Here is a 272,432-nt window from a genome sequence, read left to right as displayed (position 1 = left end):
CCTAATCCTGTAAGTCAATGTTCCTCAAAGTGTGGTCCGAGGACTTCTCAGGGGTCCACAAAATCAAAATTATTTGCCAGCCTATGTTGAAAAATAATAAAATATTAAAATCCCATCAAACAATTGTGAGAAGCGATAGTGGCAGTGAATGCATTAATTTTAATCTTTAATACAGTAAATATTGATAAGTATACAGTAACCCATACAAACAAAAGCTCTTTTGGGGTCTTCCATAATATTTAGAAGTGGGAAGAGATCCTGAGAGAAAAAAGTTTAAGAAACACTGCTATAAGTAATATAGATGGAGCTGGAGAACTGTGTTTGCCCACATGCTGTATGAGAAAGCTTCATGAAATAAATTAAGTGATTAATAGTAAATAATAATCCTTTTATTATAAAAGTTCAAAAAAGAAAAAAAGGAACTGCAGAATAATTTTTAAAAGGTCACCTTTTCAGAAACTCAAAGGAACTAATGAAGAAATGGGTGAATGTTTCTGATTTTGAGGTTGAATAAATTTCACTAAAATATTCAGGAAGTCAAATTACTAAACTGTTTGACAATACAATTTTGTAAATAATCCTAGAAAGTTACAGTCCCAGGACAAAATTAGTAGTAAGAAACAATTCAAGAACACTTTTTGGAAACTGTGATGATCCAGTTGATATCAGGAATTACCAGGCATACATTATTCAAACAAGCAAAGAAAGCGTTCATAATCAGAGCTAGAGTGAGAGCTATGAATCTGAAGAATTACGGCAGTCTTCTTCAATCTAGTCTCCTCCAAAAATGTTAGATTAAGAATTTCCAAACAGCAACATAGCCATTCTTGGCTTGGGATTTTCAGAATTGCAATTCAAAACATCTGAAAGGTGGGGGGTTGAACTGGAGATATATCAAATAGAGCTAATTTTGCCTTCATAAAAGGAGTGCTGGTTAACATACAATCAATGTAAGTAGCCATGGAAGAATAGTAAGATTGGGACTGGTATAGAAATCTGGTTAAATTTTTGATTAAATTGACAATAGTGATGATGAAGCAGCAGCAGTTTATTATTTTTACAGTTCCTATTCTGGTACCTGGTATTGGTTGACCTGTAAAAGTACAAAATAAAGCTTTCCCAAACATTACATTTGGACTTTCTCTGCATTGAAACTTCTTCCATTTGGAAGTTATCTCAAATCTGTAAGGTTCTAAGAACTTTTGTGCATGTAAAATTCCAAGGACAATAGATATGAAGCAAACACTATATAGCTGCACTAGGCATGTTGTGTAAAAAGGTTGCGATAGTAAAAATCCCTAGATATAAAACCAAAATGCAGCTTTCCCCAGTTTGGTGTCTTTCAAATATTTTGGGCTTTAACTCCCATAACTGAGTCATGCTGGTGAAAGGCACATTTTATTTCCAGATGTTTTCAGTGTAAATCTCAAAGGTGAATAAATGACAAATATTTCAAGGGCATCGGGTACTAACCCTTTGGAAATACTCAGTTTGTGTTTAGTTTTGTGGTGCTTTCTTGGATGTACAGGTAGTTCCCAGTTTAAGAACAAGCTCCATTCCCAAGGGCTATCCTTAAGTTGAATTTGTATGTAAGCCAGAACAATATTATTGTATAATACTTTATAAGTAGTATTGTATAATTAACTTGAACCATTGTGTATTTAACTCAAATCATTGTGCATTTAACTCTAATTTTTTATTTATATTTCAAATTTGGTCACTGCCCATCTCTCTAGGAAGTGACTCTGGGCAGTTTACAGTAAAAACAAAAAATAAACATTAATTAAAATACAATAAAAATACAGTAAAAACCATATTCATACATATACAATAATATATCCCAAGGTTCTGCCAGTAGAAAAGATATGAACATACAGGAGCATCTTCAAGGTGCTAGCCACCCCCAGAGTTGGTTGCCCCTTTTCTCGCCCCATGCAAGTTAGCAGAGCCAGGTCTTAACTGCTTTCCAGAAGGTTGAGAGAGTAAGGGCCTGCCTCACCTCTATGGGGAGGGTATTCCATAGGCCAGGGACCACGGAAGAGAAGGCTCTTCTTCTGGGACCTCCCAGTCAACATTCGTTTGTCAACAGGGTCTGCAGCATACCCTCTCTGCTTGACCGGGTGGGATAGGTCGATATAATGGGGGTGAGATGGTCCCTTAGGTAATCCAGTCCCATGCCAAGTAGGGCTTTAAAGGTGATAACCAACACCTTGAACTGGACCTGGAAGCAAACTGGCACCCAATGCAGCTCCCGCAGCAAAGGTGTAACATGTGCCATCTTTGGGGCACCCAAAATTGCCTGCATGGCTGCATTTGAACCAGCTGTAGCTTCCAGATACTCTTCAAGGGTAGCTCTATTTGTAGCCCCTGCTACAGAGGCTCCGTTCTTAACAATGGGTCATCCATAAACTGAGTATTCTTAACCCAGGGATTACCTGTACTCAGTATTATTTGTGATGTTTTTCTGTTGTTGGCTTAAATTACTTCATGTCTCTTCTGCTGGATTTTCTATTTTTCTTTTAATGTTGTGTCCTACTGGATGTTGGCAATCATCAGTATTATTTTTGCTTTGATGTTAAATGTACCAAACAGGGACATTATATTGTTGCTAAACCAGGATTTTTCAGCCGGAATATGTGACATTTGCCAGTGTTGTGTTTTCTTTGAATCTAAAATTGAAGTAGTTGATATTCCTCATTGCATGTTATGTGTCCTAATATTCCACTTTTCTTTTCATAATGGTATTAACAATTCTTATGTCTTAGGAGGACTATCTCATTTTTTTATATATTTATCACATGATATTTTAAATAATCTCCTATCAGTCCACATTTCTTGAACATCATAAAAGAACTGGCAAGACATAATGGCATACTTTCCTCCAACCATGTTCCAATTTTACAAGTTCACTTATTTTTTGAAAGGCTGCTTTTGCATGTTCAACTGTGCTTCTTATTTCTATGTTATGATCCCATATATCAGTCAGGAAAAAAAAATTGGTATTTATACTGTTGACCCGTTGCACTTGTTTTCCTGATACCATAATACAGTATTTATTTAGGGATTTTATTTTTATGGATCACCATCAGTTTTGCTTTCTCCTGATTTATATTTAGCCCATAATATTTACTTGATTAAGTAAATTTGTGAACTTTTCTTGCTGTTTGTCAAGTTTTCTCTAGTAGTTGTTTAATTATGTGTGTTTTGGGTCCATTCTGTTATGTGAATTTTATCTTTGCTTAATTGGTTTCTGTATTTCCTAGAACGATTTGCAAAAGATACTGAAAGGTGTACCTAGCTATATAATTTCAAAGATATATTGTATTTCCTTGTGAAGATATTGCCTAATATTTGGCACACCAACTATTGTCCCTAGCCTTGGGTTGAACTTCAGACTTTGTGATTGCTGACTAGCCTATACTGCAGGAAAGAAACCTATCAATGTTTTGCAAATGGCTCAGACTTGCTGCTAGCTTGGTATTAACTCAGCTTTGTAGCAAGATGACCACTAAAGTTTCTTCTTTTGCCTTAAAAAAATCTGAGGCCACTTTCACGTGGTGATTCTTAACATTTATTTAGAATTTTCTGCAATGATGGTAGGAACATAAAAATTGAGATGTCTTTTATGCGATTTGCTTTAAAAAGTATACTTCTGCTTTCCTATTACACCTCAATCATAGTTATAAGCACCAAATTCCAGGCCTGCTTAGTAGCCCTTGCACAAATCTCTGTGGGGGGTTGGCTTGATTAAGAGGTAATCCCAGAGTTTAAAGACCAAGTAAACAAAATGTTGAGTAATAGAGTAAACATAACTACAAAATAAGAACAGTGTGCTGGGGGAGTGAGATGAAAACACAAAGGTGCACTGATGATAAGTTTGGAGCAGGGCCACACTTTCTGCTTATTATAATGAATTAAAAGTTGCCTTTGTATAGAGACTTTTCTGTGGAATGTGTACGAGGACCATTTTGAAATGCCTCACTTGGAAGGGCCAGCAGCTAAACAGTTCAGGAATGAGTGTTCTAGTAGTCACACAGTTGCTTTCAGATGATACTTGTCTAAATGGTCTTTTGTCTATGTGATGAGTAAAACCAAGGAAGATCATGATTCATCTGAGAAAAATGTTAGAATACAACTTGGTAGCATGGTGTTTTAATTCCTCCTCTTGAAACATCTTGTGCAATATAACTCAGTACACTGACAGAAATTACTCTTACAATGAAGTTAGCTTGATAGCTGGTCAAGTAAGTTTAAGAAAACAATATTTTGACAGCCTTGCCCTTAAAAAGGTTATGGATGTTAAAATAGTAGGCTATCCCACCTTATTTTGTAAGTGGAAAATGTTAACAATTACTTAAATTGGTTGGCTTTTTCTGCAAAAAAATAAGACAGTCTTTCAGTTCTTAAACAGAGGAGGGAAAACAGTGGAATCTGGGAACCAAATATAAATTGGATTCAGATTTAGTCATTGATTTCAATGAATCCATTTAAACATGGTTAACTTAAGTTCTGCTTATTTTAATGGGCCTAATCTATGAATGCCAATCCAATATTTGTATAAAACAGTTAAACTGCTTTTATATACTGTATAACATGGAAGATTACTGTAGTTAAAAACTTTCCACCACTCCTTAAGATGGTTCAAACCAAAACAAACCATTGGACACTACTGAAATACGTGTAAATGTTTTGTGATTTATAAGTTTCACGTATAAATGAGTAGGTATGATCTTTTAGATGCTACAGACATTATTTCAGGCATCAGTGCTTAACTATAAACATATGTAACAAATGGCAAATATTTCCAAATATTTAAAATTATAATATAGTAGCTAATTTCTCTCTGTAGTTACTTGTGTGCTCAAGTGCTTTCTGAATACAGTAGTGTTCACACAGAATTCATTTAATCATAAAGAACTACTAGTGCAAAATGTACCATACAACATATTGCTCTAAAAACTAGAGACAGCTCACTTTTAAGCAGAATATTTGGGACTAGAGATACGCATTTTTCACAAACTCTGGTATATTCTAGAGCTTCATCACTCGATTATATGCTAACTAAGAGTTTAATGGCTATTCTTTGATGATGGTTACATACTGGTGCCCTGATTATGGAATATTCTCCCCATGATGGTTTGTTTGGCACCTGCCTTTTTAATATCATTGATTTGGCGATGTTGTATTTGTTTAAATTTCTATTGCTTGCATGTATTGTATTTTTAAATATTTTTTGCTTTACAGTGTGCTTTTTCTTTTTTTTCTTTTTATGAGCTATCCTGGGAATCTGTTTAAGTGAGGAAATATAAATTCAATAAATGCACAATTAATAGTTATTAGTATTTATTAAAGCTACTATTCTAGCTTGGACAATAATCTTATGGTAGTCTGTGAACAATCACAAGCAACAAAAAGACATAATACAGCATGAAAAGCATTGACAATTTTACATTGTTAGAAAATATTCGCCTCTATTGGTAGAAAATCCTAAAATTAAAAAAAAAAAACTATTCGTATCTATTCACAATGACTAAATATGAACAGTTTTATCATATTTATTGAAATGATACAATGCCATTATTACATGCTCTGTAATTTTTGATGATTATTATTACATTGGGGGACATCATTATTTTCTCTGACTGAAGAAAGCTGATGCCACTCATAACTTTTTCATTTGAAAAGTTAAAAAATTTTAAACTTTAAAAAAGTTTAAAAGGCTTATTTTGTCAGTAATTTATCTACAGCCAATAAATGGTATTAATGGTTCTTAAACTGTTCGACCCAATTACCCCTTTTCCCCATCTCAAATAATGTCATTACCGCCCCACAAAAAAATAATCTCTGTTGTTTTACACAAGCGTCTTGGCAGCTGCAGTCTGGATACTCATATGATTAACAAGCAGTTAACCCCCTTAGGGCTAATTATCTCCAGTTTAAGAACCACTGCGCTAAATAGTCCTGTGCAAATCGTTTAATAGGGTGTTTGCTCTCTGGATCTGTTCCTCAAAGCAGCTACATTTACCTCAAAGGCTTGGTAAGTCCATTTGAGGCTCTCCCAGGGTCTTAAGACTCATGGAGACACATGAGTAAAAGATACTTTTGCCAGAATAGTCCTGCTAAAATGTTTTCTACTTCTGAAGACCTTGGGCTTTCGAAACACACTGATACCACTTGTTTGCTCGGTGTCCCTATTTTGAATGGATTTCTGTTGCTATTAACCAGCTAAGTGTATCATTAGTATGTATGGTAATTTCAGCGTTTCTCAACCTTGGCTGCTTGAAGATGCGTGGACTTCAACTCCCAGAAATCCCCAGTCAGCATGCGGCCAAGGCTGAAGAACACTGGGTAATTGTAATAAACACTCAGTTGCTATAAACACAATACTATACTTATCAGTTATATTGTTCTAAGTCAAAAGGCAACAGTTTAGAAAGAATCAAGTTTATAAATTGGCACTACTTCTAAGACAAGACTAATTTGACCTCTGGCTGTGGAAGGACATGTGTGAAAGACAAGTTTTCCCTTGCCTTGCTTGTTAAATTAAGATCAAGGTATGCCATAAGGCCAAAGGTGAAGGATAATTGGAGGACAGCTGAGAAGACACTGACTCTGTTTTCACATTTTGCTACGTGGGAGTTTAGCAAACTAGGCATATCTAAATTTTAAAGAACATATTCTGAACACTAAAATGGCTGCCAGTGTCCCAAAACTCCCATTTATCAGAACGGAAACTGGTGAAGTTGTACCTTCCCTCCACCTTCCCAGGCTGTTCTATATCATCGTAGCTTATCACTGTCTCTTGCTTCTCAACCGGTGGGTGTACTTCCAGACTAAACATAGGATTGCAGTCATCCAGCAGTTTGATTTTCTGAGAACATTTACAGTATATGCAAAGATTCATTTAACAATGAAGTAATCTAAAGTGAAGAATAATAAACAGTTTTCATGAATTGCAAGAAATATAACTGCAAACTCTGTATAACATTTAGCATATTTGTTTAATAAGGATCCAGTAGGGAACAGATGAATCTCCATATCCCCATAGAGAAGGCCATTAAAGAAAACTTCTTGGATAGATGGGTTTTGCTGCAAACAAGATTTAATGTAACAAAATATATAATGGAAGGACAGTTTTTGATGAAGCATATAGAATGTACAGAAAGGAAAACAGAAATGGTTTTGACCCCGTATGATCTTGTGACTGTTTAATGCTGCAAGAGAGTTGCTCAGGTTTGTTTGGTTCTTTCTTTTTCATTTAGTTCATTGAAAATCAGATAATTGTTTCTTTGAAAAAATGTGCTAATGTATACAGGTACCTAATTCAGCTACCCCATCCCCTCTTCATCCTTTTTTTCCATATTTCTTATCCTTTTTTATTCTTTAGGCTAGGAGGGGAGTGAATATTCTATATACTTGGGTGTGTAAGAGGAATTTGTGTATGAGAAATGCTGAAAGGTATAATGATTGGTGTATGTATTTGAAATGCCAGGAAATTGAGTATTTTACCACATGTGGTGGACATGTAAAAAAATTCAAAAGTATTGGAAAGCTATATATAGTACCATTCAGAGAATTTTGGAAATAAAATTTGAAATAAAATCAATTTTTTTACTAGGTATAATTCCAGAATATTCAATTCAATTCAATCTATCACAGTCATAGACCAGTACAAAGAGATGAGTTTATAAAACAAACATAGTCATACTTAAAATATTGACAACTTATAGTAGCAGGCATATATATTAAAATACACTTGCTACCTATTCAGCTCAGCAAATGAGGTCTAGGATGTAGCCTATATTATCTATCCTAACTATGTACGGATTAAAAGTATATTAAATGTGAAGTATAAAACTTAAAAATCTGCATTGTGACTATGCTAAATGTAAATGTATATACAGGCAAAATTATAAAAACTTTACAATAGTATACAGGCCATTACAGAGGATAGCCTTTCTTAGCTTTTGGTCTCTTGATGAGGCGGATCTTCATTGCTGCTGGGCAAAATCTTGCTACCTGCTCTGTTACTGTAGGGTGTTTATCTATGAGCAGCAATTGCATGTGCTCGTGATATGTAAATCCAGGATGTTTAGCAATCCATGGTGTAATAAATTTAGCACGGGGGTCTTCGTAAAAGGTGCAGTACAGGAGGACGTGTTCTATAGATTCAACCTCCCTTGAGTCACATGGACATAGTCTAGCAGCCAGTGGAATTTTTTTTATACTTTCCCTCCAAGACAGCAGAGGGGAGGGCATGGCAGTGTGCTAAGGAGAAAGCTCTCCGATGGCAGGTGATTTCAAGGTGGTCAAGATAAATAGCGACCAAAACTGTGTATTTTTTAAATGGAGGGGACAGGAAGAGTGCTGTCTTTCCAATATCTTCTTGTCTCTCAATATCCTTTATTCTTCGTTTTAATTCTTGTTTCGCTCGATTAAAATCCATCTCCAGGAGAGTAGCTGGAGAATATCCTAATTTTAGAAGATTTGCGTTAATGGCCTTAATCCATGAAGACTGGAAATTATCTTGAAAGATACAAGGTATAAGGCCCTGGGGATGCAATTTAAACTTTAACCAAAGGGTTAGAGAGGCTAAACACACTCTAGCTGCAACCCTAATCATACCAGTTTCAAGTCGGAGATTAGCATTTGACACGCATCTAGGCATCTGAAGAAGTGCTCTAATAAATTTGGCTTGCACTTTTTCCAGTGGTGTGAAACAGGAAGAGGAGGGACCCACTAAGGTCCCATAGAGGAGTTGCGCTAATGATTTGGCCCGGAATAATTTTAGTGCTGCTGGAACATAGGATCCCCCCTTAGATCTGGAGAATTTTAAAATAGCGCTAGCTGATTGTTGTCCAGTGGCTGCAGCATACTCGCAGTGCGTTGTCCTTGAGCCTGTAGCATGAACAACTATGCCTAAGTACTTAAAACTAGCTACTTGCTCTATTTTGTGTTCCCGGATGTTCCATGAAATACTTTTCGGTCTTTTTGAGCAAACCATTATCTTGGTTTTCTGATAGTTTATTTCGAGCTTTTTGCTATCACAATAGTGAGCCAAGGATGTCAAAGCTCTTTTAAGTCCTATCAGGGTTCTAGATAGAACAACTGCATCATCAGCATAGAGTAGCGTAGTGATTCTGCGTTCTCCTACTTTGGGGGGGGGGTGGAATTCTGGCTTATCGAGGTAATTCACCAGATTATTAATATAAAAATTATATTAATTTAGGGGAGCCAAAATACACCCGTCTCACCCCCTTTTGAACTCTTATCGGCTTTGAGAGAGCCCCTTGTCTGTTGCACCTGATCCTGAGGGTTGTGTTGGTATATAGGGCACAAATCATATGGAGGAGCCTGCAGTTGATTGATGTCGCTTCTAGCTTCTCCCACGGTTTATCTCTGGATATTGAATCGAAGGTTGCCTTCAAATCTATGAAAGCGGCATACAGTGCTGTTACTTTATTTGACGAATATTTTTCAATTAAATGCTGTAGGGTCACAAATTGTTCAATGGTGCCTCTACCCCTCTAAACCCGGCCTGTTTGTCTGCTATGAGATTTCCCTGATCCATCCAGACCTTCAGTTTTTCATACAGGTGCTTGGCGTAGAGCTTGCTGATTATACTTAGTAGGCTTATTGGCCTATAATTTGTGGGGTCGTCTCTTTTACCCTTCTTGAAGATTGTGACTATAATTGCCACGCCCCAATCCTCGGGTATCAGTCCGGTGGAATCAATGAAGGTAAAGAGTGATGCTAAGATTGGGGTCCACCACTCTAAATTGTTCTTTAATAGTTCTGGAGGTATAAGATCAGTTCCCAGGGCTTTCCCTGTTCTGAGTTGACCTATGAGCATCTTAATTTTATGCGCTGTTACTGGGGGCCAATCAGGTAGATCTTCCTCCATTTGCAATGCTGATTGATTAGATGGATTGTTGTACAACCTCTGGAAATGAAGTTCCCAAACTTCTGGGGATATATAGGAGTCTATTAAGGTGGAGGTTCTATACATCTGGTTAGAGATTATCTGCCAAAAGAGAGGCGAGTTCCTTAACTTAGCAGCATCAATCAGATGTTTCCAAGTGGCTATTATGTCTCTTTTTTTCTTCTCAGCCACTAATCGTTTGTACTGCTTCTTAAGGGTGAGCAGAGATTTGAGTGTCTCCATATTTTTATCCTTGTCTCCTACCTGCAATTTATACAGGTGGTAAGCAGAAGTAAGAGCTTTCTTAGCCTCCATACATTCTTTGTCGAACCAAGGCTTTGATGCATTCATAGATCTTTTAGCTGGGGATGCGCAATCATAAGCCAATAAGGAATGTAAGTTTTGTGTTAGGGTTTTATATAAGTTCAGAGGGTCTTGGGTGAACTTAGTTGTTTTAAAAGCTGCTCGGCAAGTCTGCATATTCTCCTCTGCAAGTGTCTCTTTCAGCTTTTGGTCAAGTTGTAGAGTCCATTTGGCCCGGCATCTTGCTTGGCCAGCTAGAGTAATTTCATGGGTACACTGGGTTTCAAGATGTGTCCCCTGACTGGGAGACTTCAGGTTTAGACAAAGTGGCAGATGGTCACTGTCAAAATAGGGCAGAACTTTAAAATTCTCCACAAACAGTAATAGATTTCTATTGACTGACAAATAATCTATGGTACTTGTTTTTGTATCTGCCACGAATGTGAATTCACCGGGATGGTCTCCTTGAGTGGAACCATTTAATGTGAGTAGATTGAATTTGTTCAACATATTTGCAAGACATAAGCCTGTGTAATTAGGCTTATTGTCTTTAAACAATCGCACATAATGGGTACAGATTAAGTTATTTCTTAATGGGTATCGGTGGAATTTTGTATATAATGTAAGATGATCTGGACCCAGCCTGGCATTAAAGTCGCCTCCCATTATTACCATTGCATTGGGATGCATTAGTAGAAGATCCTCTATATACTGTTCCAATTTTGTCCAGACCACACTGGTCTCATCTCTTCTTTGTGTTGGGGCCAGGTATACATTAATAAGTAACAGAGGAACTAGTTCCAAATCTAATAAAATGGTCAGGGCCAATTGGTCCAATGTAGATATAAGCTTAGGTTCTGCTCTTAAGGAAGTAGAAATAAGGGTGCCCAATCCTCCTTTCCGTCTTCCTGGGCCTCTTCCCGGGGTTGCTCCCAGTTGAAAAGAGTAATAGCCATCAAGTAGAAGATCATCGGCTGTCCAAGTTTCCTGCAACATCAATATGTCTTTGCCATATACGGGACTGGAGGGACTAAGCTCTCTGTTACGATACCAGCCTACTATATTCCAAGATAGAATTTTTAAACTGTTTGTTTTGGTCTGATCCACAAAGATCCGAATCATGGCAGATGTTACTCCCTCTGGTCCAGGATGAATTATATGGGCTAACTGGTTATAAGCTGTGGATTCTGGGAGTCATTGTGTTTCTATATCCGATGTAATGTTATCGATACTTTCCCGGAATATACAGTTGTTATGCAGCTCAACTCTCTTTTCCCTCGGTTGTAGATGCTGCATTCCGCTATCGTGGCTGTCAGCTTTCAAGGAACTCTGGTTTGACTCTGATGCCTCCACATCTGTAAATTCAGCAGCTGCTGTTATTGGCAGTAGACCCTGACTTTCCCTTACGTCTCCTATTTGTTGGTCATGTATATCGCCAGAGACAGGCTGGTAATGAGTATCCACGGGCTGCTCTGACCCTAAGCTCCTACTAGTATTGGTCGCACGCGATGATGGATGATCGACAGCAAGTGGAGTGTCTTCTTGCTGGATAAAGTCAATATTAGAGTCCATACTATGGTGCACTTGCAGGGGTGTTTCTAGAGCTTGCCTAGGGTGCCTCTTGGGTGGCAACGATTTTAAATCACCCCCTGAGGGTCTGTTCCCAGAATAGTAGTTTAGGTGTTGCATTACATTGACCGGTTGGTTAGCCTTTTCTGTTTTACAACCCTGCCCCAAGCTGTTACGCCTTCTTTTTTTCTTTGTTGGGAGTTTTATACTCTCGGGGCTAGGGCTTCACAGCATTTCTACAGAGGTGCAGCTAGTGGGGAATAAGGAGCCTAGGGTCTCAGTTGCCTCAGTGGCCGATAGGAGCATTGCTTTAACTATTTCCAGTTTATTCAGAATTGATTGCTGTTCCTCAAAGGTGAGGGTGGCAAACAATTGGATCATCTCTTCCTCATCTTTCATTAAATTATCCAGCACCTGAGTTTTTGAGGTTGATTCTTCCCTTTGTGTGTCATGTTCTGGCCTTGGTGGACAAGGAGTTTTTCCCTCTGCAGATAAGGGCTCATTATAATTAGTGACTCCAAGGTTTATGCTTGCCTCCCTCTCATACTTGGCTCTCCTCCCAGTGTTTAACAGAGGCTGAATCCAGTTATTATGGAACACACGTACCGGGAAGATATGATATTGCCATAGCTGCTTCTTGAGCTTGAAGAGCATTGCTGGTAAAGTGGGTTGCATGAAAGTTAGAACTATTCTTCTTACTCTATATCTACTAGGCAGCCAAGAAATTTCCATAAGCTCATTTGGATATACCCTGCAATGAATTAACTGAGCAAGTGACTTTAATATTGCTCCTCTGTTGTGCCACCTATCTCTGTTCAGAGGCGTGTCAGTAACCTGCAGGAAGATTTTATGCCTCTGCCGAACCAGCCTGTCCTTTGCCTCATCTTCGCCAGAGCTTCTCTGCTCCATCTGCAGCTGCCTAGACTGCATGTCAGGGATAAACTTTAAGGTATTCATGTTGTTGTCCAATTCCTTAACTGGTTTAGAGATAAGGTTTTCCATTAAACTTTTTAGTTCATCTATTTTTTTGTTAGCATCTAGGAGGTGGTCAAATATTGCAATTACTGTTTGTGCTGTTAGGAGGCAGTTCTTAGCAGCCAAATCAAAATCACCTTTAAAGTTTGTTCTGGTATGGACAATATCCTCCCCTCTGTCACTTTTAACTCCCTCATTTTTGGAATTAGAGCACTCTTCCACATCCCAATCTAATGAAGAGTAGAGGTTATTATCAGGGGGTACAGGAGTCGAAGGTGAAGGAAGATAGGACTTAGGTTTAGCACCCTTAGGCTGTAATAAATCACTTATCTTTGGCTGTCTGGTGGTCATCTCCACCAGAGATGCCTTGCCTTGCTTGTGATGTTTTCTTAGATGAGTGTCCTGTGATTGCCTCATTTTGATCTTTTTTCTCAAGGTCCTTTTCATTTCTACTTTATGTTTCCTCATCCTTGTTTATCATTAAAATTATGCTGATACCCCCGGGAAGTAGAATAAACTATGAGAGAGCTCTTCACAGCAGCTGCTACCCTGACACCATCTTGGACCGCCCCCCGATTCCAGAATATCAACAAGAAATATCACAGCTTACTGAGTTATACAAACGCTTACAATATGGTTTCTAAGGGGGTCTAAATGTTTATAAATACTGCAGATTGGTTGGAGTATAAAGAAAGGGAAAATTATCTATTTCTCCAAGCAGCTTTTTAATTTTTTCCCTTTTTTCTTTTCTTTTTTTCCCTTTTTTTCCCTTTTGTCCCCCTTTTTAATATCCATAATCAATAAAAAATGATAATACAGTGGCGATCTCAGTATTATCAAGCTAAAGATAGATGCCCTCATTATATTACAAAATAATTTAATTTCAATATATTTTCAATAGTCTATTAATGCCACACTTAGTTTTAATTGTACAATTTATGCAATCTTATCTTCATTAACATCTCAGAATTATAGTTAACATTGATATAAACTTTTTTTCTTCTTATCTTTAAAGGTAAATTATTAACTTTAAAGGTAAATTATTACCTAAATTACTATAATGTCAGCAATTTTTAGTTTATATTGTATAAATACTGTGGTACCTAATATCTGAATTCTATAATGTGTTTGCATTATTGTATCTTAAAATACAATAAAACAACTACAAAAAATAACTGAAAATATATTCAACCAAAGGAGGCAGTTCAATGCTCAAATTTACTTTAAAAGGCTGACTAGGGCTCAGTCACTAAAACAGCTTGGTGGGGACACAGTAATTCCATCTAGAAGTCTTATTTGTTTTAAAAATGTTTTAGGCTGCCTGTAAGAGTGAAAAATTCTACCAAAATAGTTTATATATAATTAAAGGAATAATACATTAGTCACATTAATTTTCATGTCCTTCAGGCTTACGATTGGCCCTCTTTAGCCCAGAGTGTGCCCCAATCGCTTCCATGGCCTGCTGATGACTTGGTGTTGAGATTACTCTGTTGGGCTGGGTCCCCTCCCTGGACTACCTGTCACTGAGTTGCTGTTCCCCTGACTTGCACTGCAATTGCTCCTGTTTGTCACTCTGTCTTGCCCCATTTCAGTGCTGGAACCCAGGCTGGTTACAGGTACTCTGGGCTAGTTGGAGATAATTGCAGCAGGGCTAGGTGTCTGTATTCAGGCCACCTCTAAATGCCAGCATCTGTGCCACTTGGAGGAGACTTGCCAGTCTCTGGCTTCAAACTGTAAGCACCTGGGCCTTTCATAATGGCTTGGCTGGAGGTTTTCTGGATTCTCAACTGCAACTGACATTCCTGTCTGCCAACCTTGTTTTAATTTTGCTACTAGCAAGGCTCAAATTGTTAATTTCCCAGTGTCTCAGTACAGGTAATTCTCACTTGGTAATTGGGACTGGGAACTCCATTACTAAGTGATGCAGTCATAAAGCACATGACCACTCTGATTTATTACGGCAGTTCCAGCAGTCCCAGTTGCCATTGTTAGGTGAATCCTGCACACTCACAGTGTCCCACGGTCATGTGATCACCATTTGCAACCTCCTGCTGGCTTCCCCATTGACTTTGCTTGTCAGAAACCAGCAGTGAAGGTTGCAAATGGTGATCATGTGACCATGGGGTGCCGTGAAGATCACAATTACAAGCACTGGTCGTAAGTCCCTCTTCAGCGCCATCGAAACTTCAAATGGTTGCTGAACCAGTGGTCATTAAACAAATACTACCTCTATTTTATTCTCAACACAACAGTTATTGAAACTTGTGTAAGTACATGTATATGTGGGTGTGGGTGTATACATACTTACACAAGTTTCATAGATACGCACCCTCATTTTTGTTGTTCTAGTCCTTCCTTTCCTTTTTTAACTATTGTTTTATTTTTCTTTATTCTGCTTTAATAAAGGTTTTTAAAAAATAAATAAATAGTATTTTCTTCTCAACCAAACTGTCATTCAGCAACTCTTTTTTCCCTTCTTTGTTCTTCCTTCCTTCACTGCCACCTCCACACTTTTTGTCACTGCCAAACATTTTTGAAAGGGAAGTCCAATCAATCCCAGGGGGCGGGGTCCTTAAAGGAGAAAAGGAGGAGGAGGGGTGCATGGGTCCCAGCTGCTGCACGTCCTCCCTTTCATATTAATGCACATCTCACCTCATTTATTATGTTCATACTATGATTTTAAGCAATGCCGTCAAGAACATAAAGATGCTAATTTTAAATAATAACTACCTGTGCTTTCCTGCAGTAGACAGGAATGACTGTGGGGCATTAGTGTAAAATCTAAAAATGTGTGTTTCAGAATTTTTAGCACAGTCATTAGTTGCCCTATGAATATTAATGGCAGATGGTTTCATTTAGTTGCTCAGCACTGTGATTCAACTGTATAATGAAAGTGTTTCATTGCTGTATAATTCTTAACTGTGGGTATAAATAATTGAAGCTAGTCATGTTTTCCAGTTACGCTTTTAATAAGAATATATCACAAAGGCGTCTTCTTCATGAATTTTGCATTAGTTATAACAAAAAATATCAACGCATGCTGGGGAAGGAAAAGAACCTGGAAGTGCTATTAAGAAAAGAAGACACAGAGCTTTGCATCTCAAATGTTCTGAGCATATTGGGGAATATGAATGTACTGTATATGGTACACAGTGTTCCAGCACACTGCTGTGATTGACGAATACATGTAGTGTCATCCCCTGATCCCATACAGTTATACTGCCTAAGTCACCTGAAATTAATAGGGTTGAAAGGATAGTGTATTCTACCTTTAAGCTTTGAAACAGAAGTAAAAAAATATATTGGTGTGTATAAGGAACTACTAAAATGTATTGAAATATGCACTGAGGTTATATGTCTCATGTTTTATTATTTGTTGGATTTATATCCTACTTTTCTTCCTATACTAGGAATAGTATAGGAAGTTTGTTTTTTTAGTAGGGCTCTGCAGAGCAACCCCTGCAAAAAAAAGGAAGAAGTGCTTCTGACTCATGAAAGCACAGCACCTCTCGGCTAGTCATTAAAGCAGACTGACTAATTTTTTTCCAGATTTTCACATGAGCCAACCGCCCCCTCCCCCCAAGATTGCTTTAAGTGTCACAGAGTTGACAAGTATGTATATAGTGTTCCTTCCTCTTGTTTCCCTCCCACAACAAAGGCCCTGTGGGAGTAGATAGTGACTGGTCCAAAATGGTGAGGCTGGACTAGACTGGAGTCTCTTGTGTCCTCTCCCAACACCCAAACCGCTATAGTACACTAGTTCAGGGCTGAAGATCAGCTGAAAAATTCTAGGACTTTAAAGGGTGCAGAACAAGGAAATGCTCAAAAATAGATCACATTTCTAGTGTACTCCTCCCTCCCACGGCCTCCTTTCTACCTTACTGGTTATTTTAAAATTACCAGTTTTTCTACTTCCCAATCCTCTTGTGGTTGAATGATCAGATGTCTGACAATCACTGTGATTAAAAAGAGCCAGCAAATTATATTCCAATGGCTTTATCATTTAGATAAGTAGAAACTGAAGTGATTAAGCTTTTTTTTTTTTTTATCAGTGTGATACTTTTCCACTGAAAAGAAGTATAGTTACATTAAATTTGATTTATCTCACACATGGAAGATTTTACCATCTGGAATTGAAACACCAGGAAATGTTACTTAAATCTCAGCAGGTGGCAATATCTTGCCCATCTTGCCAGGTCTTATAAGGCATATTCAATGGGGCCTGATTAAAATCTGGATAGGAGATCTCCAGGAAGTTCCAGAGCTGTAGGCTAGATGGGGAAGTTAAAAAAAAAAATATCCCAGAAGATGCCAAGAAAACTACATTAATGTAATTATGAAGTCACCAAAAGATGAGATCTGTTTGGGGGAAGTGTTAAAACGATAGCTAGTTACTTAACATAGAATATGAGTCAGGCTGCTTGAATCTCACTGTTGCCTTGAGTGAATCAAGAGCACAGCTAGATATCCTTGTTCAAGTGTTATCTACCAATACTTGAGCCAGCAATTAAAAAAAAAATCCCTCTCACCCCTATGGGTGGTATATGTCTTCCTCAATCTTGGGTCCCCTACCAGAGGCCTGAGAGTTTGAGGGTTCTGCACAGGATCTTAGCTGTTCCTAGCACTGCACTCTTCTGGACAGAGAGCTCTGATGTTCCTGGGATCTGTTGGAGCCACTCTCCCAGCTTAGGAGTCATAGTCCTGAGTACTTCTACCACCACTGGGATCATTTGGCCTTTACTTTCCACATCCTCTCCAGTTCCTCCTTCAGGCCCTGGTACTTCTCCAGCTTCTCATACTCCTTCTTCCTAATGTTGCTGTCACTTGGCACCACTACCTCTATTACCCCACCAGACCTCTTTACAGCTGGGTACAATCTCTTGGGGTGGAAACCTCCATACATTGTGAGGAGCTTCTGGGTCTTCACACCGGCAGCCTCCATGTTCTCCTTTGGCCAGCTCACTATACCAGCAGGGTATCTGATGACTAACAGGAGGTACGTGTTGATGGTGTGGATCTTGTTCTTCCCATTGAGCTGGCTCTTCAACACCTGTCTTATCCTTTGGTGGTACTTGGATGTTGCTGTCTTCCTTGCCTCCTCATTGTGGTTCCCATGTGACTGTGGGATACCAAGGTACTTGTAGTTGGTCTGTATGTCTGCTATGTGGCCCACTGGTAGTTCCACCCCATCAGTCTTAACTACCTTCCCTCTCTTTACTACCAACTGGCCACACTTCTCCAATCCAAATGACATCCCAATGTCCTCAATGTAGATCCGTGTCAGGTGGATCAGCGAATTGATCTCTCATTCACTCTTAGCATATAGCCTGATGTCATCCTTGTACAGGAGGTGGCTGATGGTAGTTCCACTCTTGAACTTGTATCCATATCCAGTCATTGTAATTATGTGGCTGAGGGGGTTCAGGCCTATGCAGAACAGCAGCAGGGACAGCACATCACCTTGGTATATGCTGCACTTGATGGTCACTTGTGCAAGCTGTCTAGAGTTGACTTCCAGTGTTGTCTTCCACAGTCCCATTGTGTTCTCGTGGAAGCTCCTTAGTGTCCTGTTGACTGTGCATAGTGCCAGGCATTCACAGATCCATGTGTATGGCATTGAGTCATAGGCTTTCCTTTTTGGGAAACAGCAGGTTCCATGAGTACGCAAATTTAGCATTCCTTGTCTGGAAAGCTACTGCCTTTTCTCACTTTTAGAGCTGCCTCCACACCTTGGGAAATTCCACAGTCACCAATATGTGTCTTAGATGTTAATTGGTAATGAGTCAATGAGAAAGACTTATCAGATTCTCTGGGAATTCATTTATGATGCAAGAGTTTATATCCACAAGCCTTTTGTCTGTTCATATCAACTAAGATTTTATGCCAGTGAATAAATGCTATGCCCAGTGCATTTTTCTGTTGCATCTTCCCACTTCTTTATCAAGGTTTCTCCACCTAAGCAGGAGATTTTTAAAGTAGCTTGTAACTAGCAAAAACAGCCTTGTCATTCAGGAAAGCAAGTTACCCACTTAGGCAACAGGATGCTGTGGGTCGAGACAGAAAGTTATAGCAGAGTGTTGAGAATCAGAGGTTTACATCCCACACAGCTGCTCTGGCAGCCTAATAGTCCGTTTTCAATGTTGAAATAGTGATGCCAGTGTCAAACTAAGATTTAATTTCCAGTTTGATTAGCTTCTGTATGTGGACTGGTATCAGGGATATCTGAACAGCCAGCTCTAGTAATAGATCTCCCTTTCATTATGTGTATTATTTCCTCAAGAAAAAGATATCAAATTTCTTCTCCCTCTGGAATGATATGGTAAATGCTTTCTAAGATGATTACCATATTAGAAATATCTGAAACTCAAGGGAGTCTTTTCAGGATTTCTTCTTAAGTAGAAGTTTGCAAGAAGAAGCAAACTGTTCTGTGGGTTGACTAAATGCTTCCTAAGGTAGCTTTTAAGCAAGCACTGCATATAGTATTATTGATTATTTTTAACATCCTATATTTGTTTATTTATTTATCACATTTATATGGCCACCCATCTCACAAGAAGTGACTGGGCAGCATACAACAAAGTTATAAACAATAAACATATAAAAGGCAGTCATTGTTAAAAAATTTAAAAACAAGGCATAAGAGAGAATAGATAGATGTTAACAGCTCTAATGGAACCACCTCAAGATCTTACTGGTCCTCTGGGACCCCCAGGCCTGTTGACACAAGCAGGTCTTGAGGGACTTCCAGAAAATCAATAGGGATGGAGCTAACCTCACTTTGGGGGGTGGGGGAGAATGTTCCATAAGGCAGGCGCCATGGCAGAAAGGCCTGCCTCCTGGGACCCACCAAATGTCATTCCCTAGCAGGCGGGATCCACAGCATGCCTCTTCTGCCGGATCTGATGGGACAGACAGATATAATCAGGGAGAGTCAGTCCCTCAGATAACCCAGCCCCATGTCATGAAGGGCTTTAAAGGTCAAAACCAGCACCTTGAATTGAACCCAGAACCAAACTGGCAACCTATGCAGCTTGTGGAGCAGAGATGTAACATGTGCTGTTCTAGAGGCACACAAAATTGCCTGCACCATTGCATTCTGCACCAGGTGAAGCTCCCAGATACTCTTCAAGGGCAGCTCCATGTAGAGCACATTACAATAATCCAATCAAAAGGTGACTAGGGCATGAGTGACTGTGAGCAGAGCCCCCTGATCTATGAATGGGCACAACTGGTGCACAATCTGAAGCTGTGCAAAGGCCCTCCTTGCCACGACTGCCACCTGCTCTTCAAGCAGGAGTCGTGAATCCAGGAGGACCCCCAGATTGGGCACCAGGCCTGTCTGGGGCAGTGCAACACCAAAGATGGCATACTCCTAGAACTGGCAGGCCCCAATACCCAAAGCCACTCAGTCTTGAGAGGGTTCAGCTGAAGCCTGTTGTTTCCATCCAGACCCTCACAGTCTCCAGGCACTGGGATAAGATGTTCATGGCATTGCTTAATTCGCCAGGGGCAAAGATACATAATTGGGTATTATCAATATACTGATGATACCTCACCCCATGGCGATGGATGAACTCACCCAGTGGCCTCATGTAAATGTTGAATAAGAGTGGAGAGAGCACTGACCCCTGCAGCACCCCACATACTGTAGTAGAGGCTGAGGGCGGGATCTCTCCTTCCTAATCAGCACTGATTGGAATGAACCCCAAAGAAAAGAGATGAACCGACACAACACAGTGCTGCCCACTCCCAGTGCTCTGAGCCAATTCAGAAAGATACTACAGTCGATGGTATTGAAAGCTGCAGAGAGGTCAAGCAGAGCAAGGATGTATGCACAACCCCCATCCTGCCCTTGCCAGAGATCATCCAAAAGTGTGACCAATGCCATTTCCATCCCATACCAGGCCTGAATCCACGCTGAAAGGGATCCAGATAATCTGCTTCATCCAAGGTCCTTTGAAGCTGCTGCTCAACCACCTTCCCCAAAAAGATACTGGATGAAAATTATCCAGTATGGTGGGGTCCAGCTTATGATTTATGAACTTATGATTTATGACATAAGGGTCAGCCAAGGCCTCTTTAAGAGTTAAAGGAACAACCCCCTCACTCAAAGAAGAATTCACCACCACTAGAACCCACTCACACAACACTCCCTGGATGTGATGGAATGTATCTACAAAAAGGAAGGTGATGTGAGAGATCAAGGCTATCAGGAAGGAGGGGGTGTATTCTAGGAAGGGAAAGGAGACAAAAGACAACACAGTCCACAGGAGGAGTGTGGGAAGCAACAGAGGTTCAGGATAGCCACTCCCTAGAATCTCCCAGGGTATATCTACTTGTGGCAGTAGTATAGATTTAGTCTGGCAAGATTCTGTCTATAAGGTATAAGCAAATAAAGGAACTTAACTTAACTGGACTGTTCTACCTTTGTTCTTAGGCTGGGCCTGACACCGGGCCACTTTAACAAGCCAGGAGGGGCATGGATCTAAGGAGCAGGTGGCTGAGCTCACAGTCCGAAGGACCCTGTCCACTTTCTCAGGCCCAATGGGTCCAAACTGTTCCCAGATAACTGGGCACGGACATGCAGCAAGGCTGGCGTCCACCTGCACGTGAATTTGAGCAACTTTGTCCAACAAATGCTGAACAAATTCTTCCGCATGACCCTGGAAGAGATTCTCTGAGCTTCCCACCCACCCAGGAAAGCATGTGTACCGAAACAGGGCCATGGGATGGTTATCCACAGATACAATAAGGGCAAAGTACTGGCACTTTGCCACCCTTACGGCCATGAGGTAGGCCTTAATAGCGGCTCTAACCCATGTTTGGTTGAGTCCGTCCCTTGTCGAGCACCAGCGACACTCTACACATTTCTTCTCTTGTTTCATCCCCCTCAATTCCTTTGTGAACCATGGGGAGTGAAGGAATCCATGAGAGGGGAGAGGTCACATGAGTGCAATCTGATCCAAAGCCTCAGCTGCCCCCCTATTCCAAGTGGTGATCAAGGCTTGAGATGGACCATGGAGCAGACAGTAGGAACAGCCCCCAGCTCCCTTTGAAACCCATCCAGGTCCATCAGTCGCCGGGGGCAGACCAATCTAATGGGTCCAGCCTCCCTGCAGTGGATATTGGTGCTAGAAAATCCCATGGTAATCAGGTCATGATCTGACCATGACAAGCGAGACACCAAGAGCTCCCTCAGTTTCAGATCACATATCCACTGCTCCAACAGGAACACCAGATCTGGTGTGTGATCACTGTCCCGTGTTGGGCTCTGGATGATCTGGGATAGACCCATGGCCGTCATGGTCGACTTAAACTCCCAAGCTGCCTCAGACCCCACTCTGAGAGAAGGCAGATTGAAGTCCCCCAAGACCATAAGTCTGGGGAACTGCACCGCCAACCCAGAAATGGAGTCAAGGGGTTCAGGCAGGGAGGTTGCTGTGCAGCAGGGAGGCTGGTACAACAGCAACAGTCCCAACTGATCCCTAGAGCCCAACTTAATGAACAGGTCTCATATCTGGTAACCTATGGTGCAGTGCCCCTGAAAGCTGTAAGAGATTCCTGGATGACAATCGCCACACCTCCACCCCTACCCTGGGGTCTTGGCTGGTGCCACACCTAAAACCCAGTAGGCATATCTCCAAAAGGGCCACTCCCCCTTCCAGGCCCAGCCAGGTCTTGGTAATGCATGCCAGGTTGATCCTCTTATTGACAATTAAGTCACAGATGAGGGAAGCCTTATTACAGACCGACCTGGCATTTCGAAGCAGTAGCCGAAAGCCAGGCCTTCTGAAGTTCTGTTGATTGGGTACAGGGGCTGAGACCAGATACTGGAATGTGAAACTGGTATAAGACAACGGCTTCACGTTCCTCGATAATGGTCTGCTCCTTGTCTACCACCATATCTCCCCATGCCTGACACCATCATCATACTTTGGCCCACCCCTAACCCCCCAAAGGCAGCACCATTCCCCAATCCAGGCCCCCCAACTCCAGAGGCTGGGGATCTCTTGCTGTCCTTCATTTCATTCATCCCAGGGAGGGGAAGCCAGGCACTCTGAGGCACCTTAGCTTCATTAGCTCTCAGCACCATCAGGGTACCCAGCAACCACCTCCCCACTCCACCCACAGACACACTAACCTCATAGGTCCCTTCCCCCACTGCTTCACCAGCTGGTTAAGGGCTCCCTTCCATTCACCCCCAGCCCCTTCAATTCCCCCCACCCTCAGCTCTCACCCAGAGGGGAGAATCAGGCTACAGTGGGAAACCCACAGTCCACAGTGATAGGCAACTTAGTCTGTAGATGGAGTTCATGATGAAGTGGTCAGTAAATATCGAATTCTTCCTCTCCAGGAATGGCAGAAGGAAAGACAGAATGGCCTCCATGGGACGGGAGAATCCACAGTAGTCTGCCACTCTACTGTTATCCACCCCACTCCGCCTAGCTACTGCCGCCCCCTCCAAAGTCCCAGTGTCTTCTCAGATGGCAAGCTGCCAGGGTCACACGGCATCGCAGTAGAAAAGTTTTCATTGCTTAGAAGATAAGGAGTGGTTAAATATTGATTCCGTAGGTGGTTTTTGTTTATATGTGTTCTGCTACATCTAATATTTCTGTTTTAAACAAGCAAGACTACAATCATTAAGCAGGGATTCCCCTTAAATTCACAACAACATTTTTCATACTAGATATTTATAAAATGGCACAATAAATAACAAATCAGACTGTGGATAGCACAGATTTAGCAATTACATTTTTGAAAGGTGATCCTCTCCTTTGCTGTACAGAATAGTAAGTGCCAGTGTAGACTTCCTGTCTTGGTATTTGTTTTGTCTCTCTGGCAACCAATAGCTTTAAGAGACTTTGTGTAATACTTGTTCTGAAAGCTGCTGGGAAACCCACTGGCCAGGTAATACACAAGCTGGAAGTGACTGTTCCCTGCTGGCAAAAAAACTGTTGATGAGTTGCCTTTTATTAGAGCGCAGTGGGATAAAGAACAAACTGGAGGCACTATGTGTGTCTGCTGTGACTGTAGCTAATTCCAAAGGATAAATGGACCTTAGACCCCTGGTCATGCCTAACTGACCTGTGAAGGTACAGTGGTACCTCGAGTTATGAATTTAATCTGTTCCGTGACTCTGGTTGCAACTCTAATTGGTCGCAACACGAGGCAAATTTTCCCATAAGGTTCAATGTAATTACCGTTAATCCGTTCTGGCGTGGAGGACAGGGAGGCAGCTATTGCTTGAAGGGAGAGTCAGGGGCGGAAAATGGCCACGGACCACGTGTCAGGGGCGGAAAAATGGCCGCGGACCACATGTCAGGAGTGGAAAATGGCCGTGGACTACGTGTCAGGGGCGTAAAAATGGCCGCGGACCACGTGTCAGGGGTGGAAAATGGCCGCGGACCACGTGTCACGGGAGGGAAAATGGCTGCAGATCTGGTTCGTAACTCGAGGTGGTTCACAACACGAGGTAAATTTTTGGGGCCGGAGCTGGTCGTAATACGAAAAATTCGTAAGCAGAGGCGTTCGTAACTCGAGGTACCACTGTATAATAAAAAAATAAGGCAACATTGGACAAACACAGCTACATATAATTAATATTACTGCTGTTGGAAAATTATGGTGGATAATTTCTAGTTTAGTTTGTACCTAGTACACTCCCAATAAGTCTCTATATCCAGATAAAAGTAAGCATATGTGCCATTCAGTTCAGCTACCAAAAAATAGCATGACACTTCCTAGGCCACACAGTTCAACTAAGTTTTTGTTCTTACTATTTCCAACTTCCACATTCCAACCACAAGCAACTTATCTTGTGTGCAGGTTCTATCAATTTCAGACTGAACTTGACTATGAAACTTGTCCGCTTCCTTTTCTGCATCAGTGGTTGGAGCACAAACTTGCATAACTTTCAAATTAAAGGGATGTCCACATAGTCTAATTGATATTATTCATTGTATCTAAGTACTGTCATTCCTATATCCTTTCTGACTATGAAAGCGACCCTGTTCCTTCTTCCTTTTCTGTGTGATCTGTCTACAGCATCAGTAATAGATAGCATGATCTGACAGCATGAATAGTAGATAGTCCATTTCAGTTTGCTCATGCCAAGACATCAATGTGTAACTGATTAATTTCATCTTTCCCATGTTCAGGCTTCTTACCTTCCATGTTCCTACTGTAATTCTGTCTTTACAGCTTTGGATTTTCTTTTTTTGTGCGACAACATCAGGAACTAGATATCTCAAAGACTTTAATCTAGCTGTGTCATAAACACAGCTCTTGTTAGTACTCTTAAAGATCCTCAGTTCTTCCTCAGGTACATTGAATGCCATCCAACTTGAGGGCCCATCATCTGGTATTATATCAACAATCACTAGTCTAGCCATGTGGTTTTCTTTTAAAATACAGGAGAGGTTGATCATTGCCTTCTCTCACAGCATGAATTGATGCCTCTGCCACTATCACTACAGTGATCATCTGCCTCCAACATCTTCCTGTATTGCTGCTGCCCAGTATATGTGTCTGCTTGCTTTAGCTGGGCAGCTGGGATGACCTTCATGCTTTGGGTGACCCTGCTGGGAGTATATACTCTTGGCATACACTCATGGCATTCTCAGCTCACCACACACCACCTAGAATTAAATAGTTCTGAGCCCAGGAATGGAAATATCTACAACTGCTTACTGAACTGCTTATTTCATTTCAGCAGTATAATTTAGGACAGGGAGAGTCATTTTCTTGCCGCTTTGGGAACTGGAAATCCTAATCTGATTTACATCAGAAATCCCAGAGATTTGTCAGAAGATTCAAATGAACCTTATATCTGCTACTTCTTACAGGAAGCGTTCTTCATACATATAGATACTTATATGGGTTTACCCTCTTCCCAAGCAATTATAGATAAGAAGTCACTTCATATAGCCAAACACTATTTATAGCCCTTAAATTTCTGCCTTGTTCATTATCTGTCCTGCTTTCGTGGCCCTGGAAGTGACAACAGGACAAGGTCCAAGATCCAGCTGGAAACCCAGTAATCATTGTGGATCCCCAGTGCTGCACTTTGTACCTTAGAAAAGAGATTATCCATAGTTTTAGGGCAATTAATACAAAAGTCCTGCTTCTACTAGTTCTTACAGGCCAATTGACACAAAAGTCCTGCTGCTAGCAGTTCTTACTTCATTATAAAGAGATGACAAAGAAGGTTCTGTGTGGATGATCACAACTATCTATATCCTGATATTAGAAAAGTCAGGTTGGGTTCACATTTTGCACTGAACCATTGTTTATTTTAACAATAGTTTGTTGAGAACAAGGCCTAGTGGCCCATTTCATGCACAGTCTTAAGCCCAAACCAAACAAACTCTGTTAGATGAATCCTGCAGTCTCTGAGATATGTAGGTCCCAAGCTGTGAATAAATTTTAATGCAAGAAACTGCATTTTGAATCAGCCTTGATATATTGGCTTTACATATTCATTAGTTTCTGGAAGTGTTAGTAGATATGAAGCAGCATTTTGCACTTGAGAAACATCCTAAACAGTAGCCCCTCATGGAATAATCAAGTCTAGAAATTGCAAAATACATCTACAATCTGACAAAAAGGCCATCCTAGCTGAGCATTCTGGGATTTGTTGTCCCAAAACATCTGCAGGCATTAGTCTGGGGCAGGCTGCTGTACATATTGGGTCTTGTGAATCCTGAATTTTACTACAGTGCCAGCCATCTGCTTAATAGCTGATTTGAAACATTGGGTATTTAGACTGCCTTTTCCTTTTCTGCATATACAGCATATGCCTCTTCAAATCTTAGTCTATCTTCTTTTCTTTTCCACTTTAGGAAGGCATTATTATAGTTTAGCATCACTGTTCTGTCCCATTTGGAATTGGTTTATAGTTCTGAAATAACAAGTTAGGAAAGCATAGCAAAGCAAGAGCGTTGCTTTTGGAATTCTTTCCAACCCCTTTACCAGCAATGGCAATAGGAGGTGTCTTAAGTTTTATTCACTATAATAAAGCAATATGATGTGTCTATGCATGTGTGTGCAATGCACTTTCTATTTGAGACCGATCAGGATGAGTGCGTATATGTTGCCTCTGTGTGTTTCTGCTTTCCTCTTGTGCTGTATCTGTGGTGTATATTTGTGCCCTGGGAAGCACAACACAAATTGCATATACCCCACTCTGGGTCACACGCCCAGAAGGGAAGAAGGAGGAGGGTGCAGAACAGTCAGTGACATTCTAAGCCTCTGCTCTGCCTCTCCCTTGCCTGGATTCAGCCCATTTTTGAACTTGATCTTTCTTTTGCTGGCTTCTCCGGCCAGACCAAATTTGATCCCATTCTGTTCAGATTTTAAAAAGTGTATTGATGATGGATAGATAAACAAGGGTCTGAAGCTTCTTTACTTAATTTCTTTCCAACAATCTCTTGGATTGGAGAGAATTAAAAGTGAGAACAGTTAGACTGTGCCACATCAAGGCATCCTAAAAAAACAACAATAAAGAAGCAGTCTTAAAAGAAAAAATAGAGAAACCCTTTGTCCAACCCCATGAACAGCTGGAAAACTCCCCAGCTGTTTCCCACATGACAGCTGAAACAGGGTCTCTGCTTCATCTCTGATGGCAGAGATACCTGGGTGAGGTCACTGAAAATAACCTTAATATTTCAGTTTCAGCCACTGAAAAAGATCCAGGAAGAAGGCAAGAGGAAGCCACTTCCATCCTGTTGTCAAGAAAACAGCATGGATCCATCTGTTAAATTACTAGGAATCAAACTGAACTTGAAATAAATTTTACTTTTATAGAAGCATCAGAAAGGTGAGATCCATTTTGGAATTGGACAATAAAGATGCTTCTGATTATTTCCCCACAGGTGTGTGTGTGTGTGTGTAGGTATATTTCCATATATAATTGTGAGCTTTACAACTGGTAAGAACAAATCAATTTACAGTTTAGGCAATTTAAAAGTTTTTTTTTTTTATAACAGATGCTTTTTATAAACAACAGTAACCACATAATGATAGAACCCAGTCTTTTAGTTTTATTTGAATTGGTTTTATTTGAGCTGAATTTAATCATTTCATCTGAGGGTTGTGTTCTTGATATAAATAATTTCAGTTCTGGGATACCCATGTCTTGTATGTGTCAGGCCAGCACAGGCAGGTTTTAAATAATACTTCTAGCTTCTCGAGTTCCCTTTAATTTGGCTGTGATGACATCTTGTGGTAAATTAACTTAACTGGAACTTTCATCCTGTTAGACCTACTAAGATGTAGATAGAACTCTCTCTCACACACAGAAAACACAAACACAGCATTTCAACAAGGATACATGCTTTTCAGTCTTCTGTAAGTAATTGAGGTTATACTGAATTTACAAATAACAGCTTTGCTATTAAAAATATTTTATGGTTAATTTCACCAGTGGAGACATGAGGTATTTTCTAAAGTTTCTGCAGTTATAAACTGCATCTAAATGTAATCCTTCTAATTTGGAACATTTTGGATTGTATGCTCATCGAATGTCTTGTTTTTACAGTCCCAAAAGCATTGTTTACTCTGGGCAGTGGATCTATAGACAGCAGTGCTGCTCTTCTGGCACCAGCTCTGTATTAGGATCACTGTCTCCTGCATAAATTGTGGAGCTTGCAAAAATGGAGGAGCTGCTCCGGAGCAGCCTCAAGAAGCATAGCTGCTATTGATCACGGGATGTGCCTTCCTCTGGCCTACATGAAACAGGCTCTAGAAAGGATCTGCTCACGGGAGCAGACTTTTTTTGAGGACATTAAAAGGGAAGGAAATGTGTTACCTCAGAGTGTTTCACTAATGAGTATCTCCTAAGAGGAGAAAGTTGTGAGAGACAACAGTGACTGTGAGCATTCATAGTTCTCTCTTCAGGACCCTTGTGAATCTGGGTTTGGAGACAGCTTCTTTTATTTCATGTATCTGGGCTATGATCCTGCAAGTCATAAATCTCATCAATGTTTTGGAAAAAGTCATAATGGTTATGGTGACATGCCTGTCCTTTGTCACAGAAAGCTTATCTACGTGCAAAGATGACTGCCTCTTCTATCTATAGGACACACTGCTCCATGCTTTTGAGGGGAATTGCATTATATAGTTGTCTTTCATTGTATAATTCAGGAAAAAAAATTAAAACAAAACAGCATTCATCATTAAGAGAGATGGAGAAGATTGAGCAGAGATGTTTTGTGTTATGGGATAATGGTTGGCATCCTCAGCTATAGGAGTAGAAAGGAATTTAGTATTGGCTCATGTTTGAAGTTCAGAAGTATCTATTGGTCAGAGAAAAATCAGCAATGTGGTCCCATTTAGATACCAAGGCCAGGATGTTTTGTGCAAACTGCAAAGTGTTTCTGTTTTACCTACTGTATCATTTTCACATCACCGCAGTTCTAATTTTTTGTGTGTATAACATGAGGCCACAGAAAACTGACTCCTTAATTCTGTTGTCTGACATGCAGTTATGCTGAGCATAGCAAGAGTTACATTCTGGTCTAAAGGTTGGGTTTGCATCTTATGCTATGTTCAGCTGTTGAAAGAACTACAGCTAGGAACTGAACATTTTAAATGTTTTCCACACCCACTGAGATCAGTTAGAGGGAATTCTTTGCTCCAAAGACTAGTGTAAAGTACTTCAACTGGTCATTTTTGGTAGTATTAAGAGGACTATAATATACCATAAGTGTGCTTTTCAATTCTCCACAACTGTCATTGTAACTGTTCTGCTGGTTAAGCTTGCCACCAGTGTAGTGTTTGGGACAGAAGCCTGCAGAGGTCTCTCAATTTTATTTATTTTATTTATTTATATGACCAATTTATATCACTGCCCAACTCCCCCACAAGGAGAGACTCTGGGTGGTTCACAACAAAACAATTTAAAATCAGTAAAAACATAAATAATACAAATATAAAATACAAATATAAAATACAATTATTAAATACAATAAAATCCAAGAGATGGTGATATTATTTCAGCCTGTGACCAGATAAGGTCACAGGTCAAAGGTAAGACTAGGGAACCAGCCAACCCCAAAACTGACTATTCCCACCTCCACCCCATGCGTAATGGCGGAACCAGGTCTTCAGTTTTTTTCTGAAGTCTAAAAGGAAGGGGGCCAACCTCACTTCTGGGGGAAGAGTGTTCCAAAGGGCTGCAGAGAAGGCTCACCTCCTGGACCCCGTCAGATGAAATTCTCTTACAGATGGGGTCTGTAGCATGCCCTCTCTGCATGACTGGGTGGGACAGGTTGATGTAACAGGGATGAGACGGTCCTTCAGGTACCCTGGACCCATGCCATGTAGGGCTTTAAAGGTGATAACCAGCACCTTGAATTGGACCCGGAAGCAAACTGGCACCCAATTGCTGTGGCTCTTCCACCAGTGTATATTATTGTAGCATTGTACTCAGAACTATAAACTAATTATATCCATTTCAATTCACATGTGTGAAAGCTTTTTCTTAAAAGATTGCATCTGTATTATCTTATTCTCAGAGTTCATTTTTGTTTCCTGTTACAAAAACAAGAAATGTCACTGAATAGCATTATTAAGTTGTATTGCCATAATTATATAAGAGCCAGAAATTATTAATTATTATCTAAACATTATTAAGAAAAACCGATACTTAGTGAAGGTATGGGCATCTGTTTATTACTCTAGCAATATTGCATCAACCATGCCACGTTTACTTTAGCTGCATGACTATATAAATGGAACATTTAATGTGTGGGTGAATGGGTGCTAGACAAAACAATTAGGAATAATAATGAGGGAATATTACTTCACTGAGCCATTACCTGTCAGCTATACAAATACAGTTTTAGTTGCTATTAATATGTGTTCCATCTGGTGTGATTGTAAAACAGGAAGGAGAAGGAGAAGGAGAAAGAGAAGGAGAAGGAGAAGGAGAAGGAGAAGGAGAAGGAGAAGGAGAAGGAGAAGGATCAAGCCATGTAGGATGAAGTCCTGTTCACTGAAGGTTATGGACTCTAATCTATTACACTATTCCAGATTGGGTAGGGTTGAGAAGGAATGACTAGCCCTAAGTCCCCCAGCCAGCTTCTTTGCCTAAGGGAAGACTAGAAACTGGGTCCCCCTGCTCCTAGTCCAGCATGTTAACCACTATATCACATTGGTTTTCATTATTACTGTATTTACATTGTATTTTGTATTGATTTTGAACATATATTCTGCTGTGTTCATTAAAAAAATGAAAAGCAGGGTAGACTAACTTTAAATAATTCTATAATCTCAAAGGATAAAGCTATCTATTCCATCTAATCTTGGTTATGCAAAACTTCCAGAACTAGAGGAAGCCTGCCTCTGGTCTTCAGATGCTGGACAAAAGTATCAGCAGCAGGAGCCTATCACCCTCATTGTCCTCTTTGTGAGTTTTATCTTTTACCTTTTATGGTTTATTGGTTTTATTGTAATTCCTTTGTTTGATTGTCGAGAGCTGCCCAGAGTTGTTGAAAGACATACAAGTTTAATACATTATTATTATTGGTTGCACAGTCAACCAGATTAATAGCCATTGTTTAAAGGAGGCAGTGATTAGATAGTTTTTAAAGAAGCAGACTTTGGCTTCTTTGAAGATGGGCAATTATAAGCTAGCTTCTAACTTTCCATTATTGGATAAGGTGATTGAGAGTGTGGTGGTGTCAGTCCCAGTAGGTAGACAGACCATGAAAGCAACTCCAATAGAACTACATTTTATCGAGGTTGGCTATAATAACAGAGCCTTAAAAGTCTGACTGTGCTGTACAGATAGTCCTCGACTTATAATAAAAAAAAACGCCTTGCTGCCTTTACTGTCTTCTTTTTGGACTCAGCTTTTCTGGCAAATGTTTCCTACATGTTGCTCCCTGAGCCTTCAGAAATCTGCGCTGTCTTTGGAAAGCCTTTGGAAATACAGTGCAGCTTTCTGAAGGCTTCCTGATTGGGTGAAACTGCGTTGGTCTTTCCCCACTGGCTGGCATTCTTATCTGTGCCACGCTGCTGGGCTGGGCTGGGGAGCCATATGTAAGAAACATTTGCTGGAGAAGCTGGGTCCAAAAAGGAGACAGCAAAGGTAGTGAGGCATGGTTTGGAAATATGCCTACCTTTGCCCAAAGAACAAAGATTAGCAGAGGTAATGTAAAACTAGAGGTTATAACTGAATATTTCCCCATGGTTACCATTTTGTTAAACCAAGCTGCCTCAGAAATCTCTTACAAGAGCATCCACAAATTCCAAATGTGCCCACAAGCCTAAAAAAGCTGAAGACCCCTGTTTTAGTTAGTTTCATTAAAGGTGTAATCCCATCATAACATCACTGTGGACCCAAATATGCCAGATAATACACCCTCCATCTTCTAACGAAGTGTGCATGTGTGCATGTGTTTCAGTGTATAGTACATTCATTTGTATAGTCTGAATGCTTGAGCTTAAGTGTTTTTGGTCATAAAATTAACAACAGATCACTTAGTGACCACAGTCACTTAGTGAGTTAATTAAGGTGGAGTCTCTTTGAATGCTTTGAAACGCTTCTTCCCAGATCTCTCTTCAACAGGGCCATGTTGCTGTTTATAAGATAATCTGTCAACTGATTTGCCCACTATCTCTTGACTGTTAACTGTGTTATTATTTATTCCTTTCCTAGCCTCCCCACAATCTCTTACATCTATTCTCTTGGGGAGAAGAGATGCTTATGGCCACATAGTGAATGGAAATGACACAAGCAGAAGGTAGGTACACAATCTCTCTGTGCGTCGATCCCCATTTTCACTTTCTGATAGCCTTCCTTCTCTCCCCAAATGGTAGGCTGCAGGGAAGAGATACATAGTTCTAACAGAGGCCTGAATGTATCATTGCAATGATATTTTGAAATTAGGCAGTAGCCAATGTGGCCATGGCACCACAAGTTATCCACCTCATTTTTCAGGGAAAAGAGAGCTAATTATGCCAAGAATCCATTTCTTGATTCTTCATCAATCATCTGATGCAGAAGACCTGCTACCACTGAAGTGCACAGGAGTGCAAAAGAAATAAGTATATCACAAGAACGATAATAAAACATATAATCCAGAATACATCAGATATATTTAGAACAATTTCAACAACCATTAAAAACAATTGAAAGCAACAACTAAATAAGAAATGCTCTTTTTAAAGTGCATTTTAGGGCCTTCTCAATAAGTGGGGAACGTCACATTGAAGCAAGGGTTCTCTCAGGTAACCTGAATCCAAGCTGCAGAGATCTTTGCAGGAAAAAACAGTGTTTTGTATTGCAACCATTGCCAACACATTGGCAACTGGTACGGTGCTCTTACACAAGTGTCATATAGACTCTCACTTCTTCCAGAGACCAGCCTAGCTGCTGAATTCTATACCAATTCAGGTTTCTGAACAGACACAGTTTCCCGCAGACCATGTGACATATCTTTAACTTTTTAGTTTTGGCATCTTAAGTCCTTCAGAGCAGATGGCTTCCAGTGCTTCCCTCTGATATAGGAGCAGCCCCAGGTCTGACATATTGTGATAGGAAACTATTAACTCTTCATTAGATACAAGTGTTTGGAAATGGTTTATTGTGTATTTTATGTTTACATAGTAGTAACTTTTGTTAAGATATTATGCATATCATTATTTATTGATTTTTGTTTATTTGCAAGGTAGAATTACACTGCTAGTATGAAAGTACACACTCATATTCAATTGTGCATGATTTTTTAAATATCTAGTAATCACAATTGTAATTGGAGCTAGGCTCGCTTACTACTTCATCCAACATGACAGAGATTTCCAAGTGTCTCAAAAGCTTGTTTATGACATTCTGACATTTTAGTTGACTCAAATAAAAGTATTATTTATTTATTTATTGCTACTTTTGGATTTTTGCATAATGGATCACCTTCTCAGTTACCTATATGTACCAAGATTTGTGAGTGAATCAGTTTTTTGGACTGCCCTTTAGAGGGCACTAGAAACTTGCTGCTGACCAAGAAATGACATGATTTTCTTTTTTAACATTTAGGACAATGAAATTCTGTATGTTGTCATGTTATATCATAAATTCATAAAAATTAAACCATTTTGTACAATTTGATCTTATTTTAAATTTTTAATAATACAAAAAGATGGCCAAACTTCCAACAGAAACCTGGGTCTATATTTTTCTGTCATATATGAAGATAATTATGTAAATTAATTAATAAATATAAAATCCCAGAGTGTTAACCTGCCTGGAAGTGTCTATGTCTTGTTCTCTTGTAATCATTATCATAACTGCCTTAATGAGTTTGCACATAAGCTTTGCATTTACCCATGTTTATTTACACATCTTTTTTTTTTAATATTTGCTTATCTACCAGTTGCCAAAGGAGAATTGGATGATGTATATAGCTGTCTTCCACCCTAATTTTATCTCAATAACTTTTTGAGATACATTAGATTGAGAGAAACTGACTGTACCAAAATTGCATATTTTGCTTTACACCTAAGAATATTTTAAAACTGACTACTACTTTGACTTTATACTTAGAAAGTAAAACTATAATTATCATCTCTGGTAGCAGGGTAATCTTACTAATGTTACCTCACAATATTTCTCATTAGGATAGAATTTCATCACTATGCTACCAAACCTATTAATATTATTTTATTATATTATGTATCTCTGATAAATGTTAAGATACTGACAAAATGTTAAGTCAAGCCTAACAAATATATACTGTAGTGACCGTTGCCTGATTTTGAGATTTTTTAATGTACAAAAATCAAAATATAGTATCTAATCTCACTAGACTGTTAGAAACTAGACTGGTGTAGACTTCTTCTTTATATTTATAGATCTGTTGGTATTGTTGACTTTCCAAGGAGTTGACTTTCCAAGGAGAGTGTAGAACTCCTGTAATACCAGTTAAGGGTATGGAGGCATTTGGGAGCCTGGCAAGACTTCAAGGTATGCCACCAAAATATTGGCTACTGATTTAGGAGAAAAAAGTGATCAGCAGCAAGAATATTTGCTTATTGGCCTTAGGAAGCTCAAACAAAGGTTCTGAATACAGTTTTTTCCCCCTTCTTTCTTAGTCAAGGTAATAAAAGATAATAGAAGTGACAGTTTAGAGCAGTGTTTCTCAACCTTGGCAACTTTAAGACACATGGACTTCAACTCCCAGAATCCCCCAACCAGCCTGGCTGGGGAATTCTGGGAGTTGAAATCCACATGTCTTAAAGTTGCCAAGGTTGAGAAACACTGGTTTAGAGGAAAAAAACAGGAGACACATTTCTACTGTGTATATTTTAGGATATGGATTTATTTCCTGAATTAATACCCCCAAATAATTTTTCCATTTATTAGAAATTATATATATATTCTTCTCTTGACAATGTAGTAACCTAAGATTTCAAATCTGATATTCGTGTGGGCCCCACTTAATTCTTCCAAGCCCCCCACTGAGCAGTATATTTGGAAAGTGATTTATAGTATCTTCTAATGGTATAAATCATTTCATCAATGGGGATACAATATCTAAGGGTCACTATAAGATGCTATCACTATTGCGGAGATGGCCAGAAAGGTACAAATACTTTTTAGAAATAAATTCATAAAGAATAATTATAACCTTCATAAGGTGCACCAATTACGCCGTTCTTGGATCAGGAGGCTCTTTGGTCAGTCGCTCACATCCTGGTCATCTCTTGGTTAGACTATTGCAATGCGCTCTACATGGGACTACCCTTGAAGAGTATCCAGAAGCTACAACTGGTTCAAAATGCAGCTGCACAGATGATATTAGATGCCCCTAGGATGGCACATGCAGCACCTTTGCTGTGGGAGCTGCATTGGGTGCCAGTTTGCTACTGGGTCCAATTCAAGGTGTTGGTTATCACCTTTAAAGCCCTACATGCCATGGGTCCAGGTTATATGAGGGACCATCTCATCCCCATTACATCAACCCGTCCCACCCAGTCAGGCAGAGAGGGCATGTTGTGGACCCCATCAGCAAGAGAATGCCAGGTGGTGGGGCCCAGGAGGAGAACCTTCTCTGCTGTTGCCCCTGCCCTTTGGAATATTCTGCCCCCAGAAGTGTGGCGGGCCCCTACCCTCCTGGCTTTCCAAAAAGGATTAAAGACCTGGCTCTGCCAGTGTGCATGGGGCAACATGAGCTCTAACTGTCCCTGGGGGTGGTTGCGGCCTGACAATGCTCCCTGAGTTATTCGCCAATTCTCCATCTTTCTTGGAAGCTATTTATTATTAGGATTGTTTTTATATTGTATTTTAATTAATTTTATCTCTGCTGTAAACCGCCCAGAGTCATTTCAATGAGATGGGTGGTGACAAATTTGATATATAAATATTAAAAAAATGAAATAAAATTCCCCTGAATTCATACAAAATGCATCCATCATCAAGTACGTTTAGTTGCAGTTTCATACAAATTTACTTTGTAGAAAATCCTGTTATAGTACTGAAGCTTACTCTCAGTTATGTACTTATAGAATTGTACCGTAAAACTGCAAACTTAGATGCATTTCATTGTAAAAATTTAATTGAACTCAGAGGATTTACATGATCTGAAAATAAAGCCATAGAATTATATGATAATTACTGTAAAATAAAGGAATATTTGTTTGATCCTAAAATTATGCAAGTTTATCCTTTCCCCCATCTTCATAATTTTGACTATATCACCTTGAATATGTAATGTTAAAACAGGAGATTAAAACATTTTTATATCTCCCACATTTTCATTAACACTACAATAAACGTTTTTCTGTAATATTATTTCTCATTTGTAGAAATAACATTTCTGCAATAGATTCAATAGTGCTTGTAGACTCAAACATTCTTATCTACTAATATGGAGTTTTTATTCCTTCTGTAACTCCTATCTGTTTGTACAGTGACAAATAAAAATGTTATTTACTATGCATAAAAAGTTCTAATGTAAATGTAGCAGCAAGTTATTAGCACAAAACATTAACTGAAAACCAGATTCTGGTGTTTTGCAGGTTATTCTACATTTTGTTCTTTAACCCTGGACTTGAAATTAGAATCAGGCAGTTCCTGTTACTTTACATTTTTCTTCCTTTTTAAAGTGAATCTGCTGTTCAGAGATTCTCCACAAATATTCCTATAAAGTAGATAAACTTTTCAAAACAATTAAACCTAAAATGCTAAAAAAAAAAAAAAAGGAATTATTATAAGACTGTGTTGAATGCTCATTTGCAAATACTCATTTATATTTGTACAAGGACAAAGCTCTAACCTTATGTGAAAATATATGTGAGCGTAGTATCAATTACATTCAATAAGTTTCTTCTGCTTCATGTTCAGATGACTAAAAGAAAAATGCTAAGCGGAAAATTTAAGAAACATATATTTGCAAAAAGGTAGTTCTCTTCACATTCCTGATCATTATATTCAAATACCTAATTTTGATCTTGAAAACATGTGGTTCCCTGAGTTGCTTTGGGAACATTTGTCCCTTGTTATATACAGCTTTGTAGCCTTTGATTTTTTTCATAGGAAAAAAAAACCCGGCTCTCAGTTGCAGGTGAAAACTATGTATCTAGAAATTCACAGATCATCTAGGACAGTGTTTCTCAACCTCAGCAACTTTAAGATGTCTGAACTTTAACTCCCAGAATTCCCCAGCCAGCATGTTGCTGAGGTTGAGAAACAGGAAGTGCTTCCTCATGTAATCCTGGTGGAAAAGATAAATTAGTAGGACTTTTCTTTAATATATTTGTGTAGTTAATCTTCATTATAATACACAGATATGTGATAGTCAGACATGTTTACTTGAAAGACCTGCGTTTAGAACAGTCTCCCGCAATCTGAAAAGCTGGAGAAGTTGGAGAGAGCTAAACTGAAGGGAACCAAACTTTAATGGCTTTATATTCATAGAAGTCATGTATGCCATTGTGGGGAATAGCTTTTGAGAGAATGTTTCCCATATACTGTAAATTTCTCTTGTTTAGAATTCCTTATTCTAAAACAAATGTATTATTAACATGATACTTTAAATCAGTGTTTCTCTACCTTGGCAACTTTAAGATGTGTGGACTTCAACTCCCAGAATTCCCCAGCCAGTGTGCTGGCTGGGGAATTCTGGGAGTTGAAGTCCACACATCTTAAAGTTGCCAAGGTTGAGAAACACCGATTTAAATTGTTGCAAATTGATATTAGACTTAAAGATCTTTTTTATCAACCTGGGTGGAAATAGAAAGTTTAATCCTTCCCTTGCCAGTCGCAATCCCAATAAACACCACCTCTGTCGTGCAACTGGTACTTAAGGAAACTGCTGTTGTAATTGCAGGACAGAGGGATGAAATTTTCAGTTGGATAGCTAGCAAGGAAAGGATTAAGGTTTTTTTTTTAGTATTGCAGCCTTCAGCTGCTTGACTCCTGTGTGTAGACCAGCTGGAAATGAAGCTGTCTTAAGATTTTACCCTCTTCCTCTGCTTTGGCCATATTGATAGTATTCTCCCTGGACTGCCCTTAATGTGGCCCCCGAATGGTAGACTCCCCTGCGCCTTTTCCCTTTCTAGCCATGCCAGGAAAGCAAGCCCCAATTGCCTTTCCTTCTGTGGGCACTTCTTTTGAGTGAAAAAAAGAACAATTTTAGAGGCCTTCCTGTCACTTGGTCAAGAAAAGAAAACTGGGCAGAACTCTTGTTAGTTTCACCCAGTTAAAAAAAATAACAACAACAAAAAAAAAATAGCCAGCATTTCAGGTTTCCTACTGAACTTAAAAAAAAAAAAGGGGTGTGTGTGTGTAATGCAGAAAGACTGTACAAAAACGACCACTAAAGGCAGAGACCAGGGACTTGCGGGGGGGGGGGGCATATCCAGCAAAGCACACACCAGCCAATTGGAATGAGTCATTTGTTTAAGATGGAATAATGTTCAGCAGGAAGACCGCATAACTTCTATTGTGGAGGAAGGTAGAGATTGCCTTTCCAGCAAGCAGTGTGCCACTGAGGATGACATCATCTTTTCCTGCCCTCCTGAAACAGTAAGTGGCCCATCCTTATGCAGGGGGAAGCAAGAAACCCTAAATCTCTCCTCCCAGTCTCAGTGAAACTGAGTAATCGAATATTACTTTAATTGACAGTGGTAGCTTGCTGCCACCATTTTGGCTCCAGTCCTATAAAAGTAGAGGACTGGATTTTTCCTTCAGAAAGTTTTTTTTCCTCGTCTTCACAGTTTTCTGAAGCAGATTGCTAGCTGCTACCTAGTGTCCCTGAAAACAAAAACAAACAAAAAAACTTTTTGTGGTTTATTTAAACCACACTCTTTGTATGTTCATCTCTTTTTTGTTCCAAATGCTTTTCCCAGTGGTGAGCACAATTCAATTATTCAGAATGATGAAAAGGCTCCGTTTGTATGTCTTTGGATCTGTCATATTTTCTGATCGTGCTGTACTATAAAATGGATTACAACTGAAATATTACTTTATTATGATTAAAAATACAAGGGTTTAAAAGGTAACTCCAAACAGTAGATTTCATATTTCTTTCTCCATTTCAGTTTGGTGATTTTGGGGTGATTAGCAAGCTGCCAGTAAGTGAAATAAAATGGAAAAAAAAAAGATCAAGGCGTTTAGTGAGAAATACAGACAAGCAAAGAAGTGAGTGTTCTTGGTTAAAATACACTAAATATTTGAGTTATTTTCTACTGCTTTCTTCTATAGTGAAAAACTTCCATTCTGTCATTCTGAAGAGTAAAATTAAGACTTAGTATGGAGAATTATCAAATTATTTCATTTGAAATTATTATTCACAAATACATCTGCCATCTGATTCTCTATCTTCAGTTGTATCTCTCACTTTATGGTTTGTATCAGATCAAAGAAATACATTATTGGCCTTGGCTCTTTTAGGGGATTGGGTGGGAGGAAACCACCAGTAATTGAATCCCAGCAGGATGAGATTGTCCAGAAAACTTCAGGTTCTCTGGTGGCCTCCATGCTCCCTCTGGATGGGGCTGCACGCATCCTTCTGAGAAATTATACAGAGATTGGGATATGGGAAGAAACCTGGGAAGAAATGGTTCAAAATGTCCTAAGAATCTCTGCCTTAATGAACTCATTAATAAATGAGGATTGGAAATTCCTCTTGCAGTTTCCAAGATTTTGTATTTACTCCTAATTCTAGCATTAAAGACTTCTCAGTGAAGTTTGTGTAATTCTTGCTTCCTTGATCTTGGCACCCCTAAAGAAACAGGTTTACAACTTGGGCATTCTCCTGGATCCACAGCTCCTCCTGGAACATAGGTAGAACAGCTTTATCTGGTCTATTAGTAGCAATCCTTTTTAAAGTGGAAGCCCTTAGCAACTGTTCTCACATCCTTATTACTTGAGATTGGACTTGCAAAATTCTTGCAAAACATTCAGTGTGTGGGGCTGCGCTTAAGACAATCTGGTACAGAACTGGTTCAGAATGCAGCAGGCTGCACGCTGGGAGGTGACTGCTGCTTTAGGAGCATGATGTCTGTTTTGACATAATTGATTACAATATTATTCCAGCAACAATTGAAGATTAATCTGTAAGACCCTATATAGCATGGGATCAGGTTACATTCAGGACTGAATCCTCCAGAAGGAACCTGCCTATTTGGTTCAGTCTGTTCAGGGTGCGATCCTATGGATTCGCTCTCCTCAGGAGGTTAGGGCAGTGTAGAGAGTCAAGAGATGACATGGAGGGAAATAGGCAAGAATCATTACAGAAGCACACTCTTTCCAGGAAGTGATTGGTATTTCTTTTACGCTAGGAAAGTAATGGCAAAGTTTCATGACATTATTAGCTTCCTCCTCTTTGAACATGCAGATAATAGCAGGCAGAGGTTAGTCACTGTAACCTACTTTTTACAGGAATGAAGTGACTTTTTTTCAGCTGTGCTTTCTCTCCAATTATTTTTCTTGGGGGGACTACTAAGCAATGTGAGTTAATTGACTGAATTTAGATGTTTCTGCAATACAAACTGACTGGCAGAGTTAGTTTAAAATTGCTGTGGATCTATTTTGGCCTACTTGGGAGATTGACTGGGCTCCCATTGACTCAGTTAAGTCCGCTGTAGCAACAGCACCTGCAAAAGAACACCTTCAGACACCTTGCTCAAATCCTATAAAACTGGGAGGTGGTTAGAATATGTGTGTGTGTGTGTTCAATGTATTACAGACTTAATATAAAATGGAAGAGAGTAGGAGAGAGGAAAATAAATCAGTTCAACTATTGCACATTTTTAAAAATAAGATTCTGGTTAAAAAAAAGCAGTGACTTTTTACCACAAAACAATTTGCAGGTGTACCTTAAAATAATTGATTTATAGCTGCCTACCTATCTGGTGGAACTCTATAATATGTGAAGCTTATGATATTATCCTAAGAAGCCATTGTTCTTTCTAGCTGAATTGCAATGTGTTAAATAATTCATGGCATTGTTGCAGGTATCATTAGTCTAAATATGGGAACATTATTTCTAACATCAGCTGTCATAGATTTTATTGGTTAATTCAGGCCATTATTTAACTCCAGGAGCCAGTAAAGAATGTCTATCACCAGCCTGCAAAACTTGTAGAGGGAAAGGCCATATTGATAAATTAAAATCAGCGTGGGCTGCTGAGGAATGCCTGGTGGATCGATCAGCTGTTGGGTGGCTAGTGGAGCAGTGGCAGTGCTGAAGTTGGTGGTGGCAGTGAGGTCTGGAGGCATTGGAGGTGCTCAGCAGTAAGTCTTTTGGGACGGTGGCGGCAAATTTGTTGACTTTTTAAAAAATGCCTGTGGGCCATATAAGGCTGCTTGGTGGGCCACATGTGGCCTATGGGCCAGATGTTGTGTAGGTCTGGTCTATCGTAAGCTAACAGTTTAACACAGTATGGCTGCTATTTAAAATAAACAAATGATTTAATGTTTAATGCTATTCCTGATACATTTGAGTCAAAAGGTAGCTATTCTGACACAAATATCCACTTTAATCAGTGGCGGCAGTAAACTAATAATTATGTAGTTTAGCATACCTAGAAGCAATGAATTCTCTAATAAAGGCAGCTAACCCACTGTGGGAAGCTAACATTTATCACATTATAAAATTAGATGCAGCAAATGCCTACAGTCTGGAAAATCAAATTCCCCTGGCCAAACATAGATAATGAATAATTCCAAGTTTGCAGTATACAGTACTACTAGCCTGTCTCTTAATTAGATTTAAATACCTTCAATAGAATGAAAAATGTGGCGTAGAGAAAGTGGATCAAAATGCTCCATTTTACAGTGGTGAAATTACTGGTTGCTATCAGAGTGATTCCCAATGGGTGGGTTTAAAGGACACCAATCATTATACTTAAACTATCTGTTAACAATTACAGTTGTGTGCAAGGTGGCATGTGATGATGGAAATGCCAAGGATTGTGTTTAAAATAATATAGTATTCCTAAGTATCAGGTTTTGTGCACCAGAGTTTTAAGATTCTTTCCTATTCTACAAGAGATTTGTTTCTTAGGCAATATTGGGATATTGTAGTAATAGATTAACATCAGATGAACAACAGAAAATGACTATGTCCACCCACTCTCCAACCTCAAATGGAGAGTATAATAAAGAATAAGAACAAATGAAAGAAAGGCTGAAATTGTATGCATGCCACTAGGTTGATTTCAATAAAGCGGGTGCTAGGAAACAAGAAAAGTGAGTTTTAGCATGGTGCTTATCTGCTGTTCAATCTTGAGCTACAAGAATTAGGCTTACATAAGCGATTGATATTAATATCTAGAAATCTTGATAGAGGGCAAACAAATACTAGTTGGTTGATTTCACATCTTATTTCTAAGGTATTTAGACATTTAAAAGAATTACTTCCCTTGCTTTCTAGAAGAGTGACAAATGTTAGTTGCAATATTATTTTCAGTATATAGGAATTGCTGTAGTCCAAGTGAAATGTCAAGAGTTAAGACTGAGGAGAAAAAAAATCAGTTAAATAAAACTAAATGTGATTGTAATTCAAGTTATGATTAATTCCAGATGAAGTAAAAACCCAGTCTTGTTATATTTAGTTATACTATAAATGTTCAGTATGATCCTATCCTGTGTCACACTGATTTCAAAGAGTCTTACTACCAGATAGGTGTGTTTAGAATTGCACATTAATGTAACATAACTGTGTGCTAAGAATAGTTTCTGACTCAATTGCTCTACATGATGCAGAACAAAATATTCAGTTTTGGAATCTAAAAACTAAGTCAGGGAAGGTTTCTTTTCTTGGCAAAGACTTTGATATATTTCTGTTTCCATAGAAAGGCATGCTGTGCACTTAAAAATGATAGTTTATTGAAATTATGCCCAAGTGAGACTAGCACTTCCCAAAATGGGAGGATGTCCAATTTCCTTTGGAAGGTAAAAAGAGTAAGGAAGATATAACTTTTATTATACATTTTTAATTTTGCAGATAATAAGCAAGCAGGCACATGTGCTGATATTGCTAATCCCAAGTCATCTTTCCTAGATCCTAAAAAGAAATAGTCCGGTCAAATTCAGTTTCAAGTGTACCTGGGATTTGCCACCCCTCACCCTAGCTAACTTTAAATGTGAATAATCTACTTCTGCAATCATCACCCCATTTGGGAAAAGTTAAAACCGTAACCATCAGTAAAATCAAACAGTTAGATGGCAAATATTTGAACATGTTTTAACTGGTGGCAGAACACTGTCAATGAAGATTCAGTGTAATCCATACACTGCCATAAAGAAAGTTTTCTTTCTTTTTTTTCCATTACCTTGGAGATTAAGTCAAGTGACCAATAGTGGGTGTGATCAGAGATGTTTTGGGAAAATTGGGAGGCATGGACATGCTCCTTCCTTTCTGATCTCCAGCCAGTTTCCACTTCACCCATTTCTTTCCACCCTTGGCCTTCTCCATTTGAGCTTTCTTTCCTAATTCCTTTCAGGAAGAAGAAAAAAGCAGATCCCCTCCATGATTCATTTTGAGCAGAAAAAGAAAATTGTTCAAGCAGAGTGTCTGGGTTGCCCAAGGGCAGTGTTTTTCAAACTTGCCAAGTTTGAAAAACACTGCCCTAGAGGGACACTGGTGCCATATGCCCAGTCTATCCTCTCAATGGGACCTATAAGCTCCAATTTGCACTGCACTCTGCAGATCAGATCCCCCGCTTCATCTCTCCTTCCATCATGCCTGGACTTGCCAGCAAAGGGCCAAATGCTTGGCCCCTGTGCTGAATAGCAAGGCCAAAAGTGCCGGGTGTGCTGGGGACAGAACATCAGCTTCCACAGCATACGCATGCAGGTTTGTGTGGGAGCGGACTGGAGAAGGACAGATGGTAAGACTTCACCCCTGGGATCCCTTAGCCAGCTTGGGGGAGCTGAGCTGAGCCGAGCCTGGGGCTGCAGCATTCTGAACCCCAGTGGCTGCAAGAAGATGCCTGAGATATTTCTGCAGAGAAAAATCCAGATCCATTCAGCTGCTATTGGGGGGGGGGGGGGGGAGGGGTACTCTAACTTCTATTCCATCCTAAGCCACCTAATTCTCCATGTAGCGGCAGAACCTACCCCACACCCCCTTACGTAACATGATGCATATTCCATGAGAGTCTTCTTGGGATGTAATTTACTGAGATGCCTACATTTTGCAAGAAAGCCTCCTGTTAATAAATTGGCAGCACAACCTTGCCATTGTGTGTGAAAGAGTATGTCCAATAAGCTGCAGATGGGTAGACTGCTTAACCCTTTCCTATAGCTACCATATACTGTATAGGCTGTAAAAGTACTAAAATGTACTTTTTAGTACAAAAGTACTAAGTGGCAGCGAAGGGAGTTGTAAAATTCTGTGTGGATTTGTGCCACCCAGACACAGTAGCTCCACTTGTTATTCCTCTACTAGATCCCCCCTATAAATATCTTCCCCAGCTTGATTTTAGCCTGTTTTTTTTTCCATAGCTGGAATAGCAAGTTCTCTTTCCACAGCAAAGAAGCTTCTTGGTTTTTTTAGGACCATCAAAAATGGGAGAAGTATGATACCTGTGCTGGGAATACTACATCTGCATATCTAAACATACACACACTGATACATATTTAAAATAATGTAGGTCAGCTTTGTGGAATAAAGATTACAGTTCTGCATATCACAAGAATTGCTTCGAAGTACTTGTATAATGGCACCCTTTTTCCTTCAGTATTAATTTCATGTTATACAAAGCTGATACAACTTCTAAAGACATTAACTTGCAGTTAGCAAAATATCTTTTTTTAAAATAGCAGTATTTATCAGTAGATCAGTAATAAAAGTAACATGCTCTTACCCTGCTTTTTCATCATATTGGCCGTAATAAAACTCAGAAAGGGTAGTACATGTTTATCAGTCTTCCTGCAATTTAAGTAATGGCATGTGATCATGATATATCTGCTTGGAACATTTGAATGTATAGTAATAATGAAAGTGTAGTCAACAGAGATAATGTAATTTATTGGATCAGCAAATAAAAAACATATAAAATTGTCCTCCATCATTGTTGACAGTTTTAAAGAGATAACATAAAGTACAAATAACTGCTGCATAAAATCACATTTCCTAATACATTTTATCTACCTTAGTGATGAAACATGCATATTAGTAATATAAGTGTTGTGTAACATGGTGGCTCCAGTCCTAAAAAAAAGTTAGTTATGCCTATGACCCCTTGAAATTGATTGAAAATGTTAATTGCAACTGGCTGAAATTGCACAGAAAGCAGTAGGATTTAGGAGCATTGCTTCCTTTAGATTCGGATCTTTAACTTGCATTAACATAAGTGTATCAGTACTTAAAATTTAGTTATACACCTTTATCTGGAAGTAAATCTGATCAAATTCAGTGGGTCTTACTTTTGATTGTGTTAGGTTTGTATCTATATATTTATAATTAAGTTAATTGGGAATAATCCTACTATATGTATATCTAGAACTGGAGTCTTATTATGGCTTTTATAATCACACTTGTTCTTGTTAATTTCACTGCTAAGAGTTTCAAGGAATGGGTGAAAATACAGCCTATATTGCACTCATGAGGGAAACAGGTGAATATAACACTGAACACACCTTTTCTGTGTTATAAAATCAAGTTGATAAATTAAGAAAAACAGTTCCTCATTTTTGCACAAAGCTGGCTGAAACTCAAATTAATACTCCTATCATTTCCAGTTCAGAATTAAAATTGTGCTTATATTCAGCAATGCCTATGTGAAACTATAATGCTAATTTGTAATCTTAATTTTAGTTATCCCTGTCAAAATGCACTCACAAACCATTATTTAGTTGAAAGAACATGCTGCAGATAATACTTTCTCTATATCAGTGATTTTATCCCCTTTAAGTAAGATGCATTTTGTGATACCTTCCCCTCCCCAAGCTCTGGTTTATTCACATGAAAAATAATGTACTCTTCATCAAAGTTTACATTCATGGACAAAGAAGGTACAATGGAAATAACTTGTATACTATAAAATCTTAATTGAACACACAGGAAAGCACATAGGACTTTATTTCTCAGATTTGAGATTATTTAACAATTACAATAATGAATTTCCATTCTGATCTCTACAGAAGTAAACCAGCAGGCAAAAATGGCAATTTGGAAAATGACATTGGAGGTGCTGGATCTTTTCAGAGTATCCTCCTCACCTAACCTGTGATTGGATCAGACACTGAAGGCCTGTACCACAGAACAGAATCTTAAACTGAGATTCTTGGACTTTACAATACTGCATCTCCCTAAAATCACAAATGAAATTGTATGATACCCTTCTCTCCCTGAATAAACTAATGATTTCATTGGGATTAGGGCTAGTGAAAAAAAAATAAAGATATCACTTATTTTCAATAATTGAATTTTAAACTATATAACATGTTGGTTCTCAAACTTTGCAGTAGTCCAACTACCCATTGGAGCTTGAACAAGCAAAGGTGAGGAGCAAAGTCTGGAGCAAATTTTTACAATGTTTTCCTTCTGTCTCTGTGAAGCTGTTCAGGGTTTTAGAAGTTTGTGTCTCCTCCCCCTGCCCCTTCCACTTTAATTGCTGTAACCCTTCCTGAGATCTCAACCCAGAGTTTGAGAATTCTTGCCATAAATGAAGCAACAGACAATAGTTTTCTACTATATTCATTATTATATTTAAGATTCCCACAATAGGGGTTACAGAGTTTATTCCACAGAAAGTTAATTGTGCTTAATTCTTACTAAAATGATGGGTCAAAAAGTATAATGAAACTCGTACCTTTCTGAAATATTGATTTATACCTACTTTTCTCAATACAATGCATATGATTCAAATTACGGATTCAGACAGGAGAAAAATGCTTGCTTGCTGGTTTCACTACATAGGTTCCTACAGATGAAGCTGGAACAGACAAAATTTTAGTGCTTGTGTAACAGCAAGTGAACTTCCAACATATTTCTTTTCAATATTGATGACTGTTTTTTGGTATTATAAAGTATTTTATATACAATTAAATTCATCTAAGTCAAAACTCTTTCCTAAGCAGTGAAATCACAGGCAGTTTCACTATAAAGTTTTTTACTTTTAGAGACATTTCTGTGAGAAATATACCTAGAATGGTTTGACCCAACATGATAAATCCTTAATTTTCAATATGCTATGAGGTACCACTAAAGTATCAAGCAAGCTGACCCCAAGCTGAGAGGCTGAATAAATGAGTTTAAGCTTTTTATTTTCCCCAAAGCGTCTTCTGTGTAATTCTAATTATACAGTGTCAAAACTGATGAAAACTAGATTGTGCCTTTATTATTCCACCAAGGGTCATTAGGAAAATGGGTTTTATCACTAGATAATTTCTGATTTGCTGCCTAGAACCAGGACACCAGAGTTGGAACATTTTCATTGATTGGACAAAGCAACACAGTCTCCCCCAAAAATTGGCTATCAGTTATCCTCCACTTTCTATGAAACAGAAGATATTGCTCAAAAAGAAGGTTGAAAATGAAGATAGAAGCAAGGAGAGCTTGCCTATCAACATCCATGCAGAAGGTCCCCAGATGATCTTTCTCTAACCATCTCTCTTCAATAAACTCTGAACATGTGCTGAAATCCAAGAGCTTATTTGAGGTAATAAATAACTAGTTTAGCTAGGTCAACTGTATTGATTCTATTTAGGGAACTCTATGTTGTATTTCCTATTTTTCCTATATATACCTCTTCCCAATAAACTTTTTTATATCTAGAGATTTGTTTCCATTAGTTTAATAAGGGAATTTCTCTTTCAAATCTTAGCTATATGTAAGACTATATAATTATATTGCTACCTCTTGTGTTTCAGGTTTGTAGTTATGTGCTTTCAGTACGAAAATCCAAAACACCTTCAGTTCTATTTTTCTAGAGCGGGCTGAAGAGAGAAACCTTGGTGAGAAGGGCTAAGAACTTTCCAACTGGACAGATAAGAAGAAATCTGGAGGTTTAGCCTGAGTAGTGACAGCCTATCATAAGTATCTTTTACTTGGATACTCTTGGAAGAAAGGATCTGCCTGGAAGATTTTAAATTAGCCACCTTGCCAGTTTTTAACACATATGAATGTAAGGAACTTATTTCTAAATATTGTGAATTCACTGCAAACACGAGAACACATCTTCTAAAGCAGGGATTGCTAGCTGGTGGGTACTGTTAGATCAAAGAAGACATTTGAGACTTATCATACCTTATGTTCTAATGTGGGCACTGATGCCATAACAAGTGTAAGAGCTGAAAAAGATTACTGTTGCTGCTCCAGTACAAGATGACCATAATACCACTTAAATAATTTAATTAAATATCGAACTTAATTGAACTGATTCAATCCTTAAAATACAAGCTTAAAATAAGAATTCTAACTGGTCTCCTCACTGTATAGCTTTGGGACAATCACTGTCTCTCAACCTCAGGACCCTCAAATCCATCTGAATACCTTAGGATGGTGTTCTGATGCAACAACAGGATGTAAAATTATCCACATTATAATTCATTTATACATGCTAAACAGTAGTGGTTAGAAAAGGTCCTGTGGTTTGTCTACATTTGTTCTTGTATATACATCTGTCAATGAATATTTACCATTCCATTTAAATCTCTGTTAATATTCATGGTTCTTTTGTTGATCTGTTAGTACAATAAAGAGGGTAATCTCAAAGGTGGAACCTATCATACCAATGTTAAGATGAAAGCAGAATTAAATTTGTGTTGTCCCCATTTATATATTGAAGATATTTTCAATACTAGTACCTAGTATACGAAGACATCTGTTTAGAGTTCATGTTGTAATACATAATTGCTCAAAATTATTTCCCAGGGATTCTAATTTAGTTGTCAAAAATATTTGCCTGGTGCCAAGATATTAAAGCAACTACCTATTTCCTTTTTAGAAATGAGTAGCTGAGATATAGAGAATACATAATTCCACCCACATGCTACTCCTACATTTCAGGTGCTATTAAATGAGCCTACTAGTAAAGAAAAAATGCACTTCTTGTCTCCTTCAGTCTACACAAAAACACATCATTGTTTACTTAATCAATTTCATGAATTTAGCTTGCAAATCAAAATAGTAATAACCAACTGGTTATTATAGATTCTTTTTCCTACTTAAAAACAGATCCATCCTTCCTTCCTAGCCCAGGTGTTATCAAAGGCATTCTGTAATGGGGGGGGGCAAAATGCTGGGTGCAACTGTGAACTGAAGCCTTGTCCCTTTCTATGTGCATTGACATTGTACATATGTACAAAAGGGTGGGACTTTGATCTATGGTTTCCTTAGCCCCCCTATACTGGACATGCCTGAATGTTATGGTAAGAATCAAGAATTCATCTACTAGTAAAAAATTCTTTCATGAAACAATCCTCAGAGTAGGGCACTGCACGCTTAGAAAATGATTCAGAAGGAATGTTTGGACCTGGCATGACCACAGCAACCTTCTGCTATTTGTTTAAAATTGCCATTTTTTTAGGCAAGCCTAGGAACAAGCCTAGGAAATAATACTACTGATTTAAGAGTCTTGTTAAAGACATGCTGCTTTGACGATTTGATTCATTAAAGCAGCAGCATCTGTTTTCAGGTCCACAAAGAAGCTTGGAAAACATACAGAGCATTTTAATGAACACTGAGATACGCTGAGCTTACATACATGGAAAGCCCAAAGCACTTAATTCAAAAAACTTGAAGCATGCACTGCCCGTTTATGGAAAACTCCAGATGTTTACAAGACAAACATTGTAAGTGATGAAAGTGACGATGAAATATGATAATATATTGAAAACATACAGTATACTTGGTTTTCAGCTTTACTGATTAACTTAAGACTGCTCATCAGTCTCTTAAAATCTTAAGAAATATCAATAAACATCAACATGAATTAAGTTTCTGGCATGGATTTATAGTTTGATAGTAATGCACCATCAGTCACTGGTATGCAGAGAACAACCTATGTACATTGATAATACAGCTTCCAATTTATTTTAAAAAATGCAAAGGTGTATGCAGGTAGAAATGCTTATAAACCATAATTGAAAAACAACCACCAGTGTCAGATAAGTTACCAGTATCAATCTCAGATGCAGCAAGTCAAGATTTCATCAGAATAACAAAACATGCTTCATGATGTCACAGCACAATTGTTGTACATATTTGCATGCAACATAACAACACAAGTAAAAAAGGATGGAATTTGCATCACATTACAATACAGCTTTTGTCATCTGGCCTACATGCGCTGCAGATAGCCATGCATATAACTGTTAAAATTCATGAGGATAGGTTGCACAAGCATCATTCACATTACAGGCAGAGGCTTCTCAATAACCTTCAGAAGAAGCTAGGATTAATAGATTTTGTATGGTCAGTAAAAGATACTGTTCACTGCCAATGATTTTATTTATGCAACTCTTACCATTTGATTTTAAATTATTTACAGAGATGATAGAAGCAATCTTATAGTTCTAATTCAAGTGGTGATCTTTGTTAATTTTCTTTTCCACTAAATTATAGCATGTAAACAACTAACAACTAACCTGGTACTTTATCCATACCCAGGTTGTTAATATAAAATGCCAAGAAACAACAACGGAGGACAAAAAATGTCTCTGCACTAATGGGGAACAAACATTTTTTGTGTGTTACACAAAGGCTGGTTAATCTTATTCAAATATGTTTTCAGAATTTCTCTGTCAGGAATGGTTTTTGAGTGATATGCAGCTTTACTTTGATATTAGCCTATATTTACAAGTTAATTAAAAGTACAAAAGTGTTATCTAAAAAGAAGCCATGTTGATTTTCTGCTGAATTTTATCTCAGGAATCTCTCTCCTAAGGGTCCAGCAGTAGTCAGCCACTGGGACCCCAATTGCCCTGGTACCACTTTTCCATGTTTGAAATGTCTCAGTGAAATTGTTCACCATACTTATCACTGATTCCACCGAGGTTGTTAGAAAAAAAATCCAACTGAGAGCAAGAAATGAACTTTCAATGACAAGTTACAACCCATAGCTTCGTACGATTTCAGGAGATCATTCACTATTTCATGATAGTTTCTTGTTTTATGATTTCCCAAAATTTTTTTGCAGATGCTTGTAAATGATTGCCATGTAGCTTTTTCAGCTTCACTTAGCTCTTAAGTAAATTTGTCATCTTTTATCAATTTTCTTAGCTGAGGACCTACAAAAATACCTTCCTTAATCTTAGCATCACTAATCCTGGGAAATTTAGTCCTCAAGAATATGAATCCAGTTCTTACTTATCCATCACTTTAATAATGTTTAAAGGGTGACAAGTGGAGTGTTTACTGCATTTTTTTTTTTCTGGAACAAGTGAGGATATGTTTTGGCCATTTTTTTTTAATGTAAAGGGGGGGGGGTTTGGTTCCCACTGTCTGACTCCTACAAAAACAATACTTTGTGTATCCAAGCTGCAGGCTGAGCAAAAGTGCAATGATCTTTGGATTTCTGCAGATATTCCATTTATATTTTTTAAACTGGATCTTTTCCCAAAGTAGTTTCATGTTCTTAAATTACTCTTTCATGGGCTAATTGTACAAACAGTAATTTATTTCCATTATGAAGAAAGACAGCTTTCAAGCTAACTTTCGAGGAGTCAATGAACAAGTGCCACTCACTTACATTGTGTTCATGGCCGAGAGCCTCCATAAATGAACAAACATCTTCACAAAACACTACTGTAGTCCATTTACTTGGGAGAAGAATTTGTTAAATTCATCACAGCAGCCATGGAAAAAAACTTAAATGGCAGAGAAGGTTTCAGCCTTTTAATCTTGAACCTAAAAGTTCAGTCTGCATCATAGGACAAGTTCAAATCATGAACAAGATATTCAGATCTTCTTGGGTCAACAATGTGGCTCATTTGAAAGGCAGATCACTTGAAATGCTGGGTGAGAATTCATGTTTTCCTTTTTCTGCTCTGCACAGGCACTATCATAACCATTAGATTCATTGTCACTAAACATCACATTTTCTGGAGGCTTTGGTACAGGCAATTCCTTAGCATGTGGAACTGGCTTTACTGCAGATGGTAAATCAGGATATTTTACAGTATGCTTACTTTTGGAGCAGATCCTTGTTTGCTTGTTAGGCAGAAATAACAATCAAATGAACGGTCTTTTGGCTCCCTCCACACCATAGGAATGGCAAACTGCATATGGTGCAGACCATCTAACACATGTCATATAGCAAATGTGAGTGGTCCAGTTCTTATCTTTGACAGCCACCTTACAACCAAAATAAAGTTCATAGCATTTTTTAATAAGTGGTGTGAAGTTTCATTTTTGAGATTTAAATGTTAACTCACCACAGACATAGCAGAAAGTATCAGGATGATTTACAGTTTCCTGGCACGATAATAGTATGTAGGTAAGCACAAACCTATTACAATCTAATATTTAATTTGAATATAGAGAATATACACTTAAACTGTTTATACTGTGAACTCTGGCACCAGACCAACAAGGAACTGCTCTCCAGGAAGGGACTGGGCTCATGTTAGACATGTCCAAACGTGACTCAACCTGCAGTGCGCTGTCCTGTGGTAGTTGTCATGCCTTCCACTTTGTCTTGAGGTTATTTGTGCTAGAGAACAATAACAACATCCAGATTTTGCTCAATAATTGTTACCAATAAGCTACTATAGTTAAAATATAGTACCATAGTGTTATTAATTGAACAGAATAATGGAGATGGGGTCACAAGAAAACTAATTCTGCTAAAAAAACTGATTTCATTTTGGAATTCAGCATGAAAAAGTCTGCTTAGAATACATATTACAATCCATGTGAAAAACTGTTGTTGACCAGTAGCTTCGAAGAGGCATCTGCTCGGCTAGTGTTATTAACAGAATACTGGACTAGATGATTCTTTGGTATGAATTAGAAGAGTTTTAGTTTCCTCATCTTCATATAAAGCTTCATTGCTGATTCTGTGCTTGTCATATAGTTGCAGATATCATAAGAGATTTTCCAGGAATAAATCTGGCAACTCTAATTTAAAATTAGGAAGGAAACATAGCAAATGTTAATCTTTCTCACATGCCCCACCAAAGGTTTTTATTATCAAATAACTTTATGGCTGAAATCTGTCATCTGCCAAAATTGTATTTCATACATTGTAATTTCTTATTTTCACAGAGGAAACCCATACAAGCATGGAGTTCAAATATACTTTATGGATTTCACAAGGGCTTCTTACCTTTCTCCTCTTATTCAAATTAGAGAAGGAAAATATTCCCAGAACTTTAAGTGAAAAGTTATAAATATGCTCTAAACTCTAAAAAGATACATAACACTATTGCCCGATACTACTTATTAATCTATTAATTATTAAACAATGCGAGTAATCAGTACTAACTCTCCCACTTATACACATACTGTATAGAATATTACTATAACTATTTAGTTCTATTCACTCTTATTTGGAAGTAAGATCCATTCATAGTCAATAATTTAATAATTTAATTTAATTTAATAATTGAAACAATGATTTAAATTTTAATAATTTAATTTAATTATTAAATTTAATATTTATTTGGAAGTCAGATCGCACTCATAGTCAATAAGAGAGTGGGAAAGGCAGTAATGGGGTACAACCTCAAAAACGACAGAATGATCTCAGTGCGAATCCAAGGCAAACCATTCAACATCACAGTAATCCAAGTCTGTGCCCCAACCACTGATGCCAAAGAAGCTGAAGTTGACCAGTTCTATGAAGACCCACAACACTTTCTAGAACTAGCACCAAAAAAAGATGTCCTTTTCATCATAGGGGATTAGAATGCTAAAGTAGGAAGTCAAGGAGTAATCAGAATAACAGGCAAGTTTGGCCTTGGAGTACAAAATGAAGCAGGGCAAAGGCTAATAGAGTTCTGTCAAGAGAACAAGCTGGTCATAGCAAACACTCTTTTCCAACCAACACAAGAGACGACTCTATACATGGGCATCACCAGATGGTCAATACCGAAACCAGATTGATTATATAATTTGCAGCCAAAGATGGAGAAGCTCTATACAGACAGCAAAAACAAGACCAGGAGCTGACTGTGGCTCAGATCATGAGCTTCTTACTGCAAAATTTAGGCTTAAATTGAAGAACGCAGGGAAAACCACTAGACCACTCAGGTATGACTTAGATCATATTCCTTGTGAGTACACAGTGAAGGTGATGAATAGATTTAGGGGATTAGATTTGGTAGACAGAGTGCCTGAAGAACTATGGACGGAGGTCCGTAACATTGTACAGGAGGCAGCAACTAAAACCATCCCAAAGAAAAAGAAATGCAAGAAAGCAAAATGGCTGTCTGATGAGGCTTTACAAATAGCTGTAGAAAGAAGGAATGCGAAAAGCAAGGGTGAAAGGGAAAGATATAAGCAACCGAATGCAGATTTCCAGAGAATAGCAAGGAGAGATAAGAAGGCCTTCTTAAATGAACAATGCAAAGAAATCGAGGAAAACAATAGAATGGGGAAGACTAGAGATCTCTTCAAGAAAATTGGAGATATCAAAGGAACGTTTAGTGCAAAGATGGGCACGACAAAGGACAAAAAAGGCAGGGACCTAACAGAAGCAGAAGAGATTAAGAAGAGGTGGCAAGAATACACAGAAGAACTATACAAGAAAGATCTTAATGTCCCTGATGTCCATGCTGGTGTGGTCACTGACCTTGAGCCAGACATCCTAGAGAGTGAAGTCAAGTGGGGCTTAGGAAGCATTACTAACAACAAAGCTAGCGGAGATGACTATTCCAGCTGAGTTATTTAAAATACTAAAAGATGATGCTGTTAAAGTGCTGCACTCAATATGCCAGCAAGTTTGGAAAACGCAACAGTGGCCATGGGATTGGAAAAGGTCAGTTTACGTTCCAATTCCAAAGAAGGGCAATGCCAAAGAATGCTCAAACTATCACACAATTGCGGTCATTTCACATGCTAGCAAGGTTATGCTCAAAATCCTACAAGCTAGGCTTCAGCAGTACATGAACCGAGAACTACCGGATGTACAAGCTGGGTTTCGAAGAGGCAGAGGAACTAGAGATCAAATTGCCAACATTTGCTGGATCATGGAGAAAGCACGAGAGTTCCAGAAAAACATCTACTTCTGCTTCATTGACTATGCAAAAGTCTTTGATTGTGTGGATCGCAACAAACTGTGGCAAATTCATAAAGAGATGGGGGGAACCAGACCACCTTACCTGTCTCCTGAGAAATCTGTATGCAGGCCAAGAAGCAACAGTTAGAACCAGTCATGGAACAACCGATTGATTCAAAATAGGGAAAGGAGTACGACAAGGCTGTATATTGTCACCCTGCTTATTTAACTTATATGCAGAGTACATCATGAGAAATGCCAGGCTGGAAGAATCACAAGCTGAAATTAAGACTGCAGGGAGAAACAGAACAACCTCAGATATGCAGACGATACCACCCTAATGGCAGAAAGTGAAGAAGAACTAAAGAGCCTCTTGATGAGGGTGAAAGAGGAGAGTGTAAAAGCTGGCTTGAAACTCAACATTAAAAAAACTAAGATCATGGCATCTGGACCCATCAATTCCTGGCAAATAGAAGGTAGAAATGGAAGCAGTAACAGACTTCATTTATTTGGGCTCCAAGATCACCGCAGACGGAGACTGCAGCCATGAAATTAAAAGGTGCTTGCTCCCTGGGAGGAAAGCTATGGAAACCTAGACAGCATATTAAAAAGCAGAGACATCACCTTGCCGACAAAGGTCCGCATAATCAAAGCTATGGTTTTTCCAGTAGTAATGTATGGCTGTGAGAGCTGGACCATAAAGAAGGCTGAGCGTCGAAGAATTGATGCCTTTGAACTGTGGTGCTGGAGAAGACTCTTAAGAGTCCCCTGGACTGCTAGGAGGTCAAACCAGTCAATCTTAAAGGAAATCAACCCTGACTGCTTATTGGAAGGATTGATAATGAAGCTCAAGCTCAGATACTTTGGTCACCTAATGCGAAGAGAGGACTCTTTGGAAAAGACCCTGATGCTGGGAAAGATTGAAGGCAAAAGGAGAAGAGGATGGCAGAGGATGAGATGGTTAGATAGCATCACTGAAGCAATGAGCATGAAACTGAGCAAACTCAGGGAGGCAGTGAAGGACAGGAAGGCCTGGCGCAATATGGTTCATGGGGTCACGAAGAGTCGGACACGACTTAACAACTGAACAACAACACAAAGATCCATTGGAATGAATCCAATTCCTGAGCAAAGAGCTATAGGCTTGGATGTCATATTCTGTAATAACCAAACAGACAGATGCTGGTTCGCCAGTTTGGTTTAATCTAGAGAATTGTGCTGGATTACAGCACCCACCATCCCAGATGTTTGCTTTGTTTCAGGGATGAGGACAGTGAAAAAAATCCTGACCCTGATTTCACAACCCTTTCTTTCAATTCTCCCTCACACCTCCTGCCCTAGAGCTTCAGGCTGAGCAGGCTACAATATCTGAAATGAACTTTATGACGTGTCCCTCTTCTGGAATTACATTTGGACAGAGGGGGCCTCTGGGAGAGATTTCATTCTAGTCTGTTTAGCAATAACGGGAGCAGACAAAGGAGAAGAAAGGAGAAAAATTACGCAAGACGTGGGGCATTTGGCTTTAACATTCCTGTGACAGAGGACTTTAAAAGAAAATCTCTGGGAAGGACGAGGAAGTGTCACACCACTAGCCTGTCACTGGCTTTCCTGGCTACTCCGGTGACTCATGGGCCAGTGCCGATACGAGGGGGCGTTTCGCGCTCCGGTTTGGCGTTCTCGAGGCCCCCTATTGACTAATCGTTTCCCGCCCTGCTCTCCCTCCCCTGAGGATCTGGCATTCGGCTGGCTGCTGGCAGCCCTCACGCGCCCTCGCTCGCCCTATAGTCTCCGCTGCCTGGTGTCCTTTCCCTCCCCTTCCCCGGCAGTCCGCACCAGCGCTGAAGCAGCCCCAGCCCTCAGAAAAGCGCGGGCATCGCAGCCGAGGGTGCCTGCGGACGCCGGCCTTCATCTCCCCCCACGCCCCGTCCGGGGATTAGGAGGCAAGCCTCCCCGTCCCCCCTCCAGACGGCAACGTTTCCCCTTCCTCCAGAGGCAGGCAGGAGGCAGCCTCTACGTTAGGACGGGGGAGCATCCTTTCAGGCAGACCCAAACGGCTTCATTCCCACCTGGGACTTCGGGGGAAAAAGTCGTCTGTGTGTGTGAAAAATACATTAAGCTCCAAGTCACACCTTCGAACACCTCCCCCCGCGTCTGTTTTTATTTCAAATTACCCCAGTGAAGGACTTCTCCCAAGCGGTCTGGAAAGGTGGGAGCCCCGAACTGATCTGCTTTAATGCGCAAGTCTCCCTTCGCTTGTAGCTGCTCTCCTCGCGCCTACGAAAGGGGTGGGGCGGGGGCGCTGTGCTTGGCCGAAGAGACGTGCACCTGGAGGTTTGTTGTGGAAAACCTGGTTACCTGGTCAGTGGATGCTGCCGCCGCCATAGGACCTTTGCTCGCGGGCAATAAAGAAAAAGCGGGGTCTGACTTGGCGCGCCACAGCGAGGGGACGCCCGTCAGATATACCCCCGTCGCAGCAGTCACAGAAGACCCAGGATCTGGACGCGCCGCTTCCTCCAGGGGCTTCACGGAACTCCGGGGAAGCGTGTGCGCCTTCGTCACCGGCCAGCTCTCGAGCCGGAGCAAGGCATCCGAAGAGGGCCATGGCGTAAGGCAGCGTACGTATCTTTGACGGGGGTGTCGGCGGGAACGAGCCCTCTCCCTCCCCGCACCCCGGGAGACCGGCTGGTTGCGTTTTGGAGCCTTCGAAGGCGGTGGGACAGCCCTTACTCGCTTTTACGGGAAGGGGGCGGATTATTGACGGTATGCGATCATTTGGAGGCGCGTGATAGTCTTTTCAAACACAACAAAAAGCCAGCGTAGTTTGTCCTGTTTTGCTCTGTTGGGAAATAGTAAGTTTTGATGTAAGTACAGCAGAGCCTTCCTTTTTCTGGGTACAGTAAATGAAAGGGACGCGTCTTTCTCTGCAGTTTGAACGCGTCGGACTGTGCATTAGAGTGTATCTCTGACCCCGGGAGTGTTTCCAGGAGGAATGGCTCGTTCTCCTCGCGCTTTGCCTCTCAAGCGACTTTTCCCTCTCCCCTCTCCACAACCCTGCGTTTCTCTTTTCCACCGATACCTTCCCTTCGATCGGTTATGGAAGGAAGCAGCAGACTGGCCTCCAGATCTCTCTTTCCTGCCGGTGTCTCTCGTTCCCTCCCTTTCTCTCTCAAGTTATCCAAAGCCCTGCCGGGGAATGGGAGGAGAGAGCACAGCGTCTGAAAAAGTTGAGACAAATATTCCCTTCGGGAGATTTGTCATCTTGTTGATGATTAAACTGAGTTAGATCTACGAGCGCTTGATTTCTCCCCTCCTCTCTTGCTTTGTTTCTTCTGGAGCGGTTGCTATCTGCTCTTGAAGGTTTGAGCACGGTTGGTTGGTAGACTTTTCCATTTCTATGAGTGTATGTCTGTATCTCTAACTTTTACTGTCCATTCAATACTGAATTGTAAACTATCAGGACCGGATTATAGATGTTTCGCTGCAATCTCCCTATTCTGTAACTAATGAGGGAAAGAATTTCAGGGTTGGAAACCTGGAGGAGGGAATAAAACGTGTGTCACTCAGCCTTCCCCAACTTGGCACCCTCCTCTGCATATTCTAATTTGGATATTTTAGCTGACTGAACATTTCTGGAAGGTACCAGATTAAAGAAGCATTCTTTTTTCAGAGCCCAAATGTCTACTGTAATGTGACCTGCTCACATGGGTGACTAGTATTGACTTTGTGTGTACAGTAAGAAAAGAGGTTGCTGTTACTTTATCTTCCTTGCAGTTCTTTTTCAGATATGCAACAGTGAGACCACAGACAACAGCTGTTTTAATTTTGTTCTAAATTCTAAATAATTTCCCTCAACTGAGTTCCAGATTTCAAAATCTTGGAATGTGAAATGATTCTAAGTGAGAGTGCCTTTGAACATGTCTAGAGTGTTGTTCTTTTCAAATCACTTGTCATCCCTACAGTTCCGCAACTCGGTTTGAGAAATAGTTCTAAATCAAGGGTGCATAAGTGTTAATCTGTTCTGAATCATATTTTAGAAATTGAGCAAGTTCAGTTCCTTCCAAATAAGGTTACAGTGATGGTGATATTCTCTAGAGCAGCCTTTCTCAACTGGGGTTCCATGGGAGGATTCTGCAAGAGGTCAGTAGGGGTTCTGCAAGAGATTGTGGTTGAAAAAAAATCATTTTTTAAACTCTGCACACCGCACAATGCTAGCACTCACAAGATGGGAATTTTTACACACTGCAACTCAGCTGCCAGACTGCTGCTTTGCTGATGTTCTAGATGTTGTAAAACATGGATTGTGTAGGTTTATAAGTGAATTGTATTGTGAAGTTCTTGCATTTTTTGGTGATTTTTATGCAGGGGTTCCTTGAGACCTGATAATTATTTCATAGGCTCCTCCAGGGTAAAAAGGTTGAAAAAGGCTGCTCTAGAGCAAGAACATGCAATCTTGCTGGAGGGCTGAGGGCCTCATTTGCCATTGAGAACTATTCTTGGCACTACATTCCCAAAAGGTAGATAGGCTTAGAATAAAAACTAAACTTGAGTTAATTAAATTCAGATTAGTCAGATTTGATGAAACACAGTGAATGTAAATACTCCTTAATAATTTTCCTCTTGTGCCATATTAGAAATGATAATTCAGCAGCAGTTTGAGGGTCTCTGGAGGGCTGTTAGCAGACTGGGTATCCCTATTGTACAGAGATAGGAATTTCCATTTACAGTGGAAATGCATGATGAAGCCCTTCTCTTTTTGCCAAAAAAGGCCACTCTGGAATAAAAATATTTGCAGTGGGCCAAGAAATTGTGATTGGCTCCCAAATTACATGCAATACCTGAAGCTGCATCATCTGGCTATTTTGTGTTTCAGTGGCCTCAGAGAAATGGTGGTGTACTGAGTTGCTGAATCTTAAAGGGGATAGCTGCCCTTCTCTTCTAAAGCTTCCCCTGTATGTAGTGTGTTCAGGAAAACCACAGGATCACGACTTAGCTAAAATTGGAGGAAATTTCCAATAATTTCAACTGGGAGGTAATTTTCAGCATTAGTTTAGCGTTGCTGCTGCAGTGTATCCAAAGCTGATCATTGCAGAATGGCTTATATTCAGAATTGACTTAAAATTAATATTGCCATTAAAAGAATTATAATATATTTTTATGTACTACAAGAGTTTATTTAAATCTTCTTTAGCTATTTTGTTTTTTATCCCTGACTTTGCAGAGAAGTCAGATATATGGTGATCAGAGGGATAATGGTTGATCCTTTTCATTTATATCTTTTTAGTTATGTAAATCACATTCTGTGAAAGCTGATATTCACTCTATCTTCAGAACCCATTTCTGACTTTCCTGACTTCATGGCTAAAATCAGCTGTACAGAGTACAGAATAATACTGAAGAAAGGACATGAAATGAAAGAGTTAAACATCTTTTTTTGGAGTGGCATTTTCCTAAAGCAGTCATATGTGACTGCTGAGTAGTTTTGGCTTTTTAAAGAAAGATCTAATCACTTAGCTCCCATGTCATGTCTAGTTTGGCTTTCTGATATATATGAGTGAAACACGTATAAGAAAAGTAATGTCAGCAAAATATATATACTGTAATAAAAGAAATGCCAGAAAGGAGTGTTAACAACTGATTTAACTTGGATATTATCTGCAAATCTTTTAGGAAGTGGTAAAACTGAATGGCACCTGGCCTTGGGTTTCAAATTAACATGGTTCCTGCTGAGTCACAGAAGCCAGTAACTGGTCAAAAAAGTATTTAGCACATGAAGAGTTGCTCAATCACTAACACATACATTCTTTCCTCCCCTCCCAAATTAGCAAGCTGTATTTGATCAGATCAGACAATTTACTTGCTCTGTTTGTTATCCTGATTAGCAGTAGCTTTTGGGTTCTCAGCCAGAGAGATGTTCATACCGCATGTGCTTAACTGGTGATGCTAGAAATTGATGTGAGGACCTTCCCCATGCAAAGTGTATGCCTTACTACTGAGTTATTTTTGTGAAGCCACCATCAGTTTTTTGTGTTCAAGGACATAGTAGTTATTTCATCTGTTTCCACTATTGGAAGAATTAGAAAAGTGATTTCATCTCTCTCTCTCTCTCCCTCCCTCCCTCCCGAGAATGGCACATAAAAGTAAATAATATCCACCTCCAGATGAGTTGAAACTCCTGGAGATTACAGTGATACATTCATGTGTTTTCTCGGCAACAGTGCAGAAGTGGCTTACCATTGCTTTCTTCCAGGATGTTTTCCAGTGTCCTGCTGGTCTCCCATCAAGTACTAATCAGGTCCAATCTTGGTTAGCTTTTTCAGTATCAGCCAAGGTTGACTAGGTACCAACTTCAATTGGAATGGTAACCATAATTGTATATATAACTAAAAGTATTAACTAGCAGAGACGGACAAATGCATTAATTTCAAATTGGTTTAATTTATTATTTTGTCATATTTTTTTTCTTTTACCCTGGATTAGAATAAGTTCTGCATCATTTTTCTGGGGGGAAAAGTGAGAATCAATGTGACATAGCAGTTTAGAGATTGGACTAGGAAGGGTGGGACCTGGTTCAATTCCATCCTCACCCATGAAAGCTCACTGGATGACTTTGGGCCAGTCACTCTCTCTCAGTTCAACTTACCTCACAGAGTTGTTGTAGGGAAAGTTTGGAAAAGAGAGGAGTGCTATGTAAACCATCTGAGCTGAAGAAATGGAGGGATGTGAATTTAATAAATTAATTAAAAGTCTGCACAAAAGTTGCATGTGTAACATATACATTTTATATGTGCTTTTCCTAATATCCGTTTATTTTACAAGCAGTTTTCTCTATAGAACTTGTGTTTGTATTTTCCCCTAAAATACTTTTTTTTTGTGGGACGTTTCCATAATGTTATTTTTCTTACTGGAAAATTATACAATTATATTTGTGAAAATGTTAGTATTAATATATAGTTTTTTACATGTGTGAATTAGGTATGTTCATCCTGAAATGTGAATTAAATGAGTATGGAAAAGGAAGAAAGTCATTTATCGTCATATTTTTTGAACAATGCACAGAAAAAGTTATATTTCATATAAAATATACAAATTTCTTATAAATGCATATGTTGGGAAGAATGTAAGGGAATTTGTAAACATTTTGATGCAGATTTTTTTTTAAAAATCACAACTTGATAAAGAACAAACGATGGAAAAAACAGGACTGGAAAATGCAATCTGAAAGAAATCTGTTCCCCCCAATACTATTTTAATTCAATACTTATGCAAATATAAATAAAAACATTGTAGATTTTTAATAATATGTATCAATATCAAATTGAATTTTTACTTTCATAAACCAAGCTTTTTGATATGGATGAATGCTACTTTTAGATACTTAAAGTTCTTGAATGGGCAAGAGTGTGAAAAAAGAAGGTACAAGTAGTCTAACTTAAGGATCTCTGCTTTGGTGGCCCTATGATTAGGAGCCACAGTTAGTGGTGGGTAGAAGTAGCGGATGGTGGTTTTGCTGGCAGTTTTATTACATCAAGGAATCTTGTTTATATTTCCACTAATATTCTGATTGTTCTATTTTTGTGTATGCGTAATTCCTAACGTCTAATTCCTCATGCACTGTTAGTAATTCTAATTACTAATTGATGAACAATAATAGAAAGGCTTATGTAGATGAAATAAAATTACTATTCACGCTAATACATCTAAATTGCTTTGTCATTTATATTCTTCTTTTGTAATAGAAGATTAAAAACATGCAAGTGGTAATTTTTTAAAAAATCTTAGGACCCTACAAACCTGCATAGAAATGCTAAATTCTCTGACTTCAGAACCAAAGCTCAAGGAGTATTGAGCCCACTAAGTTGTTCTGTTGTTTCCTCTGTATCCAAAGGTTAGCTTCAAAAATTAGCTTTTGATTTTTTTTCTCTAGATAATACTTCTTTACTGCTTAAATCTTAAAATTGCTTTTGCATTTTGGAAATAGAGGAAAATATGTTTTCCTGACAGCTTTGAGCTATCATCTTATGCTGCTTTATTTATTTAGTTAGTGCATTTCTACTTTACCCAAGTAATTGATTTTCCCTCCCTAATCCTATAACTTTTTCAGAAAAAATTTCCACAATTTAAAGTAAACAAATATAAAATAGTAGAATCAACATTAAGCTAAGCTATAGTTCAATAAATCTAATACCATCTTTTGATTCTACTTGTTTAAGACTCAGTCAAGATCAAGGTTTTTTTCCCCTCTCTACTGCATTTACTTGAAAGAAAATAACTCTGGAGTTAAGATAATCTCCCCTGTGGAAAGGCAGATAGAAGAAAATTATATTCATTGACTTAATAACTTAAAATTTATTGCCATAAAATAAGTAACCTGTCTGACTTAGCTGATCTGCTATCCATCAACATACCAACTACATTCACAGACACAAACCATTCTCACACAAAGAAACTTACAAAAAATGCATGAACACCCCCCCCCCACACACACACACACCCCGCTTCCAGCAGAGATAGGACATAGGAAGAAAAATTAGGGAATGCATTAATGGGAGGGAATAGCTGCACTGAGAAGGGAAGGAAAGAGAAAGGAGGGTACAAAGCTGGTATATATGAAGCAATTGGAAAAACATAGCTGAACAATGAAGCAAAGAAAAACGAATCCTCAATTAGGCACCTTTAAAAAAATTCAGCAGGTGAGCAACTTCTTCAAAGCAATGACTAATCTTCAAGTTGATCTTCAAAGGAATCCATGTTTTCAGCAATGTTATCTGCAGTCATTTGTACCTTTGCCCATTTATTTTCAAAATCTTTTTCTATTTTTTTCAATGAATGATTTTCCCTCACCCCAAGTAATATATTTCGGGAAAAAACTTATCTGCATTTCCGGTAAATACACTGACATAATTATGCTCATCTTTATAGCAAGTTTTCCATAAAAATTGAGCAGAGTGTAATTCTTATAATTGTCTTTTGGCTCTACCTTTTTCCTTTTTATCCAAATTAAAGTATCCTGGACAGATGTCCAGCTGCTTAAATACATTCAATGAAGATCTCACCACATTTTTGGGTAATTGGTTTCACTATCAAATTGTTCTTACTGTTACGACAATTTTGCTAACTTTAACACAAATCTGACTTCCTGTAACTAAGACTAAGTGTTATGTCCTGTACTCTATGTCAACGGGTTCTTTACTGCACTTTCTGGGTGACAGTCTTTTGGGTTCATGAAAAATCCTATCATATTTCCCCTCAAAAATCTTTTCTTAAGATAAAATAAGTCCAGTTCACTGAATCTCTCTTCGTAACACTTATTTTCAGTCCTTAATTGCCCTTTTCCACATCTTTCCCAATCTCAGAATTTTCCTTACAAAGTGGCCAGAATGGGCAATCTGCCTTGTTACACTGCTGACACATATTCAGCCTATAATCAACTGCACTTCCAAAATCCTTTTCACATCTTCTACTACAAATCAGGTAGCCCCTATCCTATACATTTGCATGTGAGTTTTCCCCCTCCTAAATGAAGAACTTTCTATTTGTGGCAAATTTCATTCTGTTCTTTTTCATTCCACATCTCTAACTGATCAAGAACTGTTTAAATGTTTCTGAAATTCAGAGGATTAGTTATCCCACCTATTTTTATGATATTTGTAATTCCCTCCATGCCTTTCTCCGTTTATGAAATTGTGGAAGAGTACAAATATTGAAGTGTAGTGCCCTAATTAATACCTTGCTTCAGTTTGGGGAATCATTGATGAGCACACTCTGAATTCTGTTTCTAAGCCAGTGTGGATCCATCTAATAGCCATGCCATCCAGCTCATACTAAACTAACTTACTAATCAAAATGTATTGGAGGAGTTTGTCAAGTATTTTGCTGCATTTGCAGCAAATATATGTCACAAAAGTTTGTCATCAAACATCTCTTTGTCTTTCACATGATACAGAACTCTTCGTTTTAGTGTAAGGCCTACAAACCTATCTCTTTGAAATTTGTATTAGCCTTGCTAACATATAAGGCCTCCTGAATTGAGTTCACTGAATTGAATGACCTGAATCCATCATGTAGTCTGATTCTTTGCCTGAGTCATTATAGCGTGTCAAAAGGGAAAGCATCTAAAGTGAGTTTAGCTATGAATAAAAGTGGTGAGGCTGTGAAATTTTAACATACTCATTAATGCAGACATTTCATGATGTATTGTCTTAAAATATGTAATGGTATAATGTTATCCAGCAGGAGAAGGAATAAAATTTGGAAAAATACTTTCTTTGCTATTTGGTTTGAGCCTTAGTACTTAATCTAATAATGCTTCAAGGACTCAAATGCATCTGTAAGGGGTCTCAAGAACATGTGTAAAAATTGCCTTCTAATAATAAGCCCATGGAGCTTAATTGTGATGATTTATAAATATGAATACAAAATATATTAAAGAACATTATTTGGGGTATAAATTGAGTTATCTATAAATATAAATGCACTTACAAGAAACCCCAACTCTTGTGTTTCCACAAAGCTTGGTTGACTGCTTCAGCAGATCTGAGGCAGAGTGAATTGTGATTCTGCTCTTGACATATCTTCTACAATGCTGTAATTGGTTTTGTTATTTCCCCAATGTGGGGCTTGGTAATTCTTAGTTATTTATTCATTTATTTATTTTTAATCTTTTAGAATGTGTAAGATGCCTAGAGCTGTACCTGCATTGAGGCAGCCTGTATGTTTGAGTAAATAAAATAAATCAGTATTTCTGGTAATACATTTTTAAAATGATGTAATAGTGAAAAGCATCCTCATTTTTGTATTTGGCTGACATGCATCTCAAATTATGTTAACCATTATGTTCCCTTCTAGCTGAATATTATTTTATATTCTCCTGTTCAGTTCAAATTAAGAAGTTTTTTTTCTTCTCCAGAATACTCCTGCACATAAAGGACTAGTAGGTTTCTGGAAAACATTTCAGTAAAACATGGGAAAATGGCTTTACTTAGCACTAAGAAGCAATAGTGTGCCTTCTATCAGAACTTTTAAAAATGTTTCAGTGCTGAATTCTCAGACACAACTGATTTTTACATTGTAATCTCATGATTTGTTTTTTCTATTAATATCTAGTAGTTTGGATTTATAATTTAGTTAAAGTGGAACCCTGAGATTAATAAAATAAGCATATCATTGACAGTGTTGCTTAAAAGTTTGTGAATTCTTTTGAGTTTTCAATATTTCTGCATAAATATGACCTAAAATGTGATCTAACACAAGTTCTTCTTCACACAAGTCCTAAAACTAGATAAAGAGAACCCAATTAAACAAATGAGTCAAAAACATTATACTTGTTCATTGATTTTTTTGAGAAAAATGATCCAAAGCTATATATTTGTGTGTGGCAAAAGTATGTAAACCTCTAGGAATATCAGTTCATTTGAAGGAAAAACTAGAGTCAGGTGTTTCAATTAGAGTCAGGTGTTAGAAGGGGAACTTAGAGTCAGGTTTTCAATCAGGTGTGAGTGTAGAAGGTCCTGCCTTATTTAAAGAACAGTATTCTGGGTATTCACCATCAAAGTCTGTTCATTACAACATAGGTATGTGGAAATGTGTCATGACTCAAACAAAGGAGATTTCTGATGACCTCTGAAAAACTGTTGTTGATGCTCACCAGGCTAGAAAAGGTTACAAAACTACAGTAGAGTCTCGTTTAACTGACCTTCGCTTATCCGACATTCTGTCTTATCTGATGCCCCTAAAAAAAACACACAACATGAATAAATTGGTGATGAGAAAAGTGTGCTGCTTGTTTGCGAGCGTGAGTGTACTCTTTCTTGTTGCTCCTGACAGTGCGGTGCTGCAATGCAAAAATCTATTGCAACAGGTGCAGCTGATTGTTTTTTTTTTTTTTTACCGCACTCAATTGTTACTGTGTGTTGTCCGACATTTTCACTTATCCAACATTCTACTGGCCCGTTTGTCGGATAAGCAAGACTCTACTGTATTTCCAAAGAATGTGGACTCCACCAGTCCACTGTCACGCAGATTGTGTACAAACGGAGGCAATTCAACACCATTGTTACCCTTCCCAGGAGTGGTCGACCATCCAAGATCACACTGACAGCAAGGCATGTAATACTCCAGGAGGTCTCCAAGAACCCTAAGGTAACATCTAAGGAATTAAAGGCCTCTCTTGCATTGGTGAATGTCCGTGTTCATGAGACCATCATCAGGAGAACACTGAACAACAATGGTGTACATGGCAGGGTTGCAAAGAGAAAGCTACTACTTTCCAAAAAGAACATTGCTGCCTGTCTACAGTTTGCGAAAGACCATATGGATAAGCCAGAAGGCTATTAGAAGAATGTTCTGTGGATGGATGAGATCAAACCTTTTGGTTTGAATGAAAAGTGTTATGTTTGGTGAAAGGCAAACATAGCATTCCAGCATAAGAACCTTATCCCATCTGTGAAGCATGGTAGTGGCAGTATCATGGTTTGGACCTGCTTTGCTGTGTCTGGATCAGGAGAGTTTGCCATCATTGATGGAAGTATGAATTCTGAATTGTACCAGCAAATTCTACAGAAAAATTTCAGGGTATCTGTCCTTGAATGGAAGCTCAAGAGGCAATGAGTCATGCAGCAAGACAATGACCTAAACACACACAAGTCATACGACCAAAGAATGGTTAAAGTAGAAGAAAGTTACTGTTTTGGAATGGCTAAGTCAAAGTCCTGATCTTAACCCTATAGAAATGTTGTGGAAGGACCTGAAACGGACAGTTCATGTGAGGATGCCCAGCAACACCCTGAGTTGATGTTGTACTGTAAGGAGGAATGGGCTAAAATTCCTCCAAGCCAGTGTGCAGGACTGATAAATAGTTATCAGAAACATTTAGTTGCAGTTATTGCGACCCAAGGGGGGCACATCAGTTCCTGAAAACAAAGGTTCACGTGCTTTTACCACACACAAATATGTAGGTCTGGATAATTTTCCTCAATAAATCAATGAATAAATATAATGTTTTTGACTCATTTTTTAAATTGGGTTCTCTTTATCTAGTTTTAGGACTTGTGTGGAGAACAGATCACATTTTAGGTCATATTTATGCAGAAATATTGAAAACTCAAAAGAATTCACAAACTTTTAAGCACCATTGTAAGTCAGTGGAATTATTGGATGCAGTTCTAAATTTTGCTGTGATAGGAAATAAATGATTGGAAGGAATATATTATATGGTTGGAAGGAATCTCTTAGAACATTTTGGTATACATCTTAGAAGGGTATAGTAATAATGTTCAAATATTTTGGGTAAAGTGTCAGTAGACTTAAATCAAGTATGATTTTGAATAGTTAGGGTTTTTTTCCCCCTGCTTTGCTTTTAATCAACAAATAGATATATTTTAGCAAAAAATGCAGACATGAGTAAGTCCTACCTTCATACTGCAGCTCATCCTTGACATAACATATTTGATGTAACTTTAGAAGTTATTTTTATGCCATCATTACTGAAATTGGTTTTGCTAGTGGGCAACTGAATTTATGTAAGCTAAGGCTTTAATCCCAGCTAACTGGGGCTTTGTAATTAAAAAGTTGCTACTTACACTGACTACTTGGAATAAAGTGAGCTATAAAAGAAATAATTACTTGCAATTATCCACACCAACAGATTGACATAAACTCTAAGCAGTACAAGCCCTTGAGCATAGTTAAATATTTGAAAGTGTTATAAGATTTTACTGAATAAATGCATATTTTCATCATATAAATGGCCTATAGTTTTAAATGTTTTTTAAAGGCAATTAAGTGAGTTGAAGGTAAGTATGCTAACATAGAACTGAATCTGTTTAATAAAAATATTTTTATTGATGATGGTTATTTTGAACTGAAATCTGTTCAATAATAAACGTTCATAGAATTCTTTTCTGAACTTGTGAACTTTGCAACTAGTGAGTGCATTTGGATAAGTGGAGGAGCAGTTGGCTCACTCTGTATTGATTTGATAAAAAGCAAACACAGGTATGAATGGACCTGAGGAAGGATAAATCCAAAATTATAGTGAATGATCTACTGATTGTGATTAACCAAGATTCAACAAAGGATTGTGCAATTTTTCACACTGTTAACCAGGCTAATATTGTATAAATAGTAAGAAACTGAAAAAGTCTCAAAAAGGCTACACCACAAAGACTGGTATCTACATTTTAGTTTAGCTTTAAAGAGAGACTATAAATTGAATAAATTAACAACTGCTAGATACTTTAAGAGAACCGGTTTGCTGTTGTGGTTAAGGCACCAGGCTAGAAACTGGGAGACCGTGAGTTCTCGTCCTGCCTTAGGAACAAAACCAGCTGGGTGACCTTGGGCCAGTTGCTCTCATTCAGCCCTAGGAAGAAGGCAATGGCAAGCCACTTTTGAAATCTTGCCAAGAAAACTGCAGGGAGTAGTCCAGGCAATCACCAAGAGTCAACCCTAACACAAAAGAGAGAGAGGGAGAGGGGGAGAGAGAGGGAGGGAAACTCACTTTAAATATCAAATCATATTTATAGCTCTAAGACAAAAAAGCCAAGGTTAATCCCCATTTCTAGAACTCTATAAGATGGCCTTATCTCATATTTATCTCCTGCTATGTTTGAAATACAGATGAAGATGTAATTTAGGTATAAAAATTATATTTTTGTCACCCTGGTTTAATTTTGAATTTTCTCAGTCTGTCTCTAAAGCTCTGCTAATTACAGCTCTGATTTTATTAAACCTTTGCCAGGATATTCTGAACTAAGGGGAAATCTAGCTAGATATACCAAAGTTTGTAATCTTCAGACAGAATATGTTTCTTTTATATAACACTTATATTTTATATAGCCTTGGGGTGGGTATGAGTGGGCTAAGGATTTCCTAAGACTTTATAATAAATGCACAACAAAATTTTGGTAATACTTGCTTGGATTTTAGCTTAGATTATATATATGTTTATATATTTTGATTATATAATTGAACACACACTGCAATAAAGTTTAAAGAGTGTTGCTTAGATCTTTGGTCAACCAAATTGCTATTCTTTTATAGGAAACTGCGTATTAGGGGAAATCACCCAAACATCATCTGATCTTCACAAGTGTTGGTAAGGATACACTTGATTTCAGTCTATACCATTTTCTTTCTTTTTTAATATATAGCCATTTTTTGAGCTTTGGTTTTCCATTGTGGGTTCACATCTTTTCCTATATGTGAACTGTCCCTAAGTGAACTTCTGAAAAGAAACAATTATGGGAATTATTGACTGCACTGGAAAGCAATTGAAGGGGTGGGGGAAGTGGGGCATTATCAAGAGATCAACAGTAAAAGTGGGGTACATCAGGTAACATGCAAACAAACAATTGCTAATAAGAATGGCACTTCCTACTTTCTTGTTTTACTGTGGAAGCAGTGGATTCCTGTCATTCATTTTCTTTCCTACTGTAACATATATTTTAAAGGAATCATGAAGAAAACAGTCTGAATAATCAAGAGCGCATTGACATAGGCCAGATAAAAGTCCTCTGTCTCCTGCATTGCATATAAATATACCTCTGCCATGTAATCAAAGCACATTGTTTCTGAACAAAACTCAATGAATCTGCAAAATGTAATGTCTTGTTTGCTATGTTAGTACTTTTCTAATGTACTTTAAAACTACAGAAAATAATCATTTTGATTTGCTATTGATTTATAATGTTGTAGAGCACACAGTTTTGCCAATAGAATAACCCCTCTTTGTTTTCATGTTCTTTTTCTTGAGAGCCAGTCACCTGTGTTAGGGCAAGGTACATTCTGCTTTACTAAAACAAACCATGGGAATCTAAGAACGTTTAGCTGCATCTGTCCCTGGCTGAACTGCAGACTGTGATTTATGCTTCAGCCAGACCTGAAAATAAATGATATTGCTTTTAATCAATAAACGTTCCTACAACCTACAGCTTGAACAGTGTAAAAGAGCAATTTAACATTTATGTGACTTCCCAGAGTTTGCAGTAGTAAGCTTACTGTTCTTTTTAACATAAGTAGCATAAGGCTATTAATTCTTTAAAATATGTAGATGGTAGAGACAGTAGATATAGCAAGTGTGAGAAGAGAGGGGAAGAATGAAAGTGTGCCTGGGTGTGTTTAATTTTGTGTGCTTCTGCTTCTGCCCCATTTATATTTATTTTAGAGGGGAGCCCATTTGATAAATCTTTTCCTTAGTCTTTCAGGTATATAATTCAGTTATTATCATTCATATAATCACTTCAGACATGTAACTGTCAGCGCTGGAAAAGGCTCAATGTTTCATTTCTCATCTAAAAATGTACATACAGTGCATTTGGAAAGTATTCAGACCCCCTTCACTTTTTTCAATTTTGTTATGTTACAGCCTGATACTACAATTGTTCAAATTCATTTTTTTTCTCATTAATCTACACTCAGTACCCCATAATGACAAAGTGAAAACAGAATGTTAGAAATGTCTGTAAATTTATTAAAAAGAAAAAACTGAAATATCACATGTACTTAAGTATTCAGACCCTTTACTCAGTACTTTGTTGAAGCACCTTTGGCAGCAATTACAGTCTCGAGTCTTTTTCAGTATGATGTGACAAGCTTTGCACACCTGGATTGGGGGATTTTCTGCCATTCTCCTTTGCAAATCCTCTCAAGCTCAATCAGGTTGGATGAGGACCATCGGTGGACAGCCATTTTCAGGTCTCTCCAGTGATGTTCAATAGGGTTCAAGTCAGGGCTCTGGCTGGGCCACTCTGGGACATTCACAGAGTTGTCCCTAAGCCATTCCTGTGTTGTCTTGGCTGTGTGCTTAGGATCGTTGTCATGTTAGAAGGTGAACCTTCGGCCCAGTCTGAGGTCCTGAGCACTGTAGAATAGGTTTTCATTGAGGATATCTCTGTCCTTTGCTCCATTCAGCTTTCCCTCAACCCTGACCAGTCCCTGCTGCTGAAAAACACCCCCACAGCATGATGCTGCCACCACCATGCTTCACTGTTGGGATGGTATTGAGCAGGTGATGAGCGGTGCCTGGTTTCCTCCAGACATAACGTTTAGAATTGAGGCCAAACAGTTCAATCTTGGTTCCATCAGACCAGAGAATCTTGTTCCTCAGAGTCTGAGAGTCCTTCAGGTGCTTTTTTGCAAACTCCAAGTGGGCTTTCATGTGTTTTGCACTGAGGAGAGGCTTCCAACTAGCCACTCTGCCAGAAAGCCCAGATCAGTGGAGGGCTGCAGTGATGGTTGTCCTTCTGGAACTTTGTCCCATCTCCACACAGGATCTCTGGAGCTCAATCAGAGTGATCATCGGGTTCTTGCTCACCTCTCTTACTGAGGCTCTTCTCCCCTGATTGCTCAGTTTGGCCAGGCAACCAGCTCTTGGAAGAGTCCTGCTTGTGCCAAACTTCTTCCATTTGAGAATTATGGAGGCCACTGTGCTCTTGGGAACCTTCAGTGCAGCAGAATTTTTTTTGTAGCCTTCCCCAGATCTCTGTCTTGCAATAATCCTGTCTCTGAGCTCTGCAGGCAGTTGCTTTGACCTCATGGCTTTTGCTCTGATACAGTATGCATTGTCAGCTATGAGGCCTTCTATAGAGAGGTGTGTGCCTTTCCAAACCATGTCCAATCAATTTAATTTAGCACAGGTGGACTCCAGCCAAGGTGTAGAAACAGCTCAGGAATGATCAAGAGAAATTGGAAGCACCTGAGCTAAATTTCAAGTGTTGTTGCAAAGGGTCTGAATACTTATGCCAATGTAGTATTTTAGTTTTTCCTTTTTAATAAATTTACAGACATTTCTAAAATTCTGTTTTTACTTTGTCATTATGGGGTACTGAGTCTAGATTAATGAGGAAAAAAAATGAATTTGAACGATTGTAGTATCAAGCTGCAACATAACAAAATTGAAAAAAGTGAAGGGGTCTGAATACTTTCCGAATGCACTGTACATACATATCCATATTGCTACTCCCTTTTGGGGTAAGCGGTATTACAGAAAGAACAGAAAACAAGTAAAAAACATCATGTTAAAAAAAAAGATATTAGGTAATGAAAAGAAAATGAGTGAAACATAGCTGAATATAGGTCACACTGACATACGTTATACCTCTCCATATTTTTCTGTCCATCCAATTCACTCTTGTTTCCAGTAAGCCCATCACTCCATACATTGCCTTTTGTTCGTTAAACTTCCCACTTCTCCCTTTTTGAGGATTGCACCATTTCCATCCAATCATGACTTTACTGGTCTTTCCCTTGCTTTTAATCCATTCACTCTTCCTCCCTATATTTGTTTTGCATTTGGATCCTCATATGTACTCTTTAGATAACAAAGTATTTTGATGTATTTCTTTTGTACTGCCCACTGTGACTATGTTTTATTGAATTTTTATTTGTGGTTTTAGTGCAGTTGTACGTTGTGATTATATTCTTATTGTTTCTGCTATTGTTTTAATTATTGTAAGCCACCCAGAGTCACACGTGAGATGGGTGGCTGTACAAATGTGATAGATAAATAAATATATAGATAAATAAGTAAATATTAGGCTGAGCTAGCATAATCTATACATGCAAATAAATAGAACAGCAACACTCAATTATAAATGTGAAGATAGAGGGGAATTGTTAATGAAACCGACAAACCACATTCTGACTCCTCCCAGGCTTAACTAAATCATTATCTCCCATAACCATTGGTAGATGGACTGACATAAAAGGGAAGGAATCCTGGCTTCTTCTGTGCCTCTAAACAAGGGTATCTGCAGCAGTGCTCACTGGTTTTAGACTTGCAGGCATAAGGGAGTGATTGTCTCTTTTTATATGCATGCAACATGTGCATGTATGTTAAAAAGGGGCAGGACTTTGATTGCCTGGTCACACCCATATTTTGAAACAAATGACGGTCAGTGCAGATGCCCCTGCCTCTGAAATTTCAACAACAGAATGAGGCATTAAAGGCAATTTGAATAACCTGGTTGTATATAGAGATTCAGAAAACTTTGAATTTCTGATTTTCATTTTGTTTAGTATCTGCTTAATTTCTCCCATACCAACATAGCTTCTACGTACAAATTTAGATGTCTGTACGTATGGATAGTTAAGGAAAACTACCTTACTGTACCAAGCATGATACTGGTCACAGCTGAAACTTCATGGTCTATGTTAATTGCAGTTATTGCACTTTAGGGATGTACATGCTGCAAAAATGATTCAGAAGAAGTGCTTTGAGCATCATGTGAATGCCTCTCTGATGTTCATTAAAGTTGCTTGACTTTAACAGCTGATTGCTACTCCAATTGGCCAGACTTACAATTCCTTCTCATGGTAATTAAGTTTAAAATAAATAATGCGGTAACAAAATAATCAATAGAATATAACCTTCATAATAAGTTACACAAGTGGACTCCTTAAAACAACACCATCTTTTTTTTCAAATTCTGATGTAATTCTGAAAAAGTGAGGCTGGTTTCATGAATAGAAGAGAGGCTACATTTGTCCAGAGTCTGAAGCATTCCTCTGAATCCTTTTTGATGCATGCACAGCTTTAATGTGCATTAAGTGTTAAATAACACATATATTTTGGAAATGCATGCACCATATTTTATTTAAAGTATTTTATTCTTTCCTTACCTTTTGCCTGTGCTGATACATTGAAGTATGCTGTTCTGATTTCTATCTTATTGTATTCCTCATTGTGAAAGTGTAAACTGTCAATGATGTCATATTCTTGGGCTCAATATTGCTTAATCGTTGAACATGCTTTAGCATCCCCTTTTTAAAAGAATCATAAGGTACAAATTAAAAAAAAAAACCTCTTCTTAAGCACAGCTTCCATTTACAGTTGTGTTTTTACTTTGTCCTGGCTTTGTTCATTTGCTTAGTGTTCATTCCATTTCATGGCTGGTTAACTAGTACAAAGGTAGCTGACCTTACTGTTAACTTCTGCTTTTAAGGGGCACTATTTCTCTTCATTATAGTTCTCAGTAATCATTTGTCCTTATCCCCAGAGGTTTTTCTCTGTAATTGCTTCTGCTTTGACGTTCACACAATCAATAGTTCTGCCTCCTACAGTTAACACAAAGCACAGTTCTGAAGTCTTGCATTTTATTACAGTATAAGTTATTTTATTGTCTCCCCTCCCTTATAACAGGCATAATGCACTATGGATAAGTCATTGACTGCTGACCGATGTCTTCAACATCTGGGGATTTTACTGCATATCTTTAGGAGAAGAATCCTTTGGCAATGAATGTCAGGGCATGCAGTATGAGCCACCGGACAACATGCACTCCTCACAGGCCTGGGATGGTAAATGCGCAGCAGATCCCATCTATTAAACTGCATATAGAAACTCCTTCTGCTTCTTCTAATAGTAGCACCCCAGGCCCTGCTATTGGAAACCTACCTACCACCTCACATTTAAAGACATCTCTTGGAGGAGGTGTGGCTCATCAGAGCAGTGCTATTGACTGTAATATTCACTTTCCTGCTTTAAGTCCCAGGAGACAAATGGTTACAAATGGAAAGCCTTTATTCCATTTCCCACAACCGCCAGGGGTAACAGCTCCACAGTTATTGAAACCAAAGGAGCAAGAATTTGGAAATAAATTCACTACAAGCACAGTGAAAGGTAGGAGTCATTTTAATAACATTTTCTTTTCTTATACATTTGGTAGTATTATTATGAAGAATTACATATGTGCTTTGGTTCTTTGCTCCCATTTCCCACTATTGTCTGCCATTTCTCCATTCATATTCATTTTTTTTTTCTCATTAATCTACACTCAGAAAGACCATGCTATCGCAGTATTTTTTTGGGGGGGGCTCCTTATTTCTGCATTTGCAAACATTTTATGAACATATGGATATCCTTGAGAAGCAGCAGCTGAATGAAGTAAGGCCTATGCAGTTAAGAGACCAAAGTCAAATCAGAGCCATTACTTTCACCTGGAATCTCTAGCGATCAAAGGAGTTGTCAACAACTTGTGTCATTGAAGATTTTAAACAATTCTAGCACGGGGGTGGGGGTTGTCAGAGACTATTTTGAATTGAAAGAGGAGCAATTATTTGTGGCTAAGAGTAGCACTTTTTTATTATTACTGTTTAGCTACCTAGAGCCACTGTGGGTATAACTAACAAACTCATAATATCAACAGTGAATTGAGCTGATATTTTGGATCCATTTGGGAGACTTGCTTGCACATACTTGGGGGAATTTAAGGATTCCTTAAACTCCTCCAAGGCAAAAATGATAATTACTGGGGGCATCAGGAGTTTTTCTAGTGTAAAATGGGTGCCTCAAACTTCTGCAAAACCTAAGGTTTCTATTTTGCAACTTAACCTCTGAAAACTTGGAGCCCAAAATTTTGGCCCTGTCAGCTTTGGAGGGTACCCTAGGGACTGTAAAATGGATGCTGGGAGGAGAGATGTGGACCATGGTGAGTCTACCCACCTCTAATTTAGCTAAACCTTCTAGAGATGAGGCGTAAAATTTTATTGAAGAAACTGTACCGAGGCTGCTAGCAGTGGGGTGGGACAAGGGTAAGAATTACGTTTTATACATAGATTGTAGTCGTTTGTAATAGTGAATCATAATTTACTATTATCTGCACAAATAGAAAGAAGACTGCATAAATATTTCTTCCTTTTGCAATATGAATTCATTGTAGCAGATTTTTGGCTTGTTAGAAGTAGTCCTCAGGTTATGACCACTTGTTCAGCAACTATTCAGAGTTTCAACAACGCTGAATGAGGGGGACTTATGATGGGTCCATGAAGTTGCAGTGTCTGTAGGCAGCTGTTGCAGTATCCCTGCAGTCACATGATCGCAATTTAGGCACTTGGCAAGTGGCTCACAATTAACGACAGTTGCAGCATCCCATGGTCACATGATTACCATTTATGACTTCTTGCTGGCTTCCCACAAGCAAAGTCAGTGGGGAAACTGGCAGGAAGTCACAAGTCACTCTCTCTCCTGCCATTTTTTCACCCATCTGCGGCACCCACCCCTGTCTGCACTCCATAGTGACTGCCCCCGGCACCTGCCCTTCTGCCTCCGCTCTGTAGACCCTGCCCATGGAATCTGCCTGCCCGCAGCACCTGTGCACCCACTGCAAGTAGTGTCTGCCTGCGTCACTTGCCCGCCCATGGCACCTGTGTACCCACTTGTGCTCCATACCACCTGCCTATGGCACCCGCCCACCTGTCTCTAGGTTTCACTTTAAGCTTTCACCTGCCAGCCTGCTTGCCTGGGACTTCCGCCTCCTCCCATGTTGCAGTCATGTGAGGTCCTCGCTGAATGACTTGTGTGGTCCTGGAGTTACGACGGCTGCCAGGATTGCCGTTGCTGAGCGATGCGATTACTGACATTGTGCTTATAGCTGCATCACCTAGCGACAGAAATTCTGGTCCCAATGCTGTTGTAACTAAAGGACTACCTGTAATATGTGCATGTAACAAGCACATAATGGTTTTAAAGTACACAGTGTGTTAACATAAATTCAAGGTTGCTAAACTTGCTAAGATTTGCTTTTGGCTCATTTAGCAATTGACAAGAATTTATTTTAAACTATGATTCTGAGCTTTCATGGGTATACATTATCTTCAGTATCAGAAGCAACATACCTCTAAGTGCCAGGTGCCAAGGAATATGAGAAGCAAAGAGCTATTGCACTCATGTCCTGCTTATGAATTTCCCAAGAAGCATCTGGTTTCATTATTGTGAGAACACAAAACTAGATTAGATATAACTTTTGTTGGGGCCAACAGAGCTTTTCCTATGAAACAAGCCAGAAATCTGCTAAAATGAAGCCAAATCCTTATTGATTACGTGTTCCCCACCTCCACCTGCAGGTTATACTGTATGTAGTAGTGGGAAATGTGTGAGCTGAAGGCTGTGCAAAAACACCTTCCTATTAATGTACATAATTCTATACCATTGTCCATCATGTATTAACTCAACCAGACTCTCCTTGCTTTTTAGTGGCTATAATTTGCATACATGTGTTTTATTCAAAGAGTTGTATTTTTAAAGAAAGTTTAAATGAACTGAAAATAAAAGAGGACTAGCTGAATTTTTAAAGAACTAGACAAAGTTCACGTTCTGGTATGAATGCTATCTAAATATTACCTAATGATTATAGTGGCAATACCACAAATATTACTTCTTTTGTGCCTATACTTCACCATGACATATGTAGAGAGGGAAAATCTTACCTTTAGTTGGTGGGGACAACCTCCTACACACTACTGCACAGATAGACATAAACTCCGACATAGACTTGGAATTGAGATGTGCAGTGTAAGCACAGTGTGTATGAAATGGCTGAAAAACAATCAAAATTATTTTTATTGTTTAAAACACATAAAGAACACAGAATGAATATGAAATGTATAATTTACGCTGATCAGTTTTCCTGAAACTCAGTTTGTGGATAGTAATCTGGATCCGTGAATACAAGCAAATCCATTTCCCCAAAGTGAAAATTTTCCTCTCCAAACCCTCCAAACTTTCCCCCAATCATCAAGGGCTCACCAAAACCATAATACAGTATTTCCACTCCATTATGACATATAACATTATTTACATAATGCATGGTTCAGGCCAAATGTCAAGTTGGATTGGCTATCTAGGTCTTGATATACTACCATGTTAATATTAGTTCCCCTTCATTAGTGTTGCACAGATGTTATTACTCACTTTCCTTGGTGTGTCCTTGGATTAAAGTAACATCTTTTGATCCATAGATCACAGAATTAGAAGGAACCATTTAGGTCAGTGAGTCCATCCCCCTACTCAGTGCAGGTTCTTATGGATCTATTTTGTTAACTTTATATTATATAATTTTATTGCATAAGTGTCTTGGGCAGAATAGAAAGGAAAGCTATTTTCAGCCCTGATTATTAAGCAAGTGGCTTTCTTACTTTGCTCTTCCTTGGATTTCTGTAAAAGCCTAACATACATGTTTTAGACTAACATGCCAAACATGTTTTATCTATTCGATGTTAGTACTGAATTTCTACACTTGCTTATATGTAATAATACATTTAAAAACTTCCTGTCCATATATATTAGCTTCTCATATCTCTGTAAGTGTTTTTGTGGCCCATGTAGCTTCTGAATATAAAAATTTCAGTAGGCCTACAATGTATTATTGTAGTAGGCTTGTTGTCAATAAAAATGTGTCAAGAAGAGTTCTAAATATATTTCAGTTTGTACATTCACTTAATGAATTACTGTTGAAGCCTCATTTCTCATAGAAGCTGTAGGATTGAGTCATTGATAAAATGTGCATGAAATTAATTTTAAGTGAGAATGACCTTTCTAGTTCTGGTTCATTAATCTTCTTTCAGTTTTGAAGAAGTTGAAAATACTAACAATTTTATATATCACACATACATTTAAATCTGGCTGATCACAATTATATGTTCATGTTCTACTTACTGATTCTTACAAACTTAATCAAAGAGTTGTGGGAAAAGAAAGAAATGGGGGTTTTCATCTTGCCCCCAACCTATGCAGCATAATCTTTAGCTATACTAATGATAAAGCAGGAGTTTTTGCTTGTTTTAACTCCATCCAAATGTGGTTTCAAGATATGTAATATCTATTAGGCTTAGATACCCATAATCTTGAATAGAAGACAGGTGACCAGCAGTGACTGGGAACAGAGGCAGTAGAGGCGAGATAGGGATCAGCAATGGGGACAACAGATTTTATGCCACTGTGTTTTGTCATCTCCAAGATGGGTGGATAGTAATTTGCACTTGAACTTCACATTGTGAACTTTATGAACTAGGGCTGTTCAAATTCTTAGAAAGCAGGGCTTCACATGTAGGCGTGTGCACAAAGTAGGAGTGGCGCTCTTATATTCTTCCAGGCTTACACAGCTGCTGAACCTTACACAGCTGCTGACTGTGTCCGCAGGAATGTGCACACACAGCCACTTCTCATGCATGTGCACGTGCAGCCCTAGTATAAACATGTAATACCTTTCTAAAATATATATCATCATTATTATTCCAGAATTTTGCTTCCTGCTAGGATAGAGATTGGAGAGCTGGCTACCATAGTAATTGCCTGTTAGGTGCCTTTTCCCACCTAAGTAAGCTCTGTAAATTTATGTCTCAATTTGGTATTCATAGATATTGTACTTTTAATGCTGATCAGGAATATACTGGGCAACTATAACTCCTCCCTTTTTGCTACTATGGCAAAAGGGGAGATTTTAAGGGACTGTGTTTAAAGATGAATTGAGGACCTTGTGGATTAAAAAAAAAAATCCTGTTCTTTCTGTAAGAGTATATATGGAAATAACCAAGGATTTCTGTTGTCGAAGACAAGGCAACATATTTTTGGGCTAATTCAATCATGTGATTGGGTTTACAGATGTATTTGTTTTGGGCTTCCTGTGTGTATTTTTGATTGGAGCGCTATAGTCTTGACTACAATCCTAGCAGATAACTTGTAATCTATTATTGGTGGAAATTTAGAACAGATAACGAGCATTTTTTTTCTTCTTCACACTTCAATTGAGATGGACAAGTCTGAACAGGAACAATTGTATAGCTCCTGGTTTTGGTTAATATTATATTACCTAGTGCATGTTAAATCCTGATTGTGCAATGATTGTGTATGATGAACATAAATGTGTTCCACCATATCCATGGTGTGCATATAAATTCATATAATTTTTTCAGTAGGATTAGAATAACATAGGATATTATTTCAAACAGGCTTTTTGCATTTTTTCTGATTAATACTGAACAACTTTATGTTTGATGTATGCATCCTAATAATTATTACAGGTCCTATTCTTATAGTAGCAATTAGTGCATTGTTGTTCAAATAATATCATTACTTTCTACAACCGTTATAATCTAAGCTAAGAGTGGGAAATAATTTTTTCCTCGTAACCCCTTTTTAAATAATAATTTATCAGGACTACATTCTGATAGTGAGCAGAGCCAAAAGTGGGCACCAGCATTAATTTCCATGGAAGATCCAAACAAAACCAGCTAAGGTCTGAAAAAGGAATCATATATACTTAGAGGTCAGCAATCCATTGCCTTCAAATTGCATATGCCCAATACTTCATTTATGCTCCCAGTGCCTCTAACCCTCCCTCTTGCATGATGGACAGGGCCAAATCTTTTGGACTTTTGTTGTTGTTGTTGTTGCTTTGTCATAATATTCTCTTTGTATGTGGATTTCTGAGAGACAACATTTTGTCCCTCAAAGCCTAAAAAATTAAAAAGTATGGATTTGAAACATATTACTCCCTCTAGTGATGTCACACCATTATCAGCTACACACAATCTACTTCACTCAAAAGTAAATACAAAAGCGGAAACATTATCCTCAGGCAAAAAAGATTGCCTGCTCTGTTCTGTATGTTATAGGACTATAGTTTTATTTCCATGTAGTAAATAAAATCATGTCTGTCTTCTCAATTATGCTTTAAAGTACATGTTCTAGAAATGTGTAATAACTACAGCATGCCCTGGGAAGAGGGCTCTTTCAGTTAGGAATATGAATCATATGTAGCATCACTTCAGTGCTGGTGTTGCTTTAGGCTTCTGCTATTTATTATGAGCAGACAGATGATGACATGAGTCGAGGTATGGAGAACCTTTCCAGAGCAGTTCCCTTGCCACAACTGGAGACCATTGATTGATGCTATCCCTGAATTTGTTCCTAGGAATATCACTTTCCCTAGCAAAATACTCTTTTGCACTCTTCTTTGTATGCTGATTATTTTCTTTTTCCACACTTGGCCCTGATTTATAAACCTGTTGCTTGTTTGATCAGTATTCTGCTTGCTAAAAGCTTGAGTGTCAAACAACTTTTAGCAGCACTTTTTGAGTTAGTTACATGCATGAATCTATTTTTAATTTATTTCTAGTCTGTTTAAAAAAAAAAAGCCTGTAGCAACACTAGATTAATTCTAATTAATATTACTTATGAGTTAATATCAATACAAACTGACCTGTAATGTCCATTAACTTCCCTGAAATGCCCATTCTTTAGTCAGTTTTCAACTTCTTATCAGGGAAATGCATACGGTCTTGAGATGTATCAGGGCTATCATGGAGTGGTTGAGGAGGACTGAATCGTCCCTCCCCAGCTGCTTTACTTCAGGAATTCCAAAGTATTGTGTTGAATGTTGGCAGTGGTAGATCCTTTGTCGGCAGAGGAAATTTTTAATGAACACTTCAAATTCTACATTAATTTTGCCTTGCCAGTTCTGTTGCTTAGAAATAATGTATGTATTAGATTTACAAATCAAATAAATATATTTTCCATTATTACTCATATTTTCTCCTGTGTGTCAACAACCATGAGAATCTAAGCTGAGGTTTTCATGTAATCTTATTGTCTTAGAAATAGGGTTTCATGGTTTGGCTGAAGTAGATGGTAAGATGATAATTCAGTTATAAATTCCTGCCAAGCTAGAAAAGCATGCAGTGTGTCAGTTTCTGACAGCAGATTTTTCTGTTCATTGTGAATAAAGTACTGAATGTAATGCCATTGTTATATGAACTTGAAGTTCTAGTGCTCGGAACTAATTTAGTGTTGGATTTGGAGACCATTCTTTTGACAATTATTCCAAATTCTTTTGAATAGTAGGTTAAAAGCATAACATCAGGTTGTATGGTGTAAGTCAACCTGACCACATCTAACATTTTCACAGCATTATACTGGTGTAGGCTTTCCTAAACCAATCTGGAATCAGTTTACTTGCAGTCCCATGAAATGGACCAATCAGAGATCAGCTTGGCAGGTTCAAATAAAAGAGCCCAATCAATCCCATTCTTCTGTTAAGATCTGTCTTCTGTAACTGCCATTACCATGACAATAATTATTGTATATGCTACTCTGGATACCCCAAAAGAAGCACAGGAAATATTTTGGGTTCCTTTTTCTAATTTGAGCACAACACTATTTTCAGAGAAAAACATAACAATCTACATAGGCTGTTTCATATCAGCAGAGGTGTAAAACAGATTCTCTATTACATAGAATTGTTATTAAAAGAAAATGGGGTATAATAGCATAGCAACAACAAAAGTTGCTCCTGATCAAGTGTTTACTGTGGGAAAGCTCTCGTCTTCATTGCCTAGTTTTGATGGTATCACTTTGGGTGGCTCAAGGTTTATGTGCAAGTTCCAAATCTTCAAAAGCACAACTTTCAAATCAGACCAAAGGCCCATAGTCATGTATTTTGTCCTCACAAAGACAAAACCAGAAGCCTATGCGAGAAATTCAGAAGCATAACACAGACCACCCCCCCAACTTGGTTTTCCAGAGATAGGTATTGAAAAACATTTTGCCTCTAATATCCAACATATATCTTGCTCTTCCTTTCACTGATTGTTCAAAGCAAAGCAAATTAACAGCTTTGTCCACTTTTAATACATTTTATCTACTTTTCAAGCTGTCTAGTTTAGTGGCCATCTTATATCTGGCAGTAATTAATCCCAGAGTTTATTGATACTTTATATGAAGAGCTTCTTCTCCAATAGTAGAACATATATGTACCTCAGAGATGAACTGTTGGGTTCTTGGGTTCTCTGAGCTTGGTTAATTTCATGTAGATGTTTTGTTACCAGGCTAGGTAACATCATGTATATGGGAGAGTAAAATTTGCTGGCATTGCCTCTCCAATCTTGGTTGAGGCATGGCTTCTTCCTTGATAATTCCTTGATTAGGATAGGGTTTTTTTCCCCTGGTTGTTTATCTGGTGCTGTTTCCTGCTCTTCTGGGTGCTGGTTGCTGGGAAGGATGCGCTCTGGGTTGTTGGTTTACTTCCTTGACTTTTGGTTATGTCTTTTAAATGGTATGTAGGTGGGGTTTATCTCTATGTGTTGATGGCTGATTTGCTAGAACAAGCTTCCATGAATTACTCAGCATTTTTTGATTCGGCTTGAACTGAAATATTAACAGTTTCCCAGTTGCAACTGTGGTTTCTTCATGTCTTTTGACTGCTAGTTGATGTTCATGGTTGCATTCTGCCAATCTTCTACCTATCTTGACCTATATAGTGGTTATTACAGTTCTTCCATTGTATGTTGTAGATAACTCTTGCACTTTCTTCTTTGGTTACTGGGTCTGGATTTGCTTAAGATGTTTGGATGAATTTCTTTGGTTGGGTGCTACAGTGATGCCAAACAATACCCTAATCATGGAACTATCAAGGAGGAAACCACACCCCAACCAAGACTGACAAGGCAAGTTATTTTATATAAATAACCAGGAAACTTTAGTCTCCCATGTACTGGTGGTGTTACCTAGCCTGGTAACAAAACATCTGCAGGAAAACAGATGCTTTTATTGGCTCGAGTGCTGCTGTCTGTTTTGCTTGCTACATTTTACTTTCTTCTAGACCAATCACTGCACTTTGGCTTATTTGCAGAGGTGGGAACACCTTCTTGCCACATTTCCCCCGTTTTTCCTGGACAAGCTTGTAGATTCTTCCTTAGTTAATGGTTGTAGCACTTGCCTTACATGCAAAACATCCCAGTTTGAACAGGAATGGGTGTTTTTTTTTTTTAAATACTATTTTTCTTTCCCTGAACTACCTTCTTTTTGCACAGCTGTTTTTTTTTCTTTTTAAATAAAAAATAAGAATTGCAGTGAACTTTTTTTTTTTTTTTAAACGACCCAATGAAAAATTAGATAGCTCAGGGGGGAAAAATCAGTAATTAAAAAAAAAAAATCTTCCAGTTTTAAACTAGGGACATTCAGCATGTAAGGCAAGGCAGTTGTTATAACCATTGTGCTAGTAAAGAAGACCTACTATAACAGAATCTGAACGATATGCTATTCAGGAAAAGCAAAGAAAATGCAAGAACAGAATGTTTATTTTAAAGCTAGTTGTTGTGATGCTTTAACTCTGTACATAAAAACTGTGTATGTATGTGTACACATATGTGTATGTCCTGGAAGGAGAGCAATTGGCATTTGCTTTCTTGGAATACAAGGATGGAAGGGCACATCTGCTGGGGAATTATCCAGTGGGAAGATTTAATAGTCTGCAGTCTGGACTGAATACCTTGAAGCTGTTGCCAAAGCATCTTAACTTGGACAGGATTTTCTTAAAATGGCTTAGAATCAAGCCACCATGAGCACAGGACAGGAGCAGCTTATGGGTACAGTGCAGGTATGACCTTGGTTGCCCTTGTATATGCACACATTAGAAGGGCTGGTCTACTCTATGCTAAAGTTGCCACAGAAGAAAAGTCAAACAATATCCAACAAGGATCTTCTGTTTGTGCAGAACATGTATAATCCCCACAAGCGGAGCCATAAAAACTGGTGAATAAATTGCCAATTAGAAGATTGTGTCATGTAGAATCTCTTGCATCTCTTGCAATAACACGGATAGCCATTTTATTTCTACTTGGTTTTTAAAATGAAAAAAAAAATCCCACCAGTTTTCTTATCTGTATGTTTCTTTTCACTTTTGTTTATTCATAAGGAACATACTAAACTGCAGTTGTTACAATTCCAATAACTGACTTTATGAAAAGGAAGTAGGATAGATACTTAGATAGAAGTAGGATAGATAAATAGAAGGAAATGTAGTTAGAATTCATATTCCTAGTTTTGTGAGGTCTGCTATCTTCATCTTTCTGAACTTGTTCATAACTTCCAGTGACTTTGTGTATGTGTGTATTTCTTCAATGTGGAATACAAGTACACACACGTGCATGCCTACATGTATGCTATGTTACTGTCTGATCACAGGATCATTTTTTTTGTAACTGTCAAGAAAACTTTTAACTTGAATAACAGTGGCATAACTCTTAAAAGTGTTATGAGCAAAAATGTTAATCAGTAAGCAGCTTGAGCCACACTTGAAATCTTTTTTACTTATTATTTTACTCTTTAGGACCATTGTTTTTTCATCTGTCACTTGGCTTGTTCTGAAAAAGAAGTTCATCAGTATGCTATGGGACTTTGCACTGAAAGCTGGATTCCATCTTCATTTGTTTTTGTTCTCATTTGCTGCTTTTAATCGGTTTCCAGTAGCTCGGTAGGCCTGACTATTGACGATATTTAGCACTAAAGTGATTAAATGATAAATGCATAAGTTTGTATTCAACACACAAGACTACTTCTTTTCAGAGTCATGCATTCCAGCAGCTTTGTAATGGTTAAACAAAACTCAGAAACAAAGCATCATTGAAATCACAAGGGGATCACAAATGGAGACTTATAGCAATTGGCTGAGGGAGTCACTTGAAGCCAATAGAAATAGATTTGGATGAATTCCTCCAGTATTTGTGCCTCTTGCCAAAAGAACAGAATTTAGTACATAATAGTCTGTAGACTAAATTCCTGTATTGTGTGTGTATTACAAACTTTGTGAAACCACAGGCAGAAGAGTGTGCTTTGCATTTATTTCTCTTAATTTCTGTTTAAAGTGAAGCATTTATGCTATTGTTGTAAGATGTTCTTTGGCATAAGTTTCTTAGAGAACTTAAGAAAGTTCTCTAAGAAACTAAGTTCCTTTCTTTTTAAAGAACATATTGATTGTATTCCACATGTAACTACTGAGGCATTGTTAGCGTAAATCTTGCAGAAGACACTGAATGTTTCATATTCTGTCAGCAAAATCAATTTTAAAATTTCAGCTAAGAACTCTTGCTTTTTTCATGTGTAGTAGAAGCCTAGTCAGGTACAGAAACTATTAAATATAGATTTATGTACCCTGGTGCATTTAAAATACCCCTGAAGAACAACAATTTGTGGCTTTTGTTTTACGGTATTATGAAGCAGAACATACAAGTTAAAAAAAAAAAGCTTACAAAAAATATAAACAGTCTAGATGGAGTTACATTCTCTAAGTTACCTGAAATCTTTTTTTAGCATTTCTCTATTTTGTTCCAGTTCATGGTAAGGCACAGCATTCAGTCCTCCCTTTTACATCTCCATCAGCTTCTGGATCTTTGAAAGCCTGCAAATTAGAAGAAATGTTTAGAAACTGCTATAGATCCAATGCATTCAGTGGCTGTCAGTTTTCAACTGCATCTCTGGTCCTTAGAAATATTTAGAACAGCACAAGGGCTTTCAAAATAATAGAATGGAAAGATATTTTTAAAACCTACCAGGAAGGAGATGGAGAGATGCAAAGGTCTCTCCATTCTTACTTCTACTCTGCTGGTCTACAGTCCAAACGGAATTAACATACTAGAAATTTTGGGGTGCTCCATGGCTGAAATACTTCATCTGAAGAACAGGATAGCTCTGCCTGTTCTATTTAATTCAGTAGAACTCCTAAATCAATCATCTGTATGAGATTTTGGTCAAAAATAACATGCAGGAAAAGCCATAAAAATGCTGCCTATCATTTTAAGACACTGACAATGAGAAATTTATTTTGTCAACAATGTATTACAAATTGCCTTTTGAAAATAGGCTTTTACCTACATCATTTATTCTGTTACCAGAATAGTAACAGACTAGTGCTTAAGAATAACTGATCTAGAGTATATTTATGAAAGTTATTATTCAAATATATGTTGGCAAATAGTTGCCTTACATGTAACTGATAACCAGATTTCTCATTAAATAGTATTGTCAGAATAAAATGTACCTTAAAAATTCCAATTAGCATTGGTCTCTTAATCAAGGAAGGGTATAACCTGGGTAGTTCTGTGTAATTTTTGCAAGCTTTTGCTACAGTTGTCGAGAGTTCTACATAGTCAGTATCATGTTTAGAGCAATCCCTAGAATTCAGCTGAATTTCATTAAGATTTGTAATAAATCTTACGTAAAATGCAGTTTCAGGAAATGTCTTAACTTCTACTTGATTGGATCATTCAACCCAAAAAGGGGCAATCAAGAGTGCTGGGACTATAGATTTTCTTTTTAATATTTTTTTTTTATTAAAAGTTTTACAAAACACATAAAAACTAACACAAGCTAATAAAGATTAGAAACAGTAAAGAAGAAAGGAAGGAAGAGAGAGAGAGAAAAAGCAAAAGGGCAGAAAAGTGCAGAAAAGAAAAAATTGAAAGAAGAAGCTTCCAATTTCCTTTGGAGCAAATATAAATACAATTGCAAAATTATCTCTTACTCTGTGATTACAAAAAAAGCTCACTTTTTTCTATTATCACTTTTTTTCTAATAATCAAAACCAAAAATCACAAGTGCATTTTTTTCCATTTCATGCAAAAAATCTATAGGGGGTTTCCAGTCAAAAATAAATATATATATATAGTTTTTTCTTCTATTGTTGTTTCTTCTCTTATCAGAGAAGTTAATTTAGCCATCTCTGCAAGTTCCATCATCTTCACCAACCAATCCTCCATTGTAGATAATGTTGAACTTTTCCACTTTTGAGCATATAAGTCTGCAGTTGTCATATATAAGAACAAAGTTCCATGACATTGTTCTAATTGCTTGTCCATTAGTTCCAAAAGAATTGTACTTTAATCTTTAAAATCTTCTGAATTAATGCATGCGTTTGTATCCAACATTTTTTAGCTTTTTTACATGTCCACCAAACTTGATAAAATGTCCCTTCATGTTCTTCACATTTCCAGCAAAGATTTGAAGTACCTTTCTTACATTCTAGACAATTTCTCTGGTGACAGATACCAATGATGCATCATTTTAGAGACTATAGAATTATATAGCAGTAGTACCTGACATTAGTTATTTATGAATATTAGAAAACCCAAGTATGTTTTGCCAGTATTATAGCAGACTCCATCTTCTTCACTACCTATAACATATGCAAAAAAGTTGAGCCAATACAATTAAGAAACATTTTTCTAGCATTCTAGAATAAACAATACCAAAGGAAAGTTAGCAGGGTTAACTATTGAGAGTTTGTAATGAAACATGGAGAGAGAAATTGACCTAGAAGACTTGTTCGGGGAATAGGCTGGTGGCTTGCACAATGCTTGTGCCTTATAACCTGTACTTTTGAGGAAATATATAATATATATAGTGATAGCTTTAACCTGACCTAGGCCTAGGTAGCCCTCTTCTTGTTCTATGGCAAAATCTGTCCTGGTAGCTAAATCTTCAACATTGCCAATGTGGAAACAATGTCCAGTAAACAAAAAGGGGCAGATTGGAGGACAATCTATACTGCAATATAGATGCAGCATAATATAGTTGCAGGCAAACTATACTGCACATAACTCTCCCCTATATTCAGGGCAGAGATTACTTGGGAAACTGGGGATTTTATGATTCATAGATAATTCTCAGCTATAGTGATACAACATTTCTTTAATGTGTACGTGTATGTGTTTAACAAAGAACAGTTGACAGAATTTATCCATTTATCCATAGCCATTTGGGACTTTAACCAAACACTTTACTCATTTATTATAAAACAAACAAAATAATAAAATTAGAATTTCTAGGGCCAGTGGCAGGGGCCACATTGCAGCAGTTGCCTAACCTCTATTTAGTTGGTAAAAACAAGACTGATGCTAACTGTACATAATTGACTTGAAATTGCAAAATTAAAGAAATCAAATAAAATAACCAGACCAACAAAGTACCTCAGCCGTAGCCCATATGATTACATGGTAAAGATAGAGAACAGATTTAATGGGTTAGGTTTGATAAATAAAGTTCTAGAAGAACTCTGGACTGAAATTCATGGCATCATTAAAGATGAAACAAACAAAAATATCCTAAAATAAAAAAGTAAAAGAAATCTGCTGACAGGCTGACAATAGCTGAAGGAAGGAAGAAAACAGATAACTAAATCCTGAGTTCCAAAGAAGAGACAAGAAGTTCTATGTAAATACATAGTTCAAAGAAATTGAAGATAACTGTTGAACGGGGAAGACAGATTTATTTATGAACATTACAGAAATCAAGGGAATTTTTCAGTAAAGATGGACATGATAAAAGACAAGGCAAAGATTTACTGAAAAAAAAAAAATTAAAAGAAGTGATGGTGGAAATATATAGAAGAACTGCAAAAAAAAGGTTATCTAAATAATGATTCATACAAAGGTTTGATCACTGGATCCAGACATTCTGAAAGTAAAGCTAAATGGGCCCTAGAATATATTGGTAATAACAAAGGTGCAGTAGTTGATGAAATACCAGCAGAATGTTTAAAGTTTTACAAGATGATGCAAAATTCTGCATGTAATTTGTAAGCAACAGTGGCCAAGGGATTGTTTCAGTACCAAAAAAAGAACTCTGCAGGAATGCTTAAATTAACCAACAACTGCAGTTACCTCAGACGCTAGTAAGAATAGTGCTCAAGAGTTTGCAATCAACAGTACATGGAATGAGAACTGTTAGATGGGCAGACTGAATTCAGAAGAGGCAGCGTTATCCAAGATAACATTGCTAGCACTCAGTGGATAATGGGTAAGGCAAGAGAATTCCAAAATTACATGAGTTTTGCTTTACTAATTGCACTAAGGCTTTTGATTGTTTAGACTGCAACAAATTGTAGTTAGCTGTTAAAAACATGGGGGTATTGAGTCACCACATCTGCGTACTGAAGAACCTGAATGTGATCAGAAAGCAACGGTTAGAACAGAATCTGAATCAACTAAATGGCTCAAAATTGGAAAAGGAGCGTGCCAAGGTTCTATACCGTTTCCTTACGTATTTGACTTATATGCATAATATGCCATAAGAAATGCTGGACTAGAAGAAATAAAAAGTCAAAATATATGGCTGTGAAAGTTGGACCATCGAACAGTCTGAAAGAAGAAAAATAGATGCCTTTGAATTTTGGAGCTGAAGAAAATGGTTAAGAATACCTTGGATCGCAAGCAGAATAAGTCATTCAGTACCAGATACAGTAAAACCAGGCTGTTCATTGAAAGCACTGATAATGAAACTAAAGCTTCCATATTTTAGACACATAATGTAAGGGAAGACTTGAAAAAGAATAAAGACAAACAAAAAAGTTAAGGTAGCTAGAGAGCATCACTGGTGAGACAAGCATGAGCTTAGAAGAACTCAGAGAAGCAATGACTGACAGACAGGCCTGGCAAAATGATATCTGTCAGGTCACAAAGAGTCGGAAGCAACTGATGAATGGCTGGACAACTACAGCAACCTGTAAACAGCCATCTTGGTGATCCCCATGCTGTTTTCCTTGCTGTTGCAGTGTATTTATCTGGCCTCTTCAAAACTGCAGGCAGAAGCAAAGGAACAGAGAAGGGGCAGAAGCCTCAATGTCTCTTGTTAGCTTCTGGCAGCAATGCGCATTAAGGCCAAAGGATCAGGTTAAATGAATGGATGGTGGTGACAAATGGAAAGAGATTGAGGCCACCCAAGGGTCTTCAAGAATGGGTACGGATGATCTTCTGCTGCAGTATTCTGTCTGCCAAAAAGATGCAATAAAAGTAAGATCAAGCACTGTTTCCTATAAGACTTTCATATAGTTTCTTCCATTTTTCTTCTAACGTTTTAATGGCTAAATCTTCTTGTTTTAGGGGACATCAATTCTAGATTACTTTTAAATAAGCAAAACCAAATAAACCCCTTTAACTTTGTTTTTGTTTTCCCCTGTAATTGATTGCCTGTACTTTATTCTTCAGTTTCTCAATATTCTCCAGTAAAGCTGTTATCATGCTAGTTAGATTTATTAACTATAATCAAATAATAGATAATATAGCATAAGATATTAGAAAAGCTATTATTCGATTTTGGATACTCATGTTCAGTTTTTTCTTTGTAGACTTTTATGGGACATAGTGTTTCTTTTTCTGTGATTTTTGCAATTCTGAGCCACACTAATAGTTTAGTACTATGCATATCATTCACTTGTATGCCTAATAGCCATATGGTAAAAGTATACAGATTGCTGAAGAGCCTCTATGGAAATGAGTTGCATGGAAGGATCACAGCTATTATGCAGATATTTGACATTATTTGCATAACATCTGGCTGAGTATTAAAGTTGTCTAATGGACACATTGCACAAATTGTCTTCAAAGCAGGCACTGATTTTTGTAGCTTTCTTGTGAATCTAATTGTGATGATAGAACATTGTACAACCTCCAGTGTGATAGTTCTTAGGTATTTTTAAAGATAATTGAGATTTTATTGTGCATTCACAAACACTGAATTATTTAAAGGGTTTCCTATTATATTTCCACATTGCATTGCTAAAAAAGAAATTTAATATGCCTGCATGAAAAATGATGGTATATAGTCTATCCAAAGACAAATCAGAGATTCCTTTAGGGAAACTTTTGGTTTATTTTTATCTTATCCCCTCTTGCCTTTTTTTATTTACTCAGAGCATATGATTGAAAACTGTTCTAACAATAATTCTATCTTCTGATAAATGGGTGTGATCAAGGATTGTAATACTGTAAGAATTAAAATGTTCTAAATAATTGTCTTCTGTTGCAATTTAAAGTATTTAAAAACAAGACTCTCAGTGTTTATGTATTTTTCCATTTTAAGCAATATTTTGTTCCAATATTCCAACAACTTTACAATACTCTACTAATGGTGTCAGATTTGGGTATCCCCTTAATGTATCTTTAAAATGTTATCTGAGGGAAGCTTATTTCAGTCCATTCTTTTAATTATTAGTTACTAAGTAAAAGAAATTTTATATTAGGTCCTGTATATTTTTAGTGAATGAAATGGAACAAATGAAATGGTTACTTTTGTTTGTAGAAGGGATTGCAATCCAGTTAGGCTTCTGTGAACTAAGTGTTAGAGGGGAACTTGGCAGTTTTTTTCTGCATTTCTTGCACCATTTTCTGTGGTGCTTTTGAATGTTCCATCCCAGCTTTCTTCTAAGAGAAGTCTACCAGGGAGCACAAAGGTCTTCAGAAGAATGGAAATCAACCAACATAATCCCCTGTTATATTCTGTGTCATGAAGTAGCTTTATTCTTCTGATATTGTTTCCCCTCAGATGTTATGAGAAATTGTTAAGGACCAGTATCAATATCAGAAAGCCAGTCTGATGTAGTGGTTAAGGCACAAGGCTAGAAACCAGAAGACTGGGAGTTCTAGTCTCACCTTAGGCACAAAGCCACCTGGTGACCTTGAGCCAGTCTCTCTCTCTCTCAGCCCTAGGAAGCAGGCAATGGCAAACCACTTCTGAAATCTTGCCAAGAAAACTGCAGGAACTTGTCCAGATAGTCACCAGGAGTCAACACTGACTTGAAGGCACCAAAAAAAAAAAAAAATGAGTATCAGATTTCAGATTGTTCCAGTTTAGGATCAAACTAGATGTGATGCCATTAACTCAATTAGCAACTTTGTAAGTGTCTTGTAAAAAATAAATCATAGGCTTGAGGGATAACAGAAATATACCCTGCGCACTTTTATGGTGCCAACAGATTGATACTACAAAGTCACTTATTTTCTATAAATTACACAAGCATCTAAAAAGCTCATGTCTCTTTCAGTGCTGGATCAAGCATTTACTGCTGGAAGTCCCATTTGGAGGATTGTGTAGAATTTTGGATTGCACAGACTAATTTCAATTTCTCCCTTTTTCCTATTAGTGAACTAACTCCAGTGTTCATATATTCATATCATATTATACAATTAATTTATTAAGAACTAGTTTTTGTCTGTTACTTAAGAGAAGTGGTTTTTCCCCCAGCTTTTCCCCTTCTTTTTTTTTCTTACATATAAATATCAATTATATTTTAAAAAAATAAAATTGTAGGTCTTGAGAAAACAGTATGTATCAGATCAGGACTGTTGCATGGCAGAGGGATTTTAGCCCACTGGAGGCCTGATCCAGTCTGATCTTGTCTCACCTGCTGTTTGCATTGGGATTGGGAGAGAGTCTACTGGAGCAAATAATTTTTTTCCTGATGCATATAGTAAGTATAGGAAGCCTAAATAAGACCTAGAGTGCAGCAGGGGAAAATAGTTAAGACCTCTCCTCACATACATGATGTTGAACTGGATCAGGGGGGCATGCCTGTAATTCACTTTTAAAAAGCCATTCGTGCAGTTGCTAATTGTGTGAATAGCAACTCATTGAGTATGGCCCTCAGTCAACAGCATCTTCTTTGAGAAAAACAAAAGCTGTGGTTAAGATGTCATTCACATAAATAAGTTCTGGCAAGGATGAAGGCTGAGGCCGGGAACTGAAGTAGTCTTTATAGTGTCCATGGCATTCAAAATGGTTTTAATCCTTCTTCTTATTTTCACTGGCTTTGTCAATTGTAGATTGGTCTACTTCAACATGAAGAAATGAATTCCTCCTGCTGTTGCAGCAGATTGCAGGGACAACAGTCCTGGAAAATTTCAATTAATTAAAATGCTTTGGACTGTGACATAATAGTGTTCAAAGAAAATAGTTGACTAAGTGTATGTATGAACAATGCAGTTTTTAAAACTATTTGGAGTTATTTATATGATTTTACTATAATTTATTTCTCTAAAGTGTAAAGGGCCAAGTTTGGAAAGATAACTGAACCCTTGTTTATTACATTATTGAGTAAATGTAGGCTTTCCCGTAGGCTCACAAAAGAAATAGAAAGGAAGAGGCATTTCATTTTTAAAATGATTTTTTATTGTGTGGTACAGCTAAATGTCAGCTACGGTAAGATTAATTGCAAAGAAAATTAAATAGTAAAGCATTTTGGAACACATACCAACACCAACAATACCCTACAATAAATAATAGGATTTAGTACATGTACAGTGGGGCAAAAAAGTATTTAGTCAGCCACCAATTGTGCAAGTTCTCCCACTTAAAAAGACGAGAGAGGCCTGTAATTTTCATCATAGGTATACCTCAACTATGAGAGACAAAATGAGAAAAAAAATCCAGAAAATCACATTGTCTGATTTTTAAAGAATTTATTTGCAAATCATGGTGGAAAATAAGTATTTGGTCACCTACAAACAAGCAAGATGTCTGGCTCTCACAGACCTGTAACTACTTCTTTAAGAGGCTCCTATGTCCTCCACTCGTTACCTGTAGTAATGGCACCTGTTTGACCTTGTTATCAGTATAAAAGACACCTGTCCACAACCTCCAAGAGTCACACTCCAAACTCCACTATGGCCAAGACCAAAGAGCTGTCTAAGGACACCAGAAACAAAATTGTAGACCTGCACCAGGCTGGGAAGACTGAATCTGCAATAGGCAAGCAGCTTGGTGTGAAGAAATCAACTGTGGGAGCAATAATTAGAAAATGGAAGACATACAAGACCACTGATAATCTCCCTCGATCTGGGGCTCCATGCAAGATCTCACCCCGTGGGGTCAAAATGATCACAAGAACGGTGAGCAAAAATCCCAGAACCACACGGGGGGACCTAGTGAATGACCTGCAGAGAGCTGGGACCAAAGTAACAAAGGCTACCATCAGTAACACACTATGCCGCCAGGGACTCAAATCCTGCAGTGCCAGATGTGTCCCCCTGCTTAAGCCAGTACATGTCCGGGCCTGTCTGAAGTTTGCTAGAGAGCATTTGGATGATCCAGAAGAGGATTGGGAGAATGTCATATGGTCAGGTGAAACCAAAGTAGAATGTTTTGGTCTAAACTCAACTCGTTGTGTTTGGAGGAGAGAGAATGCTGAGTTGCATCCAAAGAACACCATACCTACTGTGAAGCATGGGGGTGGAAACATCATGCTTTGGGGCTGTTTTTCTGCAAAGGGACCAGGACGACTGATCCGTGTAAAGGAAAGAATGAATGGGGCCATGTATCGTGAGATTTTGAGTGAACACCTCCTTCCATCAGCAAGGGCATTGAAGATGAAATGTGGCTGGGTCTTTCAGCATGACAATGATCCCAAACACAAACCCCCGGGCAACGAAGGAGTGGCTTCGTAAGAAGCATTTCAAGGTCCTGGAGTGGCCTAGCCAGTCTCCAGATCTCAACCCCATGGAAAACCTTTGGAGGGAGTTGAAAGTCCGTGTTGCCCAGCGACAGCCCCAAAACATCACTGCTCTAGAGGAGATCTGCATGGAGGAATGGGCCAAAATACCAGCAACAGTGTGTGAAAACCTTGTGAAGACTTACAGAAAACGTTTGACCTCTGTCATTGCCAACAAAGGATATATAACAAAGTATTGAGATGAACTTTTGATATTGACCAAATACTTATTTTCCACCATGATTTGCAAATAAATTCTTTAAAAATCAGACACTGTGATTTTCTGGATTTTTTCCCCCATTTTGTCTCTCATAGTTGAGGTATACCTATGATGAAAATTACAGGCCTCTCTCATCTTTTTAAGTGGGAGAACTTGCACAATTGGTGGCTGACTAAATACTTTTTTGCCCCACTGTATTTAGGATGGATTTTATCTTATCTAAATGATAATATTCCCAACTGCATTTTGATAGAATAAAATTGCTTTGAACCTGAATGTGATTTTATTGATGCATAATAATATTTCTTATCTCTCCCGATTTACAGTGTGTAGCATGCCTGCATTGATTTGTGTGAGAAAGGAAACCCAAAGTTGTCTTATCTAATGGTGTCCATAACAAATTTTGGTTTCATCAAAATAACTTATGGGTCTTGATATCATCCTGCAAATGCTATCTTGTAATGACATTGTATGCCATAATTTATGTAAGTTATATCATGATGTATTTGTTGTTGTTTGCTCCCCTTGGGGATGCGCATTGTCTTAACCTTGTGAATTATTATTCTGATACAGCCACTCCTAGGATTGCATGGGCTTTTCTTAGAAGGAAAACTATACTCTGAGCACAGTGCCGCAGTGTGCTGTGTAAGTGTCTCTATTAGTGTAGCAGAAGCCTGCAGTGTGAGAAGAGAAGAGAATTGCGTGATAATCCTGATTGATTAGGGTAAGAGATTTTGGATGTGCTTAAAGCACCTGTACCACTTATGACCATCTCTGGACCAGTAGCAGTAATTAATGCAATCAGGTTAAGTATGGACTACTGCAATATGTTCCATATGGGGCAGCCTTTGAAGAGGATTTGGAAGCTGCAGTTGGTCCAGTTGATAAGCTTTCTGAAAATTTGAAGTACTGATTGTTACCTACAGCCCCCTTTGTGGTATAGCACCAGTTAGTTTAGGCACTACAGTGCTTTGTCAGAGTTTTTCTGCCCATTTGGCCCAAATTTCTCAAGAATGTCTTCTGAAAGTCCACCCTCCCCAGGAAGTACAGGAGATATGGGTAGGGCAACACATCTTTTCAGTAGTGTCCCCCATGCTTTGAAATACGTTTCTCCCTAATATCTATGTAGCACTGTTCTTTCTTGTTTTCAGAAAGGCAACAAAAAACATGCATGTTTCATGACATATTCAGCCATAAGTGAATTGATTGGTCATGGACTTTCTATCTTTGTGTGTATGTTGTTTTAAGATTAGTGTTCATTCTGTTTAATTTTACTGTTTATTCTCTTGTTATACACTTCCGAGAATCTCATGATTGGGGCAGTTTATATTATTGCAAATAAATAAATCAAGAGTGTGCATAATTACAAAATTATTGTTTATAAGTCCATTAACACAAAACACAGCTTTAAAATGCAGGCAGGTAAATTTATCAGAACAAAAGTTAAGGATTTGTAGTGCCAAGTTGTCTTTCCTAGATAAAGATAATAATTCTATAGCCCTAATACAGAAGTTGTATAGTCCAGTAGATTGCTTAATTCTATGAAATTTAGCATAAAAATGATTGTATTTTTATTTTGCCCCCCAAGGTATACATTTCTCTTAAGTTCCTTTTATAACAGTACAAGGTTTACATAATGTTTTAGTCTACAGCTGCAATAGAAATTCTGTCTTCAATTGTTTTCAATATACATACTTGAAATGTATATATCTGTTAAGCATTTGACTTGAAGAAGCAGTTGTGTATTTTTCAGTAAAGATAATGAGGTCAATTGTATTGATATTTAATGAACCATAAAGTTTTCAAATGCACCATGAAAGCAATAGCTAAACTAATTAATGGAACTTTAAGTCTTTCAGAATAAATTCGCGGTGTGGGCTGTATACTTATTATTTCTGCCTGATTAAATTGACATCCAGGAAAAAATTCTCATGTGGGCTTTTCAAAAAGATGGTGTTAAATCTTTTCCTTTCCCCCTTAATATTGGAATAGAAAAGAAAAACTTATTTCTAATTCCAGCAAGTTTGGATGGCATATTTAACTCAAGCACATCAGACTTTAATTTAGGATCCTTTCATAATGCATTTGATTTGGGAAGCAAACCATGACAGGGATTTTCATGTTACTTCACGTTATTTGCATTTCTATTTACATGGGGCATGAACCTGGTTTCAACAGTTCTTTTGATGTTACAACTTGAAGCCTCTCTCTTTCTATTAGCTATGTTTTATGGACTATTTTATTTTGCTTGTGAATATTTACTTTGCAATAGTGATGCTGTACTGGACCACAGTAGTTCAGTTGGATTTTTTGATTGCTCATTGATGAGTATCAATGATGATGACAGATCACATGTTGTTGATAAAAGAAGACAGAGAATAGAATCTCTGCTAACAAATTTATTTTCATTGCCTGGAATTCCTAGTTATAACTTTGTGTAATAATTGCACAACTTCATATACATCAATTGATGGAATGCAGTGCTAGGTAGAATAACAATTCATGTAATCAAATAAAATTCTCTGCCTTATTGTTCCGGCTGCATAAATAAGTTATTTAGCCCATCATCACCCTCATCATCATAATCAACATCATCATCTACTCTTGGGGAACTGCAAAAAAGGGCCCATGGCTTTGGATTAGAATGTTGGGGCTAAGGTTAGTAATCGAGGAAAATAGGATGGAAGACCATAAATATTGCCTTGAGCTCCGTAGAGGATACATAGAACATTACTGCGATAAATAAAACAAAATAAAAATTCCAACATTACATACCTTGTATTGAAAGCTTTAAAGTGGCCTAATTTCCCTTGTGGGCATGCTATACAAGAGCTTTCTACCTTTGTACTGCCAACACAAGAGTAATATCTGCAGTATATGCAATAATAGCTGCAGTTCCCAACCACTAGCTAATTCAACACGCTACAACGAATGTCTTATGATCAAAACTGTGAGTACATGGAATACTAATGTAACTCTTAACAGTTGTTTTTCCCATGAGATATTCCAGCACTATTAAGGACTAAACTATTTTTTACGAAAAGAAAATTCACGGTAAGAGATTATCAGGAATCACAATACCACATGTAATATCAAATTAGGCAAATTGTGCTAAATACGAAAACACCTCTTATTATAAATTACTGACTGGATTTGAACCCATTGTTATTATATCAGGATATACTAATAAATTGGAGCCTTATGGCAGGGGAGGGGAAAGATTATTTACAACTGTCCTTGGTTGTACCAGCAATAATTTTTGCAATATGAAAACATACTTGTGACATACCGAGATGCTGGCACTAATAACCACTTCATGTTAGCATTATAAGATTAATGACAAAACTGAGGAATTTAATGTGATATGTAAAGAATGCATTCCTTATCTTAAGAGCAGAGATGTGCAATGTAAATGGGGAGTATTGCTAGGGAGGTGATGTGGGAGGTAAAATGCTATACCTGGCCAACATGATTTTTTCTGTAGAACATTTAGCAGCAATTCATCATTTAGTTTGCTGCATAAAATTACTTTCCATCACTTTAAAAAAATATTTACAGAAATCCCTGAAAGAAGATTTTCTATTCCGTTGTTTAATTTTTATAATATTCAGTCTTTAAGTTGGATATTGTTTTCTTCTATAACATTATCTCTGAAATCATCCTATAATAATGAGCCTTTGGCAATGTCACTTTTTAATATATATTTTTTTATTTATATTCCAAATTTATCACTGCCCACTCACTTTTATTTTCTTGTTTTATTCTGATTTAGCTCATTAGTTCCTATGCAACTTATCGGGTCTTTCTGGTTTGGGTATATCCAGATTAATTTAGCAGAAATAAGAAACATAAGAAGAAACAAAGAGAACGTTGGAAGGCCCTCAAGATATTAATTTCACTGCATTGGTCCAAACTAGGTGTGGGATCACTTTGCACAAGAGACATAGTTATTGTAGGCAGAAGCATACAAGTTGCAAGATTGTCAATGAAAAAAGACGTTGAAGCAAAAATGCTTCTAAATGCTCACAAACTGACTGCTTAATAATCTGTTCTAGAGTTTTGCTAGTATTGATCTCACCATTCTACCTGGGTCCTCATTTTTTCCATTTTTGAAAATAGGAAGAACATTAGCCTTTTCCAATTCCCTATGCTTGTCCTCCATGAGTTCTCAAAGATCACAGAAAGGCTCCCCAAGATGACATCCACAGCTACTTCAAGACTGTTGGATGTAATTGGTCTAATCTTGGAGTCTTAAATTAATTCACAGTTGTCAGCTACTTCCTAACGATCTTTTTACTTACCTTGGATTATCACTCCCTCCTTTTGTCAGTTGTTCTGTTTAGATCCATTTGAACATGTTGCCCTTGAACAAAAAGCTGAGGAAAAGTAGGCGTTGAGGAGTTCTGGCCTCTCCCTATCACTTATTACTGTCTTACCATCTCGTTATTTCCCCTCCGTTGCCTACGCGACCCTTGTATTCAAATTCTTGATCCTCAGTACAAACGTGCACTTCCTTCACATGCAGCCCTGCTCTACCATGTCTTTTGTATGTGCTGTTCCTTCTGAATAAATCTTACCCTCCAATCCTTACATTCCTTTCATGAGTTTCATTCCACCAGGTTTCAATAATGCCCACTAAATAATATTTGGTTTTCTGTATTAAGGCTTCTGTTTCTTCCTGTATACTCTGCATTTGTGTAGAAACACTAGAATCCTTGGCCATGTAATATGACCTATTCTTTCTTGTATTTATGTGTTCATTATTAAGAGCCTCCACATACCCCTTCCAGTCCTGTTTCCAATAGTTGGTGCTGCACTATTTTCTGTGCTCTCTTTTCTCTCTCTCGCAGAATTTCACTTAAAACTCTGGAGAAGATTTGCAACATGCCTTCCCAACACATTTTTCATGGTTCTTGTTTAGTGCTTCATCTTGTCAGGAGTCCCTTGTCTTGGAAATGTGGCCTATTAAATGTTCCTGTTGGCACTACCTGCATAGCATGCTTGCAGTGTCATTTGTTCCGGTGTGGATCAGTAGGAAGGGATACATGTCAATGGGAGCCTATCCATCACATCCCAAGCATGTGCCTTAGGAGGAGAGCACAGTTTTCTTGATAAGCTGTGCATTTGCAAAAAGGTTAATTATATAGGCCTGTAGTGTGATTACATAGGCCTATAGTTGTGCTTTTTTCTTATTTCATGTTTGAATGAACTTTTAATATCACTTAGATTAATGAGGGTGTCTTTTAAGCCTGAATATTATTTTCTTTATCTTCTTATACACATTGAATAGTTAAATACAAACATTGGATTTTAACATGCAAGTTTTCCCCTCCTCCTTTCTGTTTTTACCTACATGTTTTATTAGGCATTCCGGTTTCAATCCTTTGACTTTTTGCCTACGTATTTCATTAGGCATTCTCGTTTTAGTCCTTAGAAACCTCATTGTTTTCATATGTCTCAACTCAGCAACTAAATTGCATTTCCATAGAAGGTGGTGATCTCATTTCTGTCTGCTTTGAACCAGCCAAGTTAATTACCTGCACAGAATTGTTTGCACTGGTCAGTGCTGGGTAATTTCTTACCCTAGTTCCACTTGAAGAGAGACATTGTTCTTTATGCTGCTTTGTCAGTTTCTTACAGGCACTGCTGAAAGTATATGGTTGATTACCTCATGGCACTGAACTGCAAGTAGTCTGTCTAGTTTACTAAGAATCCTTTGGAAAGAAAAATGCTAAAGAAGCTTCTGTAGCCCAAGATGACGCACTGAGAATCTCAGGTTCCTCTGTGGGCATTCTACTTTCCATAACAAAAATAATACTATAAACTTTGCTTCTTTCAGATCAAATGAATGATCCATCAAATTCAGTTTCTTATGTATGAGAGATGAAAAGAAGTGATTCATATGATGCTTACAGTATATCATTCAGGTATTCTTATTGGTCATCATAAACATTTGATCTAGATCTAATAACATTTTTTGACTTTCTGAGGTGTCCTTTTATATTATACGTATCTGAAAACTAAAAAGAAATTAGACCACCATGGACCTTTCTTTTGAATAAGGCAGCGGATTATTTCTTCTATTGCAGTCTTCACTTAATAGTGCATATTAATTCTATCACTTCTTTTTCTATCTCTGTCCCAAATTGTAATTCTGAAAATCATGTGTAGCATCTGTATATCGTAGCCCATGCAGGGCAAAGTCATGGACTTTTGCAAGCATTTTATTCAGTAAGGAAGTTTTTCATTATGATTCAGTGCAGACAAAAGTGTGTTTGGTATCACTGAGATTATTATTTTTAAATAGATATAAAAATAAAATCTATGAAACCTATTTTATTACAGCCTGGCATCCATTTCTAATCAGCAAAGTGGAACCTAAATAAGGACACCTAAATGAATCTGGCACAAGGCAAAAGGGAGGATAGGAAATACCACTAATCAAATAGACTACAAGTGACTCTTATGCGTTGCTTCACATTTAATCCTTTTGGGGGAGTTGGGTGGTGATATAAATTTGATTTATAAATAAAAAATGTACTATTCCTTGTACTTAACATTCTGCAGGAGAAGCAAAGAATCCCTATATCTGCAAAAATGTGCATAGGGACAATTTTTCCACAATGGCTATACAGGTAGTCCTCCTTTAGCAACCACAACTGGGACTGACAACTTGGTTGTTAAGTGAAGCGGTCACTAAATGAAACCATGACTGTGATTATGATCTTCAGTTTTCCTTTGCTTTACAGACGCATGAAGATCATAAATGCAAGGATTGGTTGTAAAGTTACTTTTTCATCACTGTCATAACTGCAAACAGTCACTAAATGAGGGCTACCTGTACTGCTTTTTTTGTGTCATGAATACTCAGAAGTGGATTGAGATTGTAAATTGTGGGGTTATACTACTAATTGCATTATTCAGTGGGTAAGGAGATAACTCTGTTTCTGGATACTACATTGTTTGACTGGATATGAGAATTCACACCATTTATATTATTTAATATATTTTATTTATTACCCTTTATCCTAGGCAGTTTACAGTTTAATTAAAAAAGAAGAAAAATATGATATAGAAGTAAAAGCAAAAAACTATAACACCCTTCCAGTTCATTTTTTAAAAATGCTAAATCATTAAATTCTAGAGAGAATAAAAATAATCTGACACCTAAATGTTAAAAGGTAATATAATATTTCAACAGCCAATTTCACACTCCATTCTTACATGGAGAAAAGAAGCATGCACAATAGTGGGCAACATTTTTTTAGACATACTTTTGATTATTAGGCTGCTCAGGACCTCAGAGGGCAAGGTGGGGATGCAGTGATGCTTTGTGAGGAAGGAAGGCCAGAAGTTTCGTTTCCCTTTTTGAACTTGGGGGAGTTTGATTTTTCCCCCCTCCGGTAGAATAAGCTTTAAGCTTAGTGGAAATGTATACACTTTTTAAAACTTCATATTTGTTTTTAAAACATGAAAAATCACATTACCATAATCTGTTTGTTTTGTGCTGAATTTCAGCAGTTCCAAAGGGTGCAAAAATGGAGTGGGGAATGATATGCAGATTGTCCACCCTTAGTGCAAACAGTGAAGTTATATAGAATCTATACAGAATTATGCTTTAACACAGGATCTCCCCTGAAGTCCTCTCTTTTGCCCATCATCACTCTTAGCAGTTTCTGTTCTAGTTGCAGCAGCTATTGGTTAAATACATGGAAATGAATAAAGCAAACTATATGCCATGGTTGTAATACAAGCATGAGCCACATATCATGACATATAATTGGAAACTTGGGATGGTTGCAGGTTTAGCATAATTTTGCTCGAATGGTTACATAAATTTAACCACCTATAGCATTTTACACTGGTAGATTCAGTTTTGCTACATCCATACAAGGAATATAGAGGTCCACATAACACCCATCTTCTCTGGTGGGCAATTTGTGTGCTGCAGGCTGTACACAACCCTTAAGTCTGCACTTTGTAGCTCATGAAGTATCCAATTTTCAGTAACACACCCAAAGATGTTACAAACTTTTACATGGCATAACATATTTGTGTACATCTGCTTGCCTGGAAAAAAAAAAAGCATTAAAATGGTAAAAAATGTGAATCCTGCCTACAGGTGTGTATTGTGTCATCAGATATCCCCTTTGCAGCCCTTGAAAGGCTGCATTAAAAAAAAGAATTACAGTGTCTTTGCTTGAAGAATTGTCCACCCCCCATTATAGGCAAAAGGGAGGATAGGAAATACCACTAATCAAATAGACTACAAGTGAATCTTATGCTTTGCTTCACATAGTATCTATTTCAATGTCCAGTTGGTGGAAAAGCCACTCAGACATCATTAAGTGTATGTGTGTTTCTGAGCGCTGTCCACTACAACTGCTTTGTTCATTAGATTCTCTATTAGGGCAGGATTATTGGGGTCTGAGCCAGTGCCCAAATCCACCCAATTTCTTCTCCCTTTGCTTTCTTAATTCTTCCTTTAATATCCTCTCCTCCCTATCCTCTGGGTCACTATTCTTAACCTAAGCACAAAGCCTCCTTCTAGCCTCCCTAATAGAAATTGCCTCAATTGCCCAGCAAGTGTGAAACACATTTATGAAGCTCAGAAAGAGACATTACAGTGGTGGAATAACAAACTTTTGTAGATTGGCCATAAGTCTAATACTGAGTCTCATCATCCAGTTCAGTATTGCTAACTCTGCAATAGATTTCCAAATTCTCAAACTTACTGTATAAATTGTGTCTCTATGTACAGAAAGCTTATATACAGCAAAATCTTCAATCATATAACTCCTTATCTGCAACCTGAGATGGTATAGTACAGACCCAGGTTTTTCACTTCTTTTACTAGGCATGTGTGTTTTAAAATTTTGTCTCACTTTATACGATTAGTACCAATGGGAACTTCTTTTTTGAAGTCCTTGGTTGCACACGAGGGGGCAGAGGACATTCCCATTCCATTCCAAAGATAGCTGTGGAGTGAAGTAACCTTGCCTCACAATGTAATGCTTTTACAATAGCAGTTCCATTTGGTATCCCTGTAACTAATTAATCAAGGAAACAAAGGCATAGTTAAACAGCACATATTAAGTGTAATGTGTAGCTTGGTTCTCAGAACCAGCTGTAGTTAGTAGTGTTGTTATTCTTTTATTTATGTGCTGACTTTCTAAAATAATTGTCAAAAATGGTATGAAAATAGTCTGCAGTAAAAATAAGTAGAAAATATATCCCTAAAGTCAGATAAGACCAAAAAAAATTCAATTAACAGAATAATGAAATGTTATACTGAAATAGTGTTACAGTAATTCTATTGAAACTCGTAAAGCAATTTTATTACAATAAACTTAAATATTTCTGTTTTCAATGTACCAGACACAATCAACTTCAGTTTTCAGGGCCATGAGTAGTAGTTTGTGGAATTTTAGTGAATATTAGAAATCCATTACTGGAATAGTGGAAAAAATGTGACATTTATAAAGGCCTTTTAAAATTGGCTGTGTGTAATACTTGGCTCTTTTTTAACCAATACTAAATCCCTCCATTATCAAAACTTTTCCCCACCATAAATGAATGACACACTTTATGGCTAAGCTCATAACCAGATGTGAGAAAGATATTCTAATATCTAAGGTTTACTCACAATGGCAAAAGTTCAATAGATTTACAACAAAACATTTCTGTATGATATAAAAATATTTTGAAGGGGAACAAAATGAAATGAATGTCTTAAATTAGAGCAATAAATAAAACAAAAATCTCTATAAAAGTCACATTCTTTGAAAATCACATTGGGGAATTTAGTTGCATGTCAGAGATGACGGAGGCTTAGCTATTAACTAACTAAAGAGGAGAAACAGCAAAATAGGCAGGCAGAAGAATGAGGAACTGGACAGATTAACATTTCTATAAAGTATTTTGGTGTTTGCACATGTTAATTATTAATGCTTAATTATTGATAAAGGCAGTTTTGATTTATATGTGGAAACATAAAATTGAAACTCATGAACCTTATTTTCAGCTGCTTCATTTGCAAGTTCTTGTAATATATTCTTGTTGACATCATAAAGGTAGCACCTAAATAGTTCTGGCATGGCTGAGATACAGTATTACCTTTAAAAAAATTGGAATGATGAGAAACTATTATAATCAACTATAGCTGTGGACCTAATTACACCATTCAAGGAAGTTAATTCTTTTTAATTCAGGCTGAATAAAGAAGCAGCAGTTCTATACCAAGACAAATCCACAGTGACATTTTTCTACATTTCTTTTTCATTAGATGTATGAAAATTAGTTTGTTATAAAGCGCATACAATATGAAATGAAATGGAGCCTTAGGGATTGACATCCATTCAGTATATCTTATTCCACTTCTGGAATAAGGCAGAGTGTGTCAGAGAAATTCAGGTTCCAGAATGATGTGATGTGATATGAAGATTGTCCATATTAAACTCCTTTAAAAGTTCAGTATGGATTTTTTGAGACAATTTTGAATGATTATTATAATGTGTTCTAGCTCTAAACCCCGCTGAAATAAAAGGAATAGATTGCTTGCCATCAGCTTTGATCTTCATTATGAATACCGGGAGGGGATGCAGTCTCAGTTACACTGGTGAATCAATCTTTGCCAGTATAGGAACACTTTATCACCACTGGAGACTGCTACTTGCAGAACTTTTCTGATGCTCAGATACACAAGAACATAAGATACTGTAAGTTACTTTGGATATGATCAAAAGCCGGTCTGACCTAGCATTCCATTTACAAGGCTAACACAAGATTTCTTAAAGTTTGTGATACCTTGACCCCTAAAACATTAAATGAATTTGTGTGACCCTCCTCATAAATAAAACTCAGACCCATTGGTTTAGCCATCTCCCAAAACTAGTTTCAGGATTTGCTCCCTGTTAACCTGTGCAAGCTTCCTGTGGGTTTGTCCAGGCAAGGTGGAGTGAGATTGATTGATTGATTGATTGATTGATTGATTGATTGATTGATTGATTTCAGACTTGTATGCCGCCCATCGCCCACTTGTATGCCACCCGCCCACGGGTGACTCTGGGTGGCTCACAATAATAAAAAAGAAGAAAAAACACAGGTCTCTCCAAACATGGATACAATCTATAAATAATTAAAAAACATATATTAAAAATGCCCTAAAAACCTCCTATGATTTTAGCCCTAAAAAACCTGTAAGAGGCTGGGGGAGGGGGACAACCCATCACCCCACCAGCCATCTCCCCAGGTGCGGGCCCCTCTCTGGCCCCCAGGCCTTCTGGCAGAGCCAGGATTTGATCCCTTTCCTGAAGGCCATGAGGGAGGAGGCAGACCACACCTCAGGAGGCAGGATGTTCCATAGGGCGGGTGCTGCAGCAGAAAAGGCTCTCTGCCTAGACCCCACCAATCGAAATTCCTTGACTGGTGGGGTCTGCAACCTGCCCCTTCTGCTGGACCGAGTGGGGTGGGCTAAAATGACCGGGGCGAGGCAGTTCCTCAGATAACCTGGTCCTGTGCCATGAAGGGCTTTAAAGGTGATGACCAACACCTTGAATTGGACCCGGAAACAAACTGGCAACCAATGCAGCTCACGCAACAGCGGTGTTATACGTGCCCTCCTAAGGGCATTAAGAACTGTCCGCGCCGCCGCATTCTGTACCAGCTGTAGCTTCTGGATACTCTTCAAGGGTAGCCCCATGTAGAGTGCATTACAGTAGTCCAACCCGGAGGTGACCAGGGCATGAGTGACCGTGCAGAGGTCCTCCTGATCCAGGAAGGGGCGTAACTGCTGCACAACACGAAGTCGTGCAAAGGACCTCCTAGCCACGACTGCCACCTGCTCTTCGAGCAGGAGTCGTGAGTCCAGGAGAACCCCCAGATTACGCACCGGGTCTGTCTGGGGTAGTGCAACCCCGTCAAGACCCTGCAGAAGCCTAAATTGCTTATGACCTTCTGAGGGCTCTCAACCCACAGTTTGAGACCCCGTGCCCTATGAGAAACTGAAAAACTAAAACAGGCTATGCTTATAATAGTGCCTCATATTTTCCCCAGTAACTGATATAAAACTGGAGGCAATTCTAGCCATCATGATTATAAATTGTTGATAGTCTTGTCCCCCTTTAATTTGTTTTCAAATCAGTGGCCCTTGCTAGGTCTTACAGTAGCAAATTCTGTAGTTTAACTATGCATTATATAAAGAAATGCTTCCATTCAGCTTTATTAGATGATCCAGGTATTACAAAGAAGTGAGAAAACTCTACCCACTTCCTCTTTACTATCATGTTGCCCCTTACTCGGTTTTTCTAAACCAGAAAATCCTCTTTATTATAACCTTACATTATATCTGAATAGTTGCTTAATTATTTGGGTTATCCATTTTCAAGTGCTGCAGTAGACTTTTTAAGTCCACTTGCTGGAATAAAATGTACCATTCTGAGTGTTCTGTTTCTTTTCCTAACAATCCCAACCATGGAATCTGCCTTTTTCAAAGCAGCTGCATACTGGGTTCATCATCAGACTATCCACGCTATTATAAAATGGCACGTTATTCTTGTTTTTCTAGGAATTGAGCTTGCCAGTATCTCCAGTGGCAAGAATGTTTCCCCTCTGTAATGCTGTGCCAATCTGAAAAAAAGTGTTAGTAACAGCAACAGCGAATCCTGAGAAACCAGGTGTTGTAGGCTGAGTTTCTGTGTAGTGTTTTCTGAGCTAAAGGCCATACTAAAGGTTTATTATTGTTGCTGTTTGGTGTTGTGGGCTTGCCACCTCTTTGTTTTTGGGGGGTGGGGGAGGTCCTTTGCCTGGAATTATAATATAGATAAAAGTAACTGATGGCTGCTATAGCCAGCATAAGATGCTATAAGAAAATTCAATTCCCTGATACCAAATGTGGTGATTGCCAACAATTCAGATGGGTTTAAAACAGCATTAGGGCTATCAGTGGGTGCACATTTCCTCTATAATCAAATGGGGCATGCTTTAAATACGAATTGATAGGAAAGCAGCCACAATGGGGTAATTGCCCCTCGTGTTCTTTTCCACTGTTCCAGGAAATTTTTATATCTGTTTGCTATAACAGAGATCACCTCTAGCATATATTATTTTTTAGACTAATGGTGGTTTCATCTGTTTTCAGTGGTAAGGTTTTGCCTACCTCTCATGAATAAGCAAAAATGAAGAGATACGATGTTCTTTAGAGTTCAGCAGCTTGTGACTTCTAGGGAAGTTTCAAAGGGTATTTGATCAAATCAGCCCACCAAGATTCAGTGGATATTTGGGCATATTTATGCATACTTTTATCAAATCAGATCTCTGAACTGAATCAACTTGATAATTGAACTAGAAAATTCAAATTAAATTGACTTTTTGGATTGAATTGCACATTCAAATAGGGTCTTGGTTGATTTAAGTGTCCCTAGTAACAAAATTATACATAATGCATTTTACAAAGTATCAAAGTGAACTTCTATCTATGAAGGATATTAATTTGTAGTATATAGTTATTTTCCTTGAACAATTTTTTTCTGTTGCTTAACATTGTCTGGAAAAGTTATATCTTTAGTTAAGACTGACTCAAGACATCAGTGGCTTGAGGTTAAAGATGAGATGTTACCTCTACCTCATGCCATATACAAAGGCACCAGCTAAACTGGTCCTTGAACTTAATTAATATTGACAATATGAAGGTGTATTCATTATTCAACTGCACTTGAGGACATCAACTAGTTGAGGAACATAGGATCGACTATGATAAATGAACAGCATTAATTTTTTAATTATTTTATTTATTTATTTATTACTATTATAATTTTGAAGAAAAAAAGAAAAGAAATAATACAGATATAGATACAAATGCAAATAAACCAATGCAGATTTAAAAGGATATAGAAAATATAGGAAAAAAGAAGAAAAAAACCCTAATATAAAGCAATAAAATATAGGTGGATAACTAGCAAATCCTGAATAACCAACAAATCTAAACCATCATATGGTTCTAATACAACATTAAAGATTTAGTGGGCTGTATACATTTCATACCTAACATATTTCCATTAAGCTGTTTATGTTAACTGTATATATTATAATAGTAATACATAAATATTTATTTATTACTATTAAAAACAAAAAGAGAAAAAAGGAAAATATAAAAACATATAAATATTAAACAATATATTGAAAAATTATTGTAACGAATGTTTAGACTATATGTCAGATTAAAACATGAACTCTAGAATCCAAATTTGGATTGTGGTGTGGTACAATTCCATGTATAAAACTGAAATGCATAAATGGTTTCCAAATAAAATTAAATTTTACATTAGATTTACTTTTATTCTAGACATTGAGGCATAATCCCCCAATTTAATTAACCATTCTTTCATAGAGGGGATCAGAGATCTTTTGCAGAGATCAAAATCCTTGCAGCTATTATATATAATGCTAGTTTAGGGTATTTTGAAGAAATGTATGGCTTAGTCATGCTTAACAAAAATATCTCAGGTTAAAATGGGATTACTACTTTCAAACCATTCATTGTATGATGAGTTAATTTCCAGTATTGTTGACACTGCCATCATATATGGAAGAAAGATCCAATCTCTTGATTTCATTTCCAGCATTTCAGGGAAAAAAGAGTTACTCATTTTGGTAATCATAACTAGAATAATATTTGTTTGTTTGTTTGATTGATTGATTGATTGATTGTTTGATTGATTATGTGCCATCAAACCTTTGTCAGCTCTTAGCAACCACATAGATAGATTTTCTCCATGACGATCTGTCCCTAATCTGGTCTTTCAGGCCTCCAATGGTGCACCATCACCTTTGTAATTGAATCCATCCACCTTGCTGCTGGTTGTCCTCTTCTTCTCTTTCCTTCCACATTTCCCAGTGTCACGGTGTAGAGTATTAGAACCAACTGAGTACTGAAGAGCAACATGTAGCAAAAGACTTGAGAGACCTTAATTCTGCCCTGTTAATAGTCTTGTAATCTAAATAGATTATTGTCTCTCCATTGAGACTTTCTTAGTGCTTTCTTCATCATAAAAGTAGACATTCAGTAAGGAAGTGATGATGGCATTATTCTTCAGTGCCTTGTTGCTGCTTCTGATTCCCCACCATCTGCCACCTGAGACATCTCCTCATTTTCCTATGGATAGGGCCAGTCCTGTAATTGATTGGGATAGGAAAGTATGTTTGTTGCTGTCTTGTAATATGTTGACGGTTATGACAAGGGAGGCATTACGAACTGCTTGGCTGGGTGCTTCTGTCTAGCATGCAGACCAGGTATGGCAGCATTCTTATTGTATTGTCTTTGTATGGAGCTTTGAGAATGGATGACGCCTTCAATGTGTGTTTAATCTGAGGGCAGTTTCCGTGCATAATTGATATAGTTCTACAAAGTTGCCTGAGAGTTTAGGTTTGAAAGCCTCTCAGCCTAAGCTTTAAAACAGATATGAACATCTGAGGCCTAATTTAATTATTAAAGCTGATTTGTGAAAAGGGCTGGAAAATGTTTATCTCTTGTTGGGTTCTCTATGACCAACCTTTCTTTGGGACTCTTTACCATTATCATCCCAAATACATTCAGTGTTGTATGTATGAATTTGTATGTATAAATACACATATATGCACACGTAAAGGTATAGAGATTTTTGTGAAATCTATATAAGGTTTTGGCAGGAAGAGTTTTTTTTTTAAAAAAAAGATGTAAAATTTGTACAGATGTGGAGTAATCCTCGCATGTTCCCAGTTCTAGAAATAAACTTCCTGCAATTATTTATGTATCACCTGTCTTTCCTGGATATTAAGGATTTGCAAGATTATATTCAAAATTGTGGGTATTATCCGCCTGTGTAAAAGTTTTCTGAAGCCTAGCATTTTTTACATTTTCTCATTTAACTCCTGATGAGCTCATGTTTAATCAGGTCCAAACTGTCTAATTATATGGTTTCAAATGTTCAGTTTGAACTCTTAGGCATTGTAATGGTATCACCATCCCTAAAAGAAACCTGATAAACTTACTGTCATTGAGTAAAGGCTTTGAGTTCAAGTCAAATGAGTGTTCTTGTAAATGGGACAGTTTTATCATGTAAGGAATGGGAAAGTTTCTATTTTTATTTGGTAGGATTTTGAGATAAAGTTGTTCTTTTCATTGCTACATCTTTTGTTTTTATTTCCTATGCCTTTAGAGATAAACTATATATACATTTCTTCGTTTTCAAATCCCTACAACCTCTATTTTTTCTTTCCGTTTCTACAAAGTCTATTTAAATTTTCAGAATTTTGAAATATCAAACGGCAGTTAGTGTCTTCGAAAGATATACTAGCTTGCTCCAAATTGGGCAAAAATTAAACTTCATATTCTGTGATGCTGACTTTTCAAATAATTTATCACCCTGAAAAATAGGTTCAGGTATATATTGTTACCAAGAGGCCTGGTGTAGTAGCTTGTTCTTGAATCCTTCCTTATGTTTTTCTCATGTTACTAAAATGCAGGACCATTAGTATAATGTTTCCTAATAACTTTTACCCAGTTTTGAGTGTGAGTGATTAAGCAGGCAGAATAAATAACTGTTTCTCATTTTTTTCTGACATTTTGCCTTTCTGTTGCCTTTCACAATTATCTCATTTTTCAGCAAGACTGGCTCTCTTCACATTTTGTCTGACAGTTTTCTTAATTTGATTATGAATGTATAACTTCATATATTTTTATTCTTTGCTTATTACAGTTCCCTAGTCAGTGCTTAGTATGAATATGATAAACAGTAATGACAGCTTCAACAAACATATGAAAAAAATAACTAGGGCAAAGCAGCATTTGCATGAAGAATTCCAAAACCATCTCTAATAATATTATAGAGTAAAAATTATGTGCTGAATAAAAGTCTTAAAAGAAATGCCTGTAAATTCTACAGGAAGGTCACAAGCTTTGCAAGAAAAAAAAATCTGGTTTTAATAACTTTCAAATCAGACTTTGAAGAAAGCAATCAGAATAGGTATCTTGAACTAATAGCCACACTTACCCAACCTTGGCTGCTTGCAGAAAACTAAGCAGGATTGGATCAGTACTTTGAATTAGAGACCACCAGGAATGTCAGGGCAGTGGGACAGACTGGGAAGTTGACAAAACATAAGAAGGCAGTGGCAAACTGTTTCTATATTCTTGCTGCGAAAACTACACAGAGATGTCAATGAATTCACCAGGAGTTAACAGTGACTCAAGGGGTTTACCATATACCATACCACATCCCCGAGAGTAGTGGAGTATGGGAGCTTCCTCTGGATTGTAATGATCAGCCCCACTATGTAGACCAAGCCAAGAAATCAACTCCATAGGAAGGCTAAAACTACTTTTATTAATATGGGTGATAGTAAGAGAACCTTGCAAGTTTGACTGTGCTTTACTCCCCTTTCCCCCTTATACTCGTGAATTAGGGAGGTGCCTACCTGAGTCATTTGCACATGCTTCTTCTTGTTTCAGACTTAAGCTTAATGTTTTTCCCCTTGTCACTTTGGTAATGGATCTGGCCTATTTCTGTCATGGTCATCTTCCTTACTCTCTACAGTAACTGAATGTTTCTGCTGGTAAAAAGAAAACGGGGAGGGAACACTGTGTATTCTCAACATGAAAGCCAAATTCATTTTGTAGGGATGCATTTTTATAGCGTAAGCTTATATTTATTGCTGTGTTACTACTGATAATACACACAGACACACATCTTCTCTGTAAAGAGATGTATTGAAAAAGGTAAATTGATGTCACTGTGGTACTTCAGAACTGCAATTTGTTGTTAAAGTTGTATTTAAAAATAGTTCCCTGTTTTCTGCTGTGAAACAACTGGCAATATATATATAGATCATATTTAGCCAATGTACTGGAGAAATCAAGTGAATTATCTTGTTAGATTTGGCTGAAAAATGAAATTGGAAAACTACTAGTATTTGTATTCCATTTGTATTTGCACCTTGATCCACTCAGGCTGCACAAATTAGCATAAGTAGATTTGCTGATTCTAAAGATTGTAGATGAGTTGCCAGTATGACACAATAGTCTACCTTGGCTTTGCTACTCTATTTATAACTTAAAATTGAAAATTTAGTGTGAAATGCCCAAAGTTATTTGATCCCATTTGGGAAATCTAGGCTGGAAGATCAGCTGCTTGGCTGTGGTGAAGAATTCACTCATCATCCTTAAATTTGCTAGGAGTTGGATGCAAGCTGGGCAAGTCCAGCTGAGGTGACAGTGGGCCTGTCTTGTGAAATAATCTTGGATTGGTTTGAGCCTGTGGATTCTGAGGAAATGGACAGGGTGCTCTGTGCTGTAGCTCTGCCACCTGTGGCTTAGGATCCTGCCCTACCTGGCTAGTGAAAGTGGTATGGGCAGTTATAAGTGCATCCTTAAGTAAGCCATTCTTGCTTCCTGCCTTCCACCTAAGAAGTGGTAGTGTGACCCCTTCTGAAAAAGCCATAGCTTATCTCAGCTATCATGGATAATTATCAACCTTCTCCTGTTGAGATGGTAACAGGGTTATAGTTATAAAGAACCCTGGAGGAAATGGATGATCTGGATCCTTGGCAGTTGGGATGCAGGCCTGTATAACATTGGTTGCTCTTGTTGAAGACTTTTGGTGGAACCAGGATAGGAGGGGTACAATCAAGGTCCTGCTTGGTCTCTTAGTTGCCTTCAATACCATTGTACAGGGCATCCTTCTGGGCCAGCTGTGAGGGTTGAAAGTGAAGGGTACTGTTTTGCAGTGAGCTTTATTTCCTGAATGGCTAATCTCAGTGAGTGAGGGGAAAGAGGTTGTATCTGTGAGCACTGCATTGCCATAGGTCTAAGCCCTTTTCCTCTCTGCTACATGAAGTTCCTGGAAGAGATCATTCATTGGCATGGGGTGGAAGATACTTAGGTCTGTATCTGTTGTATCAAGCGCTGATAGCTTCCCTATGTGAACTGCAGCAAGTGTAGTGCAAAACAAGTGGATACTGCAACAAAACAGGAAAAATGCTAGGAACAATTACAACAACTCAGCTCTATACCTCCACCCTGCACTGGGCAGGAAATGCAGTGGAAATTCACACAGGGATTCACACAGGGTCTGGATGTGGAAAAACAGGCTTAGGTTGAATCCCAGCAAGATAGAGTAGCTATGGATTAGAAAGCTGACTGAGTCAATTATTAGCTCTGGGTGGGATTGTATTCCCCTGGTTTGAGCTGGTGTACAATTTGGGACTCCCTGTCTGTCAAAAGAATGTCATCTATAGACACTCCATTGTCAAGCCTTTTCCGTGATGGCTCCCTCTTACTTATTTACTTACTTACTCCCAAAGACTCAGAGCCATGCCTCTAGTTTCTTCCAAGGAGCTGTGAAAACATGGCTCTTCAGGAGAGCATCTGGGGACAAATGGGTTTCATTCTACCTTGAACAGTGCTACATTAAATTGTTGGCTGTGTCTTTGTAGTTCTGTTCTGTTTTTAACCCTTTCCTGTGCTGATTACTATCATTACTCAGAATCTTTGGGAATTGAATGGCATAGAACCAAAGTAAATAAGTTACAACCTCACATTGCTCTTCATTAAAAAAAAATTATAATCTGATCTCCTCATTAATGTAATCAATGAATTACAATTTCACACATGATATGACTACATTTAATGAAAAAGTGGTTATACCTGCCATTTCTGCAAATGCCTTTTTCAAATGTAATTTATTAATTGGTCTTAAGGGTAGAAAAATAAAAAGAAAAGACCCAAACTTTACCACATTTGTTTTAAAGCCACATCATTAAAACTAATCTCATAAAGGCTTCTTTTTTGTTCTGGATTATAATTTGGAGTAATTGAATTTGGAATTCCCAGTTAAATAATTTTTAAAAATTAATGGTGACATAAAAAGAGAAATTTTGGGGGAAACTTATCTAAGTTATGTTTTATGTTTTCACGTTGGCATACTATATACATGTATTCCTGATTCCTGATCTTTTCTATTTTATAAATAGATCTATTTCTTTGAGTGGCTGATTCACATTTTTTGCATGTGTTTTACAAAAACAAGCTAGCATGGTACAAACAAAAAATAATTAATTTTTCCTTAATGTTGCATAGATGGGGGAAAACATACTTGAGATTAATTCACTGTATCATTTGAAGAAAATAATTTAACAGTTTATCTGACTTCTTTATTTTTAGGAGCTTTTGTCTACGGACCTCAGTGCAAGTCCATTGGAAAAAACAGTTGCAACAATTTGATAATCGCCAGCAGTCCAATGGTGGTTCAGAGACTGGGACCTCTGTCTCCTTCTGCTCAGCAGGTCTCAACAGCATGCAACCAAATCAGCCCTAGTTTACAGAGGGCTATGAATATGACAAATCCAGATATTCCATCTGATACAAGGTCTTGCATTCTGTTTCTTCTTTCTTCAATAATATAGCAACGGTTATCATATCTGCACCATCAGAACAGTATTTTGCACCATTCAGTTCTGAATTATCTTTCCTGGTGCATACCACTTAACAAGAGACATTGCCACTGACCATCATACTTGCAGCATTTTGAATTTATCACCAGCAGTTTTATACATGTCAGTGATTCCTCTGAGTTTACTTCCAGGATATTGGAATTATGTGTTACAGTAATGTTAGTGAGCTTTAAATAACTTGAAGAAAAACTTTAAATAAACTTTAGCAAATATATATGGGATACTAATAGTTAAATTTATTTTGGTCAGTAACCTGATTAATTTATCATTAAATGTTATCTAATATATAGGGCAGTGATGTCTAATTTCTTATGGCAAAGAACTATAGTTAATGTTCTTTCAAAAGCTGATGTGTAATGAATGAATCTGTAATACAAAACTGGCAGAGTTTTAAACTTCTTTCATATTTTATGGGGAAGATAGATGATGATGATGATGATGACGACAGTGGAAATTAGTAAGCAATAGACAAAGAGGAAACTGCAGAGAAAGGTCTGAAGGATTGGTCTTTCATGAAGGCCTTGTGATCCTCAGAAGAAGCTTCTGAGATGTACACAGGACTTCTAGTGTGGTGAAAGGCTAATTCTTTTTTGCAGAAATTCTTATGGTGGTATAGCACTGGACATGTCACAGCTTTGTTAGTGCTCATTTGAATATGCAAAGATCAATATTTAAAGTTTTAATTTTAATTATCAAAAATAAATAACTGAGCTTTGTATGCCAACTGCTCCATATAATTACCAAAATCTGGAATTAAATTACTAAGATTACATTGTTCTTTCATTTTTTGCTTTACTACAGATCTCTTATATCACGTGAATCTTTGGCATCCACAACCCTGAGTCTGTCAGAAAGCCAGTCAATACAGAGTGTCAAACAAGAGTGGTTTCATGGTTATAGAATTTATCCTTCTCTTCCATCCAATCAGGGTTCACAAAATAGCAATGAATTAGGTGATGTCACAAATGCTACATCTGGGATATCCATGTCCAACAACTTTTCTACTTCATTGCCATCTTACTTGTTCAGTGTGGAAAACAACCATCCGCCTTATTCTAGTCCTCACCATTCCTCAGCCAGATCTCATTCAGCAAAAAAAAGGGCGCTGTCCCTGTCCCCTTTGTCTGATGGCATTGGGATTGACTTCAACACAATTATCCGTACATCCCCTACTTCTCTAGTTGCATATATAAATGGTTCAAGAACATCTCCATGCAACATCTCTCCTCAACCTGAAGTTTATGGGCATTTCTTAGGAATAAAGGGAAGTTGCATTCCCCAGACTTGCTCTATACCTAATCCTCACAAAAGGCTTCTTATGGCTAATTGCAATGCTACACCTCCAGACTACAGTGAAAATGGAAATGGTGAATATCAGCGCATGCAACAGTTGGAGCAAAACAACCTACAGCCATTGGTCACAAATAATATGATGGTTCAGCAAAGTACATGTCTAGCAGAGAGCCAACCTGTGGGAGTTGTGAAGGGTGGACATGGGGATATTTTTTCTGGAAACACAAATGGCATACCCTCTGCTTCTCCACTGGCTCCCCTTGTTCTTCCTCCTCCACATGGTCCACCACCCCCCTATCATGCACATCAGCATGCACTCATAAATCATTCCCGTCCACTTTCCTTGCCTCCATCTATCCAGAACTGTTTTTTAGATGAAGACAGTGAACTCGATGATTTCAGTGGCAAGCACTGCTGTCGTTGGATAGATTGCAGTGCTACCTACGATCAGCAAGAAGAACTTGTGCGACATATAGAAAAAATTCACATAGACCAGAGGAAAGGGGAAGATTTCACTTGTTTCTGGGCTGGGTGCCCTCGAAGATACAAACCATTTAATGCCCGTTACAAATTGCTTATCCATATGAGAGTGCATTCAGGGGAGAAGCCAAACAAATGTACGGTAAGTCTAAAATGGTGTTTATCACATGCAAAAGATCCAGGAATCTACTTTTCAGTGCTGTGCTGGTGTTTTCTTAGTAAAACATCTCGATAAAAAGGGAAATGAGGTTTGTTTATATTAATTAAGGAAAAGGAATGAATGGATGGAAATGTCAGGTGCATGGATAGGGAGGAACATGTTTTAACTTGAGCTATTGGAGCATAGTAAAGCAAATAATTCATCTTTTGGTTATGATTGCTTTGGTTCAGATCCTGAAAATTGGTTCTGGTTTTAAAAATTCCTCAGTGAAATAGGTGAATTAGAAAAAAAAATGGCCTGATTGTTTTGGGAGGTGGGGGGAGAAGTGTCAGGTTCTTTTTCTTTTTTAAAGGTATGTAACTTATCCTTAACCCCACATTGCCCTAAAATGGAACCAAATCAGTCACCGCTGCCTGCTCTGGTGAGGTTTGGCCTACTAGATGGGGTACTAGGGTTGCAAATTATGGGTTGTTCATCTCTGATATAAAGCCTTTGAATATATGTAAACTCTCTTCAGATCTTCTAATAAATAGGAGATGACTGGAGTAAAAGCTTTTTGTCATGAGGAAGATTACGGAGTGTGTGGTGAATTATATTTCTGGGTGCTCTAAAGGGCAGCAAATAGCCAGTTATTAAATATATTACTTTTTTTTTTTATTTGCTCTCAAGCACCAAAGTGTTTTGGATTTTTTTGGTTTGAAAATAGATAAGATTACATTTTAACTGTCTGTCTACAAAGGAATTTCTGATCAAAGTAGCTCACAATGTAAAAATAGAATATAGTAATACATAAAATATTTTAAAAATCATACTAGATATTTTGAAATATACTTCCTTTGCCTTTTCTAGCTCACTTGGATGGGAATTATAGTCTAGCGCATATAGAAGGTACCAAATGAGAAGTCTGTTCTAGATATATTTGAAGATCTCTGTTCACATTTTCATAAACAGCAGTATATTGTTTAACTACCCTCTTTATTTTAATGTAGGAGAATGATCTTAAAATATTTAGTTGCTATCAGTATATTTTTTAAACATGGATTATTTTTTAAATGTTGTGGCTGATTGCTTTTGTATATTGACATAATAAACTAATTTCCAGTGCTTTATAAAGTCTAATACCATTATCCATTGAATAACGTCTTCATAATATTACTGAGGGTACTGAATGATAACTTACAGTTCTGAGATAATATAAATTGAATTAATGATAAAATTAAATGCCCCAAGATGTCCCAAGATACAAAACATATATTATTGTTGCAAACTGTACATTCAGTGTTGCTAATTCAGTTAAATATACTTAGTAGTGCTGAACAAGCAAATGTTTTTATTATATTATTGAGTTTATCATTTACCATAAAATGAGTCTTCAAAGAATGAGGCTCTTATTGCACAATCACCCTGCTTCAGACAAGGCGTTTGTGTGGGACGGGGAGAGATGTAAACAACTTCCATGTATAATTATCCTGTGTTTTTCCTTCACTTCCAGGAAAAAGGAAGAGCAGGAATACATACACAATTCCTTTTGATCAATAGTTGCATGTTCTTCATAAGATGGCCTCATACTTTCTCTTAAACAACAATCACTGAGTTTATTTAAATAAAAGAAGTATATAAATGGATTAAACTCCATAGTCTGTTTTTCCTCATGGAAGATATTACTCTCCAGCTAATTATTTTTATTCTTTTGAGTTTTTGGACTTTTCCTTCCTGCATAATATGCTCTTCCTTTCCCTGTTTCCTTCCTGCTCTTCCTTTCCCTGTTTACTGATTAGAATCACATTGGCTGGAACCTCCTATACAGTGGGGCAAAAAAGTATTTAGTCAGCCACCAATTGTGCAAGTTCTCCCACTTAAAAAGATGAGAGAGGACTGTAATTTTCATCATAGGTATACCTCAACTATGAGAGACAAAAAGGGGGGGGAAATCCAGAAAATCACAGTGTCTGATTTTTAAAGAATTTATTTGCAAATCATGGTGGAAAATAAGTATTTGGTCAATATCAAAAGTTCATCTCAATACTTTGTTATATATCCTTTGTTGGCAATGACAGAGGTCAAACGTTTTCTGTAAGTCTTCACAAGGTTTTCACACACTGTTGCTGGTATTTTGGCCCATTCCTCCATGCAGATCTCCTCTAGAGCAGTGATGTTTTGGGGCTGTCGCTGGGCAACACGGACTTTCAACTCCCTCCAAAGGTTTTCCATGGGGTTGAGATCTGGAGACTGGCTAGGCCACTCCAGGACCTTGAAATGCTTCTTACGAAGCCACTCCTTCGTTGCCCGGGGGTTTGTGTTTGGGATCATTGTCATGCTGAAAGACCCAGCCACATTTCATCTTCAATGCCCTTGCTGATGGAAGGAGGTGTTCACTCAAAATCTCACGATACATGGCCCCATTCATTCTTTCCTTTACACAGATCAGTCATCCTGGTCCCTTTGCAGAAAAACAGCCCCAAAGCATGATGTTTCCACCCCCATGCTTCACAGTAGGTATGGTGTTCTTTGGATGCAACTCAGCATTCTCTCTCCTCCAAACACGACGAGTTGAGTTTAGACCAAAACGTTCTACTTTGGTTTCATCTGACCATATGACATTCTCCCAATCCTCTTCTGGATCATCCAAATGCTCTCTAGCAAACTTCAGACAGGCCCGGACATGTACTGGCTTAAGCAGGGGGACACATCTGGCACTGCAGGATTTGAGTCCCTGGCGGCATAGTGTGTTACTGATGGTAGCCTTTGTTACTTTGGTCCCAGCTCTCTGCAGGTCATTCACTAGGTCCCCCCGTGTGGTTCTGGGATTTTTGCTCACCGTTCTTGTGATCATTTTGACCCCACGGGGTGAGATCTTGCGTGGAGCCCCAGATCGAGGGAGATTATCAGTGGTCTTGTATGTCTTCCATTTTCTAATTATTGCTCCCACAGTTGATTTCTTCACACCAAGCTGCTTGCCTATTGCAGATTCAGTCTTCCCAGCCTGGTGCAGGTCTACAATTTTGTTTCTGGTGACCTTCAACAGCTCTTTGGTCTTGGCCATAGTGGAGTTTGGAGTGTGACTCTTTGAGGTTGTGGACAGGTGTCTTTTATACTGATAACAAGGTCAAACAGGTGCCATTACTACAGGTAACGAGTGGAGGACATAGGAGCCTCTTAAAGAAGTAGTTACAGGTCTGTGAGAGCCAGACATCTTGCTTGTTTGTAGGTGACCAAATACTTATTTTCCACCATGATTTGCAAATAAATTCTTTAAAAATCAGACAATGTGATTTTCTGGATTTTTTTCCTCATTTTGTCTCTCATAGTTGAGGTATACCCATGATGAAAATTACAGGCCTCTCTCATCTTTTTAAGTGGGAGAACGTGCACAATTGGTAGCTGACTAAATACTTTTTTGCCCCACTATATTTACTTATTGCAAGACGAGAAGAATAATGCTAAGTGCCAAGAGAATTTAATAAGAAATAAGAAAAAAACTCTGGATTCTGTAACATTGTTTTAAAATTCAGTGGCATAATTCTGTAATCCAAAGCCTCTCTTTACCATATTTTCATCCTTGATTATGACTTCATTATCCTAGGTGTTGATTGAAGTACAGATAGTCATTGGCTTACATCCATTCGTTCAGCAAACTGTATAATTGCAATGTCACAGTGACCTGTGGTCACATGATGGCTATTTGTGACCTTCCCTGCTGGCTTCCCAGAAGCAAAGTCAATGGGGAAGCTGGCAGGGAAGGTTACAAGTTGCTTCAATAAGTCGCTCCCTGCTGCTTTTTCTCCCACCCGCAGCACCCTGCTGCTCATGTGCAGCCTCTGCCAGCCCTCCCAGTGCCTCCCTGGCCTCCTCTGATCTGCATGTGCCCTGCGCCGGTCTTCCCAAGGCCTCTCCAGACTTCCACTGGCCCTCCCAAGGCCTCCACCAGCCTCTCCAGACCTACATGCAGCCTCTGCCGGCCTCCCCAGCCTGCTCCTGGCTTCCCCAGATCCATGCACAGCCTCCCCCAGCCCCCTGTGGCACCCCTGCACTCCTTACATGGAACTCCCGCCTCTTCCCACTTAACAACCTGTGTGTCCTGGGGTTACGATGTCAATCTTTGTCACTAAACGATGCAGTCACCTGATGTCACACTTTACAACCACATCACTTAGCAGTGGTAATCCTGGTCCCAATTGCCATCATAACCCGAGGACTACCTTTAGTTCTAATAGATCTTATGCAGCCACCACCAGAAGAGTGACTAGCAGCAGAGCAATATAATAATAATGATGGATAACTTTTAGTATATTTTAGGAATATTTGCCTAAGGTATTAACATGCTATCTTTCATCTGTCAGTATTTTTTCATTTTTGAATTTATGAACGAGTGAGAATTCTGCAGTGTCTATTGACAGGATGATGTTTAGACTGAAGAGTAAGTGCAGATGGATAGTGATTTATTATTTATTTATTACTCATGCCGTCATTGTTTCTCTTACTTTCTCTCAGACATGCCAGAGAAAAGAGTGGTGACTGGTCAGCATGCAGACTGTCACTTGCCAATAGCTAGTTTAAGGATTAAAAGGTATATACAAAGTTGAATAATATGCAGATATTTTAGAGAATTATCTAAATTGTGAAAAGTTTACTAAGGGGAAAAAAACTATGTAGTGTCATAAAAAGAGCCACCTACATATAATAACAGAGCCAGTTTGGCGTGGTGGTTAAAGCACAAGGCTAGAGACCAGGAGACCAGGAGTTTTAGTCCTGCCTTAGGCACAAAGCCAGCTGGGTGACTTTTGGACCAGTCTCTCTCTCTCAACCCTAGGATGCAGGCAGTGGCAAATCACTTCCAAAAATCCTGCCATGAAAACTGCAAGGGCTAGTCCAGACAGTCACCAGGAGTCAACACCAACTCAAAGGCACAAAATAAATAAAATAAATATAATAAAGCAACCAAGATAATGGGAAAGAAATAACTACTGGCAACGTGTACTCCCTCTGATCTCTTGCCTTCATCTTTCACAGGTCATGTGATAAAGCTAAACCTTTTTGGCACCATTTTTGGGGAGTAAGTACCAGTACTAAACAAAGAACTGAATGCTCCCCAGAGTTAGGCTTGCTGCATTTACTTACAGGATTAAATCTCAAGCTTAAAAATAAGGAACTTATTCTCTATTTAATTTTAGCAGCTAAAATAATAATTGCCCAACATTGGAAAACTCTAGATAATGTAACAACTGATTAACAAGGCATTTTCAATGGCTACATTAGAAAAAAAATCATGAAGTTAAAATAATGAAACATCAGAGGCAGGAACCGCAGTTCTATCAAATTCAGATGGATTTTATAGTTTATCTCAATAGCAATTGACTATAATGTGGTCATACTTTATACATACGGTAAATGCTTATGTGCACAGTAACTGTCTCTTTACTGACTTTTTAGTGGATTTTCTGTATTTTCTTTACCTTTTTTCTCTATGCATCTTGGATTTATGTTATTTAGTTACTTGATAATGTTTGTTAATCATTGTTCAATAAAAATATTATCTCACATCTGGCACAGTCATTGCTAAAGTGCTGTTTTTAGTAGCAAGCACTTTGGGGGCAAAATAAAGCCACTTTTAGGCCATTTTTAGCAAAAACAAACTAGCATGGAGGAATGAGATAAATGCCTACTGTATACAGTTGCTTTTTTTCTGCTAAGAAATAGATGTGATCCATCTTGTACTATGAAGGAAATGTGTTGTCTGTCCCTTAATCTCCCCTTAAAAACATTTTCTTTACTTTCCTTTGTTGTTGTATTATGGCTTTGTTTTGTTACTGACTGGTAATTTCAGTTAATCCATCAATTTAAAATTATATATCTTTTTGTATATATTATTAAAACATTTTTCTATAAGCTTTCAATGGACAAATCTATCCTGTAGATAAAATATTTTTTATCTAATCTGTCTTTTCTTCTGTGGGACCATTATGGTAATAATTCTGTTGTCTAATATTTTCCTAGTTACATTTAAGAATGTATTAAGAGCATACTGGAACATGCAAAATATTAATAAGCAAACAAACTTATCTGAACCAACAATGGAATATCATTTACTGCTAATTAGGATTCATGACATGATGGAAGGACAAAGCTGCTTTTGTTTTGTGAAAGCCTGAAATGCTTGCCTACTGAAATACATCATCTTCTCTCCCCTCCACTCTAATGCTTTTGGGCAATTCATATGCCAGAGTTCTACCTCTTTGAGCTCCAAGTTCTGCTCTGGTGGCTCAGTCCTACATGTTGATACTTGTTTTATATGTGTATCTGAGGACATTCTGCTACTGCAGTCTGAGCTGTTCATTTATTTATAACTCTTTTGAAAAAGAGTATAGATTTAGCTCAAAGCCTGAGGATACTTACTTGGAATCTAAGCTTGATCATAGAGCAGCAGTTCCTGTTGTAATGAAGTACGCAAAAGACTTTGCTGAAATTAATGGGCACGAATAATATTTTGCATGTTCCAGATACTGTGGTCTTCTGCACAAAATAAAGGCTGGGCAGGCTTTTTATAACTTTTAAACAGAAATAAGCTTAATACCTTTGTTGGTTGGTGACTATGCCACTAAAACGTGCAGTACATCTTACCTTTAAATAGTAGTGTTTACATTTTAATAGAGAAAGACAAAAAAGAATAGAGTTGCTATATCTGTGCTGCAAATACCCAAACAACCATTAGACAGTAGCAAAGGGTTTTCTGTATCTCTTTGCCGCCATCTAGTGGTCATCTGAATTTTTCCAGCCCAGATGTAGTGGTCACAAAAAAGAAGCAACTTCTTAGGCATCTTACTGTTCCAGGGACACATCAAGGAGAATATTGGAGGCCAGGAACTTATGGAATGACTAGAGTACAAAAAATATTATCATGATTCAGTGGAGGTAGGTACACTAAGTGAAGATTAAGTCAAAATACAGAACTGAGAATTCAGAAAACACAATGTAGCACACCTTAGGAAAGATAGATTCTGGACAAAAGAAATGATAAGAAGCAGAAACATAAACAAACAGGCATAGCATATTCATGACATGACAGAACTGCATGCAGAGGTTTATCTTTCCAATTTTTCAGTTGTGATTGTAATTGTTCAGTTTTGTATACTGCCTTTGATTCTATCACATTCAAAATGTTTTTCTTGCGGACATATACTAACGTCCTCTCTTTGCTTTTAGGTAATCATTTAAAACTTCGATTTCATCCTCCACTGATTACATTGATACCGTATTCTCTTCTGAAAATAATTATTATTTTTGTTATTGTTATTAATAAAATAATTTCTTTTGTATTGGATTCTTAGTTTGGTCTAACTTGGTGGGCTGTCATCTGTGTTTCCCAACCTGCCCTATTAAAGTTTATCAGACTAACTTTTTTTTTTTTTTTTTAACAACTAGCTGATACAAGTTGGACCAAACTGGCTGGATAGCATCTCTGCCTAGTTAGACTTGTCAAGTTGTCAGTTTCACAAACATCTTCTGATGCAGCTACCTACTGCTTGGGGTGGAAATACAAAGCTTTGTGGTATATACATGCTGGATCTTGTCCAGAAAGCTGTTAGAGATAACACATTTGTCATCAGAGTAATAAGATGTTGATGTATTATTTCTTTAATATTTTTGTCCATAGTAGAGAAAAAATAATAAAAGACCTTTTTTGAGAGTGTGCATAGTACTGCTGCTCCTGCTTATGCTAAAGTCAATAACATTGGCAGACTTTTTCTGCATTATTTGCTTTCACTGAACTGTAGGTAAATAGCAATCTCTTTGGTTATAAGAATGCCTAAATCAACCCTTTTATTTTAAGTGTGATTAATTACTTTTAAAAATCTCATGGCAATTTTAGCTATACAAACAGTTTAAGCTATCCATTAAATAAGAAGGCATTGTGATTGCCCAAATAGAGTTGAATATATAACAAAGACATGCCACTGCTTTTAAATAATGGATTCATCATAATTGTTATAGCCATGGCTATTGTGTGCCAAGCAGCTAATTACAATGATTGAATAAAGGAATGTGTCTAACAGGACAATAGATGCATAATACCTGATACTGGGTATTGTTATTATACCTGATATAAGGGTAATATTCAGGCTGGAAGTTGGAGCCACTTCTTACTTCCTTGCTACATACTGAATTATCACTACCAATGAGGCCACTGGATTCAGAAAACATACATTTCCATTTAAAGGTAGAGCCAAAGGTTAGAGAATTCTGGCTTATATTTCATAAAGAGCATCATCATGTAGTATACACTGCTCAATTATAATTATCTTACTCTTCCCACCAGAACAAGCAATTGAAGCAACCGGAGATTAATATCTGAATCAGGATTAGCTTGAACGTTAGAGACTACTTGGAAAGGGCTTCTCAGTGGATGAATTTAAGACTTCCAAAATGCCTAAATGGGGCTTCTTCCTTTTCTTCTCTCCAGTTGTCTCTTCAACTTGCCACGTTTTCCTCTTCTGTTTTGCTGTTTCTGCTGGAATGAGGGATGGGAATGTATGTATGTAATGTAATTCTGTGTGTGAGAGTGGTTTGTGCATGATAAAGAATGACCGATGTACACCGTTGGAGGATAATTTTATAAATGGGGTACCTTATTTCAGTTATTAATTCACTTAATATAATGTATTTTTATTCTGCCTTTTTTCTTTATATAGCTATAAATCTAGATACACATAAATACACACACATTTCTATATTTGATTTCTATTCCACTTCATACATATACATAAATGCATACATTTATTGGGGGGAGAGATCTCCAGGTTCAATTTCAGATGGGGTTGACAACCCAAGATGACAAGGTAGGAAAACTTGCATTGCATACAAGTTTTCTGTATTATATTTGTTTCTGTATACAGTACTCTTCACTTTGGTGGGAATGGGGGGTGGGAAGTCATCTTAGGATTGTCTTCTTTTTCAGTAAATAGAATAATTCCAATGCTTTTCTTCTTGTCTGTACCTTCATGCATGTGGAAGCAGCCTTCTGTTATTGTTCTGTGAGAACAATCAGTTTACGTGTTCCTTTCTGAAGTTACCACTGAGCATATAGAAATGCTTTTCTGTCTTCATTTACAATTCCCTGAATGACATACTGTTGCTTCTTCTGGACCATTTTTTCATTTTCTCAATTCTTATAGGTTTAAATATTTATAAAGTGCTTTAAAATCTATTCAGGAAAGTTAAAGTAATAAAAGAAATGGAGGCATTCATCATGGAGTTTATTCTTTGTTTATAAATGTTGTCTGTCTCCATCAAGAGAAGCATTTGGCTCCTTGTTCCCTTGAACTGCATCTGTAGTGAAGATTTCAGTGCATTAATGCTTCCACTTCTGTTTTGGCTTGCCAGAGTATCTGAATTTCTTGGATAACATTCTTTCAGAACTGTCAAATAATAAATAAAATTGTGTTTCATAATCAAAAGCAAGCTATTAGGTTACTCCAGATACACAGCAGGAGGTTTTAAAGACAATAGGTATGAGAGATTGGAGTAAGGTATAAGCTTCAGATAGAATAAGAGAAAATAGAGAAAGATTACATGTTAGAAAAGAAAAATAGCCTAAAACCAAACACAGAAGGATTTCTGCAGATATTGACAAAGCATCATTAAATAAATTGTTAAAATGAGAGTTCCTCTTAAACATTTCCTTTTTTCAATCATGAAAGCAATTGATTTTCCTATGTCTTGTATGACACAGGAAGACCCTAATGAGATACTGCACTTTTTTTCTATAGAGCACTTCTTCACATTAAGCTCATATCTCTAACAGTAAAGAGATATTACCATATGAATGAGATCTAAAATTAGTTTTGTGTTTTTCAGCATGAATAATGAATAAAGTTTTAAGGTTAGCCATACCCTGATTATGATGAGTAGGCCAGTTTTAATTGCTTAACATATTTTAAGAGCCAAGAAGAGCCTGTGAATCCACAGAGAGAGGTTGTGGGTGAACAAAAAAGGAAGGGATTGAAAAAGGCACATTCCAATTATAAAGAACAAGTTCTTTTTATATTCTTTGTGAGAATATAAATATGAATTAGTTTGCATATACACAACATCTGAAGAGTATGGAATGTGAAAATCAACAACAGTGAATGTCTACTTGCAGAAGGCAATGGTAAGCTTAGCCTTTGAGATGTTTCTGTGTCTAAAGAACAAAAATGGTCAATTGCATTAGGTGAGGGTGTAAGAATCTTTTATTTTTCAAGGAATTCACTGGAAGGTGACAAATGAAAAATGGAGACTGGTAAAGAGGGGGATCCAGAGTTTTTCTTTCACTGGTGAGAATATATAGATTTATTTCAATCTATTTCAGTGTGGCTTCACTGAATTTAATACTGAAATAGCTCTGGTTGTCCTGTCCGATTATCATAAAAGATACAGAGGTATTGCTACTATGTTGGTTCTTCTGGATCTCTCAGGAGCCTTTGATATAATTGCTCATACAATATTACTGAAGCAACTTGGTGGGTTGGAAATTTAAGCAATATATTAGAGTGATTCCATTCCTACCTTAGAGAACTGCAGTGGGAAATTTAACTGGCAACATGTTTTTTGTATTGTGGAGACCCACAGGATTCTGTTATTTTTCTCATGGTGTCCATTATTTACATGAAACTATTGGGGATGATCATCTGAAGATCTGAAATACAGTGTCTTCAGTACACAAAGGACATTCAACTCTTTACTTTCTGAGAAAGGAAAGACTGACAATTGCTAAGAGAGCAATAAACTGGATAAAGGTGAAAAACCTGAAACGGGACCCATATAAGGCAGAGGTGTTGTAAATAGGCATCTCAGGCCTTGCAATTAAGAAGGGAGTATCTCTTGGATGAGATGGCTCTCCCTCTAAAGTTATATACCTTAAGTGCTAGCTTTCATTTCAGTCTAACGCTAGAGGCACTGGTGGCTCCATAGATCTGATTGATGCACCCTTCTATCTGAACAAGGGGATCTAGCCTCTCTGAATCAGTTGTAAAGGCTCTACTTACAGTCTTAACAATGGTTTGGACTCACAGTTCAATAGCCAAGAATAGGAACTTCTTGATAGTACTGATATCCCAACTATGGAACTGTATCTTCTGAGAAATACATATGGCCCTGATGTTGTTTTGAACAGATTCTGTGGTGATGAGTGAAGCAATGTCTTGTGTGGTAATTTAGGATTCTTTTGAGCTTGTCAAGCATGAGGAAGTGGATAGAGTGCTTAGTAGTTGAATGCTACCACCCGTAGACTTGATCCATGCCCTTTCTGGCTCCTCCAGGTGCCAGCTGGGGTAAGAGTGGCTTCATCCAAGAGTTTGTCAATGCTTTACTGAGTTCCACCTGCCTTGAAGGAGGCAGTGGTGTGTACTCTCCTGAAAAAGCCCTTCCTGGATCCAGTAGTGTTTGATAACGTTCACCCATTTTCCATCTTTCCCTTTCTAGGGAAGATTTTCAAGGAGGTGGTGTTAAATCAATCCTAAAGGAAAAAGATTATCTGGATGCTTTTCAGTCAGGATTCAGGCCTGGTCACAGGACAGAAACAGATGACATATGTCTGGACTTCGATATGGGAAATGTACCCCTCTTGGTTCTCTTACTGGATTTAAATGGTATCACCCATGGTATCTTTCTGGACTACTTGAAAAGTTTGGAAGTTGGGGACACCATCTTTTGGAGGTTCCATTCCTATCCAAGTGAGTTGTTCAGTTGTTTGTCATGGGGGGCAGCAATAAAAAAATTGGGAGCTGCAATATGGCATTCCCCAGGGCTTGTTCCTCTTTCTCATGTTATGTAACATCTACATGAAACCATTATGGGATGTCATCCATTGGTTTGGGTGAGGTGTCATAATTATGTACAGCAGATAGCTAAGCCAGAGATGCCATAGATGTCCTGAAATTATGCCTGGAGTGTGAAGATCTGGGTGAGGAAAAGCAAAGTCAGATTAAAGCAAGAACAATGTCTGCTGTTTATCTGGGCAACCCAATAACAGAGGTCCCTGTAGTTAACTCTTGACAGGGTCATATTCCTGCAAAAAAGTTGATTCATGACTTAATGGTCCTCCTGGACTCTCAGCTCCTGTTAAAACCCTGCCTCACCAAGATGTCTTGGTAACAGTTACTCATGTCCTGATCATCACCCAGTCAGAGTATTGTAACACATTTTACCTGGAACTGCCTTTGGAGATAACCAAGAAGTTGCAACTTGTACAGAATCAGAGGCAAAACTGCTGACAGGGCTACCTTGTCATACTAGAAGTATACTGATGTTGAAGTGGTTGCATTGGGTCCAATTCAAATTGCTGGTCATTAACTGAAATCTCTTTGTGGCATAGCACCTGGTTATATCAGGCAATCCCTTGCCAGACTAGATTCTGCTCATCTGGTTTGGACATCTAGGGTTGGCCTGCTGAGGTTTCTCCCTCTTTTCAAAATTCATGAGGCCTTCTTGGTGGTGGCCCCACCTATGGGACACCTTACCCATATGGTTGCAGACAGCCTCAGTCCAAATCCATATGGATAGAGGTGGATTTTAAATATTTTTAAACAAGCAAACAAGGGGATATGCGTGTCCCCCATGCATTTGTAGGATAACTTCTCCAGGTTTTGATTGCTGTTTATATTGCTTCTGTAAAATGAAATAACGTTTAATTATTGTATATTATTGTCTTGCTTAGACAATAATGGTTAGATTGTTGATTGCTCATTTAATTGTTTTTATTTTATAATATTTTGTTCTTTCACATACTGGTCTGAGCTCCTTTGGGAGGAAGAGTGGTATAGAAAAGAAATAACACCATCACCATCGTTATTTCATAGCAGGTTTCTACTCATAAACTCCAAATGGTGAGTTTGTTGTGATAGAAATTGGGGGAGGGAGGGCTATATACTGCACCTTGAGTTCCTGAAGGAAATACAGATCTAATTCAAATAAATAAATAATGGTTTATATAGTGGAGTCCTTGGGGTTCTCTGAGCTTGGTTCTTTTCTTGCAAATGTTTCATTACCCGGCTAGGTAACATCTTCAGTGCTAAAATGGGATGGGGTTTCCTCTGTATTTATGTGCTGTTGCCTGCCTTGCTAGTGCTGGTAAGGGTGGGGATTTTGTTTTGCTCCTCTGGTAGTTCTTTGATTAGCATATGTTTGCTGCTACCTGCTACCACCAGGCACACAATCAAGCAGCAAACATATGCTAATCAAGGAACTACCAGAGGAGCAAAACAAAACCCCCACCCCCACCAGCACTGGCAAGGCAGGCCACAACACATAAATACAGAGCAAACCCCATCCCATTTTAGCACTGAAGATGTTACCTAGCTGGGTAATTAAACGTTTGCAAGAAAAGAACCAAGCTCAGAGAACCCCAAGGACTCCACAGTTCAACCCTGAGCTACCCATATTCACCTCTATTGGTTTATATAGCCCTGATGTATATGTAGGTAGTGAAGTTAATTTTATATATAGTATAATTTGTAAGTAGCTACAACACAAGTAGAAATTTGAAGCATCTTAACTTTATTCACTGAAGATTTTGAGATAAGGTACTGTTTCTCATTTGGTGACTGTCTCTTCCTAGTAATGGAATTGTTAATATTAATTTTCTAACTAGGCAGAACCAAAATTGGTCAGGAAATGTATCTTTTGTCTGAAAACCCTTATCAACAAATCCTAGATTTCTGGTGCCAGAAAAACATGTTGCACAATTTGTTTCATATTATTAGTTCATTCGAACTCTACTATTGAGCAGATGTTCAAATCAAATCAAATATTTATTACAGTCATAGACCAACATAATGAGAGCAGATGTTTAAGGTATCGCATTAGGAGCTGGTTATTATTAAGCTACAGATATAGCTGTGTTTAACATTTAGAGATTGGCTACTTTAAAAATGGAACTGAAAATCAATAGGGTCCATGGTGTTGGTTTAAACATAAGGTCAGTCACCTTTTAAGGTGTATCTACGATGAAGTTCAAAGTAACATCAGCAGACTTTACTATGGGAAAATACATTTTGACACATGTTTCCCATGGCATGCATTCAGTCTGGGAGTAAATATAATTCAAATAAGGACATTATAAGGCAGTGGAGCTGTTTGTTTGCAGAATCTGCCATTTGATTTGGAAAAACTCTATAAACTAAAAGTTTCTTCATTGACAGTACAACAACAAAACAGTGTGCCAATTTAGTGGGAAGTAGTATTACAAGGAGAGTAATATGGCATTACAGAGTTCAGTATCATCCAGTTTAAAGAATTATATCCATAGAGGTCAGGTCTCCCAATTACTATTGTTTTTACAAAGCTAGATCAGTTCCCCTAAAGTCTATCCAGATAGCTGCACATTCACATCAGTCATTTTCACTTTTCCTTCACTTTTCTTGCAAGCAGTGGAAGAAGAAAGGAGGGGGGAGCCTAAGATTTCAAGGGTTTACCTAAGAACTTCTGAATGTAAAGCATCTAAGGGCATTTTCTTTAATCTACGTGCTGCTGGAGTTGCTTCTTCTCCCTGTGCTATTTGCAAGGTAACCAAAGGGAGGCTAGAAAGGGATATTGGAAATATGTGTTACACCTACCTTGTGCTACTGTATATATTTTTTATATGAATTGTTCTCTAATATGTTCATTTTGGGTATATTTTTCAAATTCTGAAGTGTGTTGCAAAATCCGAAAAAAGAACCAATAAATCGGTTTAGTTCTTTTTTAAGTCAGATACTACGAATTTGCCATACTTCCATAAAAGTGACAGTAGAACCTAAGAGAAAGAAAAGAAGCATCCCTCATTAAGGAGAAGATTAGAAGATATTATGACAGATTATGTGAAATAATCCTGATGGCAATATCACAAGAAAAGAAAATATTTTATTCTTCATTGCATAGATGAAGAAATATGCAAACAACATTCAAGCTGAACTGTCCCTTGTCTTTTTGTATGCACAAATGACTGTTTGGGATCAATAGGATAGCAATAAATAGTTTCCAGTTATATTGCAAAGTAGGCTGAGGTGGGTAGGGGTCAGAGCTGCTCACAGAGGAAAAATCAAGAAAGAAAATTGAAAGCCAGCTGCAACAAAGGAAAGGATGCTTATAAAGATCAGTCCACAGGCAACTGGAATTTATTTTTTATTTATATTTCAAATTTAGATACTGCCCGTCTCACGAAAAAGTGACTCTGGGTTCACAATAAAACAATAAATATTAATTAAAATACAATAAAAACAATATAAAATACAGTAAAAATAGAATAAAACCAGACACGTACGCAAATAATATCTTCCAAAATGTTGATGTTCAGTAAGATGTTAACATATGGGAGCATCTTCAAGGTGCTAGCCACCCCCAGGGTTGGTTGCCCCTTTTCTTGCCCCATGCCAGTTGGCAGAGCCAGGTCTTGACTGCTTTCTGGAAGGACAAGTGAGTTGGGGCCTGCCTCACTTCTGGGGGAAGAGTATTCCATAGGGCAGGGGCCATGGCAGAGAAGGCTCTCTTTCTGGGCCCCTCCAGTTGACATTCTTTCATCGACAAGATCCACAGCATACCCTCTCTGCCTGACCAGGTGGAACAGGTAGATATAATGGGGGTGAGATGTTCCCTCAAGTAGCCCAGCCCCATGCCATGTAGGGTTTTAAAGGTGATAACCAACACCTTGAATTGGACCCGGAAGCAAACTGGGACCCAATGCAGCTCATGCAGCAAAGGTGTAACGTGCCCATGCGGCTGCATTTTGAACCAGCTGAAGCTTCCGGATACTTTTCAAGGGTAGCCCCATGTAGAGTGCATTGCAATAGTCTATGCGTTAGATGACCAGGACATGAGTGACTGACTGGAGGGACTCCAGATCAGAAAAGGGCGTAACTGGTGCACAACACGTAATTGAGCAAAGGCCCTCCTGGCCATGACTGCCACCTGCTCTTTGAGCAGGAGTCGTGAGTCCAGGAGGACCCCCAGATTACGCACCAGGTCTGTCTGGGGTAGTATGACCCCATCCAGAACCAAAGATGGTAAACTTCCGGATACAGAGGAGCCCCCAACCCACAGCCACTCTGTCTTATCAGGGTTCAGCTGAAGCCTGTTGTTCCCCATCCAGACCCCCACAGTCTCCAGGCACCGCAAAAGGGTAGAAACAGCATGATTCAGATCACCTGGGATGGAGATGTATAACTGGGTATCATCTGCATATTGATGATACCTCATCCCATGGTGGCGGATGATCTCGCCCAGTGGTTTCATGTAGATGTTAAAAAGGAGCTGGGAAAGTACCAAGCCCTGCAAAGGAGGGGCCGTGGGCTGGACCTCTCACTCCCTATCAACACCAATTGGGACCGGCCTTGGAGGAAGGAGGTGAACCAGCACAAAACTGCCACCCATCTCCAACTCCCCAAGCCGACCCAAAAGGTCAATGGTATCAAACGCCGCTGAGATGTCAAGAAGAGCAAGGATGGATGTGCTACCCCCATGCCGCTCCCGCCAGAGATCATCCAAAAGTGCGACCACTGCTGTTTCAGTCCCACATCTGGGCCTGAAACCCGACTGAAAAGGGTCCAGATAATCCGTTTCCTCCAGGATCCTCTGGAGCTGCAACACCACCACCTTCTCAACCACCTTCCCTGAAAAGGGAAGGTGGGAGACTGGATGAAAATTGTCCAGTACGGTGGGATCCAGTGATGGTTTCTTGAGGAGGGGGTGTACCAGTGCCTCTTTAAAGGCCACTGGAAACACTCCCTCTCTCAAGGATGAATTCACTATCGCCTGGACCCACCCACACGTCACCTCCCGAGCTTCTTAACCAGCCAGGAGGGGTATGGATCTAATTGCCAAGTGGTGGCATTTACAGCCTGGAGGACCCTGTCCACTTCCTCAGATCCAACAGGATCAAACTCTTCCCAGATAACAGGGTAAGTACGTACCCCAGGCATCTCCACAGGCCATGCCACATGCTTGGCATCCAATTGGGAACATATCTGAGCAATTTTATCTGCCAGATGTCCAGAAAACTCCTCTGGAACTACTGTGTGGCTAGCAGAAGTATATTGTTTTCACACCATTGGAGATACAATACAAATTATTCTTGGATTTGTTTGTTACAACATATTTTAAAAAGCTACTTTCAAAAGATCAGTTTAATATATTTGTGTGCTACTATGTTTCAGTGTACATTAGTAACTTGTACAGTGAAGAATAATATTGAGTTATCAACCCTCCTATTGCAAGCACAAGTAGAAGAGGTATTAGAAATATTATTTACTTTTTTAAATTGACCATTTTGGACTGCTTCTTATTTATCCACTGTTGTTATGCTTAATTTTACATATTGGGAATACAATAGAAGTGAAAAGAAAATAATATACCACAATATTTTGGTTATCCCATTATTCTATGCATGCTTGGTCAGAATTAATCACCATAGGACTTTCGCATGGTGAGTGTACCTAAGATTACTGTATTAGGCTGAAATCTTACAAGTAAGGAAACTAAAGAGAAAGTCTGATTGATTTTAGCAGGCTTTGTATCTGGTGAACTTTCAGAAGGTTATTTTGCATTTGAGATTGTATCTGATTATTTGAATTATTTTACACATCTTCCTATTGTTTCTTTTATTTATGTAAATGTTGAAACTATCTGAACTTGTTTCCACGCTTTCATAAATCCAAATTAATACTAATTTGGGTTTCAATCATTTAAAATATTTAAGAAATCAAGTTTTTTTCAGGATAATCATAATTACCGTAACCCTAAAATGTTAAGTATATATTTTAATATAACTAACCATAAATAATAGCACAAATAATCTAAGTAGCATAATGACCCCAATCTAGTTTTTAAACCAGCATCACAACTTTTTATTCAAAATATACAAACAGGGCCCATCAATAGTGAAGGAAGCAAATACATGTTATGCTTTATATGTATGGCTACTTTATATGACATACCCATACTCCAACAGTATTTCTGTATCACATATTATCTCATGTCTTTCTCCAAGGAACTAATGGACATTTAGTTTAAGAAGAATTTAATATTCCCTGTTATGTAAATATATTGCTGATACAAAAGAGATCACATACTGATACTGCAAAGTTCAACATGAAATCCATAGAGCCTGTTTTTCAGGTGGTAGATTGGGAAGAATGGCACAATAAATGCAATAGCTTTTCAAACAAACAAGTAAACAGATATCAGTCCATGGCCACTGGCATCTCATTTGGAAAAACACCAGCTGGAGCCTTAGAGTAAGCAGCTGTTGTCTACAAATTAAGGCTGGTACACATGGGGAGAAGCCTTACATAGGTTTCCCCAAATCTTGTTGGGCCAGATTTTGTGACATTTCCCCAAAAGTATATTGAATTTTAGCAAACCTTTGCAAGACTTGGGGCAGTGCTACTGGCAGTATGGAAAGGCAAGGAGGCAGTGGCTCTGTTGGCAGAACGTCTTGGGTGGTGTTGCATTGGGCTGCTACGTGACTTGTCTCGAGAGACACTGAAGCACAAAAACAAAAGTTCTGGAAGGAAGGATTCTAAACGTTCTGATTGGTTACTAGGATTGGTATGTTAATATTCACTGTCTTTTGTTTAAGAGTGTAAAATACATTAAAAATGATTTTTTTAAATGTGCAGAGTAACTGTTTAAGCAAATATTTGTAAGGCATTTCTAACTCTGGTATTGATTTAATAAGTCAGTAGTTTGCAAAGTAGGAAAGATTTACACCATAGATAATAGCTGATTGAAGGAAACCATTACATTTTTCTGTTCTGACTCTGTCTAAGTTCATGGTGTTGCAAAACACTAATGTGTTTCTAGAAAAACTGCTGGAGGTTAATAATTTTCTAGCATTCTGTTTTGTTGATGAAGTACTTTATAACTCTAGAAGCAAGCCAAAACTGCATCACAACGTACATGGAAGTTCAAATCTAAAGAAAAACTATTACAGTTCATATGGTAGTTTAGGAAGGTGAAGTAGGTCAATTAAATACAGAATAAATGAAATTCTCTAACATTCTTAATTGTGTGTATTATTAATTTATTTTTGCCTGTAGACAGTAAATAAATTCTGCAAAACAGTATAAATTCCAGGAATTGTGGCATACTTTTATTGAAAAATGTTATTTAGTGAAAAATTATGAAACAATGCTTTGAAAGAACAATATTTCAGAATAATCATTTTGACAACATAATTACAGGCTTGGAAAGCGATATGACAGAAGTTCATATATATATTTGTAAGTATATGCAGGTATATAATTAGTTTTACAGTAAATCTAATGTAAAGCATGACAGATATGATTTTTAAAAAATGATTGTACCAGTAATTCTTCTTAATATCTTCTTCTAAAGTTGCTATAGAGATATTCCACTTTAAATCTCTCAGATGTACTTTTTTTTTTAAGCAACTTAATGATTGAATTGATTTGTTGCTGCGATATGAGTGTCCTTGCTATTCTTCTCTGGGGCTGGGGTGGAAAAAGGAAGGAGAGGCTATAAAAGTAATCCAGTTGGCCACTGAGATATAGGAAAAATCAATGCTTCAGCCAGTACCCATCCTCCCATTTTCTTTGCTTCCTTACTGGATTTGCTTTCATAGTGAGAGAAAATTTTAAAAATGGGGACTGTGTGCGGTAGAAGCAGAGCTGTTCCTCCAATTGCTCCAAAAGAATGTGAGGGGAGAATGGTGCAAGATGCTGTTGTACCTTGTGTGTGTGTATGCCTTCGAGTTGACTCCTGGCAACTGCCTGGGCAAGTCTCTGCAGTTTTCTTTGCAAGATTTCAGAAGTGTTTGCCATTGGCTGCTTCCTACAGCTGAGAGAGAGTGGCTGGCCCAAAGTCTCCCAGTTGGTTTCATGATTAAGGCAGGACTAGAACTCCCAGTCTCCTGGTTTCTAGCCTGGTACCTTAATCACTACACCAAACTCTCTCTCTTATCTTGTATTAGGAGCTATGCAAAGCAAGATGGGAATGAGAAATGGCCTGTCCTTCAGCTTTAGCTTGTCCCTCAGTGAAATTATATTCACAGTATTTCTTTCAGAATAGCAATAAAGCTGAAAGTTAATTGGTTCAGTTTGTGAAGAGCTTTACAAATCCTATAATGTCACCTAAGATAATATGTGAGAGCCTTTCCTACCACTTTTTGATGCAGCCAATGTAATTTTGCAGACATTTTTTCCCAATTTAATTAATTTGGTAAATTACAATGGTGGTGAAAGTGCTGGAACAACAGTGATTTATATAATGAGAGGTTTTCATATATGTCAATAACAAGAATTTTTATTGTGTGGTTACATATTGTGCAACTCTTTCTGAAAAGCTTAGAAGAAACAATCATTTAAGGGATAACACTTTTGAAATGCCTAACTGAAAAATGACTGGGTATTGCTCACCCCAGAAAGAATGCCCTTGCTTAATGGATTATTCTTCTCTCTCCATGATTTACTATTGAAAATCTTGGAACATTCCCAGTTTCATAGTCTTGATTCATTAAAATATTAAATGTCATGAAAGTGAGCAAATTACTCTTTAACTTGGGGAAATCTGGCATGTTGGCTGGGGAATAACAGAGTTCTGCAATTATTTGTTTATCATTGTATCAGGAGAAGAAAAAGACATATTTTTCTACCAGAGATCTACTTTCTTACTTACTATATCCCACCTTTCTTTCAGAAGTAAAAAGTGAAGTACTCTGTTCTCTAGGTTGCCCCACAACAACCTTGTGATATGTTTTGCTGAGAGATGCTACCTGGATTAAAGTGAGCTTCCATTACTGAGTTTGAACTTAAACCTGGGTCCCATAATTCTAGTCCAACATATTTAACACCACACTATATATGTGCCCAAGCTCTTTTCACATAATGTAATTTTTGTACACTGAGCACTTAGGTGGGGGTGGGATGATGGCAACATCATGCTGGCAATCTACATTGCTTGCTGGTAGTTTCCATCACTATTCTGGCTTTAAAAATCGATACTATTATGTGAGCAGCAAAGATGTTGCATCGAGAATATATTCAGGTTTGAGGAGTCCTTGGTGTTCTCTGAGCATGATTGTTTGCTTGCAGATGTTTCATTACCTGACTATATAACATCATCTGTGCTAGTGAGTGTGAGGTTTGCTCCCTGTTAATATACAGTAGCTTGCCCTGCCAGTGTTGGTGGGGGTGTGGTTTTCTTCTTGGTAGTTCCTTGATTAGGGTATTGTTTTCTGCTTGAATGTTTATCTGGTGTTAATCCCTGGTTATCTGGGTGTTGGTTGCTGGAGAGGATGTGTTATGGTCTTTTTCTTTCCTTCTTAGCTTTTTTATTGTCTTTTTTGAATTATGTGTAAATGTGGTTTATCTCTATGTGGCTATTGATGGCTGATTTGTCCGAATGCCAAGCTTCCAGGAATTCCCTAGCATATTGATATTCAGATTTGTATTTCTACCTGTATTGGCTTCCATGTGAGCTAGTTCCTGTCTCATACATACCATCATTTGAGTGCCACCTGTAGACATCCACACTGTCAATGTGGATTGAACATGTGGTTTTCTTAAGCACTTTGGCATCTTGAAGAATGTTGAAGGCATACTGTACATGCTCACATGTTAAATTTTCAAGATTTAGTAACATCTGAATAAAACTGTGGAGTGCTAAATATTGAGGAACTTTTGAGACTCGAGTAGAATTAACAGGAGGCAAAGGTATGTGGAATACACTGATTTTCCTGTCTGTACTAGCACACGTACAGGTGAAATAAAGAAAAGAGAGGAGGAAGAGAAAACAGACGTTCATAGTTCCATCAATCCTATGTTCTGTTTTCCTTCTTTCTTACCTTTCTCAACCTCAAATCATACCTCAGCTCACCTCATTAGACTCAAATTTCTCAGATTTAGGTTCCAGTTGTGTGTACTAAAGCTTGTACAATTATTTAATTGCATCTACTTGATTATATTTAAATTATAACACAAAAGAACAGAATTTAGTTCCACTTTCTCTAAACTACAGAACTCTGGCAAGCAAGAGTAAGTCAAAAGAAAGCAGATCAGTAACATTCTTTGTTTACATAATGTCACTTTTTCGGAGCTTTTAGTATTTTGAAAGGGAGGTTGGGATTGATACCAAAAATAAGCAGATTGCACACTGTTCAAAACAACATGGTACTTCTAAAGCTTGAGAGATAGTCTGTGGAATAGCCTGGTACTTCCTAAAGAGGAGGCTTTTTTTTTAACAGCAGTTCTCACATAGAATGGTGTTCGTTGTACATTAGGTTCACAACGATCACTTCTTTAAACATTTAAATATGTTCAGGGTAGTGATTCTCAGTCAGATGGAATGGAAAGGGATAGTTTTTGTTGTCTCGTGTAATAAATAGTGTCAACCTCATCTAAAGAGAGAAAGAATAGCATTTATATTTCCTTGTGGGATGTTATTGAGGAGCAATGGATTTGTAAACTTTCTCTAATGAAAGTTTGTGAAATCCAGCCGGTTAGCATTTATATCTTACTCTAATTGGAACTATTTAAAACTGCACACACAGCCCTGGCTTTTATGACCATGTTTGCAGATGTTTTATTTCAACATGATCTGCAATTTATATACAATTATTTTTATCCATTCATATAACTTTTAAAATGGTTTACTTCTGGTATATGTGTTGTTGTTTTAAAAATTCAACCTGCACTACCACAAGCTGTTAAAGGCAGAGCAACTCCTGGGGAAAGAATTCTAGTTTGGAAGTGTCCTGTTGTTTTTTCTTTTCTGCATTTGCAAATAAATATAAAAGCATGGCAACAGCAAGAATAACAAAAGGAATTAAATGTGCTGTTCTAATAATGAACGCATAACCTAAGCCAATTCAAGAGAGTGTTTGCTTCAGTCAACAGTTGCGTAGCCAACGAAATAAGGTCCAATTAACATGACAATTTTTAATGGTGCCAGGTGCCACGTTTGCAACATGTATTCTATTAAAAGGAGTAAGAGCTGTACAAGAGTACAAAGTTGTCATCAGGAAATAGGTGTTGTAAACAAAACAGTTAAGTTTATGGTGCATTCCCATTTGGAATATTCTGTACTGTTGCATTTATTCCACCACAGTTAAGATGGGGAAGATACAGAATAAGTAATTAAAAGTTAGTACACCTTCCTGTAAAAGTATTTTACAAAATAGGGATACTAAACATAATAACATAATACTTTGTGGGAAGCATGAACTTCAGAGATTAGGAAGAGCAAAACTTCTCTTTGTTCTTGAACTTGAATCACCAAATGAAACTGGCTGAAGCAAATTTGAAACCAGCAATGAGTGCACAGTGTACTGATAAGAGTATATATAGCTGGCTCCAATATGCAGAGTAGCTGTGGGTATATTGCAATATCTTAAAGTTCTGTCTGTTGTTATAATTATTTTTCTGTAGCTCTGTGGAATGACAGAACTTCAAGATCATTGTGCAGTGGAAAAACTGAATGATAGATTAGGCAGCTGCCCCTACATAATTAAGCTTTCTGGTCTCTCCTCTTTACTGCAGCTCTTGATATTTCTTGAAAAGCTATGAGTTGAAGGACTCTCAATAATGCCCATGAGAGTCCATTCAGGCCATTTTACTTTTGCAAGCCATCTTTGACTTCAGACCAAAATCTTGCACATTTAAGGTACAGCAAGGAACCATTTTAATTATAAAGCCCCCCCTCCTACCCATACACACTCCAAAGGATGGAACTTCTGCAGCTTGGAGGAACCCTACTATATTTTAGAGATAACATTATTTGTGATAATTAATTGTATACCAACTGTACTTGTTTTGGAATGTTTTCCCTTTTAATACAAGCAAAATGTTAATTTTGCAAATATTAAATAATTTAACAAATATTTTGTTTTGCCTTTAGTGAACATTGACATTGCCTATTTTCAAATACAGTAGTTGTTCCTGAAGCTCTTGATCCATGAACTCTTGAAAATACTTAATGGAAATGAATGCCAGTGTGTAATTTAATTTCATCTAAGAATCTGAAATTGCCTCAGTACATTCCTTTATTTTCCTTTCACTTTTCTATAGCTTTATTTTATCTTATAATACTGCAAATGTAGAATCTAAGCTTTTATTCAGTTGCAACTTTTACATACTTCACAGGTATTAATAAAACCTTTCAAACCTTTCTTTTAAACTTACAGTTTTATTTTTGATTGAATTTCTACCTAAGCGTTCTAAGATTTCTATTACCGGAAGAAATAGCTTATCCAAAACATTTGCTTGTACTGAGTTCTTGAGAGTGGCTAGTCTGCAATGTACTAACAAAAATGTCATTTTTCATCAACTACATTAATGCACTTGAAATATTTTGAGCTGAACAGTATTTTCTTGGATGGTACATCTAGCTATTCCTGATAAAAAGTAGATTTCAGGTAACCCATCAGCCTTCCATAATCATTAATTAAGTATTTCATATATCATGGTAAATTATTTCAGGGAAAATCAATTACTCAATTATTAAAGGGGAAGAAATTACTTTAAATAATTGTGATTTTAAAATATTTTATTTAAACCTCATTGATAGAATTTCTGCTAAGAGATGAGGATATAAATTTCTAAATAAATGGTAATTAGAAAAATGCAATAAAAATCAAATAATGGCATATCACGTTTGCTTTTTTTGTATGCCATAATTCACAAGACTTTCTGCTAAGAAATACAGAGGGTGCACATTCCTTTCACTTTAGCTATACAGTTTTTCCTCATTTTAAAAACTGTATATAGTAATGATGATTTATTATTACCTCCACAAAAGTTGTGAACTCCATTGTCCCTTTATCTTCATTGCAATGTGGTGTAAGGAGACAGACGTTTTAGCTGACATTTCAGTTAACTATTTTACTATTGCATCACATTCCTGAAACGTATAAATAAACTATGTTTCATTTTTATATCCAAATAATGCCTTTGTCTCAGTGGGTGTTTTTTTGGTGGGGGGGTGGCAAGGAGGATGATAGACTCAAGTTTCCATTTAAACCAAAAGTAAAACCATAGTGTCATCTGCCTTGCTCTTATTAACTAAATTTGAAGATATCAAAGGGATGTTGCAGAGGGGGGAGCATAAAAACAGGATGGTGGCTGCAGCCATTTGTACCCCATCTATGCATTTTCTGGTATCTCAAAAGGAAGAAAAGAAGAAAAGAAGGGGAAGCAGGAAAGCCTGAAACTCAGTTCATCATGTTCATGTGCCAATTCAAAATGATATCCATTTCAAACAAATATTTTCTCTAAATCTAATATCTAACCAGAATTTGAATAATTATCTAGAATGCACATATAAGCTGTTTTTTATTTTTATTTTATCCCTCATTTTGGCATTTTGGAAGCTGCTTAGAACCTATGGGAATTTTGTAGCAGAGGAACCTTAGTAAATTGTAAATGAATAAGGGAATGTGTTTCCATTAATATAGTCTGAGTCTTTGAATAATCAGTCCCATTATTTTTACTTGCAAAATTAGGTCCATTATTTCCTGTATAAAAGTGAGTTTGTATGTTAATTCCATATTTGAATTCTCAAATAAAAAACTATTTAATATTTAAGATACCCTATATAAATCTGTTATAGAGCTTCAATTGTACTGAGTACCAGACATAAATGAATTATACAGGCTAACTGAAAATAATTGATAATCATTAAATAAACGTTATAAGGGGCCCATGAGGTTTCCCTAATCAAGTGTAAGAAAGACACACAATGCTGAAATTTGCAAATGTTTTGGACCAGGATCTGGAAATTTTTGTTATCATGCAGTTTCACACAGCTAATTAGGTGTACAAACTTGAAAACCTAAACAATAATTAATGAACGGTGTCCTTCGTTCCATCCACAATTTTAGTCCCTTTCTATAGCTTGTTTGGAGAAATTCTATAAATATATCATTTTGCTAAAGTTCCTAAACAAATAAACATACAAAACCCTCACTCTTAAAATGGATTATTTAACTGCCAGCAGAACAAAGAGATTGGATTCCTCTGTTCTTTGGCAACCCTTTTTCCCCTAAATTTGATCTGGAGGATGAGGTTGGATTGGAGATATATTTAAGAAGATTTGGGAATACACAGGAAGGTACATGAAGAGGAATTGAAAGAGGAGTCCCACTACATGAGCAAGAGTCCCAAATTCTATTTTTTTTTTAATTGGATGTATTTGTTATTTTAAAATTAATTTGATTTAATATTTTAATAATATATAGCAACTCTTGTATGTAACTGGGAAAGGAACAGGTTAAAATTCCAATCCATTTTTTAGCTTGTGAAATTGGTTTTTGTTAACTTGAAGTTTGCCAAGATATTTGGCAGCCTGTCTTGTTGAGGAGAGGGAAGAAAAGGAAAACTCTGTGTCATGGGAGATATAAGACAGAAGGACATAATTAAGATTGAGTGTAATCCTCTGGAGTTCCATATAGTACAGTTCTGTGTTCTCGTTTCCCCGCTACACACATTTCTTCCTTTGCTTTTCAGTTGTTTCTTAGCAAGTATACTGTTATTTTAAAAGATTACCAAAAAGATAAACAATGAACTAATCAAACTTTTTTGAATACATTTTGGCAGACCAGGAACAAACTTTGGCTCAGCACTGCTGCTGCAGTCTGATGAGCCCAATGCCACGATGCCATCAGGCATACCCGCAGTGTGGCTGAGTGCCATGCTAAATAGCTGGGTGCTAACAGAGATCATTCCTCACTGCCTCAAAGGCAATGCCATCCTGACCATCCTGCATCAAACGAAATGCCAGGTGATCTTAATCTAGTAATATTACTAAGAGACATGAGCATATGATGCACTCAATACTTTTAGAGTGCGCAGGCAGGAGACTCATTATGGTCGACAGAAAGAGATGTGGGGCTTACCTACACACAAACACGCTGACCGGGTGATTCTGGATTTTAGAGGTTACTATTTCCAGAGAATAAATACACTGAAATGTATTCACCTGCATAGCATGTCTTTGCTTATGCATCACCAGCAAATTCAGGAAATATGAGAACGCAGTGAATACATTTTGTCTCTGAATTTTTTAAAGCTAGTGCTTGGATGTGTACTTGTTGGGGAGGGGGGGTTGATTAGATTTGGACTATGGGCCAAGTTCAGTTTCTAGTGGCTACATGGATATATCCAGTGATGCTTTCATCATTTTTTTAAAAAGAGCTCCAAATTATACTGAGATCCCTATGTTAGGAACCATAGGTATATGGTTCCAAAGGGTTGGGAAAGAAAACTGCCTCGCAGAAATTAAAATCTACATGACAGATATAGTATCCCTCCCCAAAGATTGCTTCGTGGTTATTTTGACCCAAGTGTCTTCACTGATACAGTTGCCTCCTTTTATAAGGTCAGAAGGCCATTGCACACCATACATGAAAACATACTAGGAGACTCTATCTGTCATTTACATCCTTCTTATGCAACTGTTTAGCCTGAATTTGTGCTGCTGTCAGAGGCAATGAGGGTCAGCAGTTGTGGTGACAAATTGGTTTTGACAAGCTTAATGACCTCAGGAAGGAAAGTCTGCAGCCTTGATAGCAAGTACAGAATAATTGGTTAGCTCAGCCAAACAGGGAATGTGTTAAAAATCCCAAATTCTCTTTGGCAGGTCAATTTTACCATTCAGCAGAGGTGAGGTGGAAGGTTGCCATCAGCTTTTTTAAGCCTACAAAAGTATCAACAGCCTTTTTTTCAAGCCACTCTATTTTATCTGGCAAGATATTGAGAGGAACAATCAAAGCTTACAACCAACAATCATGGGACAAAGTTAAGCAGATTGTAATGAGGAAGTTGGCTGTATGAATAGCATTTAGAATTATGATAATTAGAAAATTGTCAGGGTTTTTTGTATGCTAGTGAAAATGTTCTTTTAATCTTAGATTTTAAAACTGACAACACAATATCACAAAAGTAAATTTTGTATATGTGAAAGATAACACCAGTTCTATATCTATTCTATTCTATTCTATTCTATTCTATTCTATTCTATTCTATTCTATTCTATTCTATTCTATTCTATTCTATTCTATTCATTTGTAATCTTCTACTATAGTGTCAGAATATAATTTAAGAAAAAAATAGGTTTAAGCAGCACAATAGTGTGTAATATTAATTATTATTTTGAAAACAACAATTTGTTTTTGTTTTTTTTTAATGGATAGGGTTGTGGTAACCAGACCTCTGGTATATTTCTAGATTATATTCTAACCCATAGAATACAAATCATAATTCTTTTCTAAACAAAAATAACTAATAGGAAAAAGCTAAGGCAGCTAAGCAAAAAATAATAGAAAATGTTTACTGAGCAACAAAGTACATACTAAAATTTTGCAATAAATTTGCATATGATTTACTTGTGGAGAGAAAAGTAGAACATTCTGGGCCTGTTTGCTACTCTGAAGAACTCCCACTGACTGAAATACAGATTGAACTTTGAAATAAAATTTCCTTGCATTTTCTTTTTGCAACTGTTGTTTTTGGCAATCTTTCTCTCAAATCACTAACTGAATATTCTGGATTTTTTTGTACTTCACACTAAGCAAAAAAAAAATTAAAAGTAACCATGATCATGAAAGGGGACTGTCTAGATTTTAAATATTAGGCTACATTAATTTAATTTCTTTTCAACTAAGATATTTGAATGAATGTGAGAGTCCCTCTGATGAAAATGCTGAATGTTTTCCAGATTGCATTATTACATAAAAGAAAAATATGTGAAATGCTAATATAGTTGAATCAAATAATAGCATCATGTAGAGAGCCACCTGTTCAGTGTTGAATTCCTGCTCGGAAAAAAAATGTTTTTATAAGGATTGTAATTATAAATGCTTAACAGAATATAGCATCCTCTGCAAGATGTAAAAACTCATTTTAAGAATACTGAACATAAATTCTGAATTGTGAAAAATACATAAAGGCCATGATACAATTAACTATTTCTTTTAGGAATCGATTTACATTGTACTATCAAAGGGAAAATAATAAACTTCTTTATTTGCCTTATATCAGAGGTAGGGAATTCCAGGCCATGAGCCAGATTCACATCTCTTAAACACTAAGACTTGACCTTCACACTTTCTCCACATCAAATCCCCTGCTCTGTATATTTATTTTCCCTTTTTTACCTCTAATTTACAAGCTAATAAAGGGAATCAGAATAAAGTTAGAAAGAAACATTTGGAGTACAGTTGAATCTGCACTGTTGAGTCTTTCATTGCTTGTTTGTTTAAGATACTTTTGCGATAATTTATCCTATTTGGAACCTTCACTTTGAGATTATTACATTTATATTGAACGTTTTATATTTCTATTTTATAAATCAATCAATGTTTCATTGCAAGCTGAACAGATATGTTTCATTACTGGAGTAAAGAACTTCAGGATACTTTCAGCTGAAGGAATGAGGGTGATGGGAAAAACTTTTCCTTGCCTATACATTATGTAATGGTCAGAAGCAGAACTTTTCCCCATGATGTCACCTCACACTTCTGGGACCTAAATACTTGAGTCTAGAAACCATGTGGGCAGAGCTAATGGAATATTTATATATTGTTTATAAAGTCATCCCAGAACAGTAGTTCTAAAATAGAAGACTGACATGATTACATTGATCTGATCTACGCAACTGCTTGATCCGCACATACTTCCAGATTATTTTCCTGATGTTAAAGCATATCATTAGTATGTTGATATTAGTTTCATTGGATGCTCAATTTGTGATTATTTGGTGCATTCAGAGTCCTGGCAAGTTCTTGTCCCTAACTGGAATGTTATAATAGTTCCAACACTTAAAGCAGTTAGACCTGTTTGGGCCTTATTGTGAGAAGATTAAAATCTGAATGTACATCTTGGAAGGAACTGTAATTTTGGAATATCTTATTTAGACATGGTAGGTAAAGTGCTTTTTTGAAAAAAATATGGTCTGAAAAGGGGATAATTACCCTTAATCAGCAAATAGGCAATGATACTTGGAGAACATTTGAAAAATTATTTACCCCAAACACCCAAATGACAATGTATACAATTAAAATATTTTTTATTTGGCCCTAAGCCTCCCAAACTCCAGATGCTTTAAGCATATTGGATATTATATTATTACATTTATACTATTATAAAAAAAACTTTAAAAAATGACAGAAATACCCTTGGATAATATACAAGAAATCTGGAATCTAGAGGGTATGCTATGTTACAAAATCAGTGGTTTCAGGTTTAAAGAAATGTTAAATACATTTCATATTCCCTAAAAACCTACTTTTTGAGGTGTATTGCACTTCTTGTCAATGAATGTTTAGAATAGGGTGGCATTTTTAAAATGCTAAATATGTAGTCCACTTCATGGATCACTGCCTTGTCGTGGCGAAGGGGCTTGCGTAACTCAGTGAAGCCATGAGCTATACTGTGCAGGGCCACCCAAGACGGACAGGTCATGACAGAGAGTTCTGACAAAATGTGGTCCACTGGAGAAGGAAATGGCAACCCACTCCAGTATCCTTGCCAAGAAAACCCCATGGACAATGTCAAAAGGCTAAAAGATATGACGCCAGAAGATGAGCCCCTCAGGTCGGAAGGTGTCCAACATGCTACTGGGGAAGAGCAGAGGGCAATTCCAAGTAGCTCCAGAAAGAATGAAGTGGCTGGGCCAAAGCCGAAAGGACGTTCAGCTGTGGATGTATCTGGAAGCGAAAAGAAGATCCGATGCTATAAAGAACAATATTGTATAGTACCTGGAATGTAAGATCTATGAACCAAGGCAAGCTGGATGTGGTCAAACATGAGATGACAAGATTGAACATTGACATCTTGGGAGTCAGTGAATTGAAATGGACAGGAAGGGGTGAATTTAATTCAGGTGACCATTATATCTACTACTGTGGGCAAGAAACCCTTAGAAGAAATGGAGTAGCACTCATAGTCAATAGGAGAGTGGGAAAGGCAGTAATGGGGTACAACCTCAAAAACGACAGAATGATCTCAGTGCAAATCCAAGGCAAACCATTCAATATCACAGTCATCCAAGTCTATGCTTCAACCACAGATGCCGAAGAAGCTGAAGTTGACCGGTTCTATGAAGAGCTACAACACCTTCTAGAACTAGCACCAAAAAAAGATGTCCTTTTCCTCATAGGGGATTGGAATGCTAAAGTAGGAAGTGAAGGAGTAATCGGAATAACAGGCAAGTTTGGCCTTGGAGTACAAAATGAAGCAGGCCAAAGGCTAATAGAGTTCTGTCAAGAGAACAAGCTGGTCAAAGCAAACCCTCTTTTCCAACAACACAAGAGACGACTCTACCCATAGACATCACCAGACGGTCAATACCGAAACCAGATTGATTATATACTTTGCAGCCAAAGATGGAGAAGCTCTATCCAGACAGCAAAAACAAGACCAGGAGCTGACTGTGGCCCAGATCATGAGCTTCTTACTGCAAAATTTAGGCTTAAATTGAAGAACGTAGGGAAAACCACTAGACCAGGTTTTCCAACCTACCATACTCAGGTATGACTTAGATCATATTCCTTGTGAATACACAGTGAAGGTGATGAATAGATTTAGGGGATTAGATTTGGTAGACAGAGTGCCTGAAGAACTATGGACGGAGGTCCGTAACATTGTACAGGAGGCAGCAACTAAAACCATCCCAAAGAAAAAGAAATGCAAGAAAGCAAAATGGCTGTCTGATGAGGCTTTACAAATAGCTGTGGAAAGAAGGAATGCAAAAAGCAAGGGTGAAAGGGAAAGATATAAGCAACTGAATGCAGATTTCCAGAGAATAGCAAGGAGAGATAAGAAGGCCTTCTTAAATGAACAATGCAAAGAAATCGAGGAAAACAACAGAATGGGGAAGACTAGAGATCTCTTCAAGAAAATTGGAGATATCAAAGGAACGTTTAGTGCAAAGATGGGCATGACAAAGGACAAAAAAGGCAGGGACCTAACAGAAGCAGAAGAGATTAAGAAGAGGTGGCAAGAATACACAGAAGAACTATACAAGAAAGATCTTAATGTCCCTGATGTCCATGCTGGTGTGGTCACTGATCTTGAGCCAAACATCCTAGAGAGTGAAGTCAAGTGGGGCTTAGGAAGCATTACTAACAACAAAGCTAGCGGAGATGACAGTATTCCAGCTGAGTTATTTAAAATACTAAAAGATGATGCTGTTAAAGTGCTGCACGCAATATGCCAGCAAGTTTGGAAAACGCAACAGTGGCCATGGGATTGGAAAAGGTCAGTTTACGTTCCAATTCCAAAGAAGGGCAATGCCAAAGAATGCTCAAACTATCGCACAATTGCACTCATTTCACATGCTAGCAAGGTTATGCTCAAAATCCTACCAGCTAGGCTTCAACAGTACGTGAACCGAGAACTACCTGATGTACAAGCTGGGTTTCGAAGAGGCAGAGGAACTAGAGATCAAATTGCCAACATTTGCTGGATCATGGAGAAAGCACGAGAGTTCCAGAAAAACATCTACTTCTGTTTCATTGACTATGCAAACGCCTTTGATTGTGTGGATCACAACAAACTTTGACAAATTCTTAAAGAGATGGGGGTACCAGACCATCTTACCTGTCTCCTGAGAAATCTGTATGCAGGCCAAGAAGCAACAGTTAGAACTGGTCACGGAACAACCGATTGATTCAAAATAGGGAAAGGAGTACGACAAGGCTGTATACTGTCACCCTGCTTATTTAACTTATATGCAGAGTACATCATGAGAAATGCCAAGCTGGAAGAATCACAAGCCGGAATTAAGATTGCAGGGAGAAACATCAACAACCTCAGATATGCAGACGATACCACCCTAATGGCAGAAAGTGAAGAAGAACTAAAGAGCCTCTTGATGAGGGTGAAAGAGGAGAGTGCAAAAGCTGGCTTGAAACTCAACATTAAAAAAACTAAGATCATGGCATCTGGACCCATCAGTTCCTGGCAAATAGAAGGGGTAGAAATGGAAGCAGTAACAGACTTCATTTATTTGGGCTGCAAGATCACCGCAGACGGAGACTGCAGCCATGAAATTAAAAGACGCTTGCTCCTTGGGAGGAAAGCTATGGCAAACCTAGACAGCATATCAAAAAGCAGAGACATCACCTTGCCGACAAAGGTCCGCATAATCAAAGCTATGGTTTTCCCAGTAGTAATGTATGGCTGTGAGAGCTGGACGATAAAGAAGGCTGAGCACCGAAGAATTGATGCCTTTGAACTGTGGTGCTGGAGAAGACTCTTAAGAGTCCCCTGGACTGCTAGGAGGTCAAACCAGTCAATCTTAAAGGAAATCAACCCTGACTGCTCATTGGAAGGATTGATAATGAAGCTCAAGCTCAGATACTTTGGTCACCTGATGCGAAGAGAGGACCCTTTGGAAAAGACCCTGATGCTGGGCAAGATTGAAGGCAAAAGGAGAAGGGGATGGCAAAGGATGAGATGGTTAGATAGCATCACTGAAGCAATGAGCATGAAACTGAGCAAACTCAGGGAGGCAATGAAGGACAGGAAGGCCTGGTGCGATATGGTTCATGGGGTCACGAAGAGTCGGACATGACTTAACGACTGAACAACAACAACAAAATATGTAGTAAATTTGCAGGAACAATAGTACAAGTACTTTGGACTTGTCCAGTAATAGTTCCCTATTAGATATGATGATGATGATGATGATGATGATGATGATGATGATGATGATGATGATGATGATGATGATGATGATGATGGAGAAGGAGAAGGAGAAGGAGAAGGAGAAGAAGAAATTAAGGTTTAAGCATATGTTTAATTTTACGTATGTTAAATTATATTGCAGAAGTTTGGAATGTGTCAATTCATAAATTTGATATATAGAACCTGGACTGTTGCAAAAAAGCTGATTTTATATTCTGAGAAAGATATGTGTATATCAGATACTAAAGGATGACTTAGTGAAATTTGTCAGCTCTGTCTTTGAACTGGCTCTGACGCAAAATTGGACAATAAGATTATGTATTATCTAGGCTTAATTCACTGCTTAAAAATTAAATCATAATAAATGCTATCATTTTGATATTGTAGAAAAAGGGAAAATCTCAAAATTTTAAGTTTCAAAATTTTAATTGTATTGTATTATGCTATTGGCAGCTGGGGTTTGTTTTTGTTTTTTTACTATTTTCAGTGACTGAAATGCCTTTTTTTCCTCATTTTCCATTCTTCTCCCCCCCCCTTTTTTTTTTTTAGTTTGCATTGTTTCATTTTTTAGGCATATGCTTTGTCAGCAAAAATTTAAATTAAGCTTAAATCAGAATGGAATGTAGTGTTCTTCTTAGTATATTGCTTGTATTAGTTCAAAAAATCAGTTAAAATCCATTTGAAAAATAGCCCAAGTTATCATCTCATTGCCCAATTAATCCGCTGGTAATCTTGGGGAGAAGGAATATTTTATGATGATAAATGATGTAACACAATCCTGTAGAATATAATTCCCAAACCTGAGAATTTGCTTGTCAATTTGTACCCTAAATGGACCGGTTTTGGCAAACCTCTTAAACTTTTGAGGGACATCACAGAATTTGTATTGATGGAGAGCCTACTTTCCTTTTTTCTTCTCTGCTTGATGCCAGAGCATAGTTTTATCTATGAAATCAGGAACAAATAAAACATCTTTAAATAGTGAAGAGTAGATCAGAACAGAATACTTCAAACAGGTTGTGTGCCAAACAAGAATGCAATTTTGTCAGCTAACAAGACTACCATACTGCTGTAATCTACCTCATGCCCAGTTAAACTTCTCCTCTACCTTATTTTCCCTTATAATTCTGACTAATAGGCTCAGGCTGCTCATTGTGTATTTTAATATTGTAAGATGAAGCCTAGTTTTGCTGTGATATTGAGTAATGCTCCCATAATCCTCCAGTGTTAATGCACTGCTTGCATCGAATCACACCTCCTTTTCACAAACCCATCAAGGCCTTTCCGTACATCACACTAAGATACCCAGTTGCTCACCCCTCCTGCAAATTCATGGCTGCTTCAACTAAGAGCACAGTCCTACACAGGGCATAGTTTGATTGCCTAAAGTGAGATATAGATAGACTTAGAAGAATGGACCTAAATGAAGAAACGGGGGTTATACTATAATATGATTACCATACTACTATAACCTACCCCATTCTCAGTTAAGTTTCTCCTCTATAGTGGCCCTGCTCATGTGAAGTTCAAATCTATTATTGGCAGGTCTGTTTTTATTTTTCTAACTGCAAAAAAAAATGCAGATATGTAAAAGCACAAGAATGTACCTTGTTGCTCATTTATTTAGTGAAGCTTCTAAGCTAATCTTTAATTTCTCCTGTTTGAATAGGCAGATTTCATTTTAGTGGAGATATTTCTATCTGTTCACACTCTGATTTTCTATGCCAGTCATTTAAAACCAATGTCACTAAGAATAAATAACTCAACAGCCAATTACACTAAACCCAATGTTTCATTTTAGTGAGAACTCTTCAAGTTGTAATTAAAATCAGTGTTAATTTATCTAAACATATTGAAGACATTAAAACATAACGATTTATTTTAAGGGCTGTCTCTTCCATTAGGCAAATCATGCTTTTGGTCATAAAGTGCATGTTTATAGAGATTTTAATGCATTTTAGCTTTTTAAAAAAGACTGTTATTAAGTGATCAAAAAGGAGAAATTGCTGCTTTCCTGTCCTTGCTTTTCTTCTAAACAATAATAGTTTTATTTTTAAATATAATTCACTCTGATTGTCTGCCTGATTACTTAGTAGTAATCCCTACTGCATTCCATGAAACAGCATTCCAAATGTGCACAGGACTGCAAATGAAAATAAAGTCCACCAAATAGTGCAGATTGCAACAATACAATAAATGAAAGTACTTCATGGGGTAGTTCTTAAATAAGGACATTCATGGGGGCAGCAAAGGCAGCAAATGATGATACTTGTATCATGACATCATCATACAAATGATGTGATTTATGTACTTGCATCACATCAGACACCACAATGTCCTTATAGCATGTGATTGTTGGCTGTGACCCTTAAAGATGATTAGGGGATTGAAGGTGGCCCTGGATATGGCATCACAGATGGTGAATGTTGTATTTTGAAGATTGCACAGACATACCTTCATTGACAGCTTACTGCCTTCCAAGACAAATTCAAGGTACTTAGATATCACATAAAGCCTTACTGAGGGGCCCTGTTCACAGTCACTTATGCCCCCATGACCTCCAGACTGGACTATTACAACATGCTCTACATGGGGCTGCCCTTGAAGAGCATGCAGAAGCTTCAGCTGGTGGAGAATGCAGTGGTGCAGGCAGTTAATGCCATGGGTTACTTGGTGCATGGGACACCACTGCTTTGCAAGCTTCATTGGCTTCCAGTGCTTCAGGGTGCTGATAGACTAGCCCCAACCCCGCTGGCCTTTCACAAGGCCCTGAAAACTTGGTTTTGTGCCTGAGCCTGAGGCCCTGGGTGTGTGATGGAGCCCCTCTCTTGGCTTTGCTGTTGGTTGTTTTTATGGTGTTTGGGTCCTATGTGTTCTTATTTTTATATTATGTATTTTATCTTTTATTGTAAGCTGCCTAGAGTCACATATGTGAGATGGGCGGCCATAAAGCAAATAAATATAATAGCCTAGAGCCAGACTTCTCCAGGACCATCTACTCACATCTAATCCTCCCTGTACTTTTAAATTATCAGTTGGGACCTGCCACAGATAGAGTTAACATCAACAGCTAATTTGACTTGTTCTGAAAGACAGTATTATTGTAGAGAGTAAGGAAGATGGCCTTGGCTGATATAGGTAAGATCCATTACCAGAGCAATGAGGGGAAAAACATACCTTAAGTCCAAAACAAGCAGAAAGTATGTGGAAGTAGGCTAAGACTACTTTTAATGAAAGTGGCTATAATAACAGAATCTTGCAAGTCTGAGTGTGCTGTACCTCCTCCCTTTATACCCATGTCTATTAGGGGCGTCTCTGTCTGAGCTGCTTCCTCATACTTTCTGCTTGTTTTGGACTTTATGTTTTTCCCCTTGTCTGTTTGGTAATGGATCCCGCCTATCTCCATCAAGGTCATCTTCTTTACTCTCTGCAGTTATAGACAACAAAGGTATACATTATCAAAAATATAGTTATCCCTGTGGTATTATAGGGCTGTGAAAACTGGGTCATCAGAAAGACTGAATTAAAAAAAATGGATGCCTATGAATTGTGGTTGTGGAGAAAATCATTGAGAATACTTTGGACTGCAAAAAGGACAAATAATACTAGATAAAGTAAAATCAGACTGATAATTGGAAGCACCGACAATGAAGCTAAAATTTCAGTATTTTGAACATATAATAAAAAAGCTGGAGTCATTTTCCAAATGCTTGGAAAAATCAAAGGCAATCGAAAAGAGACCAAAAGAAGACAAGGGGGCTAGATGTAATCACTATCACTGATGACACAAGCATGAATTTATAAGAGTTCAAAGAAGCAGTTACTGACAGAGTATCCTGGCATAATACTGTTTGTCAAGTCATACTCGGAAGTGACTGAACCATAGTAACATCAGACGTGCATAAGAGTATACTCTAAACCCATTGAGATCAATGAGATTTATTCCCATGTAAAAGTGTTAGGATGAGTGTCTGTGCATGCAATGTTGAATATTGAACATAATGAGTCTTTGGAATAGCATGTCATCATCAGATGGATATCATTAGAAGCTTATGACAATAATATTAACTCTAAGTAGAAATAAGACAAAAATAAAATAAAAGGTAGAAGGACAGGAAAAAAATAGAAAACTTGAAAGCTAGTTTTTCCTAATAAGAGGTTTGCTACTGAGCTAATTTCCAAGTTCTCTTTTCCTTCTGATTGCTTTCACTCCACATGGCTTTGAAATTATTAGCAGCTGATGCATTTAGAAAGAATTTCTCTTCCAAGAAATTTGCTATAATATTAATTATCTTCACAGAAACAACAGCTAAGTTAATCAAGGCTAAATTTGGGAGGTTTCATTGAAGCCCAGTTTTAAACAGGTTAATTTGATAATAGTTTTCACAAGCCAGTATGTATTTGTGTGTGTTGATGCATGTCTGTGTATGTGTGTGTATAATTTGTCTATGCAGGCTCATCTAGTGCAAATGATGCATAAGCTGGGCAATCCTCTTTAAGTTTATGCAAAATCAGATGTAAACACCATTATTCTGAAAGGGAGTTTTTTTCTCAGGTAAATGAGCTCATGAGTGTTGTTACAGAGATAAAAACCTGCCCAAATGTCCTTATCTAAAGTTAAGCTGGATCTTTTTTCCTGGTAAATGTCCATAATGATTTCAGCCTTAATTAATTCAAATCCTTTCTATCATGATTGGGATTGTCTGGCCAACACTTGAGAATAACACTTTCAGTTAAGACATTCCACTGGGAATTTAGTTTTAGTCCATTAGGGAACTGCATTGTGAATGAAACAGAGGCCAATATCTTGTATTTAAATAGTAACATACATAGAATGTTTAAAATTCAGAAGGTTTGCTTTATTATTAAAGATACCTCCCTTCATTTTCAGCATTTCTCTTTAAAAACATGAGTAGCCTAGAATTATGTTATTCCGGTTAGTAAAATATCAATGTAACAGATAAATATAAAGAGTATTTTGCTTATTTTGAAGAAGCAGTACAGAAAGCTTTAAATGAACATGTCACGTTATTATTTGAGCTGCATTATACTGTGTTATTTATTTATTTTATATATTGCTTCCCATTTAAAAACTCTCAGTGGTGTATTATGGTATAGTTATATATTTGCTACTGGGTACCATATATACTCATGGATAAGTTGACCCTCAAATTTTTAACCAAAATATCCTGAAAAATGTGCTCCCTATGGATAAACTGACCCTCAACATTTTTGTATGTTTTAATTTTCACAATTGGCTTATCTGTTTGAGGGTGGTTGATCAGGGACCATATGTCTACATTCCATTGCATGCATGACTTGGTTTGGTTTTCCTCCTGATGAATTAGTCCTTGCTATGTGTGTGTGTATATGCATGTGTGTGACTGACAGGTCTGTTTTTCAGACTTGTCCAAGTCAAGTTATGAATGTATAAAAACTTTCTGATTTGTGTTTATGGAAGGCTTGTGGAACTATTCCAAAATGATGTTATTTGAAAGAACCGAGTGAGCTCACTCAGTCGGTGATGAATAAAAGAGGATCAGAAACAAAATAAAATTAGTCTTATGTGCCTGCAGTACTCTGTTTTCAGTCAGTTGTACTCATATTCACAATCTGCATCAACTTCCTCAAGCATGTTTTTGGGGGACGTTAAAAAGATACTTTGTTAGCTGAAAGTGAAAAGGGTTGTACAGGTGCTAACATCGTATGTTTAATCCCAAGACACTGAGGTGTACCTTTTCATTCAAAGGAAAGGGGTTCAGCCCCTCCTGGCAGTTTCTCTGCTCAAAAGAGCTCCATCTGCTTCGTCTCACCCTCCTTTTCCATTTCCATATATTTTCTTGGTTCACAAAAGCATTTTTAGCTGAAAAACAGCTGGAGGGAAAGGGTTAAGACCTTTCCCCAGTGGGGTCAACTACTACAAATTGAATCCTCTGCAGCTGCATTTGGTAAAAAAGGAAGGAGTCAGAATAAAATATTGTGCACAATACAAATAAATTATATTTCCCTCAGCTAGGACAAGGCATTTATAGAACAGATTGTTTTTCTAAATGAAGTAATATCCAGCAGTAATTGAAATTGGAGGTTTAGAAGTATGAAAGCTTGTAGCAAAACTTACACGGTAGCAAAACAGGAATCACATTAGTTTTATTATGAATATACAACTGTTTGCATAGCTTCTGTATACGCACACATCTTTTCTGAATAAAATTAACACAGTAATTCATATTTCCTGTGCTCATACACAAGCTTTTATATTTGTAAACCTTCGATATTAACTATCACTGCACATTTTCTTTATAAAAAGAAGTAGTTCTACATGTAAATATATTTCACACACCATTTGACTTTTATCGACAAGAACAATAAAATATATTCTTAGTGGTCCAATAATTGCCTTTATGAATTAGGTTACAGCTTCAATGTAAACATTACAATACTGAAGACAGCATAATAACTAGGAAAACCTTTAAAGGATTATTATTATTATTATTATTATTATTATTATTCATATTTTAATACTTCCATAAAGTCTAGGTGACTCAGGCTTCCTTCTGTCTCAAATTCCTAAAAATAGCAAAAAGTTGGCATGTTTTAAAATGACTAATTGCAGAAAAAGTTGTTACTTGATCTTCAGACCTACGTCTAATAACTCATAAGTTATTAACATTTCAGTTTGAAAATATGGCTAGTAAACTTGGTTTCTTGTTTCTTCATCTAATTATAGCTCATTAAGGAATAAACAGACGAAGCTTTAGCAAATGAAACCATTCATGTTATGTTCAGAAAAGCATGATTCTACTCTTTTTCTGTATTATGATTATTTCTAAAAATGCTCCAATAGCCCTTGCCATGGATTTAGTAGCAGATGCCTGTGGAAAGGAACCTGCTCCAAGAAATATTCAGCATCTAGGGAAAGAACAAAGAAAGAAGTGTTTTGTTCTACACAGCGGAGAAATATGTAATATTAAGGGCTCCATTAATGTATAAAACTAATTTGTTAGGCAGGTGTATTGGTGCTAAAGCATAATTTTACTTTTATACAAAACATTTGGCCATGTTAGATTTCTATTTTGCCTCATTTTCTTAGACCACAATTATATCTGTGCTGTAGTATGCAATAGTTATATATGCTCAGTGATGTAAGTTGGCTAATTAACTGAGAGTAAGTCCTATTTAACTTAATGGAACTTACTTCTGAAAAGAAATGTGTAACTGTATTGTTAATGAGTTTCTGTATTATTTGCTCACATCTAAAACAGACTCTAGTATACTCTTTAAGAATTTGTCTGAAAACCAAGCACTGTAAGCCCCATGCTGATACTCAGTAAATGTTTGTGGGTGGGGAAATTATGCACAATAGTTGCATTTATATCTGCTCTTTTCAGTAATATGGATGAACCCATTAATGTGTAGAAGCAGGGGCAGTAACCATAGCCAGGGTTTTCTTCATTACATGCATTAATTGAACATCTGCAATGGCTAGAGACTAACTTTTAAACTGTTAACATGAATACATACTGTAGGTACAAAAAGAAGAAATTTCCTTTCCTTCAATCTTAGAAATGTTATTTTGTTTCCCAGTTCGAAGGCTGCAAGAAGGCCTTTTCTAGACTAGAAAATCTGAAGATTCACTTAAGGAGCCACACTGGAGAAAAGCCTTACCTTTGCCAGCATCAAGGGTGTCATAAAGCATTCAGTAATTCCAGCGACCGAGCCAAGCACCAGAGGACGCACCTGGACACTGTAAGGGAAGAATGTGATTTTAGATAATATTTTGCTATCCTGACTGATGTCTTGCAGACATATTGTTTATAAAGTACACATAAAATGGGGACTTACAGTGGAACACCCAGGAGGAGTGTTGGCACATTTTATTCAGGTTGTTTTGAAATTCAGTTCTTGTTAGAAGAGGCCACTATGACAGACAAGACCTTTCCTTTTATAAGTCTAAGAGGCTTGGGCTGCCCATTGTGTACATCATTTTTATACTGTAAGATGCAGATTAGTTTTGTTGTGATACAGGGCGATGCTCTCACAGTTCTCTCACCCACTCCCCTTTCACATATCCATTACCCTAAACAATACCTTCCATGTATCACATTAGGGCAGCCTTTCTCAACCTTTTTCCCCTTAAGGCACCCTTGAAATAATGTTCAGGTCTCAGGAAACCCCTTCATAAAAATATTATATCTACAGCTCATGATACATTTTATTTATATTATATATATATATTTCAATCATGATCTCTTGCAGAACCCTCGCGACCTCTCACAGAACCCTTGGGTACCATGGGACCCCAGTTGAGAAAGGCTGCATTAGGGCATCCAGTTACTCATCCTGCCAATTCATGGCTCCTTCAGAGCCCTGCATAGGGCATGAAGGGAGATGCAGAAAACTTAGGGGAACAGACCTGAATGAAGACACAGGGGCTGTACGATATAGTTATAAAATAAATAAATGCTGAGATAGTGCTTCCTCTCATTCCTATCATGCCAGGGATGGTGCAGAATTGAGACTGAAGAACATGGGTCCTGATACAGGAAGATAAATTGCGCTCTTATGAGTAGGGGAAAAGATAGTGTTAAACACTAAATAGTAATAGAAATACTTGAAAGCTTAGGATGTCAAACTGATATTCCAATATTTTGCTGGTAAATAAGAATTATATAACTTAGCAGCATCCTTCTTTCTGTCTGATCTGCACAGACTCCAATAAAAATGAATATGTGTTAATATTTTATATTTCTTTACAAATTCAATTTCTCTCTTTCCAGTAGAGAAACACTGAAAATTGATAGTATAAAAATAAACAATAAAACATAAAAATAATAACCTACAAGTAATTTAAACCATTCTGTAAATATAAATTATAGTGAAGTCTAATTGTGACATTAAAAATGGGTCTCACAGAGGTGAATGGACAATTAAAAAATTAAGCAGCAAACAATCAGGGGCTGGTTTAAAAATAAAAATATTGAAATGCTGACAATTTAAAAATAGGGAAGATTATTCAACTCACCTCTTTGGGGAGGTCATTCTATATAACAAGGCATTTTCACATAAAATAAACTCACGCAATGTTACCAGCCTTGCCTCAGAAACCAGTGGCATATGGAAAATAGTGACACCAGTTGTTCTTATGGATGGGCATTTACAGGAGTGCAGTTCATGAAATAACTGAAGCACCTTTCTGAACCTAGCTGCTTGAAGCATTGAGCGCTGTGTCCTGTAGAAGGCCTGATGCAGTCACAAGGAAAGACTCCTGATGACATTTGAACATAAATGTGCAAGCACAGAAGACACTTCTGTTGAGATTATCACTGAAGCAAAATGGAAAACAATCCTGACCAAAGGGTCTTCTTTCATGCATACACATGCTCAGATGATGTCAGGAGACCCTCAGAGCAACTATGCAGAACCTTTAATAGATTACAAAACCTCAATACTTCAAGCAGCAAGTTTGCTTTAAGGACTTTGGAAAGCAGTTCTTAGAATGGTTTCATACAGCTCTCAGATATACTCAAAATATTCTCATCAGAGTGTTTGGGAGTTTCTATAATACAAGAGTATATAGGCAAAACGTGATAGAGAATATGTGTATGTTAGATTTTGAAATCCCGAAAATTCTTTCAGATTCACGTGAATCCATTTTAGCATAGGCCCCATTTTGGTTAAATCTGATTTCTTGAGGTGTATATTCTATGCCCAAACTGATCTGAGTAAGTTGCTTCATATTGTATCTATTATATATACAGCTGGAAGCACATTTGCATTAGTGTTGAAATTTTCATTTGGGAATCATAACATTAGCTGTCTGAATGAACATAATTAAAGCTGGCTCAGAGCTATGATTTTGCTAGTGCCGCTTTTTTGCAAAAGCTATAGAAATATATCTTTATGAAAGTAATACTAGAAAGGTTGCGGTAAAAATATTTGAAGATATGTTTGGCTGGGTTTTGAATTAAGTTTTCTCCTTGAAGGAAAATAGATAGGTCATTAATTGCAATTACAGGAAGAACATGTATTCCATAAATTACATTGGGAGGTATGTATGTGCTATGAGTACGTACATCAGACCTAAACACCAACAATGAGTGCCTGATCCACAGGAAAAACTCTTGAACTGTATCATAAACTAAGATGGATACCTAAACAATGTTACCCATGAAAGCAATTGTGATGGTAGAGGAACTCTTAGAAATTAAACCTTACAATGGAATACATTCTTAAAATACAAATAAAGAATAAGGAATATTTTTTTTCATCTGTAATTTTTTTCAAAAGGGTTATTTATAGCCATTATGGAGCATGAATATTTCAAAAAGTTTTTATACTTTCTGAAAAATTGTTATACAGCTTTTAATATTTTTAAGCTTTAACATGTAGCATTTGCTTCTTCTTTTATTTCTAGCTCACCATATCCCAGACTAACTTTTCCCCTTCATTCTCTCTTTCTGAAGCAGGTTTCTTCTATATCTCTATGTCTGGGACTTTACTACAACTTCTTTACCTGAACTTCTAAAGAAATATATTTTCTGACTAAACCAAAGTTTTATATGAGGGATGCATAATTGTAAGTACAAGTAGAGATGATAGAGAATTTATTTGATCAATATGTAAAATGGGTGTCCACGGGGTATGGTCAAGAAAGCTAAAATGATGGATGCAATGGTGCAATTGAAGCTCTACCTGGCTTTTGTGTGCGTTGCACACATGATTCCCATAAAAACAGGTTGAACTTCAGTTACGCTGTTGTGGTTATCATTTTGACTTTTTGACCACAACCTAAAGACACCACTGATGTAAAATAAGTCCCTTCTGCCTCTGCCTTTTTTTTACTGATGGCATATTTATTCTACCTGTACATGGTCTTGTATGAGGTTTATCCTTATTCAGCCATACTGAACTTTGCTTTATATATAATACTACATAATAGCCCAGTTCAAAAATTTTACTCATGCATTCCCCCAACATGCAAGTATGAATACTCCACTAAGAAACTGGGTCTCAGAAGTTGAGCACTTCCAATAGCCCCACATTCTGCATGCCTCTTGGAGCTGCATCTAATGGAATCTTCCATGGGATTTGGAATACTTTTCAGTTGGTACAAAATTTAGCTGCACATATAGCTAGAAGATCCATTTCTGGAGACACTCATCCCAAGAGACTAATCAGCATATGTAATGTTAGTGTTGTGCTTTCCCACAGTGAGAGAAAATGTGAATAAAACTTTTGAATAGAGCTTGTGTGTCAGCATGTGGACAGATCCTTTCACAATTCTTCTTGTGCATGAACAATTTATGACATTGCTGCAGCTAAATCAGTGACTAAGGTGGACTGCCAATTTCTTATCTTTTTTTTTAACTATATAAATATAAGATATGGAGTGACAAGGAATATAACATTAGAAATATAAAATATAAAATTAAAAATGTTCATTCTCTTTCTTGCCAGCTTACTTTGCTATCTATCTTTTTTCTGTGCCAGAATCTTCATGGCCTTTCTTCTCGTGGTTTTATGAATAATATTCACAGTATTGCCATTTCAGAAATTACAACCTTAACTTGTGACTTGCCATTTCTTTTCATTTTTTAGAAACCTTATGCTTGTCAGATTCCTGGATGCACCAAACGATACACAGATCCAAGTTCTCTAAGAAAGCATGTAAAGGCCCATTCTTTTAAAGATCTGCAAGCCAGAAAAAAGGTAACCTTTACAGACTTCTGTGCCAAGTGAATCCTGTGCAGCTCTAAATGCCATATGAAAAGCACCTGTAACAACATAGCCATCAACAGAAATAGTTTTCATTTGCACATGATAATGATGAATAGAGAGCTTCTGTTCTAGCAGCAGCCAGGATAGTTTCTATCCCGTATGCCTTAGTATGTTGCAGCTGGCAAACTTTTTCATCATTTTACAATTAAACGAACAAAAGAAAATCTGCCATTGTCCATTCACAACGTTTCCTAGCATATGTATTTTATATATACCATGTATGCTATTTCCCCAAATACATGCATTTTTGTTCTTCCCCAGTGTATACTTTTTGTACTCATCTTCCGCAAAAGATATACATTTTGTACATAATTTTTGAGTCAATATTTGAACAAGCATTAACAGGCTCGAAGAATTAAGCAACTGTTTTTGCCACATCAGATTCCATCATACCATTTGATTTCAAAAGAAATCCATGACAGACTTCTTCAACATCCACTTTCAGTTCTTTTCTATGACTATAAAACAATGCATCCCTGATGTCTAAATAGTTATTTATTATTACTTTAAACATGTGGTTGTGCTCTGTATATTGCATATTGTTTTTCTCACAGACTCATGTTAATTCTTTACTATTCTGTAGCCTCTCAATCCACCAAAGAAAGAAATGGGATGGGATGGAATGGAATGGAATGGAATGGGATACTCAATTTAGCTTCAATTATTTATGATAATTTAGCTTCATTCTTGTTATGTTTTTGGATAGTTTTAATCTATCAGCTGGCATTCAGAACATATTTACTGAACAAAAGGAAAAAGCTTTTCATGTTAGTGATCAAAAGAGTATAAAATATCTTTGTTATAATGTGTAATATTAATAAGTTACAGTATTCTTATAAGGTCTTGAAAATGTTATAAGTGAAATTCACTTCATGCTTCATTATTTGAAATATTTCCTAGCATAATAATAAAAATGTAAGGAATAATGAAACTTTAAAGTCAGAATAAAGGTTATTTATGTCTTTAATTAGAGAAGAAAATGGGCTTAATGAAATTTTTTTTTACAAAAATGTGAATTCATCAAAAAATAACCATAAAAATTCCAAGGTGATAAAAGCTCAGTGAAGTAATAGATCCAGCCCTAGGGAACCATTCAGCTGAACAGAATGAGATCCTTTGCTGTTACACCCAGTTAGTCATGGATTTGTTTAATATATCCTGCTTGACTGCCTCTAATCCTCTTTCTCAACCTCCCCTCTGCACACAAAATGACATTATTTTGCTGTCTTAAGATATAGCTTGTCCTTCAAAATGCCATGGACATATTAGAAATACAAAGATATATGCCAAAACCCATGTTCTTACTTCAAGAAATCTTGGCAAGTCCATAATGATAAAATGTCTATAGATTCCAATACAGCTGGTTTTCAGTAATCGTGTCAGCATGTGGTTACACTGATATTGCCAGTATCCTAGTGAATCATTATAGCATTTTGCTTTTCCTTCTGGGAATTCAGTTGAGCCTTTAGTAGAAATGTAGAATGAACTCCACATACCATGCATAGTTACGACTAGTACAATAAACACATACCATATCCAAGGAGATTATAGAAAAGCTAATGAATTTTGTGTTTGCAGGTAATGTCTGTTCCCTGTGGATGTGTCTAAGAGCTTTTTCAGTAGTGTTAAATATTTACTCCAGTTTTATAATTATAAATTATAAGAATAAATGAAAAATAGATGCTGTAAATAGGATACAAGCTTATTCAAAGGATTGCCAAGGAATTGACTTTTCCTTGATCAGCAGCATGTCTGTGTGTGTCAGTCTGGTTAAAAGCATCAGCACTGCAACTCAAGATCAGTCTCTTTTTGTAGTGCATTGTGATCTCGCACACATGTCCTAAGGGGTAGAGCTTGTGGCACGTGCTGCAGATCCCTGTGCCCTTAGTCTAAAGTGAACCTGCTTCTAACTGATCTTGCACAAGGTAACCTGCACCCTAAATCTAGTTCTGTAGAAGAGAGGAATTTGCCTTCCAACAGTGGCGTTATTATTATAGTTATTGTTTAGATTAATATCTTTCCTACAGGAGCTCAGGGTGATCTATGTGGGGATCTTCCTTCATTGTATTCCCAGAACAACTGCATGAGACAGACTAGGCTGAGAGAGAATGACTGGCCCAAAGTCTCCCAGTGAGCTTTCACGGCTGAGGGTGAGGGAAGGACTGGGTCTCCCCAATTCTAAGCTGTCATGGATGTCATGGATGGATGAAAGTCAAGCTAGTGAAAATGTGTAGCAAAGAACTTGAAAAGTTCGAGGGAGAAAGCAAAAGCTATAAAAAGATAATGAAATGCATATAAATTACAGGGAATATTTCCATACATCTTCTCACCTTCTTGTATTTGTGATCCCATCTCATAATTTCAAGCGAATCCCCATGGCCAAATGCTTTCATGAAGGCAACAGTTAGATATATACAATTGCACATTCACCTGGAAGCTTCAGTAGCCATTGCCGTCACAGAGATTATAGGACACTGGACATCAATACAGCAAGTTGGGCAACTTACTGTACTTAGAAGTGCATTTTATTTTGACAGCAAAGACAGGCAGTGATGTAATGATGTCAGCAGGGGGGACATGGCAAATTTTTTTGCCCATTTTACCCATATTGGGAAAGTTGTGTGGGCATTTTTAATTTCAAAATATATAAATCTTATCAGAGGCTTAATAGAGTCATTTTGCTTTTGTTTTGCATCAAAAATCAACATTTTTTCAAACAATTACGGTAGGTGATTAATCATCTTAATTATTTGCTTTCAGTTTTGCAAATGTATCAATTAAGCCATCCAGAGGTTTACTAACTTATGCTGAAAGCATAAAGAAATAGATAAGACTGTGGGTGGACATGATAGCATTTTTCAATTACCTGAAGGAGTGTCATACAGAATGAGGCCAAGAGCTGTTGTTCTTTGTCATCAGAGTGCAGGTCATACAACAGTGGCCTTAAGTTAAGGCAGATTCTTAACAACAAAGGCACTTTCTTAATGTGGTTTGACAGTGGAACCAAATTCCAAAGGAGATGGTCAACTCTCATCCACTGGATGTGAGGAATGCACTGAGCAATGGTTGGCCCTATGGTCTACATGACTTCTTCCAGCTCTCTGATACAAAAGTCTATCTTAACCTTTGCCAATTTCAAATATGCTTGCTTAATGCAGCTGATATGGATAAGCAATTGATTGCACACAGTACACACACACATATGCATATGCACATATGCCCCTCCCTCTCTTTTTTTTAAATCAAAAAGGCCAGTACAGTCAAGAATTAGGTCCCCTTCTTCCCTCTTCCCCTTCATGGATCACTGCCTTGTTGTGGCAAAGGGGCTTGCGTAACTCAGTGAAGCCATGAGCTATACTGTGCAGGGCCACCCAAGACAGACAGGTCATGACAGAGAGTTCTGACAAAATGTGGTCCACTGGAGAAGGAAATGGCAACCCACTCCAGTATCCTTGCCAAGAAAACCCCATGGACAATGTCAAAAGACTAAAAGATATGACGCCGGAAGATGAGCCCCTCAGGTTGGAAGGTGTCCAACATGCTACTGGGGAAGAGCAGAGGGCAATTCCAAGTAGCTCCAGAAAGAGTGAAGTGGCTGGGCCAAAGCCGAAAGGATGTTCAGCTGTGGATGTATCTGGAAGCGAAAAGAAGATCCGATGCTGTAAAGAACAATATTGTATAGTACCTGGAATGTAAGATCTATGAACCAAGGCAAGCTGGATGTGGTCAAACATGAGATGACAAGATTGAACATTGACATCTTGGGAGTCAGTGAATTGAAATGGACAGGAATGGGTGAATTTAATTCAGGTGACCATTATATCTACTACTGTGGGCAAGAAACCCTTAGAAGAAATGGAGTAGCACTCATAGTCAATAGGAGAGTGGGAAAGGCAGTAATGGGGTACAACCTCAAAAATGACAGAATGATCTCAGTGCGAATCCCAGGCAAACCATTCAACATCACAGTCTATGCCCCAACCACTGATACTGAAGAAGCTGAAGTTGACCGGTTCTGTGAAGAGCTACAACACCTTCTAGAACTAGCACCAAAAAAAGATGTCCTTTTCATCATAGGGGATTGGAATGCTAAAGTAGGAAGTCAGGGAACAATCGGAATAACAGGAAAGTTTGGCCTTGGAGTACAAAATGAAGCAGGCCAAAGGCTAATAGAGTTCTGTCAAGAGCTGGTCATAGCAAACCCTCTTTTCCAACAACACAAGAGATGACTCTACACATGGACATCACCAGACGGTCAATACCGAAACCAGATTAATTATATACTTTGCAGCCAAAGATGGAGAAGCTCTATCCAGACAGCAAAAACAAGACCAGGAGCTGACTGTGGCCCAGATCATGAGCTTCTTACTGCAAAATTTAGGCTTAAATTGAAGAACGTAGGGAAAACCACTAGACCACTCAGGTATGGCTTAGATCATATTCCTTGTGAGTACACAGTGAAGGTGATGAATAGATTTAGGGGATTAGATTTGGTAGACAGAGTGCCTGAAGAACTATGGACGGAGGTCCGTAACATTGTACAGGAGGCAGCAACTAAAACCATCCCAAAGAAAAAGAAATGCAAGAAAGCAAAATGGCTGTCTGATGAGGCTTTACAAATAGCTGTGGAAAGAAGGAATGCAAAAAGCAAGGGTGAAAGGGAAAGATATAAGCAACTGAATGCAGATTTCCAGAGAATAGCAAGGAGAGATAAGAAGGCCTTCTTAAATGAACAATGCAAAGAAATCGAGGAAAACAATAGAATGGGGAAGACTAGAGATCTCTTCAAGAAAATTGGAGATATCAAAGGAACGTTTAGTGCAAAGATGGGCACGACAAAGGACAAAAAAGGCAGGGACCTAACAGAAGCAGAAGAGATTAAGAAGAGGTGGCAAGAATACACAGAGGAACTATACAAGAAAGATCTTAATGTCCCTGATGTCCATGCTGGTGTGGTCACTGACCTTGAGCCAAACATCCTAGAGAGTGAAGTCAAGTGGGGCTTAGGAAGCATTACTAACAACAAAGCTAGCGGAGATGACAGTATTCCAGCTGAGTTATTTAAAATACTAAAAGATGATGCTGTTAAAGTGCTGCACGCAATATGCCAGCAAGTTTGGAAAACGCAACAGTGGCCACGGGATTGGAAAAGGTCAGTTTACGTTCCAATTCCAAAGAAGGGCAATGCCAAAGAATGCTCAAACTATCGCACAATTGCACTCATTTCACATGCTAGCAAGGTTATGCTCAAAATCCTACCAGCTAGGCTTCAACAGTACGTGAACCGAGAACTACCTGATGTACAAGCTGGGTTTCGAAGAGGCAGAGGAACTAGAGATCAAATTGCCAACATTTGCTGGATCATGGAGAAAGCACGAGAGTTCCAGAAAAACATCTACTTCTGCTTCATTGACTATGCAAAAGCTTTTGATTGAGTGGATCACAACAAACTTTGACAAATTCTTAAAGAGATGGGGGTACCAGACCATCTTACCTGTCTCCTGAGAAATCTGTATGCGGGCCAAGAAGCAACAGTTAGGACCGGTCACGGAACAACCAATTGATTCAAAATAGGGAAAGGAGTACAACAAGGCTGTATACTGTCACCCTGCTTATTTAACTTATATGCAGAGTACATCATGAGAAATGCCAAGCTGGAAGAATCACAAGCCGGAATTAAGATTGCAGGGAGAAACATCAACAACCTCAGATATGCAGACGATACCACCCTAATGGCAGAAAGTGAAGAAGAACTAAAGAGCCTCTTGATGAGGGTGAAAGAGGAGAGTGCAAAAGCTGGCTTGAAACTCAACATTAAAAAAACTAAGATCATGGCATCTGGACCCATCAGTTCCTGGCAAATAGAAGGGGTAGAAATGGAAGCAGTAACAGACTTCATTTATTTGGGCTGCAAGATCACCGCAGACGGAGACTGCAGCCATGAAATTAAAAGACGCTTGCTCCTTGGGAGGAAAGCTATGGCAAACCTAGACAGCATATTAAAAAGCAGAGACATCACCTTGCCGACAAAGGTCCGCATAATCAAAGCTATGGTTTTCCCAGTAGTAATGTATGGCTGTGAGAGCTGGACGATAAAGAAGGCTGAGCACCGAAGAATTGATGCCTTTGAACTGTGGTGCTGGAGAAGACTCTTAAGAGTCCCCTGGACTGCTAGGAGGTCAAACCAGTCAAAGGAAATCAACCCTGACTGCTCATTGGAAGGATTGATAATGAAGCTCAAGCTCAGATACTTTGGTCACCTGATGCGAAGAGAGGACCCTTTGGAAAAGACCCTGATGCTGGGCAAGATTGAAGGCAAAAGGAAAAGGGGACGGCAAACGATGAGATGGTTAGATAGCATCACTGAAGCAATGAGCATGAAACTGAGCAAACTCAGGGAGGCAGTGAAGGACAGGAAGGCCTGGCGCAATATGGTTCATGGGGTCACGAAGAGTTGGACATGACTTAATGACTGAACAACAACTTCCCTCTTAGGTCTGTTGCTTGTTTCAACTTAACGTCCTGAACCCAGAAATCTGTGCAGCACTCTGCTACGTAAACCAGTATTGCCATACATGCAAAGTTTTGAAGGATTTCTTTGCAAAGTGCCTCTTCTTGAATTGTTGAGGCAATATCTTCCAGAAGGGTTCAAGGGCTTTTTCAGGCTGTCTTCATGTGCATGTGTAGGAACAGACTTTCACAGGGACTACTGGTAAAATAAAGTGGCTGTCCATGCACACATAGGTGCAAACAACCAGGAAAAGCCCTCAAAGACTTCTGGAGGCTATGGTTGGCTCAAAGCTTAATGGAGGTGTTTCACTCATGTTGACATACTTTACAAAGTACTCCTTTGAATACTTTGCACAGCCATAAAAACCAGGGTCTTGAAGGTCAGCAAGAAGGATCAGCAGATGCTATTGTATATATGGGTTCAGTAACACTTATAAGACTTCTTTTAAAGCTTTCTTTTAATTATTATATCTCAGTCAGAAATATTTAGATTAAGGAGAACTAGTGCAATGCAAATAAAAATTATTTTTGATTTCACTTAGGTCCTAAGGAAACTATATAGTCATTCATGCTTTCGGTATAAAGTGAACTGTTATTTCCAGTACACCCACATTACCTATTTTAGTTGGTCTGCCTCTTAAGGAGAAGAACACAAATAGATACAATCTTCCCTGCTATTTATAGGCGGTAAGCAATATAAAGTGAAGTCTCAGTCTTTTAAGCCATGGGACAATTTATTCCCTTTGCTTCATTCTACTACCTCCCCAATCAAACTTAAGGTAGGTAGCTATTTTTTGTTATTGGTACTTTTATCCAGCTGGAGTCAATGGAAGATAAAAATATTTTTTTAAAGTTCCACTTGGATTAAATAGGGGGAAAAAACCCAGATATATCACCAGTTTTCATCTGTGCTGTTACAGTTCTTGATGTAATAGTGGCTTCACTATTGTCTTTAGACTTACTTAGAATAAAGCTTCATATTGTATAGTGATATAATTTAACCGTGTAGTGATTTATATTATTAAAATGAGGTCAGTCTGAATCTATGAAAATAGAACAATTCTGTATGTACTATTAGTTGGGGAAGCAACCTTTTGGGATGAATAGGCACATTTTAAGATCATTTTGTGGGCTCGCTCACAAAATGGTTGCCCTGATGGGTTTGGCCAATCATAAAATACTGCTATTTCAAAAGGTGAACTAAGCACTGAGCTGTAGCCACACATTTTTGCTTTTAACAATGCAGATTAGGCATAACGTTTGCGCTTTGCTTTGCAGCAAGGTAGTTTTTTATTTTTTAAGTTAAAATAATAGATCATGTCATATCAAACAAATAAGGTAGGGCAGAGGGATTGGCAGCCACCAGTGAACATGTCAGAGGCACATTTTGAAAAAACACCCATATTTTGAAATTGTGTTTGCTGCCATTCTTACCTAACTTTTAATTTCCAATTTGTTTATATCATATTTCAGTTTTCTGATTCCTGCTGCTATTTTAGGAGTACAATTCCTGGAATTCCCAGATAGCTTGTGAATTTTAGTTCCCATACATTGGGATGACATTAGAACAGAGAAAACTACTACATTGAAATCAAAATATTCTACCATATTTATGTTTAACAGTTAGATACACATTATTTTAATGATTTCTGACATTATTTCTATTTGTGGAAATTTTAAAAAGCAGCTAATAAAATCCTACAAGAATAAATTTTAGAAATTGATCTCATGAAAAAGAAATCAGAAAATTTATTTGTTCAGCAAACTAAAATCAGTTTTTCCAGAGCTGGATGAGAGGCTGCCATCCTAGGGTACTGTTCAGATAATGCTTAAAAAAAAACAACCCACAGAGATGATTCTAGTATAAACAGTCTCAAGAAAGATAAACAGCAGCCTTTTTAAATATGTCAGCGTTATGAATTGTACTCTCTGCTTTTCAGGATGTATACCTGCCATAATCTTGTAACATAATCATTACGCTTTCTTTAGATTTATCTGAACTGATTTCAAATTTTGTTTTTATCAATGTTTGCAAGACAAATATTAATGGTGTAAAATTTTATTCTAATGGATATTTTTAATGGTATCATTCTGTTAAAGTTGGTGCATTGTCTGGAGAGATTCAACATACATTAGATTTCCCTGTTTCTTAGATTTTAAATTTCTACACAGTTTTTTAAAGAAAAAATATTTCTGACCTCAAAATGAGAGAAACATTCATTATAAATTTAGCCATGTAAAAAGACAACATTAGTGTTTTGTTCAAACTGGCTGCAAAGATATTTTCTTCTGCTTGGACACTGAATTTATTGATGGTGGGAATTTCTTTTGAATATCAAAATGAAATATATTGTCAACAGTCATTCAGTTTATAGCTACACAGAACGTATCTTTATTATAAATTCCATAAAAATTACTGAAAACCCAAGCTTCAACCCTCAAATGTAACCGAAAACCTGTCCTCACACTCAAAGATCCACTTTAACATTACCTGATTATAATTTGAGCTATCGAGAAGTTGCATCTTCTGAATTACACTGAAAATTTACTCTTAAAGCAGCCAGTTACCTCCCAGTGGACTGCTCTGAGGGGTTAAGAGTACAGGTAGTTCTCACCTTATGATTACAATTGGGACTGGAACTTCCGTTGCTAAGCAATGCGATTGTTAAGTGAGTAGCACCCGATTTCACAACCTTTTTTTGTCGCAGTCGTTAAGCAAATTGCTGCAGTCATTAAGGAAATCCACAATCGTTAACCGAATCTGGCTTCCCCCATTGACTTCGCTTGTCATAAGCCCCCTGGGAAGGTCACAAATGGTGATCACATGACTCCAGGACACTGCAACCGTTCTAAATACATGCCAGTTGTCAAGTGCACACATTTTGATACTTGACTGTGGGGACACTGCGACGGTCATAAATGCAAGGACCAGTCATAAGTCACTTTTTTCAGTGCCATTGTAACTTCAAATGGTTGTTAAACAAATGGTCATAAGTTGAGGACTACCTGTAAGTTGGGAAAAATACATATATATGGATATTAGGTTAGAAGTTGCAGTAAATTAAAGAAGCATGCAGCTGATTTACTTGCCAAAGGATGTTCATATTTCTCAAGTAGTTGCCTCTGCTATATCTTGGGAAACCTTTTTTTAAACTTTCAGAAGTGGGATTGTTAAACAGTATGGGGGTCTGGTGTTCAAAAGAAAACCTGGTATGCCCTAGTTTTGGGCATGCCTAAAGTACTTGTCTGAATCCTGTACAATTGTTGTTCCCACTTTCTAATTTGGAAAACTCTTCTGATAGCTTGGAATTTGGTTATTGAGCAGTAGAGAAGTATAAGATAGTATCAGAGAAGCAAAATAATATGAAATAATCTTGCCTTGAGTTTGTTTCATTTCAAAACACCCCAAGATATAGAGAATCCTGTTTGGAATTTGAATCATCCTATTTTGGGTGTTTCCAGCTGAATGACTTCATCACTACCAGTCAATGTATTTATTCCATCTTTTTTCTCCTTGAGGAAGGTTTTGTTGAAAGAAAGAACTTAGGAGAAGCTGTGAGAAAAATTTAATGAATGTGAGAAAATGTTAGCATCTGCCCTTCCACTCATCAGAAATACCCAGATATAGGGGTAGGGGAATGGCAGGAGAGGTTATGAGTGCCATGCAGCCCAGGTATGCCTGGTGCTTGCAGTGGTGGGATACTGTCCTTTCACTGAAGCTGAAATAAAACATAGTCCCATTTCTGTACTTTAAATAAGAGAAGGATTTTCTTTACCGCAGGCAGTAAAATGCTTTGGGCCAGTCCTGGGGGTGACTGCATGAAAAAAAGGTATCTTCAGAACAGGGGTCCTCAAACTTTTTAAACAGGGGGCCAGTTCACGGTCCCTCAGAATGTTGGGGGGCCAGACTGTAGTTTGAAAAAAACATGAGGGTCCCTCCCACGGAGTATGAGAGGAGGAGAGCCGCCAGACCTGGCGTACCTGTCATGTAGAATAGTCCGGCTCTGCGATCTCCCTCCTCGTGCATCGCCTGCAGCTCCCGACACAGCCCCGACACTTCCGCTTCTGACAGACAGCAGCGGCAGCCAATCAGGCTGGCGGGCTGGATAAATGACCCTGGTGGGCCATATCTGGCCCATGGGCCATAGTTTTGAGAACCCCTGTTCTAGAAGGAAAGCCTCTTTTTTTTTTAAGCCTGGCTTCCTTTCACATCAAAATTAGACGTCTGTAGGGACATAACTTGTTAATTATTTATAATCTTACCAATCCTTCTTCATGTCACTTTTGTTTAGTAAAGTGCTGCCTATCATTTAGGAGGGGAATTAAAAATAAATGAATGGGCAATATACAATTTTTATCTCAGACTGTGCTCATTGCACGCTAACCAATTGTACAAAGCTCTGATTATTATAGCTTGATTTAGATGATCAAATCCCAGCTTATTAAGCTGATATATATGAGCCACCGTGATTCACGTGCAGCTGCTTCATTCCTCTCTGTGTGCAAGCAGCAACCAAGTGATCAAACCACATTTAATCATAGTTTTCTGTTGCATACATGCTGTTTTCAAAAATGCTGACAGGGAATTATAGTCCCGACACATCTGGAGACCACTAGGCTGGGGAAGGATACAGTTGAAAATCTGTCAGCAGAATGCTTTCCTTCTTTTCTTTTCTTGTTTGCAAAGCCAGGCAACCATATAATGTGTGAAGTAAGCAATCCAAAGCAGGTCCTAGCATTATAGTGTTGGGCCTTCCTCAGGTGAAGATTTGGGGTATCACAAAGGGGTAATTAGTTCTAAGTGATTTAGTAAATCCTTATTCTATTTTCACAACCAAGTACTGGGGAGAAAAGCTAGTGGATTTCTTTTTCTGTAATAAAATAACTTAGCTGGTCTTTAATATGCATGTTTGCTTGGGTGGTTTGAAAGTATAATTTCCTTTTCTGTCTCAGCAAAATCCTTTGGGTTGGTCCTGTATCAGAATCTGATTGATGATGTGTCAATTGCAACAATGTAATCTAAAATCAAGCACAGAGTTCCCACTTATATTTGCTTTCTTTAAAAAAAAAACTTTGTATTTAATTTCTCAGCAATAGGGGTTTTTTTACTGCTCCTCTTCAAAAAAATAGTTGCTATTTTTTCTGTAAGCTTTAAAAATTTTAGCAGCAAGACTTCCTTTCTTAAACTGAGAGGTAAAAACAAACTTGAAAAGATAACAGAATTTCAGCATTATACCTTATAGAAAATATGGCAGTGGATTAAGTGATAGGGTGCTTCAATTCACTTAGTTTACTACCGCTTTCAAGTTATTTCCTTCTTTTAAAGTATGGTTTCTTCAAAGTCCAAAGTTGCCCTTGCAACGTTAATTTTAGTTTTAATAGCCTTTTTCCAAAACTATATTTCACATTTCATTGATAAAATTATAAAAAAAAAGAAACTAACAACAAAAGAAATAATTTCCATTCATTTATCTTCTATGGCATTCAAACAAAATATTTCATTAATGCAAGAGGAATTACATTTGGAGGCTAAGGGTCACTGAGCAGTGCCCATGGCAACTAAGAAGCCATTCTTCACAAAAATGTTGTAAAGAGTAAGTGTTTTAATCCTCAACTTTAATCTCCTTATTTCCTGTTCTCTAAATGGAATATAAATCAGAAAGTGTGGAGTAAAGGACAGGGATGCTGGTGGAAGAGGATTAGTGATGGGGAAAAAAGACTTTAAGGAATGTAATCATGCTATTTGATTCAAAACTTCACAGCAAAATCAACCAATTCTTTTGATTATGCTGAATCCAAAACAACAAAACAAATTTTGTGAATTATCAGAGGATTGGCCTTCTCTCCTCTACTGTTTTGTCACTAATATTACATCAGTCATTTGAATGATTGCAACATAAGGTCTATTGAACTTATACTACATGTTTGCCAGTACAGGTCTTAAATTGTGCTAGGGCCTCCACTGATCTGTCTGAATTACTACTGTCATCAGTAATTATTCATATAGTTTATTCCTTTATGATACTGTAGATTTAAGAAATTTCTTGATATATTATGCTGTTCTGTTTAAAGAAAGTTATCCAGTCTCATGTAGAAATAGATCATATATCTAGAGTCATGTTGACTCTTCTTTATTTTGTGACAGCCATGTTAATTACATAGAACCAAAGCAGGTTATCTTAGGTTGATTTCACAAAGCAAAAGATTACCAGTGAATAACTCACTATGTCTCATAGCAATTAGCAACCAACTGCAACCTGACCTAGAAAAGTGGATAATATATATAATTAATAATAAATATGATGAATAATAGATAATTTACAGTGAGATGCCCAGGTTTGCTGATGACCTTAAATTATTTAGGATGAGTAAAACAAAAAGGGACAGAGAAGAACTTCAGAAATATTTATCTGAAGTGGAGCAATAGGTATTAAAACACAAATATGATGCAGTGTAAGTTAACATAAAGTGATGCACATTGGGGCAAAATAACTCTTTGAATATACACTGATAATAAGTGACTAGCCAGGAAGGAGATCTTGCTTGGTGGACATCTCAATGAAAATCTCACCCCTGCATGCAGATTCTGTTTTTTAAAAAAAACAAACAAGGATATGAGGATTTAATGGGAAGAGAACAAAAATAAAACTGCCAGTATATTCCTTTACAGTATATAAATCAGTGGTGTACATACAGTTAGAATAATGTTTACTGGCCTTGAAAAGGATGCTGTAGAAATGGAATAACTGCAGGAAAAAAATGCTAAAGCAACTCCCCTGTGAGAAAAAAATAATAACATTTGTGACTTTCACACTTACTAAAACGATAAGTACATAAAATTGAATCTCTCTCATATTATTAGTCATTTAGTGAATATGAATGATGAATATGAACTGTACAATTTCATTCAGAGAAAAGGAATAAGGATGGCCCTTAATGTGGATGTCTTTTAAAGAGTTAATGGCTGCTGGTCATAATGACTACATACACTCTCCAATAATGGAGATAAAATGCCTCTGTATTTCATTTACTGGATGCTATTGCACTCATATCCTGCTTGACATCTTCCCTATTAGGCCATCATGGGAACAGAATGCTTGCTTGGTTAATAATTTATTTCTATTATTAGATTTACACACTGCTTCCATTTAGTGCAACTTGTGATAATGTACGCAATGCTCCTGCCTCCTGTTTTCCCCACAACAACAACCCTGAGAGATGGGCTGGGCTGAGAGACAGTGACTGGCCCAAGGTCACCCAGCTGGCTTCCATGTCTTAGAGAACTCACAGTCTTCAGTTTCTAACCCAGCATCTTAACCAGTACACCAAGCTGGTTTTGGATTTAGATTAGGTTTTATACAGCATATCTCTTCTTACAGTATATTCTAATAACATATTAGCTATTAGAGATACCTTTTATTACCAGGAGAAAAAAATACATGAAATCACTGGAAGATATGAATAGTAATAGACAAATGAACTAAATTATGAAAACTATAACAGCATATAATGTAGGCGAGAGAATCTGAAGATACATCTCAGCACTGATGTATACAAGGGTTCAGCCACTGAAGACCAAAGTGTCAAAGTCTTGAAAATAAAGAAGGAAGAGTAGCATGTTTGAAGGCTACCTGCTTTCACAAGACTTTTTATAGGTCTCTTTATGGAAGCAGGTAGAAATTGCCCTAGACCTTCTTTTCATAAAATCTGGATGTGACAATGCTTGTTCATTGCAAAATAGTTTGAGGTGGACATATGATCTCAAATGCTTAGGAAAGTTGAATTTTTACATATGTTACCTTAGCACAGACTCACCTAATTAATCTTGCTTGGAGAACCTTTGTGCTTTCTGTCATGTCTGCAAATGTACAACATCTATGATGAATACAAAATATCTGAAAAAATAAATATAGTATACTTCTATATCTGATTAAAAGTTGGTCAGAAAGGACACCAGGAGTGCGATGTTTGGAAACCTCATATGGTAAACTGGAAAAACAGTGGTGTGGTGAAGGTATTGCTGATTGTGGATGGAAAAGTGTCCTTGGACTATCCGTCTACTTAGCACATAAGCAGGATAAACTTTAATGAGAGGTCAATATTTTTTATGAATTATGACAAGTGTACCTTAAGGGTAAGCATTCTGGTGATCCCTTCCCCAGTAGCACAAATCTATAAGGAGGAATGGTGTATTTTGATTTTTTCTTCTCCCATCTGAGGATATTGCATGGACTTCAAGAGATTAAGTCTTAATTTCTTTGTTATTATCATGCTACACTTTGGCACTGATTAGCATAGGTTGTTTACCTAATGCTACAATCAGAGAAAAGAACATCACCTGGGCATATTTAACCCATCTCATTTGGCTCCATAATGCTTATCTAGCTCTATAAATGTCAGTCTTCAGAAGAACTTTTTAAATGATACAATAATAGGAAATAGGAGTCCTAGTAATAAATGCACTATGATTTCTTCTAACATGTTTTTGTAACAAAACAAAACAAGAATGAACAAATATCAAGTTATTTTTCTCCTGGCTGAATGCGTTGAGAAGCATATTTTAGTGGCATCTGATTTCCACTGAACAATAAAGATTACCTTGAGTCTCTATGAGGCAAACAGAAATCTGATAAAACAACAGTGATAAGAAAAGTGAAAAAGAAAAGTTTTTAATAGCTTTTGTGTTGGGAAGTTTGTCATGCTTCGCACCAACTTAAAGCCTGTTTTTCCATTCAAGTATAATCAACCGAAAATTGAGGAATTTAAGGCCCTTGTTCCCATCTAATTACATCTACTTGATTTACTAAATCATGGGTGATTATCCAATCATATCTGAAATGAGAAAATGATGGGAATTGAATTTCCATTCATTGTTCGGAGAGCTTATAAAAATTAGAAGAACTGTCAAGAATAAAATAAAATAAATTAGTGTAGATGGTGCCTTTTTTTTCTAGGAAACTTAGGTAAGCAAACTTTGTTCCTGGGAACTGCTCTTGTTTCCAGATACAGAATGTGTCCTATTAAAATAAAAGTCCTATCTAAAGCAAAAATTAGATATCTAAGATAGGTGCAATCCTCTGCACATTTAGTTGGGAGTTAACTCCATTGAAGATTACTTCTGAGAACAATCATAATCTTGCTGGAGGTTGAAGCATTCTTTGTGTGCTTGTGAGCATTACTGAGAGTTGAAACCAGCATTTGGGAAGAGAAGGCAGAAAGAAGTGAACTTAGATTAGCAAGTTCTTAAACAAAGAGTAGGCTGAGTAATAGACAGAGTAAATCCTTAACTCTCTATCTGCACTCTAGTGTCCCCTTGTAGTCTGTAGGTCATGAGGTGCTGAAGTTTCAGTCACTGGATTTGGATGTCCAGCCAATCTTAACATTAGAGTTTAGGCTAACAGAATTTAAATTACAGCATATATCTGTAAGAGAAATGACCCTGCAATTAGGTGCATGGAATATCTGACTTCATATGAAAATAACTGATGAAGTTCAAACAGTGTTATTATTATAAAATCTAATTTAAAACTTGATCACTATTTAATAAATGAACAAACTTGGATTCAAGTTAAGATATATTGCTTTGTTGATTCTTATGGTTTAATTAGCTTTCACACTGTACCAGTTTTATTCACAAACACTTAGAAACACAGTGAAGTCAAGACTACATTTGTCTTCACTGTAGCTGACCTTGAAATGCTAAGAACACCACTGATCCTGCTGATCCATAGCCGAGCACAAAACTGATATCCCCTTAGAGTTCTGGTTCCAATTCATGTCCAAGTAGTAACAATTCTATGTAAAGCATTTGATTTTTTTTTTAAAAAAAAGCCCAGCGGTGTCCATGAAATCAGTTGCCAAGCTACGATGACATTGTCCTTCTGTTCAATTAGTGACACCTCCAGTTGTATTAATGAAGTTGTAAAGCTACTTCTAAAAGCAGGGGGAGAGTCCAGGAGACAGAGTTGAGGCAAGAATTTGTGCCACTGGGAGAATGTCACCTCTGAAGAACTTCCAGCATTTCTAACTGCTTTTAAACCACGTCTGATCTAGAAGTAAATCAGCTCAGCTGCCCAACAGTTATGATTGTGTTAGAATACAGGGGTGTGAAACTGACCCAAGAGAGTGAATGCAGAGGTGCCCTAAATATCATGTGTAATAAAAGCAGATGATTTGGGGAAGTACAGAACATTTAATCATTTTTCTTGCCACACTATTCACTTCTCTTTTTAAGCAATTGTTCCTAGACTTGAGGTTCACATACCCTTAAAATTTATGAATAATGGAGAAAAAAATGAGCTGTTAGTCTTTCATTATACGTAAATAAAGTTGTGTATAATAAAAGCCCAATAGTTCATTTTTTTGTAAAATATAAATTCTACTATGTGTGATTTCTTTCATACATGAAGTCAGTTCTCTATGTCATCCATGTAATATACAGGCCAGATAAAATAAAATATGTATCTTTCAAATGCTAAGAAACCAATACTTTTTCTTCTCACAGTATGTTATGAAACTTATGTTCTGCTTATGTTCAGGTCATTATTTTAAAGGATTCTCCATCAGGCTTCTATTAAATATCAAGCTACGTTTTTCCCCCACCCCCTTCTCTTCCCTCTCTCACCCTAATACTTGTAATGCCTCTGGAAGATAGAGTCACCTTCATGGTATATAAAATGGATAAATTGCTGGTGAGCTAAGTTGTAAAGAAAACCCTGGGAAAGTAAATATGTAGGATAAATAATATAACCTTGAACTTTTTTTAAAGAAAAGTTACCCTTTTTGAACAATGTTTCATAGTAATTAAAACTAACTCCAGCACATAGACTAAGAATATGAATAAAGAATATGTATCTTTGACCTCAGAAATACACATGCATGAAAGCGGTAATAGTGGAACTCATGGTTACAGTATGAGAAACATCTTATTGTGAGTTGATGTATGGGAGATAAATGAGAAAAGTTGTCAAAAAGAAAAAGAAAAACCCTTGTGTATCTTTTTGCTTTTTTTAAAAAAAAAGTAGCTATCCAGTATAACCTTAGATAAAATCCAAGTAAAAAGAATTATTTTAAAGTTTAATTTAACAAGTATTAATAATGCTGTTTTGAACTGCCTATTATCCCAAATTATAGAAAGTTCTAGAGAAGATTATCAGGAGAAAATATAGCTGTACAGGAGAAAATACTGCAGGGAGGGAGGGAGGAAAAAAATAAGAACTTTAGTAAGTTTCAATAAAGAGTAAAATATAGAAAGATCAGTGAAAAGGAAAAAGAAAAAGTACAGAAAGGAGAAAGTAACTTCCAACTTTCTTTGGTACAGGTATAGATATAAAATACATTCACCTCTTACTCTAATATTTTAAAAATTACATAATAAATCTGTAGAATTATATTTGAGGTTAGCATAAACTGAACTGGCAGATGGCAAGTAATCACTCTTATTGGGTCGTACCCAGATACAACATAGCACCCTGAACTCTACATTCTCAAAATTAGAACAGTTTTGAGGGATAGAAGCAATTATAAATTTATTTCCTCTTTTTGGTCTTTTAGTACATATCATAGGTAAACAATTTCCAGGTTTGGAATCTGTATCATTGGCTGTAAAATGGGTATCCTAAGTATCTGAAAGTCTTCAGGCATGACAAAAAGAAAGGCCTCTCTTCCCCTTGGGTGCAGCTCTAGAAATGAATCAATTTTAAAAAGATGCTAGCAGGCCATCCTTGTGATCTAGATAAAGTTCTGCCCTGACCTTATGCTTGCTTTCAGTTGCGTGCCACTACAGAACTTGACCAAGACATTCTCAATGACTGCCTGACTATCCAGCCTATTCAGGTCCCTTCATCTCCCCATGATGTTTCAGCCAGCACTGTCCGACAATCACCAGGACATGTCCATGACATTTACTCAGGTATCATATTCTTTGTTTTGATTTTTATTTGTTAATATAAATAATGCTCAAGGAAAAATAAGTAAACAAATACAAATTTCAGTTCCAGGAGATTTCAGACAATAACATCTAGTTTTCCAAGATAATATCAGGTGTGGTATAATTGTGTTTGTTTTTGTTGATTTTTAAAAAGAAAAACACATGGAAATATATGGTAATAGACAAAATAATTCAAAGAAATATGATCGCATTACTTGAAAATTCTCTTCCCAGCTCTTCCTTCAGAGAAAAAGTGTAAATTATGGGCAACAAAGGATGTGTTAACTATCTATTGCTGCAGGCCGAGTGTTGATTTATCCTACCAGGTGTAGTAGAAAAATGGAGGAGAGAGTTGCTGTTTTAGCCTGGGTAATCATTCCCTCAAAGTGCTTAACTATAGCTTGATTAACCCCTTGAATCTTTATAAAATTTCACTAGGTATAGTCTTGATAAATAATAATGTCTCTTGCAGATCCCCTAGTTTAAAAAAACAACAACAAAGAAAGTAATATCATTTAATGTATTTGCTTCAAATTTTATATTATTTTTACAATGAGACCCTGTTTTGTTTTGCTTTGCATTGTTTTTGATATATATTTTTAAACCTGTTATTTTAAAATGATTTTATCCTGGATATTCTCAACAATTTCTACTCCAGGATAAAATCATTATATTTTATTCACAAGCTTTCAAAGATGCTTTGAGTAAAGCATTGTAAATGCTTTGAGTAAAGCATTTATTGCTTAATTACCCTATGTAATTAATGGAATATTCAGGGGAGCCAAGAAACAATGTTTTCCATTTTTAACCCTTCTCTTTTGCCCATATTTTCTCCCAGTTTTTTTCTTACCTAAATAAACCTATTATGAGGGGAAATCTGCAATAGCCACAAAATGCTTCTTGATTGGTAGCACTAGGAGTTTATTTGATAGGACTCTTGGACAATCAATTTAATTCATAACTTAAATACAAGCTATTATGTTTTGTTGTTTAGTTGAATGGAATCCCTAAGGTATATGCTCATTGCTACACTTCATCACATGGCATGTTTATTTCATGGTATACAGAAAAGACATACTGTACTGTAATGTTGCTTCTCTTTGATTAACCAGGCTATAGGTTTAGTTAAGTAGATATTTTAATAACTCCTAATCTGGAAATAAAGACCCACTGTATTAATCAAGGAAGGAAGGAAAGAGGGAAATAGCTGTTATAGAAAGCATTTAATTACTTGGGAAGAAAACAAAACTGAAATGAATAGGTTTTCCATGAGTATTGCTTTGATAGCACTGAATTAGAATTAGTGTCATAACATGAAAATACAAGCTTATTAAAACAGTTTGAAACAGGTGGCACAATTATTTTTGATCTAAACCTTTCAGAAATAGAAAATCTATGAATGTCATGTTTTTCTTAATGAGAAATATTGCTCTAATATATATTTCCATGACATTTTGACAGAATTTTTCTCGGGGTGCATTGTGTTATACATGAGTTTGCAGTAATTATATTTTAAAATTAAGGAAGAATAAAAGATCTTTAAAATCATATAAGTTTGTGTTGAAAATAAAAGTGATGCTGCCCTTGAGGATCCAACTGCACGGTTTGGGAGATTTTGACTTCTACCTTTTTTGTAGCCCCCCTTTTGTTCTCTTCTTGTCACAATAGAGAAGATGTAAAATTAAAAAAAAAAAAAAGTGATGCCAAAAGGTCTGTCATGATTTGCACAATGATGCACACAAATTATGTAAGGGTGGAGTTTGCATCACAACAACACAATTCACATTTGGTCATTTCCCCACTCCCGTGGATGCCTGTGCAGAGTTGGAATATGTGCGTGCCTGTGCTTCTTTTGCACGTACAAAACCAAACAAAAGATCCTTATTCCTTCGTAATTTGCCCAGACTTATCAAAGATAATGAACAACCCAGTATGAAAAGAGAAATTAATACATGTAAAATATGCCTTATCCATTTTGTACACAAAGAGGCCAGAAATTAATCTAGATTAAGGGTTTTCAAATTTTTTCATGCTTTGCAACCTGTTAATTACAAAAACAAAAAAAATCCCAGAACCTTGATCTAGAGGCAAGGTTTCAAGAGGTCACAACTGTTTTGTTGGCTTGCTGATACCATTTAAATTTGCCTTCAGATATTTTTAGTGATTGGCAGCTGGAACAATTGATTAACAGAGACAGATGAACATATTGGAAACTCTTATTGCTTTTGTGATTAAGAGCCAGTGAAATCCCCAAAGCAATAAATGTGGGCTATGGATTAAAATCTGTCTGGCTAAAAGTGAAGGTCTTTACATCAGATCTTTCCCCTGCCAAACAGCTGCCTCTTTCCTAAGTCAGAAGACAGTTTCTCATTAAAATTTTTGTTTTGTCCTCTAAAAAAATGAAATAGAGATGACTCTGTCATTATTTGCATCTGTTTATGACAGGATATTTAAAAACTTTTATTTACCACAATATAAGCAGAACGCATTTTTCCCTTGTTAGCTGCTTATCTAGTGGGGAAAAATGCTTTAATTCTAAAATGAATACTTTCATCATGGATTTTTTAGATATTGAGTTAATCTACATAGGAATTTATTGTTTAAGCAGTTAGCAACATGATTTTAGACACATTTGGTCAGAAATAAGTCCTATTAACTGGGTTTATGCCAAAATAAGTGGGTAACTCTAAAACTGCTTAGAGTTACCCACTGAGAATAAGCATCACTGAAATCACTAGGAAGTCCTTCTGAAGCGGATTATAGTGTGCATCTGTTTATTATCATATTTATAAATATGAGTATTTTAAAATGTATAAATATGTAATTAGATATAAGAACTATGGATTCTTAGAACAAAAATCTAAGTTTTTATTTTATTTTTCATTTTGGTCCAAATAGCAGTTTTCCTTTTGTAGTAAACAAAAGTTTACTGTCCTCAATCTTCAGTCTTCAACAGAGAGCATGGTTGCCATTATTTTAAAAGCTATGTACTCAAAATATGAAAATACATTTAAGACCTAAATGCCTTCACCATTTCAAACTGGGCAGAAAATGGCTGCCACGGGGGACCTAATCAGTTATAAAGCCAATAATTTTATCTGGTACCCTTTCAATGCTCTTTCCCACAGAATGGCCACAACTACCTGTTTCCTTTTTATCCTTTGGGGTGCAGGTAGGCAATTTCTAAACAAGCCACTTATTGTTGTTCAGTCGTTAAGTCGTGTCTGACTCTTCGTGATCCCATGAACCATATCGCGCCAGGCCTTCTTGTCCTTCACTGCCTCCCTGAGTTTGCTCAGTTTCATGCTCATTGCTTCATGATGCTATCTAACCATCTCATCCTCTGCCGTCCCCTTCTCCTTTTGCCTTCAAAAAGACCCAGCATCAGGGTCTTTTCCAAAGAGTCCTCTCTTCGCATTAGGTGACCAAAGTATCTGAGCTTGAGCTTCATTATCAATCCTTCTAATGAGCAGTCAGGGTTGATTTCCTTTAAGATTGACTGGTTCAACCTCCTAGCAGTTCAGGGGACTCTTAAGAGTCTTCTCCAGCACCACAGTTCAAAGGCATCAATTCTTCGGTGCTCAGCCTTCTTTATGGTCCAGCTCTCACAGCCATACATTACTACTGGGAAAGCCATAGTTTGATTATGAGGATCTTTGTCGGCAAGGTGATGTCTCTGCTTTTTAATATGCTGTCTAGGTTTGCCATAGCTTTCCTCCCAAGGAGCAAGCGTCTTTTAATTTCATGGCTGCAGTCTCCGTCTGCGGTGATCTTGCAGCCCAAATAAATGAATACCCCTTCTATTTGCCAGGAACTGATGGGTCCAGATGCCATGATCTTAGTTTTTTTAATGTGGAGTTTCAAGCCAGCTTTTGCACTCTCCTCTCACCCTCATCAAGAGGCTCTTTAGTTCTTCTTCACTTTCTGCCATTAGGGTGGTATCGTCTGCATATCTGAGGTTGTTGATGTTTCTCCCTGCAATCTTAATTCCGGCTTGTGATTCTTCCAGCTTGGCATTTCTCATGATGTACTCTGCATATAAGTTAAATAAGCAGGGTGACAGTATACAGCCTTGTCGTACTCCTTTCCCTATTTTGAATCAATTGGTTGTTCCGTGACCGGTCCTAACTGTTGCTTCTTGGCCCGCATACAGATTTCTCAGGAGACAGGTAAGATAGTCTGGTACCCCCATCTCTTTAAGAATTTGTCAAAGTTTGTTGTGATCCACACAATTGAAGGCTTTTGCATAGTCAATGAAGCAGAAGTAGATGTTTTTCTGGAACTCTCGTGCTTTCTCCATGATCCAGCGAATGTTGGCAATTTGATCTCTAGTTCCTCTGCCTCTTCGAAACCCAGGTTGTACATCCGGTAGTTCTCGGTTCACGTACTGCTGAAGCCTAGCTTGTAGGATTTTGAGCATAACCTTGCTAGCATGTGAAATGAGTGCAATTGTGCGATAGTTTGAGCATTCTTTGACATTGCCCTTCTTTGGAATTGGAACGTAAACTGACCTTTTCCAATCCCGTGGCCACTGTTGCGTTTTCCAAACTTGCTGGCATATTGCGTGCAGCACTTTAACAGCATCATCTTTTAGTATTTTAAATAACTCAGCTGGAATACTGTCATCTCCGCTAGCTTTGTTGTTAGTAATGCTTCCTAAGGCCCACTTGACTTCGCTCTCTAGGATGTTTGGCTCAACGTCAGTGATCACACCAGCATGGACATCAGGGACGTTAAGATCTTTCTTGTATAGTTCCTCTGTGTATTCTTGCCACCTCTTCTTAATCTCTTCTGCTTCTGTTAGGTCCCTGCCTTTTTTGTCCTTTATCATGCCATCTTTGCACTAAACCACTAGGCTGCAGTTATCCATAATTTTCATTTCCTAAGAAAGCTTTGGTGACCAGAAATATTTAAGGAGATAGAGGATGCTGAAGACTGACATCAATTGCTTTGCAGCATGACCACTTCCCATTTAAAACAACAGCAGCAAGAAATGTAAACAATCAAATGGGTCAAGGATTATGGAAAGACAGGTATCTGTGAGCACATTGGTATCTTTAGTTGCAGTGTTGTGGAGCTGCTCTATTGATTCAACAAATACATTCTGAAACACTAAAAAATTATTTTCATTTATTCAGTGTTACTTAAAATCTGACTCAGCACTCTTGAGTTGCAGTGGGTGTCAGATTGAACAGTACTGTTCAAATGATAGTCCCATTTGCTTTACAACTGTTCAGACATTAAAGAGAAACATTTACAGTACTTTTGCATTTGGCTTATAAAATATAGCTAGGTATATTTAAAGAGAGAAGAGTTTTTTAATCTGAAAAATAATGGACCAAATAATATACTTAAGGGAATGAATTTCAATATTACCAGTAATTAAGATAGAAAAGATGGCAATTCCATATCTGGAAAAAAATACTTAAATTACAGAGTACTTTCTGTACTGAGAGGAAAAGTGTTCTTAAGCACTAATTTGGCAACAGCTTAAGAATGCTATCTCTCATCTCTTAATTGTAAGCAAAGTAACATTATCCATCACCTCTATGTAATATTTTTCTTTTTCTTTCGGAATACATAAATATGAAGCCTCATACAGACATGCTTTGTTTCTAATAGATTATGTATGAGTTGATAAGCACCCAAGTGATGAAGTATTAAACAATCACAGCATAATTTTTACTAAATAATTACCACAATTACTATTCCCTCCCTCCCTCCCTCCCTCCCTCCCTCCCTCCCTCCCTCTCTCTTTCTCCAACACACAATGAGAAACACACATACATACCTGCACACCATGTGTAGACGTGTGGATGTACATTTATAGATAGAGATATGATATCTTCAGTTCACAAAGCTTTACTTGTTTTCATACTATAGCTCTGTGTGCATGCGTGTGTACATGTGCGTATCTGTGCATGCAGTAGACAGGCAAAATGGAAGGAGAGATTTTATTGTTTCCAAAAGTAATCTATTTTATAGCTTTCAGGCTACTATATAAACATAAAGCAAGTAGTTCTTTGTTCACTTCCTAATTTTAAACACATAGAAATGGAAATAAATACCTAGGTAATAGTGATTCAGGATCAATTTCCACTAAAAAAATATTATAGTGAATTGTCATAGAAATTCTTGGAATTCACAGCTTTCTGTCATTGGCCAGAATATTCATGGATTAATGTTCATGAAGCCAAAAATCTGCTCCTAACCATTTTACTACATGCTGGCATCCATCCCTTAAGAAACCCTCAGAAAGCCACTATATGTCAAATGGAAGTTCTGATCCAGGAACTGATACTATTTATTTTATTCTACTTAAGTTAGAATCAAGAATAAACAAAGAGATTGCTAAACTTCCAAATAAATGATTGCATTATTGAGGATGGATAAGTGACCAGTTGCCAGCTAAGGGTTTTCTTCAGCCTAAGTCAGTGAGCAACCAACTGACATATGAGGATCTATGTAAGGCAAAGGTTGGCAACTTGCAGCCTCATGGTCTCATGTAGCTCCCAAGCTATTTCCAGTCCTTGACCGTCTGCCAAATTTCAGCAGCATAATTGCTGAAAATTGGTGATGCTGTTTCCTGACATTTTGTGGTAGGAAACAAATAGAAACCTCAATAACAGGTGTGATACAAATATAAAAACACACATTTTCCAAATGGAGAAAATGTTAAATCCTGATTCTTTCCATTTGTGTGATGACCGATGTTCCCAGGTCTCAGCTTTCTCCAAATTTTGAAGTGAGGCTCCTGGCCATCAACATGACTTTCATTCCCAACGTAAGGGAATATAGGTTGTGACTGTGTGCACTAAAACTGCTGGGGATATTTTTTTCCTAACCAGAATTGAAACATAATCCAAATAATCAAGGGAGATCTGTGAGGAATCTATTGGTTTTGCTGTACCATCAAACTCTCTCCTGATTTGCAAATTCTTTTGTTTTGTTTTTAACTCAATATGAAATAACCTAAGTGGAACAGAAAGAAGGTATCAAACAACATGGTCACTTTTTAAAAAATAATGTTTGAATAAATAATAAAATTAACATTTATAAGTTTTAAAAAATTATAAATAGGTCCCTTTATGATTACAATTCAGGTTAACTTTTTTTGCTTTTCTCTTAATTCTCATAGCAAAATGACTCCTAGTAACCTACATTTTCTAAAGCTCTATAGTCTATTAATCTTTGCTGGCTGGGGAATTCTGGGAGTTGAAGTCCACACATCTTAAAGCTGCTGAGGTTGAGAAATACTGTTTTATAGAATCATGCATATATGCATTCCATATTGTTAGAACAATAAGAAAATAGACTTGATGGTTGGCCTTATGTTGCCTTTTTTTTTTTTTAAGAAATCAAGAGCAAGTAAAGAATTATATTGGGACTGTGGCATAGAGTGGTTTAAGCCCTTTGCTGATCAGAATCTGATCTCCATGTTCCTGCTGCCATGTTCACTTGATAAGTTCAAGGTTATTGAACTTCAGGGTAATTATCTTACATTTCACTTAGAACAGTAAAGGATGTTGCTGAAAGCAAACAAAGGGGCAGGAGGTATAGGTAACTGCAAACATTGTTACTGAAAGGTAACATGGCTTCTTTTTCTTTTCTTTCCATGTCTTTACTTCATCTCTATCAGTTTCAGTTCCCTCTTTCTTTTTTCTTCCCTTTCTGGTGCAGACTCCCTCTTCCTTCTACTGCAAAGGTGGTATTTACACTTGTAGTAAATATCCTATTGACACACATGGGATATTTCTTTCCCTTGCAAATCAGAATCCTCCTCTCTCACGCCAAGGGGGAAAGGGTTGTGTTGTACACAAACATTTAAATCTCCTTTGCCCATATCACTGTTTCAATCCCAGTTAAGGAACTTTTCCCCCCCTCTATTTTGGCTAACAAGGTCAGCCATGCAGGGACATAAAACATGATGTCACATCTAAAAGAAAATTGGAAATACATTACGGATAGATAAAACAATGCATTTCTTCACACAGTTCATGGAAGACCAGCCTATCCCTCTTTTTTTTTCTAATGTTCAGGCATAAGTATCATTCCTTAAATATTTAAACATTATAACCCACACCCCAGTAAGAGTATCTGTAGTCTCAGGGAAATTTAAAGCTTTGCAGATTTTTTTTAAAAAATAAATCTTTAAAAAAGTATGCACAGTAGTCATTAATAAATATTTAATAAATATTAACTTCCTTTTATTCTCTGTTTTATTTTGTTTTATATATTTTTAATGTATTTCACTGTTTTTAGCTTTGTTGTACACTGCCCAGAGTCACCTGTGGTGAGATGGGCGGCTATATAAATTGATTTAATAATTAATTAATTAATTAATTAATTAATTAAATGCTGATAGGCTGGGAGGGCAGATAAAAGAAATGCAAAACGTAATAGGAGAGAAGTGAAATAGACTATTCTGGAGATTTGTGCAATTGGTTGCACAAAGCAAAAGTGTGTTCCAGGTCCACTTATTGATTAATATTAGCAATGGTGACAAAATCGGATATTCCCCCCCACCCCCACCCCGGTTCAGCATCGGCTTGCCTATAATCTTAGTTGCTAGGAGATAAACTACAAAGGAGGAATGTTGACTTCATACTTTATAGCTGGCTGTTATTGGAAGCAGAATTTTGGACTCTAGATGAACCTTGGTTTGATCCAGCAGTGCTCCTCGTTAGTTCAATTTACCAATTTATGGTCCGTCTCCACCACATAGTAAAGCTAGCTAGATTAAGTATACAAAACATATCTCTTAACCAAAGTAGTGGCAGTAATTATTTCATACAAAATAGTATTAAAAGACAGTCTCAGCATCCTAACTGGCACCAGTAACATTCCAGTAACAAAAGAAAAATTTCCCATGTCTTTATAGGCAAACGTAAAGAACAGCCAGTTTCCTTCCTTCATATTAATGCTGTCAGCATGTCCATTAATATTATTCTTCATGATTCTTGCAACCACTCCTTTTCTAAGTGTTTGATTACAGATATCTGATGTTTTGCTGTTCAAGTGACAGTAGTGATTAAATTTTTATGCCAGTCAAAATGCCTTGTTCTTTTAATAATCTTTAATAAGCAATGGATGTATGGGGAAATCAAAATATACTCTTATGTTTTCATAGTGGTTTGTAATATCAGTTTCCAGGAATTCATTATCCCTAGAATTAACATCATGGTGCCTCTTGGAGTAGTTCTGCTTTCAGCTGCTAAGAGACATCCCCAAAGCACCCACTTGAGCAGTTTTTATTTAATTATTTAAAAGGGGACTCACAGAAGCTGAGGGAGAGTTAAAGAGAACTGGGAGCCAGGGGAAAGGCATTTCCATCACTTCTTGGGTTGACTGAGGACAATGGATGGGGGTAGGCATTGTGGCAGCTGAAAGGATATAAGGACCAGAATGAGATGCATGGAAACTGTCAGCTGGAGAAGAGCACTAGATAGGGCCATGGGGGTAGAAAGAGGAGAAAAATGGGAAACAAGGAGGACTGTTTTGTATATATGCCTGAGTGTTTATGCCATTTGTGTGAGACTAATAGCTGGGTGTATTTGTGCATTTTGGGACTGACATCCCTCTATTAGATTTTATAAATATTTCCCTTAAAGCTCATTGAAATTACGAGTTTTAACCCATGGACACATAGAAGTGAAGTCTTCTTCTACCAAACATGAATTTAAATCCATCTTCCATTTTAGTGTGTAACTCTTCTGTCAGTCCATATCTTCAACAGAATTTTAGGACTTGAGCATAGTGATTTTATAACTATGATTTAAGCAGCTCTTCAAATTATGCCTCTGGATTTATGTTGTGATGTAATTGTGACAATTAATTTACAAACTAAGTTTTTTCTAGCCTGCAATTATTTTTATATATAAAAAAAAAATCCCCTCTCACCCCTATGGGTGGTGCGTGTCTTCCTCAATCTCGGGTCCTCTACCAGAGGCCTGGGAGTTTGAGGGTTCTGTGCAGTATCTTAGCTGTTCCTAGCACTGCACTCTTCTGCAGAGAGAGCTCCGATGTTGTTCCTGGGCTCTGTTGGAGCCATTCTCCCAGCTTAGGAGTCATGGCCCTGAGTGCTCCTACCACCACTGGGACCACTTTGGCCTTGACTTTCCACATGCTCTCTATTTCCTCCTTCAGGCCCTGGTACTTCTCCTGCTTCTCATGCTCCTTCTTCCTGATGTTGCTGTCACTTGGCACTGCTACATCTATCACTACCGCTGTCTTCTGGTCTTTGTCTACTACCACGATGTCTGGTTGATTAGCCAGTACCTGCCTGTCCGTCTGGATCTGGAAGTCCCACAGGATCTTAGCCCTGTTATTCTCCACGACCTTCTGTGGAATCTCCCATCTGGACTTGGGGGGTCTAGCCCATACGCTGTGCAGATGTTCCTGTACACAATGCCAGCTACTTGGTTGTGCCGTTCAGTGTATACTGTTTGTGCCTGCATCTTACACCCTGCCACTATGTGTTGGACTGCACCTTGGGTCCTGTCTAGTGTGGTAGACCCCTGCTTCTATGGATCTGGTGCTTAGTGCCTGTTCTTGTGCTGCTATGATCAGTGCCTCAGTGCTGTCTTTTAGTCCAGCCCTTTCCAGCTACTGATAGGATTTCCCAATGTCAGCTACCTCAGCTATTTGTCAATGGTACATCCCATGCAGGGGCTTGTCTTGCCATGGCACTTCCTCTGCTTGAACCTCCTGCCTTGTCTGCTGCTGCCTGAGGCATTCTCTCAGCAGGTCATCTTTGGGTGCCATCTTACTGATGTATTCCTGGATACTCCAGGTTTCGTCCAGGACAGTGGCTTTTACACTCATCAGACCCCGCCCACCCTCTTTGCGGCTGGTGTACAGTCTCTGGGTGTTGGACTTGGGATGGAAACCTCCGTACATTGTGAGGAGCTTCCGGGTCTTCACATCGGCAGCCTCCATGTCTTCCTTTGGCCAGCTCACTATACCAGCAGGGTATCTGATGACTGGCAGGGCATACATGTTGATGGCATGGATCTTGTTCTTCCCATTGAGCTGGCTCTTCAGGACCTGTCTTATCCTTTGGTGGTACTTGGATGTTGCTGTCTTCTTGCCTCCTCCTCATGGTTCCCGTGTGACTGTGGGACACCAAGATATTTATAGCTGATCTCTATGTCTGCTATGTGGTCCACTGGCAGTTCCACTCCATCGGTCTTAACTACCTTCCCTCTCTTTACTATCATCCTGCCACACTTCTCCAGTCCGAATGACATCCCAGTGTCCTCACTGTAGATCTGTGTCAGGTGGATCATGAGTTGATGTCTCGTTCACTCTTAGCATACAGCTTAGCATACATATATATATAATCTGCAGTACAGTGCATTGTGGTACTTCCTTCCAATGTACCACAGATTTGCTGCTTTAATATTTTTAGAGTATGCGTGGTGGTGGACGGAGTTATAAAATAAAGATCCAATCTATATTTTGATAAAGAATGCAATAGTAAAGGAAGATGAAGACAACAATATTGGGAAAAGAGGTTCAGTTAGAGATTGAGTTATGTTTTAGTTTCAGATGAGAGATATGATTTTGGGTTGCTTGATGTAGAAGACAGCATATATTCCTGCATTGTTTCATTTCAGAACAGTGTTTTCTTAATCTATAGAGCAGCGTTTCTCAACCTTGCCGAGTTTAAGATAGGTGGACTGCAACTCTCAGAATTCTAGGAGTTGAAGTCCACCCATCTTAAACTTGCCACGGCTGAGAAACACTACTATAGAGAGATGTTAGATGTTAGTAACAAATCCCACTCATTTGTTAAAAATAAGCAACCTCAGTTTTGTGCGCTCAGCTTTAAGAAGCATTTCCCTTACTTCTCTAACCAATAACTGGAACACTGTTTTCACAACTACTAATGGATAAGGAAGTCTCTCACTGATGGTCAATGGAAATGAGGGGCGGGGGTTGGTATTTTTGCCATATAAAACAATTCTAATCTGTTCTGAATGTCATTATGAAATTTGTTCACATATTTTTCTATTAACTAAAAATGGCTGATGTGTTTTTAAAACTGCAGTATCAGGTAGCTCCTGTATCTAATTCTTTGAATCATAGAACCCTAGAGTTTAGGCCATCAAGTCCAAGTTCTTACTCAGCACTGGCATCCAAATCAAAGTGGGAATTCTAGCCAAGTTGGAAGGGCAGTAGTTGCAGTTAATTTCCACTGCCTCTTATGAGTTGAAAAACTATAAATGCTTGTAGAAGAATAATTGGTAAGCAGAATAATTTGTATCTTCTTCAACTACTATGTTTTGACTTTTGGAGAAGGTATATCTTCTAAGCACAAGAAACAAATTCCCCCTTGCTCTGTTATATCACCCATTGGGGAAGTATTGTAACTCCTGACTGAGAAAATACAACCCGTAGTTGTTAAAGAGCTGATTATTTCTGGGGATCTTGCTTCAGTTGAAGTATCAACTCAACTGATAGTCTGATTATTATTTGGGACATTTACAATTTTTCCAAATATCGATATGGAATTGAGCCAAGTATCATAATTTCAGCTACTCATTATATACAATATAAGTATATCCTTAAAGCTGATAAACTCAAATGGAAAATTGACTCTATGCAGAAGGAAATTAAAGAGCTTAATGAACGGATATTTCAGTCTTATGGAATCCAACCTTCCAAAAAAGGACAAGCATATCTGAGTTGGTAGCAGGTCAAGAGGAGTTCATTCAGCTCCAAGCCCATTTATGTAGGAAAAAGCTCAGAGCTTTGAGTCTTCCTTAAACAGTTGAGTAAGATGAGCAACCTCTAGTGACCATTATGGAGAAATATTTTTCAGGGTCGTTTTCTCTTAAAGATCATTCAGTCAACACTGAAACAGAATACTGAGTTTGATCAAAGTTTTATTATTATTATAGACTGAGTATAGCTGTGGTAGAGTTCCTTAGGAAAACCACATAATAATGTCTTTCAGGTCTCCAGGCCAGCAACATGCTGGAATATGTGAGGAAAAAGTATCTTCCTTGATTTGCATCCTATAGTCAACAAGGGTAAAGAGTTTAACTAAGTTTGTGAGACAGCAAGAAATAAATATCTTTATTTATCCTGCATTTTCTGAATGGTAGAGGGAGAAATCTCAGGATGCTGATATTGCTGCCATATATTTGATAATCATATATGAAATTCATTTTGATGCTGAAATTCAACAGCAATCCTCCCAGTAATTTTGCAAATATGAAGAAGACAAAAACAAAACAAAACAAGACCCAAAAGCCATTATAGAATCTTGTTCATTAGAAACTATGACATTTGGATGGTGTTTACTAATTTTCATGATCCTGCCAGAGATATTTTTAATATGGAAATTTTCATCTTTTTAGTTTTGTAAATCTCATAATAGTAACAATGGAGCTTAAGTTATACTAATGAAGTCTTCAATTTATTAATAATTTTTCTTTTAAAAAAATCAGTCACAAAGTATTGATATTTGGAGACTACTAAATCTAACCCAACATGAATCTAGCTTTTTTTCAACTCTCATAAGCTATAATCTAGATTATTTTTTAATATCAAGAGCTATATAGTTGATTGGATAGAGAATTGCATATGCATTTGGGCCACATTGGGAAATAATTTAAAATATGATTTTAGTTCTCATGAGAAATGGCTTGAAACAATCCATGTTTTAGAATGATGGGAGAAATCATAGAAATGATTGGCTTCTTAACTTTGAATTGTAATTGAATCAATGGAGAAGAAAGATTGGATAATATGTTTCCATATCATCCAGGTTTAATTTTTTTAGAAACTGAATTGTAATGATTTACATAACGATAATATTCCTGTTTTATAATGTAGAAAAGTAGTGAAACTATTGTATTAATGTATTTTTATTGTTATTATTTAAGTTATTTTTCTTTCTTTTACATCTTTATTCTTTTTAGTTTGTTTAGATTAGCTGTTTAATTTAGATTTAATTAGATTTGTTTTTCTTATGAAATTAAAATAAAAAATAAATAAAATTTAGAATAAACGTTATGAACATTGTTCTTAATTGTTCTTATTTGTAGTGTTTAAAACCATTTAAAAAGAAAGGGACAGAATTGCTCTATACATTCCATTATCATATATGTTCTGTGGCATTATCAATGATTTTTGGGGAAAAGTGTCAAGTAGTAATAGTAGCAATGTTCATTCATCAATGACCAGCAACATTTAAAAATAAACAACATGAAAGTGTCAAGCTGGTTTAAGACTGATCAATAAGTAAAAGATACTTAGATGTTTTTCATATAAATAGATATTCACAAACTTAAGGACTGCTTAGGATGTTTTTAAACTGTGTGTGTGTGTGTCTGTGTGTGTGTGTGTATGACTATGGCATATAAGAAGAAGATAATTTTATCATAGCAACCTGGAAAGGAAATTTTGAATATGCATGCAAGAAACCATAATGCTTACAGGTCTGCAAAGCCAGAACTTGATTAGATGTGTGGTTCTGAAACAGAATATTCATTAAATCATATTAAGCAGGCTTAATAAGGGGAGAAACTAAAGAAATTATTGGCTTCTCAATTGAACTGATCTAAACAATGCAATGTAATATTTACAGTTAAATTTTCCAAAAGTGTAATACATAATACCTCTGGTCAGGGGCATCTGTTGTTTTGTAGGGTGTCATTGACATCAAAATGGCAAGCACGACCAGACATCCAAAGCTTTTTCTCTTTTCAAGTATGTGTGATGCATGCAACACATATTAAAAGGGGGCGGGGCTTTGATTACCTGGTTGCAATTGCCTTTTTGATGTCATTGACCACCCTACCCCATGACCCCAAAGATGCTCCTGGCTGGATTTCTATATTCATCTTTACCATTTTAAGATGGAAGCACCAAATGAGTAGATTGAAACTTTTTTCAACAGAATAAACCTTCCAAACATTTCTCAAATTCATTCAAGGGATTTTGCCACATTGACTGAAATGTTAGACACAAATAATTCAAATCTGGGAAGGCTCCCAGGCTAGAATGCTATAAAAATACAAAGAAAGCCTGGGCCCTATAGCTGTACATAATGAATCGTTGGAAAATGGAGTCCTTCCATTAACATATTGCGAGGCCTGTATCACGTTCTTATATTGGGTAAGGATTCCACAGATTGCCTGAGTTAACTGCCTGATATCATTGTTAAATACAGATGTAAAATTTTTGACTGTAACTTTAGCATATAGGTTGCAGAATATGCTACCATCAGTATACATTCTGCACAATCTGATTTCATGAAAGAACAAGACTTCTGTTAATATTAGATTACTTGTGAATATTTTATTAATTCAGCCTAAGAAACTTGAAACTACTGTAGTAGAAACAGTTTTTGATGTGATACAGATTAAATATTTGTTTGGAATATGTTATGAAACATATAGAATTAAAACTCTTAATACTTTAGCCCTTCCTCTTGAGATATTACAGATACGTTTACTTCCTGGCCACTTAAAATGTGTAATGGGGCCTGTTAACAGGTTCTATATCTCCCCACATATTTAACTTGGTTCTGGGACTTTTGGCATCTCTTAATAGACAACCTAGTAACATTCATTGTTTATTAGTGGCTGGGGGTGTTATTATATGCAGATGATATTTTGAGCCTTATTAATGATTACCAAAGTTCTTACGGAGGCTGTACCACAAAATTGTAATGTTTTTATATATACAATAAACTGCAATAAATCTAATTTATCACCAATAGTAGAAAGATTTCTATAGAAAACTCTAAAAATGGAGTTTTGTTCATCATTTGGATTTTGATAATTTGGGGGGAGGGGATAATTATTTCTAGAACAATATCTTTGTGAATAGAAGCAAATATGCTAAATTGTATAGTTCAGATTAATCTATGGTTAAAATATCCAGGAGTTTGTAAAGAAAAATAAATAGTTACATATCTTAGGATGAATATCATTAAGGAATATCATTCCACTAAGATATTTTAGTCAAATTAACAAGTTAATGATTACATTTTTATGGAATGATCAGATCCCAAGGTTCTCACTCTCTAAACTGTAACTCCCATATGAACGTGGACATTTTAATTTTCCAGATTTCCAATTGCACAAATTGACATATCTATTAATTTTTTTTTTCTGAGGATGTAGGGGATGAAATGAAAATGAGTGTGAAAATGTACCACAATGAGCATGATTATTTCATACTTTGAAATCCTGACAAGTACTTGGTTCTAATTATAGTTGGAATTTAGCTAGATTCCCAGCATTAACGGCAACTCAACATATATTTTTCTCTTAGGGAATTGATACTTAAATATTCAGATGGCTGAAAAAAGGATTTGGAGAGAAAAGTTGGGCTGAAAATGGGGTTAACACCTTAGGACCCTTTGTTAATTGCACTATAAAAATATAAAATATAGCTGCCTAAATGCTGAATGGCAACACATTCCATTAATGTTATATTCTCAGTTTGGCCCTAATATATTGGTGGCTTTGAAAACTGCTGTGATTTTGAGTATATTAGACACATTTTTTTCAGAGGTTAAACCAACTATTCTGTTTTATCAACAAAGAATCTTTCACAGGTAAATATTGATAATTTACAACAAATTTGAAATAAATAATTTAAGTATCCAATTCTTACTAGTCAGTGGTTTCAGATGTTAAAAAAAATTAAACATGTTTCTTATATTCTTAAAATTCTTCCAGAGCTCTACTGGACTCCTCAGTTGGATGTTTAAAAAGAGTTGCTTTATCGACCTTTCTATGCTGGATGTGCCATCTAGTTGTTTGGAAGTGACTGGATATGCTCAATATGGTCAATAAGAGTTTAGTCAGGGAGATTAGATTTAAAGACATTAATGTGTTGTTAAATTAAATCCCTAAAATTTGAAATAAATCTGTGAATGGATTGTAGCAAAAAAATGTTTTTAGAAAGATGTTGGCTTGTTGAAATGTGTGCTCTCTTGGCTTTTAAACTGGCTCCTATTAACACACTGGAAGTACTAGATGACATGATTCTGTTTGGTCAAGATTTAATTTGTGGTTTAAAAATTGAGCTGTGTTACTTTTGTGTGTGTGTGTGTGTGTGTATTGTATTTCATCTAGTTATAATGTGGTCTTTTTCTTTTCTTTTCTTGTACCTTGTGTGCTTGCTTTTCCTTTTTAAAAATTATATTAAAGCCCTTTTTTAAAAAAAGGAGTCCTGATAAAAGCATCCCAGACAGATGGCTGTCTAGTCTCTGTTTAAGTACATCTAGTGAAGGGAAGCCCACTACATTTCTGGGATTACTTTTGAAAATCAGATCATCCATAACTGAATGACAAATCATGAATGTGCCTTTCATATTAATTGTGAATGCTTTTGCATGGTTACAGCTACCATATTCTCCAGTGTTCATTCAAATCAAAGTGGAACTGCTGTGGGCAATGAACCCTCCTCGCATGCTGTGAGCCACACTTCACCGAGGCCCAATGTTCACGACAGCCCTCACAACCCATCAACAGGGGATCCAGGAACAGAGAGGTAAGGCCACAAATAGGCCATTTCCCCTACTGTCACCCCGCACCCCACTCCCACCTTCTTGTATCTGATCATTCTGAGTAGAAGAAGCTGTCCGAGGATTATCATCTCAAGGTTCCAAAATAGAAAGCAATTTGAGTGTACATTAAGAGTTTATAGCTAATTTACCACTCATTCCCTAGTGAAGTTGAAAGGTAAGAAATTCTCAGGTGTCAAAGATCTCTTACAAGAAGAATCTTCCTGAGATATTGTCTGTGTTATTCCAAAAACATTTTCATTACTAACTTTGAGTGAGTAGATTGTTCAAATTTACAGCAATTGTACTTATTTAAGGAAGCACTTGAATGTTGGTACTAAAGGAATTATTTTGTAAAACCAAACAGTAGTTTCTGCTCCTCCAACCTGAAACAGAAAGGTCTTTTTGCAATGTGAGTCCACAGGATGTGCCTCTGCAGCATTTCCTAGTCTCTAATACAATATTCAGTGGCTTACATGTTTCTGCATAGCATTGTTGTAACAGTCCTATCCTGTTGTCTTAAAAGATTTGGAGGTATATGTTTGTAATAGAAAATAAGGAAGGAGTACTTACTCTGCAGAAGGAATGTATACAGGAGATGTTATGAATAACAAGTTTTGAAAAAATCCCTTCAAATTTTATACAGATAACAAGATCAGCTGAAATCAGGCTAAAATAAAGTATCTTTTCAGATTAACACTGAGCTATATTTTAATGTACAGTGGGGCAAAAAAGTATTTAGTCAGCCACCAATTGTGCAAGTTCTCCCACTTAAAAAGATGAGAGAGGCCTGTAATTTCCATCATAGGTATACCTCAACTATGAGAGACAAAATGAGAAAAAAAATTCCAGAAAATCACATTGTCTGATTTTTAAAGAATTTATTTGCAAATCATGGTGGAAAATAAGTATTTGGTCATCTACAAACAAGCAAGATGTCTGGCTCTCACAGACCTGTAACTACTTCTTTAAGAGGCTCCCCTGTCCTCCACTCGTTACCTGTAGTAATGGCACCTGTTTGACCTTGTTATCAGTATAAAAGACACCTGTCCACAACCTCAAACAGTCACACTCCAAATTCCACTATGGCCAAGGCCAAAGAGCTGTTAAAGGACACCAGAAACAAAATTGTAGACTTGTACCAGGCTGGGAAGACTGAATCTGCAGTAGGCAAGCAGCTTGGTGTGAAGAAATCAACTGTGGGAGCAATAATTAGAAAATGGAAGACATACAAGACCACTGATAATCTCCCTCGATCTGGGGCTCCATGCAAGATCTCACCCCGTGGGGTCAAAATGATCACAAGAACGGTGAGCAAAAATCCCAGAACCACATGGGGGGACCTAGTGAATGACCTGCAGAGAGCTGGGACCAAAGTAACAAAGGCTACCATCAGTAACACACTATGCCGCCAGGGACTCAAATCCTGCAGTGCCAGACGTGTCCCCCTGCTTAAGCCAGTACATGTCCGGGCCCGTCTGAAGTTTGCTAGAGAGCATTTGGATGATCCAGAAGAGGATTGGGAGAACGTCATATGGTCAGATGAAACCAAAGTAGAACGTTTTGGTCTAAACTCAACTCGTTGTGTTTGGAGGAGAGAGAATGCTGAGTTGCATCCAAAGAACACCATACCTACTGTGAAGCATGGGGGTGGAAAGATCATGCTTTGGGGCTGTTTTTCTGCAAAGGGACCAGGACGACTGATCCGTGTAAAGGAAAGAATGAATGGGGCCATGTATCGTGAGATTTTGAGTGAACACCTCCTTCCATCAGCAAGGGCATTGAAGATGAAACGTGGCTGGGTCTTTCAGCATGACAATGATCCCAAACACACCACCCGGGCAACGAAGGAGTGGCTTCGTAAGAAGCATTTCAAGGTCCTGGAGTGGCCTAGCCAGTCTCCAGATCTCAACCCCATGGAAAACCTTTGGAGGGAGTTGAAAGTCTGTGTTGCCCAGCGACAGCCCCAAAACATCACTGCTCTAGAGGAGATCTGCATGGAGGAATGGGCCAAAATACCAGCAACAGTGTGTGAAAACCTTGTGAAGACTTACAGAAAATATTTGACCTCTGTCATTGCCAACAAAGGATATATAACAAAGTATTGAGATGAACTTTTGATATTGACCAAATACTTATTTTCCACCATGATTTGCAAATAAATTCTTTAAGAATCAGACACTGTGATTTTCTGGATTTTTTCCCCCATTTTGTCTCTCATAGTTGAGGTATACCTATGATGGAAATTACAGGCCTCTCTCATCTTTTTAAGTGGGAGAACTTGCACAATTGGTGGCTGACTAAATACTTTTTTGCCCCACTGTAACTTGCATGAATATAAAAAGTCCAAGCTACTTTTCATTTCGACTTCTCTTCCCCTCTTATCATGTGACAGGAAGAGAGTTAAAACTTTGTTTTAAATAAACCATAGTCCTTCACTAAGAGCAAACTCAGACATACTTTCTTAGTTACATGATTAATGGTTTCTAGGAAAAAAATTATAACGCTGTTTTGATTATTATGAACAGTAATATTTAAGACAGCCAAAAATAAACAATGAAATAAACAATTAAAAACAGTATATTTAAGAAAGCCTACCAACAGCTGAAGGAGTGTTTAACCTTCTCCCTCCTGTGCTTTTTATTCTGACAAATACTTCTTTCCTAAGTTGTTGGTTGCCCCAGAGTTGGGAAACAATTTTAATTGTTTTTATTCTCTCATAGAGTAGCAGCCAGCCAGAAATGTTTAATTAGCAAGTGATGCTGGGAAAAGTTTTAAATTCTTCCTCTCTTGTGCCAGTGCTTCTCATTGAAAAATAACATATGAAGAAATCCAGTCATGTATCTTCTGTATCATATAAGATTGGCCTTCAGAAGTATTATGTTTCATATGAACAAGATTCAAGAGAGAGAGAAGTACTCTTATTTAGGGGAACATTCTATGGTTGTTCCACTTGGATACGCAGAGAAGATTAATTCTTTTTGTAACAGCATCAGAAGAAAACAGAGAAGATAAGGTTCAGCCTTGAAAACACAAAAGTAGACTCATCTTTACTCTGCTATAGTTGCCAAAAATGCCTAACAAAAAGAAGGTCTTCTGGGAAAAGAGAAACAGTTTGAAGAATAGGAGAAGTTGAAACAAAGATGGGGAGCTCTGGAGGCTTTCTGCCATAGCACAAAAACAAAAAATCCACCTTGAGGTTAACAAATATAATGAAAAAATATCTCCCCCCCCCCTTTCTGGACTTGTGCAATAAAAATACCTGCTCCTTTTGATACTGTTTGTATGAATGAGTATAGCTGTTCTGATTTTTAGGGAGTGGAGTGTGGGGAAAGCAAAGTGCTGTAAAAAAAACCCTGAAGTGGATGGATGCTTTAAAAAAACCAATTATTATCCACTGCTTCACCGGTAGTAAAACTGATGAGCCCAAGTCTTCATCACAGTAAAGAGATTATTCTACAATACTCCCATAGAATCATATCATTTTGTTATAAGGAAACACCTTTCTTGCTAAAGACATTATGTGCTGATGAGGGAGGGAGGGAGTCAAATGTGTGCCAGAAGCCTATGAACAAGTTCTGAAAGTTTTGACAAATATTTCTCAACCTGGCTCATATTGTGCTTTTTAATAATATTAAACATTTTTTAACTTTACTATTCTGTTTTAGTTAGAAGCTTATGTAAAATAACTTTGCCTCTAATTTTTTTTTAAATCAGAATAACAATCAGATATTATTGTCTTGAGAACAATTATGTGAGGCTTAGATACATATATGGCTGTTTCTACATTACAGTAGAAATCTGCAACACTTGATAACTTTTAAGGGACAAACATTATCTGATGATATAAAATGGAGGGCTGCATATGCACATAGTTGGGACTGATTTGGGCAGAGATAATTTGAGGAACATTAACAAAATGGTAAATCTTATTAAAAGCTAGGGTGTATCTTGCCATCTATTTAGTTGCTTCTCTTCTGTTTTAAGCTTTTTCTAGGTATCTTAAAATTATAGCATAGACTAATGACTTCAATCAATTCTAAACCATTTATAATAATTCACTAGGCAATCACACAACCAGCTTATTTTATGCCCCCGAAATATAAGGAATTAAAAAAAATAATGGTAATGCCAACTACATAGCCAGGTTCTGGGCAATGAAGAAATGAACAATACATGAAAGTACCTCCTTTGAAGTCAGAACTGCTTTTTTTAAAAAGTAATTTGTACTTTAAAATGTACTACAGGGCATGCCCACAACTTCAGGTGGCAATTTCCTGGAGGTTACAGACAGGTATTGATAGTTGTATATGCAAAATTTAATTTGCTGTTCCCTCAGTAACACTCTGATTTATTTAGGCACAGATCTTGGTTGAAATAAGGCTAAGTGTCTCTTTTGTGAGATGGGCAGGCAATATAAGTAAATGCTATAGTCACCAACTGGAGTAACCCAGGAATTCATGAAGCAATTCATAAATCATTAAAAAATCCACTAAAGTCTACTAGAAAGGAGACCTGTCTGGCAGTGCAAAATGCTGCGCTATCAGTTGGAAGGCTGCACTTTTGTAATGGTTTCTAAAAGATTTTGTTTTGTCTGTTACTGGGTGGCAGTTAAATTTATTCTTCATGAACACAGGTAATTTTTTCAAAAATGAAAACAACCCCCCCCGAAAATATCAAGAAAAGAAAATAATATTCCAGAAGTTTAGATGAGAAAATAATCAATTTCCAGTATTCTGATCCCTCAAAGTTAACCTATGGTTGTATGAATGAATGAGTAGAAGTATAGTTTTGTATTTGTACAAGTTGATTGGGATCTTAGCTTCTTGTTCAAAGCACTGGAAGGTAAAATGTACATTCTAAAGCCAAGAGAACAAAACCAAGGGCATGACATTTCTCTTCTCATGGCAGTGAAGAAATAGATGAGCTTTTCCTGAGGATTTAGCTCTTCTTGGCCATGTTTGCAAAAAGAACATTGGTTTATAGGGAAAGGCTCACAGCCTCTATTTCCCCTTGTATTCTACAGTAAATGGTGTGACCTTCCCTCCCTTCTCAGTATTTTCCCATGGAACCAATCAATTCCACCATGCAATATTTGGAGGAGAAGGTAGATATCTAGTCATTTTAGACACATATCTCAATCTGATCTTTGTAAAATGTGATTCCCTTCATTAAGTAGAATGAAAGGTCTTAGTTCCTTTTCTCTGTGGCACTGCATACTAATATTTGAGAACCTGGCACTTTTTAAAAACAGTTTTCTTATAACTGTGACATTGGGAGAATATATTAAAAACTTAAAGCAAATACTAACTTTTGAGCAATACATCTAACTACTATTCATTGTGTATTCTTTCTTAATATCTCGGATTTTCAGCTTCTGTTTCTTTTTTTCCTCACTGTATAAGCCCTGGAAGAATTCTTCCTCCTCCTCCTTTAATGCAGAAGAGAACATCACAGCCTTCAACAGCCCAGCAACTTGGAGAAGTGCATTTGAAGATGAATGATTCATTAAGCAATCCTTCTTTCCAGCCAAACAGCATTCAAATCCAAGGTAAGACAGAAGGTTCCCTTAGTGTCCTTTGGCATTCGTGGTCAGGAGGTAGAATGAAAAGCAGTTCCTTTCCTGCAGTGCTGTAAGGTGCAGAGAAGATGTCAAAGGGATTGCTATATACCTCGGAATGTTCCAAATGCTTATTTACATTGCAGCCAATACAAAAAAAAACCACAACAAAATTAGGTAATGGTCAACTTCTAGAAGACTTCATTTTTTTCCTCTTGTGCATTTTGTTTTAGAAGGGTTGGAAAAATTAAACATTTTTGAAGAATGGATTTTGACTTGAAAGTGAGGGACATCAGCCTTGCTCTCTCTTTTCTTCTAGACTGAGTTCACCTTCTTTTGGAATATGCTGTTTTTCCACTTTTAATTGTTTGTAGAATTGCAAAGTAGAGTTCACAGAATCAGTTCCTATTAAGTGTTCTTACTAGGAAGAAGCTTGACTTATTCCATCCACATCAGTAAAAGGATTATAATTGAATATACTTGTATTGCCTGCCTCAGTTTCATTCTCCCCCAGTGGTTACAGTGATAATTGTAAGAATATGTACAGGTGTTTTATACATCTATATACATTCTACATAAAAAAACAAGCCTACAGTTTTAAGATAATTCAACTGCCACTTACATATCTTCTAGTATATCTTCAACTCCTATAATTTGTCATTTGTTATAAAATGTATTATAAGGTGAGCTTATTCCCATTTTCTTAAATGATTTGGAAATTATATGCTAGATGGTTGGTAATTTTTTGACTCCTTTCTCTTCTTCTCAAAAAGAATGTTATCATATACGCATATGATCATACAGGTAGTCTGCCCCTATGGTGACTGCCTTTAGTGACTGCCTTGTATAGTGGCCATTCAGTTACGACGGTGATAAAAAAAGTAACTCTGTGACCAATCCTTGCATTTATGACTTTCGCAAGTCAATGAAGCAAAGGAAAGTTGAAATGAAATCATAAGCACAGTTGTGGTTTCACTTAGCAACTGCTTTGCTTAATGACCGAGTTGCTGGTCCCAGTTGTGATCACTAAACAATGATTACCTGTACTAGACTTTTTAAAAAATAATGTTCACTTAGTTTTATGTGTTTGTATATCACCTATCTCAGTATACACACATGGAAAATTTTCTTAGATGGCCATAGATGAAGTACTTAGCTAATCTAAAAATGGGGAAAAGGTCTTGTTTAAATTCTGAGTTAAAAAAAAAAGAAATAAAGAAATGTAACAGACTAAAGATGTACACATGCTTATATTAGCTGGGATGTTCAGGAAGTGAGCAGGGGGAGAGGCAATGAACATCCCTGCTGACATTATTTCCCTGGCAGGAGATTTCTCCTTGCCCCACCTCCCATCTGTCCCCCTTCCAATGAACTTAAGCCACCAAGATACCGTGCTCCCTTTTGCTTGTGTTTTATATTGAGCAGATATGTGGTTGTGACTTTGGTCATTTAGCAATTGCTAGACCTACAAGCAGCATATGAAACAATTGCATTACTCTCTGTTGGTTCACTGGAGGGAGTCCTGAACAGCATATGTGATTCACTCAGTGTATTGTGGTTGGCAGAAAGCAATTTAAAACAGTTGCTGGGAAGTAAGAATACTGGCAATGTAGAAGTCAGAAGTCTCATCATCATACTTTTGTGCTATCCTAACATATAATCACTCCTTAATCAATTTCTCTTTCTGGCATTGCAAAAATTAGAAAGCAACATTGGAAGTTTCTCAATAATGGGAAGGGGGAATTGCTGTCCTCAGTCATGCTTGTATAATTAATTAGAAGAATCCCATGATGCTCTTCCATCATCCTAGTCTATTTGGTGACTATATCTCATAGTTGGGAAAGTTTTGTTAGCCTTCATATTCCATGGTTGTTGTGCTGCTTTCACATGACTTAGAGCAGTGTTTCTCAGCCTCAGCTACTTTAAGATGTGTGGACTTCGACTGGCTGGGAATTCTGGGAGTTGGAATCCAAGCATCTTAAAGTTGCTGAGATTGAGAAACACTGATTTAAGGAACTGAAGATATTGCCACTGATTTTCATCTCTGTCTGCTACCAAACAATACAGGTAGTCCTCGGGTTACAACAGCAATTGGGACCAGAATTTCCATCACTAAACGATGCAGTCGTAAAGCGTGATGCTTAGTGACAGCAATCTCACAGCCCCAGTTGCTACTTTAACCCCTGGACCATGCAGGTTGTTAAGCAGGAAGAGGCAGGAGTACCAGGCTAGCAGGCTGGCGGATGTGAGAGTATTACAGGTGTGCAGGGAGTGCCGCGGGTAGGCACTACAAAGTGCAGACAGACAAAAAAGCACTGGGAGTGGGAGTGGGAACTTCCAACTTCCTGCTGGCTTCCCCATTGACCGTGGCTTGCTGCAAGGTCATAATCACAATCACGTGACCGCAGCTCACTGCAAGAAATAATTGTGAACCAAGCACCCGGATCGTGATCATGTGACCAAGGGGATGCTACGACAGCCACAACTTCATGAACTGGTCATAAGTCTTCGTCATTCACCACTGTTGTAACTTTGAATGGTCGCTGAATGAGTGGTCATAACTTGAGGACTACCTGTAATGACATTTTTCTGTCTTAATGTGTAGCCTTAAAGTTGCCCATTCAAGTTTAAATTGGCAGCACCAAGAAAAAAAAGGGAAGGAAAAAGAACATATTTGTCAAGAAACGTTTTGAAGAAAGCAGACTGCAAATTATTTCCCGTAATGAAAAACACCATAGCAGAAGGTCTTAAAGCTCAAGGTAGTCATTGAGTGACAAAACTTCAAAAAATGATCTTGCAGTCAGATACAGAGATTATTTTTGTATGAGCCGTAGCAATGTTTTTGAAACTTGGCAACTTAAAGGGACTTTCAGGGAAGAAATGGCAAACGGAAGATGGCTGCCCTAAAAGCAGAGCCAATGACCTTGGCGGAATGAAGAGCTGGTGAGTAGACTGGCTCTTTGTAGTTCCTCTCTGGACAAGGAGAGGACTTGAGGTCTCCTACAAGTGCTCCAGACAGTTGTTCCTTGCAGGGAGACCACAAGACAGTGGTCTCTGGTGGGTTTAGAGCTCTGGGAGATGAGGAATAACTATCTTACTCAACCCACAGTTGGTGCCTTTAAGGACACTGGGTTTGCATGCTTTCTTTTCTAATCACTTGGAAATTGCTTGTTAACTGCTTTTCAGCTATGAGGAACTTTTGGATCAACAGGTTTTACAGCACCAGGTGACTTTCTTTCAATCTTTAGTGAAAAAATATTTAAGTACAAGTATAAGGACTTTAAGGATTTTAAAATGTCAAGCTACAAGAATGATATGGAAAAAGATGCTACATTGGACATACAAAAGAAACCAGCTGATGTCTTAATAATTAAAAGGGATATAGAAATAACAAACCAAAAGAGTGACCTGGATAATCTTCCTATATTGGATTTACAAAAGAGGCTTGTTAAAGCTTTGAGGAATTTTGTGAGAAGGGACAAAGAAAAAATTAAAAGAAATCAAGTTTTAGGACATTATTTGAAAGGACTAAAGATCAAGATTGTTAAAAGTAAAAGGAAGGAATATAAAGTTGGTTTATTTGATCAAGGTTAAAATAGATATTTTGTATATATGTGGTAATCTTTAATGGACTATTGCTGAAAAGGACTGAAGTGATGAGGTTTTTAAAGATTTGTTTATAGATAAGAGATGGGATGTGGGAAGAATAGATCATTTGTTGCATTGTAAGAGAAGGTGATAACTTACTAAAATTGTTTATACTTGTGATGAAGGGGGAAGTCATTTCTCTATATATTTCTTTTCTTTTTCTTTACTATATTCTTTTTTCTTTCTTTTCTATTTCTTTTCTATTTTATTTTTCTTTTGTGCCTATTTTTTCTTTTTCTTTTTTTAGTTTGTATTAGTATTTTTATCATTGTAATTGTAATTTCTAATAAAATTACTATAAAAAAAACAAACTTGGCAACTTAAAGATGTGTGGACTTCAGCTCCCAGAATTTCACAGCCACGCATCTTAAAGTTGCCAAGTTTCAAAAACACTGAGCTACAGTTGATTCTGTAATATGCTCGTGCTGCCTGACAATTGCTTATACCAGAAAAGAAGGAATGATTAATCTTACGAGTAAATGCTCTGACTTTTAAAAAATGAGCCGGACTTAACTACACTAGCAATTCTAGCACCACTGCTAGATTTAAGGAACCTTAATATACACTACACTGAACAGAATGAGGTGGGGCACTTTGGACTCCAGATCTCCAGATTTGATTTTATCCTATAAAAACTGATAGGTGGTATGGCAAGGCAATGTCATTCCATCCTCTGGCTGAGACATAGCTGACTTGGATAGCTATAGGAAGAAGGTCACAGGCACTTTCCTCTCTGGTAGCTCTGACATTATATTCCCTGTGATTATATATTCACATTCCCAGAGATTTCTTCCAAGTGACAGCAAGGAACAGAAGAAGCAGCTCCCGTTGCCTTCTCTGGAAGAGAAAGGGGCTTAAGCCCTGAGTGGGGACATAGAGCAGCTGCAGGAGATTCCAGGCAGTCTTGTTTTTCCAGACTCCAGATCCTTCACATTTGCTGAAAGATGCCCGTCTCCATTACTAGTCTTTAATCACTATGTGTGGGAAGCAGTCTTAAGAATTACTTGAAGAAATACTGTACTGATTTACTTAGGGTAAGGTCAGGCTAGTCTTCAGTATTACACAGATATTTCACTGAAATTATAATAACGTGTTTGTGCTGTGGGGGGGGCGTTGGTAGATGTGTGTGTATGTGATGTGTGTGTTGAAGCAGTACACATAGAAGTCTCTAGGTTTGGGACAGTTTTTCTGAAATGGGGCATAAATGATCTAGGATGAAATCTGGAAGCATTCTCCAGTTCAGATTTGATTTTATCCTATAAAAACTGATAGGTGGTATGGCAAGGCAATGTCATTCCATCCTCTGGCTGAGACATAGCTGACTTGGATAGCTATAGGAAGAAGCTCATTATTCAAAAATGGTAATCAGACTGAGGAAAACCTGCCTTACCTATGGTCATGGAATATAGTCTTCTGGAAGACAAATGTCTTGTGAGATAATCAATTTATTTCACTCACTAGAGAAACCTATTTCCACTACAGGTCAGTGCTGTTCTGCCAAAACATAGGCCATTGTCAGTTCAGGTCCTGGGATTAGCACATTTACCTGGAAGAGTACTTTATGCATAATTTTAGGAACATTATCTAAGAAGTAGAATTCCTTCTGAACATGCTTAGAAAAAAGCAATAATGATAAGATGAGAAGTTTTCCAGGAAAGGAATTTTATAGAAAAAGTAATTCATAAGTTAGGTACTGAAGTTAGTCCCAGAGAAGAAGTTTTAGAGGGAATGAAAGATGAGGCATCAACCTACTTCAGTTTTCAAGGGAAACTTCATTCACTAAAGCCACCTCTGGTAATGCCCCAAGACTACAGCGTACTGGAAATGAGTATATTCTGTTTTTCATTTCACCTGTGAGTTTCAGTAGGAATTGCAATTGCATCTGAACTCAATAGTTAGAACTTGCCCAATAATATTTCCAAACAAAATGCATATTTTCAACCAAAGAAAGCTTTTGGGACCTAAAATAGAGAGAGAATCTTGCTGTATGGCAATCCCAGTTCTGAGGTTGGGGGGGGGGGGTGTTAGTGAAATCTTTCGTTTCTTAAACACTTTTTATTTGTGATGAAAATGACCTGAGGTGAAAATTCAGTGCAATTCATTCCCTATCCCCATTTTCAGAATTAGCTAGAGCTTTGTCTTCCCATATTCCTTCTTTCAAACCGCCAAACTATTTTCTCTATGTTCCCTGTCTCCAGTATAGAAAAATGTGTTTCCTCTACTTTTAGGTAGATTTCACATTTAGTAAACTTCTGTCTAGACAGTGAAGAAATATCCTTTCATGGCTAATCACTACAAAATCATCAGCTTAAATCAAGGGTGGATTTCTTCTTCCTGAACAAATCCAAAATAACAGTTATCTTGCATATCATTTAAATGTCTTTGCTTTTCTGTCCTCTATGAAATCTCTTTTATGAAATCAGATACCATTTGCAGAGACTGACATTTGAATGCAATTATTTTATTATTAGAAGTGTCTATGTAAGATAATTGAAGCAAGAAAAAGGTTAATATGCTTTTTATTCTTTCCAACCCAAAGAAACGTATGAAAATTATGTAAAGAGGGTCAGGACTCCATCTGCCTGTCAGCAGCATAGTGCTCCAAGGTGGAACAAAATAGGACCCCTTAATAGCAGCTCTACCACGGGTCATATGGGGTCTGTCCTGTGCTTCCCAGCGTGTACATTATGCACATGCACGTACAGACAAAACACATTACTTAGTTTCACAGAAGAAATTAGAGACTCCTTGTATTGGTATGGCTGGTAAAGGGGTTAGAATGAATTCCAGATGCCATGCTCTGCATGAGTTCCCTACCTTGTTTAGCATAGGTTTGCTCGAATAATATAATAAATACTAAAATTATATTCTTCAGATTTGAATGGTATTCTCAAAGCAACATTAGGTGGCTTCATTGTTTAGTCGCTCTGCTTTAGACATGTAGACACTTTTTTTAGCATAGAAAACTCATAATTCTAACTAATGAGTAAGCTTCCTTGAATTTGTTTCTGAGTAAACAACACAGGATTGCATTTATGGCAATAATCTGAAGTAGAATAACTTTCATTAATGACACCTTGAAGTCCATTTGCTAGTTTCTGAAAATGTAAACTATCTAAGAGATAATGGTGAATATATCCTGTATAAGTTGCCATGATTCTTTTATTATCTTTTTTAATGCCCTTTGGAATATTCTCCCCCCAGATGTGCAGCAGGCCCCTACCCTTCTGGTTTTCGACTTCAGACCTGGCTCTGTCAGCTCACATGGGGCGACAAGAGTTGTAATCAATCCTGGAGGTAGCTGGCCCTGATGATACTCCCCGAGCTGTTCACCAAATTTTATCATCCCTTGGAATTTATTTATTAATTATTTAAGATTGTTTTATTATTGTATTTTAATGGATTTTATCTCTTCTGTAAACTGCCCAGAGTCGCTTTTTAATGAGATGGGTGGTGACAAATTTGATATATAAATATAAATAAATAAGTAAAATATTGCTGAATATTCTACAGCTTTTGTTAGAAAACGGCTAAATAAACTTGAAAGTCTTTAAAGCAGAATATTTCAGTCATGATAATGCCACCCACCACCACCACCACCACATACACACACTCACAGCTTTAAAAAAGAATATATCTTCACCCAAAACATGGGGACTAGAAACTTACTGTTAAAAAATAACACTTTGTGTATGCTTTGTAGTTAATTGTGTGCTTGCTTGCTTGCTTGCTTGCGTGCTCGCGCGTGCGTGTGCTCGCGCTCTCTCTCTCTCTCTCTCTCTCTCTCTATATATATATATATATATTGCTAGATACTGATATTTACTGCCTATATTTGTGCAAAATGAACAATATACAAGAATAATCAAACACATGGAAGCATGGGTTACTTATTTGCTGAATGGCTATTCCACCTTGTTGCCAGAAATGATTAAACAGCCAATCTAAACTTACATTTTGAAAGTTTTATTTCCATAACAAAATAAGCATCTAGGGTCAAAATAACATTGTGCCAATATAAGAGCCATTAATAGCTGTGTAATGCTAGAACATGCTATATATATTGGGGAGGAAATTGCCTTAGTCAAACTTTAAATAAATTACAAAATGTGGAAAATGTTTTTCTGGGGGATTTTGTTTTGGCAAAGTTCTGGAAGCCAACTGCAGCTTAAACAGAGTGACACAAAAATCAGGAAGGCTGGTAATCTCCGAATTAGGGCCTCAAAGATATTCTTTATCCTCTGTAGTAAGGAGGCTTTGCAAAGATAATTATATCTTTCAACCCCTGCCAAATAAAGCTGTTGAGGTCTTGTCCCAGTGCCTGAAGGCTGTGTGGGCCTAGATGAGGATGAACCAACTCTGACTCGATCCTACCTGTGGAAGTTAGGGCCTCCTGGACCTGAGGATTTTCCATCTATACTCTTGGGTATGGCACTTCCCTATTCAAGAATGGTGTGCAATCTGGGGGTCCTCTTGGACTCACAACTCCTGCTGAAAGAGCAGGTAGTAGTTGTGGCCAAAGGGGCCTTTGCACAGCTCCATCTGGTGCGCCTGATGCACCCCTTCCTGGATCAGAAGGCCCTTCAGACAGTCACTCATGCCCTAGTCACCTCAAGGCTCAACTGCTGCAACGTGGTCCACATGGAGTTGTCCATGAAAACCATTCAGAAACTTCACTTGGTCCAGAACACGGCAGCGTGGGCAGTCATGGTATGCCTCGGTGTGCCCATGAGAGAGCCCTCCTTCGGGAGCTGCACTGGTTGTGAGTGTGCTTCTGGATGTATTGTGTTTTTATGGTTTATTATATTGTGAGCTGCCACAAGTCATTTTGGAGTCAAGTGGCACCTAAATTGAATTAAATAAAAAAAAAAAGTTTAATTTTGCTGAGATTCCCAATTTCTGGGTCTTAAGTTAACCATCCTATTTCTACCTTCGTTTGTAATTATTTTTTTTTTACATTTTCATACACATCTCTGATGCACACACTGTTGTACACTTTCATTAATAGATCTATATTTACTAGCAGATATTCTTTGTACAATATGCTTTTCTGCACACTGTTTTTACTTACACAGTTTTATACATCTTGAATTGCAAACTGTGTTGCAATAATCAGGAAGTGTAGAACGATCTATTGCATTTTGGCTTGTCTTTAGATTGGGAAGCATGACTTAGATAAGCATGCAGTAAAATACAAACCAAATCAATTGGTTTGTATTCCCCCTTCTCTAGATGGAGCTGTTTTTTTCAGAACCCAAAGTGGGACAGTTCAGGAGATATTGCAGCTCTAGTAATGAGGTCATGTTCACAATTGTGGGAGTCAAGAGAAGGGAGCAGCATTTGCAAAGGTCAGCAGAGCTCTTCTTTGCTGCTTCCCTTCTGTTCCGTTGCACCAAAGGCCAACTATTTCCCAACTGGAATAATCTCTGTTTCTCACCCTAGGTCTTACTCGCTTGATACAGCATGGCACGTGATGGCATTTATGTAAGGATTTTCTCTGGCTTGCTAGGGATGATATTTGCTTGTACAATCTTTTTGTAAAGCGTAAGTGTGTTGAAAGGACACTTTACATGCACATTCTTCTTGGATCAAGATGTACCTAAAATTTACAATGCAGCCTGGTAAACAGAAACTTGACTACTGATTGTTCCAGGCTATTTTTAAATATTTTTGTTTGTTCGTTTATCTGTGCAAGACTTTTCAGTACAAAGTACCCAAGGTGTGCTCTGTAGTAGAAGATAGCTTAGTAATAAGCTTAAATAAAATTGCTCGCTGTTACTCTGCCTGAGTTCATTCAAACCTTGACTATTTTGTTACTGACAAAAGAACAAAGCAAGTTCATTCCTGCCCCACAATTCTTCCTCTTAACAACATCCTTAAAGATTAAATGACATTTTTGTACAGAAGGAATTGTATCATGAGCCCACTAGATCCAGTAATGTCATATGAGAGGCAGTATAAGTTGATTAGAATATTGATGTGTTCTTTCAAATATAGATACTGAAAATATACATGAATGGTCAGCAGATAAAAACTTTAAAGCACTGTCCATCAATATGCAGTCTCCAAGTAATGTTGGAGAATGAATATTCATAGAAGAGATTATATACATCTCCATTATATAAATAGGAACCAGATACACTTTTTGCACTCAGCTAGTATTGCATTACCTGACTGTATGATACTTTCTCTCACACACATACATACACACACACACAATACATTTATGTTTCTTTTCAATCTGAAAATCATTGATCTTTGGGTGTAGCACTTGGAAAAAAGGAAGCCTATTTTTTCACCTATAAATTTAAAGGTTTCTTTAAATAAAAGGTTTTGACTTTTGTGACATAGAGTTTATTTGTAGCATCACTTATGCTTGCAGCTGGGATTTGCCTTGTAAAGTGGGTAAATAATTAATGGTACATAATTAATTAACTTCTATCTTACCAGTAATGATGTCAGTTCATTAAATAAGGGAAATACAATAGAAGAAAACATTGATTTCTTAGTCGGGATATGTGGAATAAGCATTATCAAGAGGTGACTTTTAAAGGTATCTTCCCATTTTAAAAAAGCAAATGGGAACCCGCTGGAAGTTTAATTCAGTATTAGAGGGTCATTAATTCCAAAAGATGCAGAAATTATGTTATCCTCAGAAGATTGCTGTGACATAACAGAATAGGCCTTAGCTCATACACTATTCTTATTTGATGCTTATCTTAACTAGTTGCTACATTCTGACCCTTCATGCTATCATTCACTTTCATTCACTTTAACCTCTTCTCTGGCTAGACTTTGTTGTTTATTGACATTTCCAAGCAATAGATTATTTGAGGGAAGATATCAAGATAATAAAATCTGTCTATTATCAGGCAGGCATGAAAAAGGAGGCCAGCCAGTGCGCAAGGTGGCTTTTAGAGGAAGGGGCTGGCTTGGGAAATCAAGTCCATAACTCTTCTCCTTTTCCAAGCAATGATCATATCCAGATTTTTTTTCCATGATATCCAAAGTCCACTAAACAAAAGTCTATTAAACTGAGAGTTTACTATACTGTCCCAACCAATAGTAGCCACACTGTGGCTGTCAACTACAGTTGAGTCACAGTGGTGCCTGAAGACAGCTGACCATGCTCAGGAAAGCTAAGCTGAGAATGGGTTACACTTATCCCCTAATTAGTCCTTTTCACAATATTCTATTTGAATCCCAAATGATCTAGCAGTAAAACTTATTTACAAAGTTATTTACAAAGTTTTTTTTTTAAAATAAGCAATTAATGCCTTCAGCCCCCCAAACATTAATGTAAATTATGAATGTGTAATAATAGTTATTTAGCCATTATTTCTGAACTGCTATTTTCCAAGTATATTTAAGTTTATAAATATTATAGTCATATTTTTAGGATTTTAATACACACACACGCACACCCTAAAGTTGTATTTTATTCATGTTCTTAAGAACAGTTATTAAGAATAACACTACATATATTCTTTTTGCTCAGCGGTATTTTCAGTATTCAGTATTATCACCAAAGTATAACCTTGTGCTAATTTGTCTTTTTCTGTCAGTTTGGATAATTGACTGCAACACAATCAATTAGTATTATTTTATTTCACATAAGTGTTGGAATTAGAAGAACATAAAATAAGCTGTGCTGAATCCGCGAAAGCAGCTTTAGCATTCTTTCTCACAGGGGTCAAATTTTAATGGGGAGCCCAAAAGAATGAGACAAACTCAATGGTACCTTCTCTGGATGTTCTATAGTCAATGTATACCAAAAGTGTACTGCCTTTAGTAATGGAGGAAATACAGAGCCATTAGTAGTAATTGTAGATGTGCTTGTCCAATCTACTTATAAGATATCTGTGTTGAAGGCCATACCTGCATCTTGCAACAGCACATTTCGTAGATCAACCAGGTATTAGGTAAAGAAATACTTCATGTCTCCTAAATACCCCACTCTTTAGCTTCACTGGATCACTTTTGCCACACCAGAAAATTTAAGGGATTTATGATTGCAATAGAAATGCCCGGGACTAGGTAACATGATTTGCTTTTCAGGTTTGCTTGTCATTCTTAGCTTTATTTCAGTGTGTCTCTAGTGCTTTCCATATAGTATGCCATTTTTTATCACTAGCCAAATGATAATAAGGAAAAGATTAAGTTTCTAAGATTAAACAAGTTGTAAAATGAATATGATTTATTTTTATGGAGAATTCTCATGAAAATAGGATAATTGTTATGATGGCACATAGCAATTTTAGCAAAGATTGAAAAGTAGTAGAAACAGTTTACTAGAAAATCTAAACTCAAATGAATAAATTGGTTTAAATGGAAGTATATGATTTAACCATCTCTGTTGCCTTCTTTTTTAGGTGTTTATGGACAACTACAAACTTTCTGTTCCCCTCATTATACTGACAATCAGAGAAATATACAGCACATTGGAACTTGTAATATGGTCCCTCCTTTTGAAGACTGTCTTGTACCCACATCTATGGGTCAGGCAGGTTTTGATGTTTTCCATAAAACATTTTCAGCACATTCTGGTATTACAGGTAAAACAATGTATTGTGATTCTATTATTTAAAACAAATACATCTTCTCTTAAACATTAGTGGTTTCATAAGCATTTCCTAGAGACGTGTGTTCAAACTATGTTTCGTTTTGTCTTTTCCAATTTGAAACTCAGGTCGTAACAAGATATACCCAGCTGCAGAACCCTCATCACCAGAGGCATGATTCAATCTTAGCTGAGAACAAAATCATTTCACACATTACTTTATCTTGTAGAATATTGCTTTATTTCCATATTCATATATTATCACTTACATCTCGAAAATAATTCCATGCACTAAAGAGATCAGAGTCTATACTGAAAATTATATTATTTCATATGATAACTATGTATCAACTATGGAACTTTATGACTTGCAAAATGGCCCTCAAGATGCTTGCAGCCTTACAGGCTTTAAACCAGGTTCTTCTGTTAACTGTAAACATTATGTTAAAAAAAAGAAATTAGATAAGAATTTCTATTTGCACTTTCATCACATTACAACAGCCAGTACCCTCTTTTCTGTTTTTTAACAAGGCATCCAACAGACTAAAGACAGACCACTTTTTTTGAACTCAGCCTCCATATTTTAAGATTGGTCCCAAATATATAATGTTTATGAATTGACACAGTCACTATCACTCAAACATCAAGTAGAAGGGAAATCTATGGGAACCAATAGAAAAAGTTACTTGATAAATGCTATTAATAACTAAATACATTGATTCTGTATTTACATTTAATACTTTACTTCTAATGTTTATTCTTACATCTTACCTCTGTAAGATAATTTGGTTTTATCCTTACTACTATGGATGCATGAATTGAGGGTGACAGAGAGTAGCTTTCTTAAGACCACACAATAAGTTCAGGGCAGAGTATTCTGAAATCATAGCCATTCTAGAGTCACTCGCTATCACTGTCACTTGTAATGATCTCTTCATGGTTCGATCTATTAGTGATTAAACATATATGTATTAACTTTAATAACAACATTTACTAGTATTGTCAAGACTTTCACAGGCTCAGAGGGAAATATCAGGAAATTATAACATTTGACAATAGATTTCAAATTTGTTAAACAGAGAAGCAGCAGGTTTAGAAAAAACTAAACATCAGTTCCAAACTATAATAATAGCTTGATGGCTGATGTATGGATGGGGAATAGTTTCAAGTTGAAGCTTAGAGCAGAGAAACAGGAACAGAATGCTTAATCCATTCCCTGACTATCCCATCGCTGTTCCAAACTGCCGACAAAACATTTTTCCTCCTTCAGCGTTCTCAGTTCTGACATAGTGTTTCCTCTTTTAACGCCCCTTTCCTCTCCTAACACACATTATATCTCCAAATATGCCTAAGGAATCCCACATTTGCATGTAATACATGCTAAGCTGCATTTTTTTCTGTGTAAAATCACTCCAAATTCTTCAAGTCTGACTGATGTTCTAAATGTCTTCATTTTTCTCCAGTTTATGATTTTCCATCAGCCTTTGGTGATTCATTGTGCAATGGGATTGAGGACCCAAGTTTCCTCCATATAAATGCTGTCGATCGGTGCCCTAGTCAACTTTCTTCAGTTTATACAGAAGGCTGAGGAAGGGCAGACCACAACCTTGTGTATCATTCCAACCATTCAGTCTACTATAGATCATCTTCTGTTGGTCAGCACAGCTCTGAAACTACTTGCTGAAGAAATAAAACATTACCAGAAAGAACCCAACTTCACAGCTGCAGCTAATATAAGGTGTTGCAAGATGTTAGTTAAAATGAGAGCAATTGCTCTTTAATTTGACCTTTTCTATTGCAAAACAACTTCTAAAAGAGAATGAATTACTCTACTGCTTGGTATATTTTTTAATGAATTGTTGGAATTTTAAGTTTTTAAAACTCTCTTGTAGGAATTCTAAAAATTGTCAACAACAATAAATCTCTCACAAAAGCAGATTTCTAGAATAAAAAGCTTGTCTTGCAGTGCTTTGAAATCTAAGCACAGAATGTCACAGGATGGAGGGTGAAAAGGGATTTTTTCTTTTTTTTTGGTGATATGCTGTGATATCAGCTGCTGGTGATAATAGTACAATTTGAGTTTCTTTTCAGCATCCAGTATTAACTGTTAGCTTAAAGAGATGTGTTGGTGATTTCTTAGCAGTGCTCACTTGAAGAGAATTTATTCTACTGGATATTCAATTATGCTTTATAATTTAATTAATGTTTATATTTCATGTATAGAATTCTCTGTAGAAAGTTTTAAAACGCAGATATACAAATATCTGTTTTTTAAAACACAGATATACAAAGTTTTAAAACACAGATATACAAAGACTTAGAATAGATATTCTCCACTAATGCTAGCAAATAATGCCATTTCCAGTAACTTTCACTATGTTTGATGCTTGTGTGAGGAAGATAGGAGTACCTTCCATGCAGTACCAGAAAACTGGGCTTCAGCATTTCCATCTACGCTTCTCCTGGGTTATGGGGACAAATTGCCCATAAAGTGGGAGACCTCCCATTGTCATGTTTTTAAGGGCTAGGTGCAGATGGGTGGGGCAGTGATCTGAATCAGTGCTGAGTTGCTGGGAGAAGGCCAATTTCCCCATTTTTATCATTCCTCCCACTGAAACTGGGTTTCTCTTTCCTATTTGCCATCCTAATTGTAATAGCCAAGTGGAGGACAAAATACAGGAGCAGAGATTGGGGGGAACTGAGGATTTCCACTGAAGAAGAGGAGAAGAATTAAATACTCTCTCCCAACTTTGAACTTCTGATCTAAAACATATCAATCTAGCATGTGATTTCAGATCTTTGATGTCACACTTAATTACATCCAGAAATTTTGTACTTCTATGAGACATTTTTGTACTTTGTTCATCATATATTTTATGAGATAATGCTAGAAAAGTTTCTTTTTCCCACATTAATATTGCACATACCTTAATGGTATGCTAGTATATAAATCTGATGTTTTTTCTATTTTCTGTCCTCTTTTTGCTGAAAACAATTGCCATATCAGGTATTAACTCCATTGCAAAAGCTTTTTTCCTGTTATTTGTATGATTATAAATATGTTTGGGAAAAATGGATTTGCCTTTCAAGGCATGGTCTTTGTCATGGATACAGAGTTATATAATTCAAACAGCAGTCTTCTTTATCCAGTGTTTACCTGTGGCTAGTTTAGTTATATTGTGGCCAAATCATTTGAGGAATTTCTCTGTGTGCATGCTCCTTGGTAATAACCTGTTATCGCTAAAGGAAAAAAAATGTGAAAATGTCAGCCAAAGGAATTACTGTACATAAACTATAGAAAGAATAAGTAAAAAGTTTCTAAAATCATAAATCAGGCTTCCAAAATCCTGATACTAAATAATATTTAAATTCATTAAGGCTGTTTGTGAATTTATGGGTGTAGTTTAGCCACATTTTAAAATATTCACTACTAATATAAAAGCAAAGCATGTTTACCCCATTCCTGCAAGAGAAATCTGTGTGGGGATCCTCTTGCTGAATCAGATTCTGATTGCACTTTATCATCATCCTCTGCAGGATAAAAAGATTCTGTATCCAGTGGTGAAGAAGATGGAACATTTCTATAAAATCATTAATTTGACAGTGCCAGAACCTTCTGTTTGGAGTCTGGAGTTCAGGCTCCCCTCTCCTCATTCCTACATAATCAGATCTATCCAAACTGGGCATGTTGTTGTTGTTGTTTAGTCGTTAAGTCGTGTCCGACTCTTCGTGACCCCATGAACCATATTGCGCCAGGCCTTCCTGTCCTTCACTGCCTCCCTGAGTTTGGTCAGTTTCATGCTCAAAACTGGTCAGTTTCATGCTCAAAACTGGGCATATCAGCCATTTATTTAATGAGAAAGTGCCTGTAGATCCTTGCAGCAGCTCACATATGGAATGGATTGAAAATGTCCTAAATGAGCATATAAATAAAATTCTACTGCATAGATGAATCTTTAGATTTAGGCTTTACAATTTAAAAATGAAGACAGTGTTCTCAGATTTTATTATGTCTTGGTTTTAATTTTTGGGAAATGCTCTATAGTCCCCAAATATTATTCTTGGTAACTTAACAGTAATAGTTCACCTGCTAAGAAAAGCCAGGAGCTTTTTCCTTTTATTGGGAAAAAAAAAGAAACCTTTACTTGCATTAAATGCCACTGAAAATAGGACTTACTTTCTTTAAGAACTCTTTTTTTCTGAAAAATAGAGCACAGGCGAATTTACATGAATGTTCATGTATCAGGCAGACAGCCTTTCCCCCCCATCTCTAGCCACCCTCCTCCCTTGCTCAGTCCTTTCTTTTTCCTTGGCACTGAAAACAACAAACCCATCCAGTCGCAAAAGACCCAGTCCCCTCTTGCCTCCAAGTGATCTTGTCCCATCCAGAGGTCTTCCTGGAGGACCACCCACCAACCATAATTAAAGAGTTGTTCACACACCTCAGTGCTCAAGGATATACAAAATCATATTTGTGGCCATCCGAGGCAACTGAAGCTAATTTTGCTAGAATTTTATTAAGTTGCTTGTGATTCATTAGAACCAATTATTGCAAACATTATTCTGGCAAAAAATTAAACATGCTATGGAAACCACCATGCTTACAAAGAGCGGTTCATTTTCACTGAAAACCCTATGCCTTCCATGCATAAAACTAACATGTCCACATTTCAGTAGCAATATCACAAAATACATATGAAAACCAAATCTGATTACAACTAAAACCAGTGAGTCTTAATGATAATTAGGTCTCTCTTATTTGGTGAACTGCATCAAACAAAACAGGGTCATGTTATAATACAAATATTTTGCAGAGCTTAAGTTTGGGAAAGTTGGGTATTGTTACCTGTATAAAGGGATTTGATATAAACTATTTTTGTGTAAAGATGCAGCTAATAAGCACCACTATATTAATATATGCTAGTTTACATCATTCACTTTGCTCAGAAATAGGCTGTAATGTTGCACAACCAACCAACTCCCATTGCACCTTCATAAGTTTCTTTGATCTGTGTAGGAATGAGAATTTCCACACACAGTCCAGAGGAACCAGCTCTCTGTGCAGCCATTCATAGCTAAACAACAACAGGATAAGAAGAAAAACACTGTAGGATTGAATTGCCATTGTTGCATTCTTTCTGCTATTCTCTAAACTCTTGCAAGAAATTAACAATTCTTTGGAAGCTTGAGAATAAGCAAACTTTCTTTTCCAGGGCTAAATCAGGTGATGGGACTGCCCATTTGTTCCTCAAAAGTATTTACATCCACAGCAGGGAGAACTATACACTGGAGTTAATATAAATGTCACAATTTTAGTACTGTCATATACCATTATTACAAGTCTTTTTAAAAACATCTTTATTGCTCATGTTTTAACTGTGCCATTTCATAGCAGCTTGCTTTCTTTTTAATTTGCAAAACCAGCACTTTTTATATGTATTTTTAAAAAACAGATAAAATCAAAGAAATGAGTTTTAATGTTAACAGAACACATTGTTTTGGGTGCACAAAGTAGAGTGTCTTGTGTAATGTTGATGCAAAGCACTTTGGGAAGAGAAGAAGGTGTATGGAAATGTGTTTTCTATCAATCTTAGAATTTTTGTACATATTTTTATACACTCCTTTATAGAGAGTTGAATTCCTTATACCATGTTGTATATCTGGCTGATTTTGCTATAGTTGGCATCTATTTGTTGTATATCATATGCCCTAAAAAGAATTAGTGTGACTTTTTCTATTAATATGTATGTTTTGTGATTGGTTACAATTAATTTTCATATAATGGTAAGTTATTTTTTGCCTTATTTCATGAAGTCTTTTTTTTTTAATACGAAAGGTGAAATGAAGGGTTTGTGCACATAATAAACACAATAAAATGAAACTGAAAACCTGTAACACACCAACCTGACTCAAAAACCTTATTTCAAGATCTGGTTTAAAAATAAAGTTTACCTGACCATTACATTTCATCACAGGGACTTATCATTATTTAGCTCATTTATATAATTAGAAACATACAGTAAAGGGAAAAAGAGGGAAAAGAAAGAAATGTGAGGTATATCTTAAAAGTGTTTTGAGCAAGGGTTAGGATAGTGTCTAACAATAGCTATAAAATTCAAATGGGGAGGAAGAACTCAAAAGGAGAAAAAAGGAAAGCCTTTTTAAGTGATTGACACTTTGGAAAAATATATGCATAAAGTACAATGGTGTGTTATAGTGTTCAGATTTTCTGCACACAAACACCCATGCATGTGAGTATATTTTTATGCTGCTGCTCCTCAGGTGATTATTGTCTACCTATTAGAGAGAGAGAGAGATAGAGAGAGAGGTGTTCTGCCCTGTGTATGACCTTCATGAGAGAATATAGTATTGGGCTATTAGAATGTTCTTCTAAGCTCATGCTTTAAACAGTAACTAATATACTAAAAGAAGCATTTGCCTGAGGCATAACTTCCTAGATTGCAGAAAGCTTCATCATCTTAGCAGAAGAAAGCTGGGATTTGGCATGATAGAAAACCCTCCATGAGACACCCTGCATTTGTTTCTCATGTGGATCTGAAGCCATGCCTGGATATGCCCTTGGCTTCATACATCTGGGACCCGTCTGCTTAGAGGTAAGCCTTCTTGTTTCCAAGAAGGGTATGTTTGGGAAAGGATGAACAAAGCCTACCAAAATAGTTGGTCTCATGAGGATCCTATCCTTGTGCTTTCTTCAGGATCGTAGCTGAATTGCAGTCTGCATAATCTTCCCCTTTAAGATAGTAACAAAACCCAATCCTTAATATTTCCTTTAGCCTTATCTCTGTCACTATAACCACATTTTATCTGATAATTTTAAACATTGAAATACACTGGTCATAGTGCTTAAAAAATGGGGGGGGGGGACCACCACCATTCACAGACAAACCTAAACAGGACAATCTGAATGCAGAGAATATAGCGTGATAATGGAGTGATTAAACCATTATTTATTTACTGCATTTATAAATTCATATACAACATATACAAATTAAAATTACAAGCAATAAGTAAAACAGTGTAAAGATCCTTAGAAATCAACAATTATATGAAAACTAAGATTATCATTTCCACAATACTTCTATAAGACAAAAAAAAATACAAAGTAATATTTGCTCTGATAAAACAACCATCCTAAAAAAAAGCAAGTTCTAAAAAAAGCTAATGTCAAATTTCCCCACTGATTTCTACAGGAACAAAAATGTTTATTTTTCCACCTTTTACATAGTCAAGCCCTTTTCACAATTCTTAATTTATCTCTTCCCTCTATCTTCCATTCAGTCTAAAAGTTCCTATTTGAAAGTCAGATATGGAAATCATTCTACCACATCTTCCCATGCCATTTATAGATTTACAGCCAAAATAAATTTCTCAGATCGTCAGCATCATTAATGATTTACAAAAGAGATGGACTAGTTTAGTGAATTGTAACAAAGAAGTTTCTATGTTCCTTCTATGTTCCCAATATACCACTGAAGTAACTAGCAAATAACTCATACATTGTTTCAACTCTATGTGTATACGTGGGTAAGTGGTGTGTAAATGAGAGGGGAGATGATACAATACATCTCAACATGGCAATATTTAATTTTCAAAACATTTTTTAAAGATTTCTTTGTGCAATGACCAAAATAGAACTCATGAATTTTCATCTCACCTGAATGGTGTCACATCAAGATCATGAAAAGGAGATATTCAATAATACATGGATAATAGAAACATGTAATTCAGGCAATGTTATTATGTAATGCCAAGCAATGCTTCTGTAACTTTATAGAAGGGTTTATGCTGGTAGATCCAAAAAATGGAGAGCATCGGATGATAGTATGTCTCTTTTAAATCAAGAGTAACCTGTTGTTCCTTTTATCATTCCCAGAGCACCAAAGTGTTGTTAAAGTCATTTTTAAAAGGTGGTGTTCAAGTTAGGTCTAGAGCAGGGTTTTCCAAAGTCATCAGAATTTACCTCCAAAGGTTGACGGGACTATCAAAGGGGTCGATATTATTATTATTATTAGTAGTAGTAGTAGTAGTAGTTAAGGTAGTACTGATTACATTATTTTCATATAATAAACGTTTGGGGGTCGAACAATTTGAAACTTCATGAAGGGGTCAATGAGCAGAAGAGTTTGGGGATCCCTGGTCTAGAGCTTCCCTGAATGGGGTAGAAGACCTAGGGTCTGCCAACCTTTTGCAGTTCTTCTTTCATCTCTGTATGTGTGAGTGGGCATGAGTGGGGAAGATTCTGGAATGGGGCTTCAAGGTTGCTGGGAGCGGGGAGAGAGATTCCAGGGGAAGCACCTCCTCAGCCCCCAGTTGGAGCGTGGGAAAGCCAAGAGAAGGAGACTGGCCTCTCCCTAAGGACATCATGGTTATAGTTGCTGTTGTTGGGGATTAGAATTAGTCTGGTGAGGTTCTGTCTTTTAGGTGTAAGCTAATAAAGGAGCTAAACTGTTCTGGACTGTCTCGCTGTTGTTCTTGATCTGAACCTGACACTATGCTTCAAGTTGTGAAAGAAACAAGGATGGTGCAAGTGAAGTCCCATTTTGTAGCTACTCAATTTATTCAATGATAAAATGTATACTCCACGTTTTAAAAAGATTTTAAAACATGTAATACATTTTTTAAAAACAATTATTTCATTGCTTTAGTGGAATTGGCTGCCCCTCTTTGTGCCAGAGGACAGAAGAAATTAACTTTCTTTCAGATCAAGAGAACATGAGGAACTTAGGACAAAGTTGTAAACCAATGAATAATCTTGGGAACAATATTTTATCTAATTTTCCTGGTTTGTACAATACTCTAAATGACCTGGCTCCACATGTCATGTAAACAAAGCTGGTAAGAGTCTATGGTCAAGTTTATGCAACACACTAAGCAAGGGGTAGGCAACTTGTCATTTTAAATACAATTCCCAACACTCCAAGAAAGCCTGGCCAATAGTGGGGGATCTTGGGAGTTGTAGTTCAGTAACCTCTGGAAAGCCACATATTGCCTATTCACCTGCACTAAACTTCAAGAAATCAAACTGATTATTATGACTTAGGGCATATCTGCTTTGCATCCTTAAACTGCCTCTGTCCTTGCTCATGCTGGCTTGACTGCAACCCAACCTAAGAAGATCCTGTCTGTACTGAGATGCTTGGAAACAGCTTGCAAGGTATTCAGTCCAGACTTCAGGCTACTATTGTCTTTCTATTGGACAATTCTCCTGCTGCTCTGCTGCCCCACCTCTGTTCCAGGAAAACAATGGCCATTTGCTTTCCTTCTCATGGGCTAGTCTTATATACTGGACAATAAAGGTAGTTCTTGTTTAGCAACCACAATTGGGATTGGCAACTTGGTCATTAAGCAAAGCAGTCGCTAAGTGAAACTGTGACTGTGCTTATGATCTTGCTTCAGCTTTGCTTTGCTTTATAGACCTGCGAAGGTCATAAATGCAAGGATTGGTTGTAAAATTACTTTTTCACCACTATTGTAATTGCGAACAGTTGCTAAATGAGGCAGTTGCTAAATGAGGACTACCTGCATATAATTTTGTATGTGTATATATTAAGTGATAGAGATATATGTATATGTAGGCATAGACATAGAAATAGGCATAGAGATGCAGAGACACATACAGTGTATATATACAAGTTAAACTTCAACATGCACATACATACAGAGATAATAAGTAGCTTTAAAATAAAAATTCCTTCCTAACTGCCCTGTTGCTCTCTGATGACTTTTAGGGTTACCTTTACTAGGAATGCTAAAATAGCACATAACACCTATCACACTTGCTTTGTCAATAGAATGTTGCTGGGTTGAAATGCTGCAGAAACTTTCTTTTTAATTACTTTTTTTTCTCTGAGCTGACTACTTTTCCCTGGATTTATATGGGCTATTTGAGAGCTGGAGGTGAAACCCTTTGACCTCAGGGGGCTGGTAAAACAATGAAACAGTGCAACACTGGAATGATATTTTTTAAAAAGTCCATGCTCAGGAAAAGAAAAACAATAATTTTAAAAAATCTCAGTGGGGTTTTGAGCAAGAAACCTTCTATTTACAAGGCAAGTGTTATACCCATTGTACTATTATAGGATTCCAGGTGATCCTTCTGGAAAGTCGCCAATCAAATGCTGGGGTTAACTGGTAATAAAGAAAAATGCACCAGCCAAAACAGGCACAAGAACTCAGGGACACCTGGGGGGTGGGGGTGGGAGAAGGTACTTTAATACCACAGCATGAAAACATACCTAGAGGTCACATTTGCAATGGAGGAGGGGTGAAGGGAGATAACAGAGCAACGCTGTCCATTCCTGCCCTCCAAAAATTGTTACTGGCCCATTCTGACAACAGGGCAATAGATAAGCCCTTAGAACAATGTGAATCACCTCTGTATATTAGAAACATATGTTGCTTCTGTGCTAGCTGAAATATTAAAATTCTCCTCAAATGATCCTGTAATTCTGTGGGAATACCGAGTGTTCCTCATTGGGGATCCTGTGCCTCCTGAATCTGCATGAATGATCTCCAGTTCCCAGGACACCACAGGAAATAAAATTAAATGAAATACACACTGCAGAATAGGCCTCTATACAATCAAGGATGCTTTCCAGAACATGGAGATGAAAGGCCAAGTGTTTGTCAAATGTTTTCTGCCTTCCCAATCTTCTCTGACACAGGTTTTTGTTCCCCACCCTGACTACAAGGGAGCCAAGCCAGAGGCTGGCTCCAAAAGCATAGGCCCCACTTCCGCCATTGAACCTCACCTGTCAGGCCTTCAACAGAAGCAGCCTTCTTCTTACAAGACTTGTAAGATCCAACCAGCCAATTAGCTAGAGGAGGGGAAGGGCAGAAAGAATAAGGAAGGATTCCCAGCACAGTGAAACATTAATCATTCACTGGGATGTCTTAGGTAAAATAAGCCACCAAGAATTTGTGAGAGATCTTCAGGTGAACTTTCATTTTTAGAAAGGGGTTACATATAAGGCAGCAAATACTGGCAACGATCCACTGCTTTGCTGGTCCCATTCTGTGCCTACCCAGCCCCACCGGTTCCCTCTTGATAAGCATTTGTCATGCAGATGATCAGAAAATGCATCACTGCACTGGACCTATTGTGGGTTTCCATTTTTATTGTTCACGATTGTAAACAGGCATTCCATGCATGCCATTTTGTGCCATGACTGAAATTAACTAGCAATGGTCCTAAGACAGAAAAGAAATGGGGGAGTAAAATGCATGGAAAAGGAATTATGCAATAACATACCTCCTCAAGAGGCCACATTCTTCACTGGGCCTCTGTATTGTTTTTAGAGTGATGTAGAATGCTAGACATGCCATGCTAGAGAAGGTTTGAGATGCTAATGTACAAGCACATGCTTCAAACATGAAATAATATCTTATTCCTCACAAAAAAGCAGATATGTCCATAATCAGTTACTTGTCTGCTCCTGATATTATCTAATTCTTTTTTCTCCCTTTGCTCTCACTGCAACAGTGATTTACCCATCAGGAGAAAGATATGAAAACTCTGAAAGAATGTTGTGGAATGTCTTGAGAATACCAGGAATGAAGCAAATTGTTGTTCCCCCAGCATGGCTGCCCTACCCAGTCTGGACAAAGTCCAAGAAATGTCTAACTGTGTTGCTTCAGAAACCAAAGACCCAGTAACATAATTACTATTGATCTGCAGGAGATGAACGTGTGACTGGGCTATTAATCAGCAAACAAGAATACAAGTATAGGATAAAATCTTGTCTGGGTTTTTAAAGCATCCAAACAGCTCAAGAAATTTCAGAATTCCTGAATGAGAATGGGATATGCAGATCAGAGGTTTAGTCTGACCCAGTATCTACTGTAATAAGTGTGAGTAACACACACACTTCCAGGACCTTATAACCACAGCCTTTGCTTTCTCCCCATTTCTTTGCTCCTTTGGTTTCCTGATGTTGTCAATGCCAGTTTTCTAGAAGAGCCAATTTTTTCAAGTTCCATAGAAGGGATCCTGTAGGACTAGATCCTTTTATGGAATTGGGTTCTTCCTGCTTGGTCCCACAGCCACAGAATCATCTCAGTGCAAAAGCCAGAGTGTCTGATGCTGACTTTTGGACAGAGAAGATCCTAAGATCACTCAGACTTATAGAAACAGGTCCTTCTAAAATATTAGCAGTGACAGCAACTTTGGAAGCTGAGTAGCAGGCAAATAAGAAAGAGAGTTAATTTCAGAATATCCCTTCATAGGGAGAAACTGTGATTATTCTCCTTGAAAATAGTGGAGGGAGAAGATGGGATCGGGATATGTGTTTATATAAATTTGTTTGCTAATGTGCAGCCTCTGACAACACCACATTGGACCTTGGGCCAAAGAAACTGCCTGCACTGCTGTAGAAAAACTGTTGTGCCTGGTTGGCCACTGTGTGGCAGAGAATTCTGGACTAGATAAGCCACTGGCCAGATAAGCCATAGGCTTTCCAAAGGATCTTACCAATATTAAGAAAAGCAAGAAGCTGGACCTTGGTTCTGATCCAGCAGCTTCCTTCCTATGTTATGAACATTATGTAGAACTGGAAGGTAGACTCCTGGGACAATGAGACAGTCCATTTGTATAAGTAGGTGAAGTAGGTAAACAGGAAGGGTTATAGGTGTTCTGCTGAATTGCTTAATTTCCTACATAAGGAAACAGAACTGAATTTATTCTCTGGATTTTAAGCAGTTCTCTGACTTTGCCGCACTCCTGAAGACTGAAGTAGGACCAAGAGAAGAAAGGCAGGATAAAGCTTAATAGTGACTTCTATTTAAGTCTTCAAGTAAGAATTGCACTTGACTATCATGCACCCAAAACATCAGAGGAATAGTTCAGACCTGTTTGCATGTATGGCCTTGGCTGGGTTGAAGTTTATGTTTCAGCTGAGCCTGCTACCCCCACCCCCACCGCACTTACTGGAATAGTGGACAAATGAGGCTTTCCTTTGGCTCTCTGTGAAGCTGCTATGATTGCACAGAAGGCTAGAATGGCAACTATTAATTATGATTTCTCACTGAAAACTAAGACGTGTCTCATGGCTCTTTTTTACTATTAATAGCCATGCTTCTTGACTTGACTTGTTAAAGTCCCCTAATGTCACCATAAATAGAAAATACTTTTATTGCACTGCTGCAAGTAACAGGTTTGGCAGCATTTCCCAGCTAGTAGCTAATCATTAAACCCACTGACATCATCACCATCTTATAGAAGTGACATTATTCCTGAGATAATTTTCCATGGAAATGAATAGTACAATTACTATTTAAATGTATGAATGAGTATGGTTATACTCTGCCCTCATTCCTCCTAAATTCTAGGGGGGAAATTCATCAAGATTTGAATGTGCATAAATCAACCACTCTGAATGTGCCAGATATCTGAATTTGATTTATGCACCAAGATGCAGGTTGAGGTAAGTTTGGGAGCCAATATCCTTAGTACAATTGACATTCAGTTTGAGAGGTTGGCTTGAGAAGGGAGCCATAAGGAATTTGGGGAATACTTTGAAGAAAGCAAGTGGTATGGCCAATATAAGAGGCATCCAGGCTAAATTGAATTGGGTACATGTGTACGTGCAAAGGAAACTGAATAAAAGAGTGCAATCAGATGTGATGGGGGTGGAAGGGGATTCCCATCGCTAAAATAATACCTAGTATCTCTATGCACAAGTCTTAGTTTAGTTTATACACATTTAGTTGCATGCAATCTCTTCATGCGCCAACTGTCAAACAGGTGTTGGGATTCAGCTAGAGGAAGAACAGAAGTAAGGGATAGAATATCCCTGCATTTTACTCCAGCAATGAGTGAATGTCAAAAGATCTCCCCTCACAAATTAGTTCCAATTTGATCATAGCATTTGGATCATGCATTGTGTGGGAGGTACCCATTACACTGAGCACATCTATGGCCTTCCCAGAAGCCATTAGGAACGTAGAACATCAAAGCATGTAACACAGTAGCAATGGTTGGGCTGATTCACAGCTGGAACAAGGATTATTTACAGAAGGAAGATGGTCGCATATCCGGGGAGAATGTAAAGTGCTTTCTTTTTCCACTTGTAGGATGAGAGGATTTCAGGGCATAGAGTCCACAGTACTTCAGAAACATTTTTTTTATTTTTTTATTTTTTTATCTGCACTCAGTCGTTACCGACTCTGCAGTGACTGCTTTTGGACGAGTCCTTTGCAGTTTTCAAGGCAAGGTGTTTCGGAAGTGGTTTGCCAGTGCCTCCTTCCTAGAGCAGAGCCCAGCTGGTGAGCACAGGAAGTGGGGTTTCCGTTGCTTCGCGCCTTTTTCGGGTGAGCGCAGCTTCCATGCTACCGGCAACTGCTCCCGAATCCTTTTGCAAGGCGCCGCCAGCATTTTTCCTCCCACCAGAGTGAGAGTACCCATTTATCTACTCACGTAAGTTTTTGAACTGTTGGGTTGACAAGAACTTCAGAGACAACTCCTCCCTAAAAAGGGAATGATCACATATAAATGGGCAAGTCAATTTTTTGTTTCCATGTTCATTATAAGGAGAGATGGTTTCAAAATTCATTCAGGTACTTTTCTGGGGAACTAGGCTCAATGACTTCTTTAGAGACTTAAACAGATTCTTTGAACAGCAGCCTAGGCTAATTTGTAGGGCCAAGATCTCCAACACGAACAGTCATGGTTGCTATAGGATTGAAAGCTGAGGTCTTCAGGTAAATGCTGGCTTTTTCCACAAACTGGCTGACTCACTCACTCACTCACTCACTCACTCACTCACTCACTCACTCACTCACTCACTCACCTCCCTCCCTCCTTCCTTCCTTCCTCTTTCTTTTTCTCTTTCTTCTTTCCCAGCATTTTTCATATTGCCCATTGCTTAGCACCAGTTAATCAGGCATTCAAGGAGTTTCTGTCTGGGATGTTCCTATCTCAAGTGCTGAGTCATGATCAGTGTAGGCACTTCTAACCTATAACTGAACTTGGATTCCTTACTCTGATCTTGAAGTCCTGCAAAGTGGATTCAGTAGCTCACAGGATCCCTGTGAAAGAAAACAACTGAGATACGCTAAGGTTATAGTAGTGATATTGAGGTTTATTAAGATCTCCCTTCATTGTCAAGGTTCTTGGGAAAAAGAAAGTTCTGCCAACTCTTTTAAAGGCTGATTTTGTTTCTCAGTTATTTGCACAGCCTGACACTCATTTTCTATCACAGGGCTCTTGTGATTACCTTTGGTAGGAGAAAAAAAGTTGGAGGAAAGAAAACCGAAAGATTAATATTGTTTTTATTTTAAAATATCCAGCTTCTTCTTTTAGAAAAGAAAGAAAAGAAAATGGTGTAGGGAATAATAATAATAATAATAATAATAATAATAATAATAATAATAATAAAAAATCAGCTTAAAGAAACTGTAAGTTTTGGTTGCATGAATTATCCTATAGCACAACGTACCAACAAAAAAAAATTTTTTTTTCTGTCACTCCCAAAGAATTTTCAGGGTATGCCAGAAGATTACAATAGAACAATGGTTACCCGGGAGCTTGTTTCTCTAATCCATGAAAAAGAAATGAGGGTTTTAGCCTTCCTCTTATCCCACAGGAAGCAGAAAATAAGCAAAATGAGATGAGCTTTTCAAATACATCTACTGCCATTTCTGTTTTTTCTGTGTGTGTGTGTGTGTGTGTGTGTGTTTTAATGGCACAATTAAGGGGGCCTCAACTTTCATCTGTGGTTCAGGGTGCCAGTATTCAGTGTCACTGTGCTGTCTGAGCAGAGGATGCCAAAAGAACTCTGAGAGCTTCTGAAAACTTTCTAGGCTAAAAATATCAGACAAAGAAAGAGAACTGTTATTCATTGTAGCTTAGATGTTCCTAGGATAACACCCCTCAATAGGGGTTTTTTTTTTTTTTAATCTGCTTTTACCAGGAATGTCCCAGACTGCCAGTATTATTAATGGCAAACAAGACAAGATTTTTGGCTTGTTAATTCTTTCCCTAACTGGAGCAGCACTGCCGAGCCAGCAGTGATTGAACCTCACCCTAAGGTTATCCTGCAAGGTCTTGCCTACAGAATGACTAAGGATTATGAAAACTAATGTGATAAACAGTTAAGGTACAGTGAGCTGTTGAATTTCTACTTATGAATGTTTAGGCTGATGAAATTTTTCATTCTTTGCAACAAGAAAAAACAGACTATCAGACTGGAATTGGTTGAGTAATACCCCATTAATTCTAGAAGATATTTGAAACCTATGGAGAGAGAGGTTATATAAAATCAAGCCCACGTTGAATCACTCCAAAAAGAGAAAAGACAGACTCATAATGTGAACAAATCTGAACAATCTTAAATGTGAAATACGTAATGCCAGACCCTACCAGTCTTAGCTGAAACTTGTTCATTTATACCCATATCCCATTCAGATGTGTGTTGGGACTCTGCTTCCTAGAATTCCCAGTAAGCATGGTTATTGGCTTGGTTGGGTTTGGGAAGTTGTAGCTCTACACAACTGGGGAGCAACAGGATGAGAAAATCTGATTTGTAGGCATCTCAGTTTTTCTTAAATGGATAACTTGGTAAAATTGGCAAGTCTTCCCAAAGAAGAAATGTCATAAATCTATCCAAATCACTGTTCCATCCATTATGAACCAGAAGATGAAAAACAGTTATATCCAGTTTTAATACTAACTTGGGCTCTTGTAAAAGGAGTTTCCTTCTCTCTTTTAGCTGCTCCTAACACCTTCAACAGTGATCCAGAGATTCCCACTACGATCCAGACCAGATATTGGACAGAAAGGCAATAGTGGGGGAAGCCCATCCTATTGTTAGATACAGTTTCATCAGCAGATGAACCAAGTTGGATCCATCCCATTAAATGTATGCTTCCATGGGGCATTTTTAGCATAAATAAGTACTTTTCTCAATAGTAGCCTAGTGAATGCCCACCATATGCTGTTTTCATAAGATGACTAGGTAAAGCCAGGATAGCTGAATACTGGGAATTTTTAAAGTGCATCTCAAGGAATGATCCTTCTTTTGTTAGAAGGCACTTCATTCATAAGTGTGACCTTTTTATTTTGAAGAAAGGCCAGCTCTGACTAGCCATGTTAGAAACTTTTAGAATTACAGTACTGATTTTATTCATGAAGACCACTGGCAAGATGTGTTTGGAACAAATGTTTATTTGCAAAAAAATCCTGTTGCTGGCTAAATTAGAAATGTTCCTAGCTAGTGAGTACTTTTCATAGAATCACAGACATAAGGGTTGGGAGTTTGGAGGTCATCTAGTTCAATCCCCTGCCCACTATACCACAGTATTCCTGAACACCTCCAGAAAAATCCAAGGCAGTCTATTCCCGTGTGGAACATATCTTACCATTATGAATTTTTTTCTGATATCCAGTCAACATCTACTTCCTTGTAAATTAAAACCATGGTGTCTGGCCCTATGTCCTCAACAAATATGGACAATTCTGACCTATCTTCTACATGATAGCCCTTCAGATGATCACAATCTTCTCTTCTCCAGCCTAAACATACCCAATTCTCCAAATACTCCTTTTTTTTTTTCCTTTCCTTTCCAGGCCCTTTATAATCTTAGTTGTGTTTTTCTTGAAATTTCAAAAAAAAAAAAAATTCAATGTCCCTCCTAAAATGTGGTGCCAAAAACTGGATGCAATAATTTAAGCGCAGTCTGACCAACGCAAAATCAAGAGATGCCTTCTCCGATCTTGACGCTATACTTCTATTCATACTGGGAGTTGTTTTTTTATTTTTTATTTTTTTTTTAATCTGCGCTCAGTCATTACTGACTCTGCAGTGACTGCTTGGACGAGTCCTTGCAGTTTTCAAGGCAAGTGTTTCGGAAGTGGTTTGCCAGAGCCTCCTTCCTAGAGCAGAGCCCAGCTGGCACGCGCAGGAGGCAGGGTTTCCATTGCTTCGCGCCCTTTTTGGGCGAGCGCGGTTTTCGTGCTTACCGGCAACTGCTCCTGACTCCTTTTGCAAGGCGCCGCCAGCATTTTTCCTCCCACCGGAGTGAGAGTACCCATTTATCTACTCACGTGAGTTTTCGACCTGTTGGGTTGACAGGAACTGGGGAGGAAACAGGAGCTCACCCTGTTAACGCAAAGGCTGGACTCGAACCGCTGAAGTGTCGACCATTTCTGGCCGGCAACTTTCAGCGTCATTAAGCCGCTGCGCCACCACAAATTTAAATAGATAGATAGATAGATAGATAGATAGATAGATAGATAGATAGATAGATAGATAGATAGATAAAACAGCCTAGAATTGCATTTGTGGATTGTTGGCTGTTTTGCAGCTCCCTCACACTATTAGCTCATGTTCAATTTGTGATCTACCAGAAACTTTTCATATGTACTGTTAACCAGTATGGCCTTCCCCATATCCTATACCCATTCCTTTGATTTTTCCTATATGAATGTAGAACTTTGCATTTCTCCCCACTGAAATTCAGCTTGCTAGTTTCTATCCAATGTTCCTGATTTTCAAATTCCTAATGAATCTTGATACCTTGAATCTTGATATCTGCTATCTCCCCATCTTTGTATCATCTGCAAGGTTCATAATCATATTTTCTTCTTCCAACTCATTTATAAATATGTTGAATAGTACAGGGCCTAGAGCATTGCTCCACAGAATACCAATGAACAGTTCTCTCCTGCTTAACAATTGTGCAACTAATCCATCTAATGGTAGCCCAGTTCAGTCCAGATTTTGCCAGTTTTAAAGACCAAACCCATGAACATAGAGATCTGTATAAGGAAGATAATAGTTAAGGGTTTCCTCAGCAGGATATCCTCCAAATTATTAGAATTAGTCTATAATTTCTGTCATCACCAAGAAACATGGTATGGTAAATATAGTGAGTGTGAATTTCAGGTAGCTGCTGAAATCAGATTCCTCATTATCCAACAGAAACATCTGAAGTATTTCAGAGATACTATGGACTGGGAAAGATAGCCATCTCCATAAGCCTTGCTTATGAGTTCCCACAGGATCCCCAGCTGACTGCAAGCACCAATATCAAGAACTCTGTCCTGATCCAGAGATTTAATGTTTATGCTTTACAGGATAAACAATCCTATAGACACAAATAAGTCAGCCTCTCAGGCTGACTAATCTTTAAAGATCTGCTAGCTGGAGATAGTGGAAATGCCAGACCAAAACATCAATAAGTAGTTGAGTGGCAGAACAAAAGTTTTAAAATCTGCTGTAAACAAAAGCATGAATAAAAGTCATATGCAAATTCCCTGAGGGGAATTTCACAGATATGGAGCCATCACCGAAAAGGATAAATTCATTATGGTATCCATTTAATGATTCTTAGCCAGATCTCTGAGGTTGATCCCAAGGCTCAGAAAGGCTCATATTAGTCCGTGCAGCTCTGTGTGGAAGCTGCTCCCAAACTATTTAAGTCTGAAGTTCAAAACTAGAACTTTACATTTAACCTGAAAACAAATAAGTGACCAAAGTGACTAGCACAGCATGGTTCAAACATCTCATTGATCAAGTATCCTGACAATTGCATTCTATACCAGCTAAAGAAAGCACCATAATTTAATAGAAGGACATGGAGGTGCTTTCACAAGTCTCGCCTGCCCTAAGTCTTTTTCCATTGTTCAACTGATGGATGTGGCAGTTTCCCATACCAATGCCATTTCTTCCCTTTTGGCCAAGTAGGAATGGGAGATGACTTTGGATAGGTTTCAAGATCATTTTTTATTCTCCTATGTCTCACCATCCAGCAATGTTGGGACTGCAGCTCCCAGGATTTTCAATGCATCTGGAAAATACTAGGCTGAGGAAAGCTATGGCAGATATTTGTAGTGCAGTGCTGCTTAGTTAACATACAACTGACTGACCAGGAGACTCATTTCTCATGTTGAAAACCATGGGAGGGAGTCAACAGATTTACCTAAGTAGCACAGAAAACAACTGACTCTATGAGAAGAAGCACATGTACCAATTCAAAGGATCACCTGCCTATTCGTTCTAATTCATCGGAAACAAGCATTTTAGAATCTGGTTTGCGGATGATGAGTGGCTGGAGACAAGCACATTAAGTTTCAACAACTTCTTGGGTTATGGGTAAATAAAAGGCTTACTGGGAAGCACTACTTTTTGCCATGTTTTTTTAATATGGGGCAGAGGAAATAAAATATCCGAATTTCTGTTTCTATTTATGTCTATAGAAAAGGGACATACTGGTTTTTTAAGCATTATAATATTTGGGGTCTTTATCACAATATTGTTAGATAATAAATCAGTCTGAAAATAATGTAAAACTAATGATCTTTAACTCTATATACTGTATGATCACCGATTTTATATGCACAGTGAATTCAAAGTGGAGGAAAATGTAGGTTCTATGAGTTTTTTCTGCCAATTTTCATTGTAAATTAGGATTAAGGGTATAAATGGATAAGTCTACTGGGTTTGATTTTGCCAGATGTGTTGTTTTGGCATAATCAAATCTTTTCAGCCCTGCTCTTTGCTGATTTGGCAAAAAAAAGTTTGCAGTGATATCTGTAATATATGTTAGGCAAGATGTCTCCTTTACTCCTTTTCCCAGGGTGTGCATTTTTACAAATTAGAGAGAGAAAGAGAGGGGGGTGGGGTGGCATACTTTCTTGTAATATATGCATTTTTAAAATTTAAAACAATGTACTGCATTGCAACATTCTGAAAAACGCACGCACATGCATTCCAGGTCGTTTGGTATGAAAATGATACTTTTCATACCAAATTTCTAAAATTTGTCTAAAATTTCATCTGTATGAAATGTCTTATCTGTTCCAATTTATAGTTCGTGGTGATGACCTTTTAAACATACAAGTTAAACCTACTTCTCTTGGAATGTTTAATATGAGATGTAAATATGTAATTATGAAGAAGTGTATCTTGATCCAAAAGCTGATTTTCACATTTCTCCTTTCTTCACTGAATTCAACCTTTATTGTTATCAACTTTATTAATAATCTGATACTTAACAGAAAGGACTGTCAGTATCATCATCGTCATCATCATCATCATCTTTCGTAGCAATGCTTAGAGAACATTTTGATCCAGGTGCAAAGAAAGCATCGCCATATGGTGAATATTCAAAACAATGGTTGAACATTTCTATACAACTGCAACACACTGGCACTGAAAAACTCTGAATGCTAATTTCTTATGGAAACTTAGAGATTTTTTTTTAATGTATTTGAGTCAACAGGTAGACAAAGAAAATTCAGACCTTTGATGACCCCTGGTGAATAAATTTAGCACTGCATTGAAATCTCAGCTTTAAAATGCTTCTCACAATGAAATCCTGTACATTCTTCTAGTCATATAACAAAGATAATGCTTTTTTTTTTTAATGTTATGGGTGCTTATACATTTTTTAAATGTTTAGTCAATGATCATTGGTTGTAGAGGTACAGTAATTGTTTTAGAGACAACAAATAAGCTCTTCAGATAATAAAACAACGTAGACAACTTCAATGTAGATTTAAAAGGTTTATTATAGAGAAAAACAACTTCTAGAATAACTCTCACTTGCTGAAGTGCGTGATGTTTTGTATCTGGAATTCTTCAAGTATTGTTCTGTGGAAAATGTCTTTAATTAAAGCTAAAGCTATGTGTGCAAGAGTAATTTCACAGAGAAGCATTTGAGCAAACCGGTATTTTTAAAATACAGCACATACAACACACTAAAAATATACCAGTGTGACATTTATCTGATATAAGAAATAATTTGACAGTAGAAAACACGATCATCTTTCCTTTTGTTTTTTAAAGATGAATGAGAAAAATATTACTGTGCACCAGCATTTCAGGAAGAATCTCCAGCAGTAAGTCTGTGTCGCGCAAGGAAGTAACCTTTCGGTTTCCAAAAAACATAAATTGTACATGTAGTCATGTAGTCTTACGGATGACAGGGAAGTTAGAGGGCCCAAATTACATTCCCTGGCTCCCCCTCTGACTCCTCCCCATTTGAACCAAATTGTCCTGTCCCTCATAGACCCCAAAACCAGCAACCTGGGAATTATCCTAGAGGCACGGGGGCTCTAAAATGAGGACTGACAAGGGAGGGTGGAGAGGAGAAATAAAAGAATGATTGCCCCCAATCATAATCTCTGCCTTGGATATGTGTTTAATCTTGGTGATTATGCAAATAATAGTTCAATTGGATTTGTATTTTTTTTAAATCCTAGCTATAAATTAGATGTAGGTTAGTTGGCAGCTAGCAATTGCCTGTTAAACCTGTGGTTATACTTCACAATTTGCTGCTGATGGAAGCAGCATATAAACTCATGGTAGAAACTGAATAGTTCCAGTAATTTTGATAGTATAAAAGCATACATGCAAAGATAACCCTTTTTTTCTTTTTGGGGGGTGCCAACAAGTCAGTCTTGACTCCTGGCAACCACACGGACAAGCCCTTGCAGTTTTCTTGGCAACATTTTTGGAAGAGGTTTGTCATTGCTTTCTTCCTAGGGCTGAGAGAGTGACTGGCTCAAAGTCACTGAACCAGCTGGTTTCTGTGCCCAAGGCAGGACTGGAACTCAGTCTCCCCTCTCCTAGGCCAGAACCCTATCTAGCCCAGCACTAGAGACATATACACATGTGCATACATTTTTGTTTGTTTGTTTGATTATGTGCCATAAAGTTGTTTTTGACTCCACATAGATAGATTTTTTCCATGATGATCTGTCCCTAGCCTGGTCTTTCAGCTCTTCCAATAGTGCATTCATTGCCACTTTAACTGGGTCAATCCACCTTGCTGCTGGTCATCGTCTTCTTCTCCTTCTTCCCTCCTTTCCCAGCATTAGAGCCTTCTCCAGAGAGCTAGGTCTTCATATAATGTGTCCGAACTAGGGTAATTTGACCCTGGTTACTTGTGCCTCGAGTGAGAACTCTGGGTTGATTTGTTCAATGATCCATCAGTTTGTTTTCTTGGCAGTTTACAGTATTCTCAGGAGTCTTCTCCAACACCAAAGTTTAAAGGCATCAATACTCTTTCTATCCTGCTTCTTCAAAGTCCAACTTTCACTTCCATAGAGTGTCACAGGGAATACCACACATATATCCCAGATAATGATTTTAGCTATGAAATTTGGCCCTGCCTACCAAGAGCACTCAGTAAGATGTAGCAGCTTGAACAGGTCCACCTAACGCTGTACTAAACAAAATCTTGGATAAATAGCGATAATGTTTCAATAGTGCTCTGAAGTATTCAGGTCATTCTGCTTGCCATGACTTAGTTTCACCCTTACAATTCCCCAAAGTAAGTCAACATCTCCCATACTACAGATTTTACAATTGGTGGGGGGAGGAGAGGCTGTGAGAATGGCTACCTAAGGCTAGAGGCAGCACGGCCTTGTAGACATCCCTTTATGAATCACAAAAAAGTGGGGCAACCCCATAACACAACCATTCTTAACCTGGCTCCTTCCAGATGTGTTGGGACTGCAACTCCCAAAGTTCCCAGCCTGCTGGCTGGCTCAGCATCAATACATCTGGAAGGGGCCAGATGGGAAAGACTGTCATAAAATGTCAAGGGAACGAATGAAAGATTAAGCAGCAGATGAGATAACAGACAAGATAATTACACAGCATTAAAGCTTCAGATTTATTTTTAAAAGACATTTAAGTTCTTTTTAGAAAAGCCCCTGCTAAGTTTTGTGAAACCCCTCCCCCCTCCAAAAAAGTTTCTTGATGCTGGAGGAAATGCAGGGAGAAATGTGAATATCAACATACATTGCTGATACCACGAAAAACCAGCAGGCAGGAACAGTGTAAATTATAGGAATGGAGGAACATCAGATTTCAGGGTGCTGGGGAAGAAAATGCTTATGCAGCTTATTGCAGTTTAAATTAATGTGCTGGTGGGGGGCAGGGGGGTAATATAGAGCAACCCACTTTCCTGCATTTGTTTGCAATTACCAGAAATACAAAGAAGTCCCCAAATGTGTAGCTGTGCATTGCTGGAAACCTTTGAAAGTAGAGTTTCAAGTTACACAGAGAAAAGCTTTCCATGCAGACATGGAAAGTATGGCTGAAGGCTCATTATTTATGCAATTTTTATTCATTTGCATTCTGAAAGTGATGAAGGTAGCACATTCTCATGGCAGCAGTCTTTGCCTTGGAGTCCCATGCTTTCAAGCAGAGATCTGTAGGGAGCCACGAATGGCAGAGTTTGTGATCCTCTGGACAGAGCCTTCTGAACTGCATCCATGAAGGCAGTGGGGTGCTCTCTGTAGATGTATTCATTACTGCAAGTGGGTAGATTATATCTAGACATACACTGATTGAATGTACACAAGTATGTCTGCCCAGGCCATCTTCTAGGTGTATTTATGGAACACACAAAGAAGATTTATATAGATAAGAAAATCATAAGAGGCGTATAGGACTCATAACTGTGCTTAATGCTTCTTAGTGGAGGTGAAATGTCAGGGTCGCCACATATTTCTGACAGGAAAAATATATTTAAAAGGTGATGGCTCATGATCTCCCATGCTCTTTTCTGTAGATTCCTACAAGAGTTCTTTCTTCTCTCCAACTTCAGGCATCAGTTGATTGCTAGCAGAAGATTGGAATTATATGTCTTGACTTTTCATTCCACCCATATTACAACTTTATAGATATTCTGTTTGGCATCTGTGTCTTACAAGGAAATGGAGGAGTGAGGGTCTCCCAGGCCAATGTTCAGATAAAAGTGGAGCAAACAATGGTCTGCGCTAGCGATAGTTCAGGTTCTGGACAAGGGATGATGGGAAAATGGTCTGGTTAGCATCATAGGTACTCTCATAGCATCTCAAGTGCTGAAATTGTAACACTTCAGAAACTTAATTTAAACTAACTTTATATGTATCAGTGCCTTGTTCTATTTCCTATATGTTCTTCAGACAAGTAGAAAGTGTGAGGCTGGAATGCAATGACTGTATTTTCAAATCACTTCTATTGCTCATTGTAATTTATGACTCTCTTTACAAACTAACTTCCTTGCACTATCAATATGAAGCTGAACTAGATTGATGCTATGAGATTCTAGCCAACATAAGACCTTGGTTGCCTGAGATGAAGAACAAGATGGTGTCTCTCCCCATTACAGATTCAGAAACAGATTGAAATGAGCCTTGAATCTAATTGCAACTTTGGAAATGGGATAATGACCCCTAGCAAACTGGAGGACAGTTAAGGAGGTACAGGGCAGGCCCTGTGGCTACACATCACTTGCCTTTTGACTGAGGAGTTCCTTCATGAGGTTCAGAACGAATGGTTAGACTGTTGTGCACACCAACATCTGGGGTCTGCCACGAGAGGCAGCCATCCCACTCTCCCTCGTGGTAGGGATGGAACTGTGTAGGCAAAACATCAACTAAAATTTTCACAATGATGCTGAATTATGAAGGCCATCGCTCGAAGGAACATATAAAAGCACAGATGCTTTTGTGATATGTATATGCATAGACAGTCCCACACACTCACTCTGGGGTTTTTTTCCCCTCCCATTTGAAACATTACAACAGTATCTTGTTTTTGCTTCTGATTCAGGAGCACACATTTGGGAGTGGGAACATTTTGTATTGTCAGCTTGCCGATTGATTCTCCTTTCTGTTCCTAAAGCCAGAGGTTCTGCATGACTTGTTCATTTCGATGCGGACCCACTGCACTCGCTATGGTAGTCCAGATCCTGTGCTGAACCAGCCTGAATATTTGGGAAATGTGCCCCATTGGATAGCTTTACTTACCAATCTTTGTTTGCAGGAGAATGTTAAGATAAAAATAACTACAACAAGGATGTATTGTATAAACCTTGGAAAAGCCTGTAAAAACAGTAGAAAGAAATCAATTAGAGTCACCATGGCAACAACTAACAATGTTGCATGCTAGAAGGACTGAAAAATAAAGCAAGGAAACCAGCAAAACAAAACCTGCATACATTTGGTTAATTTTAAACAAATGAGGTAGAATCTTTATTCAAGACATTTATTTTAAAATGGAATTTGATGTGCACACTAATGGGGAATGTCAGAGGATAACACACTTTCTCCAATGCAGGATGAAATTTCAGATCATTGATGGGTTCAGTTATGTACAGATGTTTCAGGAATAAACATGTCTTTAGGAGAAAACTATAGCTTATAGAGCTTTACCAATTACCCCATGTTATTTCATATTTAGTGAATCTTCTTTTAAAAGAGATTAGAATAAAATAGTAGATACCAAATATCTACCATTTTAGATACTTGGTATCTAATGTGTTCGATACCAAGAGTCTGAAGTTAAGTAGAAATCAGCACCGATGCACAGTTAAACTCTATTCAAAACCTTTTATTTGTTTTAAATTCTTAAAATAAAGCCCTTGACCAATTAAGTGACATTTATGATTTTATATGGAAGGGCAATAATATATTGATTTTATATATATATATATAATTTTAAAAATTATTTTTATTTATATAAAAACATAATCCCCCCAGACTGGAGAAAAATGTACAATATGGCCATGTTCCATTCTTCTAAGAATGCACTTTAAAAAAAAATAGTAGAAGTGTATAGCCCAGCACTATCAAAAGTGTACACATTCAATTCTTAAACAGAAAGAGTAAACATTCACACTGAATTAAAAGTAAAGGAATAAAAATTGTGACAATTCAATGACCACATGCAGTACTGAGCAGTCATTAGTTTCTGAAAGCAAAAACAACACAAAACTTAGCAACATCATACATGTGGTGAACATTTTAATCTGCTACCGACAAAATACACAGAAGTTGCCAATGCATTTTTGGGAGTTCAGCCAGTGTGGCTGTGGTGGTTGTGGAGGCAATAAAAGGAGATCTACTGTCTTTGCTAAAAGAACAGAAAGACTGTAGATGTGACTTCCTCAAACCCACAAGGGCAGATCTAGTCTCCATTGGCTTTTTCTGGAAACACTCTTCTCTCAGCGCTGTTGAAAATGCCTCAGCATGTGCCAATAGGTGTGCTCTTCTTGACTTCCAAGATGCTTGAGAATAAAGGTAAGTCACTGTATTCCAATGGGGGCCAGTGTGTATGCTTAAAATAACTTTCCATGACTTTTTAAAATAAGTCTTGTCTGAATTACTAGTAGAGATCCTTTTTCAGTTAATTTAAATGGAGTTTAATGAATCAGTCAATCAAAGGTTGCAAGTTTTCACACAATTATCTCCTTACTAATGCAATTTATGATCCTGTAGAAAAGAGCTAGAGAGCTTTTATATGGAGGGTGGCCTTTTCCAAAGACCACACCAGCTAGTTCTGCTCCTAACCCAGATAACTGGAGCGCATGATGCAAGGGGTAGGACCAGTTACTCCTTCCTTGTGCACTGATAACATTGACACTACTTCTTAATAGAGCTACTGTCACCCACCTTTGGGAACTCTAGCAAAAAAGAGGTGCGATTAGGGTAAAAGAAAAATCATTTCAGGATTAAAATGAATTTTTATTTTCTTTCATGACTCATAAGAAGGTATCGTATATGAGCACAGAATGTGCATGGGAGGGCCCTGCGTTCCTAGCTTGCATTGTGCCTCTTTGGCATGTCAGAGACTTGTGGACGTATGAATGACCCTGTGTGGGTGCAAATCAATTGAACCCCCTCTGAACCTTTTACCAGAAAAGAAGAAACAATGCTATCCACTTAAGAGGGAATTGCCAGAACATCAGGAGGCATATTTGAGAACACTCACAGGCAGCCTGTGTTATTGATGTTCCCTTAACAAATAAGGTAGTAATTTTCTCCATGTCAGCAGTCAATGCATCTGTTCATATGCTCCAAAGATCCAAACTGTACTCATCCGTATGGCCCTCCCATCTCTGTTCTTTCTGTGTGTTCTACAAACATAGTGTATACAAGGGGTACTGAGGATTTAGGAGTCTCCTACTGCTCCTCGACTATGAAGCTGACAACTTGGAAGTTGGGAAAAAAAACAGTATCTATGACTCTAGGGTATTTTGCCCATATCAGAGAAACAACAGGGCAGCACAAGCAGCGGTCCACAAATTTCTAATGAGAATGGCACTTGCCAAGGACTGCAAAAATGTGCAGGAGCACTTCAAGATGAAAAGGAAGTCTCAGAGTTAGGAATAGCAGAAGGTTGGATTAATTGTCAATGTTGTGTACATCTTATTGTCTTTGTGTTTTATGTATCACTGTGATGGTTGAGCTGTCTTAATCTGCAATACAGTTTTCTTTACTTGGTACCCAAAGATTTGCTAAGACATATGGTGGGAAGGCAGACTGATGAAGTAGCCGCATGACACATTCTCTAATCCAGTGTTTCTCAACCTTGGCATCTAAAATGTGTGGACTTCAACTCCCAGAATTCCCCAGCTAGCATGCTGGCTGAAGAATTCTGGGAGATGAAGTCCACACATCTTAAGATTGTCAAGGTTGAAAAACATTGTTCTAATTCCACAGAATATTTACTGTCAGATTTACGACAAAAGCCTCTGGGATATATGTAGAATCCAAGGGCACTCCTGAAGTTAAAAATATTAAAGGACTAGTGGGTAACAAGGGAGGTGCCCAAAAATGCCGAAAGTGTTTTTCATGCAATGTATGACCACTGCCATGTAATCCTAATACATGCTTGCATAGAATGAATTTAAGGTAGCAGCCTCATCTTTCTGCAAACAGTACAGTCACATGTAAAGACAATACGGCAAGGAAGAGTCTCATGCAGAGATATTTTTAAAAGCCATGTTTGGCCAGCTGGCTCTTTAATACTTCCCTCCCTCCTGCTTTTAGGGCAGATGTCAATTTTTCTTTTTTTGTTTAAAATAAACATGTTGAATTTGGCTTCATATGTTCTTTACCTTAGCAATAACAAACACTACTGGATTAAGACAAGCTGTAGCTCCTTGATCTCTAGGGGGGAGGTCTGGAACCACTGGAGTTGACAGAATTCGTCAAGAATAAACATTCTAGGCATATTTTATAATGAATTGCTGTGACGCAAGCTTAGTCTTCAAGCTGTTGTTTTGCTGAGTGGAATCTAGAGCTGAAACATTTAGGTGCATTTTGTAATGTACTCTAAAAGAGGCAAAGTCCTGTTTCTGGGTGACAGAATATTTCAATGTTCCCTGCTGTTTGCTGAAATGGGGGTTGATCAGTTCTTCCAGAGGGTGAGTGCGGCGTGTGACTTTCTGAACAACATGCCATTTATGCCGGGGGGGGGGTTGTTTGAGAAAGAAACCTTTAAGAAAGCTTTCCACTGGCTGAAGGTCTTCCACAGGCATTGAACTACAGTTCTCATAATTCTCAGGCACCATGATTGAACATGATAGGTATTGTAGGCCAAAACACATGCCGGGCACCAGCTTGAGGCAGGCTGCATTACCCTGGGCCAATTCTTCTGCCATGATTGGGTGCTACCCACCCTCCTTGCTTCCTCATTCTCACCTGCCATGATTGCTTGGGGATGTGGCCACTGCAGAGCATCTGAAAAGTCGCTGAGCAGCAATGAACCCCATTAGCGGCTGAGCGCCAGCCGCCTGACAGCAGCAGAGTTCTTCTGACCTCCTGCTTCACAGTAGTCAGTGTTAATGAAGTTCTAACAAGGCAGCATGCCAGGAGCTCAGCAAACAGCACAGCAGCCTCTGTTTACAAGGATAAGGCACTCATTGTTATCAGATGCAGGACTGAGACAGAGAGTGTAAATTAAGACTCCCAGGCACCAGCCACACACCTTTGTTTGGCAGACCACTTATTCAGAAAAGGGATACCAATCTGTTGTTTTTTTTTAATGTAATCTTTTTATTAACAACAAATGTTAGGTCTTTAAAAAATGAGCAACAATTAACTATGGGGAGGAGAAATTAGTATGGGTAGAACGTGAAGGTAGGAAGAAAAGGAAGAGAGAGAAGAGAAGGATTCAAGAGGCCAGGCAGAAGTTTTCAGCACAATGACCCACGAACTAAGAAGGGCCCTGCTTGTTCAGTCCAACAGCCTCTCTAGTTCACTCTTTGCCTTCCTATTACAGCCAACCCACTGCCTCTTGGAAGGCAAGAACAGCATCAGGACGATAACTCTGTCCAGCAGCCACAGGTATTGAGAGATCTGCTGCCTCTCATCTCTGAAACAGTAATCAGCCATCAAAATTTGGCAATCAATAGGGTTCATTAGGGGAAAAAAAATATTCAGACTTTATCCCCATTGGATAAAAGGTGAAAGATAAAAGGCTAACGTCATTCTGCTTGGTCAGATTCTGTGAGTATACGAGAGTAGTACAGGTTTTTTCTCACTGCAGCATAATGCTGGGCTGCTGCCCTGCCTGCAAAAGGGGATTGAAAAACAATCTTTTCTTGCTCCGGGGGTGGAACGTGAAGGCACCTTCTCCTGTCCTTGTTCTTATGCACAACAACCAGCAACTAGCTCCTGTAAGTATGGAGTCTATGTCCATATGACAGAATTTTAAGCATCTGAAATGGCTTACAGTCTACATCAGTGTTTCTCAACCTTGGCCAGTTGAAGATGTGTGGACTTCAATTCCCAGAATTCCCCAGCCAGCATGGTTGAGATCACTGGCCTAGATAGTTCTAATTACTTTATTTTAACTGGACTGTGGAGACTGTAAAAGGAAATTATTATTGATTTGGTATGGTCATGTAGCTTTTGATTCAGTTTTCAGTCTTACTCTGGAAATTCCAAAAAAGGAATCCTAAAAATTAAATGAAGTAATATATCCACCTATAAACCATAGAATCTACAAGTTTGAAAGAAAATCCATTTGTACATTCCTGTTTCATACACAATCTTGAGGAATCTCTAAATCATAATAGAAACCAAAAGAACTGTCTGCAGGAAGAACTGGTCATCCATGGGTCACATCACTTTCTGGGTCATGAATTACAAAGTCATACATATACACACCCATTCATATTTGTATCTTCCTCTCACATATATGCCCCATTCATGTTATGAATAAAGAAAAAGGTTGTTCTACCAACTGTTTTGTTGCAGTCTTGAACTGAGAGCAATGGTGAAGCCCTTGGAACCATCCTGAGAACCAACTGCCTCCACTGGTTAAAAAGAATATTTTAAATATTTTTCTGGGATCTCTTGATCAAAACTCTTCCATGTGCTGGTACACACAATAGCTTGTGCTCTGTGGATATTTCACCAGGTGGGTTAAAATTAATATCTTAGGAGGATAAACCTCCTTTCTTTAAAAATGTTTTTAGATTTGGGGTGGAGGCAAAGATCTTTGTCAATAAGGCTTAGAAGCTCTCCTCCAATGAGTACAGTCCCAAGTGAGAATTAACCAATCATAAATCATTTGCAGGGGAGTAACCTTGAAATTAAAAGGGGGAATTCACCAGTATGGAAAAACTTCCTCCAACAAGCCAACACACACACACTTCACAAAATACCTTATTTTACGTATTTCTCTAATAAACATAGCCCCTAATTCCACAAGAATGTATGTCTGTTTTTGTCTACATGTCCCTTACAAGCAAACATTGTCATTGTTTAAAGTTTCAATTTCTGGGAAGACCAGTAAATCTGCTTCAAATCTTGGAGAGGCCCTGCCAGCCCCAGTGCTAACAATACTAGGTTAGATAGACCAATTATCTGATGGCATCTTCTTCCTATGCTTTTTGCACCAGCTACAGTGGGGCAAAAAAGTATTTAGTCAGCCACCAATTGTGCAAGTTCTCCCACTTAAAAAGATGAGAGAGGCCTGTAATTTCCATCATAGGTATACCTCAACTATGAGAGACAAAATGGGGGAAAAAATCCAGAAAATCACAGTGTCTGATTCTTAAAGAATTTATTTGCAAATCATGGTGGAAAATAAGTATTTGGTCAATATCAAAAGTTCATCTCAATACTTTGTTATATATCCTTTGTTGGCAATGACAGAGGTCAAATGTTTTCTGTAAGTCTTCACAAGGTTTTCACACACTGTTGCTGGTATTTTGGCCCATTCCTCCATGCAGATCTCCTCTAGAGCAGTGATGTTTTGGGGCTGTCGCTGGGCAACACAGACTTTCAACTCCCTCCAAAGGTTTTCCATGGGGTTGAGATCTGGAGACTGGCTAGGCCACTCCAGGACCTTGAAATGCTTCTTACGAAGCCACTCCTTCGTTGCCCGGGCGGTGTGTTTGGGATCATTGTCATGCTGAAAGACCCAGCCACGTTTCATCTTCAATGCCCTTGCTGATGGAAGGAGGTGTTCACTCAAAATCTCACGATACATGGCCCCATTCATTCTTTCCTTTACACGGATCAGTCGTCCTGGTCCCTTTGCAGAAAAACAGCCCCAAAGCATGATCTTTCCACCCCCATGCTTCACAGTAGGTATGGTGTTCTTTGGATGCAACTCAGCATTCTCTCTCCTCCAAACACAACGAGTTGAGTTTAGACCAAAACGTTCTACTTTGGTTTCATCTGACCATATGACGTTCTCCCAATCCTCTTCTGGATCATCCAAATGCTCTCTAGCAAACTTCAGACGGGCCCGGACATGTACTGGCTTAAGCAGGGGGACACGTCTGGCACTGCAGGATTTGAGTCCCTGGCGGCGTAGTGTGTTACTGATGGTAGCCTTTGTTAGGCTACCTAAAAAGCCTCTGGGATTTTTGCTCACCGTTCTTGTGATCATTTTGACCCCACGGGGTGAGATCTTGCATGGAGCCCCAGATCGAGGGAGATTATCAGTGGTCTTGTATGTCTTCCATTTTCTAATTATTGCTCCCACAGTTGATTTCTTCACACCAAGCTGCTTGCCTACTGCAGATTCAGTCTTCCCAGCCTGGTACAAGTCTACAATTTTGTTTCTGGTGTCCTTTAACAGCTCTTTGGCCTTGGCCATAGTGGAATTTGGAGTGTGACTGTTTGAGGTTGTGGACAGGTGTCTTTTATACTGATAACAAGGTCAAACAGGTGCCATTACTACAGGTAACGAGTGGAGGACAGGGGAGCCTCTTAAAGAAGTAGTTACAGGTCTGTGAGAGCCAGACATCTTGCTTGTTTGTAGGTGACCAAATACTTATTTTCCACCATGATTTGCAAATAAATTCTTTAAAAATCAGACAATGTGATTTTCTGGAATTTTTTTTCTCATTTTGTCTCTCATAGTTGAGGTATACCTATGATGGAAATTACAGGCCTCTCTCATCTTTTTAAGTGGGAGAACTTGCACAATTGGTGGCTGACTAAATACTTTTTTGCCCCACTGTAAAAGATCCTACCATTTACCACTACTGTCAGAAAAGCAAGGGTTGGGAACTTGGTGATCCCTTGAAATTTTAGACTCCAAATCCCATAAACACTTGATATTCCTCATGCTGACTGAAATTTATAGTAATTGTAATCCACATCATTTGGAGGTTCTCCAGTTACCTATTCCATGGCTTGAGGCTTCATTTGCTGGCCAGAGCATTGGCACAAGTTTCAGAGAGGGCTGGATCTTTCTAACAGCAATAGAACATTAATAAAGCAGCAGCTGGCAACTCAGAGTACAGTTCATAATTTCCCACATGTTCAGCTTTAAGTCAAGCAAGATTTTTAGTCCCACAGTTGCAAGGATAACTGTTCCACAACTGCACTCACACAGTGGTGAAAAAGTTTCTTCCATTCTGTGGCTCAATTTTTAAATGGATAGTATGCATTCATTTCTAAAAAAGAGGCACTGTGGGGGAAAAATATGTAGTGAAGAGATGAATGTAAGGCAATAATCTTGGATTAAATCATCACTGGTGCAGAATATAACATTTTGATTTCTATTCAGATTCAGAAATTATCAATGGAAAAGCAGATGGGGAGAGTTAATTGGAGTGCTTTCATTCAGAATTGCTGAAAAGCCAAGTTTAATCAAAATGGTTGTCTTGGTTTTTTCAAAAATCAATCTGAAAATTGCAGTTAAGAAAAACGGGGCTATCATATCCTCTTCTTTCATTACAATGAAACATATCTATTGCCTTAGTTTGCAGGGGTTCTGTTTTGAAAAAAATGCAACTAGGGGTGTGACAAAAACTCCCACACCATACCCAAAGATCTTTTGCTCCTAGGCTTTTGTGCCTCAGGCAGGCTGCCCACCCCCAAAAAATACTGAGGAAGGGGAAAATGCAATCCAACACTGAAACTCCTCAACTGATTGCTTGTCCCTCGTCAGCCATTTTCAGAACTTAGGACACTTTAACTCCCAGGCTGAAATCAACAGTGAAGGATGCCCAAGTTGATTTCAGTAGCAAGATGAATGGAAGAGGTTTCCCTGAAAATAGTAAGAGGAAAAAGGAGTAAGCCTAAGCAGTTTATCCTGGTCAAATTTTAATCTGAAGAATTGTGGGGTTTCTAAACAATGGTGCTGGATACTTTTAGACCTGGGCTGAACAGTCTTGCAGGCCCTTATCTTTAGAGAGCCTAAATGAAACCTGCAGCTGAACCCTTTCTCTTTTCCCCCACCATATGCCAAGTGGCAAGGGTTACTGTTGTTTCCACATTTCTTGTATTTAGAGCAAAAACACTACCCCAAACCCCCCAAATCACCACTTGCCAAAACTGAATTTAAAAAAAGGAAATGCTTAGGTCGTGTTAAAGCCTGCCACTTGCCTCATCATGATTCCAAAATAAAACAGATTTTATTGCCTTGACGCAAAATATATTTGTGACAAGCACCACTTTATTATAGAAAGGAAAAACATATATTTAAAGTAAAAAGAACAAAAAGAATGTTAGTAATCATGCCAACACTCAGTTGCCATGGGGGCTTATGGTCCATTCACAAAATGACTGCTGAGATAGGTGTGGGTAATTATAAATGAACCAGAAGACAAACAAGTTAAAGGATGTAGCTCCCAATTTTGCCCTTCTAGAGTCTACTATTGCCCAGCTTCTCTTTGTTTTTCTTCTGGGGCCACTGAGACCCAGAAACATTCTTGGAAATAAATATAATACTGACATACTGTATTTGCAGTTACTCATATAATTTCCTTTAAGAAATACAAAAATCTAACCTTTAAAAAGGCAGAGCAGGGGGCCTGGTGGGTGATAAGAAGGGTGGGCTATTTAAAATGCCACATCCTTCATTTAATCGACAAGTAAATGGCTTGCACCTTGATAAAACCATTGTAAAAATCTAAAAAGGGAGAAGATAAAAGTGAATTTACAAGTAATTTCAGAAAGGAAGTGATGTGGATGATATCAAAAAATACTTCAAATTTGTGGCTAATTACTTTATGTGAAAAAATTCCCAAAGGTTCACTCCTATTGGTACGATATATCTCAAGTATTCTGCTTTTAATAATGCTACTATTAGTTGTGTTCTCTTTTGGTATTGGAAAGTCATTAGGGAAAAACTGGGTGACAGAAAAAATGAATGATTGTTAAAGGAGAGAATTAAAAATAAAATAGGAAGTTAGACAGGATGGAGAAGTTGTATATTATATGATAACCAGCTACAGGTAGTCCTTAAGTAGCACTCGTTCAGCGACCATTTAACTTGCCACAGTGCTGAATAAGTGGTACTTACAACCTGTCCTTGGAGTTTGGGCCATTGCAGTGTCCTCACAATCATGATTGTGATCTGGAGGCTTGGCATCTGGCTCACAATTACGATGTTGCGGCGTCCCACGGTCACATGGTTGCCATTTGAGACCTTCTTTGGTTTCTGACAAGCAAAATCAATGGGGAAGCTGGCAGGTGGCCACAAATGGCAACCACGTAATGTCCTTGCTTAACGACAGTGTGGGGTTCGCTTAACAACGGCAACCGGGAGTGCTGGGATTGCCATTGCTAAGCAGCACAGTCATGTGACATCATGCTTTACGACCACATTGCTTAGTGATGACAAATCCGGTCCCAATTGCTATTGTTAACGGAGGACTACCTGTACTATTATACCTTCAATACATTATTTGGTCTAAATGTGACTTCTTGAGAGGTTCCTTAAAGAAACATTAACCATTTTAACTACTCATGTTCTAGCCTGGGTATTGTTAAAGGTCAAGATAATTTACTCACCTGCTTAGTCTGCAAGACTGTGCCAAACATCTGAAGAGAAGACCCCGAGTATTCCTTACAGCAGTAGGGGGTGGTAGCTTGCTACGCTTGGTAACACTGGCCAAATCAAGGGGCTCGTATATTAACCCTTAAGGTGCTCATTTAGTCCATTGAGCTTAACCATCTTGCCAATTCACTCTGTATAGATCTCAACAAGTGGAGTCAAAACATTTCCAGCAATGCATACAGAATGCATTAAATACTAGATGCTTTTCCCAAGATAATGTGCTATAACTAGCAAAACAAAGTTTAGCAAATTCTACTCCATCAAAAATGCAAGGATGCACCATGAAGAAATGAGTCATGCATTCCTCTTCCCTACCATCTAGAATAATTGTATTGTAAGCTGACAGTCTCAGCCTCACAGAACTATGACTGAGATTTCTAGTTTTAGCTAAGAGCAGGCAGAAGAGACCATGGGGCTCTCAGTCACAGCGCAATGAAGTTATATACTTTACTATGAAGGGCAAAGAGATGAAAATGTCTTGAGAAGACGGCAGGTGTATATATGAAAATGAGGTACTTGAGAGTGAACTACGAAAACTAAATTCAATTTGAAGTCAGGAGAAATCCTTAAAACAATCATTACATAATAACTGGTTTAAAGTTATAATCCTAGCTTTCACCCAACCTTTCCAATAAGACATTCTACCACCTGTTTTCAGAGTACAATTTTTCCAAAGAGTTAAATGTTCATGAGACTCATTATCTTTTTTAAAATTTATGTTTATTAAGAGTTTTCATATAATAAAAGACAAATCAAGAGAGAGAAAAGAAAGAAAAACAGAACTGTAAAAGAACTAAAGTTAAGAAATATATAAATGACTTCTGATCTTCTTTTCAACAGATAATTACAATCTTATTGTCCCTCCCCCCTCTTAAATATTTTGCCAACTCTCCCATCCCTTCATTTAATCCGCATCTTTCTTAATCTTCAAATCCATAAATCATCAATTCATTTTTTGTTCGTTCAGCAAAAAGTCCATATAAGGTTTCCAGTCTTTCTCAAAAAAATTTGTTGTTTGTTCTCTGACCAAACAGGTCAATTTTGCCATTTTCAAATTCTGACATTTTCACAATCCATTCCTCCACTGTGGGAATATCATTATTCTTCCATCATTGTGTATAAAATAATCTTGCTGCTATAATATCAATTTACTCTGAGTCTTTCCTAATTCATTATCCATAAGTCCCACTAAAAAGAGTTCTGATTTCTTAGCAATATTAATCTTTAAGATCCTTTGCATCATCATATGAATTTGTATCTAAAATTTCTTAGCTTTCTCACAAGTCCATCATGCACAATAAAATGTCCCCTCATGCTTTTCACATTTCCAACACTGGTTTGAAATACCTTTGTACATTTTTGATAGTTTCCCTGATGTCATATGCCAACAATACATAATTTTATAATTTTTTTAAAATTATGACACAGTATAAATTTAATACCAGTTACCTACATTCTCTCTCAAATGTCCATCTCTATGTTATATTCAAAAATTAGTAGCTCATTTTGTCATGCAATCTTTAACCTGTTCTTCTTCTGTTTCGAATCTTAATAAAAGTTTATACATTTTTGCTATTACATGTTCATATGAGTCTCATTATCAAAAGCCAATCTATGCCCCAATGTGGCCCAAAGATTTCTTACTGCCTGCACTCTTGGACATAAAACACCTTTTCTACTATATGTTGTTCCAAGAACTTGCCATAACCACAAGGGAAATAGATAATAACCTTCCAGCATAGCCTATAAAGGATAGTATTCCACAGCACATGGAACAATAACAGAATGAAAATACTAAAACGACATATCAAGAGATGTTCTTAAAATAAAAAAAAGAAGAAAATGGTTTTCAAATCAACAAATGGCTTCTGTGTGAACTGGATGAGATGGCACTCGAGTGAAAAAGTACCATGAGGCATGAGGAGAATATCAAGCTAAGACTACCTAAGCCTTGTTGGGAGTTGTAAACGTGAGCAAGTATCAGCCCCACCATGTAGACCAGACCAGGAAATCAACTCCACAGGAAGGCTAAAACTTTTATTAAAGATTGGTTATAATAGAAACTTGCAAATCTGACTGTGCTGTATCTTCCCCTCTTCTTATATCCCAGTGAAACAGTGAGGTGTCTGTTTGAGCTGCTTCCAAAACTATTTTGTTTCTCAGGGCTTAAAAAAATATTTCAGCCTCCTTTACCTTACTTTTCTTGCATATTTTTGTCAAGGTCATCTTCCTTACTCTCCACAGCAAGATCTATTGGACCGATCACACAGAATGAGGTACTATGCACGGTGAGTGTCCTGCCTTGATTCTTCTGGAACTCAGTATGTAGCCTGGCCAGCTAAGCTCTGAATTGGGTAGATATGCATGAGCATGACTAAGTGAAGCTTTTAATTTAGAAAGTGAAGAATTGTAAATCCGCATTTATTTCTATGTGCTCTGAATATTGGATAAATAATATAAATGAGTCTTGCTGGATATGTTATTAAATCTTCTTTATGGCTCTGTGTATCAGTGTTAGCAGCTGTCAATGTGATGCCTATTCACTAAGATGTTTCATGAATGCTATACAGGTGTATGCAGAGCACTCTCTGACCTGTGCCTATTCTCCCCCCACCCCCTTCTTTCTCATATAGCGCACTGATGCTGCCTTATGGCTTTCTAATTTTAGATTTGGTTAGTTTCTTCAATTCTTTAAACTGAAAGACTTTCACAACTGGTAGCAAGGTTTAAAAGCAGCTTCTCAGGCCTCAGGGCAAACTCAGCTGATACACTTTTTTCTCTTCAGTTGATAATAAATACTGCATGATGTGGCAAGTATGATTTAAAATTTGGTCAGCCTTAAGAAAGATATAAACCTAACTGAGTTTGCATCTAGGGATGTGCATAAAAATTAAACTACAGAAAAAAAGTAGGACGTAGAAAATTAATGCTTGTTTTACTTTATTAGTTATTAATTTTGTGAGATGCAAACATTAAAAGTATTGGCCCTATTTTGGGAGGCAGTTTAAATTAGGATTACACCGTCTGATACTGGATAAAAAGAAGTTCAGTCCAATGTTCCAGTTTGTAACAATGCTATGTCCTGTACACAGTTATATTTATAGTATAAATACAAAATAATAAGCCTGAGTATAAACATTAAAAGCCTCAACAATGATCTGATTGTTGATGACCCAGACCCACACTACAGATACTTTGGTCCTGCCCGAAACTCTTCAATTTCTTGCCTTCACTTCTGCGTACTGACAACTAAGACAACAAATAGATTGTTAGGCCATACTGCAGGAATGGGCAACCTATGCACCCATCTGGAAGGGTTGATCTCCAACTCTCATCAGCCTTTGGTCCTGGAAGTTGGAAGCCAATGAACAAAAGATATGATTTCATGGTCTGAATGACAGACAATAATACCCGGGCCGCTTCTTTTAATTCCACTATATAAATGTGAAATGTTTCATCAAAAGAGAATATTAAAAAGAAGCTGAGATGAGAGATATTTTAGAAAATCTTCTCTGAGATATGTTTTGAACAGGACCTGAACTGATGAGTCACAAACTGAATACTATTAACTGTAATAGTATTTTACCTAAAGTAAAATTAATATTCTATGAAATTACATAGATAAATGGGAGAATTTTGTAAATAACATTAAGCAGCAGCTATAGATGCTGATTATCTCACCATTTCCCCCCCTTCCATACAGGATTCCCTGAACAGGTAGGGCATGGGTCACAAAACTGTAGTCTGAAAGGATGCAGTATAGCAACCTTGCTAAGTAACTTAATCAGGTTGCCATACTGCATACCTTTAGACCGCAGCTTTGTTAAATCAGTTAAAATGAAATTAGAGCCCCTATTTTGGAATTTTCCAATTTTACATCCAAAAAACAAATGTTGGACAAAAGGAATGTGCCTGTACCCCCAACTCCTTCCCTACAATATTTTCTCTATCAGAATGCCCATTTACCACTTCGTTCACCTATAGGTACCATCATCCATTTCACTTTCATACCATTGGCTGAATCTTACAAACCCCTTTGATTTAGATTTGACTCAATATGATTATTTACACTTCATTTCTCTTAGCACTCAGAAAACAATAGGCCACTGAACCAAAAGGCAATGAAGCTTTCCCTGCCTCTTAAACATACAGAGGATCAATATTCATTCAAGCTATACCTGCTAGGGCCTGAAAGCTGGTAATCAAATATGATCTCATTATTTCTTCCTGCTCTAAAATGTTAATTGGAATCAAATGTGAAGGTGTTATCTTTCCTACCCAAGGCCAGCGTCCAAACAATAAGTAGAGATGGCAGATTGGTATTTCTTATTGAGGGTTTGCATGCTGAGAAAAGACAAGAAAAAAATTGAGGTGTTTTTATTCAGAAAAACAAGCTGCAAAGCTGCAAACAGGGTTCACAAACGTAAAATGGATACACTGAAATAATAAAAAAAAAGTTTGAGGAGGCCTACTGGACTAATGAGGCACAAACTGAAGGTGTGCATCACATTATAATTAAAAAAAAAACCAGCTAATTTTTAATTGACAAAAAGATACTTAACTATTACTATGTGTGAAATTGGAATAGACATTTTCTCTGAAGAAAGTCCTATGTCAGAGAAATTGCCTTTTCCCAACATTCAAACTACAATATGCAATTGCTCAAAAAATGAGATTATTTTCAGATATGATTATTTCTCCTTCTTGTACATGGACAGGCAAATAACAGAAGAGAATATCCATTCCATCCTACCCTGAGGCCACATCCCTGCCTGTCCAATGCATGTGAGCTCGATATCACATTATCTCTTTAAAAGAGGGTCTTGCCGGACAATCCTGCTATGTAAAAAAAAAAAATGCATTATGGCCTTATTCTGAACTGATCACCTGGATAAGTCCAACAAAATCCTTTGGGATTTTAACAAGAATGTTTTCAGTATTTTAGCCAGTATCTAAATGGCCAGCTACAAAATGTTTATAGAAGTGTGCCTGACATTTAAAAATCCTATTTTTTTTAAAGTATTTCTTAATGTTTATAAGTTTTTGCTAAAAAAAAATAAATAAAAAATCATAGTCCTCAGAGAACCAAATAAAAGTTTAAGTAGGCACTATTCTGTCGATATCTGAAAGAAAACTGAATTTTCTTTAGGAACCACCATTAAATAACAGTCTGTTTTATAGATGCAATGTAAATAGAAATTTCTAGACACAACAGCTAAGTATGAATTCCCTCCTTGGGTTCCCAATACATTTCCTGAAAAATGGAAGAATTTTGTAAATACTTGTATCTTCATTCTTAGAAGAGAGCCAAACACAGGTCCTTGAGCTGACAGAAAAGTATGTTGGCATAAAATTTGCTGCCCTAGTTGCTGACCCCATTCTGCCACAGTAATAAGGCCAGTGGCTTGTGTTGTCCTTAAAGTTTTCATGTGGGACAAGTTGAGGAAAGCAATTGGTAGATTCTATCAGGCTTCTTTTCCCTTCCATCCAGAGTGGCCTACTAGCAGGGGGGAAAATTGCTCATTCTCCTGCATGAGGTAGGGCAGGGCTAGTTAAGTGTAGGCAGCTACTTGAGATGGTATGTTCAGCCACCAGTCAAGTTGCCTGACTAAAAGGCCACAAGCTCAGAAGTGCTCTCCATCTGCCAGGTGGGCTTTTTCTGAACATGGATCTAGCACTCCTCAAAAAAAGTGATCACCCCATATCCAAAAGAGCCAGGCTGAAAGATCACAAGTACAAAGGAAGGCCATGGGATGAAACGGGGGGGGGGGGAATCAATAATGATTGGGCTGTGCCTTTGATTTGCACTGGAAGGGGATGGCAATGCTTTCAGTAAATCCAATTATTTTGTTGGGGCTATTGGGCCCTAAAGTAATAAAAGTGGAGCAAAATACACCTAGCAGAAGCAGCGGAAAACCCGTAATGCACCAGCAACACACAGCAGGTAGACACTGGGTCCTCTTTCCAGTTTAACTCAACTTTCTGTGCAGCACAGGATTGGTGCTTGGGAGTTTTGCTTTTTAAACAAAACTTTAATGCTCTTTCAAAAGTGCACTAAAGCCATGTTTAAAGAATACACCTAATGCCTTTTCAAAAGATCATTAAACACATATTTATAAGAAGCCTACATGAGACTGAAAAGTACTTTGGATGCCTCTGCAGAGCCAGTTGCCCAGCTTCTCCTGCAGTTCAGGCTAAAATGGCTATGGAGAGCAGCTATCATCAATCAGAAGGGAGGGAGCTCCCAAGTGGCCTAAAGTGTCCAATAAGAGGCAAATCCCAACCCTGACTGGGATCATATGAGTGGCCTAGTTCATATCTACAGCAGAAATAGGGGACGTTGAAGTTCTTTAAAAAGTATTTATTCCTTTTTGGATTTTATGAATTCTTCCATATCTTTGCTATGTATGGGTCCTACTGACTCTAAGCAAGCATTCACCTGCAACCAACAGCATCCTGCCTTCAATCAGTGACATCTTTCTTGTATACATGTTTCCTTAACAATTATATTTCTGTGAACAACTTTAGAGCCAAGAACTGTATTGCAAAATTTGGAAGTATACAATCCAAAGGGTAATTGTAACTGAACTATGCTTAAAAGTAGTTTTCTGGGAACAATTTAAGATGATGGGTTTAATATTTCAAGCCCTAAAGGTTATACTGTCAGAAGGGCTGATCCTTTGATTATGAATCTATCAAGATGGTAAGCTCTGCAGAAAAGGCTCTCTTAAAGATGTTTTCCAAAGATGCTTTCCGCACTGCTTCCAGAGATATGAAATCTATTATATTGGGAAGTGTATTTGGCCCCCATTTCCTCCGTATTTAGGAAAACAATTAAGGTGGATCTTTTCAACCTAGCCTTTTGAACTTGAGGATGATTTCAGCATTTGTGTATGCATTTTAATTATGTTGATGTACATGTAATTGTTTTCATCTTATTTTTGTTAGCCACTTTGATCATCTTGCTCGCAAAAAGGCAAGACTGAAAACAGAAATAAATAAAAGTCTTTCCCAATTTTAGTGTTTTTCTAATTGCTTGCCAGCATTATCCCTGGGGTAATACATGATCGTCCATATTAGCACTGTATTTGCTATTTTTGGCTTTGACTATTCCAAAATCTAAACAGTTGCCTTAACTTTGTGATACTTTGTTACCTGACTTGCCTATATTTCTGTGTTCATACATTTCAAAGTTTTCATTACTTAGTATGATACTAATGAAATTACTACTGCAAAGCTGCAGTATTGGGGTACCATTTCACTTTCAGTCTATAATCACACTTTAATTATTTGGTATGAGCTGAAAATTTATTTGGCACACAGTGAAAAGATAATAATACACTGAAATTAACTGTTTCACTAAGTAAACTAATATCATTGTAGTTTTCTTAAGAAATGAAGTCTACAGATTTAATCAAATAGGCCAACATTAGATATTAAAATCTTTTGATTAAACTTTTTGCATTTTATCATAGAATATTACAATATGTGTTAGAAAAGGTTTTCTAATGTTGGTTTTTATTATTGCTATATTAAAACATGAAAAAGAATAGTGTGTTTGCTTTGGCAAAACAGAGTAAATCTAAGATGGCTAATGATGCCCAAAGAACCAGAGAAATGAACAAAAAAGACAGAGGAAAACCCAAAGCAATTAACTTTCTGCAGATACTTAAGCTCCACGTTTTTTTTCAGAATGGAAATGGGACTTTTTGTTCCATTAGCCATTGCATACCTGCAAGATAGGTATGACAGCCAAGATAGCAAGACAGCTATGTTGGAGAAAATACTGCAGCCATTGCAGCAATATAGAATGGCAATCTTAAGAAAAGGTACAGCCCTGAGGACCAGAGAAAAAGTCGTAATCAGGATCAGTCAAATTTGCACAGCAGAGATATCTATGAACGTCAAGTCAGGTCACATTAGTGGAGACAATTAGGTTCTTTTTATATTCTTTCAGTGGCTTCCTCCATTATTCATGGAAGTATTCTAAGTTTTAACATATTTTTCAGTTATTATGCTTGGGTGCAGAATATTCTTGCTTATCCTGAAAGCAGGGACATTGTTTCAGGCTTGCCTCTATTATCCTTGAACTTCATGTGTTCACCTTGAAGCTTTATTGGCTTAAATAATAATATAGCTTTTTAAAACAACCCAGGACAGAGAGCTGTACACTTGTTCCAGCAAATGTAAGAATGCTTCCCTGTCAAACTTTTCGGTGAAACATGCAAAGCTGAGAAAAGACAAGGAAGGGATGGCACATTCTGTTCTTTACCCAGTTTGAAGTCCCTATATGTTCATATGAATGCCTCAAACAGGCTGTAATATATGAGAAGACTAGGACATTCTTCTGAATTCTACAAGTTGACTAAAACATGTGAACTTACAACCTCCATTCTATTTAAATGTCATCTCCATCTAGAAACTCACCCATGTCATTAAGTACTTTTTCTGTTACAGAAAATGGAAGGCATTTTTCTTCTCTAACAGTGCCTTGGCAGATTCTGCAGCTCTTTACAGCAGACACTGAAAAGGGCATGGCTTCCCTATAGGGAGATGAAAAAGAAATCAGGTAACATCAATGAGAAAGATACAGGCGGTAAGACATATGGTCTGGCATTAGTTGCAAACAATAAGTGATTTGGAGAAGACCCAAAGCAAGGGTGCGTATAGAAGGGCTATAAAAAATAAAAATTATTGTTAAAGTGTTTATATCCTAGTTTTCTAGGCACAAAACCCCCATAAATACCCAAGGCTCACTCTTGATTCAAGTTTTTAACTCTAAATTGCCACTCTCAAGATGGGAGATGCATGTCATGGAATCAAAGACCTGGAAAGGATCTCAGAGGTAATTTATTACATTGATTACAGTGGGGCAAAAAAGTATTTAGTCAGCCACCAATTGTGCAAGTTCTCCCACTTAAAAAGATGAGAGAGGCCTGTAATTTTCATCATAGGTATACCTCAACTATGAGAGACAAAATGGGGGGAAAAATCCAGAAAATCACAGTGTCTGATTTTTAAAGAATTTATTTGCAAATCATGGTGGAAAATAAGTATTTGGTCAATATCAAAAGTTCATCTCAATACTTTGTTATATATCCTTTGTTGGCAATGACAGAGGTCAAACATTTTCTTTAAGTCTTCACAAGGTTTTCACACACTGTTGCTGGTATTTTGGCCCATTCCTCCATGCAGATCTCCTCTAGAGCAGTGATGTTTTGGGGCTGTCGCTGGGCAACACAGACTTTCAACTCCCTCCAAAGGTTTTCCATGGGGTTGAGATCTGGAGACTGGCTAGGCCACTCCAGGACCTTGAAATGCTTCTTACGAAGCCACTCCTTCGTTGCCCGGGCGGTGTGTTTGGGATCATTGTCATGCTGAAAGACCCAGCCACGTTTCATCTTCAATGCCCTTGCTGATGGAAGGAGGTGTTCACTCAAAATCTCACGATACATGGCCCCATTCATTCTTTCCTTTACACGGATCAGTCGTCCTGGTCCCTTTGCAGAAAAACAGCCCCAAAGCATGATCTTTCCACCCCCATGCTTCACAGTAGGTATGGTGTTCTTTGGATGCAACTCAGCATTCTCTCGCCTCCAAACACGATAAGTTGAGTTTAGACCAAAACGTTCTACTTTGGTTTCATCTGACCATATGACATTCTCCCAATCCTCTTCTGGATCATCCAAATGCTTTTTAGCAAACCTCAGATGGGCCCAGACATGTACTGGCTTAAACAGGGGGACACATCTGGCACTGCAGGATTTGAGTCCCTGGCAGCATAGTGTGTTACTGATGGTAGCCTTTGTTACTTTGGTCCCAGCTCTCTGCAGGTCATTCACTAGGTCCCCCCGTGTGGTTCTGGGATTTTTGCTCACCGTTCTTGTGATCATTTTGACCCCACGGGGTGAGATCTTGCATGGAGCCCCAGATCAAGGGAGATTATCAGTGGTCTTGTATGTCTTCCATTTTCTAATTATTGCTCCCACAGTTGATTTCTTCACACCAAGCTGCTTGCCTACTGCAGATTCAGTCTTCCCAGCCTGGTACAAGTCTACAATTTTGTTTCTGGTGACCTTTAACAGCTCTTTGGCCTTGGCCATAGTGGAGTTTGGAGTGTGACTGTTTGAGGTTGTGGACAGGTGTCTTTTATACTGATAACAAGGTCAAACAGGTGCCATTACTACAGGTAACGAATGGAGGACAGAGGAGCCTCTTAAAGAAGTAGTTACAGGTCTGTGAGAGCCAGACATCTTGCTTGTTTGTAGGTGACCAAATACTTATTTTCCACCATGATTTGCAAATAAATTCTTTAAAAATCAGACAATGTGATTTTCTGGATTTTTTTTCTCATTTTGTCTCTCATAGTTGAGGTATACCTATGATGGAAATTACAGGCCTCTCTCATCTTTTTAAGTGGGAGAACTTGCACAATTGGTGGCTGACTAAATACTTTTTTGCCCCACTGTAAGTGCATTTATATCCCACTGCAATCCAACAGCTCTCTGCAGCTTGCATAATATAAAATATAGCAAAAAGTTAAAATATCCACAATATGATTAAAATACCAATAAAATAACAATAATTAAAACTCCAAACCAAAAGATACAATACAACCAAAATAAAAATATGAAAAAAAGATAATAGAAAGGAATGAAAAGATGATGCTATGCATGACCTCAGTTAAAATGTTCTTTGAAATAGTTCCTTTTGTACATCTTCCTGAAAACCAGTAAGGAGAGGCTAGCCTGATGTCTACCAGGAGACTCTTCCAGAGCACTGGCCGTACCACAGAGAAGCAAGGCCTTCTGGCTTTGGCTCCCTTCACTTATCAGAAGTATGGAACAAGGAATTTCTCCTTAGGACATCTAGTTCAACTTCCCGCTGCATTTAATTAATGTAACTGTACTTAAGATTAGTTCTTTGTGGGAGTCTCACTCATTTTGGGAGATATAGGCCTGGTGATCTCCCCACCTTCAAATGTTGTGCATGATTACTCCAGATGGACATGTTGACTGGGATTGATGGGAATGGTGGTTCAACTCCGTAAGGGTACCAAGTTGGAGAAAGTTACTTCAATGAACCTGTGCCAATTTTATTATACTGCTTTCTTGGTATTGTTTTCTGTACTCAGCTCTGATTTTCTGACTGAATCTTAGGTTGCAGCATCACCACATTCCTTGCAGAATATTTTTCTTCCCAGCTATGACAGACATGTTTAATAATTAACCTCAGTTAAATCTTTTGTCAGGAATGACTATTTTATATATAATCTTTTTCCCTCACATTAATTCTACTTGTCTTCAAATTAGGAAGCTCTTTAAGGGTTATTTCTTATGGGTGAAGGATGATACCATGTTTTAATATACTGTATAGTCTATAATTATGGTATCATATACTGTAGCTGTAACTACAAATAGGCATCCCAGCACTGCAAATCAAGTATCTTGAGCTGAAATTTATATGTTATCTTACAGTTTCAGTAGCTAGTCAGTACATTTAATATGAGTACTCTTGAGTAAACATATGCTTCTAGTTTATTATTATCATTATGGCTGAATCAATAGTCCAAAGTCTTTTAGTAAAGACAATTCCATTTCAAAATTGTGTCCAATTCTGCAGAAAATACATATTGTATCCATCAAATAAAATGACAGACTTTTAAACTTTTTGTGGAGTTCTTTTCATATTGCTAAAAAATGGAATGTGTAAATTTAATTTGATTCATGCATCAGACCTAAATATCTACCATGGCATAATATATTCCAGCAGCATTCCCAGCATGATGTCCCAACAATCTGATTATATCTATTCAATTACAATTTTTCATTGTCAACTAATGGAACTGTGAATGTTAGGTTACCAATCTCAGCCTAATCTCAGTACTAAATACTATTTTTAGAGTATATCCCCACAAATCTTATGGGAAGATCTCTCTTTTATTGTGATTTACCACTATGCCACTCTGATCTGGTTACTAAATTCTGCAGCCCAACATTTCTAATTCAATACCTTTTCTTCTTTTATAGTAGCTATATTAAACTTGAAATGTGAGGTAGCTCAGAACTGAAGTTTTATTTAAAAATGAACCAAACATATTTAATCTTATTCACAACATAAGACTTGAGATTTTAAAAAATCATTTCAATGCTCTCTTATTACTCTATGCTTAAAAGGTTACCATAACCTAAAAAGTATCTGTGACTTTGATAAGGAAGTCTCTCATCAATATTATTAGCTGACTTGCCTTTATATAACTTCCTCTCAACTAGGTCTCATAGGTGGGTCAAGCCTGAAATCAACCTTAGTACAGAAACAGCATGGATGAATTTATCTGTTACAGATCTCTGAAGCCACAATAACTTCTTGAGTGCAATTTTTTCCTAAATAACAAATGTGATTTTTAATTCTAAAATGTTTACAGTTCTCCCATGGGTTTCCTTTTTAGCCTCAACCATGGTTTATTTTGCGCCTTCTCTTCCTCTGTGCAGCTACCCCCAGCCCCCACTGATCTTTTGCAGATCTTCCACTTTCTGTCCTTCTGTTGGTCTCTTCTGATGAAACCAAAGGCCTAACTGATGGATGATCTCACCCAGGGTTTTCATGTACATGATGAATACAAGACTCCTTTGGCAACCTACAAACGAGAGGCCTAGGGAGCGGCCTCTCCCCCAACCAACAATCTTAAAAAGGGAAGTCTGGAGCCAGGATAATTTTAATCTTAGATTATGAATATATCAAATTATCTTATTTAACCAAAAACATTTTTGTTTACATATATACGAACATCACAGTATTAATTAATTCAACATAAATCACTGATTTTGCTTTGGTAAGAATTGCAAATAACATTAATGTCAAGTGCAAAATATGTTATTTGCAATTCTTACCAAAGCAAAATCAGCGATTGTCTGGATCACATTGGCCCATGCATCTGATTTATTTATTGAATATACACATTTATATTTATTTATTGAATAGATTATACATATCTCCCTTTAGCGTGTTAACATTACCACAGCAGCTTACATAATATTAGAAAATACATATACAGAAGAAATATAAAGAAAAGGACCTACGTTTTGCATGCATTAGCCTAATAGCTTTTACTGAGGGACATACTTGTATCAGAATGGTACACAACTTAAAGCCCCATAGCCTTAGCTGTAGTCCCCAGAGCCTTACCAAAGTTTTAACTTTTATCGTGATATATGAAAAAAATATATTATATGGAGAATTATCATGTTAACAGTATTAAGTAAAATTTAATTATGTTTAAAATACAGTTTTGTCTTTTGCCGATCTACTTCATTTTCGGTTTACTTTTAAGAGTCAGGCCCCTGGAAGCCACTTAAAAGGGCACGTGTAGATCCTCAGCCTGAAAAAAAAAAGCCTGCATCCCCGCTATATGTGAAGAAAGGTCATCAGAACCATTAAAAAAAAAAGTGGCAAAGGTGTTAGCTTGAATGAAACCTTATCTGAGAAATAAATTCTGTTTAAGGAAATTTGCAAATTATTTCTTCTAAAGTATTACCCTGAAATATATTGCCAAAGCAATGTATCACTGATAAACAGTCACATCTACAAAAGACAAAATGAAGCCCAAGGATGAAGTCAGTCAACATAAAACTGACTCCTATTATGCAAGGCAGGCTGTAATAGGACTTAATTTCAATGTAACATTTTTAGAAACAGAGGAGAATATTTCAGACTCTGGTGATTTATAGTAAATACTATGTTTAAAAGAGCAAGGATTTTGCTGGATTATGATAAGCAAAGCAGATATGTCTTGTTTATTTATTTATTAAGTTCGACACATCTAATTTCAAAAGTCATATATATTCCTCCTGAAGCCATTTAGTTCATATCCTTAGCATGTTGTACTTTCCTCTAGTCCTCCGTGCCATCTCTCATGCTTTTAAGAGTAGGCTTCAGTGTAGATATGATACTATCGGATAAAACTCTTATTTTGGAGTTAATTGTACAAGAACATATCAGTGTTGAACTGGGCATAGATGTTATAAGGTCCAGCTTTTGTTTCTAAAGCTGATGGCACTTTCCAAGAATTCAGAGATACATTGCTCAACAAACCACAATAGCTAAGGTCAAACATCACATTAAGCCAAGAAAATATGTTATGATTTAGTGTGATGAACCATGTCTGTTCTTCAAGATCTGATGTAAACATTGTATTTACCTGATTTTTAATGTTCTATCTTTGCTCATATATGGATACGTTGACTCACCTACTTTCCACCTGAGGATTCTATATTAATGAAAAAAAAAGTTGGACATTTAAAAATGACAAATGTGCTATGTGCAGTGGTAAAGATATATTTATATGGGATATGATTCTGAAGAAATATATTTATCAAGAACAATAGTTTCTGTGGCATTCAGAATGGCAAATTTTCCATTTATGAATGTATTTGTGTATCTTGAAATAATGTACAAAGGGAAGGAGACATTTGTCTACCAGAGATGAGTTTGCACTTTATAAAAGGCAGAGAATATTAACATTGAGGTCTTAACTTCCAATCTCAGTGTAAAAGTATGTTTGATTGAATACATTTTAAAACCAGTAATAGATAGCAGAATATAAAATACCTCATATAAAACGCATCTATAGCAAACAATATATAGCAAACTTGCACTTTATTTGCCATGCAGAGCTTCACTGTGTGGTGTATGATATTTGGGTCTGTTCAGTGTAGAGCAGAGGTAGACAATCTAGTATTCCTAGTTATTTTGGGATTCAACTCTCAACAGCTCTAGGAAGCATAATTAATGATAAGTAAGTAATAAGAATAATCATAAGTAATGATAAGTAATTGTCTTATAGTCCAAAACATTTGGAGGGCACAGGTTGCAAATCCTCGTTTCATGGGCCCTGCTGTATTTGATCAAAATTATAGTCAACTTGTATGTGCATCTTGCATGTTTATATAAGTTAAACCCATATATTTTTAAATTAAACTAAATTATTTAAAAGAACATTTAGTAGCATTTGGAGGTTTTCTTTGTATGCTTTAGAATTCAAAAGGATGAAAATACTGATAATTCACAACTAAGGAGTTCAGGGGACACTAGTGAATCTTGGCCTTAGACCACAATTATTTGTATGGAAAACAGAGAGAAAACTGTTTATCCTGTGATAACTCTGTGCTTGTGACATCTGAATGATAATCAGACTATGTAATTTCCTCCAAATTAAGTATATTTTATTTGACAAAAACATAAATTTAACTCTGTGGTCTGTTTTATCAAAGGAAATGTTTGGGTTTTAAGTGTAGCTAGCAAGTGATTATGAAGTCATTAACTACATCTTTTATTTCAAAAGTTAATTGAATTCCCTGTTAGGAATTAATTACCAATTTTAAATTTAAATTTAAAACCTTGTTTTATTTTTGTATGCTTTGCTCAAACTATAAATCCAAAAGTCCTCTAAAGATTGTATTATTTCCCTTTCTATCTATTTAAAAATCCAAGGAAATCACACAAAAATGCAATTCTTATGCTTTTGCTATGACAAACCATGCCATATGGTTGAATTCCTACTAATGGTTATCAAAGAAAGTTTTCTTATATTAAGAGCCTGCATGTAGTTTTTTGGGGTATGGGGGTAGAAATTGTGACATTATTTCCAACTTAATAAGTGGTGAAGGAAGGGCTGTGGTTAAGTGACACATGTGAATAAAAAGTCCCAGTTTAATCTCTAGCATCTCTAAGTAATATTGGTTAAGATTCCTATCTAAAACAGCAGAAAAACAGTAATTAAGGTAGACATTCTGAGACAGATGAATAAATGAGCTGATGTCATAAGACAATTCCATTACTTTTTCTGAAAAGTGAAACATAACTTATTGGTTTTATATGTAGGCATTATTCAAACATGAAATGTCTATTTCAACAAAAATTTGGTATGCATTTAATTTTGTACAATTTCATTCTGGTAGCTCAAGGTCATACTCAGATGAATTCTGGATCTGGTAAAGCAAAGAGAGGTTGTATCAGTTATGCTTCAACAATACAATAGAATATACAATGAAGACAATGGTAATTCAATTGGAAAGGAACTGATAAATAAATTAATAAGAATTCCAGAATTTTTAAAATAGTATATACTTCCTAACACAAGATAAAATATTTGTAAAAGTGGTTACAGAGTTTCCTGAAGGAAACATCTGTGAGCCATGTGGAGTGCTGTCCCTATGCTGCTGGTGCTGATCCTCCCAGGCAGAAGTTCAGATTAGTTCCATTGGGAAGCTTTTAAATTCTACTTCTATATATGTAGCTTCATGCAATACAGACTTATTGGTATTAATTCAATTTTGGAGGAAAAAAGCTAATTTCTTTATTTCCTACTGCAGGATCCTGCCTCTTATAGCTAAAAGACTTCACTGTTGCCATTTTGGCTGTATTGTAGCATAACCTATGTATGCAATATATAGTCAGTGAAAGTTTTTCAGATGGAAAAAAATGGTAACTTCTCTCCAATTTCCAATCCCTGCATTGGTTTGAGATTTAACCTGATGAAGAATGCTGCATAATGTAGTTATTCTGAGGTCTTTCCTACAAAATCCAAGAATGCACATTTTTAATACAAACGGTTTTTACATGCTCTAGTGGACATCAATATCTCTTCCATGTCAACAATATTGGATTTTATTCTAGAATGGAAAACAACAAAACTAAAAGCTACCACTACATTTATATCCCTCCACTTATCTAAATTCAGAGGCCCTCAAGAAGTTATTTCAATTTTTGCCTCATACTCCTATAAATATTGATACACCTGTTCCCAAACTTATTTGTCAACCTCATGGAGCATTATAGTACTAGCTTTCCCAGTACATATCATAAATACTATATTTTAATAGGTTTGTGCTCTGCTAGGGTAGGAGTGGTCAACTTCCTGAAGATCAGAGGTGCAATTCATTCCCCTGACTATCTGGAAGGCAGAACATGATGTCATCAGAAGGTTGGTGACATCACAGCAAGAGGTAGAAACTTATTGAAGGCCATTTCTCATTTTACTGACAGTTTTTAATGGTGGGTACTAAGGAGAAGCTGATTAGGAAAAATGCTCTAGCAGCTTTTGCAAGATGCCATCCTGGGGTGGGTCAGAAAGGACTAAAATTGGTAAGGAAGCACAAGAATATATACTTAAAACACTCATTCTCTGAAGATTCTGTGGAAGAGTTTTGATTGCCTCCTGAATATTAACAAGGAGGGAGTCATCCTGATTTTTAGGGCACAGAATATTCCAGAGTATTGTAAGCTTGGAGCAGACCCTCTCTGTTTTGAACAGGACAGGCCAATTTTACATGGAGTAGATATACATACATCCAGTCAAGCCCATGATACAGTAGAAGCAAAACAAACAAACAAACAAACAAATATCAAGCAAATTTGCCAAAGACGACAAATACCCTAAATACAATGCTGGAAGTAAATCTAAGACATAGCCAGCTCTTCTGTCCCAAGGACTATATCTTTAGAAATCAACTATTTCTAAAAACTACTCTTAAAAAAATGCTATTAATACAGCAAAGATCAAGACAGTTTGCATCCAAAGCTCCCTATTCTCAAAAAACAAGCAACACACTCTAATGTTCTACTGAATTTTTATTTGGCTGATCTGAAAACCTCTCATGCCCTAGAAAGAACAGCTTGTCCCCATCTTTACGGCAACACTTCAGGTCTTTAAACACTTAGTATGTTTCCTTCCTTTCTTTACAAAACAATATAAAACCAACTCTTCCCAACATTTCCCCCCCACAATATGAAAACATGCACAGTTGTTCTTTGTTGGATTCTTTTCAGTGTCTTTTCTGAAGTGAGACAATAAAGAACCAAACCCAGTCCAAGCAATGGCATCTCAGCCAGGCAAAGTAGAGAGAAGGTCCTCCTACAGCTATGCAATAATTTACTTCATTTTTTGAATGTCACCTATTTATATCACATATTATGCTCAATCCTTAACTTGGAATAACTACTCATTGTGATACATGCAAACAAGGATCTCATTTTTACTATAAACATTCCTGGGAAAGCAAATTAAAAACAAAGAGTCAATATCATATTGGTTATATTCTACTAATTAGATTTATATCTTGCCTCTCCTCCAGGAACTTAAGGTGACATATGCAGCACTCCCTTCTCCAAATGCAGAAGTATGGATAAAGTAGGGCCATCGTTTGCATTTGTGATTCAAGTTGAGATATAGGAGGTAGTAATTATTTGATTTCACATTAATGAACACAGATATCAAAACTGTCATTTTGAAAAATATCCTAAGAGGGCAGGCAAGGACCCCTTCTTTCAGGGTGGATCCTGTTGGGCAGCTGGAGAGACTGCCTGAGGAGGGATCCTTGCT

The 272,432-nt window shown here is 37.5% G+C and overlaps 1 protein-coding gene across 1 annotated transcript; it reads left to right on the top strand.

Annotated features, from left to right (window-relative positions):
* The first annotated feature begins 57,380 nt into the window (after positions 1 to 57,380).
* GLIS3 (GLIS family zinc finger 3) lies at positions 57,381 to 223,886 on the top strand. Its single transcript, XM_088129960.1, has 12 exons — positions 57,381 to 58,002; positions 70,427 to 70,481; positions 75,525 to 76,004; positions 116,610 to 116,814; positions 117,701 to 118,814; positions 160,067 to 160,228; positions 164,081 to 164,191; positions 182,540 to 182,681; positions 200,072 to 200,219; positions 205,638 to 205,783; positions 217,813 to 217,995; positions 219,464 to 223,886. The coding sequence occupies exons 3-12, from the start codon at positions 75,620 to 75,622 to the stop codon at positions 219,586 to 219,588; spliced, it is 2,721 nt and encodes a 906-aa protein (XP_087986086.1). The 5' UTR covers positions 57,381 to 58,002; positions 70,427 to 70,481; positions 75,525 to 75,619; the 3' UTR covers positions 219,589 to 223,886.
* The last annotated feature ends 48,546 nt before the right edge of the window (positions 223,887 to 272,432 follow it).

Source organism: Python bivittatus, unplaced genomic scaffold (genome assembly GCF_059951505.1).
Source record: "Python bivittatus isolate LINGU-HERP-01145 unplaced genomic scaffold, Pbiv_v1 ctg000850_np1212, whole genome shotgun sequence".
Classification (NCBI taxonomy): Eukaryota; Metazoa; Chordata; class Lepidosauria; order Squamata; family Pythonidae; genus Python; species Python bivittatus.
The sequence above is the reverse complement of the archived record's forward strand: the minus strand, read 5'-3'. Positions and strand labels throughout refer to the sequence as shown.

Bases quoted from the DNA above. Each gene is read 5' to 3' on its own strand.
- GLIS3 (XM_088129960.1), top strand. From the start codon at position 75,620: ATGAATGTCAGGGCATGCAGTATGAGCCACCGGACAACATGCACTCCT. The intron at 118,815-160,066 runs GTAAGTCTAAAA...TTTGTTTCCCAG, and splicing joins AGAAGCCAAACAAATGTACG to TTCGAAGGCTGCAAGAAGGC. The intron at 160,229-164,080 runs GTAAGGGAAGAA...TTCATTTTTTAG, and splicing joins AGAGGACGCACCTGGACACT to AAACCTTATGCTTGTCAGAT.